General features: G+C 33.1%; 2 protein-coding genes across 2 annotated transcripts; one reads left to right on the forward strand and one right to left on the reverse strand.

Annotated features, from left to right (window-relative positions):
* Nucleotides 1-104,131: 104,131 nt before the first annotated feature.
* Nucleotides 104,132-217,696, reverse strand: LOC128989347 (uncharacterized). The gene is made up of 3 exons (XM_054411230.1): nt 217,599-217,696; nt 105,078-105,214; nt 104,132-104,814 (listed from the first exon to the last, which is right to left on the reverse strand). Exons 1-3 carry the CDS (start codon nt 217,694-217,696, stop codon nt 104,132-104,134), a joined length of 918 nt encoding a protein of 305 aa, XP_054267205.1.
* A 13,968-nt stretch (nt 217,697-231,664) lies between these two features.
* LOC128989348 (uncharacterized) lies at nt 231,665-237,232 on the forward strand. The gene has a single exon (XM_054411231.1). The coding sequence runs from the start codon at nt 231,665-231,667 to the stop codon at nt 237,230-237,232; it is 5,568 nt and encodes a 1,855-aa protein (XP_054267206.1).
* The last annotated feature ends 51,126 nt before the right edge of the window (nt 237,233-288,358 follow it).

Consider the following 288,358-nt stretch of genomic DNA (forward strand, 5'->3'; position numbering starts at 1 on the left):
CAACTAACTTATCTGGCCATAACAAGCAGAAAACTGCCATGTGAGTCCTTATGTATCGTTAAAAATAATTTTGAAAAGTTCAATTCAGTTAGACATTAAAATTATTACCTTAAAAGAAATAACATGTTGATTGTCAATAGAACTCGTAAGGGATTCCTGCTTATTACCACTAAACTAGAAAGCAAACAAATACCATACAATTTATAAACATTTTGATATCACAAATAATTCATAAATTTCGCATTACCAAAAATAAGTTTTTTCTGTGCATTTCCGGAATAAACTTTAAAAAGTGTTCTTCCTTTTTTTCATTTTTAATATTCGATGAGAAAAACTTGAAATTAAAAAGTGTTTTGGTAAGTGGACAAACACAATTTAAATATATATTACACAACATTAGAAGATTACTTAAAACTTAAACTTTCAATGCAACTAATTCAACTATTTCTTAAACTAGACAGCACCAAGTTAAATTTTAATTTTTATTTTTAACTAAGGTATTATGACGGTAGATTCAAACCTTGCTGAACTTCAATATAATTATGGGTAGAATGGAAAAAATTAACAGAGCTAAAAAGATTTATAATATTTATATTATTCTTTTTACATTGGTCACAATCTCGATTGAACAAGTCCCTACCGATGTCACCATCCCATGACAACCGTTGCATACACACGTTGTCTTGACTTGCAATGTCAAAACTGTCTTTAACTCCTAAAGGTCTTAACACTACTGCAGGCATGCCATTGACTTTAAAATATTTTTTAATAATTATTTTTGTGATAGTAAACTAGGTTCTAGGCCCTGGATCGTTTTTCGCATTACTTCAGGCTAGACCTAGGGGTTGTGGAATTATCACTCATTATCACACCATTAACAAAATCCATTCGTGATTTGGTGGGATATGACCCGGCACCTTTGGGAACCATGTTCCGCGCTCTACCACTAGATTAGCTGGCTCCCCCAAGTCGGTCGACGAACAAGTACTAAATTGTAGTCAAATTAAAAATTGAAACCTCATTTTACAAAGCCTTGTTTTTATCAGATACTTTATTGAAGAAATTACAGCTTATTTTCACATTTCTCTGCAACAGTTATGAATAACGTGACAACAGAAATGCATTAAAGTTATTCATCATCCATTGACATATCCGTGGAATATTCAGCCAATATCGATGCCTCAGTGAGCCGCGGTTTCATCATTAAGCTGTACAAGTTGAATGTAAATGCGGTCAACCAGCTTCTATGTAACTGACTACATTGACGTGAACAATATTACATGTAGGTCTTGTGTGGGGGAAATATAGATAATATGAAATTAAATTTATTTTGAATTCCAAGGAATAGTTAATCACTTTCTAAATATATAAATAAATGCGTTAAAAATGGAGTAGTTATTTTCACACATGATTTATTTTCTACTGAACCATGTTTTTAAATTTCATTTCCTGCAATTACAGATTGCAAAATATCCTGAAGCTGTAAATATAAAATACAGTAGAATATGGACAGCCAAACAACCTTAAAATTTACCTTTATAATTTCTAAATATTTTTTATGTATAGCACTAAATAAAAATTCATCATTAAGATACGATGCTCTTAATTAATTTATGAATGTCTTGATGATCATCTTTATAATTACACATTTCCATTGTTGCACCAGCATGGATCAGTTGTGTGTTAAATGTTTCCTAACTTTAATTGATGCCCGCATCCCTTCACAATGATGCCAGCACGAGATACGTTCCCTCCATTTACACAGCTTTTGTTTACAGTTTTTACCACGCAAAATACTTCCTTGGTTTTTTTTGAAATACCAAAACTGTATTGTTAGTTTGTGAAAATCTAAGTAAAAGTGTGAACTAAACCGTCTATTAGTGAGAAACCCTGCCAATTTATACAAATGCAGAATTTTCGCATGAAATCACGTGAAATTTTATGAGTTTTTCTATAATAATATTTATTACGTCTACACTCAACATACAAAAACAACAAGAGCAAAGCTTGTTGTTGTTGCAAATGTCCTATAGCGATTGTTTTGACACATTTTAATACCACTACGATACTCAGTAGAAAACGTATTTTTTCAAATTTTACGTGTTTTTTTATTTTGTGATTACCGTTCCAGGAATATTAAGTGCAGTTTAAAACAAGTTTTTTGAACCATATTTTGTCATCACAAAAACATCGAATCAAACCAAAAGAAATATAACTAAACATCACCACATATAAACTAACTTATCAACATGCTCTCTCCATTGTTGGAATTAACAGCTGTTTTAAAACAGGCATGCGGAAAATATCATACCTATTTAGCTTTGTGCCATAATTTGTAAAACCCCTTGTATAGTGGATGGTAAAAAATAAGCTTTTTCGCTACAATGAAATGACTTGTTTGTTGAATTGGAGGCAACCACAAACTCGACAACTCGGTGTACATCGAAGCTGCCTGGTTTGTTGAACCAAGGCCTGTAAAGCAAACTAGAGGAAAAAAGAATGTTTATTATGCAAAATTAATTTTAACTATCCTTTTTGGATTTTGCGCACGTAAACAAACAGAGATTTGTTATCGTTTAGTGAACTGTTTCAATTTGCAAGTACCAAAACTGTACAGTCAATGTAAATTTGAACTTTAAATAGAAGACCTGATCTAAAATGCTTTAACTCTAATAAATAATATTTCAAGGTCTGTTTTTAGTTAAAATTTAATTAGTGTTTGTAGTGTAGCGAAAAGTAACGTTCATAGTGCCAGTGAAAGTGGGCCATTTCTATTCTCAACTGTATTTAAAGTATCGATAAAGCTCGCACTCCAAACATGTTGGCTGGAATATGTAATGACCCATTTTATACGCTTTTATGCAATATACAACGGTATTTACTTTATTATCACGTAATCGCTGTTAAAGAGTGATCTGTTGGAATGATAATGTTTGATGGCTTAAGTTGTAGACATCTTTCATTGATCACTTGTATTAGGACCAGATGTTTGTGTATTTACAATGGTCCATCCAAGTTAAGTGTTATAATTAATTATGTAATATCAATTCTTACAGTAGAATAGTAACTGCACATTATTTACCACTACAAACCCCACAGGATATGTAAATAGTTATGTTTGTATTGTTAAATAGCGATTGATAATGCAAATCGAGTGTTGTTACTAGTTGACTACAACAGTGCGTTTGTTTCAATTGAACATAACAGAAATTTGTCAGTTCAATGATTGGTTAATGTTAGTATTTTAAGGTTTTAGTTGTGACATCCAAAGAAAAAAAAAATTACATGTAACTGGTATATATGTGATTTATTTTAATTTAATTAAAATTAAAAGGGTATGTTATCCTACTAATATTATAAATGAGAAAGTTTGGATGTATGGATGTGTGGATGTATGGATGTATGTTTGTGACAAGTGAACGCGAAAAATACTGGTCGGATTGGGCTGAAATTTGGCATGATGATAGCTCACATTCCCGATTAACATATATAGTCCAGTCAATGAATGAGGTGTAGAGTGCGTGAACAGGTAACTAAGCGATTCCTTCAGAAACTTGTTCAGGGGGCTTATGGTGTTAACATACCAAAAGTCCTGACTCCTAGGTGGTGAGCCAGTGGGTGGAGGGGGGAAAAAGGGGGGGGGGGAAATGGTACGCATTTGGGTTTTTTGATTATATCTCGAAAACTATCAACTTTTTGTATACTATAGTAAATTATAAAATTGAAGAAGATTAAATTTTCTACAAGAAAAGTATATAATGTGTTTATTTTGGTTCAACAGATTACGAGTTATAACTTATTTAATTGATATCTTATTAAAATCTTCTTCCATAAGAAATACATGTAAATGAGTATGCGAAATGGGGCGAATCCTATCCGCCCAAATGAAATATAAATGATATTCTGGAAATCTTGACAAAATTTCCAGTAATTTGACACTTTAATCATTAAAATTGATCCAAAATTAAGGCGAGGGCGAGGTAACAAAATTTTGAGTTTTGGTGTTTTTTTATTGGAAATATAAAAAAAACCTTAAATCATCCCATTTTTAAACGCTCACCCTCGCTTTAATTTTTGACAAAATTTCATGATTAAAGTGTCAAATTACTGGAAATTTTGTCAATATTTCCAGAATATCAGTTATATTTCCTTTGGGCGGATAGGATTTGCCCCATTTCGCATACTAATTTACATGTATTTCTTATGGAAGGAGTATTTTAATAAGATATCAATTAAATAAGTTATAACTCGTAATCTGTTGAACCAAAATAAACATATTATATACTTTTCTTGTAGAAAATTTAATCTTCTTCAATTTTATAATTTACTATAGTATACAAAAAGTTGATAGTTTTCGAGATATAATCAAAAAACCCAAAATGCGTACCTTTCCCCCCCCCTTTTTCCCCCCTCCACCCCCTGGCTCACCACCTAGGAGTCAGGACTTTTGGTATGTTATTACCCTAAGCCCCCTGAACAAGTTTCTGAAGGAATCGCTTAGTTACCTGCTCACGCACTCTACACCTACTTTTGGATCATTCATTGACTGGACTAATAGGCATATTCTTATTTCAAAAATTCTTTCGGGCTCCGCCCCAGTGGCTCTGGAGCTTCCCATGTTAACCTTATGAGAAACAGAATTATTGAATCTTAACAGCTGTTTCAATTAAACAAGTTGGTTATGTTCTATGATGTTCAATAGCATTAAAGTTACAAGGATTACCAACAGGGTGCAGCACTATTATTTCTTTTACATTTATGACAACAGCTAATTTGCAACCAAAAGGTGAGTGAGCGTAGCGAACGAACTTCAACCTGGAGGCGAGTTAGCGTAGCGAACGAGCTAACCCGAAGGCAAGTGAGCGCAGCGAACGAGATAATCTTGATTGAAAATTAAGAAGTTAAACGGGGCAAAGCCCGCGGGTTACAGCTAGTAGATAATATTTTGAACATGAATATGATTGGATTTAAAACATGAAATTTTGGATCAGCAATATATATACACAAAATATATATAGCAAAGTATATATATCATAAACTCAGGTATTTAATGCCTATAATACTATATAATGCCTTAGGTTTTAATGGACAATATGAAATCCATTGTCTAAGTACTCGTAAATATGAAATTCAATCAATTCAATGACATAACACGTTTTACGACTACTATTCACTGTTTTTCAAAACTAAAAAAATATATTAAAATAATACTAGATAGCTACGGCAAAAAGTTCATACTAAAATACAATGCTAAGTGGTCTTCAATCTACAGAAACCAACGTTGGAGATTTTAACATGACTCTATTATCTGGAATTTGTATTCCACTTAAAACACAAAACGATACCTTTATGCGGTGATATCTTTTCCTGAGACAAAAGTGTTCCATTTCAACGCCTTTGTGTCTTAAAATATAATGCAGTTCAGTAAAAATAATATTTTCAAAACCTTACGTCGTTGCAAGTCATTGATTTCTTGTTACAGTTAAATTAAATACAAATTAGAACAAGATCAATTGTGTTTTAAGGTGAAATATAAAAGTACTAAAAAGTTATATTGGGGTCGAACATTAGTATTTAATGGAAGTTTTATAAAATAAAATACTAAATGGTGTTTTAAAATAGTGGAAATCCATATAATTTATAGGCTTGATTTAAAATAAATGTATTAATTTCGCGAAAAGAGAGGAAAGCTCATGATGCTTTGTGGTGGTCGTACTATCTCGTTTTCGTTCAACAGCCCTGAACACCATTCATCTTAGTCATGGAGGAATTTGTAATTATTTAGCCTAAGTGTGTTAGACCACATTCTAAAATTAAAATTGTTTTTGTTATTGGATGTGTTGATAGCTTATTGGTTAGCGTCTTGGACTTTGCTGTGGGAGAGACGGGTTCAATTCCTGTCACATCCAAAAACCAAGGGGATAATGTACCCAAAAAATACTTTTTCTTTATAAATGGCCTAAAATTTTTCTTTTATTGATTAAAGTGTATCCTAGAGTAAAAATTAAAAAAATATATGGTATGAGCCCTTTCTCTTTCGGGCGAAGGGGGAGGGGGGGATAAAAAAACGTACGTTTACGTTTTACAGCATAACTCCTTTTGTATAGCACGTATTCCAATTTTTTAAACTTTGTTTCAAAGCTAATAAATAGCCTTACAAACTGTAGCATGGCTTTTGATATGCTTTTAAAAATAGATATAGGACATTTTATTTTAATTTTTTGACGAAATTCCGTTTATTTGTTTATAAAAACATATATGTAAGGAATATGGTTAACAATATGTAAATTTCAATGCTACTGTTTGTGCACAATATATTGAAGAACATTCGTACAAAGTTTGACTTCTCTAGCTAAAAAAATAAAAAAGTTATGCTGTAAATCGTGAAGGAAAACACTAAAAAAGAAATATGCGGGAAATAACAAAAACACTTTGCTTCCAATAGGCACCTGAAGCAGAAAAACCAGCCATGGATGCTTATGAAAAACCAGCCGTGGATGCTTATGATATTTAGTCTAAAAAACTATTTTCAATATTAAAAAATACAAAACTAATGCTTGATACTAGTTCCTAAATAGTTTAAGAAAAAACATTGAAAAATTTTTTAAATGAAGTTTTTTGGTTACATTGCTTCCAAAATAGGCGCCTGAAGCAGAAAAGCCAGCTGTGCGCGCTTGTGAAATTTAATTCACAAACACATTTTGAATATTAAAAAACCAAAACTAATGCTTGATACTTGTTCCTAAATTGTTTAAGAAACAAATAAATAAAATGCTTTTTTATTCAAATTTTTGGGTACATTGCCCCCTCAGCTTAAACTTTCAATGCAACTAATGCAACTATTTAATAAACTAGCCAGCGCCAAGTTAAATTTGTATTTTTCTTTTTAACCAAGGTATTATAAGGGTAGATTCACACCTTACTAAACTTCAATATAATTATGGGTAGAAAGGAAAAAATCAACAGAGCTTAAAAAAATCAATAATTAATAATTGTCCATTAAATTTAGTTTTGTTTTATACCTGGTAAGATATGTCTTTTTACATCATCGTCTAAGTTTTAGAGGAATCTTAAAATAATGTAGTATGTTTAGCCTATTTTTAAATAAATAATTCTAGTAGGCCTACATGTCGATTTGTAGCGGAAAAATAGTTTACCTAAAACATTTAGCACATTGATATGTGGCTACATGGTTTTGCCATTAATTTGAATCTGCTAATTACTGTCTCAACTATACTTTAAATGTTAAAATTATCATATGATCAGCTGACTGTTTGTAAACTTTATATTTGATTTTATTGTAGTTCTTTCTTAATACAAAAGTGTTTCAATGTTATAATCTCTTCTTTTAATTAACTTATTTTGTGTTAGTATATTTATATAAGGCACAAGCCTTATTTGGTGACCCCTTACTGTACTTTTTATTGTCATTAATTCAATTGGACCATAATGAATAATCAAGATTCTACTCCAACTCCTAGTACACCAGAGGCTTCACAAATCTCAACAATTCAAGTGAAAATTCCACCATTTTGGTCAAAAAATGTTTCACTTTGGTTTCATCAAATTGAATGTCAGTTTTCTCTTCATGGAATTTCAAAGGAAAGAACTAAATACAATTATGTAATGAGCTCACTGGACAATGAAGTTGCAAGTCACCTTTCGGATTTTATTACCAAACCTTTGTCTCAAACTCCCTACTCTGACTTAAAAGAAAGGCTCTGCTCAGAATACGAAATTTCAGAAAATGCCAAACTAAAACAACTGACAACAGAAGTTTTTCTCGGAGATAAGAAGCCGACAACTCTTCTTCGTGAAATGAGAACCTTAGCAGGCACACAGGTAACTGACAGTTTTTTGAAAGTTATTTTCCTACAACGTCTACCTAGTCACATTCGTACTGCTCTAGCTGCTTCTCAAACCAATTCTCTTGATGACTTAGCTAAATTAGGTGACCAAATAGCTGAACTATCAGCTGTCGACAACTACGTTTGTGCTCAAGGAGATGTTGCGCAATCTAGTGATCGGATTGCCAACTTAGAAAAACAAGTCAGCGAACTAACTCAGTCTATTGATGGACTTCTTAAAAACGCAACTTCCCAGTCAAACATAAGAACAATTACTATCCTAAAGAGAGAAATGATCAAGGTGAAATTTGCTGGTATCATCAAATTTGGTGAAAATGCTATTGGTGAAATGTGTTCAACCTTGTTTGTTCACACCAAAAAAGAATGCACAACAGGAAAACTTCCTGCCCCGTCACTAAATGCGGCTCAGGATGACAGGGGCTTTCAATCTCGCCGCTTATTTGTAACCAACTTACCCTGTGGTCGTAAGTTTCTCGTGGATTCTGGAGCAGACATATCTGTTTTGCCTCTCACAAACAAAGACAAATGTGCTGTAAGTAATAGACAATTATATGCTGCCAATGGTTCTGTTATCAAAACGTACGGTAAACAAGACATAAAACTTGATCTAGGCTTGAAAAGAAAGTTTGTCTGGTCTTTCATAGTTGCAGACGTAACCCAACCCATAATTGGCGCAGATTTTTTATCACATTATGGTTTACTTGTTGATATCAAAAATAAAAGACTAATCGATAACAGGACTCAATTATCTGTTATTGGAATTCAAAAACTTTCAAATCAACAATCTGTATTGGTTCTTGACCCAAAAGGTAAATACTCAAAACTTATCAACCAATATCCTAATTTACTGAAAGAAAATCCTAATTTTCAAGTTTCACAGGACACAGTTTTTCACTCAATTCAGACAACAGGTCAGCCTGTGAACTTTAGAGCTAGACGTTTATCTCCAGAAAAACTTGCGGTAGCTAAAAATGAGTTTCACAAGATGGTTGAGTTAGGCATTTGCAGACCTTCAAAAAGCTGTTGGTCCAGTCCACTTCATTTAGTTCCCAAAACTGATGGTACATGGAGACCTTGCGGGGATTACCGTGCCCTAAATGCAAAAACAGTTCCTGATAGATATCCTATACCTTATTTGCATGATTTTAACAGCCAGTTAAATGGAAAAACTATATTTTCTAAAATTGATCTTGTTCGGGCTTTTCATCACATTCCAGTAGCTTCTGACGACATTCCAAAAACTGCTGTCATAACGCCTTTTGGATTATTTGAATTTCTAAAAATGCCATTTGGATTAAGGAATGCTGCACAAACATTCCAGAGATATATTAATTCTCTTTTGCATGATCTAGAGTTTACCTTTTGTTACTTAGATGATATTCTAGTAGCATCCTCCTCAGAAGATGAACATATTAATCACTTGCAAACTGTTTTTGATAGACTTAATAAGCATCACATTAATATTAATACGTCAAAGAGCGTATTTGGCGTGACTGAGATCTCTTTTCTTGGTTACACAGTTTCGAAACAAGGAATTTCTCCTCTTCCTGATAAAGTTTCAATCAATCAATCAATCAATCAATTAGTTAAGATGGGGACGCCACTATGTGCGTATTTTAACCCAAATATGAGTGAAGGATGAGTGTAGGATGAGTAGCGCGATCTTGTAGTCTTGTTAGTGACTAAGGCCGACATGTTCCTTAGACACAGCTGTTAATTAATAGCCCATACAGCTAATGGCAACTAAGGGACCTACAGTTTATAGTGGAATCCGAACCACATATTTCCTTGTAATTTACGAATTGGTCTAATTATCAGGATAGTACTGCGGATAGTCGTAGTACTCACTAGTGCGGACGTTAATCCACACCAGGGAGCATCGCATCCACAGTGCATCCCTATAAATATCCACAATTCGTGACCTCCTAGTAGCTGGATTACAGGACGACGCCACCCGTCCCAGTTGAAGCTATTGTTAGTTGCAAACTTCCTGAAACCATTCTTGAGCTTCGTAGATTCCTTGGACTTATAAACTTTTACAGAAGTTCACTTCCTAACGCAGCTGCTATTCAGCAACAACTATTTGATTTGTGTAAGGGTACACATAAGTCTGATAAACGAAAAATAATTTGGACTTCAGAATCTAAGAAAGCTTTTGAGGATGCAAAGGGCCAGCTAGTCAATGCCACACTTCTAGCACACCCATCTCCTGATGCTCCTTTAGCTCTCATGGTCGATGCATCAAACTTCGCTATAGGTTCGTCTCTCCACCAGATTTGTAATGGAAACTTTGAACCTCTTGGGTTTTTCTCTAAATCCCTTACAACAACTCAACAAAAATACAGTACCTATGACAGGGAACTCCTGGCTGCATACCTATCTGTGAAGCACTTCCGTTATCTCCTTGAAGGGCGAAGTTTTGTTATATATACAGATCACAAACCTCTATCTTTTGCCTTCAATAAACCCTCTGATACATCTAGTCCAAGGCAATTGCGTCATCTAGACTTCATTGGACAGTTCACTACCGACATAAGGTATCTTCCAGGAAAACAAAACATTCCTGCTGATTTCATGTCAAGAATAAGTGCTATTGACCTACCTTCATCTATATCATTTGAACAAATTTCTGAAACTCAATCTCAAGATGCTGAACTTAAAAACCTGAAGTACTCAAACACAACTTCTTTGATATTCAAAAATATTTTACTTCCTAATGGCTCAGAGCTGTGTTGTGACACAAGTACTGGAAGACTACGACCGTTTATTCCTCAGCAGTTCAGAAAACAGTTATTTGACTCCCTTCACAACCTGGCACATCCTGGAATCAAAGGATCTCTGGACCTTATTAAACAACGTTTTGTTTGGCCTTCCATGAATAAAGATGTCAGATTTTGGGCCAAAGCATGTGTAGCTTGCCAGAAATCAAAGGTTTGGAAACATACTACTTCTGAGATTGGAGCTTACAACAACATAAATGGACGTTTTTCTCACATTAATGTGGACATAGTTGGACCCTTGCCACCTTCTCAAGGATTTACGTACTTGCTAACTATCATAGACCGCTTTACACGATGGGTCGAAGCAACGCCTATCAAGGATATTACTGCTGGAACAGTTGCAGAAGCACTTCTTTCTACCTGGATTGCTAGATTTGGAGTTCCTCAAAACATTACTACAGATAGAGGAAGACAATTCGACTGCAATTTATTTCAGGAATTAACAAAACATCTCGGTATCCATCACATTAAAACTACAGCGTATCACCCTGAAGCTAATGGAAAGATCGAGAGATGGCACCGACATCTGAAATCTGCATTAACGGCTCAACTCACATCTAACTGGACACAGACGTTACCAATGGTTCTACTGGGACTAAGATCTTATATTATTCCAGAACACAACGTTACTGCTGCAGAAATGACACTAGGTCAGTCCATCAGACTGCCATGCGATCTTTTTCAAACTACAGAAGATACCTCAACAAATGTTCCTGATTTAGTGTACAATCTGAAAAGAAAAATGAATGATCTCAAACCAATAGAAGCCAAATACCATTCTTCTAAGAAGGTCTTTGTTCATCCAGAATTAAGAACATCCAACCATGTTTTTGTTCGTCATGATTCATCCCGAAGACCGTTGCAAGCTGTCTATGATGGTCCTTACCAAGTGGTTTCGCGATCTGACAAGTGGTTTACTATTCTTACTCCACGAGGACCTACGTCGATTTCTATTGACCGACTCAAACCGGCATTCCTCCTTCAAGATTCTATGAACGGTACGACCATTAACGTAAGAAAAAATGACATGAAACCTAGAGAAACTCAAGTAGACAAGACCAAAGACAGAAATGAAGATGTTGACCTTAAAAAAACACTGATTTTTACAAGATCAGGTCGTAGTGTTCACCCCCCGCATCGTTACGTTCCTCGTTGACACTGGGAGGGGAGTATGTGGCTACATGGTTTTGCCATTAATTTGAATCTGCTAATTACTGTCTCAACTATACTTTAAATGTTAAAATTATCATATGATCAGCTGACTGTTTGTAAACTTTATATTTGATTTTATTGTAGTTCTTTCTTAATACAAAAGTGTTTCAATGTTATAATCTCTTCTTTTAATAAACTTATTTTGTGTTAGTATATTTATATAAGGCACAAGCCTTAATAGTTACGGATATAATTTTAAGAAATAAAACGATTTTTAAATGAAATCTAAAAGTAACATAAGGTATAGGTGCATAAACGTGGAAAGTTACAAAACTTCTGACGGACTTATAAATTTGACAATTACAAAGTTGCTCTGCACTTGAGTCAAGTTAGTTGAATGCCATTTAAACTTACTCGGCTGAGAATGAGGAAGTGCGAAGGAAATGGAATACACGAGAGTTGGCTACAATAATTAGCCAAACATACTAAACTTGTGCGTTCAAACACCGGAGAAGCGGTGGTGGGTTTGTCTTAAGTGATTATTGATTTAGCTTAATCCTTTTGGAAAAAGAATTTCACATTTATTATTAATATATTTACTGAAATATAAAATATGCGCTTTCTTCATCTAATATACATCGTGAACGTAATTCGTTCACTAACAAAATATAAATTTTTCTTGTTGCAAAATTTCACAAAATTGGTTTTAAGCTACAATAGTGTGCGTTAAACTGTCATCATTTAAGTTGAAAACACTTGTGAAGACCTCTCAGCAACAGATTATAAAAACATTTATAATTTTACGAGTAATTTAAAACGAATTTTATTTAGTCACAGTATCCCTACATATATGTTACTTTTACATGACAATTTTAGTGTGGTTCAACTGCCCACACAACATGACCGCGAAGGCTTCACATTTGTAAGATTCATAATTCATAAACCATAACAAGGGTTTGACATTGTCCATAAATCCAACAACACTAAACCACACATTCATCATGTGTTAGCGTTGGTTTGTTGTAGGTCAACTTTAATATTGTATTAGGTTGTGGTTATAGCATAATCTAGTGGTAATTGACTTGTTTGATGCAGTAGTGTATAACATGATTTCGAAATCTTAGATTGCTCTGTAGCTTGCCAGACAAACTGATATGTTACGTAATTTATAGGCTATGTAAGAAGTTTCATTGTAATACTATTTAAAAGATAGTTTTTAATTGTGTGATTGAAAATAGATCTTAGAGACAAGGGCTTAATTGTAAAACTAACTACATGTGTTAGAATTAGTTGAGCTCATTATGATTTAAAATTAAGGAATTAAGTTGAATTTGTAATATTTAATCTTTAACTGGATTTAGTAATCCATATTCAGTATGGCATGAGGTGACAATCATGTCAATCCTACACACTAATACGATTACTGCTCCATATCTCCCCCCCCCCAACCATCTTGGCCATCACCCACTATACCATCTATCAAATGCTGTATACATCAGAAAATGTTACTGGAAAGTAAATTGAAAACGTTCCAAAACAATATAAAACATTTTATATAATCAACGCAATTGATCATACCAGACAACCAAAGTGCTGACAGCCCTGTGCCTTTAGATCTAGACGAGTACAGTACTTTCTATAGTACAATTAACCAGACATCGACATGGCATTTAGCTATAAAGTAAATATCAATAAAGCTAAACATAAACAGTTATGGGTTTATGTAGCAGTACCCAATCACTGCGGTTTAATCTTTGATGTGTCATGATTGAGTATATGCGTTCGGTTTAATATAGCTTTTATGAAACCCCAAACTACAATTTCAATCTTGTTTCAGCTGATCATGTTGGAATCTGACACTGTTTGTAACACTTGTTTTTATAAATGAAAAATCGTACTTACGCAAACTGGGATGTACAGTTGATAAAGTAATTGAGGTAATTAATAAACATATTATTACAAAGAACAAAAATCTAATTAGAGTTCGTAATTGGTAACGAAAATGATGTTCCCAGACGTGGGCTTTTGGCAACAATTCCTATAATCTTTTTGGGACGCTATGATAGATTTACGTTATTTAAGCACACTGTATGACTATGTTTATTTTAGTTGAAAATTAAAAAAGCCTTATCTAGAAAACCATTAAATTGTAAAAATTGCACCAGTTTCATTGTTGCTTTCCAGCAATGTTAAACGAGACACTTCTTCTCCAGCTGATTGTTTTGATCTAAAATGTTTGTAAAGACCAATATGACACGAAATAAGTATGCTGTATTTACAGACTGTCTTATGAAAAAATCTTATTATTTAAAACCTATTTTATGTTGGGTTGGATTTGTTATTAAAATTTACCGTCGAAAATGTATAGATTTCATTTGTTAGCAAGGTATATCAATGGTAACAGTGTTAATTGAGTGATTGGTAGGCGTATTCTTGTGGTCCTATTTATTCATAATACTTAATAAAATACTGAACGTTCCAAAGTGTACAATATATACAATTTTTAAATACAAGTTTACGTGTAAAATCGAACAAACAGTGTTATTATTTCATTCAATACGATTCGCAAACCCGAACTCAAATGGACAAACGAGTCAAAAATGACAGCTATTCAAAGATTTACATTGTTATCATACGCTAGCAATGTATTTTTTTGAAGAAAATCTTCAATGTATGCATAGGTCAATATGCACATCAAATTAAAGGTCTTTATTATTAAAATATAATGCCACAAATTTGAGCTTAAAAGAACGACTTAGTAAAAAATGGCAGTCGTTTACAGACTCAAAATGGCAGATCCAAGAAATCTTTGAACGGCTGCCATCTTTAAATCGGTTGTCCGTTTGAGTTTAATTTGTGGCATTGTATTCTACTAGTAAAGACCCGTAATTTGAAGTGCATATCAACCTATGCTTACTTTAAGAATTGTCTTCTGACTCCTAGCGGGCCGCCCCCCTGAAGAGGTGTATCACTGAATCATGTGTTAAAACGATTTTAATCCCCAGTTAAATGTGTATCACAATTTGAAGCTCTACCTTTGATTACTTTTTGAAATATTTAACCTTCCCGGAATTTTTTCCACCCTGTATACAAACGTTTTATTTATATATCAAAATAGAAAATTTGTATTATAATCAAGGTGAATTACCAAGAGCTGGGTATTGCGAAGGCGTGGATGAAGACAGCGGTGATTGAATTACAATGTAATCATAAACCTCTCCTCTCCTCTTGCATCATAATCATCACCTGATGTAGAGGGAGTTATACCACCCTTGAGGTGTTTATTTATAAATAAGCATTTGTAATATTGTAAAATTTTTAATTTATGTTTAGTATTTAGTTGAATAAGTAGGTAAACATTTTGCACTCTTCAAAACATATTGAGTGTTTTTATTTAGTTTGCAAAACGTACATTTGAAATATTACTAAAATTACTGCCTTAAATATACAAAAGAAAAAAATAATGACTTTGAACAAAACAATGAAAGACATATTTTTTTAAGTAGACCAATTTCATATATATATTTATTATTCTATGATTATTTGAAGAAAGCATTAATTAACAGAAATATACTCAACTAATATCGTATTTTAAAATTCAGTGCAACCAAAGTGATGTGCTCAAATATAATAATCAAATCATATACTGTATATTTATATATATATATATTTGGTTTTCCATATTTGAGAAAGTGAAATGAATTATACCAACTTTAGGTGCGTGGTATAAACCATATCGATAAAAGGGAATATATTATAAAGTCCCTACAAATGCCTTGGTGTGATATGTTTAGGCTTCAATGTTATATAATTAAGGGAAGTACGTAAAGCAAAACATTCACACGAAATAAAAGATTTAATGTTTTCCCTTTCATCAGTTATACCGGGCACCCTTCAACAGCTAAGGAAGCTTAGTGGTTTGGTAAACTTTGCTCTTGAAAGTTTATTAGAAGCTGTGTCAAGACAAATATTATATAAACGTGTTAATATACTACCAGGAACAAGAATACAGAGTAAGTAAGTCTATATGATCTATGATCTATCACCTTGATTGTTTATCAACAGAAAATATTACTGATTGTATAATTAATAGTTAAAATATAAAAATTGTTTAACAATTTATGCAATAAGAAAGGTTATTCTTAGTATTGTTTAAGCATTTCTTGATATTTAACATAACCACGAAATTTCACAGGATTTTGTGTCCGGTGAAAAATAATTATTATTTCGTTTACACGGATTTATATTGGGGAATTTATATTGGCTTTTTAAGTACTAAGTATTGAAAAAATCCGGGTTTCTGTATTACTTTTGCTTCCTTCTGTTCCTTTCATTCTGTTAAGTTTTTCTTAATTCCAGTTTACATCAGACCTACCATTTCAAAACTCATTTTAGTATTACGTTTACAATACTCAGAATAATCACTTATCATGTCGAGTTAGGTGAGAACTGATTTATTAAAAATAAACAGAACAAGAATTTATATTTGTGTACTAAATTGTTATAGAGTTCTCATTGTGCCTCTAAAAATTCTAATTCACGTTTTATATTTAAGTAAATAACAATAACTAACTTTGAAAATAACAATGAAGTAGAAAATTCATTTTTGATTATATAAATCTATGAATAGATCTTCCTACTGTTAAATGACTTCAAACAGGACAATATAGCTTACAATAACGAGGAAGATGTAAATGTTAAACGACGGGGTTCTAGGCTCGTTAAATGTAACGACGGAACTGAGACGTCATAAGTTGCTCCCTGGACATTGGCTACTTCCGGTGTCAATCTTATTATACAAGCTTTTTGCAAGGCTTTAGAATTTTAAAAGTGAAACTTATACATTATTATCAATTATTTAAGATGGGGACGCCACTATATGTGCGTATTTTAACCCAAATATGAGTGAAGGATGAGTGTAGGATGAGTGGCACGATCTTGTAGTCTTGTTAGTGACTAAGGCCGACATGTTCCTTAGATTATTTAGTTTGCATTCCGTTTTGTAGTTTGTTTAACTTCACATTCACAATTGTCCATTCATTATGCTATATCAGTACTACCAACCAAGTGACGGATGATTGTGTAGTAGCCAGTGCTACCAACCTAGTGACGGATGATTGTGTAGTGGCCAGCCTGAGTGATACATGAAACTTGTCTGACACATAGTCATGAACGATGTATAATAAATCCTTACTAAACACAAGCTAGCGTCAGTAATGTATGATAAACTACATAAACTGCGGTTAACTGCACTGTACTGTTTATGGATACATAATGATAGCTAAGTGTGGTTTTAAATATACAGAACCAAAAAAATATATTCCCAGTTTAGGTTTTTGTTATTCAAGCTAACTGCTATTTTCGGTTCAACTTGTTATTTAAATATTACCACAATCTATTTTAACTGTTACTAGTAACTATATTTTCCTTCGCCATCACGGCTGGAAATGATTAATTTAAGTAAATAAAGGATAGAATGAAAATTAGTCTAAATACTATTAATAGGTCCAAAATAATAGGGAGAAATATGTTTGGTAATTGCGCAATAAAAATCTAGCTTTAACAAATTGTATCAACCTTAGGTCTAAATAATATTTTGAGTTCTGTAACAATAAATGTTCTTGGTAATTGAATCCTATAGTGTTAAATAACGCTCCAATTTTCTGTTTAACCTAATTGTATGTGATTTTCATTCCGGCAAACCATGCACTTGAGCAAAAAGCTACTAGCCCTTGCAAAATGAAAAAAAACACACACACACACACACACACACAAACACGTAACCAAAAGAACTTAAGTTACTCACAGATATTTTTTAAAGACCCAAACAATATTTTCTCATGCAAGTTAAGTTGCAGAGACTGCTAAGGCTGACCATTCTATCTCATTTTAATTCCGCCTCGCTCCCACCACCATTCGTCTTAGTCGACAGAGAATAGTAATTAAATTACCCACCATGCCGTCGTTTTACATGGACATTGTGCTTGTAATCATAAAAAATATACCAAAAACTGAAGCTAGTGTACTGTGGTTTTAATATCTCTCAAAAAGGTTGAAGAAAGGTGTTCCTACTAATTTGATTATGTTTGTGCTTGAATGAATGAAAATACTTTTTTATTGAGGCGAAAATTAGGACCACATGGTACAGTTAACCTCTTATGTACTAAATATAAACTAAACAATGCATTACAATGTATGCCATACAAGTTATATATATATATATATATATATATATATATATATATATATATATATATATATATATATATATATGTTCTGCTAAGTAACAATGTCAAACTGTTAAATTACATAAAAAAAAATATATGAAAAACTATTTCATGAACACCTAAATACAAAGTTCATGAGCATTTTAAAACAAAAACAATTCTTTAGTAATTATGTTACAGCAACATACAAACGAACCTCTCTGGACAGTAATTGCTAAGTTTGTTCACTAAACTATAATTGGTCAAATCTGTGGTCATAGCTAAACATGTTATAACTTGTTATGGTAAAGTTTGTCTCTAATGCAAGTTGTTAATTACGGTGTTGCTGATGTGAAGGAAAACGCAGAAATAATTCTCAATGGTTTGCTATTTATCAAATTCAACTACAAAAAATACATTACTTATGGTTTGGCTTGAATAAAGGAAACAGCTTTAAAAAAGGGTTTGAATTGAAAAGTATACATATTAAAACATTAGCATCTTAAACTAATTGCTCTACTTCGGAAAAAAAATGAAAACCATGGTAATAGCTTACCTGTCCATCAATTTACTAAGTAGGCCTACTTATATGAATTATGCTAATCACTTAAAACAACATGAGTTCATTTAAAATCTGTTAGCATAGCTGAGGCTAGCTATCTGGCATTTCATTTAACAATGGAGAGATTACAGTATCAAACGACGGAAGTCCACGGATCGTTAAATATAACGAAGGGCCACGTGATGTCGTTTCACTTTCTGCTTCAGTAGACTAGAATTTTGTAAACTATTTATATTCATCAAACTATTTTAAGTAAATTTTTGAAAGCTTAAATAGGCTGTTAAACGTGATACTCCAAAACAAATTAATCCAAGAGTTTGTCAATATTATTAGGACAAGGGAGACAATCTTGAAATAGGTCCTGGTATCAGAATTTTTAAAACTAACTGAAAGCTGTTTTTTCACCAAGTATCAAGCAGGTTGAAGTATCAATCACCTTTACATAAAGAACTAGATACTAAATGTAGTTTGACTTGAAACACTAGTGTGTAATTTTAATTTAAAAGTCTATATAAATAAGGTATAACAATTATAACACTTTTGGATACCTAACCAGACGCACGACAAATAAAAAAAACATATTTTACCAAAGTTAAAATAAACCCCTCAATCCAAAAAATAGTTTTCTCTTCAATGCCTAGAAACCCTTGAATGTCAAAAAAGGTCTAATGCTACTAAAATATCCATTACTAGCACTAAGTAGCAGTTTGAAACAATTGATGTACAGTAGTTGGAAAGTTGCTTTGACTACATGCAGGTTTACTGGAACTGAGATTTTTTCCATCAAGAAAAAAAATATAAAGGCCAATAAGAAGATTGTTTTTAAATAACTCATATATAAGAAGAGTTTACTTAGTGTTTCGTGAAATCAGTTTACATCTTATTATTGACGTAACCTTCTACTAGAAAAGCACGCTAATAAAAATATTATTTCTTTAAATTTAAAAGAATTGTGTTTCGAGAAACTAGAATATAAGTTATTTTCTAGGCCTACACTGTTAGTACTTTTTGAAAACCTTTTTTCTTTTGCCCTTTTGATTCGGATGATAAAATATATAAATGTATAAAATAACTTTATCCCAAAAAATCTTTTAAATTTTCGTGATAAAACTTTCGTTTATCCCAAAATCAAGGGTCGTGCCACATTACTTCCGGTTCAATGGGCCGATGCTTACCGAGATAGTCAATAAATACAGCACTGGCTTTATTCAGCATGGAAGAAAACTTGCGTTTATTAAACTCTAAGTTACATATAAACTTTCCTTAAAATAGTTCTTTAGCTTTTCAACTATTGTATTTTTCAATCAATGTACATAATTTCACAAATTAACTTACAAAACATAGCCAATGCTTAAGGTTTAAACATAATTTAGTTTTTTTTTCATAAATTTATATTATAGACTGTCCTGAATTAAATTGGTAACATTTTACTTAAAAAAAATGTAAAGAGTTGGAAATGGCTGTGACTATACTTAAGGATTTCTTAATGTTGTGTTGTTTATTTCGAATCACGTTGACAATAAGATTGTAAAAAGGTTAAAATACCTGTAACTGCCTCGTGATTCCTCTATCCCTGTACTGGACTACGCGCGTTTCAATGTATTCACATATATATCATCAATATATATTCATATCATCATCAAAGTTCTCATCATTAAGTTCTTCAAGTTTGTGACCTGATGACGATGTGAATACATTGAAACGCGCGTAGTCCAGTACAGGAACAGAGGAATCACGAGGCAGTTACAGGTATTTTAACCTTTTTACAATATTAAGGATTTCCCCTTTGAGGTAACCCATGTTTTAGCTTTTTCCATATTTTATGTACTGTTTGAATTACACAGTCCAGCTAAATGTAAGATAAAAATATCATTGTTTTGATCTGTAGGGTATAATGCCAAAATATTATTTTATTAGCTGTTTAAGGTTACTAATTATAGGGTTATTGTCTGTAGGACATACTGGACAGCTGGGTTAGGGGAGGGGGGCTGCTAAGACACTTAGGGATGGGCCGATATGGCTTAGTAATTGTATTAGTGTATAGCATTGACATTAATGTCACATTCAATCTCATATACCGACTATGGATGACATAATAAATATAAAGTACTATTTATAAAACTTAAACAAGTATTAATTAATTTTAAAGTAAACACTTTAAGTAGTTACTTCAATGCGATACGTATTCCTTAGCTTCAAATTGATTTACAATACACATACATTGATGGCCAAACTAATTTAGTTGTCTGCTATCACACTAGCATTTCAAATATAAAATAATTTGAATCTCCCTCTTACACAGGAATAAATTGTAATCTATTGACAGATGCCTAACGAGGTTAAAGGAAAACTAAAATGCTTTAATCCATCTCATCAGGGTGCATTACATCAAATAAGACAATGCAATCTCAGATATAACCACAGCCTAATACAATATTAAAGTTGACCTACAACAACCAACGCTAACACATGATGAATGTGAGGTTGAGTGTTGTTGGATTTATGGCCAATGTCAAACCCTTGTTATGGTTTATGAATTATGAATATTACAAATGTGATGCCTTCGCGGTCATGTTGTGTGGTCAGTTGAATTACATGAACTACGTAAAATGATCATGTCAAAAACAGATGGTGACAATTAAATTTAATTAACATGGTTATATACCCAAAATTCAGTACCGTTGCGTGTATTGAGCAACATTAATGTTCAATTTATGGAAAGATACACACATCATGAAATAGGCGATTGCCCCAAAAGTGCCAAATGTAAAAAGTGTTCAAAATAGGCCACATAATGTGATTTTTTTTCTTCAAAATTCGTTAGAAGCCCCTAAGGTAAACAAATACCAAATAAACATATACATGTAATATTGCAAGTGTTTTCCCAAAAGGATTAAGCTAAATAAATTATCACTTAAGGCAAACCCAGCACCGCTTTCCCGTGTTTGAACTATCGAAGTAAGTTTGAACGCACAAGTTTAGTATGTTTGGCTAATTATTGTAGCCAACTCTCGTGTATTCCATTTCCTTCGCACTTCCTCATTCTCAGCCGAGTAAGTTTAAATAGCATTCAACTAACTTGACTCAAATGTGGAGCATCTTTGCACTTATCAAACATACACGTTTATTGGGCTTTCTGTACCTTCCAAACAATTTTTATATAGAGTCTAGCCAAGGTCTTTGGGTAATGTAATATTTATCGACGAATACGTATAATATAGTATATATTTCAAATATACCCAACATGAGTATTGTTTAATTTAAAAAAGCTATAAAATGTCATATTATCGGTTTTGTTAGTTAATTTTATTTGTAAAGCAATGTATGTTTTGAGTAAGATTTGTGCTCACATATTCATATCGTGGTGTTGGTTTATGTTTTACAAACAACATGCATAAATTGTATAGATTTGACAGTAACATTCGCACCGTCTAATTTACCACTACAATATGACAACCTCAGACAGAATTTTATTATAAATCATTCATAAGCTTACATTGATGCATGAATTATATTTTTTAAACATTTATACATTTTTATAACTTTAGAAAACTAACCTAAAACGATTTGGTTATTTAATTACAAATTCCTCCATGACCAAGATGAATGGTGTTCAGGGCTGTGGAATGAAAATGAGATAGGACGACCAACCACAAAGCATCATGTGCTTTACTGTCTTTTCACAAAAATAAACGTATATAAAAATACCTCCCTCTATAGATTCTATTAAGGATTCTTATGTAAGTAATGTATTTATTGGTAACATGCAATTAGTAAAAAACATGTTTCATTAAAATTTTAAGATACAGTAATTATGGTGAATACTGTTTATACTCTCTTTATATAACTCCAAAGGAAAGAACACGTAAATATAAAAACAAATAAAAGTGTACAGCTATTAAAAGTTAATAAGTTTGTGATTGGTAACCAAATGCTTTGTAAAACATGTATAATTCTGTAAATACTTTTATATTTAGTAATATTTTAACTATTGAAGACTATTATTTGTATTTTCCAAACGTCTGATCTCTCAGTTCATTTTTTGGACAATTTGTAACCATAAAAATTAAGTTCGATGCTGTAACGTTGAGGATTTTGAAAATATATATTTTCACATCCCAAAACATTACCTAATTCTGTAGTTTGAGTTTTAACTAAAAACTTGATCAATAAAAGGAAAAGAAGTACTGGATTAAATTATTATTTAAATGACACATGAAAGGTAAATTTGTTTAGTGTATTTTTTTAAACTAGCAAAGAAGTCAAATTATTACTCAATATAATTGTTTGAAGTTACTCCAAAAAATTTTAAGCTTTGTATAATTTAAGTTAAAATGTTATTATAATTTGAATATGTGAAATTATAACGAAGCAATTATAAACTGTCCATTGTCTCTGAACAGATTTACCCATGAAACCTGCAGAAGCAAAAATACCATGTGAGTTACATTATTGTACTGAAGCCGTTTCAAAAACCTGCAGGCACTGAAAGCAAAGGTGCCGGCATTTGTCAAAAGATTTTAAATCAACATATTTCTATGCATTTTTTTATAGAGAAATAGAAAGAACGAAAAAATAAATTGATCCTGGTTTGAGGTCATACTATGAGACATATGATAATAAATTATTCCCAAAATGTGTCATCCACTAAAACTTATAATGGTTTTAAATTTTGAGATATGAAATATTACGTGACAATTCATTTTAAATTTGACATTCAAAAATGTAAAATGATCCTCAAAAGATTGAAATCAATTAACAAGCATTTTTAACATTTTATATGCGAAATTAAAATACAAATAGGTAAAAAAATTAATTCAAAAGACGGATGAATAGTTTATTATTAAATTTGCGAGTTAGTTCTACCAAAATAACCAACTGAATGTTGTAGTCAACTAGTAACAATAAACAATTTGCATTATCAATCGCTGGTAACATGTTACATTAAAGGCACTCTAGCGATGACAACGTTCAAATGTACTGGAAAACTCACAATGTGTGATTTGCTTTGGAGCAGTTTGCTAGCTATTCATGTACATCCAACTGAATAAAAAATATACAAAGTTAAATTATTTTACTATATTTTTAGTTACTTTGAGCCAAAACAATAATTACACAAATCGTAATTATTGTACATATATTGCTAAATGAAGTGGTCAAAATCAAACCCTTAAACCCTTAAAACCCCTTAAAGATTGTCGGTAAATAACATTGAATAGCCTCTAAGGGCCCTAGTGAGGCCCCCTCTTAGGCCGTGGGCCCTAGCAACTGCCCATGGGCAACCACTAGGGAAATAAAATACAGAATTGGTGAAATGAGGAATCAATTGACGTTTTAGAACCAAGATAATGGTCGAGAATTATTTATTTAAAAGTTTAGAGTGTAACCATTTTACAATAATGTTTTGTATAAAATCATGTGCTCAAGATAAAAAATAATTTGTTGCGAGGTAATAAATAATAATATTATATAACATAACATAATATATAGTGAGATGACTAGGAAAATATTGAGACAGGTATTATAATTACTAATATTTAATTACACACCTAGTAATAATGAGCCAATCTATGCTTTAGGTATATAGGCTAAGAAAATGACAATTACCTACGCCCAAGTTTATGCAGCAATTCATTTTCAAAATCACTGTATAAGGCTCTTACACAACAAACGTTTTGTTGTTACTGTACTTAGAAATTTATTTTGAATAGGTATTTTAAAAGGAATGTCTATTAAACACCTTAATATGACACTAGTTTTTACACTGAATCCATCCACTATACAAGACGGTCAATAAAATTGAGAGCCATCCAAGAAGTTGTTTTCAATATCCTCTGGGAGTTCTCATGATCACAACCTCCCCTCCTCCCCCCAACATAACTCCCTCTTGCTCCATTTTATCATCTTCTGGTCACATTTCCCCCGAGACTGACCCAATAACACCAATGTACGCATCTCTGTCTTGTTCAAATTTGACACATTTCGTCAAGAAAATTAGTTTGAGATATTTAACAATAATTTATCTTCGGAAACTACGCTTTATTCGTGCTGATCTGTAAGTAAGTAAACGTGTATTAGAAATATATTTAATATTGTATATAACCTTGGCACAACTACTCAAAATGAGTTATTATATAATAATTAATATAAAAACATACATAAATGACAGTTTGAATGATATAGAAAAAACATGAAAACACACTGAACATGCTGGATGACGAAAAACAACAACCTCTGTTTGTTTATCGGTCACCGTCAGAATCGCTAGACTGAATGCAGCCTAGTGCACGTTTGTGTGATCCAAATGTAACGGAAAATTTTCAGTTTGCTCTCCTCTTTGATGTGGTTTGTATATGATTTGTCCGCTCGTTTTGGCGATACAAAATTAGCTATTTACATATAGGGACTGTGTGTATTGTAGTGGTGAACAATGTGCAGTTACTATGTTACTGTAAGTATTTATGATATTACATTAATACATTGTTTATAACCAACTGGTATGCTTCTTTGAAAGAAATATGTTACGTTATGTTGAAATAGTAAAAATTACTTTATCAAACTTTTAATGATGTCTGATATTTCGTATACCTGTATGATTTTCTAATGTAAACTCTGTTAATATAAATTGTATTTAAATAAATTAATTTTCTGTTATGTATTTTTAATTAAAACACAATGGTGTTTGGCTACTTTTGAGCTAAAAAATTTTAATTTCAACACTTAACCTGGATACACCATTGAAAATACACAAAAATCTGGTCCTTACACAGGTGATGAATGCCAAGTTTTTACTACCATTATAAAATAAAATATTATGTTTATATTATATTATGTTTATATTTATTTTGTGTATTCTTCCCGTTGCAAACACGGGTACAACAGCAAGTTAATCATAAAGTAAATACGGTTGTATATTGCATAAGCAGAGTATAAAACGGCTTATAACATTTGAGACAAATGTTTGGAGTAGGAGCTTTATCGATACTTTGAATACAGTCGAAAATGTAAAATGAAACTTTTACTATTACTCGTGTTATGAACGTTACTTTCGCTACACTAAAACACCAATAATTTTTTATTAAAACAGTTTTTTTGAATACTAAGAATATTTATTTATTACAGTTAGGAACATTACAAAACTAATACCATTATTAATTCCTTCTATTTAAAGTTAATATTTACATTGATTGTACAGTTTTGGTTGTTGCAAATTGAAACAGTTGACTAAACAATAACGACTAAACATTTTTGTATTTTTTTTGTACTTTTTGCGGAAAATTTTTTAAATAAAGCTGTGTAAATGGAGGGAACTTATCTCGTGCTGGCATCATTGTGAAGGGATGCGGGTATCAATTAAACTTAGAAAACATTAACACTCAACTGATATATGCTGGTGCAACAATGGAAATTATCAATTATAACTATTGTTATAAAGTTATTAAAATATGTATTGTTTATTAGTGTATTAAAACTAATAAAACATGGTTATATACATACTCAAGTTTGCGTAAAATTCATTAAAATATTTAATTCATTTAAAAGTATTAAGTAAGTGATTAAGGGTTCGTAGGAATTTAAAATAAACTGGAATTATATTCTCATTATCTACACTTCTCCACACAAGACCTACATGCAATATTGCTCACGTCAATGTAGTCAGTTACACAGAAGCTGGTTGACCGCATTTACATTCAACTTGTGTTTCAATGATGAAACCGCGGCTCACTGAGGCATCGATATTGGCTGAATATTCCACGGATATGTCAATGGATGATGAATAACTTTAATGCATATCTGTTGTACACGGCACATATTGTTATTGTAGAAAAGTATGAAAACATCTAATTGTTTCTAGCTAAACTCAATTCTAAGAATATGTCTAGAAAAATTCCTAACGATAATAATGTTTTGCCAAATAATATAGCTCAAGTTTTTACTAAATAAAATTACTGCTTCAATTATTTTATATAGGGTTTATTAATTTGAAGATTGCTGTACCTGAATCCATCTATATTCGATTGGTGGTATCTGCAATGGAGATCCCATGGGGTTTGAGACGTTGTCATTGTAAGTAGACCTATGTCTTGGAGACGTATAGCATTTGTCATTTGTCATGTGATGGTGACACTTATAGGGCTTAGAGAAAACTTAAATTTAACAATGCATAATAAAAATAAATTATAAGAACCAACTCGAGTGACGCATTTAATCAGAACAGTTGTTTAATCATTCTACGTATCATATGTGTTTTATATTACTGAATCGTCCAAAACTATTTCTTATTTTTCATCTTAACTTGACTTCCGGTATTGTATCTACAATGCAATTAGGAAATGCATCAGCATAATCAATGATTTATTGATGGTAAATTAGATTTTTTTAAATACTCTTTTATTTTTAGAAAAATAATCTTTAAACTTACACCACGGTAATATTTACATAACAGTATATTAATATTTGAATGTAATTGAACAGAACTAGTCAATAACAGAACATACCAAGATAATAAATATTTATTCAAGAGTAAATAGTTGACTTATTTTTTAGGATTTGTTTTTCAGCGGGTTCATGGACACAAGACTACTATATATACTAACTCTCCATATATGTATATGGTTTAATGTAATTTAGGCAATTTCTTTGGAATCATATCTACAACCGATGAGAGGCTAAAGAAATTCTACGAGAAGAATAAATAAAACTTATAGTTTAATTCTTCGGTGATTTTTTCTTCACTACGTTCATTTCGATACATACAACAATTTTTGCATTCAAATAAAAAAGGTCCCTTTTAAGATATGGCGTTCTGGATGAACCTGATAAAGATCGAAAAAAAATATTAATACGTCATTAAGTCCAAAATCAATGAACTGTATATTAAATAAAACATAATTGAAGTAATTACGAAGAGTTTTCACATTGAATTCAAACGAGGTTTACCCACTACAGTTACTAATACTAGTTTAAAATACAGTCAATGTGACGGTAATTACTAAATCTAAATTTTGTGTTGGAAATTCTCCAAGTAACAACGTATCTTGGGGTTTCTTGGTTGCAACTTTGTCTATTAATCATCTACGGGGTGATAAATATAACTGACTGAATGGCTTACAGTTTCAAAATCCGTTTAAGTATGCCATACACCACAAGTGAACTTTGTATGCACGAGAGAACAGTTTTATATCATTATGTTAACCCAGTTTCTTAAAATAATAATATTAAATATTTAATTCAATGGTTTCCTGCGTTCTTGTTTGTAGTTGTAGACTTGTGAACATTTTGCTGCGTGGTTTTAACCTAAATGAAACTTGATACACAACTAATAATAATTAAAAAAATTAAGCAGTAGTTTATTGCCCTGTAATAGTTCTAAATACAATCGGTTTGCAAAGACAATTCTTTCAATATACTACCCGTAACACTCTTTTTTAACAAGGGAGTTTCCTTCATTGAACTGCATTACATAGACTAAAGGGAACGTTGAATTAGGAGTGAAAACAGAATAAACTAGAACGGCAAACGAATGAGTGGATCAGACTGTTTAGTTTACGACAACAAAGTTGAGACTAACTTGACACTGGTCCATTCAACTCTACTGGAGTATAATTGTTCAAAGCAAACGAACGGAGTATATAATATTGAATACGTTGTGCTAACCGGGCGGTAGGCCTATTTATTTTAAATATTGATTTAAATACCTGCTTAAAAAATATGTCAATAAAAAGTCATATGTAATCTAATGTTCTGCATTGAATGTTTTAAGAGATAACTTAAATTAAAACGGGATATTTCCTGCGATCAAACTCTATATAGATTTTCAACGATATCTTTATTAGTTTTTGTAAAGGAAGAAATTTGACCTTATACTCCACACTTGACGACTTGAATGATTTAAATCCCTTAATGCTCAACCTAAAATCCACTCATCTACAAAAAATGCACTAATATATAATTCACATGTTGGTTGTATTGTTTATTGCAAATTGTAGAATAAGTTTTAAATTTATTTCAATAGTAACAGAAAACGTTTTTAAGACTGGTAAATGAATACTGTTGTATGGGGTTACAAAAATGCTTAAACCTCTCTATCATCTGATAAGTTTACGTCTCGACTTTTCGATTGAACATGGACAGAAGAAGTTTTGTAAATGTACATAAAAAACCCTTGTAAGTGCAAACATGTCAAGTTGACAAAAGCAAACGCTAAATTGCCTTAGGCTATTGCTGTTAGTTGTATTATACATAAACGAATATGTCATTTATTTGGTTAAACTGTACTGTTAAAAATTACATGAATACTTTAGAATAAAATATGGCTTTGTTTCCCAACACGTAATGTAGTCCTATCAATTAATGTATATTTAAATTTATTCTATTCTATTATTTAATTATCTGTAGTAATTTGATTGATGTATCTGTTACAATCGATTTAATAGAACATTATTATTATTGAATTACATATTACTTTTTCAGTATACTATAAGGAATTACAGAGAATACACAAACATATTCGGGATTCGTACTGGAATAAATCCTTTTCACTTTCAAGACAAATATTAACGTAATGTATGTGCCTTACAGAAATAAAGAGATATAGGATGATAAGCGTAACACATCAGTCCTCGTGATACCAATCAATACACAGTGCTATTCATGTGACGATAAACTTTTATGTTCGCGCCTTACAGAACGTCAACGTCGTGAAAACCTTCGATTAGAATACTCGAACGGACATTACTTGGCACTCTATTTTACTTGAGTACACAATAATGGGAGTCAATAGTAATAAAGATTTATTACTATTTAGACTTTTATGGTTATGGAATAAACTTAGTGTTTTTGTTTATTGATAGAATAAGTTAAAAAAAGGTTTTATAATGAATAAAAAACTTCATTATGATTTTCACTGCTGTGGTTAAAGTTTTAAAGTTCTATAATTTTTGATTTTGTAATTCTAAAAATCCTTTACAATTTTTTGATTCTAAATGAACTAAGACTAGTTTCAACTAGAAATAATGTGAATGCTGAGCACAATTCTGTATTTTTAACCGACTTCCCAACTACCAACAAAAGGAGGAGGTTCTCAATTTGTTTGTGGCGATGTTTTTTTTTCTATGTATGTTCACCAATTTCTCTGTGATTCTTTTACCGATCAGCGTGGTTCCACCACCAAAATAATCAGGAGAGTTTCTATTTGGTACCTTATATATTATGTTTGAGTATAATATTTGTTTCGGTTAAAAATTCTAAAAAAATCCTTAAATATTCAACATTTATTTTGTTTACATTTGTGCAGATTGTTTACATTTGTGCAGAGAAGGCAATAAATAATGATGAAATTCCTACAGCTGTTAGTTGAAACCATTTAAATGAAGCTAGAGACAATTCTTCATGAAACAGTTGCTTCATATTGATCAATAAACTATTTCTTGCCATGCATTTTGTTTTGGTTACTATAAAAAATTTATTTTAACGTTTGATCTGATTTGTGTATACAGTAATTCTGTTTTTAGTATTCAATATATTGACTTAAAAAAACATATGTTTCAGTAAATAGCTGTTTGATATTGACAAATAAAGGTGTATTGTGATAACCAAAGCATTCGTAAAACAGGTCTAAATATAAATTAAATGCAATAATTGTCTTAAAAGTGTTAAATATTTTAATTACTAAACATGTATTTGCAGATGTGGAATGTTTATTGATATTCTCTACCCAGTTACTATATTATCATATCAATACTATTATGCCTGCTTCGGAAAGTCCTAGAGGAAGATGATTTGCAATTTCGACTAGGCTATATCTTGATCAAACAAAACTACCTACATGGCTTGCACCACTTTTAGCTGAACCAATCGTTCATACACATATTTCATTTGCAGATGTGGAATGTTTATTAATAATCTCTACCCAGTTACTATAACATATCAATACTATTATGCCTGCTTCGGAAAGTCCTAGAAGAAGATGATTTGCAATTTCGACTAGGCTATATCTTGAGTAAACAAAACCCCCTACATGACTTACACCACTTTTAGCTGAACCAATCTTTCATATAATATTTTCCAAAGGTACTATACGTGTTATCGACCAATTTTCCACTTTTGAGAGATTTTTTACTGCTGGTAGCTGAGGAATAACTTTAATATTGTTCCAAAAGGCTTGAGACGTTACTGTATTTCTTTTTATAATGTAGAAGTACACCGATTGCAGGAAACGATGATGTCTGACATTTCAATGTATCAAGAAAAGACAATTAGTTTTTCATCAGGCCTAATGTAATGGACAACTCTCTCTTTCTTAGGGAATATCTAAAAATGTTTATTTTCATACCCATTGATTATGTAACCTGAACAGGTGACTCAAGCAGTTTTAAAATAATGATTGTTCTGTGGAACTTTTGATTGTTACAAACAGTTTTGCTTATCAAAAAACCTCTAGTAATTAATATATAAAAAATTATACAGTCACTAAAAATAATGAAATAATTTATTTTTGTAAACAAATACAACCGACTTCAAACGCTCTAAAAAGAATGAAATAACTTCAATAAAGTAAACTTTTGTATTAGGCAAGCTCACGTATCTCAAGTCGGCGCGGCTCAAACTGCAAATATGATTGAAATTAAATATTGTTCGTGTGTTTATTTTGAAAATCAATAAATTGTAGCTGCATAACATAAATATATAAAAAACATACTGAACTGTTTTGTTTATATATTAAAGTAAATATTTTATTGTATTTTATGTTTACTTCAGAATAAATGCATTATGAAAATAACACACACAAATGTTCTATATGAAGAGGAAAATAATTTAGTTTGATATTATGATAGGGAAAAGAAGCTAGTTTGGTATTAAAACGTTACTTTTCCATGTTAGAAACATTTAGGTGCGTTATAATCTTTTTAAAGATGCTCGTTAATACCACTATAATGCCGATCTCTGATTACGGTAATAAAATAATAACTATGAAAAAGACATGCAGATTAACAACTTTAGTTATAGATTATAACACCTGCAATATGGGCACCCTCCTTCAATTTTGTTTCAAAAATTATCATAGAGCCGCGCCGACTTGAAGTACGTGAGCTTGCCTAATACAAAAGTTTACTTTATTGAAGTTATTTCATTCTTTTTAGAGCGTTTGAAGTCGGTTGTATTTGTTTACAAAAATAAATTATGCAATGTCGTGTTACGTTAAAACATAAAAAAACTTTTTATTCCACAATTTATTCCAGCTCTAATAGCGTACACGTGGTGCTTGGAGGCCGAGGTGACCGCTGTACTCTCTTGGTGAATAATTAATTACAACTGTATCTAGCTTTACAATCCACTTTTGCTGTAGATGTTGCTTTTTTTAAATAAGCGAAAAAGAAAATTTTTAATTCCTGTGTTAAATTAAAAATGTTTTCGAGAAAAAGATTTAATTTAATTCACATAGTTGTGCATTATTTAGTTTGGTACGCAGACACAAAACCAGAAATTTATTCAATCAATAAAAAAACATGGGCCCGTTCGTTTATTTGAATTCCTTGGTAAAGTTTAATTTTTTATTGGGTAAAGGTTTTGATTTATTACCCATATTTTCTCTCATTAATTAATCCGAAATGCAGTTAGGCCTACAGAAACATTGTATTAGTTAAACAGTCAAAGACGTTGGATTATGACAATCTTAATAATTAACTCACAATTCAGTTACGATCCTGCCCCAGATGGACTCTGCTGTATTTAATCTTATACGTAAAATGATTCAATATGAAGCCCATTTGTGATCTGTAAAAATACATAAAATACTTAATAGTATACAGTTATACCTGGATATAAAAAAGCTCATAAATACTATGAAACAACTACCGATCATAAAAAAAACTGGTTGAACAAATTACGCTCCCAATGAGTTTTACTATCAATTCATTTGTACAAAGCTAGGGAGTAGTTTAAAGGTCACAGCAGATATTTATTCCTTGGTCAATACATGACGTGTTACAACTACTGTTTTACAACACCACGTGCCGTCAATGTCACGCATCAAGTTGTAAAGTTAACACGAATAATGAGACTGGCGTGACTTTCAACTGTCTTGAGACGCTATATTGGTATTTATACTGAAGAAAACATTGAGAAATGACACCCTGGAATCTTACTTATTTAATTTATTTTAACTAAACGATTCAACATTAGTAACTTTTTAATAAGAATTGATATAAATGCTAGAACCCTTTTGGTGATATTATTTAGTATTTGAAAGCTATTAATTGTTCACTATAAATTAGCATATTTTCCATTACTACTAGCTAGCGTTAGAAGTGTACTTATATAAATTGACTAAGGTTTACATATCAGGCGAATGTCACTCATACAGTTCCAAAAGAGCTTCTTTAAAATAATAAATATCTACATTTTCTAGAAAACTTACTATTTCAGCTATACAAAAGGAATAATTAAATACATTCCACGTTAAATTGATGTAATTTTACCAAACTCAATATTTCATCATACCTTACTGGTCTTCATGTGGAATCAAGTCGCGTTGTTTTGTATGTACTGATTACAAATTGCATTGGAATATTAGAGATATTTCTTGCTCTTTCAAAAGGCAGGCTTCTGAGAAGACCGTAGGAGTTGGTTTAAAATATACCAAGTTGTTATCGTCATACCCGGCAATCATTATTCCATATACTGTATCATAATAGCACTACAATTTACAATATTTTCTCGGTAATTCATATATAAATCTATTGCTGACGCCATATGAGTGCATGGTTAAGAGTTTATAAAGAATATTTAAATAAAAAATTGTTTATTTTAAGATGCAATTAAATTAGTTACCGAGCTAATCATGAACTATTCGGGATATACTTACAGTAGGATACCACACTTTTACCTCGGTTTAACGATTCTGGTTTATTAAAATACCCTGAAATTTTTTAAATAACTAATATTATAATTGAATTCATACCATGTAAAGGGTGTTAATGGTAGGCCCGATAAGCGTTGTCGGCCAAACAACTATGCACTATTCCATATTGGATTGCGAATGACACCGCGCTCTATGCATTTAAAATGCTCAAATATTGTGCGGACGAAACTAACAGCGGACGCTTGTCCAATGTCATTAAATTACTAAAACAAATTCGCTTCCAGTTTTGGCTTGGTTACAAGTGGGATAGCGTGTTTTTTTAATGCTTTGTCTCTAATATAGGCTATTTGGTAAAATCGAAAAATCATTTATTTATAATATATTATTTTACATACAGTAAAAATTTTACAGATTTAAACTGTTCAACAAATTATCAAAAGCAGGTTAGTATGAATACCTCGTAATTATAATTCATTTTGACAGTAATTAGGATGCATATTCACAAGACATTTGAGTATAGACATATCTACCAAAAAGGTAATTTTATTATTATCGGCTTATTTCCATAGGCTGTATTATAAATTTTATTGGTAGGTGCTAATAATGAAAAAAATAAGCAAAGCATTTAGCGTATGCGTTGTTAGCATACAAACATGCGTTTTTTTTATTGTTTTGGGCGTGCCATGAGCTTGTATATGAGCATACTAATGATTACTAGAGGTCGTCCAAAGGTCGAACCCACGCTTTAAAATAAAACATGTGATTGGAATTTTCTTCAATTTCTTTTTATTTTCTGTTTATATTTCGATATTTTTTTGTCACCAGCATAGCAACCCATAAGGTCCATGTAAATTTCCTTTAATTTTAAATTATTTGTTTTGATTATTTTTAGGCCTCTTTTAATTTGTAAGAGATTCTGCACATCTACAGGTAAACATATCTTTATAGTATGCGTAGATTTTCCCTGCGATGCACACAAGCTGAGAAAAAAGGTTTTCAAGAAACATGCTTGCCTATAAATAATGCAATGTTCTATTTTTATTTTAAACTTTAAATAATGTTCTGTTACAACCTGTTTGAGCATTTTAGCAAAATTCCCTATAGGGAAGTAGTTATTGCTGTAGGTGGCATGGTAAGACTCAGACCCGGGAACGATGAAATTTTTCATTTTGATTTCGCCAAAGGCCAATACACTACACTATTTGTTCATGGTTTTTGATTGATTTAGATGAAATTTGACTTAAATGTGTAGGGCGGGATTAACTTGAATAATTAATCGAAACAGCGTAATCGGAGAACATTGGTTTTTCCTATTTTCAACCCTGAAAACATCAAGTTTCTCTAATTTATCCCTAAACTACTTTGAAGAGCTTAAAAAACAAACAATTCAGTGTATTAAAGTTTTTTTGTAGGTATGGTTTTTGGTTACGGAAAATTGCAAAAAATTTAAAATTTAAAATTCTAATGTAATTTTTGTGGAGATTAAGGTAACTGTTGTAGGATGCTTATTTATGGATATATTTTGATCAAACTTGGCAAATTTATTTACGTCAAACTAAGTTATTAATATCTTCCAATAACACGTAGTGCATTACTCTAGCTGTAGCAGGAAACTTTTGTACTCATAAACCTAATGTTATTTAAATAGATTTAAGTGAAAATAAAATCAGGAAAATGGAAGTTCGTTTAGTATGAAGGTCTGCTGCGGTGGGGGTATTTTAGCAATGCAGAGTTGGTAAACTTGTAATACACACGTGTTGACGTGTATGGCAAACTAAATACAATTTGTTGTACAAAGTCAATTTTTAAGTATGTTAATCGACCGATGTTTTCAGCCAGATAGTAGGTCGGCCGTATGTTTGCTGGACGGTCTGTATCAGCATTTACCTATGTACGCTGCATAAGCGGATTTGAACAACAAAACCGGACCCTCTCTATATTGACGTGGGGTTGACGAGCTCGCGTTCTTGTGGCTTTTTACCCTCACCATCAAATTACATACAAAATATTCTAGTTGGCGTCTAGTTTCGCTGTCTACTGAAATTGGATTACTGTTTAAAATACTTGCTTGCACACACAATATTATTTGAAATTGGATACCGTTTTTACTAAGTGGTAAGGGAATATAACTAAAAATGTTTACCCTTGTTACTAAGTTTGAATTAGAATGGTGAATCTAAATATTAACTTATTTAAACACCCTATTGATAGAGCTGAACATTTTTTGACTTGAAGTTTGTAACAACTAATTATAAAAGATATTTTCAACTTTTAAACTTTAGTAGTTTTCATCAAAGCTGTTAGTTACTTAGACCAGTGGTTTAATTAAATGAATTTTATTAGTTTGAGGGATCATTGGCATATTTTACATTACGGCTAGTAAAGATTTTAAAAGATGTTACCTTTTCTGTCGAATTCCTATAACATCATATAAACATATTTGATTGGATTGGAATTTAAGTAATTTTAAAAACTCAATATTCATTATCATCCCATATATAGGCAAGCATGTTTCTTGAAAACCTTTTTCTCAGCTCGTGTGCATCACAGGGAAAATCTACGCATACTGTTAGAAATATATTTGCCTGTAAATGTGCAGAATCCCTTTATAAATTAAAATAGGCTCAAAAATAAACACACAAAATTAATTTAAAATGGGGAAAAATAACATGGGCCTTTATGGTTGCCAGGCTGGAGACGAAAATATAGCATCGAGATATAAACATAAATTTTAAAAAGATGAAAGAAATTCCAATCACATGTCTTATTTACAGCTTAGGGTCAAAACAGAGAAGTCTGCACATTTCATATTTTTGGTCGAGTTTTCGACAACTGGGCGACCTATAGTTGCAATAAAACTAAACTAATGAGTTTACAAAAGATAAAAAATAAGTTTTACATTAGTCATTCTTGTCGCACACCTCTGTAAAAGTGCACAGCTGAATATCCCCTCAAAAGCATTTAGACTGATGTTTGCCCTTTTAAAAGGAAACCGCACGCGCTTCAATGTTTATAACATCCATTTGTGTATCCTGGCTTTGTATCGAACATGCTTTTTACCGAACAACTGGAAACACCTGTTGTTAAATTGAAACATTCCAAATACACTCTTATCGACCAATGTTTAGATTGAATTAAGCTTCGATTCTAATTTTGATATTGCGTCATTTTAAACTGAAACCACCAAGATATTTAACGTTTTAATTGTCAATGTTTTCAAAGGCATTTAGCAATAATTTTTACATACAACCGTTTTCAAAACTAGCCTTTTCAATTCAGTTCTTCGAGTTACAAAGATGCACTTTACAGTACAGCATTGGTTTGTTACTTACAAGTTAAAGTACAAGTTTGGACCAATAAAGTTTAAGGGTTGGGAGAAAAAAAGTTAAATTGTAACGCTTTGAACATCAACTTATCAGCTGTTAAGGCCAATTCAATTGACAATACAACGAGTAAGTGGTTGGGACAATAAGGCATTGCATCACAATCAGTGACAATGAGAAGTTAAAAAGCAGAAAAAACATAACCTCGCTTGGACGTTATGAGCAGTGATTGTTGATAACTAGGCATGCGGCCTCAGGTCCTTCAATTGAGCGGAGTAAGCAAGCTTTGATATAAACAAATAACTTTAATTTGTTTTCATGATTCAAATTGAATACATGATGACGTCACCATAGCAACAATCCAATTGAATTCTCGTGGTTGGTTGGAAGAGTTGAAGGATATATGAATCCAGTCAGCTGTTTCTATTAGGTCATTGATTTTTAATTGTATAAATGAGTAATAGTAAAACTGTGTGTTTGTAATAGCATAAAGATAAGTATTATTTTGTCAATATCCTAATGTTTGTTTAGCTCCCATTTATGTAATAGGCCTATAGGCTTCCTTCTCATTTTCTCCAACTAAAACATTTAGCCAATTAGTAAACTTTGCTCAGCGAACAGAATGACAGAAGAAGGTGATTATATATAGCAATACCATAGTCAATGGTCACCACAGGAAATAAGGCGTGGCTAATTTCACGAGCTGATGATACCCTGAAAAAGATGGTGGTTGCCGCAACGCTTGTGGCATTGAGTTGGTGACGTTTGCGCTAGCTCCGCCCCATTGCCAAAATATAGGCATACTGTACTCAATAAATAGATTAGATTTTAAAGACGGCACTGGATGAGAATTGATGAATTAAACAAGAATATATTTATTCCTCATGCTAAATTACAGCATGATTAAGTAAAATACTGTATATGCATAATAAACTACTGTACAACAAAATTATTAAAATCAAATATAAAAGACGTTTTTATATTAGGCTATGGCAATTTAATTTGAGAACCTGCACTGTGTTGATGTGATGTACCCTAAACCCTATATATTGGGTTGTACTAAATTTTCAACCTGACATAAAAATGCCAACATGCTGTTCTGATAGCTGTAATAATTCATCCTATAGTATTACAGAAAAAATGGGAATATTATATCACGCTTATTTTATAACTGGACTCCCGTACAGGCCAAGCAGTCTAGGCTCTAATTTTTGTAATTATTACCTTATTATCTTCATCTTTTACCCAAAAGGGATTGATGGCGTCAGACTTTCAAATAAAAAATATATACATTTAAATAAACAGACATAAATTACTGAACATATATTTACGACATTGGCATGTGTAATTGTAACTGTGTCTGTATATATGCACAGGGAAAATTATTTCCACACTTATAAGTTATAAATTGGACAACACAAGTTAACAAGTAGCCTATAGTTAAATATATTAAATATAAACATTTTAGGATTGTAGATACCTTAATCTAATCGTCATAAACAGTTCCCACACTCCAGACTACTCACCTCTACTACTTCCTTCACCACTTCCTACGTCGCGGACCTGTTTCCCTCCCTCCCCATAGCATTTTAAGATTGTAGATACCTTGATCTCGTCATAAACAGTCCCAACACTCCGGACCGCTCACTTTTACTACTTCCTTCACCACTTCCTACGTCGCGGACCTGTTTCCCTCCCTTCCCATAGCATTTTAAAATTGTAGATACCTTAATCTAATCGTCATAAACAGTTCCCACACTCCGGACCGCTCACCTTTACTACTTCCTTCAGCACTTCCTACGTCGCGGACCTGTTTCCCTCCTTTCCCATAGCATTTTAGGATTGTAGATACCTTAATCTAATCGTCATAAACAGTTCCCACACTCCGGACCGCTCACCTTTACTACTTCCTTCAGCACTTCCTACGTCGCGGACCTGTTTCCCTCCCTTCCCATAGCATTTTAGGATTGTAGATACCTTAATCTAATCGTCATAAACATTTCCCACACTCCGGACTACTCACCTTTACTACTTCCTTCACCATTTCCTACGTCGCGGACCTGTTTCCCTCCCTTCCCATGCCATTTTAGGATTGTAGATACCTTAATCTAATCGTCATAAACAGTTCCCACACTCCGGACCGCTCATCTTTACTACTTCCTTCACGACTTCCTACGTCGCGGACCTGTCTCCCTCCCTTCCCATAGCATTTTAGGATAACAGATACCTTAATCTAATCGTCATAAAAAGTTACCACACTACGGACTAATATTTACCACAAAACTAATAGCAATAACAACAATTAAAAGAAATAATCTGCTTGGAATAATTCAGTAAGAAATTATGCGAATCGGTGTATTGTTAATCAACGCTTAATGGTATTCTTCGGACTCCTTTTCTTTTGTACTGTCTTTTGTAAATAGGCCATATGTGCATGTGCAAGCTGAGGTGCCCGTGTGTACAGAATGTCGAGTCGCATACGCTACGATTCTTTGTTTACATCTACGTTGTTATCTCGTAACCATCATGGCAACTCATAAGACTCATGTTAAACATTGCAAATTTTATGTCAGTCTTAAATTGTACAGGTATCATCAAATTGAAATTTGTTTGTTTCGAAACATCAAAAATATTTGTCGAAATACCCCTGGTAAGTTTGGATTCAATATGTTCAGCCGTTATTGAGTTAATTGATTACATAGTTTGCATAAGGTCCGATCTCAAAGAGCTTCGCTCGCTTCGCTCAATTAAAAACCATAGTAGGTAAAGAAGTGTGTACGTAACTTGCATGATTAGCCTTTAAGACTACCTTCACGCGATCTTTGCTAAAAAACGATCGTAGGCAAAGAAGTGTACGTAACTTGCACGATTAGCCTTTAAAACTACCTTCACGATCGCTAAACTTCTTACAACCAATATTTTATTGACGGGGTAGAACATATTTAAACGTTAGTTTTATACGTTTATATGTCAAATTAGTTAAAGATGTATTTAATATATTTCGTAACAAACACAAAACCGTAAATTTATCCAGACTTCTAACCTGGACTTAAGTTTTGAGCAACGTACTTACTCAAGTTAAGTTTGAAACTATAACTTAAGGGCCGTAACTCCTAGACTAAAGGCTTATCTACGGTGTGCATAGCCGTAACTAGAGATATCAATGTTATAGTTTCATGTTAAGCTTACTAACATAAATTATCATTTACAATCTGGCAAATAGAGAACGTTTGATCGGTTGGCTTTGAGGAATGTTTCGTATGTTTACAAGCGTATTGTGTAAGAACCGTCAAAGCAGAGAGTTCAAACACTGCAGTCCTTTAATGATAAATCTTTTTTGCCAATGTTGTTTGATTTCGTAGTTAGAAATGTGTAAATTAATGTCACCTCCTAAATAAATGGAAAACAAAAAATATAATAACATACTCCCGCCGCAGCAAACCTGCAGACTAAGCAAATTTCTATTTTACTGATTGGATTTACAATAAAATGTCTCATTAAAAATGTCACATTTATTCTCTATTTAAATATAATTAGTTTAACGAGTACTTAGGTTTGTTGGCACAGGGAGGGTAAGTGTTTTTATTTTATTTTAATAGTTTAGTAAGAAATAAATGCATTCTCCAAATTTGATCAGAATATGTTCTTAAACAAGCAAACTACAACAGTTTTATTATTCTCTATAAGAATAACATGGGATATTTAAATTTTAAAAATTTTCGAATTTTTTCAGTAACTATTAGGTGCATAATAACGCTTCAATGTACAAAATTATTTGTTTTTAAGCTCTACAAAACAGTTTGTAATGAAGTTGCTCAATTTAATTTTTTTTTTCAAAAATGGGTAAATCCAATTTTTACCCCATAAAACCCCCCCATAAACCCCCCATAAACCCCTGTTCCCATAGTCCTATCATGCTGGTTCGTGAACACTTTCGAATAAATGTAGATTTACACGTATATACTAAATTTAATCAAAATCTGATTATTTTTGATCGAGTTATCGTGCTAATGAAGACTTGTATATATTGAGGATATATATATATATATAATATAAAAATATAATATTCAGGGTGCTCAGTTGTACTTATTTACTACGATAATTTAATATATATATATATGAATTTGAACGGATGGTGTTTTGGCCTCTAGGGACCTCAAAACGAAAAACGAAACTACGGTAATAGCTTATTCCCTATATGGAAAATTCGCAAATATTCCCTGTATTGAAAATTCGCTAAAACTATTATACACACATTTTTATTCACATTAATCCTATTTGACAACGTTGTCAACAACGTAACATCAGTGTTTAGTTAGCAATATGATAAAATAATTACATAAACATAATCATTTTTTAGGAATTTGTATGCGTAAACATATACATATAAATAGAGTCTAGTTACCCCGGTATAGGGGTTTCACAAAAGTAGACCTGGGTATTGGCATTATCGGCAAGTTCATTAGGTTTACCCATAAAAGTAGTTGCTAAGTCAACAGAAAGTTTGATGGACCCTGGCCAAGTTGCGGTGGGCTGTCGTGGTCACAACTTGTCTAAACCCTGCCTTAGAAATTTGTGGATAAATTAGGGGCTTAGGGAGAAGTTAAGGATGTTTTTTAATGGGAATAACATCCATAATAAGATTATCAAATTCCTTCGAATAAGACAAAGTTTATGAACATTATATGAAAAGAATCCGCATTTAACTTTTTTTTGGTACCGTCACTTTGCAGTATAATACATTTAAGTTTAAGTAAAATTAAAGTTATGGTTTGTATCATTGAGTAATGTATATAAGAGTGATTGCTGCGAAGAGATATTTAAGTATTTTAAAACTCCACGTGTTTGAAACCAAAAATATTTATAAAAATAACTTTTAACTCGGACTAGTACGTGCTATTCAATTCATGGACAGACTTATACATACAGAGTGGGGGAATGACTGCTATACAATTTATTTTAGCTACCAGATGATTAACTGAGATATAACTACCATATCTCAGTTAATATTCGTCCAATCGTAAATGCTAAAGTGTCAATCGTTTTGTATTTAAATTGCCTTAAATAAGATATTCTTGTAAAAGTTTTGTAACATCAACGGTTTTTGGGTTATTTAAGAAACAAAATTTTAAATGGCCACCATCATGTTTTATGAATTTTAAAAATTGTCATAATTTTTTTGTAGCTTTGTCTAGGTGTCATAAATTTTTGTGCAAAGCTTCAATTTCGTATCTTCTACCACTTTTAAGAACATAGTTAATAAGTGATAACAACAAAATGGCAGCTGTGTGAGTAACTAAGGACTGGGTCAATTTTTATTAGAAACACCAATTATAAGACTCAACAGGCGAAACACAAATAATATCGATCACCGCTTCCCAATCTTTTATGATTCCTGCATAATAACAGTATAATTGTAAATATATAAGTGTTATTAGACGTCTCTTTGTTTACTTAGTTAATTTTTCACACTAGCACAGTTATTACAATGCATTTCATACACTAAAGGGTACAATAAATTATAGTACAAGCTCAGCTAGCAAAGAATTGGCGTAGGAATTGAGGATTATTGAATACCCCCGCCGCAGCAAACCTGCCGACTAAGCGAATTTCCATTTGTCTGAATTGATTTTCAGTTAAATATATTTTAATAACATTAGTTTTAACGAGTACCTAGGTTTGCTGCTACAAGGAAACTAATAAAGTGTGTTTTTGAGTAAAATATTGTTAGCTTAGTACAAAATAAATAAATTTGCCAAGTTTGATCAAAATATATTCATAAACAAGCAAACTACAACATTTGACAATATTCTCCATAAGAATAACATGGGAATTTTAAATTTACAATTTTTTTAATTTTCTCCGTTACTAATAATCGAACAAAAATACTTTTATATACTAAATTATTTGTTTTTTTTTAAGCTCTTTAAAAAGGTCTAAAGAGAAATTGGGAAATTTTGTGTTTTGAGGGTCAAAAGTGAGAAAAACCAATTTTTACCCCATAAAACCCCCCGTAAAGCCCCGTTCCCATGGTCCGATCGTGCTGGTTCGCGAACTCATTCAAGTTTATCCCGCTTTACACCTTTAAACCAAATTTTATCAAAATCGGACAAAAATTACTCAAGTTATCGCGTTCACGGACGTATATATATATATAGATATATATATATATGTCTATATATATATACATATATAAAAATTTGAACGAATAGTGTTTTTGGCCTCTGGGGACATCAAAATGAAAAAGTAAATCGGTCCCGGGTCTAGGTCTTACCGTGCCATCTACGGTAATAGCTACTTCCCTATAGGGAAATTCGCTAAAAAAGGATTAAAAGTAGAGATGTGTATGGAGGTGTTGATGGGGAAATCATGAGATGGCTTGACGTCTTGACGGATATTGAAAACAGCTTCTACTTGCCAACAAACCCTCCTCTCTGTTAGTAACGGCTGTTTTATTTGTTCAAATGTCACGAAAACATGGTAAAACTAAAAGATTTATTAGTCTTTAACTCCACGTGAAACCACTGAGGTTTGCCCAATCAATTGTATAGTGAACCTAATACTTTAGAGTGTACAACTCAATTATTTAGATAATAAACTCATACTAAGACGTTTACCAAATCCATTACAACAATAAACCAATCGCCTGGGATATTAACTTAACATATTACTTGGATTAACTCATTATTTTTTAATTGTTTTCCTTTGGATGCTTTAATATTGTCCACTTAATTATTTGTGATGATAATCTACTATTTTTCAATCAACCCAACTCTTACCGGGTTGAACCAAGTTACCTGAATTCTTTACACCTTAATATTATCGTTCTAAGGTTAGGCTCTCTTCTTATTGATAAACCTTAATCATTAAATTATTCAACAATTTTCTTTACTGGACATAAGTAATTCAATGTATCAAATATTTTTGGTTTCAAGAACTTTTTGAGAATAAATATAGCATACATGTCCAGATGGACTAACACTTTATAATGCAAATAAAATAATGACAGCAATACATTTTTAACTTTGATTACTTGCCAACTCGAATATAAAAATAAATATTGTTGGTTACGCAGTAATATTTTTGGTTGATTGAATTCGAAATCTAAGATGATTTATTTTTCATTTCGACCTAGTCACAATAGTGAAACCATAGTTAAAAGGTCTGCAAAATCGCCAAAATGGGTTGGCTATTCCCCACTTCTAACATTGGCCACTGCTACGGTTAAACTAACATAATACAGTGAATTATATTTGTTTATTTATGATGAAACTACAGTATTGGTAATCTAATGGATGCTGGAAAGTTAACCAACTATTCATGCGGTTAGTGAAGAAGATACAGCAGAACAATATTACCTGTCATCTGTCAGCTGCAAGACATTATGGAAGGCTGACTGCCTGATGTCTTATCTACAGTGTTGCCAGTTCTGCCGAAATTACGGTAAAGTTATCGTAGTTTCATAAAATTTATTGTAACGAAAAATATTCTGTTATATCATTGTGCATTGTACGTCAATCTTAATTTATAAATAAGAAAAATACAACGTTTTAAAGTAATACGTTGAATTAAAAAAATACTACGCAAATCGTTAAAATAAAAAGAACCTTATTCGGAATAACAATTTATCAAATTTCTGAAAAATATTAATAGAAACATAATTTTTTATGATAAAACGATATTTTTTAAAATTTATACAGTTTTAAAAGATTTACTTTACATGAGAAAATGAAAAACAGGCTCAATAACTTTAATTTAGTTTAAGAAAAATCCACTTGCAAGTGTTTAAATTGTATAATTCTCTTTACTTTACAGGAGATGAATTGAATTCATAATTTATTTTTATTACTGTGATGTTATCTAATTACCATCTGATTTGTTAAAATTCCTTAAAGATAACATAAAGTTAAAGACGAAACATGCTTATTTCTATAATAATATACAGGGTGATTGATATAAGTGTGCCAGCCGTTTTATTCGAAAACTATAGGAGATATAAAAAAAAATTAAATGGTAAGTGCCTTGTATTTTTTATTTAAAAAATTATAGTCAAGTCCAAAAAAATATTGTAGCAGCCATTTTTCCAATATGGCCGCCAACTTTGATTTTTCTTACGGAACACCCTGTATTTTATGATGTATTCTAGTAGAAAAAGTAATTTTAAGACGATTTTATTCTCATCATTTTTTTCATAAACCTAACCGTTTCAAAGATAATAATGGTTTAAGTTGTTAAATTTTGAATGGTTTTCGAACAAAACAGCTGGCATGCTTGCCTAGGCCTTTATCGAAACTCTTTCTCATGCAGAAATTTCAAAACTTTAACCATAATTATCTTTGAAACGGTTAGGTTTATGAAAAAAATCACAAGTATAAAATCGTCTTAAAATTACTTTTTCTACCAGAATACATAATTAAATACAGGGTATTCCGTAAGAAAAATCAAAGTTGGCGGCCATATTCGAAAAATGGCGGCTAAAATAAATTTTTTGACTTGACAACAATTTTTTAAATAAAAAATCCAAGGCACTTACCATTTAACTTTTTTTGATATCTTTTATAGTTTTCGAATAAAACGGCTGGCACACTTATATCAATCACCCTGTATACACAAAAAGAAAATAATATGCACTAAAATGTATTATATCATTCCTTAATAATCCTTACCATCAAAAGTGATCATGACGCGGAATTAACAACGGTGATAGATTGAATAGACAGAACAATAGCTATTTACCTTACAAGTGTAGTAAGAGCGTCTTTACATCACGCAGGTGAACGTTGGTCATGCAACGAGCGGACGCGAGTTGCATAATTTACCTAAGTGATGTAAACACGCTCTTGCGTAACGTGTAACGTACAAGATTTTACCTGACCCGACTATATAGGTAAAACGACAATACAGGAAGTTACGAATAGTATTTTTCATTATCCATTTCACTCATCTTCTAACAGTAACGTTCATTCACAAACAAAAGCTAGGTTAGGAAAATTCCTAAAAACATAACGATAAAATTCAATTGCACAGTTGATTTCGAGCGTTGAACGTCGTTGGCTCCATAGAGGTATATTTTTTAAGTTAAGCAATCATTGTTATTTAAATGGGTTTCATTACCTCACCGAGTGAGTTTTTTTTCAACTTTACATCACTCGAGAAGTAACGAAGTTGTATACATCACGCTTGGGATAGGGAAGTTTAACATGGCGGGTTAGGTAAACAAATTTAAATAGAGTCAATATGTACAAGCAAAATTCTTTGATCAGCTGGCTATCTGATATTTCTAATAATTCAAAAAGCCAATGCGTTGTTGTCTCCAGAACTACTTCCTACCAATTAAAGCAATTGAGAAGCTCCTGTAAAATACTAGTGACAAATTCAACGCACACACGGCGTAGAGAAGTGTCACTATTCTTGAAGGCGAGACGAATCACCACATACTTATCATATGCTTTTAAAAGTCATTTGCCATGCTTAAAGACATAAATGCACGTTACGCAAAAAAACATAGCACAAACATAGCGTGGAATAGGAAACGTAAAAAATGGAATTACAAGTTGATGTTGTACACGATTTTCAAATAAGATAGGTTAAGTCACCGTTTTCTGTCAAATGATTCTTTATGCACATTACTACGAAGGATCACTCGACTATGTTTAGCTGAAATTTAATGATCCAGAGGCTTCAATACCATGAAATGTGGAAATAACAAAGAAAACTATTAATTGAACCACTTTTATTGTGCACATACAGTTTTCTTACACAATACACACTTTTCTTTCTACTATAAATTTAATGTCAATCTACCACAAAAAGCAATAATTAATATGTTGTTAGCTATAGCATAATTCATGTCCCATAAACTACAATAGAAAAAAAGCAAAACACATTTTTGTATAGGCTCACTAAGTAATTATGTTTGCATATGCTCAACTAACAAATTTAATATTGCAGTAAATCCACAATTCCCTTTGGTCTGTGATAAGTTTGTAGAAGATAGTTCCCTCCGTAACCATACTAAGTAAGCAAGAGCATAAAAGGAAAGTTGTAAAAATCAATAGAAAGCAGATTCAAGTCGCTCTGATACAATTCCTCTACCAAATACTAATTTTTCGAAAAGAGTAAAAGGTTTGATTGAGGTTTGACTGTAAAATTCAATTCAGTGATTACTTTTCCTGTGCTATATTCATGAATTTACCACAATTTGACTAAATTTAAATAAATTTTCCTCCACCAATACAGCGGATAAAAGTTAACCTCAACAAAAGTCATTGATATTTTATACAACTATTATGTAATACCACGTAGATTATTAGTGTCAGGCTATTTCACCATTGATTTTAGTGTTTGCTGATAAAAACGTTGATACCAAATTTATTTTAGGTAAATTTATATTGTTCAAACTCTATATAACAATTTAAAAATATATTTAAACGTAATCTACTCCAAACTCATAGCGTTCTGCTAACTAGTTCCTTACTATGCATGTTTTGTGAACATTCGTGCAGTTTTCTGCTTCCTGTTAGGTCTGTAATGGAATATTTGAACGCAATTATGTTTCCCTGTTTTCCTCCAAGATAAGAATTCTAAATTTGCCAAGGTTCTTTTACAACCTAACGAAATCATATTTATAATTATGTTGTTTACTTTAAAAACAAAACCAAAAACACAATTTTATCATTTTTTACACATAAAATTCCGCCATAGTAATTAATGTGATGTACCAATGACGTAGTAATTTATAAAAACAAATTGTGTTATGTATTAAATTGTATAATTTTTACGAGTCTACTTAGACGATTAAATCAATTCCCTTTTGAATTAAAATAATCAAAAATAAAATCAGTGATAGCATCAATCAGTGATCAAAAACAGCGTTAAGCATATTAAAAATAAAAGAACTCTAGGGTATACAATATATTAACAGGTAGCCAAGCTGCTATAGTCCATTGCTCACTTAATAATAATAAGGTTGCAGATTCGATCCTGAAAAATTGTTTTAAAAATCCCAATCGTTATCGATTACCAAAATGTTAACAAATCACTGTTATATTTATTCACTAAAATGGTACAAACTATAATAACAGTTCATTTTTCGATCTAATAGTGTCGTAGGCAATTCATGAGATTGGATAAAGTAATAATCTAGTTTAAGACATAATGCAATGCATTCACAATCAAATTAAGAACTCATATTTTATTCATTCTTGCAATGTCTACTGAACCTTAAACCGAGATATGAGTTAAGAAGTAATCAAGTCTTAGCTTTTAATGCTATGATGGCATTATACCCTCGAGGGCCATATTATATTACTGTGCTGACTGATCACTGGTTGCGGAAGTAAAACCACCTTAGTGATCACAATAAGTACTATTAAAGTTTTATTATGGTAAAAATAAGATGTATCTATTTTTGGCAACTAATAAACTTGTGCATGGCAACTGTAAGAGAACTGTACACATAATCGATATACATTACAGATCTTTTTGGCATTTTACGTGATTTCCTTATGATAAACGCTGACGAGTTCATTTAATATTTGAGCGTTTAACCAAATAGATAAACAATAAAACTGTGCTAACTGTTAATCACTAATAAAAGGGGCTGTCCATATAGTTAATACTGACATTGAATTAATTTGATTAATTAAATCGTTGTTTATACAAATAAACGTACCATGCAATTTTACTAACTACTAAACTCAAAACCACTGAAATACTTGTCAGTGTTCAATATTGAAGTAACAACTGTAATACATAACTCTGAAATGGCGACCATACAAAGTAGGTATTTTAAGCCAAGTATGAATGGAGATGAGTGTAGGATGAGTGGCGCGATCTTGTAGTCTTGTTAGTGACTATGGCCGATATATTCCTTAGACACAGATGTTATAATAGCCCATACAGCTAACGGCAACTAAGGGACCTACAGTTTATAGTGGAATCAGAACCACATTTATGCTTTGTAATTTACGATTGGTCTAATTATCAGGATAGTACTGCGGATCGGCGTAGTACTCACTAGTGCGGACATTAATCCACACCAGGGATTATCGCATCCACAGTGCATGTCTATAAAATATCCACAATTCGTGACCATCTAGTAGCTGGATTACAGGACGACGCCACCATCCCTGGCTGAGATCCTAGAATTGTTGGTACAATAATATTAAACTTAAAATTACAAAGGGGTCGTGCTTTCTTCGCCCCTTCTTGGAAAACCCTCTGAAGGATTACCATGAAATAAACCGCTATCTAATAATTCATAATCCTTTTAAAGGGCAGAATATAGTTTTTACCCAATATAGTAAAATTACTTAACTTTAACAATCGATTGCCGAAAAACATTCTACGCAGAATTGTATGTTCTTCAAACTAAGTGCAAGTACATTTTTCTGTACCATGTGTCGTTTAGTAGTTGTACACCGTGAACTTATCAAATAATCAACTTTTTAGCAATGTTGGTGAAAATAGCCCAACTTTGAAAAGCTACAGGGGCTAAACGGCTAAGCCGATTTTGACTTATTTAACATCAATCGGCGCATAATTTAAATCACTTAAAGACACCTTTGAATAAAAACTTTCGTAGTATTCTTCATGAGTTATAAATTAAAAACTGCAAGAAGTGCAACATTTTCATAGTTTTTCGACTCCCAAAACCTAAGCAGACGTCAGAAACCGTCGTAAACTCACAGGAACCTTATTTGGGACCCCCTAAACGTATTAAACCATTTTCCAGCTTTAGACGATGTTTAGGGAAGCATATGTCTAATTTGCCTGGGCTTTTAGTGTAAAGGCAGTTTGCACTCGGGTTACACATTATATTTCTCCTACAGTTACTTCAAATCATATAAATAATTAGTCTTTCAAACACTGTACAATACGTTTTTAAGTTAGGTTGAATCCAAAAACCTAACGAAACGCTGCATCAGATGATCGCAGTCATAATATCTTTATGTGTCGCCAACTTATTTTCAATCGTACACGGATTACGTGCATAATAAATGCACGCTGTTTTGTGTTGTTTGGTTGGAATACTGGTGTGCGCCAAAGTAAAAACTGTGCGCCAAAGTAAGGCTTTCTGTACTTAAATCTGTGCAAGGAAGCCTACTTTGTCGGGTGACAGAAGGAAAATAGAATGTACACAAGAAATAACAATGTTATTCTGAAATCAAAGAAAAGTTTAACATACAGAATAAGAAGAGACTAGCTAGACACACTCAAGATCTTGAACAAAGTAGTAAAACGTTGTTGAGAATGAGACATTACAAAGACAGACAGTTCGCTGTCAACAAAGCGATAATTAGCTGAAATATTCCAGTCCGTTAGTCTCCTCTATAAACGCCGACTCATTATAAGCTTTGACTGAGTACTTTACCGTGTCTATGTGTGTATGTAGTTGTATACATTGTCCTACATACAAGGCGTAATGACACCGAACATGGTGTAGTTGTATGAACCTTTATCTCTGTATTAGATTAATAATTAAATAATTCTTTTACTAAAAGAAAAATTTTGTTACACATTCACATAATGTGAACAAACAAAAACAAGATGTTTTATTTTATTTACAATCTGTTCAGAAAATAGAACAATAATAAAATATGATATAATTTAAATACAGTAGTAGTCTTTTTCAAAAAAGCTAACACACAAACTTTGCATACCTGAAGAACTTCGTTATTAACACTACATGTTGCCTGGAGAATGTGCCTTAGAACTATAGATTGTAAACTTTGGATAACGTAAAGATTTGATTCACTGGATGTTACCCACAGTTGGATACCGTACGTACACACTGGTTTTAGAATAGTTTTGTATAACAGCAATTTATTTTCTGTTGTTAATTTAGAATTTCAATTTAATTGCCAAGAAAGATTTTTAAATCTTTAATTTAACGAAAGTCTTTTGTTCTAAATATGGCTTTTCCAAGTAAGTGTTCTGTCAAGGGTCATGTCTAAGTATTTAACTTATTAATTTCTTTGTGGGATTTGAACATTATTTAGGGCTACTGTTGGACACGTGTCTAAACTTGTTGTAAAGGTTGTATGGATAAAAACAGATGTTAACAATGAATACATATGTTTCTCAATATCATCAGATTCAAAGGCCAATTCCCAATACTGACCTATATTTACAAAGGAACGAAACCCAATCTCCTATTTTGAAAACTACAGAAATTGCTTAGGAGGCTGAATGTGCAAGGTGCTATTTTGGATGGTATTTAGTCTAACATATGTTAAGTTTTTTTGTTCACCATTTTGTTATCTTGTAAATAACGTCATGAGCAACAATAAACCCACAAGGCCCACTTTAAATTTCTAGACATTTAAGTTCACGTAGAGAAAAGCTCTTTAGTCCAATTTGTACCGTTTAAACTTATTTATACCTTCCCATAGTGGGTTACGATGACTGTGCTAAATTTCATGCGGATCGCTTAAGCCATTCAGGAGGAGTATCTGTAAAACAAAAGCTGGAGTATGTCAACTTGGGAATGCTGAATACTTGATTATGGTGTATTCCATCACAGTTTTTGTCAACTTCAATAATGTTTACAAGAGTTATAGTCAGTTTACTTATTGTAAATTAAACAACGGGATTTCAGATATTTGAAATAGGTTGATCCTCAATGGAGGATAATACAGAAATACAGTTCTAAAACTATTGTAATAAACGATTTTTACATCACTGGTAAAGATTATAATGCTGAAGTTGAGAAGTCTTGGGTTGCTTTCAGAGAGGTGAAAGCCAGTTGAGCGGAACAAACGTGATTTGATATTTGTATAAGTAACTAAATGTAAAAAGGTCAATAGATTTATTTACTAATGCTGGTTTTAAAGATTAAAATTATAATAATTCAAATTTACCTCTTCGAGAAGTGCATTAAGGTAGTTTTGACCAGGAAAATATTACAGTAGTTGGAATCTGATATTAACATCCAAAAAGGGCATTAAAGTATAAAAAAGAGAAAGGAAATTTTATCAACATTTGAAATGACTGAATTGTTACCAAATAACTGTTTCACAAAATGCAGATTCCATTTCAGCCGAGCTCTTAAAATGAGGATTTGCTGAACAGTTATTAATATTACAGAATAGTATATAATGATATACAACTTTTCACATTCCATAAATTATATGTTAGTTTTGCTATGGTCAAAGGTCCAAAACCAAATGTTCTCTTTTCTTTTGGTCAGTATGTAATAATTTGCTAGAATCATTGACTTTATATAAAGTCAAAGCTAGAATACTGTAGATGGTTTGTTAAGTTAAGACCATATGCAAGCATTTTTGAAATCGTTTCCCCGTTTAACCTTAACCAACTATTCCATTCCAAAACATAAAAATTATATGGTGCAACACAAATAAACAACCCGATCACCTACCTATAACCTACACTTTACCTTCCTAATCTAACCTTACTTCAAAACACTTAATGTAGTCACGAATACTCATAAACCCCGACCTACCTCCCCACCTGCCTAAATTAGATCAGTGTTCGATCTGCGTTTTATCAATAAGTGTAATAACTTACTGTACCGTCGATGTAATTCATCATAATATACCTATGAGGTATTATCGGATTAAATACCGATTTCGATGCGGTTCGATATATCGCTTATTAAATCCTGATTTCTAACATTGGCTGTTTCTAATCAGCTGGCAACACAAATAGGTTCCCAAGAAAGTAGTCACCGGTCCGTATCCCTCCGCTCCTTGTTTATGCTCCGCGCATTGAGAAAGTAGTTCCGTATAATTTCTCGATTTTCAGTGAATTCCGCGCCTTAAAAAAATGTTTTAACGGCATTTTCTTGTTTATTAAAATCATAGGAATGGTTTAAAAACGTTTAAAAGAAAAGTATAGAAAGTTCAGAAATACTTTATGATTCTCTTGTTTACATTTTTCTTGTAAACAAAAAAACTGTCATAGCTACTTTAGTCCCATAAGCCTAATGTTAAAAATTTGAAATTTTAAGTTCGTTTTAAATTGCATTAGCATTATCTAATTGAAATTTGTTTGTTTACAAACCATCTCATTATTAGTCTAAGTAGTCTTGTTAAGTTTGGCTGAAATGTGTTCAGCCGTTATTGAGTGATGGTGTTATATTGTTTGCATTGAAGTTGATCCCAAAGAGCTTCGCTCGCTCCGCTCAATGAACTATTTTTACATCACTGGTAAAGATTATAATGCTGAAGTTGAGAAGTGGCTACTGAAGATTACACCATTCTGAAGACATGACAAGGCTGCTGAAGTTATGAAGGCGTTCTTATGAAGTCGCCACTGAAGTTTACACATTGATGCTGAAGTTCTCGAAGTATCAAAATTCTCACCCACACACCTGATACCTTGCTCACCTCGAATGATAAACCCAGGTTGATAGCAAGTAGCAGGCGATGCGTGGAATAGTCAGCTGTTTAACCAGCTGTTTAGTCAATCAGCTGATCATTCATTCGTGCGATAACCAGGTGAAGATGACCAGGGGTTTGAAGATGCTTCGGAAGATATTTGAGACAACAAACACACCTGAAACTTTGCTCACCTAAGAAAAAGGTTTAGCAAAGATTCAGGCCCGCTTGTAAGACTCAATAAGTGGTGTGTTGCTGGGACTAGTTGCCACTACAATCAAATTAAACTTAACCGTGCATAAATATCTACAGCATACATTTATAGCCAAAGATAAAAATCTACAGATATTATTAGTAAGAAATAACCTAAATTACTGAACCACGAATAAATTATACGATAACAATCAAGGGGACAAACCTAATCTAAGTACACACTCACATTGTTGACAATTATGTTTTCATCTATGAGGAAAATATGTTCAAATTTACTCTTCATGGCTTCTCAAAAGCGTAGTAAATTAATGGTTTTATATATGATAATTATTAAAAATATATCTTTATTACAAAAAATGTTGAACACTAAAACAGCCGTTTCTTTATACCACAAAACAATTGAAAAATTAAAAATTGGAGGTTAAGCCATTATATTAACTATAACTTATACATTATCCAGACAAAGCAATATTATCAATAATATGGATAAATAATGAGACTCCATACAATTAATATACAGTGCAATAAACCGTGTTCTTTTTTACTGAATAAATACGTACACCATGATTCACATACATATAATTAATATCCTAGTATTTACGGAAAAAATGTGAACATTTAACCTGACTACATCAAAACATCAAACGATGTTTCTACCAAAAAAGTTACAGGGAGTAATAATAAGTAATTCAGTTAGAAAGTTTCTATCTTGAGCGTTGTAAAGCAGTTATAGTTGCTAACACCGACTCGCGAACAACATAACTACATTACACGTTGTATCAAGTACGGAAATAAATCCAACAAGATGCACAGCCACCTGAACTGCTCTTTTGTTGGAAGTAATATTGTACTTTATGAAGGGAGAAGCATATTACGTGACACAATTTGAAGTATATTAAACGAAATATCATATAAATGGATGTGTGGTAAGATTTCATGATAAAACGATAGCTGATCGAAATTTGGTAATTTTAATGAATTGAATATAATATTTTAACTCAAGTGCAAAGTTTTGTTTTTATTCATGTCATTAACTTATGTGTTTAGAATTAATTAATCGCTAGGAAGAATTACATTCGATTTTCATATTATTCTTTTGTGAAAACAGTAAAATTGCTCTTAGCGATTTATTTAATAACTACAATGGTATACAACGATTTTGCAAATATATTAAATGCATGTTTGCAGAATCGTATGCACACAAAAAGAACAACGTTAGATTCTCCTTGAAGTTTATTAATTTAATCTATTTAACAGATTTACTACAAATGTATTTATCCTAAGCTAACTAGCATGATTACAGCTTCACTCCAATAGTAGTTTACGCAACGATTGCGTTAACGACACGAGTAGAAAATATAATGAGATTACCTTAAAAAATGAGAGCCTTAAAAACTTCTACGAGTGTCGTTAACACTATTTACAAGAGTTGCGTACACTACTTTACCTACGACAGTGTTTTAATTACTAAAAATTACTACTCATAACTTCTAAGAGAGGTTATGTTTTCGTTTATAACCTCTCATTGCCACTGACAGTGATGCACCGAAACATCGTAATAAACACTAATTGCACCAATCAACAATTAAATTGGCCTGAACAGCTGATTAGTTGAATTTCGATTCATTACAATTTTACTTCTCCTCTTAATCCAGGAACCTCATTGGTCCGTTGTCCGTGTTGTTATGAGTAAAACTATGCTGTTATGAAAGTAAACAATGCTGTTATGAGACACTTTTCAATTCTAAGAAGTAAACTGAAACGGCTACTTTAAAACGGTCGTAGGTAAAATAAATTATAGTATTCTACAAGACTTTGTCGTGTAGCCCTATATTGGTACCAACATAAAATATCAGATAAGATACTTTATGTACTTTATGACCTTTACAGTCATAAAAAGTATTTTTGAAATTGGAATTGCATTTTGCATCTGTACATGTAGGTCAGTATAAAAGCTCACATATTCAAATCTATTTACAAAACACAAACAAAACTAAAAACATTTAAGCGTTCTTATTGACACTAAAATCCAGATACCGCAGCGTCAAATTATTTACATAGAGTAAACACATGTAATCTAATCGTATGCTCCATATGTTCAATAGTGTTGATAATACACAACGTGTTATTGTTACTACGATTATTAACACTACGATACACATAACCGGTAACGACTTGGATAATATTATGTGGACAGTTTTGAAATGTTGTTAACGATTGCAAATTACAAAACCAAACTGACAGTGTACATAATTAAACAAGTTGCAGTGTTGGACGTTATATTTTATTATCATAACTGTTTACGATAACATTGGCGAGAGCTTAATTTTGTAACATTTGTATTTTAGTTTTTTATACACAGTAGGTTGTATGTAAAATGTGAGTTTTGGTCAAAAGGTTGTTTGGTAAGAAAGCTGTTTTATAGAAAATACTATTGTTTATCGATTTAAACTATCTTCGATTTATACAGGTTTATAAAAATATAATTCGTCCATGCTATTAGAAACGGTATAAGGTTAAGCTGTTTCCACAACATAAATAATTGGCAATAAATTTAATAAAAATTATCATTCACTGAGAAACTTGCATATTCTCTACAACTTCTTATTTATCTATAATATTAGCAACCCAAAAAAACAAAACAAAAAAATTTACACAAACTACCAAAGACCGGAAACAACACAACACAATAGTCTAATCCCTGTAATAAAATTACAATAATTATTTTGATGTTAGGGATTTATAATATGATTTTTGCAAACCCGTAAAATGGAGCTAAGAGTAAGTTATTTGATGTAATCCTCTCGCCTATGCACTTCTTCCATTTTTCATTTCAAAATTTACACATATCTTCATCCTATGGTCTTTACAACTCACTAAGTCAATACTATGATATTACCAAAGATCGGAAATAAGACTTTATTAGCCACTCGACCCAATGTTGGTAACGGGTATTTTATTAAGATGATAAAACTAATAAATAAATAGTTGAAACCACTAGATAAATAGGTAAATCACTGTAGTACAATTATTTTTCATAGATTCGGGATTTGTAATATAATGTTTGCAAACCCATAAAAAGGCGCTTACAGTAAGTTATCCAATGACAGAGGCAAATCTTGTCGCCAATGTACTTCTTTCACTTTGCATCTTAAAATTGTCATAAGGTCTTATACATCTCACTCACTATGATATACTAGCCATACATTAATATATAGAAATATACGTCATACATAACACTACAATAAAATATTTCAGGATATAACTGTAACTTTAAAACCTTTTCATTAAAATACTATTACAGCATATGCCACGTGATTTTAGCTTTACACTTGATTCTCAACTAGTGACCGTATGACGGTGCATATGTCGGTACTGACGTCATTAATTACGAATACCATTGCAGTGACTTTGACAGATGGGACGCCATTCTGGCTGCAAGCTGTATTGTGCTGTGATCAAACAATATAACTCGATAATGTTGAATACATTTCACTCAGAATAATACGTGGTGTGGTGTTTGTAAGCAAATGGGTGATAGCGTAAGTGTTAAGTGTTTCGTTCACTATTATCATTATTAAACATAGCAATATGATAAATTCACACCATTAAGCCTGTTTTCTCAGTTTATAAAAATTTACTTTTATAATCATATAGCCAGTTAGTGACAATAATACTATACAAATCCTTACTGCTCAAACACTTTTTAATAGCCTGTATTGGGCTTAAGGTTATCTTATAAATAAGTAATACTCTAATAAAATGCTCTATAAAATTGAAAATAATTTCACTACCCTAACAGTGCCATAAAAATCATTTATGTATTCATTGTATGGAGTTATACCTTAGTTGATACAACATCGACTCGAGTAAATGATCCATAAATAGACAAAAATATTAATACAGTACATTTAATATGGTCTTGTAATTTTACCTCACAAGTAGGATTTTACATCAGTATTATATCATTGAGGTAGCCGAACAATTTATTTGCACTCACCCTGTTTAACTTATTCCACTCCTATTAATTTTAAACGGTAGCAAAAATGTATGTAAATTAAAATTGTCATTGCTATAATTTACATTACAATTATTCTCTTTGTGTATTAAGAGCGCAATGACTGTTTGTGCTCGTAATACTCTAAAGATATTTCCAACCCTTATAATAAACTTTATCATAACACACAGATAAACTTTTTTAGATGTATATAAAATGTCATTTAGGTTATGGGTTTTTTAGGTTATGTTATTTGCTTACCTGTTTTAAGTTAACGCACCGGATCCTCCACTAAGCTGTGATTGGTGTAGAAACAACAGTGAAATCAGCTGATTTAACTAGCGGAAAAAATCCATTCCCGCTCTAGAGTGTAAAGAGTTTTTTGCGTCATGTTTACAGGTATGGCAATGTGATAATTTCCCTGTAGTGGAAGGAAAAACATGTTATGATAAAAGACCTGATATAGCATACGAAAAACATCTCTAGTCTAAATTACTTTGAATCCATCGAACCAAAGCAGTCAGTTAAAAGTAAACCGCAACGTATTTTGGTGGAGAAAGAGAAAATTGACTCGTGGGTTTTGGCCGCCTTCTCAAACAAAACAAAAGCAAGGCTCGTAAAACATTCGATATTGCACTCGATTTATAGGCTCTATAATCCAAACCGCAAACTCTGGTCGGATAGAAGGGTCCCTTGTTGTGATACCCTAACTTGATGGATTCTATTACGACCACAGTTAATGTTGATTGAAATCAAGCTAATCTGTGGCTGAAATGTTTGGTAAATACTTTAACAAAAGAGATATGCAATATACATAGTACAATTGGGTTTTAGCTCTTGATATAGGCCTAGGTAATAGAGAGTCTATCAACTGTTTTATCTATATCAATAGTGGATCTGTAACCGATTAGCTTCGTTTTAAAGAACCACAAAATTCCGTTGTATCCTCAATCTTTGGAGAACCACGGGGGATACCGCTGGTTAGCCGAGTGGTATTGTGCTCGCCTGAAAATCAAAAGGTCGCCGGTTCGATCCTGAGAAAAGCCATAGCTTTTTAAGGCTCAAAACTGGACCCAGCTATATATGATCATTAGGCTCTAAATAAAAGGTTCTGACTAATGAAACAGCTGATCTTAGTGACAAAGCTACACAGATCATCTCACACCATTCTACACTCATTTGGTTTAAAATACACACATAGGTCGCTTTCCCATCTCAATGATTGGTAATTAATTGATTGATAATTGATAATTGAATCGATGTGAGTTTAGATCGCAAATTTATTCAGTCCAATTGAAAAACTAATAAATAGGTAAAACAATAAAAGTCAGTAAAAGATTAAATTACTAAAAAATAACACTAAACATTGGTACCCATGGTTCAACGTTACAATCATAGACATCACTTTCAAAAAAATATTTATACACACCTACTTGTTAAGAAATCCAGTGACTATAAATGAACAGTGTTTTATTTAAGTACAAAGAGATTAAATACTCAAAAGACCCAACACAAAAATATATTTGACAGTTTAGCTAGAATATTCGCCATTCAGCTATGTACAATTACCAACAAAACGGGCTAAAAGAAATTTTCTGCCAAATTTTTATATGTACAATGTTATTGTTGTGTACAACCGTTAGTTTAATGATCTTGTGGCTGTGCTTACACTGTTTCATATGGGTCAACCTCGAAAGAGTGGGTTGTGCATAAAAACAGTTTGATAGGATTATAGAAAACATTAATCGTAAATCAAAGTTAAACTACTGTTAAGTATTTTATTTCTAACAAACGATTTGTAGCTTCGGAAAAACATTTTGGAAGATTAACGGTCATGATTGCGTTATTCGTAACATATTAAACATAAATTAATTACGTATTTATTACGTTAATTACGTTAATTTATTACGTTAATTACGTTAATTAATTACGTTAATTAAGTTAACTCACGAAGAAAGTCTTCACCTCAAATAGTTACGATGGTTTTTTTTTTAAGTAAAACCCACAAGTTTGACCAATGTATAAGAAATTATACCAAAGTATTTTTTAACCACACAATGTGCAAGAAATGTTATAGATCTTTATAAGCCCTACTAAGTACGTTTATAAAATTATTTGAATAACTTAGGTTTTGATTGTACTTAAGATTTTTATCAGAGTTAAATTTATTTGAATAACAATTTGAACAAGAAATAGTACCGATATGTTCACGACTCACCGATACGTTCATGATCATGATGAGACAAACAATAACATTGATCACATTGATTGCTATTATTGTGTTTCATAATAATACCATTTCAACGATCGAAGTAAAAACTGGGCTATTAGCAATAATCACACTTGTTCAATACATTTATTATTTAGTTAATAGTTTTCGTAGTTATTTTTCAGAATAAGACACATACTTATTTCTGATTTATATCCAAAAGCTAAACCATTGTTACTCACACAGGGAATTGCAGTTCCTCTTGTTCAAAAACGACCTGAAAAACAAAATAAAATAATAAGTTTCTCCTGCTTAAAAGTCATAGGAAATTAATTAAAATGCAATTAAATGTTACAAAACTCTCTTGAAAAACCTCTCCCAACTATACATAGACAGTATTTTTATCATTCTTAACAATCTACCATCTTTAGTTACTTACAGAATCAATTAATTAAACTAACAGTAAAAATTTTAATTTTATCTGAGACAGTAACAGTTACCCTAGTTTTAGAAATAGTATTACTGTCTGGGATTCCATTGGAAAAGTCTGATAAGCTAGGAAGCATATGTGACTTGGAATATACCAAAGACCAATTTGTATTCAGTTTTGCGCCGCTTCAAATGGCCTTCGTTTCAATGCACGTTTTGCAACTATGTCTTTGATATTGCCCCCTCCCCGACGGCCGTTGAGGGTTTTTTCCTTTGGGATTGAAGAAATCATCTAAAATGCATACTGCCTATTAGCCATGGTATCGTATACAAAAATTGTTTCACTTACATGTGTTATAAATTTTCTCATGTATACTAGGTGGAAAAGGTTTAATTCGAGTTTAAAACTCAACTGAATTTTTATGTGCTTTGGTTTCGCAGCCTCAGTTTACAAAGTTTTAGTAATTAACGAATTATGAGAAAAATTTAAATAAAAACCCGTTATAAATCTCAGTGAATAGTTTGTTAACATTATTTACTTTTACCAATTGAATGACCAAAACATGAAACTCTAAATCATCTGGGGTTTGTTAAAATGCTTTAAAGATATTACCAAATAATTATACGTTATAATAAGGAAAATAAATAAAAAAATAAATTTAAATATATATCTTTGACAGTAGACAGCTCCCGTAACAGATAGCGTAGACGGTCATACATTTTAACTGTAAACTGTTAGTAGACGATGAAAACGGCTTGCTAGGGAGTTATAATGGCATGTTTAGATAAGGAAATGATTAAGCATGTAGTAAAGACTACGCTGCACAAGGCACACATTTTACCATTATACTGCAGTGTCTTATCTTTTACTAAGGTTTCAAACGCACAACTGGTTCTAGTGATTGTTAAAGAAATAAAAACATAACTACAGTGTGTTTTTTTCTAGTATTTGTATATGTGTCTTCTACACCATTGTAATTTATCGACCATTTTTTAGTGAACGGTCCAAATCATTGTCTTCTTACTGTCTATCTAGAAACTTTTGTTAGTAATAATCATTAAACTATCTCTTAAATATACAACAGAAAAACGTCAAAAAAACTTCCATAATTTTAGGACAAGGTTTATGATTCATTTGTCGACGTGGTTTTACGAGTGTTTATATGTGTAGCTTAACATTAAAAATTGCTTATATCAGGGGACTTGGAATGGCCCGAAAATTTAATGTAGTTTTAAGAAATGAAAATTATTATTCGTTTGTAATAACTATTGTCTACAAGACTGTCAATATTGTAACAAATTAATTGATTTTTACCTTTAGAACGTATACATTATGATTGCACATAGTGAGAAGAAGACTTTTAGGATTATAGAGTATAAAAGATGCGTTGTTGTTTGCTGAAACAAAAAGGCACATGCCTCACGTGTTTATATAAAACGTCAGCTTCATCTAAAGGTATTGTTCATAAAAAAAAAACACAGCATATTTAATGGCGGTTCGTCTACAATGTGGTTTTAGATTGAACGACATTAACGTGGTTAAAAGCTGGCTTTTGACTATATTCGAATGTGTAGCCATTAGTTTAGAGCACAGGAGACTTGTGAATGGAGGTGGATGTGAAGAGAGAATCAATAAACAGAGATCTAAGATAGAAACATTTCTCACGGACGGTGCACATGCATAGTAGGGTGTAATGACAGCCGTCTGGGCCCGGGGGTTGTGGGGGGGGGGGGGGGGTAAGGGGGGCTAGGGGGTCTTGGAGATGAGTTCCTCTCACAGGAGCTGAAGTTTCCCACTAATGACACGACGGGACTCAAAACGTTGCAAGTATCGTGCGTGTAAAATTTTAAGGCTTTAAACTTTCGAAAGGGATTGGAATTTGTCAGATTACGTTTAAAAGTTGAGTAAAACAAATTATCCGACTTGACTGAGGCAGGTAAAACACGTTTTTTACAAAGTTTTTTTATAAGAGGACAAAAAATACTTAAGGATAGCACTTAAACGAAATGTCAATATTTACATGATCTCAGCTAGAATTAAATGAATCGGTTACAGTACCATAATACATTCATAAGTATTCATAGCTCTAAATTTATTGCAAAGACGATTTTTTCTTGTTTCTGCTCATACGAGAGGGATGTTTTATTGTTATTTCGTCTCCCTATTTAACATTATTAAACAATATTAAGGTGGAGCAAAGACTTTTTGTGCTTTCGACTTAAATGAACGTACTTTATAAAAATACCTCCTGTTTGCAGAATGAAATATTCAATACTTCCAATAATGTGTGACTGAAATAATTTTAAAACTAGACACAATCTTAGTATGAACTACACCATTAAAATAATAATAGTTTAAAGATTCATGACGTTCTCTATCTATTTTCAATTGCGTCCAAAATCTAAAACTAAATTAAATTAAAATCTTGGTGTGTCTCAGGGTTCGAGTTTTGATGTTTAAATGTAAAATTTTTGCTCAAATATAAAAATTCGGCGACTGTCTATTTATAGTGTTTATTCCATGACAATCAAAAGGTCATCGGTTCGATCCTGATAAAAGTCAGTAGCTCTTTGATGGTTATAAACTGGACCCAGCTGTTCCTGATCATTGGCTCTTAATAATCAGGAACACTAATGAAACAGCTGATCTTAGTGAGTAACTAAAAGGTACACAGATCATCTTACATTATACACACATCCTTCAACCATGTTTGGGTTAAACAATTGACTATCAATACAACGTTAAACCATTAGATTTCTCATCCTTATGGAACAGCTGAAGCCAATTTTATTGTTAGTTCTGTCCGGTGCACTGTAGAGGTCGTGTTTTGTTTACAATTACTTTCTTGTTATTTCAGTCATTTAAAACCTCGTTTAACCAAATAAAACTATATAATTGTAAACAATTACTCGTACCCTAGTTATACTGTATAACCAAACAGTAAAGCACGAATCATGAAGTTAACCCTAAAATAATAGAAAAAACGTTTCGTCGCCCAGGGTCACCAGACATGAACTAGACACGAAAAACGTATTTCAAAATTTTCTAAATTTACAATGGGATGAGAAGTCAACTTGTGGTGGCGTCCCCATCCCTATGACTAATAATTGATATTATTGATGATGATTAAAAGGTCGAATATTTTGCTTTTTGATGTTTTAATTTTTAGTGTTTTAAATTTAGGTATTTAATTGTACCCTCAAACTTATACCTTGGGATCTCCTACCCCAACTAATTTAGGGAGTTTACATGAGTGTTCTTCTCAAGTACTTGAGTTTTTCTGTACCTCCAGCCCAGTCCGGGGCAACGCTCTCGTCCGTCTGCCACGGCGGCACCTGGTCTCTGGTACAGCACTCTGTAAACACTGTTATGTACGACCTCCTACCCGCATCTGGTTTACATCTTTATCCCCACAAACAAGACTATTGATCTGTCACGAACACTGCAACCGCCATCCCTGCCATAACCAACAGTAGTTATAGTCTGGTCGGATTAGGTGCGTGCGAACCTAGACCACCTTCTGGCGAGTTCCAATCCATAAGACTAAATCGGCTCAATCCAAAATACTCCTGGTTTAATGGATCGAAAGTATAGTTAAAACATAATATTTGTTGTTTGTGACACAATGATCGAAATTTTGAAAACTGTGTCACACAACTACAACACACACACACAGTTAAAATAAAATTAGGCATTTGGTCATTTGTTTAAATACTACTCTCTTGATACGTGTTTATAATCCTTGTTACCTGGTTGAAATCACTACAGCCTGTCATATTTATATGAATTCAACAAAACGCCTATTTATCTCAAAAACTATGAGGCGTTTGGCAGTTTAAGACGTTTTCCTATGTAATGTGTAATGTCAATTTGTAACAGAAATATGTAGATTAAGTTGGTAAGACCTATTTCAAATATCTCCCTTATATCCAGAATAAATGTGAATTTCACACATCTAAAGAAATAATTCGTAAATGATTCCTCAATAGTAGTAGTTTTAACATAGTAAATATGAGGTTACTTTTTCATTGGTTGTAAAATTGATTTGCCCTACATTTTTTAATGTATTCAAATATTTTTGTATTTACATCGCATTCTTTAGACGTTTATAAATGGTATGTAGTTCCTCGAAAGATAAAATATGACTTTCAATCCCTAATATGTTGAGGTTGATTGATTTAGTATGTCTATAAACAAAAATATTTATATACAATTTACGTTGTTTTATATACTAAAATTTATAGCTATAAAACGCACATGATAAAGTAGTGAGAAAAACATCAATACCACTACCATTTTATGGTAAAATATTTCCCTAAGGTCGTATACCTAATCCAAAGGGGTTGCTGGTCAGACATGTCAGTGTGTGTGTGTGTGTGTGTGTGTGTGTGGGAGGGGGGAATGTGGGGGGTTGGTGTGGGGGAGGATTAAGTGTAGGGACGCGGAAGTATGGAAGTGTTGATAGGAAAATCATGAGATGCCTCGACGTCGTGACGGATATTGAAAACAGCTTCTACTTGCCAACAAACCCGGCTCTGTATGGGCGAGTGTTATTTGACACATCACTAGATACTAGGATCAAAAACAGGGGTAAATAGAATAAAAGTTACGTTTTAATTCCTCTATGGGTTATTCTACAATATATTTTATAATATATTTTAATTAACAATATACTTACTAAGATAATCTTCATCTGTTCAAACGTACCTCATTTTATAAAAAGGTCTCAACAGCTTAACCCAACATTTATTCACGACAAGTATTTTCATAGCTCAAAATGCGCATTTTATGTAACCATGTATCGTCATTTATCGTATAACATATTTGCATGTATATTATTTTCTATATGTTTACAATCATTCAATAAATGTACATATATGGTAGTGCATTGAGTACAATAATTGGTCGTGAATATAATAAATGTTTTTCAGCGTGCAAGCATAATTTTAGTACGATTGGTTTCTTTAGGAAATAACAGAGTAGTAAGAGATTGTAATTTAAGTTATTACAGTGTAAGAATTAGCACAGAGACTATACAGTATCAACTACTACTGCATGTAGCTGTTAAAAATAACGTCACGAGAAATAATGTTACTCGAAATTGAATACAAAATATAAACTGCTTCTGCATGTAGCTGCTGAAAATAACGTAACGAGAAATAATGTTACTCGGCATGGAATCCAAAATAAACTGCTACTGTAAGTAGTTGTTGAAAATAACGTAACGATAAATATTGTTAACTGCTCCTTCAGTTTCACCGTGAAGCCTTCAAACAACTCACGACCAAGGAATATCTCAACTCTGTGGTAACAGTTACCAAAGTTGCATCTATTAATCATCCTTGATTAATGGTTCACACGAATCTATCCTGAAACATTTCAGTTTTTACAAACTCTAGTTTTTACCTGTGAGAATTACTTATAGTCCCAGGTTTTGATGTTACTTATGGAAAAATGATTTTATGATAAAAACATCAAATTATTTTCCATTATAAATTTAATACAGAATAATTTCCTAAAATTATTATATCTTTAAATAGTTACTGCACATCCAAGGACTAAAATGACGCTTTTGGGCGTAATCTTTTTAAACAGTATAAATATCATTGTATAAAACGTTGCACAGCTCAAAATATTACAAAATAGGGAAATCGGTTAGATTTTTAACATTAGTTTCGTATAATGTGTAACACGCTGTTTACAGTTTTTACAAGGCTCTAAGTTATTACAACTTAATGAGTTAAGGGCTTTGCTATATAATTAAGTAGTAGTTTTTAATTCAATAAATCCTGCAAAAAACAAAAAAAAGTAAAAGAGCATTAGAAAAGGCAGAAGGGAAGAAAATTTAATTAGGATCTTTCAATATTGTATCTGATCAGCATGTCAACCCTGTTATGTCAACCCTGTAATAATGGTGTTATACCGTAAACAAATAAATAAATAAATAAATAAATATGCGCTCTTCATACGAAGAAAGAAAACGCCCACTTTACCGTCTGATGATATGGCTTCACATAGAAGTTGAAACTAGTTGGTTAGAAACCAGCGGTAGTTCAGCCAAAACTCGAGGACAGCAATAAACTTTTACTTAGCATAACAATTATCCAGAAAAAAAAAACTGATACTTGTGACCAAGTTATGTTTATCTTACGAAATAACCCTTTAAATCATCAAAACTAATAAACATAAGACGTATGACCAAATAAATAAATCATCACCTAAAAAACACTTTGAGTATTTTCAATGCAAAGAGAAATAGGCTATAAATTTGAAGTAAATTCACAGTCAGGACATCCTGTGGACAAGTTTCCTTATCACTGCGCTGTCAACCCCCCCCCCTCCCCCACACCACCGTGCTTCATTGGTATTCACAGGACTTGTCGATTGGACATCCCTACACCACGTCCTGGCGTCCGTACATTTGCATCTCAATATTTAACATCACACTGGCGATTTGACAGAGAATACAATGCAAATTTTATTGTACGCCTTAAGACAAGAAAGTGAACTCTGTACAGTATGTATAAAATTGGAAAGTGTTCAAAAATATTATTGAAATTATATTTTTGTAAGCCTATGTATTCCTCCGTAGTTAATTTTTTTGAAGAACGTACAATACATTATTTTTTCAGCTCGTGATGTATTTTTACTTCACTTTTGTTTTTTGGTAATTCATGACTTTATTTAATTTTTACCTGAGTTAAACTACTCTTCGCAATACAAAAGACTAGCACGATAAAATTGGTAAAATTGGTTAAAATTGGTATCAACAATTCTTTAAGTGTTTGGTTTTCAAGCTGAATTTCATTTCCATACACATACATATCCTCAAAAACAAAACAATGAATGAACAAAAACAAAATGAATAAATGAAATGTTTATTTTTTATGTTGTCTTGTGTTTTACACGATATTGAAGTTTTTAATTCTTTTGCTAACAGTAGGAACCCTAATATTGGGTTAATAGGGTAAATAAATCGTATTTGTATTCAGATTCGAGTCCACTTGGAGTTATATAAGCTAATTTCAGACTTAGAGGTACTTTAACCATTTGGTTTGCAGTGTCTTATATTGTAATTAAACGAATACATAACAACTAATTTGTGCCTGATATTAAAAACTCAACAGTAAAACTTCAATGTTTTTAACATATCAAAATACAGACAAAATATTTTCTTACCTTTGTCATGCATTGCCAAGACTTAAAAAATATCAATCATCAATCAAATTAAATTATTTTATTAACATATTACTATTAGGGAAAAACTAAAAACTTCTTCAACGAGATAATCTTTAGAAGCGAATTGCGTCAACCAATTTGCATCAACCGGCTGCATCATGTCCCTATGTGTCCCCCTCTCCGCCAGTGTGGGGTGGGGGTGGGTGGGGGGTATAAAGGTGGTGTTTTGCTTATACACATCAATCACTCTAACCCTTGTATTAATTAAATCACACGTTACTCGCACGCCAGAGGTACGTTGGAGCCTTTCAAATACTAAACGGGAAAAAATTGAATTTCGTAGCATATAAGTTTTTAATCCATTCCAGGGCTAATATGCAGGTAGATTCTACTTCGTGAAACATTTTTTTATTTTTGTGCTTATTACCTGAACCAGATGTATTTTAGCATATTGATGACAATACTACGTACTTGTAATTGTTAAGTTCATTTAAATACATACTACGTAATTATTAAGTACTTTTGATATTCACATATTACTTCGTTTATGTACAACCATAAGCGTACATCTCGTGCAAGACTAAGTAGAGAAATACTCATTCTGATCTTAGACACCTAACTATTGTTGTTGAGAGGTTTTCTTATATTATAAACATTTGATCAACATATTACATGAAAGTGGGCACAAAACGTTAATATTGGGCAACAATGAGATAGGAAACGGAGACTCTAAACCAGAGTCAATTGCACACTTTAAATCAAATCGTACGCAATATGTCATGTTTAAACTGATTCATTGTTCATAGTCATCTTGCTCAGAGTTTAAAAAAAATTATTTTCAACGGTTGCCCACTCAAAAATTAACACTAAATTAAATCAATCAGGTGTTGAATGCCCATAAACCCATCCGCATGTCACAAACGTTTTAAATTTTGCCTATTGCAACACTACAATTACAAAAAAAAAACATTAATATACTATAGTTCGGCCGCTTAGAAAGCGACCTCCTCCAACATTGGTTTAGCATTAGAGCGCAGGTCGTTTTCTAAGCGGCCGAACTATAATATTTAAGTTTATGGTAAATTACTGTCGTATCGCCATGTTGTACCAGAAAGACCACAAACACCGAATTAGTTCATCTACCAGTACAATCGCTACTTCTACTACTGTTGTTTGCTGTTTGATGGTTGAGGGTTGTTGGTTGTTGGTGATAACACGTGCTGTTAACCAGCGGCGTCCATTACTGTAGGTCGGACAACGCTCAACGCAGTTTATGACCTCTGAACATATGATACTGGTCACGTGACATGCGATGGGTGTGGAGGGGGGAGTCGACTGTAAAACGAGTCTGTGTCATTGTGGAGTGGAAATGTTATACTAGGAGTGGCGAAATGTCTATATCTGTAGATAACAGTAGTTATGTTGTAAAGCGCAAATCTAGGTTTTATAAAACAATAAATTTATTTTGTAACCTTTTTATCGTTCGAGATATGGATATTTGGCAAAAGTTCGAACAAGATAGGAAATTCTGAGTAAAGAATAAACAATTGATTAAATAAGAACTAATTGCACTTAAAACGGAAATTTTAGTTTCGGCGTTACCGTATCTCATCACATATTTCAAGATATGCTTACTTCATTCATTTAGCTAAACAATAGACATATTGACACAAATTACATAATTCCATAGAATTACTGAATCATTTACGCATCATCAGACGGACACCTAAAACATTTAAAGTTTTCTCTGTTTTTGAATCGAACACAATTATTCCATCCTTTCATTAACCATTAGAGTTTAAATCCAAAAATATTTTGGTGGATACCTTTACAAGCGTCTCAAACTCCGAGGAACTTATATTCTGCGTAGGAAATATTGCAGATAATTGACAAAATACTGTAATTCCTGTAACAGAATATCGAAAACATTTTCTGTCGTGTGAACGATGACCTGCGATCGAGGATGTGGCTACACCCAGGTTCGAGGTCGGGGCTACGCCAAATCCGTGACAACCGGAAAACTACAAGAGGAAGTCGAAAATTGTTCGGAGGAGGAAATGTGCAATTTGAGAGTTGTCGTGGGTGAGTCTACATAGACCTGTTCTTGTAGGCGGACTAGTAGTAGACCCTTGTAAGGAAGTGTTACTTGGCTGCGAGAAATTGTAGAAAATCATCTCTTTATTTCTTTCCTGAACTTCAATTAATAATCTTTAAACCATTCAAGCACACTCACTTGTGATTGACTTTAACTGATTAACTTGATGAATTTGCCGTATACAAATTTTCTTTGGATATAATGGAAAACTACCAACCGAAAATCTCGAATACAGTCTCAAAGCTAGAATAACCTGCTGAAACCAGTCTTTAGGGTTTTGGAGTAATTACTAACTGTGTTAATTTGGTCCTACTCACTTGGACATCAGGAAATAAAGAAATAAAAGTACAAAGTATCACAGTGCAAAGCTTATTTAAGAGTATATAAGAAGGTGATAACCGGTTAGAATGATTTGAAATTAAATGTGGCGAGGGTATTGTATTATTTTATTACATTAAGGTTCATTGAAACTGTACTTGACTCACATTATTTACTAATTCTAACGAAATACCTACCTACCCATCGACTAACGTAACCGTTTTCACCTGTATCCCTTAAGGATCTGTGTGATAAAATTCAACTGTTAAAAGGACGATATTTGTAATAAAAACACACCATGAGTGACATCTGACAAGGGGTGTCAGTGTCTCGTTAAATATCGCGGGTCGGGTTTGCGGAAAAGATCATCTTTAATATTCTTGTGGATTCTCCTAAAGTATGTCGTTCACAGATATTTATGCCATATTATTTAATGTTAATTATTTTTGGCTGTCGCTTATACTTTATGAATTTGAGTTTCGCTACTCTCAAAATGTAATGTTATGTTTTATATCATTAAGTTTGTTAACGGCCTTCTGACGAAAATCTAGAACGCATCATTAAACCATCGTGTTAAAAGTTGCATACATTTTAGGGGTAAATTGATGCCAACTAGATTCGTGGCAAATAATTTCACTGCCAGAATTTCTGTCAGAAAATGGATGGGTTATGAAATGTTGTACTTATTTAAAACCAGACAAGCACATCTTCATAAACTGAAAATTTCAAAGACGGTAAGTCCCATTTTACTTTCACAGCTTTCTATTCAGAACGCAATTTTTCTCATGTCGACTTGTTATAAGAAAATCAGTCAATAGTCTTTATGTTCATTGCTGAACCTTCAATGTTTTACAGAGGTAGACGACTGTCACTTTTGATTAGAAGACGATAAATTCAATTAAATTTTGTTCCGGGTGGATTATTGTTACCCAGATTTTTTTGGTTCTATATAATATTCCTTTGTTATAGTACGAAAATAAACAATAATCACGCACCCATATTTAATTTAATCAAAACATATTTAACAAGAAGAAAACTTGGATCACAAAAGGATATTTAGTCACAAATCAGTATTCCAATAATCTCAAAAGGAATAATTGGAAAAAGCAAAAACAAAAAGACCCGTGGTTTGAAAGACGAAGCCGAGCCAGTCAATACTTTGGCCATGTTTATGATGCCTGTAAAGCGCTAGTGCTCTATCTTTATAGCTTTGTACTAAATGGAAACAGCTTTAGATCTAGCAAGAAAACTATTGCATAAACTCAGATTTATATAGCTCCTATTGAAATACAGTACCTTACATCTAGATGCATTGCATATCTAGTTGTTTTAAACAGTCTTTTATTTATTATCTGCAACATTGAACAAAAAATGTAAATCTGGATTTCTTTTGCTATTTTAATTTAACATATTACGATTGATATTTAGTTTTAAAAATGATTTTATTTATTGCATTTGTGTTTTAGATGCTATTGGTATTATTAATTTTTAGGGAATGGTCCTAGCCCAAGTTTGCTGTATAAGTTACGTTAAAATTTTATTACATACCATCATAACGTGATAGACAAATGAAAATTGCATCTAGACTAGAACCAAATCTTTAGATTCAGAGGCAATAAAAGTAATTTAGACAATGTCAGATGAAATCATAGATGTTCATAATTAATTGGTTTAAACTGTAGCCAATTGTTTGTTTATAAGTAAAACTAGACTTACGGTACCTAAAACTAGAAGCTGGTATCAGAATCTGGAACATAAAAAAATGATGTTAGTACTCTAAAATAAATATAAATACAAGTATTATATCATTCTGCTCTCTTTCATATTTTTAAATAAAGATAATATACTACGCCATTCACACTATGAAACCTAAGCAAAGCAAGATTTACCAACACTACGGGTAATTTGAAATCTATGTAGTTTACTGGAAATGTTATTAACATTTTTAGATTTTGAAACACAAGCCTTGTTAAAACTCAAACGTGCAACTAAGCGACAACAAAAGACATGATAAAGTGAGCAAATGTACTAAGTGAGACCGACGAGTGAAGAGTGGTAACAAAGAACACAGACGATTTTTGATCCTTAGTCGTCGATGAAATTTCCGTGTGAATGTTATATATTTAGAAATTTAATACCATACATTTTTTTAACTTGATTTATAAAATGTTGTTTCAACTTATTTATTGACTTCCTACAAATCCAGGAATGTTTAGAGTGGGCTAATCTTCTCAGATCGTTAGTAATAATTAATTTAAGAAAAAGCTTTACGGACTAAGTCATGTAAAAACTTGACTTAATCTTTTACTTTAATTATAACAGATAGCATACAAATATGCATACCCACAGAGTATAAGGTAGAGTTGTTCTAACTTTGTTGCTTTATACGGTTCAAAAGTCTTGTTTCCTTGTTGCTAGTTGGTTTGAATAAACAATCTATGCTTTTCTAGGTACTTATCAGTTTCGTTGTTTGTTTTTAAGTATGTTTTCCCCTCGTATAGTGTAATATTTAGAAGAGATAAAGTAAATAATTGTGATTTAATCCAATGGGAACATAAAGTTTTGTCAATAAAGTTAGTTAACAAAATAACGTGAATGTAATGCACAATAAATAACTAATATACCATATTGTAACATTTCAGAAGTATAGACCTAAGATTTGGCCAATTCGATGTCTATATAAATTTAATTATATTTTTTAACTAGGCTATATAATAAAACTATCTGAGTGGATTAGAATTCTAATTTAGTTCATTACAAAATATATGTGGTTCGATTACAAGTTGAGTCTCTTTCAAATGTTTCCTCGATGTTGAATGTTTTCCCATTATAGAATGATGTTAGGAAAAGGTCGACGATCGAAACTGTAAATTCGTGTTTTAAATTAAAATTAAAACTGTATTAAGTTAAACCAAAATCCCGAATAAAAGTTTGCAGATTTCCCATAAATTCATCAAAAATTATTTGTATACAGCCGAACAAAGTGTAAGCTAAGAGTTTCGTTAGTTGAGGATTTAGGGGGTTGGGTGGTTTGACGAAGGGTTGAGGGGGTTGGGGGGTTGTAATAACCTGAAGCTTGGCGGGTTGGTGGATATCCGAGGCGACACGTCGGCTGAAATATGACCCATCAAAGTTTACTGGCCAGTGTTATGCCCACAATGCAATAGGGACCGCAAACATATTTTAATTAAAACGCTCCATCCACACGTTTGTCATATTCTTTGTTTTGTAAACATTTAAAACCTTGACGTCAAGATATGGTGTCAGGTTTCAATTAATATGTTTGAATATGTATTACAAAAGTTGCTATCTTTTTGTGTCGAAAAGTTTGTAAATTGTACTTAATTGCCAAAATGTGTTTGTATTATTAGTTTCAGCCAAAATGTAAAATAGAAATGTTGAAAAATGTGTCATAAGTTTTAAAACGCTAGTTTTTTGAATCTTGTAAAATACAAACTCAAATAAAAAAAATTGATGATAAGGGTTTGAAATAAGGTCAACGCTTAATTTTCTTAGAAAATATTTCTATAATTTACGTGGTACTATTCTGTAATAAAAATCGTATATTAGAGGTTGAAAATCATTTTTACCAATTGACTATTCTTAAATTTATAATCAAAGAATGTCTATATAAAACCCACTAAGTTATCAAGACTAATATAATTTTTACAGCATAATTAAAATTTCAATCACTAACGTGAGTCTGTAATACAAATTTATCCAAAATCTGATTAATACTTTAACTTGCCTTAATAGCTTTACGATGTAAAATCTAGCAGGCTTATTTTGGTATTACTGATTTTAACTAAGACTAGGAAAATAGTCCGACTTTTTGTATACAAATTTCTTATTAAAAATGTCGATAGATTTTGATGTCGAAGGACTTGACTGTCTGATTGGGAAAAGGGTCAGGGAAGATGGAGGGAATCAATAACCGGAATCTTAGATGGAGACATGGATCCATCTCACGGTCTCTGCACATGCATAGTGGGCATAATGACAGGCTCGAGTAGGAGAGGGGGGACCAAGGGGAGCGTTCCTCAACCCCCAGCACGTTATGGGACTCACCACTGGGGAGGAAGTACGATTAACATTAAATTGCGCTCCAATTCTAGGTTTGCATTTCCTAAAAACACCAACAGTAACAATTATAAGCTACCTACATGTTTCTTAACATTTTTGAAATAACATACTATAGTACAGGGTCTTTATAAAAAAACTTTACCATTCTACACATCCATGTAACATAAAAGTTTAAAGTTCATATTAATTGGCCTCCTAGATCACCAGATATTACACCGTTTGACCCTTTTCTGTGGGGCTTTGTTAAGAACTGTGTCGATGACAGTAGGAGTGAACACCAAAGAAGACCTCGGAGAAAAAATTAGGAGAGCGTTTGCTAAAAAAATTGTCTTATTTTATGTCGTGTTTTGCCCAAACTGGAATTTATGCTAGATTATTTGCGTGCAAATAATGACAAACATATTGATGTTAGGTAAACTCCTTAGGCTATGTCCCAAAAATTGTAATCATTTCCTAGACTTTAATTGTTATTTCATGGCTTTTAGTGGAAAATAAGTGTTTTATGGTTGTTTGAAGTTGTAAAGCTTTTTTTTATAAACACCCTGTATTATTGAAATTGGGACACAAATGGACATATAATAACCCGAATCAAGGATCAGTGTAGATAGAAGGGAGAAACATTGTGTAGTTATTTTATACAAACAAAGACCTACTGTTCCTTTATCAGGACCATTTGTTAAGAGCCAAATTGTTTGATGGCAGCAAGTCTTTGATGATTACTGTACACGTCGCGATGAAACACGTGATATTTGTAAATCCACGCACCCTCGGGGAGCGAGCTGGTCTAGTGGTAGAGCGCGGGACTCCGGCCCCTGAGGTCACGGGTTCGAATCCTGTCAAATAACCTATGAGTTTTATCCAAGTGATAATGCCGCAACCCCTAGGTCTAGTCTGAAGTAATGCAAAAACAATCCCGGGCTCGTGCCCAACGTCCTAGGACAAAAACCCTAACATCGTTTAGTAAAAATTGTATTTTACATCACCATATTTTCTATTTGTTATTGTTTTCCTATCTTTTCTGTATTTAAAACTCAATAGGTTATCTAAAACCCTGCTTATTACGTGAAAGATGTGTGTTCTTTTGTAAATCACACGAAACGATTAAAATATTGAAAAACTAGCCTCATTTGCACTACAAGCAAGCAACGCCGCTCCAACTTTAAGCTGTGCCACACTCACACTCGCACACATACACACATACACACACCCGCACGGTCACATAAACATTTCCGAACGTGCCGTTTAACCCGCTAATGGAGCAGTGCAATAAATAAGTTGATGGCCAGTTACCGTAACTTGTGTTAGCTGCTTATCTGCGTGCTGTACCGCCATACGAGCCGGCCTTTGTGTTTATAGTCCCTCTGTACACGATTAATGATTGAATGAACTACACTCCAGCATGTGAGGCGGAATTTATTTTACTTTTTTACGTTCACTTCGTGCGAGTTGATTTTATGGGTCGGTAATAACGTAATCGATAGTTTGTCAATTTAATTTGCTGTTTTAGTTCGGATGTAAACAAGATTATCTGAGCTTATTTAAACTATTTTCTATCATTCAAATGCATCATGGATAACAACAATATATACAGTATATTGTTATGTCCCTTCACATTCTAGGACGCCAGTTCTAGCCCGGGACTGTTTTACACATTACTTCAGGCTAGTCCTAGATGGCTGCGGCATTATCACATGGTTAAAATCCACTGGTGATTGGTGGGATTTGAACCCGTGACCTCAGGCACCAAATCCCCGACCATTATGGACACCAAAAAGTACTATTTTACTAATACCTAAATATTTTAACGGGTCACAAAGTGGGAGGTTTTGGTAGGGACAGATGAAATGACAGATCTTTAAGGAAACGCATTGAGTAACCGTTCTGATAGTGTAATCCCAACCAAAATATATTTGAATATATAGAGAGGAATGTCCAGCTTAAAACAAAAAATAACAAGAGTCTGATAATGAATAACTGATGAGTAAATACTTTCTTATGTGTTGTTCTGCTGATATATGTTGAAACCTTAGTTTTGATGTGTTCTTTAGTTGAAAATAAGTTACTTTTCAAATCGGTCAATATTGTTCAAAATTTTTACTCGCCAAAATAGTTCTAGAAATAAGAAAACCAAATTTTTCGTATATATGTTATAACAACATACTGTAATTCACAGAATCATCTTTGACAGCTTAAAACCCCGATTGAGAGACTAACAGCTTCAACCTCTATCACCAGTCCCTTTGGTACAAACTTTACCCATAAGTTCCCATAAACACCATTCACTGTAGCCCCATAACCTACGCTAACCTGGGCAGTTCCGAGGAGTTCCAGCCACACGAGCTGGTTAAATCGCTAGTTAAATGCTTCTTGAATGTTAACATGTGATTAACCACGTAAATGTGCAGTTTAATGACCACTTTACGATCCTAAATCATAGTTAGCTCTTAAATATAATCGGGTTTTCTCCGCCTTGAGGTATAGGTAAGTGTGTTTTGTGTAGAACACTTTGGTTATTTATTTACCCTATAGCATAGACTAACCAACACAAGTAGAATTCACATTCCATTGTAAATGTTTAAGCTCGGTTTCGTATTTAGTTTACGTTGGTGACACTGATTGTAATGTCTTTAAAGTTTGATTTCTTTGATTTTACAGTTAATCTAATGATTTTTGCTTTACTGTATGGTTATATAACTAGGGGATGAGTTAATGTTTATGATATAATGTTTGAACAAATTGTAAACAAAACATTACCTCCACAGTGCACCAGTAAAAACGAACAATAATATTGTCTTCAGTTGATCCACAAGGATAGGAAATCAACGAAGGAGTATTGTTAAGTCATCTAGGCTCAATCATATTTGTTAGTTTAGTCAATTTGTTTAGTTTATTTAGTATGTTAGCTTTGGTCAATTTAGTATTAGTTAAAGATAAAAAAGTAAACCTTCTCTTTGGACTAATAATGCCTACTAAGCCTATAAACAGCTTACAATTTATATACTTCTCTCGGTTATGTCAAACCAAAAACTAAACCACAAAAACAGGCTTTCAGATTGTAAAAAGCGTTATGTTTACAAAGAAAAACTACCCTAATAAATTATCATTATTACATATAGGCTATATTCAATGAATGTTTTGATAATATGAAATACCAGTACTCTAGAGTAACCAAAATAGCACATTTGTTTGATCACACAAACACTGGACGTTCCCTGGTGGCGACAAACAATTGTGGTCAGAGGGGTAAAACAAATATAAACCACTGGTGTTGGTCTATAGTGGGTCACACGGAACAGAATGAATATCATGCTGAATAATTTCCTTACGTAGGTTGCATTAAGTATATCTTTAAACATATATGGTTTAGTGTTTTCAAAACCTTCCAAACGAAGACAAATAGAATAGAAACATAGAATACAAATAGAACGGAAAAAAATAAAACGAATTTTAAATGTGAGGGGTTAGAGCAGGAAAACCTACTCATAGACGGGTTATTCAGATCCTGGAAAATTACAACAATGCTTGCTGCAGTCTCAATAGTTAAGTAGATTTGTTCGTATTTCTGCAAAGAGAGTCTTGGAAATATAGTTTTATCTAAAATATGCAAGTGACCTACTTAAGGTTTATACGTTTTACTTTGTATTACTAGACCATTTATACAACAAACGATATGTAACTTTACACAACTTGAAAACGTATGTGAATATTTCAGCATATAACATTTTGTGGAAACTCCAATGAGAAAACCACTATTACCGTATTAGGTTTAAAGTAAAAGTACACAGCAATTCTACTTTCATATTAGGGGTCCCTAAAAGTGGAAAAGAAATTGTTCCAACTGTCAAGCACGTATGTTCTAGGGTTCTATAGAAATTATATTGTGTTCTCATAACACATACGTACACAGTGAGCCAATAATTTTTAACCCGAGTATTTAATTGTTCATTCCTTTGGATGTCAATCTCTCGATACGAAAATCAATAAAACACCTAAAATAATTAGGTCTGCAGGTCAGCTTCAACCTGAACTCCCAACAGATAACCCTTGAACAGGGAACGAAGCTCACACGCATTAATCACAGATACAACCATGTGTGACATAGATGTAACCAACCTGACAAACTCCACTGTGTACTAGATTACCCCGCACCGAATATACAAAAATGAAACATGAGTACAATAATAAAAGCCTAAACACGAGCGCGGGGGCTCGCATTCAGTACAAAGCGAGCTGGGTCGTCCCTTATATTAATTAAACCGACCCGCATACTCGCTCATCGTGATTTCACTGCGCGGGAAACACGGTACAGATTAGGCAGATTTTGTACACGGGAGAGGCTTGTGTTTATTTTACTTCGTATTATTTTTAATTGTTGCCGGATTAACATTTCTTTACAGATTTAACTAAAATGATTTCAAATGTATATTCAAGAATAGTTAATCATTCTTAAATCATCCTTAAGTTAGCTAATGTCTAAAAATAAAAAAAATAAAAATAACAAATTGTGATTTTAGTTCACTGATGTATTACTAAAAAAGATATTAGAAATGTTGATGCCCAAGACAGGTTCGTAGACAATAAATACCATTATGTAAGGATGTAAAAGTTTATTTACAACAATACTATGTTCATAAATAATATTTTTTTCTATTTAATTGAATTTAAAAACGGTTTTACATTTTAAGCTGAAGAATAGGGGTGGACCTAACACTATATTAAGTAACGAAAACAGTATTATTAACAGGTACAGTATATTATCTAATCTTTCTAATACATAATGCCAGACTTCGTTTAAAACTAATAAAAATACAAAATTTTGGCAAAAACTAATTGAGACGGAAAAGTAATAGAATTCAAGAGTTTTTACATTCAATATAAAGAGCCCACTTGTATTTAACACGAAACCCAGTCTGAATGTATAAAACTCATGAAAAATGCATGCCTTACCCGCCGTGACCCTAACATCTTTACAGACCCATTCGGCTTCTGATTTTATTTTATTCCCCCTTTTCATCCACCGTATGTGTTGAAAACCATGTTTGACTATGTATTATGTATTCATCGTCCTACATTCTTTCCGTATCGGTTTATAAGCTTTTTTGGCAAATATGTCGTTTACTTCCCTCAAAATCTGATATATTTAGGGTACAGTTATGTTGTGGCAAGATTGATGTTTGCCTCACACTCTGTGATGTGTCTGGTGATACAGTTATGTTATGGCGAGATTGATGTTTGCCTCACACTCTGTGATGTGTCTGGTGATACAGTTATGTTGTGGTGAGATTGATGTTTGCCTCACACTCTGTGATGTGTCTGGTGATACAAATTGATGTTTGCCTCACACTCTGTGATGTGTCTGGTGATACAGTTATGTTGTGGCAAGATTGATGTTAGCCTCACACTCTGTGATGTGTCTGGTGATACAGTTATGTTGTGGCAAGATTGATGTTTTCCTCACACTCTGTGATATGGCTGGTGATACAGTTATGTTGTGGCGAGATTGGTGTTTGCCTCACACTCTGTGATGTGTCTGGTGATACAGTTATGTTGTGGTGAGATTGATGTTTGACTCACACTCTGTGATGTGTCTGGTGATACAGTTATGTTGTGGTGAGATTGATGTTTGCCTCACACTCTGTGATGTGTCTGGTGATACAGTTATGTTGTGGCAAGATTGGTGTTTGCCTCACACTCTGTGATGTGTCTGGTGATACAGTTATGTTGTGGTGAGATTGATGTTTGACTCACACTCTGTGATGTGTCTGGTGATACAGTTATGTTGTGGCATGATTGATGTTTGCCTCACACTCTGTGATGTGTCTGGTGATACAGTTATGTTGTGGCGAGATTGGTGTTTGCCTCACACTCTGTGATGTGTCTGGTGATACAGTTATGTTGTGGTGAGATTGATGTTTGCCTCACACTCTGTGATGTGTCTGGTGATACAAATTGATGTTTGCCTCACACTCTGTGATGTGTCTGGTGATACAGTTATGTTGTGGCAAGATTGATGTTAGCCTCACACTCTGTGATGTGTCTGGTGATACAGTTATGTTGTGGCAAGATTGATGTTTTCCTCACACTCTGTGATGTGTCTGGTGATACAGTTATGTTGTGGCAAGATTGATGTTTGCCTCACACTCTTTGATGTGTCTGGTGATACAGTTATGTTGTGGCAAGATTGATGTTTACCTCACACTCTGTGATGTGGCTGGTGATACAGTTATGGTGTGATGAGATTGATGTTTGCCTCACACTCTGTGATGTGTCTGGTGATACAGTTATGTTGTGGCATGATTGATGTTTGCCTCACACTCTGTGATGTGTCTGGTGATACAGTTATGTTGTGGCATGATTGATGTTTGCCTCACACTCTGTGATGTGGCTGGTGATACAGTTATGTTGTGGTGAGATTGATGTTTGCCTCACACTCTGTGATGTGTCTGGTGACACAGTTATGTTGTGGGATGATTGATGTTTGCCTCACACTCTGTGATGTTGCTGGTGATACAGTTATGTTGTGGCAAGATTGATGTTTGCCTTACACTCTGTGATGTGTCTGGTGATACAGTTATGTTGTGGCAAGATTGATGTTTGCCTCACACTCTTTGATGTGTCTGGTGATACAGTTATGTTGTGGCAAGATTGATGTTTACCTCACACTCTGTGATGTGGCTGGTGATACAGTTATGGTGTGATGAGATTGATGTTTGCCTCACACTCTGTGATGTGTCTGGTGATACAGTTATGTTGTGGCAAGATTGATGTTTGCCTCACACTCTGTGATGTGTCTGGTGATACAGTTATGTTGTGGTGAGATTGATGTTTGCCTCACAACCTGTGATGTGTCTGGTGATACAGTTATGTTGTGGCAAGAGTGATGTTTGCCTCACACTCTGTGATGTGTCTGGTGATACAGTTATGTTGTGGCAAGATTGATGTTTTCCTCACACTCTGTGATGTGTCTGGTGATACAGTCATGTTGTGTCATGATTGATGTTTGCCTCACACTCTGTGATGTGTCTGGTGATACAGTTATGTTGTGGTAAGATTGATGTTCGCTTCACACTCTGTGATGTGTCTTTTGATACAGTTATGTTGTGGTGAGATTGATGTTCGCTTCACACTCTGTGATGTGTCTGGTGATACAGTTATGTTGAGGCAAGATTGATGTTTGCCTCACACTCTGTGATGTGTCTGGTGATACAGTCATGTTGTGTCATGATTGATGTTTGCTTCACACTCTGTGATGTGTCTGGTGATACAGTCAGGTTGTGGCAAGAGTGATGTTTGCCTCACACTCTGTGATGTGTCTGGTGATACAGTTATGTTGTGGTGAGATTGATGTTTGCCTCACACTCTGTGATGTGTCTGGTGATACAGTCAGGTTGTGGCAAGAGTGATGTTTGCCTCACACTCTGTGATGTGTCTGGTGATACAGTTATGTTGTGGTGAGATTGATGTTTGCCTCACACTCTGTGATGTATGTGTACCACGTGACCCAAGGCGACATCTGGGGAGTGCGGTTGCTAGATTGATTACACTGGAACCAGAATCCATCACTTCTGCGGCCTCTTGCGGCATTGTGGCTCCTAATTCGTTCTGTTGACGTTATGTTGATTTAGAGCTGACATTCTCATATATGTATTTTACAAGTCATTGGCTAAACAGGCCTGGCTCATACAATAGATATATTCGGTGATAAGCTTGTCTTGTGTCGATAATATCGTAATACATTGGTCAATGCAATACAAAATATCATTACAGCTGAATGAACTCATAGATAGTAAACAGATCCTTGAAAATAACATTAAGGTGTCTCTTGAGAGCACATGCACATGTTTCTAGATAATAGACATAAAGCATTCAAATGTTTTTTTCTCCAAGACTGGGGTGTTTGTAGAGCTCACATAAATTAGCATAATGAATTGTGTAAATATAACAAACATCAGGATTTAATTATTTAAATAATTAAAAATTCGATAATTTTAGGGTTTAAGACTATCTATTAGTATATTAAGCCTCATCAAAGTGAATAAGCTGAAACAATGATTTACATATATTTATCCAACATACCTATATAGAAAAAACTTAAAAAGCACAGGAAAAAATACTAACACTAGTACAAGTTGTACATAAACACAATTTGACGTTTTTGTAAGCCCTCTTACAATGCTTGACACATCAAAGAATGACAATAATGTTTATTTTTATTGCAAAGAGGGGTTTCAAATAAACGGTGCTTGTGGATGGGTGTGCGGTGCAAACCAAATAAATATTTTCATACCGTGTTTGAGCGGAATACGAAATATACACTCATGTCAAACCGCTATCGGAAATTACCTTGGCAAATATAATTCTACCTTTGCAGTAGTCCAATAGAAGTTTGAATATTTACTTATCGGGATTTTCGTTTGAGTAGAATCAGCTTTACGGATATCATTTTTATTTTCGATAAAAAATGCGCGTGACCTAAGTAAAGATGGTTTCTATCTTACAATAAATATAGATTATAATTTATAGCATTTCTAAGCTATTTTTGTAAAAATGTTTGCAGTACCCTTAAAAATAAAAGATCTTTCCTATCAATGTAATAAAACGTTTAAAACAGTAGATTTATACAAGTCTTGAAACTTTAACGCTGGTTGAATTGTATTTGCATCAGGACAAATCCTAGCAATAACGTAACAAAAAGTGATTGTTCGTTTAAGGAAAAGAGACAAACCCTAAGATTTTTTGTTTTGACCTTGATACTACGTTTATAATGCTATAATTTACTTAGCTATGAGATAGACAGTTCAAATGATGCCGGTTAAGTCTTAAGTATAATATTGAATACTAATTTGCCTTAACTTTAACATTCCCGGATCTCTACGAAATGAAACAACGAGTAATAATAATAATTGTCACCTACTTGAGTCAAATAAAAAGTTTTGAAAGACAACCAAACCCGATTATAAGTTTAAGAACTCTTAAATTATTTATTCCTGGGTGTGGCAGATTGCGTTAAAATATCATAATAAAATATATACATAGCGCCTTTACAATCAGAGGTGATACTGCAATATGGCGATTTTACAATGATGGAGTAATCTCCGAAACAGCCATCACCTTTGATTAATACTTTACTTTATACTTTACTTTGAAATGGCGACCATACGAAAGTAGGAGCTTAAGCCTAGTGTAGGATGAGTGGCGTGATCTTGTAGTCTTGTCAGTGACTAGGGCTGACATTTCCCTTAGACACAGCTGTTAATTAACAATACGGTCAATGGCAACTAAGGTGTTTACAGTCTATAGTGGAATCCAAACCACATTTTCGCCTTGTAATTGATTGCGAAGACGGTAAGGACTAAGAACATTCTTATATATTTACGCCATCGTTATTACCCTTTGTATATATTCTAAACAATTTTACCAAGAGCAAAAAATTAAGTGAACACTAAGCATCGATTAAAGATGTGTTTATAATTTTTTTTTATTAGACAACGAAAACTCAACTATACATCTAAAACTGGCTCAGGATGCAGGTTAATTGTAACAGACTTTTTTTGAACACCTGTGGTAAAAATAACTTTGAATGAAAAAATAGACTTTGATCCACGTGAGTTTGGCAAGTCCAAAAACAATTATTATCGGACAAAGGCATATTGTGTAGTGAAAGAAAGTTGGAACAGGGCCGAGGGGGGTGGGGAGTTTTTGTTCGGCGAAATTAGTTTCATGTGGGATTTTATCCTCTAGTGGGAAAGACAATTAACCACTGCGATCGATCAACCATTATCCGATACAATTATGTTTTTTGGTTTATTGGTTTCTCCCTTTTGGGATAGTTGTTTTATGCTATTTCAAGTAATATTATTTAATTGATTTAGTGTAATTTTTGGTCATTGAACTTCAATTTTTGAAATTTTGTAGAGTTATTAAATAAATTCATTTTTATAAAGATTAAAGCTGTTTTAATGTTTCTTCTTTGTGTAACATATTGGTGTGCCATGTATAAAGTTATGAATTTAAATTTAAAAAGTGCTATACACTTTTAGAAAATACTAATTTTTATTTATGTACTTATTTTAATTAAATTCCAAAAGTGTTATAAAATATTTACTTTGAATAAATAATAAATACCCATTTTAATTGAATGTAAATTACTAACTTTTCAAGTCAGCTTATATTTATAGTAATCGGTTATACATTGTTTAACATTATGATAATAATGTTTACAATTTTACGTGATAATATGGAATAGGACACAATACTAATATTTATAAACATAACTATAAATGAAGTACAATGTGATACAAATTATACACAATGTTTGTAGTTTAATACAGAGTTAAACCAGGCAAATGTTACGTTTGAAATTTATTACAAATTTGATTATTAATCAGCTGTCCTGAAACACACACACTATACGATAAAACGTATCCCTTTTCTAACCATGATTTTTTGTCATTTGCCATAATATTTAAATCTTTATTCTGAAGTTGACAACATTTGATAAGTTTTTACTTTTAATTGATATGTATTTAAATTCCAACACATACATATCAACTACGAATTACTGCATTTAGGAGTTGTTTGACATTTTACAAATGTATCAAATCAGCTGACTTGTAATCAAATCTAACAGACTTGGGTGTAGAACCAACAAAGCAAGATTAGCAATTGTCGCCATGTTAACACGCAATTAGGACGATGGTGACGTCACTAAATACCTGCTATTTGCATTTCACGGCTACCAACTTCGTCACACATTCATTAAAATTCCCTCCCTCCCTGAATAAATCTCCCGCTTCTGCATTTACATTAATTTAGCCTTTCACAGTACAGATAAATATAAATGCTGTAAATATGATGAAAGTTGCTTTTCCCTATTATTTAAATATATTTAAAATAAAATAAAATCATTGAGAAATAACGGCTAAAATTATACTTTAAATGTTCAAGTATTCCCACTCTCAAATAGGTTACCAGATTTGCCTTAGGAAGTGTTGTAGTGATTGTGATATTTACTTCTTAATTGGATCCAGGTGTCCTTAATTGTTAAATTTTATCAATCCTGGCTAAAAAAACTTATCACAGTCAGAAAAATTTGCAAAGATACACAAGGAATCCCATTTCACTGTAAACTCACCTATAAGTGACAATCGCTCATGTGTAGCGGTAGGCCTACAATCAAAACTTAAAGAGTAGCTTAAAGAGTACAGCTTCAAGCTACAAAATCTACACGAGTACCATCATTATTTTGAATGAACTGTTAGATTGTTGTTTGATTTTTAGACATTTTAGTTTTGCATACTCAATATAGTAGAGTTTATTTCATGTTAATTATAAAAACACATACTGGATTTTTGGATTTGCAATTTTCTCACCGTAACTTGATTTTACTTTATGCTTTTAAATGAATGATATGGATACTGTTTGAGAAAAGTAGAGCAAGTAGGTTTAGAAATATAGTGAAGTAAGATTTGTAGTTTTTTGTTAAGCCAAGTAATAAATAAAATAAGAAGTTTTCAAACTTTAGCGTTGATCATAAATCATAAGGGTTCTCAAATATGCATGTTTGAAATAAATATTTTAAATAATTAAAAACCAACATCTGGTATAAGCAAAGTTGCAAAATCAACTTTCTTAATCATTTACTTATATAAGGCTAGAGTTGTGTAAAAATATATAACACCGGAATACCAAAATGTCTACACGTTTCATACAATTTAGTACTGTAGTTCATAACAGACTCCTCTCTGGTAAAATTGCGTCCAGTGTTTCTGTGTTCTAGAATCTCATTTACACTTGAGACCGAGCCTCAGGCGTTATAAACAATCAACTTTAGATCCCTTGCCCTCTTATCCACATATGCGTGTTCCTAAAACAACCTTATAATCTAAGGGGTGCAACCAAAAAACTGTGTGGGGTTTTGATAATATACCTATTTGTAAGTATTGCTTTTAGACTAAGCAGATGTCTAAAGTATTTTAAATAAAACCTCTTTGTACGTAGAGTGTGTTCAGCGGCTATTTTAAATAATGAGGTATCTTCGGAAATAATAAGATGTATACAATTACTGAATAAAATAAACAAGTCTGCCCTGTTAAATCTTTCAGTCATTTATCGTTCTGCCAGAGTATACAATTCAATTAGACAAATTATTCCCACCGATATTAAAACTAGACTAAAGAGTTTTGGAAAATATTCCATCGTATTGAAACCACCCTGAATGGTACAACAAATAATCTAATAAATAAATACATTTAATGATATTTAATGATATAATTTATGATATTTAAAATACCTAAAAAGAAAGGTACATAGAACAAAAAACAAAGAATTTGTTATAGAACCATATACAATTATTGGTGGATTTTACTAACAGTATGAATATGAATATTATGGTATATGCTACGTTAATGATTTTTGTTACATCAATGTGCTATTCTACCTGGAATAGAATAATAAACGGAAAACATTTGATTTGCTAAACAACTTAATTAATCTTTGAACAGTTAAAGGTTAACACCTTTGGTATAGTTGAAGAAGGTATTAGATTTTTTTCGTTCAAACCAATTTCAGATGGCGTTTCTAGCCGATGAGGATAATCCAAAAAAATTATCGATAAAAAACTAATCCAACAATTAAGCCTGTTCAAAATTTGGAATTAACACCCTTTAAGGGATTTTTAAAGTTTATAATGAATTTACAAATAGTGATTTACTATCAAATATACCATATGCAATCAATAATTTTAGTCAAAGGTAAAATCAAAGACAAAAAAGACTTAACTATTTACCTTTGCTTTGTGAGAAAAAAACTGGTTCGGTATTTGTTGATTGATAGCAAAATGTGATTGTCAATCTTTTCAAAAACAAACAAATGGTATTTTTTATTTTACAAATGAAATTATGTTCCAATCAATAATGTATTGTTTTACATTACTGTCATAAATTAAAATGTCACACAGCCTGCCAATGATTTTTAGTACCATTTGCAATTTCCTAGAATTTAGACTGCAAAAATATAATTAAAAATAAGTTTTGTTATGTAATGTTATGTAAGACCCATTTCTTCGTCGAATGAAATGTAATTCACTAACCCGGACCACTTTAAGGTGTCATTCAATAATAATGAAATATTTATCAAGTTTCAATTCCCCACACAGGTACTCCCAGCTGTAATTTTTACGCTTTCCAGGACAGTAATCAAATTCAGGGTCTCGAACCGGAGCGAAAAATAACCAATTTAGTCGTCAGGCGGCAATTGTCGCGAGTTCCCGCGCAATTAGACACTCGCTGACGTCATTCCCGCCATTTGCATCGTAGGCTGGACAATCGCGGCCATTTGTATTCAGTGTAATCCGTGTTTCGTATTGAAGCGTTTATCAGTTGTTTGTCGGGTGTTGTCCAGGAGTTTTTGGTGTTAAAAAATACTTGCTGGACAGAACGTTGATGACGTTTCCTTTTATTGCGGGATATGGCATCAATATAGAACACGCTTTTATATTGAAGAAATGTCCTTTAAAGAAAATTGCAACATAAAGTCACAAGGAGAAAAGTATGTTTCTTTCAAACATCTTTGTATGATTCGATAAAACTAAGTAGAAAAGTTATTGATTTGACTTGAATGGCGAAGACGCTACAAATCAAACAAAAATTTAGAGACTGTCATCAAAATGCAATAAACCTTTGGATAAAATAATTTATTCTATAAGAATTACATATGGTAATGGAAATTTGTACGGTTTTGACTTTTCAAAACGTGTCCAAATTGTATTATGGTGTAAACAGCTGCAACCCACTAGAAAAGCACCATCGGCTGCTCAAGTTATTTGAATTTTGTAAATTAAGTTGTATAATTTTGTAATCGTAATCTGCATCTGTTTAATTTATGTTTGTGTATGTTCTACTGAATGTACAATGCTTTTAAGCTATTGATTGGTACAAATCGACATAAGTTTCTTACATTTTTAAAGTCTTGTAATTAGATCAAAATTATGCAATTAAATGAAGCATAATGTAACTAAATGACACAACACTCTTCCTAAAAGTTATTATTATTACTAAGTGTTACTGGCATTTTGTCATTCGTTGCCTTATTGGTAAAATTGGATTTTAATTTGACTTATACAATAATTATTAATTATACAAATTCGTAAGATGCTGATACCAATATTCACCTCGTCTCAGCTCTTCCACATCAACAGCTGACGCACGTACTCGACTACAGGGAGTAATGCTGATGCCTGCTGAATATATTACTCTCATCAATGGATCAAATATAGCCAGTAGCCGCTAGTAAACCTTAGTGTTCTAAACATTGTAAACAGTTAACTGCGATTTTGTTTATTGCTATAATCAGTCCCGTTTTTTATGCACAAAATCGAAACTATTTCATAGAAATTAGGGGTGTTAAAATTAGACAATGTCTTAGTACTGTGTTACATTCATTTTGCTATGAAAGGAAGTATCCACATAATATACTATGGTGAGTATAGTTGCAAATCAATTTGCAAATCAATTATGGAGGCTACGTTGTTAATAATTTTGATACAAAATAAAATTTATAAATAAAAAAATCTTGCCCATAAACATGTTATAATGCGAAAGAGGTTTCTTTTAGATATATGAAACTTAGGAATAATTAGAAGAATGTAATTCAAAATCTGTTAACTTATTTTCTCACAATTATTGATGAATCCTAAATTATTCACTCTTTGGTATCTGTTTAATCCAAAACAGTTTGTTATTAAGACCAATATTAAATTGTTAAATGTCAAAATATATACTCTTAAATTTTTTTAAAGAACACATAATAATCTTTTTGTAAAAGCTATCGTCTAAAACAAAACAAGTTCGAAATAAATGTTTGTCCTCGTATATTCTTGATAAACTTTTATTAGAGAGCCCACACTTGATAATCTCTCAAGCTAGTTTACAGTGTTATTCTACTGAAGTTAAGAGTTTAAGGACGGTTTTCAACAACCCTAACACTTCTTTGCAGCTGGGGCAAGACATAGTAAACTGTCGTCTATATGAGGATCTCTACTGTACTTCACATCTAACTCTTCGTAGCTCCTGCGTTTTATTGCTTTTGATCTTAATTCGAACCCGCAAAAATGTTTTATAATGTAACTTAAACTTCATCTGTACATTAATCACACTAAGATTCAAATATCTATAAGAAGTGAAATAGTAAAAATTTGGTTTTGGAATAGTAATTTATATTGAATAGTATGAGAGGATGATTTACACTAATTTAACCAGGATACGTTGGAGCTAGAACTATTTTTAAATATTGCTCACTCTAGCATTTGGATTATAAGTAAAAACACCTACAGCAGTTAAGCAATGCAAAGACATTCCTAAAAAACTACTAAAGTGAATTTCATTTAATGTTATCTACTCATGCAATTTAAAACAAGGTTGATTAAAATGATTAGCTCACCTATAATTTAACGTATTCCGCTTTGGTCTCCATGAATATCTGAAATAAAATCACTCTATTAAATCCAGAAAATAAATTTCAGTTACTTTCACAAAACACTGTTACATAGAACATTGATGCTCAGTAATAGTACAATCACAAAAAGGTATGCAATCTATTAAATATTTTGTAGCGAAAAATAAATTATTTACTATACAAAATATCACCAAAGATAATATTGTGTTTTTTTTCTTGCGAAGGGAAAGCGATTAGCCATGATTGATCTGGTTTTAGACGGTGATTTAATGTTTTCCTGCCCACCGAGACCGAACTTTTCTTTGGTGTAAACTTGTTAAAAACTCCATTACCGTTTTCCCTGATATTTGTCACGAAAAATGAAGCATCCTCCAAGTTATGAACTGTTAAATTGGTCAGAAACAAGTTCGCGTCGCATCGTCGCTCAGCCTGTAACAGCGTTAGTTTGTCACGTTTGAAATGTTGAGCTCGGCGTTGCATCGTTTCGATATTTTCTAACATACGTCTTAGGGACGAGTTCTAGAAAATACGACAAATTTGCACCGTACTTTATGATTTTGTCTTAGAAACACACTAGTAAATAATATTAAACATATTAGAGAGACAATTTTACCTGAATAAATTAAAAATCTAATTTACTGGTTGATTCGAGGAAGGTTCTTGTCCATTACATTAAAAAAAAATTTATTAAAAAACTCTAGATGTTTAGAGCACTATTCCATGCTGTTATTTTGACTCAATTATCATATCTATTACATATAGCTTTAGTTGAATGGTACCTATTCAAAATTGATCGTTGTAGTTCAAAACTATAATTTACCAGTTTGGGAAACTAGGATGGGTTATTTGTTCAGCTTTGTTAAAATTTCCTACGAATTATCCCTTCTCCACTAAACCCTTACAGAGTTGTTTAAGCATTTTATAAAAGGTCAAGTATGTGCTAGGAAGGGCACGAAACGATACTTATTACTTACTTTGTCTTGAAACAATCCATATACATATTCTCACTTGAAAGGTCATAGGTTATTCTTGCTTGTTAGACACATGGACACAGAAACTGCTTTTAAACGTTAGATTGGTTTAACTTAGCTTTTTGAATAAAGGTGAAAATGCCCGATTCAACCCTTGATAAGGGTAAAACAAATTGATCACCGTCCAGTCAGGGATTGTCACAAATTCAACGTACAATTACACAACTGCTGACGTCATATTCGCTCCCTCAGCTGACCGCAGCGCCCCCACCCTACCTGTCATCGAGCACGTGGCGTGGTTAGGGTGGATTGATGTGACGTCTTAACAAAGGCAAAATAATCCAAACTATATTTTCCTTGGTAAATTTAAAGTGTAAACAATATTTTAACAAGGGATGAGTAGGCTAAAAAAGTATTTTTCAAGTTAGTAGTAAATTATAAAATGTATTGTAAACTTTGCTGGTAAAAAAAATGCAAATTAAAAATAGAATTACATGGTTAATATTATTTTCATTAACATTACAAGTAACACTAAGAAGGTAGCATAAAGTAACCAAGAAACTTTCTAGAACATAGTTTTAAGGGGTACTTGGAGAGTTTAAGTCTTGAAAAGTAGTTTTCACGAACTAACCGGCTTTTGGCCGTTTCGTTGATATAAAATGAACATAACAAAAATAAATCATTTAATGGTGGACAGTTTTGAATTTCTTAAGCGTGGTGGTTATTAAAAGGTAATAAAGTTAATAAATTGCAAGTAAAATATCAAATAAAATAATATTAAACTATGGACAAAACAATTTTAAACAGTTTTTTTTAATTATATTATTTTAACAAACCACTAGAAAAACTTAATGGAAAAATTAAATTATTTTTTTTTTATAGTTTTAATACTGGTAGAAGAAAATTTTCGTAAGTATATTACCTTAACCAGAAGCAAATATGCAGGCAATATTATTATAACAGTATTTACAGTAATAAATCCTAAAAACTGCGATTTGAGCAAGAGAACATAATTAAACATTAATTTATACATTTGCTTTATTTTTCGTTGGATTTTATACAAATAATACTTGGATCAATAAAGCACGTTGTAAAGCTTATAAGAACAATATAAATGCAAAATGACCCAAAGTTTGCACTAGTAAACTATTTGTATGGTAATAGCACATCGTATAAACTACAATTAATTTTCATTAATGTGTAGTTGTCTTTATACACATAACAAAATAAATACCGGTATTCGCAAATATTTACCAGGAAACGTTTAGAGGTGAGTATATATTTTGGAATAGGTGTTAACCCTATACACACAATAAACACAGTTCCCAACTCATACAATTGATAGTATGTTATCAGTAAATAAAAGCGGTGAACAGTTTGCTTGCATGTACTATCTCAAAATATAATTTTGATAAATTTTGACGAACTAATATTTAGTTATGCAGTAACAACATAGTTTTTGTAGTTAGTATAGAATTATTGTACTTGTCAAATTTACTTTTCAACCTATAAGGAATAAAATATACCAGTTAAATTGCAAAACTTACAAAATTCTAAATGAAGTATCAACATGTTATTACTGTGCAGAACGTAACCGATTTGTGCTATGAACCACAAAAATATTGGTAGACCATCAATTCTTATTGGTTAAGTAAATATCGTAGAGGTATTTAATTATTTTTTGTAACAAACACTATTTCACATTTCAAATTTATATTTTTGCATTTAAATGTATTTTAAAAATTGTAATAAATAAATAATACTACAAAACCGTTCTAAATGATTGACCTACTAAACAATCTCATACCTACATACAACTAACTAAACAATTAAAATAAATAAACTAAACTAACTAACTAACTAACTAAATTACCCTCCTCGACACTGTAAGGGTAGAAATAAATGGCAAAAACGTAGTAAAATGGCGCCAGTTGAGAATTAATTAAACTGTATTGTTTAAGCGCTTAAATAAATGCTCGGGCGGCTCGGCTATGCAGGAGCTCCGCATACATTTGAATAGTAATGGAAGCCGCTGTTGTCCAAAATATAGAACACTGAGGCCCATATTACATTCCGGGACCTTATATATGCACAGGGATTCAATAGTTTTATTTGAGGCACTATTTACGCTTAGATAAACATGTATGATAGTTTTGCTGCAATAGATTTCCCCAAAAATCATTTTAACAGCTGTGAAAAGTAAAAAGAGTGTCTTAAAGATGTTTATTTGGCTATAAGATTAAAACTACTCTATTTAACAACGCACAGTATTTTAACGAGATCTGTCAAATAAAAAAAATCTATGCCAACAGGGAAACAAACAGAATCATCGTAAACAAATAGTGTTCGAAACATAAAAGTAGAAAGTAGTAGGCTAAAACTCACAAAAAATACCAAATAATAATATAAATAAAGTCTAATCTTTAGACGAAATCGAGCTACTAACTTTAAAATTGATAAAAGTAATACCTAATAGTAACCGAAGCAAACACCTCAAAACTGTGGGGGAAAATGTCCCAACTCCTAAAAACAAAAGCATTTATTATTTTATATGCAAAAATAATAATAAATCGATTAATTTACACCTAAAACCCTAAATAGAAAGGTAGAATTTACAATACCAATCCAGAATGCTAGTGCAACCGAAGGGTCTGGGATAACGATTTCTTTCTAACCCTTTTAATTAGCCCGGTTTTTATCTTTGCGTGCAATTGGACCCCGCTAGGTGACGTAATTTAAGTTTTAATCTGCCCTCCCTGTTACCCCCCTGCCCCCTTGACCACCTTTATACATACTTCCATCAAAATATATTTCAATTTTATACTGACCAGTGACAGATAGTTGTCTTTTCAACCTTAGTACGAGGTTTGGGTTTCATGTTTAATGTAACATTTTGTTGTAAATACACATGTATGTGCTGAACAATTTGTTTGTACATTGTAGTAAGAAGATTATGTGAAAAATTACGAATGTACCATCTTCGTGTTAAAGTAAGACTCTCGTTTTACAAAATGAAATCCCCTCAATAATTTCCGTACAATGAGTAACAACTTTAGTTTTGTAGTTCTAAGATTTTAGAAGAAGAAATAACTTATTCGTAATCAATTATATTGGGCGGAAACAAGTATAATAGTATATAAAACTTATACTTAATTATTACTTATTTTTTCCCTAGGCAAGAAGTTATAATTGTTTACTTTATTTAATAAAATAAACGCAAAACTATCACACAATTAATAATGTAATAATTAAATGTAATAACCAAATGTAATTAGTTTAATACATTACTGTAACCCTAAAGATGAGAAAAAATGTTAATTTTTTTATCCTTCAATCATTTTAGTGATTAACGTTAGTCAGACATGAATTATACGATGGATTCAAGTAAAATACCGGTACATTACAGTTAAACAGTTTTTAAGTTATTCAAATACTTGGTTTGAACATAAACACGTTAAATGTAGTAAAAACTATACGATGTGTTTCAGCTCATCGTATGAACCACATCTTAACGATACACGTGTTGTTACAATTTAACAAGTACAATTGTATCATCTTAAGAATAAAGCTAATATACAAATCTAATTAATCATTAAGTTTGAATACCTATTTAACAAAAAAATAAACCAGCCTTACTTAAATCTTCTTCATTAAAAGTTTAATTTAATACGAAGACTTTGTAAACTCAAGCGGATTCAAACGTAGCCTACCTTTGGTTGGCAAATCCAACCTCCATCCCCGTCAACTTGCGTACGCATTTAAATTTTATTAGAATCTGAGATACAGTTCCAAAAATCTAAATTAAGCTTAAAATAATAATAATATGAATACCATTTTGAATGCACAATTCGTAGGAAAAACAGTTAAATTTTTTAAGGTGTTTATTCAATGGATATTATTTCTAAGTTGTATTTTTGGTGGTAAAAATAGCAACCCTCATCCGATGTTTAAGTTATATTGTACCATTTATAATAAACTAGGGCATTCTAACGGATAAATACAACGGTATCGAATAGTTCGGAACGTCACTCTTATAATGGTCACAGAGTTAAGAATAAGAATAAGAATGAATTTATTTTCTTGAAAGCAATGTTACAAAATATTACAAAAGCGTAAATTATAAACATAGATACTGTTGTGTCTTAATTTGTAAAATAAATCAATTTGATTAACTTCATACACATTAATTTACCTAAAATTCATTTCTAGCTATTACATATTATAAAAACTAAACACAACATAAAATCATCATCTAGAAATTATACAACAGTTATCGTCTCTCAAGAAAATGTAGGGCCTCCTAAGGCATTGCCTGTGTGGAGGATCCTTATCTCTTGAAATGGAGTTGTCTCTTGAATAAATAAATGCAAATACTAAAAAATATATATACTTAAAATAATGTCAAAACCTTAAGTTTCGTAGATCAATTTTAGAATGGCTAGAAGATAGTTTGTATTTAGGTTGTAATTTTTTTACAGATAGTTGACGGTTAGAAAATAAACAGAAACCGCCTACGGATATACTTTGTACCAACACATTGTAGACCAGAGTGAAAACAAAAAGTAATTAGTTTGAACGGCTTAAAAAACAAACATCTTCACGAAATTTACAAATAATACCTAAAGCAGCACACAAAACATGTTTATTAAAAATACATTTCTTATTTATTTACTTGAGTTTGCAATACAAAAATCCAAAAATAAAACAAAAAATAATAATTTTGTAAAATGAAACGGTTTTTGACTGAGATAAGTCGCGCGCAATTTGTTTGTATGCACTCTGTGAGGGGTTGAAAGGAGGCAAATAGTCCATTACAGCGTAGATGGAATTACCATGAGGGGGTTGATAGCCTGTGAAACGCACGCGGGCTTTTCAGAGCTTCTATCTCTGCAAGCGATCTCGTCATTAACATTTTTGAAGATGATTAACCAACTCTCTTTTCATCCACAGCGACGTTAATGTAAGAGTTTTTGTATATTTTCATCATTAGCGAAATTAATAATAACGTTGATGTGCAGAGAAACAATTTTAAGTTTTGAAATTACGGTTGAAATTTAAATTGTACTGATTTTAAATCAATCATTGTGTGTTTTTTGCGTATTAATTAAAAAAAGATGTTGATTGTTTAAAGTTTAAAAGAGTGCCAATATTTAAATTTCGACGTACAAAATAAAGGTTAAATAAGGTTAAAATAAGACAAATGTTATTCACCCTATCAATATAATGGTACTTTGTTAATGTACCGACCACACCAATAAATATACTTCCAAATATGATTTTAATTAGTTTAAATATACCTAAACTAGAAAATAGTCCACCCCGAGGTTAGCTTAGGTTAGGTTATAATTATTAGGCGTGGTTGGTATAATACGAAAGTACAAAATAATTCTAAACAAAGTCACGTACTCGTATATACATATAACATGTGAAATGAATAATTTTTTCCAACTAAATAATCAGTATTACAGTACCTAAGTTAAGAAATAAACTTTTCCACAATCACATCCTTCCATGATTAGTAAATTATAGTTTTTCCCCAATAAGATTGAAATTACAAGTTTTAAAAACTTTCTGGAAAAATCATAGCCTAGAAATCTTCTAAACAAAGCAGAGCGAACACAAAAATCTAAAATTGACAAAAGTAAAGTTTTAATTTGCAAGTCGGGATAAAACAGCGTCTCGTTTTGAGTTTCATTTGCCCGGAATGTCTGTGTAAAAGCACTTCAAAAGGCGAGAAGCCGAGCGTCACTCCTTAAACTAATTCAGGTTTGAATACACTCTGAGATTAGATCACCTACATTAGATTCGTGTCGAAAGTCTTCTTCACGTGTGTCGTGTTAGTTTAATTCTAGACACTATTTGCATTTAAACTTTGTAATTCATTGTGCTTTTAAACACTTTATGAAAGATAAGTAACGTAGAAGTAGTAGGGATGTAATAAATATATCTTTAATGATCTGACGAAAAGGATTCAGTTAAGCTTTGAAAGGATTGTTTTGTTTTTGTTGTACAAAAACAAAAACCTTATCAATTTCCAAATTTGCAAACTTTTTTATATAGGTTAAAGTCTCCTACACAATACATTTTTTTAACAAGCGAATCAAAATCGTAATTAATAGAAACTTCACCCATACTGAACAACAAGATCGTTATTAGCATTACAAGCAAATATAATTAAAATACTAATAGTAAAATACTTATAATTGAAGATTCTTTGTAATATTTTTGCTATTGAAATGGAACAAAGAATAAAAAGCGAGCAAGCTTATCATTATATTCATTTGGTGGAATGTATTTGCTTGCATAATACAATGACACAGGCCTTAAGCCACTGTTTCTCCTTACTTTATGCCCCAGTTCTAGTCTTGGTTCCCCAGGGGGCGAGCGCCAGACCCCTGGGGGCACAATATGGTTCGGCGACGACCCCCTGTCTAAGTAATACACACCAACCCCATATTGGTGGGGAATCGGCCCCAAACCATCAATACTAACATCGACTTAATCTCATTTCACACTGGCAAGATTTTGAGTAAGATTTATATGAAACATAATAAAAAAAAATACCTTTACTAATTAAGTAAAGGGGTGTTATACGAGATACGAGATTATTTAGATATTTTTTAAAGATTAATTCAGGTAAGGAATTGCTGCTTGACTAAATAGGACTCTAATGGTTAAAGCATATTTTTTACAGTAAAGGAAAATTGCTTTTAAATTTACAACATTTTTTTACATATTTAGCTAAATCGACGAGTGTACCTAATAGTGTCCTTCATTTTCCAATGTGGCAGCAAAAATATCCGTACAATATTACTGAATAACGTAAAAAAGGAAAGATAATGCGAAATAGATAGGGACAAAATGAGGAATTGTGTGAGAGAAGAGTTTGGTTTCAAATTGATGACTGAACCGATGCCCATTATTGTGACCAAACTGATGCGAAATTTGAAACCAGGTCGAACACTGGCATCGGTTACTGTGAGCTTCGAAAGTGTTTTGCTTTAAACGCTGATTACAACCATGAATATTACGGGTTTTAAATATATTTTCAGTTTAAATTTTTCCTACGTCAAGGATGCAAGATTTTGCATACAAGTTTGGCAACAAACATAATAATTATTATGCATTTATTTAAGCTTTATACAAAATTATAATTTTAATGATTTAAAAACGTCTATCATTCGTTGAAGTTTATGTATTTCAGCTATAAAAATTACCATCTAAATCTTTGTACACCTCAATTAATTAAATTGATAGGTTTTGTCAATACTTATGCCATTTAATTAATTTTTTGTTAGTTATTTAAGTGCGCAGTGCAGTTGGTGGTAAATAAAATTTTCATACGCTTATAATCATTACAAAAGGTTTGTATACAAATCAATCTTTTAATGTAGTCAAAACAAAAAAAGTTGATTGCGTAAAAACTATAAAAACGCCCTCTCCAACGTGTTCTACAGGCACAAACAAACATTGTAAATACCACTTCAATCGATGATATTTATAGACGAAGGATACACAAACCACAAACTAAACAGCTGATCCCATCAAGAATGTATATACAAAGTTGAATTAGTTGAAGAGCCTCGACGTCGTGCCGTATCAGGGGGATTTAAATAGAATCCAGAGATGAACTTTGGTGCAAACTTTTCTATTCCTCTTTAACTACTTCAACTTTTAATTCTTTAGATTAGAACCTGAAAATAATTAAAGGTTTAATTTTTAGGATTGTTTTGGGCATTTATTTAAATGGTGTAACTGTATTTGCAAAAACTTCCAAAAGCAAAGATTTGTGGTATCGATAAATAGTGTTACTAAACTAAAGTCCCTTATTTGAGGATATTTATATAATTTTTGTAATGTCAGGTCAAAAAAATAATACGTTATATATTTTACCTACTTTTATCCATAATGTTATAATTACTAATTAGAGGGGTTGTCAGTAGTATAAAAAGCCACTGAGTACATCATGAATGAAACTTTACCCCTACTAAGGTATACATAAGGTAGAGTTTATTTGAGTAATACGTCTTTAGGTGTTAAAGGTCATAAACAATTATCAATACTGCTAGAACTAAACAACCTGAAGAATCAATAAATATTATTTCAGTACATTGAAAGGACTCAGACATTTAAATTTTCATTAATAATAACGTGTATAAATAGGACCACAGGCAATAGACCACCATAGTCTATTAATGGTCTATTCTCTGTGATAGAACTCAACATCCTATTCGTCACCCAAATTTAAAGGCAAGATTAGGTGAGTTATCTTCTTTGTTATAATATATCATTATGCAATTTTATAAAAAAATGAGATACAAATGCCATTTAAACTATCACAAGATTTTATTAAATTAAATTTATGATCTTTTAAACAAAATACTTTTTCCTTCTAGAACAGATACTCTAAACACGAGCAAATAAAAGTGTTAAAATATCGAATCATTTATATTATAAGGGAAATATAGACAAATCATTTTTCAACAGGAAATACTATTCACTATTTTAATTAAAATACTATAGCTGTACCACTAAAACATATACTTGGTAATGGAACAAAACGAATACATTTACTAATAATGCTATACTATTCGCAGGATCCAGTATAAATAGTAGTAGACTGGAGGCCGAGGTATAAATTAAATTGCAAACGTAAGAGATCGGAGAAACCCAATTAAATGTTGGAGAGGGAATTAATCATTTAGTCGCGGTTTGCTGGGGCTGATAAAACTGATCCTCGTGGGAAGTTTTAATTTTTTTAATCATTTATCAATTATTGCTTGTGATAATTAATGATTAATTTGTATACTTATTGTTTTTAGAGTCTACACGTAATTTACTGTACCCTACTGTAAAATAAAATCAATGGAATGAAAACTAAATGGTACTAGATTAAAAATTTTCCAACAATAAAAGAAATAATATACAAAATTTAAATACCCTTGTGGTATTATTGTGTTATATAAAAAAATTAAAACATTTTTTTCAGTCATAGGTTGTTTGTTTTATTAAATGGGGCAAGATTGTAGCTATAGTTAATAGGGAGAGGTTATTTATTTTCTAATTTATTTTACATAATATGTATATACATATTTGTTTCTTTTTTGAAAAGTATATAAAGAAGGTGTAATTTAGTGTAAGTTTAAAATTAAGTGCCAAGCGAACAGACGGTTATTTAACCATTGTTTCATAAAGTGTAATTTTTGACCTGTGAATGTATATAACAATATGTTGTAAATAAAGCCCTTATTCATTTCATTTCATATTGTGTTATGTGTTATTTGAGTTTAAAATATGACGGTTACAAAATTAAATAAGTTATTGAAGTATATTAGACTTATCTCAGATTTACTAACTACGATAAAATTAGTAAAATTTTATCTTTTCCATCTATCGGTGTTTTGTGAGCGAGCTTAAAATTCAAACGGAATTAAATCATGTTTCGTGTTATGGAACTTGAATACAATAGCAGTAATATAACCTATTCATAAATTAATTTCAGCTGTAAATAAATCACCCTTTAATACGTAATTTTTTAATTCAATCAATTTGCGAAAGTCACACACTAGGCCAGTCATATAGTACATTAAAATCGCAAACTATCGGCTAGTTCTGATTTTTTAATATGTTGTTAGGACCACTACCAGTAGTATATATCCAAGTTTGCAGCTTCGAAAGACCTGTGCTAAAAGCGTAGCACTCGAAAAACCATCTAATTTTAGCATTTTTTTAGTTTTCTTCTCTATATCTCTTAAAATATGGGACTTGCATAAAACATGTTAATTACATTTTTAAAGTGCATTAAATTTCCTAAAATTTGAGACCAAAACCAGCTCTGTAGATACAGTAGTTATTAAGATACAGCCCTCCAAAAATTGGAGATTTTTTTCTAAAAAGTAACATTTTAAGGTTTGATCAACTTGGACGCGTTTTAATAGTGATTGATTGGATTTATATTATAATTCATAAACATGTTGAGTTGAGTTTTATTTCTCATTTTCCAGTAATGCTTACTGAAAGGAGAGGTCGGTGGGGGGAATTGAGGTTTAGGGTGAAACAAGAGATAGCGGGTGAAGCGGCCAGTTGTGCAAATATAAAATGAATATTTCATGGGACTCATTGAAGAGTTGAAAGCAGCTGATCGAAATCTGGATTCCACATCAGTATTTATAGCATGAACGTTTTTGAAAAATATCCAAATAAATATAATTCAACGATTGGATATGTAGCTTTTACTATTCTCTAACATCTTTTGCAGGAGAAAGTTTTTAATGCGTAGTAAAATAAAGATTGTTTATTGTTGTATCCATTCGATTGTACTATTTATTAAAAGTCCATAATGTACAATAGGTTCACGATCAAATTTAGCTGTAAGGGATACATTGATACATAAAATCTGCTAAAATTATGTCATTATTATATAAAGCAACTAAGGGTCGTTGGACACATTGAATAAAATGCACAAAAGAATTACAATAACATGAGCAATAAGTTGTATTTATTTGTCATTTCAAGAATATAAAAGTTGGATAATTCGATAAAAAAATAATTAGTCCACTTAGCTATGCTAGTTTTCCTAAATACTACACGGTATAACATTTTAGGAATCATTTTAAATATGCCCTAAGACCTAGTTTATTGTTAAATAACCTCGAAATTATAGAATGAGACGTTCTAATATATAAGGATTTCTATTTAATAAAAATTAAAATATTAATCCATAAATCTTTTGAATAAATTATTTTGCTACAAAAGTATAATACATTTTACTGTAACCACGCCATTATTTTGCAGCAACAAACTCCATATTTTATACGCAAGCTTATAGCGTATAATAACGTTAATGCGTGCCATATCAAAGTCATAAATTTTCGCGGTGACAGAAAACACCGTAAATCAAGTTTATGCTTATTTACGTCGTAAAAGGAAATTTGGTTTTATGACATTAATACCTGGTAGGTAACAAAATCAAGTACATTTCAATTAATCTTAACCACGTCTGCTTATCCTGATATGGACACGTGGTTTCCCACGAATTCTAGCTTTAAATATGTTATACAGATGTTATATTTAAACATTGTGTGCATAAAAACTAAATTAGTAAGTTTAAATCCTTGGACTTAAACAATTTTCTAAGAATGTTTCTAAAGACTTAAAAGGGTTTTGCTAGCCTAATGGTTAGCGTCTCGGACTATGGTTCGGGAGAAACGGGTTCGATTCCCTACACATCCACATCTATGAGGGTTTGGAGCGCTTTTCCAAGAGTTTGAATAACACTGTATGTTTCATCTGTACTAGAAAATGCAACCAGCGTATACATGAACAGGAAAAAATTAAAACACATGCAATGGGTTTGTACAGTAAAACATGAATATTAACGCTTGTATGTGTGTATTGATCGTTATAACTTTCCAGAGTGAACTGAAAACACCCGCTTTAAATTAACCTTGTGTTAATTATGGATGACTGTTAACCAGCCTGTAAAGTAAACGCTAATTTCAAAACTGAAACGTTTAATCAGGTTAGTGTAATATTGTAGTGCATTTGGACACAAACATCAGTTAGACATAAGTGGTACCTGCAAGTCTATATAATGTGAGTGTTACTTACGTTGTTTTCATGATAACGTGAGCCAACGTCAAAGGTAAATGCTAATCATTAGATAGGATTAATCAGCTTATAGGTAGAGTGACATTGTAGAGGATTTGCACACAAACATCACCTAGACATGTGTAGAACGAAACCACAACTGTACGTCTATATAGCACCAGTGTTAGCCTACGTTGTGTTTATGATAACGTGAGCTAACATCAAACTTAAACACCAATCAGAGAATAGGATTGTTTAAAAAGCTTAGGTAGAGTGACATTGTAGAGGATTTGGACACAAACATCACCTAGTACGAAAACACACATGTACGTTTATAGCACCAGTGTTAACCTACGTTGTGTTCATGATAATGTGGGCCAACGTCAAACGTAAACACTTATCCTAGAATAGAATCGCTTAATCAGCTTAGGTAGAGTGACATTGTAGAGGATTTGGACACAAACACTAGCTAGACATGTACGAAACCACACCTGTACGTCTATAGCACCAGTTTAACCAACGTTGTGTTCATGATAACGTGAGCCAACGTCAAACGTAAACGCTCATCCTAGAATAGGATTAATCAGCTTAGGTAGAGTGACATTGTACAGGAATTTGACTCAAACATCACCTAGACAAGTGTAGTACGAAACCACACCTGTACGTCTATAGCACCAGTGTTAACCAACGTTGTGTTCATGATAACGTGAGCCAACGACAAACGTAGTAAGCAATTATCCTAGAATAGAATCGTTTAATCAGCTTAGGTAAAGTGACATTGTACAGGATTTGCAAAGAAACATCAGCTGGACGACGAGCTCAGTGTGTGCCAAAGTACAGTAGATTCTCAGGTCGCTACGACACTAGTGCGAACCGGTACAAATCTGAAGCTAATGAACACAAGTTCACAATGATCCCTAGTAGCCCAGGCAAATTAGACATATGCTCCCCAAAAAATCGTCTAAAGCTGGAAAGTGTTTTAATACCTTTTGGGGGTCCCAAATAAGATTCCTGTGAGTTTGCGACGGATTCTGACGTCTGCTTAAGTTTTGGGAGTCGAAAAACTATGAAAATTTTACACTTTTTTCAGTTTTTCGCTTATAACTCCTAAATAACGAATCTTACGGAAAATGTTGTCCAAAGGTCTCTTTTAATGCATTAAATTCTGCGGCGATTGATGTTAAATACGTCAAATTCGGCCGAGCCGTTTAGCTGCTGTAGCTTTTTAAAGTTAGGTCATTTTCATCAATATGGCCAAAAAGTTGATTATTTGACCAGTTTTCGGCTTACAACTCCTAATCGACGCTTGCTATACAAAAATGCACCTGTAGTTATAATCTGGCTGAAATATTTAGGCGGTTTAAGGGGAAGAACTCTTATCCCCTCCACTAGAACTGACCAAGACAGCTGTTTGCTGTTATGTATAAGACGTAAACAAACCACTTCTATTTTTCATTTTTACCTAATTCATACAGGCCTTATACATGGTTGGAATTAGACGTTTTTTGATTGGAAAAGGCTGATTTTCAAATTATATCCTGGGGGCCTAGGAAGTATTCCATACTAAAATTTCTAAATTTAGGCACTGAAATCTGTGTTTGTAGCTATTATATGTGACGCGAAAAATGTTATCAAATTCGTCTTGATTTAAAAGTTTGTTTAGTATAGCATACACAGTTAAGAAAACCATAAAAAAAACTAACTAAATTACTGTAACACTTAAAAAATATAGCTCTTTTTATAACAAAATATAGGTTAAATATACAGATAAATAACCTGAACTTGAATTTAACAAATAAATAAATGGACGCAATGACGCCTATCACAAACGTCCAGTACGCAAAAGGAGTCCGTGACGTACTAGGTTTCTGACGGAGCATTTTTCTCCCAGTGACTAGATCACTGAGTAACTAAAGACTTATAGAGATCCATCACCATTAAAAAAAGTTGTTATTTATTCTTTTTACCTGCTCGACAGAAAATTGGATATATATCCACTTTTCTATTTTCAATCGAGCTATAATCACCTATAAACACCACTATACAACCAATAACGATCTCAAAGGTTCATTTCTGCTCATGGATTGGAAAAGTGAGCCCGTGGACTTACGTATTTATAAGTGAGCGAATCAGTGTTACGTTTTCAAAAGATCGCTTTGAAAGCGATCCCGCAGATTTGTTACAGCGAGTCTGTGGACTCGTGGTGACATTTTTTCGGCGTTGTAAACTGCTCAATTTGAGCAATATTAAAAAAATAAAATTAAAAGATCAAAAGGTTACAGCTCAAATTTAAAAGCTATCAAAGCTAAATTAGAATAATATTTTCATTAGCAGTATTAAAAATAATTTAATTAAAATAGTAACTAAACAAAATAATTAATTTCTAATATAACATTATTAGTCATTAAAGTCGTTGATGTTGGTATATTATAACAACATTTACATTATTATTCTACAATCAATATTAACCCTTTGATTGCCACGGTTTTCAATATTGTTAGAATTCGATTCCGTCTGTGCTCTCCATATCAATGTCATCGGTACTGTCGCTGTCAGTTGTGTCGTTCTGGAGATCAACTACGATACGCTGGAAGTTGTCATCACGGATGCCTATTTCCTTTAAAAAGTCCTCTTTCTGAATATTCTCACTGTGTCGCACGCAGTTTTTCCAATCTTCAACGGTAACACGTTTAATAGACTCTTCCAGTAAATTTCTCACATCTTTAATCTTAAAAGTTTTGTTTTGCTCTGCCACCTCCCCTTTCACCTGTGACCAAATCAATTCTATAGGGTTGTACTGACAATGGTACGGTGGAAGTCTTACCACTTCATGCCCCATCCACAGAGCAATGTCATCGATTTCGAATCTTTTATATTCCTTTCTGTGACTTCTGACGATGTTTAATAATTCTCTGACAGTGTGTCTCGGGTTGTGAGGTATCCCTTTGCTGGTTAGCCATTCTGTAATGTCCTTTTTTTTAGTCTTTGAAGAGGGAATTTTTTCTTTCAGTTTTGAGTGATAGCTGGCATTGTCCATAACAACAATACACCCCTCATCTAAGAGTTTCAACATATCTACAAACCATTCTGTGAAAACTTCGTGGTTCATTTCCTTGTGGTAGTCACCTGTACATTTGGACTGAAACACCAGCTCAGCTCCTTCAATGAAACCGTGCTTTGCTGATCCGGCGTGAACAATGATAATCTCGAACCTTTACCGATTGGGACACGCAAACCACCTTCGTTTGACGAATGTTGCCAAATGTATTTCTTTGAATGATTTTGGTTAATCCAGGTTTCATCCAGGTAAACTATAGGCCGCTGTAGTGGATCTTCTCTTAAGTCATGCATTTTTCGGAGGAATTCTAATTTTGCTGTTACTATGTCGTCTCTTTCCATTAAAAAACGCCTACCATCATTACACTTCTTAAATGTGAACCCACATTTTTTAAAAACCTTCCACATAGAGTCTCGCCCCCCTCTAAACCCGATTTTATCTCTTAAAACATTCTTCAGTTTATCACAGGTCACATATTCTCCTCGATCATAGAACTCTAACACAGTACGTCGCACGACATCTCTGTCAAAGCCGTCAAGGCCTGTAATCCACTTTTTATGAGGCTTCTTTTTTGTAGATGATAGAAATTGGTTCCTACAATTAGTATGTATAGGATTTTTGTTTCCTTCTGCGGTAATTCTTTGAATACTTCGAAGTGACAATGAGCATGCATCTGCAGTAGCTTGTTGTGTATTTGAGAATAATTCCAATACTGTAACATTTGGATGGGTCTTAACTATATCCTTTAGGTTTTGATAAACACTAAACACTATTTTTTTAGTCTGTACTGAAATATCTGGAGCTTTAGTTGCCATTTCAAATCACACTGTATTACTTAAGTATACAGAAACCAAACCACATAGTAAACAAAAACATCAACAAATGATTACTCATTTGTTTTGACATTTGCTAACAAAGCGTTATCAGCTGGAGAGGCTATTAGACAAATAAGTGGAGAGGGGGATATATGTAAAATTCCCCTTAAACCGCCTAAATATTTCAGCCAGATTATAGTTTGGAAAACACAAAATTCTGCGTAATGTGTTTTTTTTTCTAATCAATAATGGTAATTGATTGCAACCTACTTTGTATGGTCGCCATTTCATTGAAAAAAAATTTAAAGTTAAAGTTGGAAAATTTTACTAAAATTAATACTTAATATTATTATTTTTTTTTCTATGAAATGGCGACCATACAAAGTAGGTAGCAATCAATTGCCATTATTGATTAGTAAAAAAAACACATTACGCAGAATGTTGTCTTTTCCAAACTAACTACAGATGCATTTTTGTATAGCAAGCGTCGATTAGGAGTTGTAAGCCGAAAACTGGTCAAATAATCAACTTTTTGGCCATATTGATGAAAATGACCTAACTTTAAAAAGCTACAGCGGCTAAACGGCACGGCCGATTTTGACGTATTTAACATCAATCGACGCAAACTTTAATGCACTAAAAGAGACCTTCGGACAACATTTTCCGTAGGATTCGTTATTTAGGAGTTATAAGCGAAAAACTGAAAAAAGTGCAAGATTTTCATAGTTTTTCGACTCCCAAAACTTAAGCAGACGTCAGAATCCGTCGCAAACTCACAGAACTCTTATTTGGGACCCCCAAAAGGTATGAAAACACTTTCCAGCTTTAGACGATTTTTTGGGGAGCACTCCCTATAATTTGATCTAATTTGCCTGGACTATAGCCTGAAAAGCTAAATTATTTCATTATATTATTATGTTTCATTCATTCATTCATTTCATTCAGTTTCATTCATTATATTATTATTATTATTAAAATAAATTATTTCAGTGCAATTCAATATGAGTCATCCTTGGTTTTCAGCTTACCGTTAATATTATGGTTTCAAAATTAAACCATATCAAATAAAATATAAACTTGTTACTACTACTACACATCAGTAGATGGACAGGCATTAACTTGTTTACTTAAAAAATCAAGTGGTGATTACTAACCCAGACTTATAAGAATTTGTATTTTTGATAATATTTTGTAGCTACACAAGTAGTAGCTATAAACAGTTAACTAGCTTATAAAAATGGAAGAACAGATTTTCAACCAGGACTAAAATGTGTATGCAGCTGAACAATTTAAACTATCTAAGTTGATTTAATTATTCTAAATACAAATTATGCAATATTACCTATACAAGTATGAGTTATTAGTTATACAAAACATTAAGTGTGGAAAAATGCAGCAAGCTAATAACGAATTATCTGAATGGACAGACCTTTTTAATCTTGGAGATAAGCAACATCCCGCATTCATAATTGACCTGTATATTTTGCAAGTCATTGTATGGTTTTGCTTTTAATTTTCAACTAAACCACTTTACAAAAACTGTAGGCTTCATTATAGTATTTTGCAACTGTTGTTGTGAAAACAGTTTAAAATTTGATAAAACTGAGAAACACTAAGTACATGGGGCTTTGAATACTTGGTACAAATACAGTTTAAAACTTACCGGTTTAAAGGTTGGTAAGATAATCTTAGACTAGAAATATAAAAGATGAAATTTTCCGATAATTTAAGTTTCGTCATTGATGTCCCTTCGTTGCTATTTTAAGTACTACATTGACGATTTCTGGTCTTCCTTAATGAATTATTTTAGTGTAATTTAATAACAGTATGTTTATACAACTTTTGATAACAAGAAAAGAACGAATACCTTAATCACAATAACAACTTGCAATAGATTGCTTTAACTGAATTATTTATCGGGTAAGTTTCTAGATGCCTAGCAAGCTTGAATGTCACAATAGTTAAAGGCTTAACGGTTATAGCCTCACAAAAAACCATTACGTCATTAAACCGCAGAAAACCACAAACGACATTATCAGTGGAATTCGTTAGCGCGATTAAACCTTTAAGGTAATGGGCAAAATAAAATGGCGAAATAACTTGCGATCATGTGGCGGTTTTAAAATAGGCTGAATAGAAGCTTCGTCGACGACGCCATTAAACCCAGCAGACGACATAAACTGAGTGATAACATGGCAGATAACAGCTGATGGCGGGAGAAAATGCCTCCAATATGAATCGTTGTGAAATGTACACTAAAAATTTTGACGGAAGAATTTATCACCAAACATGTGATAATTCGTATTTGTCAAATTAATTGAGAAGAAAAGTTCTTTAGGTTATTGATTTTGCAGGTGTATTTAGATTATAGTAACCACGTACATTTTTAAATATATTTTCATTGCTTTATCCAACTTTTCGTTTCTATAAATTAACTAGAAACAGATTTTATTTATTGAGTGTCAGAAGTATTTAATAATACGCTTTGGTTTATTATAATAATTTAAATTTGAAAATGCCTTATTAATAAGAATAGGCTAACATGAAGGACTAAATGGCCGTATACCTTAATAGAACAAGTTGTCAAGGATAAAATACAAATGCACAAATGACTTTATTTGTGCTAATTTCAATTGCATAGTACGTTTTAAATGTTAACCGTAGTTTCAAATGAATAAATATCACATAACCTAGTACATATAAATAAACTGCTTAACTGTTCATTAACTTCCTTAACCTTTTTTAGTAATACACAATAATAAAGCACCACACCCAAACTCTTCCCAACTTGGCTCAAGTTAGAAACTGGTTATTATTTTTAAACAAGGAACCTTGAGGTGCTGACTCAGTTCCGATAAGGAACAGACTTTAATTACAAGAGGCTGACAAGACGAACTTCCGACAACAATGGTTAATTAAGCAGCCAGTGTTTTGGCGAGACAACCACTAACACGATAAGGCGATTTTTATCCAATAGAATCATCTTAATAATGGCTGAGGAACTAAAAGTTAGAACATTTCTTTTGTTAAACTAAATGAAAATTTTTTATACAGGCTTACGGAAACATGTTACTGATTATCTTAAAACGATAGAACTATATTCCTCAGGGGTTAAGTGTCAATGTTTTGAGTCTTTCCTGTTAAATGTATTTGATAAAAAATTAATATAACATTGTAATTTTATAAAAAATTCTATGTAACATATATTACTGTAAACATTAGAGTAACTATGCTGAACACTGCAATAATTGTCAGAAGCATTGGATGAAATTAAATAAAAAATTTATATATTCTTGAGCCCCATAAACCATAGGTCACTACTATGGATTATCTAAAAACTGTCTCCAACATGAGCGGCCTATTTGTTTCTTGTTATTTTATCTTGTACGGATATTCATATTATATTCGAGGAGATTATGATTTAAGTTTTTTATTAATTATGTTAATGCTAGAAATAAGTCTCTGCATGAAACAAACGTAGAACCTCGTTAGGAAACCGTTTATTGAACAACCTTGATTCATTGTACTAAATTGCAATACCCAAGTCTTCAATAAGATGTAGTTTAATAACATTAACCCATATAAAATATCATTTCTTAGCAGATTTCAGAATCGCATGTTTAAAAGATTAATACCCCCGCCGCAGCAAACCTGCAGACTAAGCGAATTTCCATTTGACTGATTGGATTTACACTGAAATGTCTACTTAAAAATATAACATTTATTCTTGATTTAAATAGAATTAGTTTAACAAGTACTTAGGTTTGCTGCATCAGGGAGGGTAAAACAGTTTTTTTTTTTTTTTTTTTTTTGTAAAATGTGAATAGTTAGTAAGAAAAAAAAACATTTTCCAAATTTGATCAAAATATGCTCACAAACAAAAAAACTACAACAGTTTACTTATTCTCCATAAGAATAACATGGGAATTTTAAATTTACAATTTTTTGGAATTTTCTCCGTAACCATTAGGGGCATAATAACGCTTCAAAATACTAAATTTTTTGTTTTTTAAGCTCTACAAAATGGTTTGGAAAGAAATTGCAAAATTTTATGTTTTTTGGGTCAAAAATGGGAAAACCCTATTTTTACCCCATAAAACCCCCCGTAAACCCCCGTTCCCATGGTCCGATCATGCTGGATCGCGAACTCGTTCGAATAAACGTACGTTTACACGTTTGTACCAAATTTCATCAAAATCGGATCATTTTTGCTCGAGTTATAGTGCTGACGGACACATATATATATATATATATATATATATATATATATATATATATGAATTTGAACGGATGGTGTTTTTGGCCTCTAGGGACCTCAAAACGAAAAAAAAAATCGGTCCCGCGTCCAGGTCTTACCATGAGTACTATGGTAATAGCTTATTCCCTATATGGGAAATTCGCTAAAAATAAATTAACGTCTAAAAGGTGCAAAGTTTCTAAAGTATATGTAAACATGTTGAACATATATTTTATATATAAACTTAAAATTTTTAATTAATGATGCGAAAACCAAAATTGGAATTATTTATTTATTAAAAAATCTTCAACTTTGTCATCTATTAAGATTTTACTTGGCATCTTCAAGCTTGAAACAACCAGAAAACGACAAGTTTTCGATTTTGTAGTATAGGTTAATTTTTTATACTTACAAAAATATTATTATATAATAGGTAGTTAATAAATAAAACTATTCAAATACTACACATATACCTTTAGGCCTAGAGAACCAATTTAGGTTTTCCTAAATTTGGATTCTAGACCGATAAATAGTACATGAAACCAATTTGAAACCAAATTCACCCAAACACAAGAATATTTTTGTTGATATGAAATGTGGTAACAATTCTGCTCAAAATATGTCCTCACAAATAAAAACTGTCTTTTATGCTTTGTCGTTCAGTTAAAGGTCAAACTGTGTTTCGTTGTGAGGAAGAGGACCCTTGTTTAACATATATGATAACAAGTAGTTTACATAAGAATGTAGGTTTAGAGTGGCGTCTGTGAGACGCTCGAGTGAGTTTCAATAGCACTCAACATGGCTGACAAACTTACTCGTCGAGCGGCGAGTGCTGGAAAGTGTTTGAGGAAAACACATTACCAAAATGGGAATTGAGTAGCGTTTTGAATGTTAGCACTTGGGATTGAAGAATATGCAATCTTTGTATATGTAAAATTTTGAGTAAACTATCGAAGACAATTTTCTAAAAACTAAATATTTTTAAATTGGCAACAAAGGTTACAACAACAACACATTTTTATACAATCAGTCTAACCTTCTGTAAGGTATATATAAAAAACAACTTTTATAAGTTTTTTTTAAACATCTGCCTACTATTTAGATAATTTACAATTTTAGTTTTGTTAGCTGAAACTTTTACACGTAAACTCCATCAAGAAATGGCCATAAAATTATTTCTTGATAAACATGTTTTTAAATCTCTTTCCGTAGATTGGAGGTATGTTTACAAAACATACATTATTTTTAAACATAGCTATAAATGATGGTAAATGATTTTCAGGCTTTTTCATGCTGTACAATATGGTTGAAAATAATGTGATATTGAGTAGTCGTAATAAGTTTAGGTTAAAAAAATCTTCTAAAAGCGCCTTTAGGTTTGATAAGATTTTATTTCCAAACTTTGAAATATATTTTAACTAATTACTTTTCAATTAATAATCACAATAGTGCTTTATTATGTATGATTGTTTCCTAAAGTGACGCACACCAACATCAGCTGTTAGTTCGCAAGTTTTGGGCCTGGGGAAAGTAAACAAGGCAGTTTGCAAGAGAATGGCTTGATACTAAACTCAATTCTGATATCTACAGGGATAATATTTCCTTGACAACTCTTCTCCAAAACTTTGCTTACGTAAAACAAGGGCACTCCTAGAATAAATAACTGTTATAAGCCATGACTGATTGATTGTTTATGAGGCAAGGAGAAGATGGAAATTATATCGAAGGTTTTGGCTTTACTAAACAAACATTTACTCTACTGGCTTAGTGTTTGAAACACAGCTAATTTTATTACATAATCGATCAAATTGTTATTTAATTTGGATAATTAAAACTATTTCCAATTGAATTTTGTTATTAAGTAAATTACACACGCGTTAGCATCTAATAAAATATTATTTATTGTTAAAGATACGCAATTGAATAATGCCCGTAGTTCTACAACTTCAAGAAGTTGAAAAACACTGCATGGATTCAAATTAAATATATTTAAATAATTGTTGTCAAAATAAAAAAATAGCTGTTGATTTGCTTTGTACGAGCTTTTAATGTATGACAACTTCAAGTACCTAAACATGTTAGGTATATCTAATGGAAGCTACTTCATTAACAGGTTTACCCAATTCTCTTCCCCATGCCCAATGCCTCACAAAGATTGACAGATTATTGTAATATATTTATATTTTTGTGAAACTCGCCTGCAAACAAATCCAATCGTTAAATAAATTAAAATAAAACAATTCAGGATTTCTTATAAGATCATATTTTGAGACTACTTTTAGGAATAAGTTGCCTTAAAAAGCTCATATTATGTTTGATATCAAAAACAGGTTGACTCAATAAAATTATAAGTATAAGCTGTAACTTAAATGTTATACGCATTTGCTTAACATGAATAACTCATCTATCACTTGACTATGTTAAAATATTATTTTATATTTTTTGATAAACGATAAGACATAAAATATGTAAGGTAAAACGCTAACTGAGGTGTAAAATTGATATAAGGTTGATTTACGCCTGTTTTTGCCGCATAAGGAATTTATGATGAAGAATTTATGGTTTTCGGTCTTTTTGTATATTGTTGTAGGTCCGCGCATAAACTTAGCTCAATACATCGTCATCGAAAAGCTAATCTACAAAGATACACGGTAAAACAGCAAATAAAAACTGTAGGAAAATATGCAGTTCTTAGTCTTTGTCAAACTACTGTGAGTAAGCTATGATTATTTGTCTATGTTTACAGTATTTAAAACAAAAAAATCCCACTTGAATCCGAGTAATAATTTTAATCGATGAACATTGTAGTAAAATTGGGTACGTTATTAACGAGTACTACACAATAATCTAATCAAATGATTTTAAAATGGTGGTTTGTCATGCTTTTCCTCCAACAGGGTAGTAGGAGCTTGACTTAAGAAAAACTACCCATATCAGCACATAATAACCAAGCAATGCAGATATAACTGTAAATAATAAAAATAATAAAATATAAAATAATCTTATTCATTCATCTTTCTTATTATGGGTTTCACAGTTTTCAGGATAGTTATGTGCATGTTTAGAAACATATTTGCAGTAAAAACACGATTGTAAATGTACATGTAAGCATAATAATGATTCTATAAGTCCACACAAAAGGTCAGTCCAATGTTTAAGCATTCCTTATGAAAGATAAACAATACATTATGCTGTAATTATGCCTAATAAGCTTTTAATACTTGAATAAATTATAAATAGAGACTGCTTTTGTTCGAGTATTTAATTATCTTAATAAAACCACTTAATAAATTAAGACTGTTTGTTAGCTGTTAAAACGTTAATATTTGTTTCTAATCACAATGTGTTATATTATGATTATATGTTAATTGTTTAGTATTATTTAAATTTATTATTCACACAACTGTAAGTGGACTGAATACTTAATATATAATTTCAATATTAGGATGATTTCAAATATAGTTTCCTACATAGTTTTAACTCTAACTGTACAGCATTTATAATGATGAATCTGACAATTTAAACGTCAAAAGTGTGACCCTAAAGAATGATTGAGGTAAATACAAATTTGAGACATAACAGCAGATCTATTTACATTTTTTCATTTCTGATCAAAGTAACAACTAAAATCAGTCAGTATGAAAGGTATTCATTGTTGAACAGAATGAAATTCACAGAATCAGTTAAATACATATTAATTTCAAAATTAACAGGTAAGGTTGTAATCAAGGAAAGTTTCGTGAGGAAGTAAAGAAAGCCATCGCTGTCAAAGCGTTCAATTCTGTGAACAAATATTGCCTGAAGCATCGATTTATCCTGGCAAGTCGGAGCTCTACGTATTCCGTAACTATTTGATGTAAACCCCATTTACTTTCAGTAGTTCGTTCACATTCCATTTTATATACTAATGTTTCAGTATCCATCTAGAAGAGCTGTTAATTTTTTAAGCTCTGGGTTTACCACTAAAGAATTAAGCTTTCAAACAAAATATTCACACTAATAAATAAGTAATTTCCCCTAATTAACCAATGTTAATATTTTATGTCAGTAGGCTAAAAAGCAAGTTTAAAAGCACAACTATCTTAGACTTAGTATTTAGTATTCTTTATGGTAAGTTATTTTTACGGGACCAATAAACATTTTAATATTGGCACCCTAGAAACCAAAATCCCACAAAGTTTATTGATATATTCAATACTCTATACTTTCAACTTTTAGTTAGTACAAATAAATTTAAAAACCTGTAATATGCAATGTGTGTTCGTAAAGAATTCAATAAAATATTGGATTAGGGTTTTAAAATATAATTTCAAAAGTCACAAACTATCTATTGCATTGTTATTTTAAATGGATATATAATGATGATTCTGAGTGATTTGACTAGAGAGCCCATTGAGACTGTACTAGAGTGTCCCCTTCAACATGTAAACCTATTATAACTGGTATACCGAGATGTTTTATTATAAAAGTTGTATACTGTCTGCTACGTCATTCTTATAGACAGCACTAAAAAAAGTTAAATAATAATAGTTTAGTAGTAGCGAACTTTTTAATCCTCTATCATGGAGTAGCTAAACCCAATAGTAAGTTTCTTTTGGGATAAACATAATATTTAAATTCAAATAATTATCTGAAGATTTTCTTTGTGTACAGGTTTGCAAAAAAAGTAGCATTTCCCCTAATACAGGATGAACACAATAATTGAGAAACAAAACTGAATTTTCTGATGCATAAAAGTTACAATAATATGAAATTCAATTTAGGAAATACTGTTTTTCAAACCTAATTAACCGAAATTCTAGAAAACCAGCGGTTAAAACGACGAATTAGCAGAATGCGTTCTGCAAAGTTATAACCCTTTGATAAAATATTTTCTGCCAAACAAATATTCACTTCCGAGAAAAAATTAAATTGCAATCCTAAGGGAACGGTAAAACCCAATTAAACAGCGTCAGACGAAAATTTATCGTCGAGGGAAACGCGGCTGTTACCAAAGCGAACAATATTTCATTCGAAATAAACTGTTTAAAATAAAATAATTGAATTGTTGTCACTACCTTTTATGGCAGAAATTGACGTGTTCTTCAGTAAAAAAATCGTCTTTAAAAAAACAAGGAATGGGAGAAAAAGACTGCTGGGGAAAGTATACTCAATCAAGTATTTATTCCAGTCACCGTTTTTAATAATTATTTGTAATAATAGTCAAAACTGTTCAATATTGGGATACTTTTAAAATTATAATTTAAAATTAATCCGCAGCTCAACAACTAGTGTAAATTCGACGACCGGGTTATAGAGGCATCAAATCAATGTAATGTATTTTTTCATTACTAGATTGTCATAAATATACTTGATGTCCTAATTTAAAGGTACTTAGTTTTTTTTTTTTTTTTTTTTTTTTTTTTTATATTGATCATAGTGATAAAACAAATTTTATAATTTGTATCCTTTTAAATCAGTGGCTCTATTATATTCGCAATGATCTTTTTAATGTTCCAGGTCCACAAAACTTAAACTGTGGGGTATTTAATAAAGGATTTAAAAGTGTAAAACCCCCGATGTGTTAAATGTGAAACGTAATTACTGGAGTGAATTGAGTCAAGGCTCGCACGATTTCAGCCGTAAACCTAAACAAGACCGTAACCAGACATAACACCGCACACCTGTGACCAATAATGGGGCATCACTGTGAACTGGACGTCACATTGCCAGCCGGGCACCACTGTGAACAGGACGCCACATGACCGGTAGTGCTCTCTGTTGACCAACTGTGAAACAACAGATACCACTTTGGGCTGTTATTAAATGGATTTCTTTTACCTCGGGTCGTGAAAATTGTGAGAATTATGTGTTTGAAAACTTTCCTCTATATGGGTTTTTCTTAAAAATGGTTTATCTCAAATTCTAATTTAATTATCATGAGGCATAAGGTAAAAAACCTAACCTTTAAAATGTTATTAATTTTTAACAGGGCAGTTTTAGTTGCCCTTTTCTACAATCATTGTTAAGGCACGAGCCTGGGGTTGTTTTTCACATTACCTCAGGATAGACCTAGGGGTTGCGGCATTATCACTTAGATAAAATCTATTGGTGATTTGGCGGGATTTGAACGCAGGACCTCAGGAACCGAAGTCCCACGCTCTAACACTAGACCAGCTCGCTCCCCATTATAACGTAATTGATCAAGTTACAGTTTAAAAACTTATAATTAAAAAAAATTAAAAAATACAGGAATAAAGGATTATGTATAAATTCTAAAGGATACGCACAATCCATTCTATTTGTCACATAGCTTTTATAGAACTTTTAATACTTTATTTAATTGCAGATTTGTATTGAACCACATTTGTTGAAGCCACATTTTGATTAAATAAAATGCCTTCAACTTTTTTACAACATATCTCAATCTCTATTACATTGTACACTTGTATGTTGACTATAGCTTAGGTTTATTGTATTAAAACTCACATTTTATATCTGCTCAAAAACTTAATTAAGTGATGCTATAACATACATGTCAACAAACCGACTCCACGGACTGGAATGGCCAACTATATGAATTCGGCTATCAAAGCTCCCAAGTGGGATAGACCTCTGATACATTATAGAAGGAAGTTACTTTTTATAATATCCATGTTTTCAAATATTATATTTTAACTGTCTTAATGTGTGTGTGTATATTCTTTGCTTATGCTGAGAATACATTCTCTAAAATAAGTTTACATTAGTAATCAAAGTTTATAAAAAATCTTGCAAAATTGCATTTTGTTTTGTGTTAAAACAGGCAAAGTCTGAGGTGTATAACCAAAACCTCATCCTTACGCGAACACCCTTCTTCCACCGCTAACAAAATAGGTTGAGGAGAAAAGATTGAATTTGCTTTGCTCGTTTCATGCAAGTTTCTAAAACATCATTTTATCATTTTGTATTTTATTTTTACATATCTACGCTAAAATGAGTAAAAAAATGCATTTTAGCCTAAGTTTCTTTCATAAATTTTTAATTTATTTTACTTTTACACTAGTTTAATGTTCTATAGCAATTTTATACCACAAAAAAAAGAGGAAACCGTTTAAAATGTATAACAACTAGCTTCCAACGTGTACACTCGGTTTATATATAACCTTCCAAAATATATGTAATTTTTGGCATGCTTTTAATTGAATAATCGTAGAACTGAAAATTTGGAATACGTTCGGGAAGAATAAAGAAAAAATACGGTATATATAAATAAAAAATCTAAATATAAAGATAATTTTAACAGCAAGATTGCATTACAAAGATACAGTCTAATAAACTCCTACTAATTTTTTTTATAATATAAATTAGTGTATCCAACGAAACAATGGAAAGCATTGGGAAAATCGGACGGTTGTAAAAGACTTAGAAATATTCCACAATCTCAGTAGCATTAACAATTCATTGCATCTGGTGATATTACAAGTCTTTATTCTTTTTATTTAATGTCTTAAATTAAATGAGGTAGGGAATAATGAATACAAGCGTATGGTTTTAGAAGATAACATGATTAATAGAGGGTATTTATTTCATAAATATAGTTATGCTATATATATCCTACATTGTTACTGTAAATTAATTTAACAATTTTATGCTGAAGGTTTTATGCTAACAATTTTAGGTTGTTGAATGTATTTTTTACAGATATAAAAAAATTTGTCTTAAAATACCTGTAACTAAATTGAATAACAATGAATGTAAGCTTAACAAGTTTATACATGAAGATTTAATCATATAGTCTTAAAAGTTGAAGATACACCCAGCCTTCCTAGTTTCACACCTATGATATCAACGTTGCATCAATATTTATGACAAAACTGTTTCAATTTAATACTAATTAACTAAACTACATCCAAGCACATAACCAATTTCAACTCGATTATATGCGACGTTAACCTGTAATCCGTAATAGACAGTTAGCAGCTCTGAAGCTTAAACACATAACACACCTGACGCCGGCTAATGGGACATCATGTGAACAGGCCTGGTAACTGAGAAGTATTGTGTAGATCGGTAGTGTGTATTGCAACACCACACTACCACTGTCAATGGTGAATACTTACGTTGGATAGATTAATATTTTCTAACATGGTATTTTGTGTATTTTCAAAAATATTTCGTGTGAGGGTTTTTTATTTATGTGAAGTGGGGACCAAATTAGGCACGGAGTTAATACGGATAAGTTATCAAATATATTAGTAATTTATTGTACGTGTTTAGATGGAACTGCCATATCTTCAAAACGATTACACTGTGTATGTTTTTATTCCTATAAATTTAAATACTCTTTGATGAACACATTTAAAATGAAAAACAGTCTTTAAGCCTCATCCCTAAAGTCAAAGCCTAAAGTTACCTATCCCTCAGATAGTCGTAGCGTGTTTGACCTAATGGGTGTAGGCTTTGTAGAACTTATAAATATACATTAGATTACAATTAAAAAATGTAAAAAGCTGAAAAATGTAGCATTTTCGCCAAGAAACATATGGACCATACAAATATGTCGGACTAATGTTAAATGCTGTGAATGATTTACAAAGAAAATTGTCGAAACAAAAATATAGACATATTCAAAGTTAAAAGCCTACTTCAAAAGTACGATGTAGCTTCATAGTAGAAATTGAAATAAATCACAACGAAAATTAAATGATAAAAGCACAAACTCTTAAGTAACTCGATCTAGACAGAAAAGAAACAACTAAACACTCCATTCCGTTATTACACGCTCAGATATTTGCAATTCAGATTAAATTAAGCTCCTTTCCATTAAAATGGAGAAATAAGCTAATCTTACAAAAAGGAAACCAATTTGCGGGCTTCGGATGATAAATGAATAATCTTTTAATGTTATTTTCTACAAATATTCATGCCGGAGGTAAAAATTAAATTGCAAGCGTAAGGGAACAGCAAAACCAATTAAACAGCGGAATTATTTCCTCACGAAGTGCGAGTGTTAAAAACATGGAAATTCTGAGTTTTATTTAAAAATATATTTTGTAGAGAATATATATTTTATTTGAACATTCGAAATTCAATTTAGCGTACGAACATCATCAACGTAACAACGATAACTTTAACATTAATAATTTCTTACTGATGTTCAACGTTTAAAAAATACTTAAATTACTGTAAGATTTTTCTAAAAAAATAATTCTATGAAAAACTATAATGTAGATTAACGTGAGTAGTATTAATTGGTGAAAAAGCGGCACGTATTTATTGTAATTTGAGTAGTTCGTAGAAGCAGATCACGTCCAAGAAAATTAATAATGAACTATTCTATTTAAATATATTTTAATATATTCCTTTTTAAGGAAAATATTCAGTTCTTAGATTTAGATTTCGTAATTAAATATGCAAACAATAATTTATGATTAATTTGTAAAAACGTTGAAGTGATTAAAAGCTGAGCAAACATTTATACATATCAATTAAAAAATTTGTTTTAAACTCCATTGAAAATTTAATAAATGATAAAGGTATTACTGTAATTCTTTGCAATTATAACACTTATAGAACATCATATATTCTAATATTTAATAATCGATATTTTATACATATTATCAATAATGACATCCAAGAAATCACTAAATGAATGTATAGTGTATTTTTTATGTAAACGATTTATACAATTAAATATAAATCATAGGCAATAATAAATTTAATTGAATTGAATTGGACAATAGTTCATTAAAACGTTTCATTATATTGGGACAATATTCTTTCATGGCCGGAAATTGTTTATACAGCCCAAAGTAATATTAAAGTCAACATTAACATTGAGCTTACAATGTATAGCTCCTAATAAAAGAAATCAAACAAAAACCCCCAATTCATATAAAAAAGATCAAGTCACAAAAGTTTCTTTGAAATCCGTATCCTCGACTTAATTTAGGCGAGACTTCGCTCTTTGTAAACTTTAAAATCAACCCTTCGCCGAGAATAAGGGCAAAAATGACCTTAGAATATTCGGCAATCTCCACTGCATTAAGAATTCATTGCGCCTGGTGTATTTTTACCCCGTCCTCAACTCTTTCATTCGCTCTTCTAATGACTGGTAGGCGTTGTAAGGGAAGCTTGGGGGGAGGAAGAGCCAGATGTGCAAATAAAAAATGAATATTTCATGATGGCGCCCGTTGTAGCGGTTACAGCTGATCAAAATCTGGATTGCCGTCGGCTTTGGCCTGATGTAATATAGCCTGCAGGATTTGACCGTCGCTTTATTCTCTTCTGACGTTTAATAGACCGATTATACGTTGTTTTTGTGTATCTAAAGTTTTTAATTTTTCCTTAGCAATAGTTAGTCTGGTAAATCGCATGGACGTATTAAATTGGGAACTCGTTGTTTTATGATAATTTATTCATGTACTACGTTGAGATAATTTTAGTTGTTTACACCTGAGAATTATACTAATGAGCATCAATTATATTAAAATGAAGTAATAAAAAAATATAAATGTATAAATTTACAGATTTTGGACAATTAAAAAAATTAAATAAGTAGTGATTATAGACGTCCCAATAAAGTTTAACTTATAATCTAAACATCCATCTGGTAAAATCTGCTTAGAAGAAATAATAACAACATATTAAATAAATTAAAATTACTATAACTTAAGTTCTTAGTACAAACAGTTAGAAAAAAGGATTTTAAATATGAAAGTCAATTTACTCTGACGGCATTGAATATTTATTGCAAAGTACGAAACAACTTTGGCATAAAGTAAGCACATTTAGATATTTTTCTTAAAGTTATTAAAGCTCTAACATAGTAGTTTTAATTAAGAATTCGGTATTCTTTAAGTTTATTTTTCATGTGGTTGTACAATTTTAAAATTCAAAGTTCATAAAATTAGGAAATAAATTATTAAGAAAGGATATAAAAAAATAAGATGTGTGTGTTTTGTCAAAACCAAATAAACTGTACTAGCAGGAATGTATAGTAAACTTTCATGATTTGAAAGAGGAAATCACCAACAAGAAAAACACAACAACACCCAAAGACAAAACGCGATTCTCTTTTATTTTATTATAATGGAAATGTTATTTTTCCTCAGAAATTTAAAACGAAATATATTAGAAGAGAAAAGATGGGGAGATGTCAACGATAATGAATTTTTGGGCGCTCTCGGTTATTTGGCGTTAAAATATTCAGCAGACCTTTAAACCACGGACTCAGTTATTTAAAATATTTCCACGAGCAAATATTTTAAATACAGAATCCATTAGTATGTTTAAAATTAACTTCAAATACTAATACCACTTACACCAGTACCGCTTAGCGTGTTTTAATAACATTGCAATTTTTGTTTTAAACAATGAGAGAGTATGCTTTAAAACATTATGTCTTGTTGACAATTTTATGTGTTTTCTTACATAGAATAGTAATTTTGTTATGAATAGTATTTTGTTAAGATTTTATTGTGAAAGTTTTTAATATTGAATTAAAATAATTTCATACTCATTTGAAAATTAATGGGTAGAGAACTATTATAACAGCTGTCTTTACAACTAAACAAAATTTATTTGTCAAAGGTAAGCCTGCTTTTAACTAAGGAAATTAATTTTATATTTTTATTCCACAGTAAACATCCTGAAAATGGTTCTAATTTTTTAAAGTGACAAATGTATTTGAGACAGTTAAATAAACATTTTACCCAGGACAACCCCATAAAACGACACTATCTATGTTAATCCCACGGGTATAAATATATTGTCTGTGCAGCAATATTTTATCAAGATTGAGTACCTTTCCGTGCAACAAATTAGAATGGCGATTGCGTGGTGTTTGTATATGGCGTGACCTGGAGTTGAAAAAACCTTTTTGTTGTAAAGGTGAAAAGGTTTGCCTCACTCCCGCTGTGTTTTCTGAGAGATAAACTTGATTGTGATATCTTTGTTTCAAAGTGGGGAATCGTAATTAGTTCTTGATAATGTATAAGTGTGAAATTTATATCGTTACTGACATTTGAGGTGGCAGCAAATGCTAATACGATAACATTAAAAGTTTTTTGGGACCTTGCTGTCCTTGCCATTGTTTTTGGTGTTTTGAAAGTTATTCTTGTTAGTTGGTGGACTATTCTGTTGTGAAGCAAATCTGCGGATCCTCGTCCTGGTGACGACATTATTTATTAGGACAGTTCATTCTTAAGTTTTATCTGCTACCCCTTGCTTTGCTTTTTACGTACAAAGCTCAAACGTTTGACGCACCTGTAGAGAGTAAAATTCCAGGAAAATAGCTGCATTTAAATTAGTTAATTTTAAATCAAAAATATGTAAAATCTGGTTACTAATTTTATAATAACTTTATGTTACATTCTTTTATATTTTAATGAGCTTACATTTGTATTTTTAAGTTAATACTTGTTCATCAGAGGTACGTAATAAAATACATAAAAAATATGTTTATACGTCACTAAACGAAGTTATGAATCGCTATCGTTTAGGCTTGATGGTTTTTCAATTTGACCAAGAGTAAAAAATTAGTAATAACGAACTATCGAAACAACCTTGTCCAATTAATATGGGTGAAAATCCAACAACCTAAGAAAGGAATCAGTTGGAGAACAGTGGTTACGAAATAAAGGACTTTACTCTGTAGACAATCAAGTGTACCCAAAGGGTAAGGGGTTACTTGAAGCCACATTGGTGGAGGGGGGGGGGTGTGCAGTAACCGGATTTTGGGGAGGATGTACAGTAACCGGATTGTCCAGCGATACAGCCCCAACACGGCTCTATCATATACTCTATCAACTTTTTCATTTCATATCCCCTAATGGCGTAATGCAATCCAAGGCTCCATTATCAAAACCACCATTTTCTTTGAGAGGTTATTCTCAACGCCTTAGACTCTTTATCCACAACAACTTACTTTTCACAAAAATACTGTTTTACGTTTCATCGACATCGACGACATATACACAAATTAAGGCTTTTTCTACATATTATATAACAAAGGTAATTTATATTTAAATGATTAAAATTAGAATTAAGTGCTAAAAGATGTTTAATTTTCTATTAACCAAATCAATATACAATTACAATTAACAATTACATTTACAATTTATTCATAAGGTTTTTTTGTGTTATATAGGATTTAGCTTAACTTCAGCAAAGAATGAAAATAAGTAGAAGTTTTAATCAGTTAAATTTCTAAAATTCTCCTTAGTGTTTAATTAGTTGAAAAGAAATATTCCCCCAGAAATCTATCAAATAAAGTACTTGTTTTTGTGTGCTTCTACAAAAACCACTGAATAAATTAAAGTTTCGTTGCAAACATATTATTTAGATGAAGATAAATATAATAGCCTACAAACTACTTTATGTTTCTTTCGGGTTGTGACGCGACCAATTAAAAAATTGTTTAAATTTATTTAAATTGTGACCTGATGCATTGATATACGTAGTACAATGTAGGAGCAGCATAATTTATATGGTAGTTGCCGGTGGGTTTTACCTTTTTACACTACAAACTAGTATTAAACTATTTAAAAACTAATTTTTCCATTTAAAATATTGTAAAATGAACTAATGTCAGTTTGAATAAACAAAAAACTTTTAAATATGGTTTGTTTAATTTAGAAAAAATACAAAGTAGGCCTACTGCACAAACTAAAAAGTTTACTTTAATAAAACTGGTAATCTTCATGAATGCAAAATCTTCTAATAAACTCGATCAAACGGAAAGTCAATACTGGGGTAAACAAAAGGAGGGAGAAACCCCGCAAAGCAAATACGCATATAAGCAAATGCTCGCTTGGGGACAGAGTTCAATTTGTTTAAAGAGTTTTGCACGTTGATGTGATTGTTTTAGAACTCAATTTGATACTGTGGCTTGGTAAGAAACCGGAAGTAAACTCGGCGCTTCCAAGTGAGTGACATCGGGACAGTGGTATGTGAGTCTGCCTGAGCGAAAATCGGGTTAAGCTGAATTTTTGTTTATCCCGAAATGGTTTAGGCATGGGAATATCGATCGGATTGATAGATTTAAGGAAAATGCTTGGAATTAAAAAGATATACTGTAATAAGATACTAATATTTGTAATAGATGGTATGAAGGAGAAGGAGAATTATATATTTTTAAAGTTTAAATAAAAATGTATTCAAACAAAACAGATTGTAATATTTTGAAATTATTTTTTCACTCCTAACGTATTAAAAAAACTGGATATAGACAAAACCCACATTTCACTCGTTTAGAAAAAAACATAAAACTCCACAGAAGATTATTTAATTCAAAAACGTAATGTTTTAATTTATGTAATACCAAACAAACCAATCAATTTGTACATTTATTGTGCCTATCAAAGCTAGTGGTAGTTATTCAGTCTTTTGTGTGGGAACGGCCCAAACCCTGACTTGTCACTATCACGACGACCTGTTATTTGAAATAATCATTAATTGATTGCCCAATGACAAATTAAATTTGGGTGTGGAACCCTTCTCACTTGGGATCACACAAACGACCTTCCAATTAAAAGGCGAACACTGTACCCAGAATATCTAACTCAAGTTGGAAACGTCTTACAAGAAAGTATGATAAGTTTAAATACAATTAAAAAATACAGAAATCAAACTCATTGTTGAAAGCAGTGGTAAACTAAGGCTACATTTACCAACATGGTCCCCTAGTTAATCGTTTTAACACAGTTTGCTAGTCACTGTAGCTTGGAACAACTTACGTGAAGTGAGCTCGAAGCTCTATTGAGCTCTCGGTTGCGCCCCGTCTGCTTACGCCAGTAATTAATAGATTCGTGTACAGCATCGAACTCCCCAATCTCCCTCCCTCCCCCAAACCAGCACCTAAATAAATTTCCGACCTCCTGCAACGCCGCCAATACTAAAATGTTTCCTTCAAGGCTTCCGATTAAATACGGCTATTTTCTATTGGTTTAGGAGGAAATTGGGTTTTGCCATCGGACGAAATTTCCTTTTTTTTCGACCAAGGGAAAATGTTATTAGGGAGATTGGTGGGAAATATAATTTTGTTTTATTCTTTAAAAATCTTTGTGTAATAACATTTTTATATAGTTGATGGATTTTGTATTCTTTAACTTTGCTAAAATTGGTGTTAAGACTTTTTAACAGAAAAAAAATTATTGTAATGGTGAAAAAATGTTTTATCACAACACATATGTCTAGTTTGATTTACCATATGATCTGAAAATACTAAAATCTACGTACAGTTTGAAACGTAATTAAAGAAAGAAACCGGTTCTTTGAATGTACATTAGTCTCAAAACTAATATATTTGACTCAATATATTTAAGCGTGCACTACTTGTACTGTTTATTAGAGTTGTAGTTGAATCTTTCACACATTTATCACATATGCAATATTTAATAAAAATGTAAATCGTAAATACACTTTACTAAAAGTGTATATTATTTTCATTAACCGTGTGTAAGCCTATACGGTATTAAGAATTAACAAAAGTGTTCTTGTTTTATTATGCATGACATTACTTTTAGGTTTTGTCACAATACTGAAGACTATTGTGATTTATGTGTCATCACAACTGAATCACACAACACAAGCGTTACAAATTTAACTTCATATTAAGTTATTTCACCTTCGATAGGCCTAACTACAATATCTTAGAAACACTATTAATCCTGCAAAACATATGATGTAACAAGAAAATAGTAAAAAAAAAAAACAATAATAACATCAATATGAGATGTCATGATAAAGATTTAAGATACCCTTACAAACAGGCACTATTTGCCTAAAACCCATTCAACTCAATCATCAACAATTGTTTGGAAACTTTAACAAGTATATGTATTAATTTAACACGAAATATGCTCGTAGAATAAAGTGGAGATCTTAATATTCATTCCAGTATAATATCCCATCACATATTCGGAAAATAACATTAATAATTATATTTAAATTGAAGATTTAATCCAAACAATAAATTCCAAACACCAAACATCGATGGTTGGTGGTAGAACTTGGATTGTTGACTCGCTCGCAGTCCTCAACAAATTGACCTGAAACATCCAACTTCACTGATTCAACTTCACCGACAACTTCACCGGAATTAAACCTCCAGCTCGGAACACTTTCCTTTCACCGGAACCAATATTCTGGCGTCGATATTCCAAAGCGGGAAACTGTGTTTGTTTAGAACAAAAGAGGAATTGAGATTTCCGCGGGAAAAGTAGTTGGTGAAAATGTCATGGTTGCGATATTGAAGATTTAAGTTTAGAGTTGTAAGACATGTTATTTATTTGATTATGAAATTCTCAGAAATATAAAAGATTATAAGTAAATAGATAGTCTATTATAATATTTTAACCGGTAGCTTACATTTTCAAATGAATAAATTAGGTTTAGTTAACAGTATGACCTATTACTTTGAAATGTTTGGCCAATATAAATAGTTACCAGGTAAAGTTTGCTAAAGAGCCCATCTTGACGCGCTCCCTGCCGTTAATAAATATGTTTGGTTAGCTTACAATATTATGTTTACCACAAAACTCTTTTAAAAGTTGGAGTATTTGTCGATTATCCAGACTAATGTTTTAGTGATTGAGTGAAGGTTTGGTTCGTGAGTTCAATTCTGAACCTAGATATTATTTTGTCATCACACAAAGATGCTTTCTAACAAAAGTGCAAGGTTAGATACTGAAAAAGTCATCGTTTTAACGTTCCCTTACGAAATAAGGCGTTGAAAACACAAAACAATCCCTAATGTATTTGCATTGCTTCTACCCATGTTGATATTAAATTCACAGTTCATTACAAGTTCCTTTCCAAAGACAACTCTATGTAAGCAATAGTTGCACACCCAGGACAGCAAACACACAAAGGCTCGAGTAGTGTTTACAGTTCAGGACAAAGGGGACTAACAGTCAACTTGTAGACAGGCTGCATGCGCAATGGGCAATGCCCACATGGGGCAAACATTGCATAGTAGTTGCAACTTGTGCTTGCAAGAGGTGAATTGTTAGCTGATGTGACCTACGTTACCATGCTGTCTGTAACCAGGATGCATTGCATGACGTCCAAGTATCACGACGTCCAAAGTCAGTGTCACGACGTCCAAAATATAATGCACGACGTCGTGCAACAGTCGAATAGTTATTGGACGTCGTGAGACAGCTCAAAAATTATATTTTGGACGTCGTGACACTGACTGATATGGACGTCATGGCATTTGGACGTTGTGCAACACCCCTTGTTTAATCCGGACATGTCAAGTACTCAAGATTTAGTTTAAACTGGCTGGATTGTATTAGTTCGAATAGGAACTGTACAATCTACAAAACTTACACTTGGTTCAACCATACTGTTTATACGAGTATAGTTGCTAACAGTTGGTAAATTAACCAATGAAATGTGTTAAAGATCTTAGAACCTCTGTTTGGGAATGACAGTGTTTGTCTTACTATTTTTAAAGGTATTCGTTAAATAACCCTCCCCTCCCCGATTTAGTTATGTTTCTATACTCCCTTCAACAACATTCAATAAAAAATTGCAGATATCTTATACAAGAGTTGGTGAAAAGAACCACACACTGCCTACATAGGCAGTTTCCAATATACAAATTTGCCTACATAATCAATCTGTGGCTTGTACTGTACATACAAGCCAGAAATTGTCCAATTATGCGTGACTCAAGAATAACATAATTCGCTCATATTTTTGTAATATAACTTAAGGATGTATTTTGAATAATATGAATTGGGAAAGTAACTTAACTATGTTCTTTATATCACAAGGTTTCAATAAAAAAAATCCACAAGAACAGTACTATAGGCCTACAAGTTAATGAACAATATAATAAAATTCTATACAAATCAATTCATCAATAATTAAATAATGGTAGATACGCGAAACAAGGTATTGGCTCTAATTTTATACAAAGAATAAATTAGATTAACAAATTTCCAGCTCAAGGCTTAATGTGACTTAAGTTCTCGCAACAAAAGTTGGGTCGGTTAAACTCGGCAAATTGATCAGATTGTGACGTTCAGGCCGATTTGCTGAGGTTCTTACTTCGATGACGCTGAAGTTGAGAACTCTTCAATGTTTACTTTCGCCGAGCTTCAAGTCACATTTATATCCAGCAAAGATCAATGCTGACTTTTCCTTACTTTGAGTAATGTTTCTTTGTATGCTTCTTCTGTTATTTGCAAGGTTTTTTTTCAACTAGGAATTTATTTTGGCCATTTCCAAAGTGGTCGGTGAAAAAATAGTGTTCAAGACGTTTTGGGATCGATAATTGTATCCTGTCCTCCAGCGAGAAAGTATGCAAAACATAATTAGATAGTTAAATACTTTCGCAGTTGAGACAAAGTCATGATTTTGGATTCCAAAACGTCGAGAAAACAGTCATTATGAGTTGTGTTTGGAAATTATGACAATAATCTATGTATAAAAAAATGTAAGGTTTTCTTTTCCGAGTCGATTCAGCTTGACTTCTACAAGATTAATATTTATAATACATTTGTTCTTAAATTAAAGGTATACACGCACGGATTTGCCATCAAGCATCATTATTCATTTATCAACTGTATTGCTGGACCAAAAGAATAAGTTAGATAGTTTTAGAGTTATTACTTCGATTAAAGATGTATTTCACCAGATGTATGATCCTATATGTTTTGCTCCAAGAACCTTTAGTGAAATGCTAGCTTTCATTTCAGCTACTGATTGAGATCAGACGTACCTGAAGCACGTTGTGTAACTCATCATAGTAAAAAATGTACTTTGATCACAGAATTGTTTATAAAATATAAAGAAAACTGTTAACAATCCTCTATCGCAACAGTTCTATTATTATTGGAAGCTAAATTTTTATCAAAAGTTTAATGAGTAAATTGACACTAAAGTATCAAATAGAACGCAATTGTAGTTAACATTTAGCCTAATTGCTGATGTAAATAATCAAAACCCCACTTACCAGTTTGTAGTTTCGGTATCTGAAAAAAGAAAATATTATCAGTATTTTAAATCAATCATAAAACCTACATCAAATTTCGTATTTTTTACTTGAATAACATTAAAATTTAACATAAACCGTCTACAAAACACTTTTACCAACATGTTTCTGTATATGTGTGTACATTTTACGTAAAACCCACCACTTTATTTTCTAAGGGAGTAAAGAGACGAGACCGAAATAGTAACAAGATTGGAAGACGGTCAGGGTGGAAACCAAAGTTGGAAGGGAAAGAGTTGTTCAATTGAAACAACACGGCTTCAACAGTGGAAGCGTCAACACCATTCTAGACTTTTAAATAGTTTCCTTGGAACGTTCAAATAAACTCAAGAGTTCTAAGTAATCTTCGAATACAAACCGTCTCAGTTGGAATAATCATTTTGAGGAAACAAGTCTCGAAGTAAGTTAATAATCTGTTTGTACTAGTTTCTCAAAATCTATTTATGTTATACATTTAAGAAACAAGCAATAATTCCGGATTTATTAGGTTAATTCAAATTTCCCCTTACGGGAAAACTAATTGTTAAACCTAATAGGCTCTACTTAAAAGAAAATTAAGAAATTGAAAATGATTATTTTTTTGGAAACACGTTTTAAAATCATAACTATTTCTATATTTTTTTTCGATCCGGATTAGTGGTTCTCCAATAATAGTTTTGATGTATAGTTATATTTATTTAGGGGTAAAATAAACCAATTATACTTAAATTGTGACTGATCGCGCTAAAGTAATTAATAAAACTTTTTAAGTAGCCTACGTGTATTTAAATTGGTTTGAAATAATACGTTGATGGATCGAAATAAGGAGTTTTTCTGTGTTAGCCAAGTTTCACATATTATTCATGAATGAATATTCATATGCTGTATAGTTAATTATTCTATACGTACTTACAATCAAAACAATATGTGTGTAGTACTGAATAAAGGTGAATAAAAAAGACTTAATTTCTAATAGACAAAAAAGGGTTTGCAGGTATGAAATCATTCGTTGCACATCTCTTTTGTTCGACTTGCGAACTCTTTCATTTGTTTCGACACACAATGCTTAAAAATTATTAATCCATAAACAGGGCACCAACATTTTTCCTAAGCAACCCTATACAGTATTTAATCCCATTGTTTGTGTTTAACAGATTTTCCATCTCCTTAGCTCAAGTTTAATCAGCTGCTAAGTATTTAAGCTATAGTAAACAATCTTACAATACATCAGTTACTTAAAATACATTACCAAATTGAAATTTGAAAGTTTATGGATACAATTACAGTTGAATTGTTAATTTCACTGTAACATTTGTATTCAGTATTTGTAGGTGCTTATTCATATAGATTGGTTTGAAATAATATATGATATGCATGATATGCATTATTTATTTTTGTATATGTAACAAAATACGAAAATCGTAACGTCTGTGACCTAAATTAATCACAATCCAACAATCTGGAGGCAAATTCTGCGAAATTATTATTAACTGCATAAATTATTAACTGAAACCAGATGGAAACGACACTGCTTTTGATAAAACAATACAGTAGTTATAAATATGTATTATCGCTACAAACAAAATGTTTTATTTATATAAATATAAATGACTGCCCTTGAGAAGAAGTTATACAGTGTCCACTGAACTTATAGATGCAAGTTCGCTCTTTATAAACCGGGTAGTAATTTACTTTATGTACACAATGCACGATAAAACTGGCATACATTAAGTAGAAAATGCAGCACAAGCGGTCATAATTCTTGTTCGTCGTCGGTGGACAGTGTATCATCGAGTCGGTCGCCTCTCCCTTCATTTAGCTTACAATGAGCTATTATAAACTAAACATATTTAATGGATTGCCACCCTGTGAAACAAGTAATGAAATCTTAGTTTGCTGTTGCGTTATGCTGTCAATTTAGCCAAAACTGTGAGATAAACATGTCTTATAGTTCTGAGGAAAAATATAAAAAATATAAAATATAAACTTTATGGATTTTCAACGTTGGTAAAAGTTGCTGTCTACAACTACGCAATCGATTGTCAAGACACAGCTTACATCCTAAAAGTAAATAAATACTTTCAACATATATCGAATCCTAACCTATACTCTTAACTTACAATATACACAAGGATATATTTGAAAGATGGTAGTGGTGATCGATTTCGTTTAGACTCCCATCATGCAGGAGTGAACAATTTAATAACACGTAATATACTGAATAACAAATATTTAATGCTTATAACCTGAGTCGGATCATAAACTAAGTTATTCTTCTTACTATATTTATCAGTTAAAATACCACCGTAAACCTGCATACCAAACAATGGCGAGTTAACTCGTTGTATTTTCATACTTAAACGGGTAAAACCAGAGCAAATAACACTTATATACAACTAAATAAAAAAGAAAGAAAAAAAGATGGGCAATTCATAGGTTCATTGGTACTGAGAAAAGACAAATCTAATATTTAAGTTTAAAAACCAATTGGTCCGAGCTACCTCCCTGCTGGGGATTTTGGAAAAAAAATGTGTTATGTGAAATAGATGCAACTTAAACTCTTTCTTAGAAGTTTGTTTTAAATACTAACACTTAAATAATATTGTACATTATTTTGATAATTTTTTATGTGTATACAATAAGGTAAGGTTTATTTAACAGATTTTAATAAAAACATTTAAATTTATCACTACCCATTATTGGATGAATACATATAATTTCAAAAATGTTAAAACACAACAATACTTAAACATCATTTAGGAATTGAATAGGTTATATATTTCGGGGGCAAGATAAATGCTCTTATTTTATTCAAAAGTGTAAATAAGTTCCTATAAAGACGGCAGCTGATGTAGTTCAAGTGTAAAGTCACAGTCCTTCTTGGCCTACAAAGGAAGCAATTAAATGTTCAGTAAAAGTCTAACTAAGGGTATTAAACTCGAATCAAACGACGAGTTTAATAAATCTAATCTCCTGTTGGTGACATTTTAAAACTCTGACAACTCTTTGTTCTTTTTTTACAAAACGCGAATAAAACTCTGTAGGCCGTCTCCTTAAGCGTTTGGACTTAGAACGATTAAGTTTCAGGACGATTTGGAAAATGATTTGGAAAGTAATAAAACGGTTGGATGAGTCTAGTTTACCGGAGTGTATGTAAGAGTTTGAAATAGCTTATGTTATAACCAAGAATAAAGAGTAGAGTCTGTTCATTCTGTGGTATAATGTAGAAAATGGCTGAAACAAGTTAATCTGAGTTAAATTTTGTGGTTATTTAAATTGAGAATTGAGCGTTTCTTATATCTTCTTGGCCTTATTCTAGACAAAAACGTAATGCATTAAAAACAATCCAGCCTAATAGTTCTTTTGTAATCTTTTGCTGGTGTGCAATTGTAAAATTAAATTTTCTAAATACAGCTCTTAGATTTTTGGATTGGGTTAAAATTTACCAAGTGGAAATAAATTAATTTGGTGAGACACATACTAATTTATTGAAGTAGAATAATATTCCAATAAAAGCAATGTCATTTGAAGAAATAAGAGCTTTATTTGTATACTGTGTCTTATCTGATCCCAACAGTCCTTTAACAACTAATCAAATCCAGAAGTCATGAAGTATCTTAACATCGACTTCATGTATACCTTCATATAATACCTTCATCGATAAAAGGCTATAAGGCTACATGTAATATTATTTAATTTAGATGACAGGAATTATTATTTAGAAAAAAAAATTAACCATTCACATATGTAAATAACTAGTCATGAACACATTTGGCCGACTTTATTAATATCACAACGAATTTTGAGGAAATAATTATTTTAAATTTTTAAAAGAAAACGATTTATGTTTTGGTATTTTATATTGCTTGGTTATTATAGCCAACGGAGTGCCAATGACTAGATACACCCCTACATAAGTCCTACCCTACAACGTATATCACAATCACGTAATTTTATTTCTATTTGTGTTCAATTAAACGTTTTTCCTTGTGTTTCAAGGTTGTATTTTGCGAAGAATGAAATGTTATACAATGCATTGAATACATTATTAAAGCTATGTTAAACATAATACACGTTCTATTAACGTTTGCTCAAAGGTGGCTTTGATGAATATGATTGAAACCGCCGTGTAAAGGGTTGGGAATCTTAATAAGAGGGGAGGTGATGGTGGCGCCGAAGCCTGTGAAATAGGGCCTATCTTTGATTCCGAGGTTCTGCTATTAATTGCACTTCTCAAAGGATTCTCAATTTAATTACCATTTCCCAAGACATTTCCGTTTCCTTTTGTTTTTGTTAGACTTTTATTACAAATTGCGTTAAAGATTTATGGTTTGACTAAAGGTGGCTTCTTAAAGATATCTTTTACTATGTTGAGTATGGTTTTAGAAAAGATTAAAATTTTTGTGTAATTTACAAAGGAATGTGATTTTGCAATAGTTAACTAGTGGGACTATCCAAACGCTTTTGGAAAGGTTAACTGACCAAATTTAGACCGTATATAATATAAATTCAATCCAAAGTACAATTTTTAGGCTGTTAAAGGTTATGAAACTGTCAAAAGAGAAATCCCCACAAGAAAAAACGGAAATAAATGATTATAGACAATACCCAATAATTAATTAATAAGCAAATGTAAAAAAAATATTAACACTATTTCTTGAAGTGCCTCATGGGGTATGGAAAAAATTATCTATCATACACCTGTTTATTTTGATCTAAGTATTACATTAAAAGTATTTTTATTTTATTTTTAAAGCTAAGAGTTTTAACGGATTCAAGCATGAAATTATTAAAAAGGACATTATGTGAAATGGTAACAACTTAAATATAAATTATCTATATTTTTATAAACTACATATACAAAATTTTTCCGGTGCAGTATTTGTTTTATTTATTACACGCATTTATTTAATTTGTACACAGTTGATTTTCATAATAATACATTTTGTTGTTATAAAGGTCACGTTTTATCCCAGATATGAAAACTTTAACTTCATATTTAATTTAGAGTCTTTTTATGGTTAGCAATGTTTTCTGTATAAACGAAGAGTCGTGTCCCACACAAAATAAAGTAACTTTTGACGCCCTCAAGTAAACAAACGCCATGTCCGTCTTTCTCCTTTCTCACTTTAATGCCTTTTTATTCCTTTTTCGTTTGTTTCTCTGGACAGAAAAAGAATAATGGACGCAGTATATCATCAAGTAAAGACTCTCCCCGGTTGTCAGTTATAAACGATCTTCGCACCTCGGAACATCTGGAAACAGTTGATTTATTTAATACTTTTTTACAAAGTCTAGATGGTTTTAGGAGGAGAAAATATTAGGTCGATTCCTTTTTATCTTGTAATTGAAAAATGTCTGCACTTGGTGCATACTGCTGGGAAACAATAAGGCTTAAACATTTTTATTAACACGTAAGTTATTATTGATGATAATGTAAAAATGTTAATACTTTTGGATTTTTTCGAATATTTTGCAATATAAATTCGGAGTCTTTATTGAAAATATGTCTTATATCGATATCCTATTGAAAAATCAATTATATAAATATGTAAATTCTTAAATTATGATCTAAGCTAGCATTTTACTCATTTTATGACTGGCTTATCTGTATTAATAATTAAAAGAATCAGTCGTACCTTTCATGATTTTCAATTATCCTACTACACCTCACTATTGAAATAAATGTGTCTACTTTATTCCGGGTTAGTAGAAAATCATAGTTAAATGCACGAACGATAAAGTTAAATTTGAACAGAACATGAAGGTTGTATTCCTTTAAGCAATAAATAATACTTATGTATTATTACTCTGAGATAATACCCTATAATGAATCTCAAAATTAAAAATGTGTCCTTAATATAACATCTCAAGTGTGGAAAACTTTTCTTCCATCTTTCATAGATAGTTGAGAACCTGAAGGGTCACGTATAGAAAAAAATAGGTTGTAACTGGAGGGAAAATAAAAAAAGCATATATTTCAATACGTTTGTAGTTTCTGAACCTTAGTACTTTTAACACTTCAAACTGAAAAGTTGATTAAATTAATGTAGCTGAGGTGCATTTACGACAGTTAGTAAATAAAAAAAAGAAAATTTGTACTACGTTATTAAGTACGATAATCTACAAAGAGAACTCCCATTTGATGTCCTGGACAGTCCCGAAAACGAAATCAAGTCGGAAGAAAAGACAAAGCACGTGTAAGGAGAGTTTCCTGCAAAGAACAGCCTTTTCCCCCGGGAACCATCCCGTGGGTGACTGCCCCTCTCCATTCAATCATAAAGTTTAAGGGACTTGGTTTAACAACAGAGTCCCAGTGGAGGACGGTTTACTGGATATCACGACAATAAGACCGAACAAGAGTCAAATACCCTTCTATAACGTAGGAGTTAGTATAATACAACAATCACTAAGTAAAAGATCTAATTGGAAATTTAAGAATGTTATTACTGCAGCGAAGATGGCATGATGAATAAATTACAAAATATACAGGAGTAGTTTTGTAAATAATACTACCATAAAGCGTGATATAGTATATTACGTTACTAGTACGGAAATAAGTGTTTACCGGACGAGTGTAGTCGTTCCCGTGCGAGACTAAGTCGAGTACGGCATTACCATACGAGTCCGGTAAACACATTTTGGACGAGTGACGTACGATAGTTTACGCCATACTACTAAATCTGTACAAATCCTTATATATTACCACCAACTAAAGGACAAAAACACTAGTCATAACCTCTCATGTTTTTGTTTATAACCACTCATTGGCCACCCAAATACAGTATAATCAGCTGATTGGTGTCCGGTAAAACTCATTACAGTACAGTATTACGCAATGAAACCCCATTTGAATAAGCTGGCGGCACACAGCTGTTTTCTGGAGTAAATCCTTGCGTGAGAAGTTCGTCAAAATAGTGTAGTGTGGCGTAAAATATATTACCACGGTAAACATCCTACTACCTCTAAACTACTAAAATATATACTAGTGGTTATGCAAATGAAGAACGGATTCTTTTTATTACTAAGTACAAGAATAGTGTACGAAAACATTTTTTAATTTCATGTAATATTGTTTATTATGTTGCATTTCCTTCCCGGAATTTTACTTTTTTCCTAAACAAATGGATGTAGATGATTCCATTGTTTTGACACTGTTATGTTTAGACAAAAAGAATATTGTACGAACGATTTTTTAAATTTCATATAATATTGTTTATTATGTAGTATTTACTTCCCGGAATTATACCTTTTTCTAAATAAACGGATATAGATGATTCCATTGTTTCAACGATTTTATGTTTAGAGAAAGGATTTGGAAAATCAAGAATTTCTTTCCCGTCATAAAATCAACTTTTTAATAAATAACTAATAAAGTTGTTTTACAACGTAAAAAAAATAATGAAATCTGCCTCGCTATGGATACAATTCAAAAAGCTCAACCATCGATAAGTACAACAAAAATATGTATTATTTATTCCTTAGTAAACTCTAGTGAAATTCCCCACCCCTATTAATAAGGAGTTGTCATCAACATGATTTCTTAACACACACGATTTATGTTATTGTTTTTTAATGTTTATGTTTGTGTTTATATATTTTTTCATTCAGTTAAAATGGTTGAATAAAATGGGTTGTACATTCTCTTGTATCTTGTTTGTTATATAATTTTAGGACTTGGTACCTATATGTTTATCATGCATTCTTTTTATATTTTGTATTTTATCTTTATATATTTTTTAAATATTCCCAGCGAACTTTACACTGTTTCACATTTACTGAGAGAACCAAGTAGATCTTGGCGCTCGGATCGCTCAAACATTCTCCAAAGTCTTCACCTGGGGATGATTGAACGCGCTCCAATCCAATCATCAAATTCACTGCTTCATTTGGAACTGCATTCCAATAGGATTGAGAGAACTTCAATTTATCCAAGACGCAGAAGTAAGGTTAAATGTCAAACGATATGGGGATTCAATCTTTCGTTGAGGGATTATTGTGATCTTGAGTTGTGTTTAATTCTACAGGAAAGTATTGTAGTTTGTGATATTTTGTGTATAAAATACTTAACTCGAATGTGTTAGGTTAAAGGAATATTTGAATAATTGTATTTATAAACGTCATGTTTTTAGGTGAGGTATTAATTTTTTTTAAATAGATAATTAGGACACTCAACTTTTTGAAAACAGGAGAACTCAGTCGTTTGTCACGACAATTCATAACAAACGAAAACACAAACACGCATTTAAAATACAAATACAAAAATTGAAACAAATAATGGACTGATGTTTTTAGTTCCGACGTTTCGCCGCAGCAAGTCAACGTGCGACATTTTCAAGGTACCAAGCGAACGTGGACTGAGTTGTCCTTTTTTCATAAATGTGAGTGGCACCCGAAGTTATATGTGTAATTATATAATAATTGCTAGATAATAAAAATAACTAGTAATTTGGGCTACGTTGTTGGTAATATATTTTGGAAATTGTAGCTTGATTTAAAAGAAAAACCAATATTCTCTTTGGAGAATAAAATTCGAGATTGAAAATCATCCATATTCCCTAGCTCTTTAAACTTTCAAAAATATTCTCAATTTTTATAAATAAATTAAAAGGGTGTAAAAAGTATTTGCGAATTAAACATTTAAACAAAACTACGGAATCCCAGCTGAAATTTTAATAAAACTACCATTAAAGGGATATACAATAATATAATTTCTGAAAAAAAGTTGCTTTACAGAGCAATAAAACAATTTCGTCGTAACAGTCAAAGGTGATCTCCACTTGACAATAGAAACGGGCAAGTCGAGCTGTCAAAGGCCTTAATGGCGGGAACCGGAATCAATTTTCCCCAAATTCGATTCCTACCTGCTCCTTTATGTTCACTCAAGTACTTAAGTGTTTCACAGTTGAGTGAGAAAAAAATCGGTGAGTGAGTGGTAAGAGGTACATTGAGTATTGAACGTGTGTTAATATTTTGAATAGTGGTTAGTAAAGGTGCAAATATTTAAACAGTATTTTTATCTCACCATATGTTTAACTAAAAATTGCGTATACCTTGCTCCACACAGAAAACATTATTGGACCTTTGCAACAAGTTTGCCAAAAGTTTTGTATCTTCTAACAAAAGTGCGGGTTTGTGTTACTGTCTCCAACAGAGTGCACGAGTATAAACGTAAAAGAAATACGTATATAAGCAGGCGTGGCATCATTAAGCGAGGATTCTGGAGAGGGAGGGTGAGAAAAATATCTAGAGAGAGAGAGAGAGGGGGGGGAGAGAGATAGAGAGACAGAGAGGGGGGGAGAGAGACAGAAAAGCGGGGAGCTATCAAGCTCTTTGGGGCTAATTGGAGGAGGCTCTCGAATTTCAGATGTCTTAACGAATATCGATAAATCGAAATAGAACGCGTCTGCAATATAGGGTTTCGTCTGGGAGAAATTATTATGTACCAAAATACGGTACGAGGCATTAATTTTTTCGTAAAGACTGAAGTCATTAGTATACGGAGAATTTCGCGTAATTAAAAAAAATCATTATTTTCGTACTAATGAAACAATTTTTAATATTGATTTTTGCATGACCCATAATTGTATACACGTCGCATGAGTTATAATTACAATTTCTATAAACAATAAATTTTGAGTGACTTTTAAGCCATTATAAGTAACGTTGAAAATATTGACATTAAAAATAATATAATGTCAAACAATTAAGTGCAATAAATACAACAATCAAATCTTGGGAATTACAAGAACACAAAGTATTTGAATATAGCTGAATTGCAAGTCAAAATTAGTCTTTGAAACACTTGTATAAACACAAACTGAAAGTGTAGATATCTCTGTTCATAAATTTGGAACGCGGAGAAAAACTAATCTCAATGAAAAGTGAGCAGCGTTTGTAAAGGGGGGAAATAACACAGAATGCGGTATCTGGAAAAATGGGGAACATATAATATTAGACCAAGTTCGGTTTATAGAACGGGTAAATGTAGTTGAAGGAGAAAATGGGACAGTATCAATATGTGGGGGTTATAAACGAGTCTGTGTTGGGGGGGGGAGGTACTGAGGAGAATGGGGAGGGTAGTTCCTGTGTAGGGGAAGAAAGACTAGAGGGGGTTTTAATATAGCCGATAAAGGATTCAAAACTGACAGATATTTCGTTCTGCTTATTCAAGCGGAACATTTTGTTTAGATACATCGTGAAATAATACCATTCTTATAATCATAACAGTAACCACCAGATTATAACTGAAAACTTGCAAAACAGCAAGTACTGCCAAACAGACTGTATTTGTTAGACTTAACTTGGAATTTGTGTCTGTGGAATTTGTGCAACTAATGAAACATTATTTGAAAATCAGTATATATATACAAAAACGAACTATGTTAAAAGTAGATTCTGAAGCTTCTCATTAGATTACATTTTTTACAACCATTTTAATTTAGTTGGTAGTCATTTCTAGTCTAGTATGATCGCTTTTGATTTTCTCAACAGCTTCAATTAAAATTTCGGGCAAAGAAGGTATAGGCCTGATTCACAATTCATAGCTACAACACACAACATACAACAACATTTTGTATTAGTTTCAACACCAACAACCGCCATTGATGAACAACAAAAGGTAAATATTGCTTCCTTGTAAAAGATCTCCCCGCTACAACGATTGTTTGAAAAAAAAAAATATTTATAAGTTTCATTAAATGAAAATACTTGTTTCATGACGTAAATCGAGTCCCAGAAATCTAAGGCGACAAGGGGACAGAAGCGCTGTCTCAAATTAATTGGCAATTTCGTTGCGATCGCCTTTTGAAATATTAATAATTTACCCTTGGATAAAAGTGGATCGTTAAAACGAAACTGATTTTCAAAAACTAGTAATTTCGTCGAGGGAGAATGAAAAGATTTCGTTACCTTCAGCTTTAATTAACATTCCTTTTTCTTTCACTGTGAATGTTCTTGACTTTTATTTCCTTTTTAATTTCCTCCCAGGGATATGACATCTGTTCTGATGAATTAATATTGTAAATCAGAGTAAAAAGTAAATAAGACAGGTCGTACTCCAACTAACTTTCACTTGCCGATATAAAATCATAAGTTTGTGATGAATGTAGGTGTTTTAAATTCACTCACCAAATGTTCATATTAACTTGAAATGTAATGAGTTTTATCATGTGTTTACGAAGAACTTAACTTGAAAACGAAAGCATAGATGAAAGATGAAAAGAACATTCTTCCCATTATAAGACACGTGAAATAAGATCATTTATTTCCTTTAAACACGATTTACATATGCCTTTTGGAAAACGATACATCATGATAAATTTTAAATACCACTTATTAAATACAATTTCGTAAAACAATTTCTTCAACTACAACTATCTGAAAAAGAAAGAAATATGGAGGTGGTAATTTAAAGTATTAATAAAGCATGTTGTAGCCTAGGAGGATTAAACAGTAGTAGCATCGCATTAAAGACTTTCAGTATTCAAATACAGTTTGCATCTACAAAACTTTACATGATCTCAATTAACAAAAAACAGATATCGTTATACCATTTTATGATGTTCCGGCAATCATTGATTGTTCACCATCCTTCTTAAAGGTAATTGTGATTGTTTGGATCCTATTCAATTCAATTGACGTCTATAAAACAAATTACAATTCGTTTGCAAATATACGACGGATAAAAATACACCAGAAGAAATATATTTGTTAAAGTATTAAAAGAAAATAACGTATAAGGGGCCTATACCAATTATAAACAAGTTAAATTATCTAAAAAATACTCTTGAAATATAAGGTTAGAAAATTCTTTTCAAACGCACTTCATTAATCAAACTGCATCACGTAGGAGTAAGCTAGGATAGTATTAGAAATATTATTGAGCCTAGGGAAGCACAAGGCTGTTACAATAAAATATTAAAATTAAAACACAAAAAATACCTGAATATTTCATGGTTTTGTTAAAAATAATATATACTCTTGGGAATAACTACCTAAATATTAATATTATTTAGTCATTTAAATACATAACTACATATTTGAGCTCACGTGTAATGTTATTCATAAATACCTAAGTTTTAGCGTAACTCAATAGTTTAAGAGAACCAAACAACAGATTAAAACCTAGTCGTGTGTAAGTGAAATCGGAATTTGAATGATTTCTTCCCAGAGTCTCTCGAAGTTACAGTCACAATCCTAAATCGACTGTGATCGAGTGTTGAAGTTTTAATATCAAGCGGAATGAGATACCTGGAAATCATTTCAGGCAGTGTGATATTTTATGTTCAGCCAAAAAACCACTGCGTTAGTGTAACAGTTTGTAAAATAGATCATCAATGAATAGTAAAGGTAAACATTGTCGCTTAAAAGTTGCAGGGTCATCCACTTTTATTGTATTGGCCAATAATAGGAAGTAATGACTTTGTTATAATAGGTAAAAATAAAAATAATATTTTGCTGTATTGATAATTTATCATCGTTAGCATTTTTACTTTTAGATACAAAAAAGGTCAAAAACTATTTTAAAATTTTGGCTCAATTGAGTTTTGACAAGAACTCTTATCAATTACCGCATGGTATAGTGGATGTGCAAAAATTATTCTTGAATGTTCACAGTCAACTCATTGCCGATATAAACCTTTCAGAAGAATAATTATTGCCGAAAGCAACTCACAAAATAGCAAATATCTTTAAATAAAATTTCTAGAAATCCTTGAAACCATACCCTTGAAATCTGGGTTTACACTTTTTCGATTAGTGTAAAGAAATTTAATTTAAACCAAATAATTTTTTTTACAAAACTTGAAGTAAAAATATGGGTTCAATCTACTGTACTTTTGTCGGTTTCATTATTGATTAAAGCACAAACAGGTGTTGTTTTTATTTTCAATCAAACTTTTGTCATTAAAATGCGCAAAAACAATTAAATCCAATCACTGAGTTATCAATCATAGTAGTGCATTGGACAACAACAATGCTTCCAAATTTCAGGCAGAAGCCTAAAGTTCTATACAATCGACTTTGGGAAATGCGACCGGATTCAAGTCCGTGAGCAATTTAAGTTGAGCAGAACAAACCGAAACATTTGGAACCGACATTCGGTCTGTAAATGCGGTCAACAAACAACGGTGACAGAATCCGAATGAAACAATGTTGTTTAACAGTTTGTAACTAGTGCTCTGAAAACGTATGCTAAGCGAAGTCTGTACACTTCTGTGGACAAGTTGACTTAAAAAATACAGAATTACATTTTTATAGTACATACTTGTACAGCATTTTAATTGCCCAGGGAAAATAAAATCAATTAAAAGACGAAATAATGAATAATATGTTTACATTTTAAAATGAGAAATGTTTAATGTTTTGGTATTATTTAATTTTAAGAATTAGTTATTGAGGAAGACTTACCACTATTTTAAAATATCTAAAAAAACACTATTTCAATTGAGAATCCAATTATCTATTAATAATCAAAAATATAAAGACGGACGTTTATAAATAATCTGAAGTAAATTAAAGTGTACATTTAGTATCATAGAAAAATTTGGAAATTTTAAAATCCGTTTTAAATTTTTATTGATTTCAGCTTGGGAAGAGATAAAGAGGAAAATAATTAGCAACTTCCTCTAGCCAAAATCAATACATAAAAATTCTTAGGTATTACTGAGCAGCGTAAACCGCTTACTAACATGAAACAAAAGCTAAATTAAATTAAACCCCAGACAAAGGCACGCTACAGAAAGATATTTGCACAGTTTTAGCCGATTTCAGCCAACGATTCAATGGAGTTCCTGACTCGGTTGTCCCACTCGGATGATTGAGTCTGCTCTCAGTTTTATCATCAAATTCATTCATCTCATTTCCGAGATCACGATTGTGATCGGATTCGAGCTTTGTACCTAAAATCTAATTTTGTGCGGTTTCAGTTGAGAGATGTGTATTGGTAACTGATGACAAGAGAGATATATTTCTTGAACATTTCTTATTAGTAGGTAGTAATAATCATACGGTATCTCATAGGCTTACATTGAATACGATTTTGAATTGAATTAACCCAATAACACTGCATTTCTACAAGGCATTCAAACGTCCAACTAGATAATAAGTTTAAAGAAATCACCATCTAAATCTAACTGACTATACTAGAACCAACCGACTACATTAACTGACTATAATGTGCAAAATTAGTTTCAATTGGAATTTCTACTAAGAATTTCTGGGGAAAATCAACATTTTGACAATAATCTACGGACGGGAATGTGCTTTACTTATGAGACTAAATTTAAGACATCTTAGATGGGAACCAATAAAATTAAAACGTTAAATGTTGATGAAAGAAGTTTATCGCCACTTAAATGAAAAAGCAATTTAACTTTAACATCCCTCAAGTTGATCGCTCAAAACGGGTTGTTTTTATAGTCTCCGCAACTCTAGAGAACTGCTAAGAGAAAAATACTTAGGTAACTTTATTAATTCGTTACTCTTTATACTAATTATTGATTTTAAAAATTAAGTTATCATACCAATATAACTTTTTGGTCTAAGAGATAACATAGAAGATATAACATTAATTATTATTTTCAGCATCAAATTAATAAAGCAACTATTAGTATATTAATATTCAATACGATCCTATGAAATGAAAGATATAAAAATGTTTCCAATAATCTTTAACCAATTTTATCCATGTGATATAAATGCAATGAACTTTATGACTAGTCTACGAGCCTATTTGACCTGCTGAAGCTTAAACGGATATCAATAACATAAATGGCAGATAAATGGGTTACGATAAGATTGGTTGAGTCCCGATAACAATCCCATTAGCTATCAAAGTGTCCCGGATCGTAAAATAGTATTTCAGTAATAAAATCCTACGTTTTTACAGGAAGTAAAATAGAGTAGGTTCGTTTTATAATTTTACAATCCCCCCTTAGTCCACTATGCTTGGGATAAAAGGTACTTAATTGAAACCAATACATTTAATTTGCTTTACACACAAATATATACTGTTGAAAGACGTTAATGAAAAGGTTAATAAAGTGCGGTTCAAAATTTAGTTATGGAGAGATATTTGCGACTTGTATTATTTTTATCAGAAAGGTGATAAAAAAGCCTTCGCACCAGCCGCATTCTTTAGATTATTTCGTCCTTGGTTTGTAATTTTTACTGAATATTTTAAAATACCGCGCACACAATTATGTGCGTTCACATTCCAAAGAAATTTGTTAATTTTATGTTTACCTTTATTTTTAATATTATTTATCGTATTTTTTTAATTGGTCTTTTAACATTTTGATGAATTAAATTTGGGTAGTTTATTTTAATTTGTTGTTTATAGAAACCTAGATAACATGTTAATACAGACATGAAGCTCAATGGAATAGCATATGGTTGGAAAGCTCATAAAAAGGCGCAGTTTTTAACATATTCCGACACTTTCTTGTATACAGGGTGTGAACAAATGCAATTGACCAATGTTTTTTTAAAATTCTTATGAAACATCTTAATTTTTATCTTTGAATCGATTTACCATGGAGATTTTACAACTGAGCCTCTGTCATTTTGTATTATTCTTATTAAAAATTTAATGTAGAACACGAAAATGACATTATCTACTCAAATCCATTTACAGGTAATTGAGAAATAGCTGTATTAAGTTTAAAAACATAGTTATTTTTTGAAAAACAAAAAAAATAATTCTTTGGGAAGCTAATTTTTAGACTTGGAACATTTTATATGCATCATCATACTGCATTTACTCTGTACTTACACAAAAAGATTTTTGTCACACTGGGTACAAATCACCCTGTATATATATTTGATGTACAATTAAGCATTGAATATTCAATACTATGTACAGAATCCCTTGTGTAGAATGTTTGTTTATTATCAAATACGACAAACAAAACAATTAATGCCTAGCAGCCTAATAATACATTGCCTGCTGTTCTGAGTGTAATTATCTGGTAAGCTTAGCATAATTGCCTACCAAGCTAATAATAATAATATGTCTCGCAATTGATATAGTATAATACATATTGGTCCAGCTGGTGGCAATATTTTAAAATTATAATTAGCTTTATTAAGTTATATTACATTTTAAGCTATATTAATTTGTATTATGTCATAAACTCGGTATTTTCAAAATGTTTTTTTCATAACTTTTCACTTAGTTTTAATTTGTAATAATTGTTAATGTTATTTTTCCCCCTGATTATTGCATCACCATTACCTCCATAACCTTAAAATACTTCAAGATTTGTTATTTAGTTTGTGGTTAATTATCAAAGCAACTATTAACAATAAGAATTTGTAAACAGGAATAAAATAATTTTTCTTGTGAAACGTTCATTGATGTTACTTCAAGCAATGCCTGTTATCTTACAAAATAAAATAGCTATCGAAAAGAGGATTCTGTCATTGGTTATTATATAAATAATTAAACTATATGTAATAAACTGATAACAATACCATCCGTTTGTTTTTTGGTTATTTACCTGTTTGATTTAATTTCATTTTAATTTATTATTAAAATGACAAGAATGTTTCATTCATTCATTTTTTCTTTATTTGTGATTTTCTTTAGCAACTGTTAAAATTTGATTAAAGAGGGGTAAATCTTGAAGTATTTTGTATTTTTTTTATTAACGACATGAGGATTTTTTGTGAGCAAAACTTCCATATTACCTAATCATCTAATGGTAGGGTAAACATTTTTACTTACAATTTAAAGGAGTTTCCAACTGGTTCTGATTTTCTGAAACAAAATATTGAGTTGTTATTTTAAAAATATATAGAGCCTTAAGTTTTAGAGTAGCTTAGGTTTTGTTTAACTAAAAATGGTAAACATTTCACCATTAAAGAGGTGATGTCAGTATTTAAAAATACATTTTTGCTATAAACTATGATTATCCTTATGAATCACCGGGTTTCAAAAGAATAAAAGGTGTATCCTCACTACCTAGACATATTTAATACTTAACAGAAAAGTCAAATAAATGTGATTCAACAATATTTCTGAATCTAGAAACTGAGGTAGACGAGAAATGGATGCCCTCTTGGGAACGGAAGACAATTAAGAGTGGTATTCTTCAAATAAGAGACAGAAGATTAAAAAGTAAGAGGTTAGAAAGACAAAAGGCGGTCCGGGAAGTATTTCTTCGTCGGGTAAGAAGCCTCAATATTCACGCTGAATAGAAGGGTGGGAGACTGGTGGGTGGTGATGAAGCAGGGGACTGCTGAAAGTTCTTTCCAATAAATGACTTGAACTAATGAAATCGAACGCTTCGAAGGCTTTGTTCTTGATTAGAAAAAACGTCCAGAGATTACGGGGACATTGGAAACGTACAAGATTGTGGATTGGACAAAATATGGAGACAATTTGAAACTAAACTGTTATATATTGGTTGTAATAGTTTCTAACATGCTGCATAGAACAATCGTCTTACTGCAGTTTTGTTTAATAAATGGATTGCATTATTTATTTTATAATGTGTTGGTATTTAAATTCATAGATATTTTGGTCATTAAAGCAGTAGAAAGTATCACAGCAAGATGAAGATACAGGATTTATAACTACATGGGTAATCCCTTACATTCGTCAAAGAATTGTTATAAAAAAAGTAGAAAAGAGTTGACGGTATTTGATATTTTTTCTCATTTTATTTCTGTTAGTTTACATTTTTAGATTCTTATATACACAGAATAGGTACAGTCTATGTAAATATGAAATTCTAACGAAATAATTCAAGATATCACAAAACATTCTCGTAAATTTAAACTCTTTTCTGTCATAAATTTTTAAGCTTATTTTGTGTGACGGACATTCTGCGGTCACTAGAGACAAGTGTGACGTCATTTAGAGTGGGGGGAAGAGAGGAGCTCTCAGAGCCTAATTGGAGTAGCACTCAGATCTCAGATATAGCACGAATGTTCTCTTGTAGGAACTGGTGCTCAATATCATACGTAGGCTTATTACTGATAGAACAGGCCTTTCAATAGACTCAACGGGCACTAGTATGGCAAAACTAGATTTTTTTAAACTAAAGCTTCAAAATGCAATTTTAAAAATATTAGTAAAATAAATTATCGTAAATTACTGTATTAGTCTTTTAAAATTTTTTATAGATTTTCTTTTGGAAACTCAAATTATTAATACACTAGGTACTACTATGAAAAGATAATGTATAGACCTACACATGAACGTACATATTTTCATGTAATCATAATTAAGTTCCGTTCTTGTTACTCTATTTGTCCCTATTTTTTTCACTACTTATGTACCATACTAGTAAGTTAACAAACATAAATCTTGAACTACCATGTAAAAGGTAAGATCATGACTATACAGCACACTTCAGTCAATTTGTACCTCAATTGGATCTGTTTTTGATCAACAATGCTTTGCCTTCATTTATTCATGCTGCATGAAATTGAGTTGCTATCTATTCTTGTTCTCTGTCGTTGATTTTTTTCTTGTTGATCATAATCTATCGTATTGAAATTTTTCCCCTCTAGTTATTTATAGTAAATAATTTTTTGAAGTTATCTTTATCATGTTATGTTCTCCTGTAGAAATGGTGTATCCGCAAATAAATTAATAAAAATGTGGTTGGATATGTTTATAAGTATATGGTAATATGAATACATTGATGACTTCACAAATCTATAATTATATGAAGAAACATTCCATGTAAACAAAGAAACAAAATAGCATGACATTACTATAACAAACTGTACAAGCTCGTAATTTTTTAAAAACTCCTATAATTTATATTTCAAAACAATTGCTCGTTCGGTTCGAATTACCTACTTTATGCAAATCTATAACTTTAACAAGGTCATGAACAGTTAATGGCGAAAGTTTATTACCACTTAAATCGAGAGCGATTTTACTTTCAATGCCAATCTAACTTTTATTTACAGAAGGCTCGTGGGGGTGTTTTTGCATCGATGTTCACCCTAAGCCGGACGAGGGTGGGGATTGACCAATGAAACTTAATTAGGTCCGGCCAATTTGGCTTGCTTCAAATAAATAGGCGTTAAAATGCACATGGACATTAGGACTTCATTTGTATTTTAGTTTATATAAACTGTCCTATTTGAATTGGAATTATTGAAGTGATAGAAACTAGTTTGTGCGTGTAATTGTCTATTTCAATACAGTGTAATGCAATAATATCAATAAGAGGGAAATCATTAGTCAAGTTGGGAATCGATGAAAGTACATGCAAACTGACATTGCACGATACCCACTCGTATATAAATGTAACCAAACGATTGATAAACCGTTGCTTGAACATTACCTTTTTGTACAATTATGAGTTAATTTCATAATGCCAATGAAACTACAATGATGATTAAATGATTGTCTGTTATGATGAATAATAGGGATTTACATTGAAAACAATATCCGATAAATAATTACGTTATTCTAATATCTCTGAACTAAGATGATTGACAAAGTTCCAAATCTTCTTGGTACAACCATTCCCTTTGAAATATATATTGACTGTCAGTTTTGAACTTAAACAGTTAACATAACGCAATGAGACGATCACAGAGTGCAGTATTTTCGTGAGTAAAGAATTTTCTCTCTTAGTGTCCGATACATTTATCATGTTTGTGACACAAAATACTGAAAGTTACAGTAATTTGTCTTCTCCGTTAGGATGTGTTACGAGGTCAGTGAATACGACATAAATAAGTAGGCTAATTTACAGAACAATCTACCAATGATTCAAAAACTTCAATTTTCATTCACAAACTGGCCAAACATTTAAGGGATGGTATGTTTTATATTCTGTAAAGTCAAAGCTAAAACACAGCAACAACAATTGCCAGAACAGTTTTAACCTCCGTGAATAAGCGGAGTGATTGTTCCACCAGAATGGTAGATAGAGTAAATGTCATTCTGATAGACACTAAGGACTATATAATGCGGGTAACGGCAACAAAGGACAAACAAAGTAATGGTCCTGGCCGGATGGGCTAGGCGTGCCGGATGCCGACTGATTGTACTATTGACAGGTGACAGGATGCGGCTCACTTCGACCAACATCGAGTTTGACTTAGGGAAGGTTTTCGTGGAGGTTTAATTAGTAATACACCAAGTGTCCGTTAGGAGGTTTGGGCAAAGTAAGCGAAAACAAAAAGAAAATTTGCAAAGATTATCCAAGACGTATGGAAAATAGTTATTTGTGCAACTAGTGAGAAAAGTGAGCAATTGACTCACTCGAGAGAAATCCTTACTCACGAGCCGTAGGCGAGTGAGGAATGGTTTCTCGAGTGAGGCAATTGTACTTTGAACTCGAGTTGCACATTATACTTTTCCTACAGTTACCATAAAACAAATAAATTGGTGAAGAAACATAACCTATTTTACACAGAAGTGAACTTTTAATTTAATATTTAATGTGAAGTGACAAATACAACAGTACAACTACAGCTGACCAGCTGATTTACAGCCAGTGCTGCCAACGTATTTCGCGCGCATACGACGTTGCCTGCATGTTACGCGCTCACTATTTCGTGCCTTCACGTTGCAAATCTGGAGTGAGACAAAGTAATTAGAGTGAGACAATGTTAACATTGTCTCACTGATGAGCGAATTTGCCAATTTGCTTTCTCAAATCAGTGAGAGGACATGTACATTGTTAGGTAACTGTAGGAAAATTGTATTTTCAATCAAGCTTACTAGTTTAGGAAGGGGTTTTGGTGTATGGTCCTATTGGTGTCTTACGTTATGGAGAATATAGTAATTATATTTCGTGTATATTGTTTTTTTGAAACTAAGAACAACTTTTAGATCTTTTCAAGAAGTAGGCCACTACAACTAAAAATTCCCCTTTGCAATTGGAGGTGATGTAAAATCATCCTAACTCATTTACATTATCTTTATTTGCTTCGGGCAAATGTTTTGGCGGCTCTCTTTTTAGATTTTTTTAAGTTTAATTTTGTGACGAGTACGCAACTAACTGTAGAGTTTAGAGTAAATTGAATTATCCTACGTCACATGATACAGTAATTAATACGGTAAATAGTTGGAGGGCTGCATACGTAAATTAGTTTTGAATCATATAGAGTAACAGTCCTAGCATAGTAAATCGCCAGCTGGTTAATGTAAAACAATATTTACATTTGTCTGCATAAAGTGCTGAAAGGAAAAAGTTGTAAGTCTACTTTCTTGATGAATAAGTCTCTAAACGTTGCCAGACAAGTGAAACCCCCTGCTTGATTAAGGCTCTGCACATGATCAAACGAGCATCAGCAAGATTTTGCAGGGAAGCGAAATTTTTAATTTTTTTTTCAAAACTGTATTAGTCTAAAATGCGTGTTCATTAAAAGGTTTTATGGTGAGAATCAAACTTGTAACAATATTAGGGAGTGTAAAAGAAAGGCAAACAAAACTAAAAAAAATCTTTTGGACAAGTAATATTGTTATATACAGCAAATATTGTTAACAGTTCGAATTCAAAAATGCACAGTGTATATTGCCATTATTTGTTCATAGTAATTAGATGGATAGTTGATGGGTTAGTGTTAACGTAAATCATAAATGATCAATGATAAAAGAGGCATGAGTAAGCCGGTAGCAATTGCAAGAATAAAACAGTGCAGCCAGCTGGTACCAATACTACCAATATCTACCAATACTACCAACGAGCGACCGTGTTTGGTAGTATAAAGTAAATTAATTGTCAATTGGTTCTATTAGGAATGCATTTATTTGAAGGCAACCCAGTACAATGTAAACCTTATTTTCATCGGTTATGTTTTTTCATCTGGAGCAACGTTAACCATAAACCTTACGATTACAAATTTCAACCACAAAACTCAAATTGATTTAAGTAATCCAATTTTAACTACACCTGCTTTAGGGTGTTAATAATGGAAGGCACGATTGGTTGTAAACCAATAACGCAGTGACTGTTGTTTCTGTGAGAAATAATGAAATTAGGAACTGATCAGGGTTCCACTATTACCTCTGAAAATTGTTAAAAACGCTGATTGTGTCTGAGTATTTCTTTAAAACATATTTTCTCCACACTATGTCCTCTAGTCGTTGGGAATGACGAATTTCTACAATTCTTTTTATCGTTAGGTTAGTAAGAAGTATAGCGAAAAATATCGTACGTCATTCGTCCAAAATGTGTAAACCTACGCGTATGATTATCCAAGAACAACTATACTCGTCTGTATAAACACATATTTTCCGGACTAGTAACGTAATATACCATTACACGTTCCAATGACAAAACAACCGGGGAGCGATCTGGTCTTAACAAGCGCGAGACTTTAGGCCCTGAGGTCCAGGGTTCAAATCTCACCAATTCACCAATGGTTCTTATCTTAATGATAATGCCACTACTTCTAGGTCTAGCCTGAAGTAACGTGAAAACAATTACATACACTACATCTTATAGGTGGGGGGGGGGGTTGAATTATCTTAAATACTGCATCCAACAACATGTTTTCTGAAGATAATCAAATAACCAATAATGATGTTTGCTGTTTTCGTCACTTTTACTATAGAAAAGTAAATAAACCTAGCTCCTAAATTTTACTTGAAATGTATATTTTCCTTTATACTGTTGACTCACAAGACGGTTAATATAAATAAAATATTTGTGGTCGATTGGACAGGCCAATTATCGTCAGACCCAATTGCTGAATCTGATGATGATCGGAAAGTCTTTTATTGATCACCATTTACTCTCTCTTATACATATTTACTGTCGTGAGAGTAAACAATTGTAAACTAAAAATAAGTCAATTATTCAAGTGTTACTAGACGTATTTTTCTTTACTTTCCGTAAATTTAATAGAACGTAAAATTCTGATCAAGAAGTTATTGCATTCAATCTATAATTACGGTTCGCACAACTTATGACAAAAAATAATATAAAACTTAGGTATATTATTTAAAAATTTTACTTATTAATCCACCTTAATATTAATAACCTTATAAAAAATTCCTCAAATTCGACAAACTTTACACCGAAACAGAAACTAGTGAAAAACGCAATTTCCACCAAAACACTGAAAGAGTTTCGTTATTGCAAAAATAAAAACCAATACCGAACGGGGGTCGGCCGAAGTTCGGACAATAACTGAGTAAAACCAACGCTCGCAACTGACAAGTCAGAGCTTGTGTTGTGTAAGGGTGCGTTCACAAAGAAAGCTGGTTACAAGCACTTGTTCGCAAGCGCTTGCAAGCTTGAACCGGCGTAAGAAAAGTCAACATAGTATCAAGCGTGTGTGTTCACAGACAAAGCTTGTGCCGGCTAGCAAGCGCTTGTTACAAGCTCTGACAAGCACGCAAGAACGTTTCGTACTTGTTTTCCGGCGCTTGTTGGCCGAACCAGTCAGTTACAAACTACTACAGTGCAGTATGGATGTCAATGAGTTGATAGCTCAAGTATTTAGAGCTTCCAATATCACAAAATATGTTACCCACGTATTGTTGTTTTCCCCTAGAATGTTTAATAACGTAACCAATAGGACAAATATAACATATATGTATTAAAATTATAGGCTAACACATTTAATTCAATATATTAATTAAGTGTTGGATTTTTTATAGATGAAACTTGTATACTTTTACTTTATTTACATACAAAAATAAAACATTTGTATATTCTCACAATAATATTTGCATCATAATTAATCAGCTACCTACATAGGGTGTTTAAAACTCCCTTCGAATATTTTTTAGGTTTTATTATTGGTCCAAAATTCGTTCTGGTGCATGGATAGGTTGCTTCCCAATTTCCCCAAAACTTCACTAAAACCCATTCAATTTTATTGAGGATGTAATTAAACGTGGTTCACTCTATTCTCATATAAGAAAAAAACCTCACTTTATCCAATTTCATTGAGGAAATAGATGGTGGTGTTCACCGAACCTACCTCTTCTGCGGTTAATTGCATGAACACCTACTTTCGTTCTACGAATTTTTAATTCTATATTTTCAATCAAAAATAACTCTTCATCACTTGAGGAAGATATTGTCTCAACCAGAGCTGCAGCTGAGACTACACCGAGCTTGAAATGCAAGCGTTTGTTGTGAACACACAACAGCATTCTCAAGCGCTTGTTCCAAGCGCTGAGAGTAAGTTACTTGTAACCAGCTTTCTTTGTGAACGCACCCTAAATGAAACTAATCATACTGCAAAACAGTTGAGTACACACCAGGTGCAAACAGGGACATCTCTGGCATGTGTGAGCGTGTCTTCACCTGGGCGAGGAACTGTTTACTATTTCTGCGTAGAGTAGTTTCGTTGGAAATTTATTTTCCTACCGTTACCTGACAAATCAAGCTTCCTTGCACTATAGCACGCAAAGTAGATAATTTCTGCATTACTAACTTTACAGCACTCATTTTACTTTTCCACACTTATTTTACTTTGGCGCACGCCAGTCTAACCAAACAACACAAACCGCGTGATTTTATAAGGCACGTAATACGCGTAAGCTTGAAAATAAATTGGCAACACTTAAAGATACTGACTAAGATCAGCTGGTGCAGTGTTTCACAACCTTCGAGTATTGATACTACGACCTGTTGTTTCGTGTTAGCAATCTATTTTCGTTCAACGCTTGGATAGGTTAAATCCAACACCCGTGTTGGTGTTTGTGATTCTATAATTAATTTGATCTAATTATTTATAGAAACCGGAGGAAAAATATAATGTATAACGCGAGTGCAAAGTGCAGTAGTTACAACTTGTTATTAGGGCGTAAACCTGTATTCGTTTGTGAGGCGAATGAAACCCCGTGGCTATAATCCGCCAAGGGTATCAAACAAATAATAGGATAGTTTGTAAGATATTATCTTTTAATTGAAATCTATATTTTTATTGTATATTGAAGAGTGTAATCTTTTAGCACATAGTCAGACGACCAAGTTATCACGACGTCTTTTTTTAACTTGTTTAATTTTTTATCAGCGCCCAAGATATGACTTTTATCTTATTTCGGTGTGGTATCTTACCTCAGAGGATACGCAAAGGATAAGTTTGGTAGAACTAGAAAACTTTAAGAGAATTTTAATATTATATAATGATTACGCTTTTAAAAAGTAGATATATTGCTCATTATAAATACTCTATGTTAGTTAACAATAAATTATATTCATTTTATCAAAAATAGTTGCATCCACTTATGGTACCACATAATCATTTCATGGTTAGTTGTTCGTTACTGCAAGTCAAAAAATCCCACTTCATACCAATTGGTAGGCCTACTTTTTTAATAAAATACAGCTATTATTGAAATATATTTATTAAATATTTTTGACGAAGCTAGAACTTAAAACAGTTATAAACCATATTTTAACATTAAACCAAACGTGGTTTTACACCAGTACAACGTGACTTTAAAATACGCACTTAACGATGAAGGACATTTCAATCGTTTCAATTAACAAGTTGGCAGCTACACCGTGTCAAATTTGAAACTGACACCAATTTACAGTATTGATTCATCACCTCGAAGCGAGGAGGTCGGATTAAATTAAACGAAGATGTCAGGAATACCACAACCCCGCACGATAATTCGTTCAGGGGATGGGAAATGGGATGTGGAAAGGGGGATTTTTAAGTTTTGTGTTGGCAGGCCTGGCTGACACCAACGTTGATTAAATATCAGCGTGTCGTCTGCTAGGCCACTTCTGTAGTACTTGGTCCACTTTACTTTCGTATTCTCGGTGGGTTTAACGTGACAAACTCTAAATTAATGTTTAGAATTGAATGTATTGAAATACTTGGATGAAATAATAAACAGAAAAACTTTGATATTAAATACATTATTTCTTTGACATTCTATATTAGGCCTACTTCACTAGACTACCACCATTTTTCATAATTTGTAATTTGTGTAACACGAAATTGACTTTTAGGCTATGCCTATGTAGATAATGATAACATTATTTAGGCTAAACCTAAAAACAACGTTGTATGTGAACTTAACGGAAAACGTTAGCAATTTTCTTAATTTACCACCACAAAGTAGTTTCGTACAATTACATATAAGTTTTACTGTTATTGGTCCATTAAACTGTTACTGTATTGGTTTATTAAGATGTCAATTAAGCTGTTACATAACCATTTACTACGACAATTAAATATATGTTGTATACTTTTATCCTTATAACTACCCTATTTGAACTGACAAAAATATTTTTAAATCTTAAAAAAAAAAACTTGGAATAATGTAGAATAGTTACGAAAACGTAAGGGTAAAATAGTTACAGTATATATTGACTTGGTTAATCATTTTTCTTAAAAATATGAAAAAGGCATTCAGTATAATTCTGGCCATATTGTAGGAGGTAGTTAAAACTGCAAGATAAAAACTATTAATTTTAAAATCTATGTATAAAATATATGACAAGGAAAATATAAATTTTAGAATAATACACATCAACACAATTTTTATCGACTAATTCTTATTTTAGTTGTAACAGTGTTCAAAAGGTAAACAGTTTACAAATCCTATGAGACTATTAAACACGAATTAAAACTTTACGAAACCATTTAAACCGATTCGATAATGTAATTAAACGTTTGAATAAAATTTTATCACACATGTTTACCTCAATTAGGTGTTCATTTAATGTACATACGTCCTGTTTGCCGACCCGTCCGCATATTTGTACAACGCGTTTGCTAAACACATCGAAAGGTCAAAGTTCATCAAAGGTACAAATGATGAATTTGTTAGTTAATAGAATCACCCTTGTCATAATTAGATAACAGACGTGCCTGATGTATTGTGCAATTGGGATTCTCTCAACATGAGGTAATACCTATAGATGTATTTTGGAAACATATGTTTTGTTGTATGACCCTTATAACCCTGGAAAATAAGTCTAGATGTATTTAAAAATTACATAAAAACACAAATTAAACAATAGTTCAGTACATAAACTACTATTATCCATATAACTATACAGCCAACCAGCGGTTGGTATATACTGTATATTTGTAATAAACCATTTTTACATTACAAATACCGGCAATAATAAATAAATGACTAGTAACAATTGTCATTCAATGAAAAGGCCTTTTAAATTCGAGTAACTAAACGATTAGTATCACATGTTACAATATTAAATAGTGTCAAGCATATAGAACTTTGATTGGGATTGTCTACTCAAATAGGAAATCTACTAAATTGTCTAGAAAATTAGGATTGCCTTGGATAAAAAAATATATGGAAATAAATGGACATTTTTAATAGTTTCACATAATTTATACATAATTTGCCTCCAGGATTGATCTATTGACATAAAATGAGGTTAGTAACCTCATTTTATTTCACATAATGCTTATTAAACTCGTTTGCCTAAACGATTAATCAGGTCCCTCAACTCAAGTACGTCCAAGATACACTTAGTTTAAACTCCAATTAGTAAATTAATATAATCCTACTAATTTTAAAACTATCCAAACTATTCCATTCCAATCCATTTCCGATCAAAATGTCCAAACCGCTCTATAATAATCCACCCACAATCCGTCCCACACTTTTAATTATCTCCCCCATTTCCTATTGTTTCCCAATGTTTACCAAAAGTCCGTAATTGTGTGTCTTTTTGATTTAATGGGCCCGGGACGTTCCTCGTTATCCGCCGCCTACATCTTCAATTGCGAATTTGAAATTTAAATTGTTAACGGCTCCGAGATATTTCGAGCAGGGTCGTGGCCGGTTTGGCCTCGGCTGCAGACACCGTGAGATGCAGCCGATCAGCTGATTCGCGTCCAGACTTGCAGTTTCAGACCTTCAGACCACAGTGATGGTTGGAGTGGGGGGGGGGGGGGTGGGGGGGAGGTACTCTGGATGGATGAAAATGCTTAAGTTTAAATATGTTAAAGTCACTAAATGTTGTCAATATAGTTTAGTTTGCAGCAAACTTAGCGGTATGTGCGAGAACTTGTACAGAACTAACTGAACTAACAATACAATTAGTTGATATTATGAGGTCTCACCAGAGCAATCCTAATGTTGTCGATCCAACGAAATTGATTTCAAATCCGATGGTTCATCAGGTTTGCAGCAAACTTAGCGGTATGTGCGAGAACTTGTACAGAACTAACTGAACTAACAATACAATTAGTTGATATTATGAGGTCTCACCAGAGCAATCCTAATGTTGTCGATCCAACGAAATTGATTTCAAATCCGATGGTTCATCAGTTAGGATCTAGGTATACCAAATGTCAAAACTCGTAGACTAGATCCCGATTGATGATGAAACATACGATTTGGCATAGATTTTGTTGGATTGACAACATTAGGATTGTTAAGATGATACCTCAAAATAGCAATTGTATATAAGCAGTCTAGAGGATAACCTGATTCATAGTAAGATATGTATATCAATCTGGTTCCTTTTACATTCCCAAATAACACTCAATTAAGACTCAATCACACAAGGAAGTTTGCAATCTACAAGTCTGCGAATAAAAAAGGCTAATCAGCGTATAGCCTTTTTAGGCCTTTAAACATTTTAGACATTTTTCAGCCTTTGCTTTAGATTGATTACTTCGCGAACAGCTGAATTACACCCGCTCTAACTACTAATCCTAGTTCTCGCTTTTGCAAAAGCAGCTGTAAGTACATTTTGATAATCTAATGATCTAATTCGCTGAAAAAAACGGTGACCTGCTGTGTCACCGTTAGAATTAACTTCTACGAGGTATATAGCATTATAGCTCAATCTAGCGACTACAGCAAGTTGACTGGGCTAGTTTAAGCGCTGCGAGTATATAAGCTGACTTGTAGTGGGTATACTCGCTCTTTTTAATTGAATATTTAGGGTAAATCAGCTTATGAAAATGCACGATCCACTAACATGCTATGGAACTGCTTAGTCTAGACCACCCTACAGTACAGTATTTTGTTAAACATTCTTCTCGTATATTTGGCAGTCGTATATTAGTATGACTGAAACTCATACTGACCATTAGTATGAAAGGTATAGTAGGGGTGTGTTGTCAATGGCCAAAGTAAGTGATATAACAACCTAAGGAATTTGTTTACGATGTGTATGTGTTCCCTTATGTGTCTACTGTTCAGTATTTGGCCTTACATTATATAGACTAGATAGCATACAGGTAATTGGTTACAACAGGCTATCCAGTATAAATAGCTTCTTTAAATCTTTGACCTTATTTGTTCCACTAATGCATAACACACTTTGTTTCCCAATCCAACCATTAGAATCTTTGTTCATACTTGTTCCCTGGCGCCAGAATAAATTAGAGTTGAATAAGGTTAATGTTTGAAGTTCTCCTCGGATACCCTGACCTTTCAAATACTTGTTCCAACTTTTATAAATCTAAAATGGTTTTTTTTTTTGTAGCATCATAATAATCTAATGGCCTATCATTAACTTATTCTAGTTTCATTTACATTATCATATGCACATTTTACTACTGATATATTAGTTTATGTAACGATCGCGTAAAGATAGTGTTAACGACGCGAGTAGAAATTTAAGGCACGGGCCTTGGCGAGTGTCTTAAAAACTTCTACGAGTGATGTAAAGACTATTTACTCGAGTTACGAACACTACTTAACCTGCAAACGTTTTTTAATTACTTGTACAAACAATTATTAAGTTTTTTTTACATCCTCTCAGTGCCACTGACATTGATGCAACGAATCATTTTACCAAACACTGATTGCACTACGCATTAACAATTAAATTGGCCTAAACAGCTGATTAGTTGACGTTCGAAGCAATACTATAAAAATACACCAGGATAATTGCAAAGTACGTTCAAGAACTGTATTGGACACACAGGAATACTTTCAAAGGATATATTAATTCGATATTCACATCAAATCATCACAATCTATGAAGCAGCTGTATACAGTAATATTCCATCTATACTAACAATGAAATGCTTTCAATTACATCATTGGCCAAAAAACCAAACGTGCACTGTAACGGATTTAAATAAGAATTTCAAACGATAATAACGGTAATGCACTTAAATAAAAAAATTGTACCACTGCTAAGAATAAATTCACAATCGGCTAGCTAATTATAAATAACCCTCAATACACAATCTGATCAAAATCAAATAACTAAAAAAATTGATATTTATTTAAAAAAAAAATCTAATAAGCCAAGATAAAGAACGATAATTTGATAACAGAAAACACCCGAAAAGGATTGTGGGTACAAAGGATTATGGGACACCTGCTCGGTCTAGAGCAAGAAGTTTAGGGTTTAATGTTGAAGATAAAAACTTTTACACAGAGATTTAACCAGCTTTCCGTTTTAACCACCTCAACTTTCATGATCTGGAAGTGGATGTTTTTCTCACGTTGTGTTTACACAGTTGGTCGATGATCGAAATAAAGTTTGTGGGGACAAAATTAATATCCCATCATCTTTTTTACTTAATTTAATAGACTACAGTGCATGAACAATTGAATCTTAAAACACTGGTTTTTAAGGATAAGTGATAAATAAATATCCCTATATTTGTCACATTAACGTTGGTCATAAAAGCGTAGTTACTACACAGGTGACATTGTCAATCAAAATTGCACTGTATACACTACATAGAGGAAACAAGAGTCTTAAATAGTCATTACTTAAGCTAGTTTATCATATAAAACAATAGGAATTATGCTTTATATAAATGTACAGTATATAGACGTGTAACTTTACAATGATATCAATTTGCATCTATTAAAAAAAATCTTTTAACTTAACATATCAAAAATTAGTGAATTGATTGAAGAACATTTCTAAACTAATCTACAGACACACATGTACGTACACCTACGCAAGTTATTTGATACATATACTACAACTACATATATACTACATATATATTAAGACATGGTATTGTAAAAAAGTACAGTTCAGCCAAATATCAATAAATAAATTACAAGCAAAGGGAGTTTTCCAGTAGGCCTTCAAAAGATAAACAACATAATCAGTACAGCTACAAGAAGTGGCCGCCCGAACATAGACAGGCTAATAGGAAATCCGGTACCTGGATAATAGGCGGGTCCTCAATTTGGATAAAGATGTAACTACTAAATTATTGTTAATTTTTCAATTACAAGCTAGACAAGGCTGTGTTGTCAGCGCTTTTAGTCCAGGATTTATAGCCTCCTGTCAGAGTTAATAAATTCCCTTCGTGTAATAGAAGAGCCTACAGCTTCGAAGTCACGTTTGGCTCTACTGTACGTTCCTAGTTTATTTTGCAGCCGGTTTTTTTAATTGCCACATTTTCCCAGTTATATTGTCATTCGTTGAAGTACTGTGAATTCTTAAGCGTTTCTGGAGTTTTAAATTTAATTTTAGTGTGTTTTTTATCTTGTAAGTACATAATTTCTATCGTGTTTTTGCGTTTCACGTAATGATTTGAGATAGTTCTTATATGCACAGCTTTATGTAAATTTTTCATATTGTTTTACCGAATCAAGTTGTTTGATATCCGTCCTTAGTATTGAATAAAACTAATCAAATATAGTTAAATAAAATGAAAATAAAATACTGTTATGCCCAACGAATCTCTATTACGTAATTGTCTGCAAATAAACACGGTAAAACTTTGCATGATCTTAATTGATTTTTTGCTGACCCAAAACTTTATAAGAAAAATCATCAATTATTATTTTTACATGCAGAATTGTCACACATTCTACAATGCATAACAAATCAAGGAAAACGCGTAATAAAAGCTAAAAACTAATTTTTTTTCTCATTTTATAAAACGCAGAATGCTCTTATTTGACAAAAAGACCTCACTTAATAAAGAAATAATACTTTCCAAAGGTAGGATTAAGGTTTCAGACATTGACTTTACCTCAAATAAAAAATCTAGAAATCAGACGAGTAAATTCTAGTAATTCGTCTTCAAAAGAACCATTCCTTGCACCTATCATGAACCTTTTTCTAATTTTACTTAAAATTATCTAGTTTGACAAAAGTCCTCTTCAAATAAATAACGTAAGCTTGTCCAAAGAGAGATTAAAGGTTTTGAACGTTAATTTCCACGTCACATAAGAATGTATCTATTCAGTAACGAACCCATGCAAGTAGATTCTTGCATTTTGTTTCTCAAAAGAAGCACTTTTCGCACCTCCTGATACGCCCCGGGAACGTAGCCCATTGTATGTAGCCTACGCTGGGAGGCTGTGATATATTTTACGACATAATGTGCCAACATTGTCCAGGCTGCTTCTGTTTTGAATACCAGTTATGCTGGGTTCGGGTTTACAACGGTAATTTCGTAGGGCATCGCACGTCCAACGCGTTGAGTTCTTGAATAAATTATGCTAAGGAAATTTTATTAACACTTAAATTAGTGGTGAAACTGTCAAATGTTTACGGAACGTGATACATGAATCGAAAAAAACTAAAACTAGAGTGTTTAATATACTCCAGGATTCATCCAGTTTTCTTTTTGCAGGATTAGATTATGTATTTTTCCTCAGTGTAATAAGGCCTCCTTGCGCAATAGTACCGCAATTGTATTTTAAGAATCTTTTTTGCAATTAACTTGATTGGCAAGTGGAATAAATAACTGGCATCATTGTGGAGTAGCCTCTAAATATCTATCATATACAATAAATAGATTACCTGGTGTATCGCCAAGTGATACTGCGGCAGTAGTTAAGATCGCTTGGCAAAATACAAAATAATATATTGTATAACTGGTATCGTTTTTGGTTCCTGTCGAACATTGTTTTTGAACATCATTTCATGCCTCGTCTCTCATTGTGTGTAGGTAATATAGTAAATGTATTTAACAACAGTATTATAACTACTTCCCTGGTTACAAAACCTAATAAAAAGGCATTTGTCAAGTTATTTATTCTTACATTTGATTCCGGATTTTTATTACCTAACATATGAAAATAGAAACATTTTTCAAATTCTTCATAACATCACGTTAAAGAGAAATTATTTCGCTTGACCCCCTAAAATACAGCATACTAGAATCTTAAAAAAAATTACAAATCCGATTTTAAAAATCCCAACGTATAAATACGTCACCTCGACTCACAGTTAAGTCTTTCAAAGCAAACCACAAACGACTTAAATTGCTTTACGTGAATTTATCTTTTCAAAACAATGAGTAAGTTAGTAATTTATCTCGCAAACTTTCCGGCCGTAAATAGGTTTGTTCGGAACTTTCTTTCGTGTTTTCCGAATTTACGTGGCCAACAATAGACAAACAGCTGTGTATTGTTTGCGAGCGTCTCGGGTTCCTCCGTTGTAAGTTTTGGGAAAAGATGAAATGTGAGGAAGGGGAGGGGTTGAGTGATTTATTTTGAGTTAAAACAAAAGAGCTAATCTTATAGATTGGAGACAATAGGATAAGTATTTTGAAACCATACATAACTTGTTCGAGATTTGTAAGTTTAATTTATCATAGGTCCTATTCCCTTTCACTTTTTTACACACACATAAGTTTTCCTCCTCTAATACCCCTACTATTTATTGTTTTCTAAATATGTGAAGTTTTACCAGTTTAAGGTGGCTGATCACCGCCGTATTATGGTGGTAAACGACATTGGCCATTGGTGGTGATTGAACCCGGAACACCAGGATATAAGGCTACAAAAAGAAGTCCATTGCTCAAACCACTAAACTAGCGAACTACCTTTAACAGTCGAACACATTGCTTTGAATTTGTATAACATGATTGAAAATTCTAGTTTTAACATGAAATAGTTTAGTTATACCTATTTTAGAACCAACTTTAAATGGTTTATCATAAAATAGTTGTTTGAATATAGTTAATTTAGAAGTAAGAAGCACTTTTATTAAATTATTTATGGATGTGGTTGTAAAACAGTATATCTGAGTTTTGTATTTCTATCGGGTTTCTACAGAAGATTTATAACATTTTAAGTAATATAAAAATTTATTGGTTTCTTAACAGTAATAGCCAGGCAATACTTCAACTACAAATAAGGAATAACACAATTAAAACTCAAAGGGAACACTAAAATACAGAAATAATTGTATGTCATAAAGAGGATTAGAGTTACAGTAACATTTTGTAGTAATTGCTGTCTAGCAAATATCCAGTTGGTCTCAAGTTACTATAGAGTTAATTACCTGTATTAATCAACATAATTACATGCTACTGAATAGCGTATCTATCACGTATATATGCGACGTAATTAACACATTTAAATAGTTTATTAAATGCATCTACTATTGTGTAGTCTCTACAATAGAAAAATTAAAAAGTATTATTTATTGTTGCACAACACAAAACTAAAGTGAATGTTCTTATGTAAAGGACACCTTACAATGGTAAAGTGATTATTTTTTTCCCTGAATCGTAATGACCTTAGCTTAACTAATTACAGTTCTTTTGCGTAAGCTTAGTTTTAAGGCTGTAATTACTGTACGAACTAAGGCTAGATTGAAATATCTTTAATACTGGTTAGGAAAATCTTACATTCGCTAGCTTTCACATTTGTAGCGTTTAAGTAAAGAAATACAAATGAAAAGTAAACGTAAATTATATTTTTTACGACAAAAACAATTCTTGGTTCTTTATGTCTTTGTTTTTAAAGCGTTGAGTTTTAATGATATTAAATATGAAAGAATACTATCTAAAGTGAAGGAAACAAGAGAAAACTCCTCGTTTAAAGTTTCAAATAACTTCTTTCTTCATTTAATCCAATTAAGTATACTCTTAAATCCATCCTGTCAGAGTTCAAAAGTATTCTGGCCCAGTCCAAAGTTGCGAGTCAAGTTTAGTTGGCGACTACAGTCTGTCAAGTTTTAGTTGGCGTTTGCAGACTGTTGGATCGTCAATACCTGGTTTGTAGCTAAGACGAACTTTTGCACTTCGCTTTGGGACTCTTCGGAAAATATTAGTAAACTTTTCCGAACTACATGTAATATGTATAATGCGTACGATTCTTTTTACTCCTTTGGAATTATAATAGAAACCTGTTTACAAATTTAATTTATAGATTTACTACATAGTAACCCATCTCTTTATATGTAGTTAAGTTGATCTATTTCGTGGCAAGTAAAATTATTACTTTTTATTCGTATACACGTGCTGGACTTGACGTTTATTTAGGTTAGGAAAACAAATAATCAACAAAATGATTCGACAATATAAAAAATATCAATTCGTTAAAACTACATATTGTTAATTCATCGAGTTCGTAACAGTTAGTGAAAATTGTATTATCAAAGTTTTTTGTATTTAACTTTTGCATTATTTTAGCCAAAATTCAAATTACCAAATCCAATTACCAATCAAAATACTCTGTGTATGAAACCAATTTTTTTTGTGAGTTTCGTCGCAGACTTCGGGCTCAAGGCAGCGATGTCGTGGGTTCGAATCCTGGTCAGTGCCACTAAAATTTATCAGTACGGTTCACCTTTGTACTGTACCGGCTCACTCCCACGCACGGGCGGTTAGTCTATGTGGACGGGCAAATGCAAGGTTAAAAGAGGCCGCCAACCTCTAGAAAAAATTAGCTAAATAATAAATTCCAATCAAAATAGTAAACCATTTGAGTCTAGTCAATGTTTCGCGAGAATAAAACAGAGCAATTCAATTAATTATATTGATTAACCAAAATTAATTATTAAATTCCAACATGGTTGTGTCACGTCCCATAATCCCCTCACTAAATTTATGCGACATTTTGCTAGATTCGCCTATCGGGTCTGATGATGATTGGAGTGTCCAATCTAAATTGATCACCATTTACCATACTTTATATGTATTTACCGTCTTGTTAGTAAACAGTATAAGTGCAAATATATTATTATAAGTATTGTTTAACGTATTGTTTGTGCTTTCAGGTTTATTTTGGTTCTACACCAAAAACACACATCTTTATAGTATGAATAATTAAATTATAAAGAATAATAGAAACTGGTAATTTGAATATGATACCCTCTTCAAGCGTTAAACGTTTACGTCCTGTGTAAAGAATTGAAAGATCTGGTCCTGTAATAAACACAAGAGTGAAGAAAGAAGATGGCGGTGGCGGGAAAGATTGGATATTCACACAATGGCGGCAAACGACAGGCGAAGGAATGAAAGGAATTTATCACCTCAATACAATAGAGATGCTGGTGAGAGACGATCTACTTGATCTTCGGCCTTTACTGCAAAAAATTAGGCGTTTTAGTTTTAGTTTTTTTTTTTATTAAATAAAATTATTTGTACTGTCCCACCTTCACATCCTAGGACGCTATTTTCTGTAGTCCTGAGTTTCTAGCCCGGTAATAATTTACATATTACTTCAAGGTAGTCCTAGAGGATTGCAGCATTATCACATGGAAAAAACATTAGTGATTGGTGGGTTTTGAACCCGGGACCTCCAGCTCCGAAGCCCCGAGCAATACCAGAACACTCACACTAAAAACTAGGAGTTTCATAGAAGTGCGAATACTTCAATTGTGTGATAACGTGCATAAATCTTTTGTAGTGATAATTTTTATCGATATCTTAAGTTTGTTATTTCTATCAAATGAAATTTTATATTTAAACTGAAAAATGTTTGAAAAACATTTAAGTTTTCAAAATAAATGGAAACTTATCTTACCTGTTGAACAGCGTTTGGACACCTGAAAAAACGAATAATTGATTAACAAATTTAAACATTAATCAATCAAAGTACAATATTTAAAAATTACAAATTCTTATGATTATGTGTTGAATTATTAAAATATTTCTGATGTTGTGTGTGACTAGTTTTTTATTTATCATAAAATATGTGAGGTTAATGTAGAAACCGGACCCATTGAGTTTGTAAAAATTCAAGTTCTGTTTGTCATGCATTTCCAACACACAAGTAGAACCTTGTATGTTTGGGCACTATAGAAACTTTTCTTTGAAAAGAGTTAAGAATTTCAACAAATTAGTTTGTTCCAGACCAAGTTTGCCAGGTTTCGTTCAAACTAGTATAACAAAAGTAATACTTTTCGAACAATCTAGTAGAATTTCTTATACAGTTGAAGAAAATTTTTGTTTTGTTTTAAATGCACTTGAGGCCATTTCTAACTACATTTGTTTTAGAACAGATTTGAATAGCTTTGCTCAAGAAAGTAATATTTTGAACGTACTTGTAGAAATACTGAGCGTTTCGATACAGAAACCTTTATTTCATATACATCTTAGATTTTAAAAATAAATTTTATTTCATACCAGGTTTACTTAGTTTTGTTCAAACTATTTGTACAAAAGACATATTTTTGGAGCATACCAGTAGAAGCTCTTATGCAATTGGACGCATTGACAATAACGACGATTGGCTGAGTCAGACAAAGTACTTGTCTTACAATACTGTAGTGTCTAAATTGTCTGGTGTCTAGTTTCCATTGTCTAGTGTCTGATACAATCGTCGATTGAACTATTGTCATTGGAGACTTAGCACAGCCTTTTAAATTGGTTGTAACTCTAGAGTTTCAGAATTTCAGAGCAGTACAGACAATTCAAAAAATATTTCAGTGGTTGATATTTTACGTCTAATAAATTATTGCTGAAGTAATAATGAAACTGATATAAATAGGTAATGGACCAACTGATACTATTTATAAAGAAGTTAGAATGGCAACGTGCATGGCCAATAGTTTTTTTTAAGTCCCACCTTCACATCCTAAGATGCTAGTTGAAGCCCGGAAATGTTTTACACATTACTTCAGGCTAGTCCTAGAGGGTTCCGGCTTTATGACATGGATAAAAACCATTGGTGATTGGCGGCTTTCGAACCTAATGACATCGGGGAACGAAGTAGTGCGCTCTACCACTAGACCAGCTCACTCCCCAGCAGGCCAAAAGTAGATACTATAAGCGGATGGAAATCAAAAATAAAAGACACAAAAATAAACTTATTAAATAAAACAGTTTTAAACTTCATAAAATTAATATTCAAACAGTGCTATAAAATGTTAAGGAGGTCCAAAATAGTTAATTATGATTTGGTAATTACATTAGGCATTCTTATTCCAGGAAATGTAGTACTCGATTCCCACGAATTAAAATTCTTCTATTCAATGATTTGAGGTGTACCAATAACCTATTTTAAGAGAGTTGCCTAGTCAAAATTATTGAAAACTTTCAACCCTCAATAAGTTTGTGCCCAGAGCCACACTCAATTAATAGTTGTCTTCAAAATAAATAATATTATCCTATTCCAGTTTACATTTCATGAAATTAAATGAAAAAAATGAAACATTATTTATTTACACAAGCAAATTTAGAACCACATGGCCCTTTCTTACACATAACCTTCATGTTGTTTTATCATAATGCTAAATGAAGAGTACTTCCTTGTTTATACACCAGAGCGCCATAAGGTTATACAATTAAGCAGCAATAATGTTGTTACCACTATACACGCCATGTGGTGAAAGGGTGTTGCTCTTCTAAGACAAAGGTTGTACAAGATGGCGGAATTAACCTCTTTACTACAAGAGATTAACCTTTATTGGGATCACCGACGCAAAGGTTACCCCTCCTAGTGTCTATTTATGAGGGACTGACTTCTTCCCACACCCTCATAATATCAACCCCCTACTAAACCTTACGCAAAACATGCAAATAAGTAAATGGCTATTGTTCCAGATGTAATTATGAATCGCTTTGAAATTTATTATAGTCTGTATGATGGAACATGTCTACCTAGGGACTGGGAAATGTTTTAAGGACATGTAGACCCGGTCAGGGTACAGGTGTCTTCATACAGACTATACTTGATTACGTAATGAGTCATTTTAAATACGGAAGAACTAGCATACTCGAATATTATGTTATGCTTTTGTTTTATAGAAAAGACTTAGATTGTTGTCTTTGTTTCAATTTCAAACAACCGATTTCAGCGATTTAAGACGGGTAGAATCTTTCCTTTAGAAACTTCAGACTTCTTTAAAAAAATAAATAAACTAGATTTGGAGTTTGAGTAGACCGTTGGTTAACCTAGAAACCGGGACATTAAATGTTTCTTTCTTATTTTAGGTGTTTTCCACCAAGTGTACACTGCTGGTTCAAAGGTCAACCAATTAAATAGAAAAAGAACGTTTTGATTGGTTAAAGTAGTTATAAATCTGGTGAAATAATATATCGTGAACATTACAAATGCACATACCAGAATTAAACATAATTTTGACTTGTTGAGTAGATAACGAATCCTTTAGGGAAAATGTTTATACCGTGGTAGTAGACCAACGTTATGCTTCTAGTGTTAACCATAGTTTATTTATTTAAAGACTTGCTTTATGCAAAGTTTTAAATAGTCTAAAAGTTGTAACTATGACCTGTATTTACCGATTATATTTTAATCCATTCCATTTCAACGGTTTGAAACACCGTTTATTGCGTTATACAGTACTCTAAAACTGTACGCTCTATGTTTTAACAAGTTTATAACTAAAATCTGAGAATACCTCTACCTACTCTATCTAGAGAACCTCTACAAAACCTGTTTAGTACTAGTAAGGTAATATTCCTCAATGAAACGAAATCAGTTGATAACTTGTCAAATAATATTACACACGATATCAATAAAAAGAACAACCTGTAAAACATCTCTGATATGAAACAACTGTTTCAGAAAAGTAACTGTTTCACCCTACACGATGAAACAGATAACAGTTGACGAGCGAACCACAAGTGTCGATAGACAAAACGTTTCAGTGAAATATTAAAAGCAATCGTTACGAAATTAAACGTTTCAGAATCACGATTGAATCATTGACATTTTTACCCCTTTTACTCGATTTGATCTCACAAAGGTTTAATGGTCATACGGTTTTGGTGGCTAACGTTAAATGCAATTATTCGATTGAAATTGGTTTTATTCTTCAAATGAATTCAAGCTGAGAGCCCCTGAGTGCTTGTGTTTGCTAAATATTTTAATCTCATGGCTTGGCTTTCGTGTTGTGTTTTAATTTTTTCATCCTCACTTTATACATACTATGTGGAGAGTAGTTTTTATCAAATTCTTTGATTTTGAGTTTAAAGTTTTGATTTTGAGTTTAGGGTGGATATGTCCATTTGGGGTTTTCCTGAGTCCAAAATCATGGTTTCGAAGTAATGTCTGTATGGATGTGCACAGACCACACCTGTGGTCAGATTTTGAACAAATTTGGTACGTGGTTACTAATGTATGGTAAGCCTATCACCAGGCGTCTTTCCATCCTTTGATAATAATGATGATTTCCCTACAAAACCCATCAAATAACTAAATAATTATATAAAAAAAATCCTTTAACAATTTTGATGAAAATGTTGTATGCTATTGTATTTTCACCTTCAACAAAGCGGCACAACACCAATTTCTGTGAAAAATACAGTTTGAAGTTTATTAAAACTTTAATAGCCTAGCTTTCCCCATAATAGCTACCCCCACCGCAAACACATTATAAGGGTTGTTGACAAGCAAATTGGAGAAAGTATGTATCAGATTGCTGATATCATTTATTTATTTTTTATTAGGTTTTGTGGATTACTTGTTTACTTATTACATACTTTCTGTAAGTATTTTAAGTTGAATATGGACAGGGTGAGTGCACAATGAGATCATTCACTCATCTATGTAGCTTTGTTTCGGACTAAGATTAGGTTTTTCTTCAGCCAGGACCATTTATAAGCCTCATGATTAAGGACTTCAAGGTTAGTGTTCAAATCGTCAAGTAATCTGGTTTAAAATCCAAACAGCGACTTTCCAATTAATTGATAGGCGAGACCATGGGCGAGACTATCCCTCACCACACTGTGATTTACAACATATTGTCAATAGCAAGTTTAATTAAACATCTGATATTTTTTTAGGCAAGCCCCTAGGAACACAATAAAACTCCTATTCCATAATCTTCACACATATTATTTAAATTCATTGAAACCAATAGCAAACTGATTAGAAACCAAACCAGTGGAATTTGACCTTAATACAAATGGTTAAATCGTCCGTAGAAGTAAGTGGATTGGAATAACACAGAAATAAAAGATCCAAATGGTTTTAACTCCAATCACACCGACCGCTAACCCCGAGCCTATCTTTGGGTGCCAAACTATTCGAATAAAAGTCGCGTCCCTTCTTTACAGCCGTTTCGCCGAATTATTGAGTCTCATATTCCAACCCTCTCATCTTCGAGATGTGACACCCTCCTCCCCCTCCTCCTTTCACCCCCTGCCATCGCCTTTCGGTACTCCTCAATGCTTCACCCCCTACGGTAACAGAGTCGATTTCTTCTCAATACTCTTTCCCATTATAAGTTATAATGTTACTGTTTTATCGTAAACAAAACGGGGCTTTAGAATCTCGATAGTTTTCTATCGCTATTGTCTGTTTTTACGGGGGTAAGTGGTGTAAAATATGTCTTTTTACCACCAGATTAGTTTTTGTTGATGGTACAATTTATATTCAATCTCAGATTAAAATTGCACAAAAGTATCGGCTACAGAAACACATTTTTTTTACAAACTGAGTGTTGAGGACTTTTTACAGCCAATCTTATTGTTATGGAATAATTGATGATTTTTAGCTGGGATATTTATAAAGATTTTAAGCAAATGAGAAGTGGTTTTAGTATGTCTTTTAATTCAGACAACAGATAAAAAAGTTATTATCTGGTTGGATTTATTTGGTTAAACGCGACAAACATAATTATAATGGGAATGTTAAGTAAGAATAAAGTGTGTTTATAGTTAAGACACGATACATTATACATATACAAAATGATAAAAATAAGGTTCTTAGCAATAAAATTAATTATAATTTTTGTTATTTTCCCCCAGGAACTCTAAATTCAAAAGTATGTTAGGAAAACCCCATAAAGCTATCAAAACTAATTATTATCTTAATAATTATCATTAGTATCATATTATTTGAGATACACCATTCTGATGAATTTACTTCATATCTGTTCCAAATGTCATGTTCTATAAACTCAATAACTAAACACACACCGTAAACAATAGGTCGCAAACAATCCATTGTCAATAGACGTATGGAAACTGAACCAGAACACCGAAAGATAAAAAAAAATTCTGGTTAAATTTTCTTGCCAATATCTGTATTACATGGATCAAAGGCAAAAAAGATTCTTGATTCTTGCTATTTATTATTTCTAAATGGATGAACAACACATTACAAGATCTACATGTAAAACGCGGAGCTTCGGTTCCCGAGGTACCGGGTTCAAGTATTTAACTATCTACGGTGTATCCTATGTGATTATATCATGACCTTGTAAGCATTGAAGTAATGTGTAGAACGGCTATATTAGGGTAATGTAAAATGGATGAAACTAGTTAGTTATCTCAACTCTCGCTATATAGATTAAAGGTAGTTTTATTGATTGTCTTGCAAAGTTTTACTAACTATATGTTTTAAAAGATTGCATTATCTGACTAAGTTCATAAGAATAATAGTAGAACTTTTATTGAGAAATCGGACACATCGATAATTTTAAGATTCGAGATATACTTATTACATTTCGTAATCCTATAGATATTTTCAAAACAGAAAATCTTACTTTCCAAGAAAGGTCTATTTATTTATTTCCACCAAAATAACCTAGAAAAAGTAAACTACTGTGTAAACCTTTACTCAACCTAGTTCAAAACTCGGGCAATTAAGCACGGTAGTAAAATCGTGAAAGATTTCTGGATCTAAGAGAGTAAGGAATAAACAGAGCTAAAAGAGGAACTGACGCTAGCAGCGCTCGATTGCTCCACATTGATAACAGAAACTGCAAAGAGCGCGGCCCGCCAGAAATACTCCGGCCAAAATATACGGCAATGGAAACCAGCTGGGCTGCGGGCAAAGTTTGCCAAAACTGAGGCGAAACCACGCCACGTTACTGGTAGACGTTTGATGCGTTCTGTGATGGAACTTGTGAGAACTATGTGTGGTGGATTACTGATGCTGCACGGAGGGAGAGTGGATGTGATTTGGATTGTTTAGGGGTGTAGAAAATACTTAATGGATGGCTGTGTAAAAGAAATTGTTTCTATGATGTATGATATATATTTGACATATAAGAACTTAGTAAACTTAGCACACTTCTTAAAGTTTGCAAAGCAGATTTTTCATTTGAGAGACAACAAAGGGGTGATAAAATTGCTTCATGTAAGTTTCAAGTGACTTTAACTACAGTAGCCTATTAAAATAATTTTTTAAATGCCATTAACTAAGTATGGTTAATTAGATCTGAAAATCAAAACGTTCGAGTAAATGATCGTATAAATACATCGTATATTGTATGATTCAACTGTTTTGGTCATGGGATATCTTCCACATATAACCCAGGTTCTGGAATGACATCATGTTTGTACAAAAGTTTAGTAAGTGTGGTTTTAAGTTAATAATACTAATGATTTTAAAATTTTAAGCATAATCATCCATAGGCAATGAAACAAATTTAAGAGAGTTTTCAAGTTAAAACTGAGTGACTATAGCAACTAGAACGCAGCTCAAGAGAATATACGTGTTTCTGAACATTAACGGAGCCCGGTCATAAAAACCCAAATGAACACATAACGTTTTCACACCAAAACTACATTTTGCAAAACGATTCCAAAAGATTAATATGTCTGCCCAAACCACTTCAAGGCACCAAACATCACAGAGGCAACATTGTATTTTTGTTTCTTACATTTCGCGTAAGCCATGCGCGTCTGCAGACGCAATAAAACTCCAAGGGCGCATCCAGGGAGAATGGAAGTTAAAGAAGAGCATATTTAAGGGCGGAAATATAGCAGTTAGCTCACTTTGAACCGCAGACGTTAAAACCTCCTCAATGTTCGCATTACAGTATTTCTGCATGTTCTTTGTTTCACGCCCGCTTTTGTTCGCAATTTACTTTGACTGTATTATTTTGGTTTCCCTTTTGACGAATTTCCTAAATTGTCCTCTTCATAATTGCTATCCTTCCGTGAACATCTTTGAGTTAAATCCGCATTAAATTACATTTTCAAAGGTGTATGTCAAACTTCAAGAATCCTTACTGTGCTGGTAAAATGTTGCTTTAAGCCTTAAGTGTTGTTAGGTGTTTTGAAGAATTTTCATTTCGTTTGTCTTAACTTAAAAAAAAAATGGAATCGGCTTTTCTCTGAAACTATGATTTAGTTCAATTACACTGTTGTTACTATTTGATTTTCCTTATGGGTTTTCTATGGTAATACCCAAAAGAGTTGAGTTTACAGCTCACAAAATACATGGCTAACAGAATATGACCATACAGTAGAGCAGGCGAGTGGGTAGATACTCTAAAGATAGCTAACGATTGATGGTTTACAATTTACACCACATATGACCAACAGAATCTGATCACAGTAGAGCAAACGAATGGGTAGATACTCTAAAGATAGCAAACGATTGGTGGTTTACAATTTACACGACATATGACCAACAGAGTATGACCACACAGTAGAGCAGGCGAGTGGGTGGTTACTCTAAGATAGCTAACGATTGATGGTTTACAATTTACACCACATATGACCAACAGAATATGACCACACAGTAGAGCAGGCGAGTGGGTGGTTACTCTAAAGATAGCTAACGATTGATGGTTTACAATTTACATCACATATGACCAACAGAATATGACCACACAGTAGAGCAGGCGAGTGGGTGGTTACTCTAAGATAGCTAACGATTGATGGTTTACAATTTACATCACATATGACCAACAGAATATGACCACACAGTAGAGCAGGCGAGTGGGTTGTTACTCTAAGATAGCCTAACGATTGATGGTTTACAATTTACACGACATATGGCCAACAGAATATGACCACACAGTAGAACAGGCGAGTGGGTGGTTACTCTAAAGATAGGTAATGATTAATTGTTTACAATTTACAACACATATGACCAACAAAATATGACCACACAGTAGAGCAGACGAGTGGGTGGTTACTCTAAAGATAGCTAATGATTGATGGTTTACAATTTACATCGTATATGACCAACAAAATATGACCACACAGTAGAGCAGGCGAGTGGATGGTTACTCTAAGATAGCTAACGATTGGTGGTTTACAATTTTCACCACATATGACCAACAGAATATGACCACACAGTAGAGCAGGCGAGTGAGTAGATACTCTAAAGATAGCTAACGATTGATGGTTTACAATTTACACCACATATGACCAACAGAATATGACCACACAGTAGAGCAGGCGAGTGGGTAGATACTAGTTAGCTAACGATTGATGGCTTACAATTTACACCACATATGACCAACAGAATATGACCACACAGTAGAGTAGGCGAGTGGGTGGTTACTCTAAGATAGCTAACGATTGATGGTTTACAATTTACATCACATATGACCAACAGAATTTGACCAAACAGTAGAGCAGGCGAGTGGGTGGTTACTCTAAAGATAGCTAATGATTGATGGTTTGAGGCGGGGTCGCTGACGTCACTCAATTACTCATCCTGTTACCGGAGCAAAGTTCAACGAGGCTTTTTACACTCGCGGAAAAAAATTGACGAACGGTCAGTTTTGCGATTTATGTCGAAAGAAGGAAACGCCATGTCCACATTCGTCACGCTTATTAAAACGCTTATTTACTGAAGCGATGAAAAATGTTTTCCGACGACACACGGCCTGACGAACGCATTGCGCAACTTTCATTGTTGCGGCGTCTCTACCATCATCCGTCATCTCCTAATCTGCTTTTTGTTGGACTAAATGGGCCAACTGATTTATACGGGATCAAATTAAGAGATGTCAAATTGGCGCGCATTCCACCCGCCGGAGTTACAAGTTTTACCCGGTGGGAGTAAGTGGAGGTCAAGGTTGTCAAAGTCAAACGATGACTCATCTGACGGCTGACACTTGTGATGCAGTTCATGGGTGTTGGACACTGCAAGATATACTGTTCTATGGATTACATACAGTAGTTAACTTGTTGTTACAGTGACTTTGTTGTAGATCTGTGTACAGTCAATGGTTGTAGGTTTGTGAATTTTTGTTGAACGCAAAAAATATTGCATAGCAAATGATTGGACTTGCACACCGATAAAGACATTTGAACTATGTAAGATTATTTCATCACATTGGTTCAGACCTAGTCCTATTGTTTAGAATATTTACATAGCTATCAGCTATTAGATTATTTCCAAAATAAAAAGCTGAAACCCATTTGTATTGAGCTGCAGAGTTTGATTTAACTTGTACAGGTAAGGTAAGTTTGTGGGTACTCCGGTCCCTACAATTGAACATATGTTTCATTATTCCATGGAGATTTGTTAAATCTTACGTGGGTTACTAAAGTCCGCCACAACTTACGTTGACTTTTCTGGATTAAGTCCGCTCTGTAAAGTTTCAGATGAAATGTTTGATGTAGCGATTGTAAAATAAAATTATAGTTGTTTGTAGTAGCAACGCATGACCGAGTATTTTAATTTTCATCAAGGACTTTTATTAGTGCTGAAACGGACAAATTCTGGATATTAATTATAAAAGGAAAATTCGATTTGAAAGAAAATCTATGAAAACAAAAGAACTCCTCATACATTCAACCATTAGCATCGACAAAACCAGGAGTGTGTCTGAAATAACGTTTATGGCAAAACCCGCACACGGAAGGAAATAATAGTTTCTCAGTGGAATGTTTTGCAGTTGTACAAAGATAAGCTAAGAGCTGTGCTTGCTCAACCGTCGAATTACTGTATTTTCAAACAACACCGACGGGCGTATCCGCTCAAATCAGTTTACTGTTGCCATTTATTCCCTTTTGTGCGCGCCAAACTCAATTATAACAACCCTGGTGATGCGCGGGCCTCTTAGCGCTAACTTTCGCACACAATTTAGGTCTATGTGCGGGGGAAGAGTGGAATTGTTTACCTTTAATATAACACAGAGGTTCTCAGGAGCCAGAGATTTTCAATTACATTATTCGCAGTATTATCTACTTGACGATCAAATATTTCAACTTTACATTTTGGCTTATGTGTAAGTAGGATATCTTCGAGATTAAACCATAAAAAGAGATATGGCAGCTAGACGCAGAAGTTGCACGTTTTAGCAAATAATACAATAATTACTGTACGACGATAACACAGGTGAAAAATCCAAACGTGAACATTGAAAAAACAATCAGAAGAAGCCCTGGTTTGGTTTTAAGCTGGACTCAATTGTCAACGACTGAAACATTGGAATTTTAATTATAGCTTTGATAAGAAAATGGAAGATCTCACATCTACAAAAGGTATTTCATACCTCCCACCTTTATAGTTTCTTTACATTATTGGGTGAAGATGGTGAAGATTCGTCCACTTGCACCCCTTTTATTCTTAAAATGAATTTGAAAAGGATATATTAAAATGTGCTATATAGGCCTACAATGAAACGGGTTAGGACATTTTGGTTCAGTACATTATGTTAGCTATACCTTAAAAGATATACGGGTGTAAATAAATAAGCTTACTTATCAGCGTCAAGGTAACATATGTGACTACCCTAGAAAACTGTACGTAGAGTTCATTCTAATACAACAATTAAATTAAAAAAAAAAAATTAAACAACCCATAAGATAACGGGTATCATTTTACACATCATTTTACGGGTATTTTTTATTTTACTGCTTACCCATTCAAAATAACTAAACACGTGTTGTAGAATATCTTTGTGATGTTCACATAACATATTCATTTAGTTCGAACCAGGCAATATCACGATTACTGGATGATTACTTCATCAATATCACGATTAACTTCAATAACACGAGCGAGTCCAATTCCCAATGTCTGCACTCAAGTATATTGGATCATACTTGAAATTGATTAATGAGCGTTCTGAGTATGATGTGAAGTTCAAGTATCTGATGTTATTCAAGCGGTCATGATTTATTGTTATTCACTTTTTGGCTACTGAATTTATAAGTGTGTAGTACATTATAACAATGCTTTGTACGTATAATGGTGCACGCAAGAGCAAAATATTTATATCTACGTTATTTGAATACACTTAACTAGCTTAATAATCACATTTATCTTAGTTTAGTCAAAACATTGCTCTAATGGTAATAACGTAATTTTTGTTGTGGTATGTAGTTGAAATTTGGGATGTTCAACCGCTTAAAAACTTAAAGTTTTTATTGTGTGATTTTGTTGGTACATTTTACAAGTACACAAATGCCATCTGCGTTTTTTATGCTTGCGTAATAAACAGAAGGTCGCTGGTTTTATTTTGAAAAAATCATCAGCCCAAGCTTTTTGATGGTTTGAAACGGGCCTAGTTTTCATTGCCTGATCATTGGGACTTCTAATAATTGGTGATATCAGCTGATTTATGTAATTAATTATTTATTTATTTTTTTATTTTATTCATTCATATTAACGGACACACCATTTACAAAATATATGTGTTGTAAGCACATGAGCAGAATGAAAAGATGACAAAAAAAATAACAAGATAAGTTTGGTGAACACCTGATCTTGGTGAAAAAGCTACACATGGTCTCCTGTACCTTAATTCCTGTTTCTTTCGTCTTTGGGTTATAATACGTCCAGTTGAGTTCCGCATTACATGTTTATATGTTATATGTTTCTGAGGATAAACGAGTTTAGAACATTTCATTTCCGTACAAAACGTTTTGCAGCTATGATGAAGATTATTTAAAAGCCTCACAACTCAACAAAATTTTGTTATTGAATGAATGTATATCGTGTCCAGTTCAAGAAGATAATTCAAATTATATTGTTGGACCTTCTTTAGCAGTACAAAGTGTAACATAAAAATCACAAAGTAAAAAAAATAACTTACTTTATGACAATACATATTATCGAATGTTGGAAGGTTTACTAATTTAAAAAGTACCAAACTTTTAAAAATAAGGTTATTATATGTCTACATTATTATTAGCATCATATGTTTTCATCTTTAGTTCTGCTGTATAACCAAAGCAGTAGCTTTTGATACCATTGGTAGATAGCTTTTGATACCAGGCAGCTCAATATGGTACATTTATCCACGAAACATTAACACATCCCGTATTGTTTACGAGGCTAAATGAACGTCACCTTAAAAACCCAAAAATGCATCAAAAATCTTAACCTAGGTTGAAGTAAACACACATAATTTATGTTACTCACATATGAGCTTAGAATTAATTTAATAATTTTTTCCTCCTTACGGTCTATACAAATACAGTAGATCTAAGTAAATCTTCAACCTTAATAAGCCTATGGTATAACTCCTAAATTATTTCACATGCTAGGTTTAAAAATACTGTACCTATCGGTTATGTACAAACTATAATTATTTTATAATTTATAAAAAATAAAATCTAATTATTCGTCTCGCCCTAAACACGACGTATAGTTAAGGTCACAGAAAAGGCGAATTAAGGAAATTCGTCAACACAATATGCAAGAACTATACACAGGAAAATTGAGCAACTTTACTTAATTCCGCTAACCATAATATCCCAAAGTAAATATTTTGTAATAAGTCAATTTTTTTAAACATTATTAAACAACATATATATATCCCTTATCATTTATATGAATATTGTATAGGCCTAACTAAATTATTTCACTGAGCATCACATTATCCAATAAGGTTACTGATGCTTTGCTCACAAAACGTTCTCGAATATAAGTAAATACAATACATGGCATCAATAAACTAGGTTTTTATATACGTTTTAGATTTACTTTTTATCATTACCAATACGACCGGTAAAAATTGTCAAAACCCCTAATTTTTACTAGACACAATATTTTTATATTAAATTAATACATGAAAATACAATTAATATAGCATATATAAAATGTTGAATACCTTACCAGAACACAACAATGAAATGACTGTTAGGGCGCGATACGGACGTCCTACCCGCACAAGATCTGGCAACCTACTAACGCTGTCCCCCTCCCACTCCCACTCAATAACGGTAACCATGGCAACCAAGAAATTCTCTATTACACAAGATTATTGTACAGGCTGAACTAAACGTCGACTGACCGCGGGTTTCCATGCGTCAATCTTAATTTTCCTTTATTGTGTCTAGCCAATTCAAAACGTCATTGCAATTTTTTAATAAGTTGTTTTAAGAAGATATGATTTGCGTGGTATGCGTGTATTGGAGAGTGTCGGTTATGATTTGTGATTGTTCACAGTGGAATTTTCATTAGTTTTTCTTCCACTATGTGTCTATATGGTTTATTGTCGTAATAGATTTTGAACAGGTGTTATGTGAAAACACGTGATTTGTATTGTCAACGTTAAACTAATGTAAGAGTGTACAGAGTATGTGAGAGTGTACAAAGTGTACAGATGCTGTAAACAGATGGAACATTCTACAGTTGTTTCAACAATGAACTAAACTGTTTGTAATTCTGCTATAAAACAAAATGATAATATAACAGTTATTAATTTGTTCAAAATGATAGATATTGTAAAGTGTAAACACAAAAGAATATTGTTACGGAACGATATCACACGTTTAAATTATACCACACACTACAGTTTTTAAGGGCACAGGTCGTAACTAAACTAATACTGTAGTAATTAACTACATGCACTTAGCAAGACTAAGGTTTGACAGAAGAATAAAATAAAAACTGTTGGTTTCCATTCTCTAACTTAGTTCTCACACTGGTGTGTTTTAACGGTACTCATGGCGTGTTAACCGCATTCTGATAAGCCTTATCATGGGTCTACAAGATAGTTTATCTAAACTTCTGATTTATGACGTAGAATGCTACAAGTGTGCAAAACTCTTTCAACTAAGTTCGTAAATACTCAAGTGATAGACTTTTCATAGGGGTGTTGTGTTGTGATTAAAAATAAAATATAATCAACTTATATTGAAGAATGTAAACCCAATATTATTTTATGGTTGTGATTCCATTAAATAAAATAAAAAATGTAGGCAACCCTTAGTTTTTTTCCTGTTGTTTTGCTCATTTTTTCTTAATCATTATTTGATATATTTTTTAATACATTTTCATATTTTTGTGTCTTAAACACTTGTGTAACTCTATAAAGATCGAAATCAAGTATTAAAGCGTTTTTCATTTTATGTTGTCGAGACTCGACACACGACCGACGCGCGTCTACATGTCCGTAGTAACTAAAATAAAAGTAGGCCTACCGTGTATTTGTTTGTTTTATTCGTAATGTATATAAGTGTAAAGTTCGTGTACGTGTTTCAAAACTTAAAGACGCACCCAATGGGGAAAATCAAGATCTTATATTAGGACTGATGATGGCAATTTATTCTGCCGAAATGCATATCCTGTAATAGGACACAGCACATAAGGATCGACTGGCGGACACAGGCAATTTATCCTTTTATTGTATTAAAGCGTTGTAGCACAATAGCACCACCTACTTAACACCTACCTTAAACTACACCCTACCTAAAATTATAAAAATAACTCAAGGTTCAACAAAAAAGTTATCCAACATATGACACAAATGTTACACGACTGAGTTGGTCCAAGCCAAACAAACCTATTTCAATCAAAGCAAACAAGCTCAACGTGCAAGATTGTAGTAATCTTACAACCCAATAAGCAAACAGATTCAGTTACGTTTTATATAAACTTGTCAATGCAAAGAGGGCAAACTCCACTTCCGTAGCGTTTGTTGAACTGATAATAATCTAGAAACAACACGACTGAAAATCGTTGAGAGAAGACTGATATAACCAGAGTTTCGCTCGCCTCGGAATTAGGGCAGTCAAAATGGATGGGGGGACCATGAATCAATACGGTCGTGCGTACTGAGCGCTACGCTACAGACGGTACAAATACAACGATACGTACAATACGGTCGTGCGTACTGGGCGCTACGCTACAAACGGTACAAACACTGCGATACGTACAATACGGTAGTGCGTACTGGGTGCTCCGCTACAAACGGTACAAACACTACGATACGTACAATACGGTCGTGCGTACTGGGTGCTACGCTACAAACGGTACAAACACTACGATACGTCAAATACGGTCGTGCGTACTGGGCGCTACGCTACAAACGGTACAAACACTACGATAAGTACAATACGGTCGTGCGTATTGGGCGCTACGCTACAAACGGTACAAACTACGATAGTACAATACAGTCGTGCGTACTGGGCGCTACGTTACAAACGGTACAAACACTACGATACGTACAATACCCCCGGCGTAGCAAACCTGCAGAAGGGAATTTCCATTAGTCTAAATGGATTTTTCCTTAAATTCGTTCATTAAGGAATTAAATTGATTCCATATTTATATAAAATTGGATTAATAAATTAGTTTGCTGCTAGGGTAAAGGAAAGTGTTTTTATCAAATGTTAATAGCATAGGATTAAATCAATACATTTTACAAAGACGATCAAAATAACCCCACAAACAAGTCAACTACAACAGATGTTTTTTTCTCCATAAGAATATCATAAGGATTTTAAATGTACATATTGTGGAAATTTCCCTGAAACCATTGTTTCACTCAGTAAAACAGGTTTATAAAATCTAAAGGTATTTAAAAAAAACAGATATAGAACAAATTTTTATTAGTAAGTCATAGTAAAACCATACAAAGAATTATACTATGGTTTAAGATTGTTCTTACCTTGTGTTCAAAGGGGTTGATAATTTTATCTGAAACAAAACCATACAGTTAGTTGATGTCTAGAATCAAGATGAGTTCGAATATAATTAAAATAATAATACTAATATTTACTACGCATAGTATTTCACTCACATTTTGTATTTCGGAATAATAATCGTACGAGTGCATTTTTGCACGTGTGTCAGAATGGGGTTTAATCGTGTCATTTTCTCTAATAATTTAGTCAAACTAGACAGAGTGCCTTCCCTAAAAAATAACAAAACCTAGTGAATCTAAAACTTAAAACGTTTAATTGCCAAACTCTCATCTGTAAAGAAAAAACGCAATAAAAATAACAGTTTCTAAATTATACTTCTAGTTCATCATAACCTTCTAGTCGTATTATACACAATTTTAAAATTATATAAGAAATCAGAGCATATTTTTACAGTGGCAATATCATTTTACCTCGTTTTTAGAAAAGTTTAAACATTTTACTTCCTCACACGTGTACTCCAACAACCTACAAGTTTCATACATCTCTCGTCGCAGACATATCGCAGATCCATTGTTAAGTCTTTAATTAATTCAAACTTGAGAGAAATTAATTTGTAGAACCTTGCTCGTTTTGCAAGTTGACGAAACTCCCATTGTCATTATTTGTTTCTGGAGGACTGAATTGTTTCCTCGACGAGAGATTTTACTTAAACATTTTTCATACAGTTTTTCGCAAACAGATTTAATCTCAGTACTTTGAATATTTTTTACCATACATTTCATAGAGTATATTTTCCGACATTTTTGCTGTATGTAGCTTAATTGTTACTGAGTCCAAGCAGTAGAGTTGTAAGACAGCTTGCCTTAAGTGTATGGCATAAACAAATTCAGAATAACATTATTAAAATATCAATTAAATACTTATCAAAGCCTATGTTAAAGTTTCAGGTTTGTAGTATCTCGTGAGTTTTTATATTTATTACAAAGAAAATTAATCCAATATTTTTCACTAAATTGATAATGCACAAAATGTATTTTATATGTTATTATTTTGACAAATGTTTAAATCAATACGTTAATTTTTTCATAAAACAAAGTACCCAACAGTCAATGGTATAACACAATTAAACACAACAAAAGAACAAATGGCAAATAAAACTCACAGTGAAATATGAAAAAGTATACATTCAGTATTAAAATTTTACCCTATTTTATAAATGTTCAAAATACAGTGGCACTCATCATTAAACAGTCAGTACAGTCAGGTATCCAGCCGCTACTGCCATTAATCGTTGCGAGTTTCGGCTTTATTAATGATACATCATTGTTATGGCCACACTGGCAAAGGATTAATTTTCATTAAAAGCTCCAACTGTTTATTCACTTGTTATTGTATCCATTAATACCACTTTGGAGTACGTTGGATTGCTGGCTTTTGTCATTCAGAATTTTTGAAAGCAGTTTTGTCTAGGTTTGCTCCATGCTAATTATATTATTTAGCCTGTAAATGGGAGTAAGCTGCTCCAGGGATAGCACGGGACTTTGGTCCCCGAGGTTCCGGGTTTAAATCCCGCCACATCACCAATGGATTTTATCTCTTGATATTGACGCAATCCCTAGGTCTAGCATAAAGTAATGTGAAAAACAATCCTAGCGTCCTGGGACAAGAAATACGAGTTTTACTGTATGGCGGGAAAAGTTATTTTGTAAAATGTTGGAAAGAAATGGAATTTCATTTAAATTCCGTTCAGTTTTTCAACTTACTTATTTCATTTTCTCATATAACCATTCGATTCTATGCTAAATAAATAAATCAATACATGGTACAAAAATTAAGGATGCATTGTCGGACGTTTATTGAAAGATTTAAAAATAATTAAAAGTTTACTTATTCAAGTGTTTAAATTTCTTGATTGTGTGTTGAATACATTTTCAGATAAATTGAAAGCATTGTACGAAGCCCCCCCCCCCTCCACATCGCTTTAGGCCTCTTAAGTTTCCACTAATTACACTACACGAAGCCAAACTTATTTCTAACTAGAGTGCGAGATTTTATCTTGGGTACAATTAAGAGGTCCTAATTAATATTATAGAAATTTTTGATTAACACAAAATAAAGTTTATTTTTTTATAAAGGACTAAAATAAGAATTACTACTTTGGCTGAAAGTCAAAAAATTTATGTTTAACTGTGTAAGGTTATTTTTTCAATCTTTTAGATGTGTAGATAATTCACAATACAATTCACTTAAAATCATATTTTTATTTTTTGTGCAATTTGATTGTGGTTCTACCTTGTAAAATTTAAGGTTAAATCATTGAATAATTGTATTGATTCTTTTTTAACAACCGTAGTAATATTTCTGTAAAGTTTGTCCACTGACGGAAGTTTACGTGAATTTCGATTATTGTATTTAAAACATTATCTAATTTGTTTATAACTTGTAAGTTGAAAAGGTAACATCTCTTCTAAAATTAAACCCCGTTTTCCTAGCACATTATGAGGATAAACAAATTGACAACCAAATAATGTACTATGTATTTAGCATTTTTTAATAAACAAACTGCAAAAAATCTCATTTTACGCTAGAAGTATAAAAGTCTAACTTATAACAAAATATTTAATTCACAATGAGTTAATTTTGTAAATAATTACAAACAGTTTGTTTTGTTAAAGCTGAGTGAAACCTGTTCTAAATGTAACAAAAGTTCTATGGCGAAAATTCCTAAACAAACAAACCCTTAATTAAATATATTCACCGTGTGTTAGCAGCTTATTAAATTTCCGTTTTGCCATAAAAACGTAGAGACGCGTATATTAACATGTTTTGGGCCCAGAAACAATGTTTCGTGATTTAATAAACCAGCTGAAACAATAACCTGCACTAATGAAGGCAGCGACAATGAAACAATGTTTAGAGTATAAAAATAAATTATAAGACAGAACGTTGTTTCCACTGTCAGTAGAATAAAGAGACGCTCTGTGCGTGAATTATTCGTCTGAACTGAGTAATTAGATGGGATTATGTTTAAAATGCACCTTTTACAGGATTATCTTCAATTAACCTAGCGCGTTTGTCATTGAAATCTGACACAGGATTTGTGTACGTTATGAAAATATAGTATGAGAATAGACAAAAGTTTCGTTACTCTCTCATAATTATAAAAATTGATTACACTTGAAAAATTATACTTTGCACACCTATTTAGTACAAAAGTGTTATTATCCGATCCAGCATAATCAGGCCGTTTATAGGGAGTTTTATGGGGTAAAAATGGGGTTTTACCATTTTTGACCCTAAAAACAAAAGATTTTCAATTTCTTTTATACTGTTTTGCAGAGCTTAAAAAAGAAATAATTTCGTATATTGAAGCGCTGTTGTATGCCTAACGGTTACGGAGAAAATTCAAAAATAGTGTAATTTAAAATTCCCATGTTATTATTATGGAGAAAATGAAAATTGTTGTAGTTTACTTGTTTATGGATATATATTGATAACATTTGGCAAATTTATTTACCTGTTTTAGGTCATAGGTATTTCATCCTATAATATTGACGTATGGTCAAAAAACACTTTTAACCTTCCCCGTAGCAGCAAACCTAAGCACTCGTTAAATCTAATGTTATTTAAATAAGGAATAAATATGTCTTATTTATGGAAATATTTTAGTAAAAATGTTATCAGACAAGTTGAAATTCGCTTAGTCTGCAGGTTTGCTGGGGCGGGGCTACTGCCCTATAGGGAAATTCGCTAAAAGTGCACTTTTTTGTCGGTGTTGTAATTATTGCACGGGGTCAACAATTGTGTATTTTTAGGGTAGCTTTGAAATTTGAAATGTGAAGCTCCATTGAGTAATGACTATTTTAAAGATATTAAAGCAACATCTAAAACTAGAGGTATCTCTCGTAACTTTAGTCTCAAATAGGACTTGGCTGTCATTTGAAAGTTCATAAAATACAATACTTAGGTTCTCGTAGTCTGATGACAATTTTAAATTCTCATCATTTTGTACTGGGTTAAAAAGACGCCAATAATTAATTGCTTATTTTCTTCTAAAATAAATTAGGTGCCAGCTAATGGTGCTTCACGGTAAAATTTTTCGAGCTTTCCCTAAAATTCCTCATTTTGGGGTCCCGGGAAAAATTTTCATACCAACCATAAGAGCATCTTTGTACCATAAAAGGTGTGTTTTTACGAAATAAAACTGTCTAGAATACTGTATCCATTATTTGCCATTTTGTGATGTAATTAGTTCAAACATCTATTTTTAGCTTTCGAGTAAAATTAGTTATGAATTTACCGCAAATAGATCAAATATTATTAACAAATTTAAGATGCTACACCTTAATATATTATAAATATTCAACTAACTTAACGGTACGACTTATGTCATGAAAAATATTTGTTTTGCCGAAAAACATACAGTACAAACCTACCTTCGGAAGACATTTTAGACTGAAATGCAAACAATTACAGAGACAAGGCAAATAATACTGAGCTTAACCCTTGTCTGGAAATGGCGTAAAACAATGAAAACGACTCACAAACTCGGTTGTAATTATTTTTCTTTCGAGGGTCAAATAAAATTTATTCGTAAATTACTATATTTCTGAGGCTGTTTATTGCAATTTATTTTAGAGCAATAAGTTAATAAGATGTGTCAAAAGCCATTAATTGTTGTAAAATGTTGTGGAAACGATTGCATCAATCAACAAATTTTCTCGTGAGTAAAAAAAAAACTTTTAAAAGGTTGTGGGGTTTACTTTTGATGCGATATGCTTTTGTTTATCGAAGAAACTAAATTACTGAATGAACTCCTTTGCGACATTTAAAGTTAAATTTGTCTAATTAAGAAAAGTAAAAAATTAAGTGATATACCATGTTACCGTGTGTGTATCAAAAGCCCCACCAACTGAAATTATTATAGTATTTTATTTTATTTGAAGAAAAAATATAAACTATGAACTGATATAAATTTTGATATGATTGACTAGAAACCTTTAGCATCATTCTTCACTATAGAGAGTTTGCATAATTCTTTTTCTTGCATTATTACCTTTATAATTATGAGTATAGGAGCTAGATAGGGGTTTACATTTGAAATTTTCGCCTTACTCCTAAACAACCCCTTTTTTTGGGAGGGGGGGGGGTGACAATTTACATAGACCAAAAACTTTCTTTTTTTGATCATATACACATTATACACATTCCTTGAATATTAAAATTTTATCTCTTATAATAAAAAAATAACAGGAGGGAGGTGGGACTTTTGAGACGATTGGTATAGAGGGTTATACGTTCGTTATACCATTATACTTCACAACGGAAAATAAAGTGTCAAAACATATTTTGAGTGCAAGACGTCGTCAAAAAAGCTAGATGATGTATAAAATGTGACATTCTAAGGGTCTGCCATTACACTTTACATAAAGCTTCACTTTAGCTATTTGAGTAAAAGGGTCATAAGTGGGTGTCATAAAGAAGTAAAATACGCGTCATAAGCCGAAGGAAAACATGTAAAGAATGTATGTGAAGCTTTAAATCGCGTTAAAGAGAAAAATACCAAACAAATATTGCACGCAATCACTTGTAAGTAAGATATTCCTTTATGAAACAAGAACAATGCTCTATCATTAATATTCTGCACGATTAATGACTCTGCTACACCTGACTGACTATATACAAATCTGATTCTCCCTTGGTTGTGTGCAGTTATTAATGAACTAGTGAATACTGATATGACTGTTTGAAATAATTCATCAAAAATGAATTGTAAATATCAGTTTTAAAAAATGTTGTAATATTGAAATATTTTAGCTTTTTGATCATGTTTAGGGCAAAATAAAATATTTAGCTTACAATTATTTATTTTCATTAGATCTTAATATGAATAGGTAGTAATTAATAGTTTACTAAAATTATAACTAACTAAAGGTAGGTTGAGAGGTTGAAGACTCAAGAGTTCACCTTAAATACCTCTTTAAAGTGTATTCAATACGTATTTGGGATAAATATTATATTATTAAAAGATAAATATTCTAAACAATGAAAATGAAGTTTGTTGCATATATGAAATGAGCAGCAGTAGTGCAACCAAAAAAAAAACACACTGATTTACAATCACTTCCTTAATAAAAATGTAATTAGTATTTTTTTCTTCTACTGTAATATTTGTAAGTTGTGTAAACTGCAAGGAAGAACAGCAAAGCTATTGCTTGATTCTAATAAAAAGAAAACGCCTGCGATTAAATTTGCAATATAAAACACTTAAGAAAAACTAGCTGGGAAGCAGTTGTGGTAAGATGAAAAAGTGCGGGTTATGGTTATCTTTAAACGGTTTACGTTTACAATGTCCTTCTATTGATTGTATATTGTAAATATTATTCACTAATAATTTTGACAACCTAAACTTAGTCTTGTATTCCTAGTAGTTGTTTGTTTATAAGCAACTCTATTCTGATAAATTACAAACGAATATATTAGTCTTTACTAAATAAACTTAATTATCTTACTGCACATTTCCCTGAGTTTTTTGATTGTGGATAAAAGTTTGTTGAATACGTAATTATATTTATATTATTTAAGTATTAATTATGTAGGGATTTTTAGATTTAGGTAGGAAAATAGAACCAGATATAATAAAGACAATGCGAACATACAAAATGGGATTGGTGTTTAGAATTTTGTGTCATATACATGGGGTAGAGTTTTTATAACACACGCGTATACTAATATGAAATACTTATCACTTTACAGAAATATATCAAGGAACTAAACGAGCCTTGCAATATCGTATGGTTATCGATGGGTAGAATAATTTAAATATTCCTCAAAACTTCTATTACACCTAAAAGGGATGAAATGGAACTGCCCTCCAATGTCTAAGTTTTTAAAGCAATGTAGGAATATAAAGGATTAGCATAAACTAAAGAGCAAGACTGTTCCAAGAAATAATGTAATTTAACCATTTCAGAAATCCCGCGTCAGAAAGGATTGCCATCTTTGCAAGCCCATTCTGTACGAATTGAGCACAAATATTCAGGTATTATATTATTATTATTATAGATTGTTTGATAAATGAGTTTATTATATATATCCAAGTAAAGACATTAAAAAAATAACATTGAAATTTGTAGTTCTTTTGATATGTTGCTTCAAGTGCGACTGCAATTAAAAAATCACAACACAAATTGGTAAAAACCTGTACTTGACATGAAATGAGTATTTTTGCCTACCTTTATAAAATACCAATAATGTGGTGGTCATATTGGTTGGATATAAAGGCTCGAAAGAAGTAAATGAAGTTTTCTTGGAAAGCGAGCGTTCGTCGCAGGTGTTTCATGAGCGCGAGAAATATATTAGAATTTAATACGTGATGAAACGTTTGAACACCTACTTTTGTTTTTAGACTCAATCGTGATTAACTTATACACGCTTTTTAGGCTACACATTTTAAAAAACTAAATAATAACGCAACATCTTTCATCGTAGGAATGTTTGAAAAAAAAACATATCATTATGACAAATCTATTCACATAGTAATATTTTAACGGTGGAGGTAAGTTAGATTTTTTTTTTAGCTTAAGTATTACAGCTTGCTTCATATTAGTTGAGTGTAAATTTTTACTTATTGGTATTTATAAAGTAGTTTAGACGCATAACAAGAATACAGTCACAGACTAATGACAGACAACTGGTGGATTTTTTGACCAACTTTATTTGTTATATTACTCTCAAATACAACTGATGCACACTTTTTTGTAATATAATTAAAATATTTGACAAAATCTTTATATTCAATTATTTAAGTACTTTATCAATAAGATTCTATCGACTTTCAGACCCAAATTCACGCCCTAGGACGCTAAGGCTTGGGCCGGAACAGTACAATTTAACTTTGAAAAAAAAAATCAAATTTTTACTACAGTAACCTAACTATAACAACCAAGAATACAAACTATAGTTCGGCCGCTTAGAAAATGACCTGCGCGCTAATGCTAAACCAATGCTGGAGGAGGTCGCTTTCTAAGCGGCCGAACTATAGTAGGTAATATACCAGAATAGAATGGAAATTATGGTTATATTCAATGAGTAATTAATTGAATCAATGTGCAATGTAGGCGTTGGATAATTATGCATAAACACATTACCCAAGTGTAGCAGGTTTATAAATAGTGATTCAGTAATCATTGCTCTATGTGCGCTACCATCTTGGGAAACCTGGCAGCCTTGTAGATCATGCGCAGTGCTCACCTCACCTAGGGAGGTGATTCATTTGCCTCTTGTAGTAACATAGTCAATCGTTTGACTATATAGTAGTTATGTAATAGTAAATTACGTTACTAGCCCGGTAAGTGGTGGTTTTCCGTGCGCACGACAGTTCTCGTGCGAGGCGTTGGATTTTTGTGCGAGTACGTTAAAGCTTACCGGGCGAGTAACGTACGATACTTAACATCATACATAGAATAATTAGTACATTTTAAACGCATAACACAATTTATTTTGGACACAACATAAATTATAATATTTTTATATTAAATAAATAAAATAGGACGACGCAGTTAGCTGTTTATTTCATCAGCTGACTGCACGGTAAAAGTACGTTACTTTTCTGTATTTTGACACGGTAAAGGGCAATTTTCCAGCCTATTTATACGGATGGAAAAGTACCTGTTTCTTTGTAGTATGATGTAAATATTAAATTCGTCAGATTTTAACATTGATTATTGACAATAGTCGATGCTATTTTGTATATAATTGCCAATATATTTTGACAGTTTGTTATATTCTGTAGATAACATTGAATACGGTGGAACCTCGTTAGCAAGAACCTTGATAACAAGAGCCTCGATAATAAGTAGCTTTTGATAACAAGTTTGGTCTCAAAGTACCCTTGAATTAGTTTGCTCTCAATTACATGTAATTGAAAACCTCGATAAACCTTAAGTTTTATTTGATAATACTCCTATGAGACAAAATTTGTCTGAAGAAAGGCTGAGTGTTTTATTGGCAAATAGCACTCTCTGCCCCCTCCCCCTGTTTGGTTGCAACCAAAATTTTTAACTATTTCACGTTGGTCATATTACAGGGTGTCCCGTAAATAAGTACAAAGATTCAGGAATAGGTTTATTGGGTCAAAATAAAAACGAAAATCAAGAATTACTTTATTCTTTGTACTTACGGGACACCCTGTAGGCTACATATATAAATTATACTATATTTTTGGATGGCACAATATTGCAGCTTTATGTTAAAGGCTGATTTCCTATACAACCTTTACTCATTACAATTAAGACTTACAATTAGCCTGATGAGATAATTTCGATCGAATTATTCCTCTCCCAGAAGTACCAACTTAACGATTTGTACAATGTTACCAACACAGCACTTACACAACGCTGCGTGTTTTCACCAAAGTGTTTGTGTTACTCTATGTGTTTGTGAGAACGCGCCAGGTGTGTCAAATCCCGCCAAAACTTCCACAGCGCTGCAATGCTCAGATTAACCGACGCTAAAATTATATCACAACACAATTTACATATCGGGACAAATATGGTTTCCAAATATTGACGACGGTGTTCCTCGTTGCCCGAACGTTTTGATCAAACAGTTAATAACTGAAGTGGACGTCGATTTTCCGGTTTAAATTTTACGCACTTGTACTTTGAAATACGTATTTGAAAAAATATTCTTGTCCATCTTCGACTTTCCATAAATGGTTTTAACCATTAACCACAAAAATTATAAAAGAAAGATTCAACTTGTACAGCAATATGAGTGTAAACTGGGAACAGTTTGAGCCACCTAAGTTAAACTGTAATTTAAGGGAAAGTTTAAAACTAGAAAAACTGTAAGTAAACTTGGAAATGTTTCCTTTGGTGTTGCGCACTACGTCTTATGCACATTGTGTGCTTGTGGTAGAGTGTGAACTGTGCAGGAAACACAAGTCCTTATGGATTTAAGGACTCATTAACAACATAGGAAAATATCTAAAAACCATCTTAAAGGTAAATACAAACGGATACTATTTGGCATTTTCACTCTAGTTAAATACTCTTCTTCGCATGCTCATGCAGTCAGCAGCGCAAAAGACATAACTCATTCTTTCGATAGCAGCAGAACCATCCCAGTTTCTCGAAAACAGTCTTGTGGTAGCTTCTCAAAAAGTGTTCTATTTAGTTGACACTCTTATTAGTTTAGCTATGATTTTCGCTTTGACTTTGGTAGCAAATTTATAGTGTAAAAATGTATAATTATTATACCAAGAAATCTATGTTCAGCTATGTCTTTGATTCAAGATAGTAGATGAATGCCGCAGCCTGTAAAGTAGATATAGCAGATAGCAACCAAAATCCTTACCATCTTGAATACTTACTTATTTGAATACTTGAATACGCCCACATGCACAGAAATGCTTTTGATTTAACAAATAATTGAATACAAAAGCTCAAATAATTGATCAAAAGTGTACAGTACTTGGAAATCTTAGCCAAGGCATTTATTATGTTAAAATAAAAGCTTTCTGCCAACAAGGAAAACAGTCTACCGTGTAAAAGGGTGAAATTGAAATCTTTTGTATACTTTGCATCGAAGAGAACCCCTTTATATAGAAAAATTCAGGGAAAGATGATTAAATTTGTTAATAAAGCATCTAATAAGGAAACTGAATATGTATGCCTGTTACATATTATTTCTCAGCCATTATTTTATATATTTTTCATTTAAATATGGGCTGTAAGAGGACTTAGGCTACTATTCATTATCCTAGAAGTACAGTGTATTTATCAGCTAATATACAGTGTAAGAATGTGTTGTTTAAAAATTTTGTATAACGACTATTGTAACATGCGCATGCTACAAAAAACATTTCGAAATTAAGTTCCATACCATGTTATGTGAAATTAAGTTCCATACCATGCTATGTGAAATTAAGTCCCATAGGCCTACCATGTTATTCAAATGAGTAATCATTCGCATGAAGCTCAATGTGAACTCCAGGTGAGCGAAATATGCAGTGAAATCGTCTTAGAAGTTTTCTTTTACCGAAAGTCAGCAGTTCTTGAGCCAGGACAATTTATTAAAATTTTCAAGGTCAAGCATTGGTTGGTAAAAATTTCAACCATAAAGAGGTTTCTAATTTTTTGAAGATCGAACCTTCAGAATTTTAGTAGGCCACCATTATATATCAGCTACCATACAGAATAACATGTCCTTCAGTAGATTTTAAGGCGGAGGCACGTTACACTTTAGGGACAAAAATTTTAAATTTAGTTCAACAACGTTACAGACAAAATATTTTGCAGCATTGAATATACATTGTGAACACAATATTTGCATCACGTTTAAATGAATCTTTCTAACGTTTCTTATTCCCGGAACATCTATGCAGATTAGTAGAGCAGCGAACAAGAAAAGCCTTGAGTTGTAAGGCGCAATTATCAACATTGGAGAAGTTGATGAAGTGAACCTAATTGATTAAACGACATCAAACAAGTCACAGACTCAAACGATCCATTTATGCAAATACCAATGATTCAGTTTGAGGAGTTTTCAGACAGAAAGTGAAGCTCATTAAATAAAGGGGAGAAACAGCTGTAAGTCGAATGTCAAGATCAGCTGATGTAACTAAGATCCTCGAAGAGTTCTAGTCCCTGATTGGAAAGGACCCTGATTGGTAAATTAAAATCAAAAGCTTCAATATCTTAATTCCTCTAATTCTGACTGTATGTGACTTTGAACTAAACCACTTTTAAGTATAAGGTGTAAACCACTATTTTGGTGAAGTAAAAAGCCTAATATTTGAAGACTAAAAAGTTATTCCAACGAGAATTTCCTAGATGTTAGTTTTAACGAACTATAGATATTTTCTGTAGGGGTCACGTTTTAGTTGAAGAATTAAAATAAACTAGGGGTCGTCAAGTGGTCGAAAACTCGACCAAAAATATGTAATGTACAGTAAAACATGCCATTGGAATTGCTCCCACTTGTTTTGATTTTCTGTTTATATTTCGTTGTGTTTTGGTCCCCAGCATGCCCCAGTGCTGATTTTTTTAAATTTTAAATTCATTGTTTGTTTTTTTACCTATTTTAAATTATTATAAATAAATTCTACAAGTCTACGCGAAAATATCTTTCCAACAGTACGCGCAGATTTACCCTGTGATGAACAAGAAAAAAGGTTTCAAGAAACATGCTTGCCTATTAATATATAGGATTTTGTTAAAAGTCTACACTTTCAACCATTATTATAAATATTTTTACTACAGTGTAAAACTGTTAAAATAGTTTCAAGTGAAGATGTGACGTATTTCATTATAATTAAATAGATTATGCAAGGGAAATGTATTTTCAAATGGATTAACTGCATTCACGTTTGATACTTCTTTTCATGTAGTGCTGTTACACTCAAACCATTTGACATTTTTACCTAAATTTTACGACATAAAAAAAACTACTAAATAAGGGAAGGATTCCATCATTAATATCGTAAGCTTGGTTTTGTAAATTGAATTCTTATTTTTATAATATCAGGTTTAACACTGTACGTGCTATGGGAAAAGTTTCTAAATCTGTGAAAATGAAACCAGGAGGGTTGTGACATTGTCTTTTGGGTTTAGTGAAAAACGCGTACAAAGGTAAGATTGCCGTCTGCTGGACTTGCTATAGAAAGCCCCGAGATTCAATTTGTGCTGTTATCATCAGGGGCCAAGAACCCCCTGGTGGTGCTGTCATTCTTTGGCGTCCGATCCAATTCCATTCTTCCTCCATTTGATCAAAATACCAGGGAAAATGAAGATGGAGAAGTTTCATAAACAAAATAATCTTACAGTTACAAACTTTGTGGACATTATTACTAGAAGTGACATGGCACTTCTTATTGGATTCTGGTTATTTTCCTAGTCAGTGGAATATTCTTTTCCTTTTCAACGAAATATAGTTACATGTTTGGTTTGTTCTTTTTGTACAGAAAACGAGCAAAAATTGATATAATGGTCTTAAAAATTGGTTTAATAGAGAACGATAAAAAAGTCGCCCTAAGAAGAGTGATTACAGCAAACGTTTCTAAATTATTTAAGCCATTCAACCCCTATTTAACTGAAATAGGCACTTCTGGACAAGAAAGTTTAAACGCCTAACGCCGTTAGCATATAAATGGGCTTTTGTGAAGCGAAAGGCAGTTTGCCCTGAACACATTGGTGCATTTGTCAAACTTACAATTAGACACAATTGGGGCCAACTCTTTCACACTTCAGCGCTTTATAAAGTGCCGGGAATTAAAAGTAACTCTTGTTTTACCCTTTAACTTTCTGCCATTAATGTCTTCAAAACCACGCAGAAGTAATCGAATTAATGATCAGACGTTGTAAAATAACTATGTTGTTATTCATTATAACTTAGCCTAGTGATTAGCATTTCGTACTTGAATGCAAGAGTGCGAGTTCGATCGCCGCATGCACACTAAAATAATGGGTTTGGACCAATTTAGCTTAAAAGCTTTCATATTTCCACCATAAAAATCCTACTGTCGTAGACACGAAAAACTATGAATATAGGACTAGAATACGTTTTAGCTACTTACAAAATGCAAAATAGCTATTTGTGTATTAAGAGCGCAAAGCAAGAGAGCGGCAATGACTGTTTGTGTTCGTGATACACCCAATATTATTCCTACCGCCATAATTAACTTATCATAACACAGAGGTTAACTTCTTAAATTTACATAAAATGTCATTTAGGTTATGTTCGTGCTTTAGGCTATATTATTTGCTTATATGTTTACAGTTAACGTAACAGATCCGCGGAAGTGATTGGTGTAGAAATGTTAACAGTGAAATCAGCTGATTTAGCGAGCGCGGCGCAAATGAGTTGCAGGCATGGCAAAGTGATCATTTCCATACAGTGGTAGAAAAATGGTATTAATGCAAATCCATATGTAAAAACAAAATGAAGGAATGAGTATTTTAATTATTTACGAGTCATAATAATATTAATAAAAATTTTCCTAAGCATTATTACACATAGACTATATTAAACTTTACTCAAATGATAGGTAAGTTGAATAAAACATGTTAAATGTCAACAATAAAAACAACTTCGATAAAGGAGGAATACTATATTTTATTTTCATTATACTTTTCTTTTATTTTAGGGCCTAACATATTTATTGCATAAGTGTTTTACCGTAAAATGGCCAATTCTGCCGCACCTACCAATTTTTGATGTTTCTTTCAATACATATTGAGCCAATTTCATCAGTTCAAAGCAAACACTGCAGTCATATGCATGGTTGTGAATAATGCTTGATGACGTCTAGTTCATTATGCTGCCTGATCATCATTATCGGTCAAACCAATCTCACGTTCATTAAATAATGAACCCCTTAATGATGCTAACTACTGGATATCATATGTAGTACTCTACCACCGCATTATGGGACTAAAATACCGGCTACTCTAAAATTATATTTTGCACTCTATTGAGATTTTTCGTGTTGTTAATTTTTAATTTTAAAATATTTAAAACCAAAAACAAAAGAAATAAAAGTAGCTTAAAAGTAAGTTTAAGTAGCTAAAACGTATTCTAGGCGTGCTATATTAATAGATTTTCGTGTCTACGACAATGGCATTTTCATGGTATAAATACAAAAACTTAATAAAAATGGTTTAATAGAGAAATATAAAAAAAATTACCACAAGAAGAGGGAAGAGGGCTAGAGGGAATTTAGAGGGGTTTAAGAAGAATATTTAAAGTTACGAACTGAATTCTTTAACTAGATAATCCTAGTTATTGATCAAACTAAATCTTGCATCAATATCTTGATATGTAGGTTAGTGAGCAATATATACGTTTTGATAATCACCAAAACTTTACTCGTCTCCAATTCCCTATCACTTATTATTTGCTGTTGTAGTATTCCAATAAAAACATGTACTAAAAACGTCCATCGACATAAAATTATTTAATAACAAAAAAAGTTTCTAAAACTCGACATATGTTACACAATTTTTAGCAGGGGAAATGTAATCTTGTAGTTAGTAAATTGTGAGGTTACCAACTAAAATTATTAGATTAAAACAAGCAAATTAAAGTCACAAGATAAAAATAATACAAAGCTACAATCGAGAAGTTTTGTTGACAAAGCTTCTCCGTGATTCTCAAAACACATTTAGTGACATTTAAAATCTATTTCAGGTGAAAACTGAATATTTCGTCATACAATATACTTGAATTCAACAAACTTGTATGTATATAGCTCGTTTTACCTTTCCTTGAATCATTCACTACTAGTTGAGTCCAGCGAGTAGTTTTTACTCAAAGAGGTGAGATTAATCAAAAGCATCGCAAGTATAAAATTATATTAATTGTACCATAAGATTACCCATCAATTAAATTTATCCTACAAAATACTAAATTTTGTTTGAAAAATCCCAAAGAGTGGTTATTGTGAGCTTAAAAATATTTCATAAGAATATGTTAAATTTTAGTTTGTACTGACAGTAAATATTAATGCAAATTTCGGTTCGCTTTTAATTTTACTTTAGCAATAATGATTATTAAAATCCTCGATATTATTTTGAATCCATAAATTATGTCTTTGAACAGTATGTTTTTAACTTTCTTAAGTCTCAATTCTAAAAATAGTGAAATTTTTTTGTTAAATATAGTAATGTCTTAGCTAGCTTGTACATTCTAAACTAAAAAATCGAAAAATGTTTTGTTTTTGCCACAAGCACGATGTGAACATATTGTACAAGCTAAGAAACAGTATTCCTAATTTGTTTAAGACTTTTGTAGGGTTCGGATGGTCCACGAACAAATATGTTTAACTGGCGTAAATACTGTTTATTAACTAAATTCAGCCGTAATACATTTAAGTCCATAAAAACATAAGGAGGATTTTGTAAGATTTGCCTACAAACTCGTCTGTCAAAACACAAACCACATCAGTTGTTGTAATAATAATTTAAAATCCAACAACTACTTCAGCCTACAATGTATCTCAATTTAAATTTAAATTTGGACAAATAAAAAAATCTTACAAACAATTATTTTATAAAAATTAGAAAGTGAACGGTACGAGTCTCATTACAGGCAATCAATGCGCGGTGTTGACTGGTGGGTTCAACATTCAAGGGGGTTCAAAGTGTTGTAGAGTGAGGGGGTGTTGGGGGGGGGGGGCTCTCCCTTGGCTCTCGACGGTACTTAGGTCTTGCTTACAAAGAGTAGTCAATGTGAAGCACCGGCTGCTAGGGGAGACAGCAGGAAGCTCAAAATATCTTCCGTTCCTTCAAAAGTCACAATCCTCCCTGCCGACTACACTGTGATTATTCTTCCTTAGAGTATGTATGTTAAACTCTGATCTGTGTTCTGGATTTGTTTTTCGGTGAGATTTGGGGGTTGGTTGGTTCGTAAAAGTGAAAAATTGGTTCATTTTCAATTTGTATATAAATTACTGAATAGAGACAAAATCTTGACGTAAATCGTAATGAGACAAAGGTTTGGGACCGTTCCCTTGAAAAAAAAACACACAAAACAACAAATATGTTCTTTGAGACTACTATTTTCCCTCTTCATGGTTTAATTCTTCGTCAGATGTTTATGAAAACAGTAGAGGATAATTAATTTAATCCAACAACATGTCTTTGGGAGACAGGGTCTATAGAAGTAGTTTTCTTTATTGCGTGCCTCTTCCAATACGAATTCAAGTTTATAGCTTAAATGTAAAAGCGATATAGTTTGTCTATGAAAATAAATAAGGAACACCCTAATTTTTCTCTTATTATTTAAATATATTTTTACAACATTGCAGGTATGAAATAAATAAATACAGAGCTCAACGCCAACATAATTTCTAACATCATAAGCAACAAAAGTAATTTCTAAAATATGCTTACTCAGTTTATCCAATGCTATGTTTGTTCACTAAACAAAACACCTCCACACGCGAATCTCAAAAACACAAAGAAAATCGAGGGAATCGTTTGTTTGGACTGGTCAGCTGATAACGAACGCCCACGCAAGAGCAAGTGCAGTAACTTGAGGCAGATCTGATGTCTGATGTTTGTGATTAGAATCGGTGTAGTAAATGGCACGTAATGAATCCCATCCAGTGCTACTGCGACGCTCAGTGTACCGCGCATGCTAAGTGTACAGCGCATGCTAAGTGTACAGCGCATGCTCAGTGTACCGCGCATGCTAAGTGTACAGCGCATGCTAAGTGTACAGCGCATGCTCAGTGTACCGCGCATGCTCACTGATGGCGTGGGAGTGTGTCTGCGCGTGCGTGTGTTGCCATTGTTTTCACCGGGTGTTGCGCATCTCCGCGCCAGTTATGGTCTACAATAGATGCTGGTCTACGACCGATCTGTTTCGTCTCTGCGAATAACGGGAACCATATGTTCCTGGGTTGTACTTCCTTGTGTCATCTGTTGATTTAAAACTGTAAGTGTTTTGGTAGGACGTTGCAGTTGATACTGTCAGTGATTTACTATGCAACGAAATAAGTAGTATTTCAAAGTTATGTTTTCTTCACGACGAAACAAAGGTTATTGGACCTATGCATAGAATATAGACCTATGTATAGAACAGTTCAAAATAGATTCAAGTTGTAAATTTACGACTAAATTATTCAAATTGTAAAATATTTAACCCAAATTATGCAGTTCACGTGCGGTTTGCTTACCTTGTTTTAGCTATGATAAAAATTAGGTGTCCATTAAGATAAATTTTGGGGTAAAAGAATTAATGATTTGAGTTTCCTGATTGTTAACTGATAATGTTGACATTCCCACACCCGTCTATCTTTAAGCAGTATAAAGGAAATTAGGTTTCAACTAAATCAAAAAGATGGTATTGTAACTCAAGGAGGGAGATGTGTTCAGTTAAATCTTGAAATGATAGTTACTTACATAGATTATTTCGTGGTTTCTTAACTCTCCGTCTCCCTCAATTCTTTTTGACAACCGATTCTGAAAGCAAAAATTATATTCAGTACATTTCAACAAAATATTTAGAAATAACTTGATAAAACAACCATTTTCGATCAAATATATATTCATTTTAATCGGGTGGAATCTAGATAATGCAAAATGTGTGTGAAGATTATGGCTTGGAAGTGAGAACAGAGAAGGAAAAGGGAGTCTCGAAACAGGGTTGCATGCTAGAGGTTAAGCTAATGAGGTCAAATAGAACTGCTACGGTGCATGCAATACGCACCATATGGTGGGGCATTGTTGAACTAAACCGTATAGAGTTGCACAAAAACAAAGACTTTAGACACCCAACATATAAAATGGGGTTGACCCTATTTTAGTGAAACATATTGAACGGTGAGGTATTTTTTTGTATTAACCACTTATACTTGTTTTTACAAGGTAACATTGGATACAAACTATTTTTTAATGAAAGATTTAAATGTATTATTTTAGGAAGCATTACTTTTTGAAATATAATATTATATTTCTAAAGTTTATTAAGACGTTGGGTTCTTTTAAGGAGTTTCTTCGTGTACTTTTAATCCAGTTTGTCTATGATCTACAAGCCCTTTTTTAATGTTCGCAACACGATTTCTTAATGCAATTATCAATATGTCAAAATCTCACAAGCACTTAAGAATTCATAATAATGAATTAATTGACACATGTTTTAGCAATAACTATAGTCATGATTTTCTTCAACTAGGCTGAGTTCAAAAATTGCAGTCCTCAGCGACTAAGTTTGTTCTAGTCTTTAGATAATTGAATTTTAAGAATGCACTGATATTGCAGCAACAATCAGGTGTCGCCTCTGTTTAGTTTCAGTACCATTTTAGTTACAGTATATTCATAATATTAACTCTATGTTTCACATGAAAAACTCTTTAGCACTTTTATAAAACACATTTCAAAGGTGATTAATATTTTGGAAATATTTTAAACAGATAAATTTGAATACATGAGTACAATGTATATTTTAAATGTATGTCATAAAATCCATTAGAAATGCTGCATAATTTCAGGTACAATATAATGTCCTCTGATGCAAGAGAACCCAGGCTCGTATTGGTTGGCTACGGATGAAGTAGCGATAAAGGCACCAAACCAGAGAACTATATGCATGTGTTTCGGCGCTCAAAGCACTTTGGCTACCTCAGTATGTCGAAGCAGATATTGCTCTACAGTAAACCAATAGTCGGGGTGGCTATTCAAAGCTATTCAAAGCCAACGCTTCGGTCCGCTCATAGCTGCAGAGCCCCTATGTTACTGCTAATTTGAGGTAATGAAAATTTATAAAAGATGCTTCTTTGGTAAAAGTGCAAAAAATATTTGAGAAAAGTATGACTTAGTTTCTTTGATTCCTGCAGTTTTTCTGAGGTCTTGTATCTTCGATTGGGCCAAATGACCGGTGTGACTGGTCATGATCGATCGTCTTTGTAACATATTTTTTACACACACGTATACATATATATATATATATATATTTATTTATCAATTTATGCATCCTTACAGTGTAAACATATTAAAAAGTGTTGGAAGACGTACGTTCTATGGTGGAAATAAAGGAAAATTCAACAAGTTATTTTAGTGCTATAGCTTACAACAATTTAGTTAGTAAATAAGACATTTCGGGGAATAGTGTTCATATGTGTACACTTTCTGTTGGCTTTTCGAAAATACCTTTCAAATACTTTTACAGTTACAGGAAAAAAAATTTCTAAAATAATACTTTGGTTGTGAGGATTATCACTAACTTAGTAATCCACAAACAGTGGCAAAATTAGTTACTGAACGCAATTAAGAGACTGGTTAGATTACGAAAAACACCGAATGCCTTGATTGGAAACCATACGATACAATTATATGATTTATTTGATGATTGGTTTAATCAAAAATGTTTCAGAGGAAAAAAGAAAAATATATATCAAACTACTTTGGCTATCAATTCCTATCCAATTAATTATTTCCAGTTGGGTGATGGTTGTAATGTTTTGCCATTGCAATATTTTATAGTTTTCATAGATCAGAATGAAAATCAGCTGATTAAAACCCAGCCCAGCGTCACATTATGCAATATTGGCTTGTCAGCTGAGCGTAGCTCATTATGGCTTATTGGTATGAGCTCAGTAAATAGTTAAACGATAATCAACGATTATCTGTGACTTGATTGGACCTGTCTAGATGACCAGTTATTGTCCCATCGGATTTAAATTTTAATAACCAACGCAAACATGTGTGTTTTTATGTTTTCGCTACAAAATTAGAACTGATAATTGTGTAGTTCACAGTTAGTAAAATAAATGGGACACAATATTGAACAGCAGGATTTTGCTAGTAAAAGGCTTTGTAAACTTTAAATCTGTTTTTCTTTTAAGAATAATAATGAAGTAGTTTACCAAGCGTAACAAATATTGGACGAAAGCTTATAAATCTGAACTACAAATGTTTGGCAAATTAGATGTTGTGCATTTTTGACCGTATAGGAATGGATACACTGACATTCTCACAAGCCCTAACTTGGCCTTTAAATTTTTGCAATTGTACAAAAAATTCAAGCAGCAGTAATTTGGTCGTCCAGTGTAGTATAACAACTGTATAGATTTAATAAAGTTTCAGATACAAACTATTTACTCACTCATTAGGGAAAATTGATTAATTGACGCATCTTTTCATACTTATTTTACATTTCACTCATTTCTACTAGATAGAACCAGTGCAATAAAATAGTTACTGAAACAACTTCTGCATCCGATGCCTGTGATGTCTTTAAAGTAAGTTTATAATTTATAAAGTTTCAAACTAACCTGACCCGCATTTCCGTATAACAGGGACATTGGAAAAACCCATTCACCAAGTATTTTATAAATTGATTAACCAACAATCAAAAACATAATACTTGTGTAATTACCATACAATCGTTAAGCAGAGATTTTGAGGTGAGTTTGGATACAATATCCAACCAGATAAAGAAGCGGAATCAATGTTACAATCACGCGCCATATTTGAACACCACAATAGAGGTTGTGGAATAAAACAATAGAGAATCACGCGCACGTAGGCTCCCACGCACACACGTTCAAGTTTAGCTGACCACGCACAGTCAGTGCACGCACACACACACACTAGCGTGGTACACAGCTGGAGTAACTGAATACAACAAAACTTGTAAATATTGTATATGGATATATTACAAGGAATATGTCTATGTAAACCAATGCAGCATAAAATACCTCTACCGGCAACAAACCGGCAGACTAGTGAATTTCAATTTGTCTAACTGGATTTTCATCAAACATCTTAAACATGTCAAAATTACTTGAGTATGCAAATATACAAGTTTGAAAGTGTTTTTGGCCTCTTGGGTACATCCAAATAAATAACGTTTCCCTCAAGGGAAGTTCGCTAAAAACAGTTTTAGGAGCAAGACACATTAAAATGTTCATATCAGAATTTCTTTCGAATAATGCCTACAAGTACATGTGTACAATGCTAGAAGTATTTTTTACTTTGATCACTCCCACTCGCTACTGTGGGAGCGAGAAGGGCTGCGCTGGTAACAAGTGCATTGTTGACCCTTATTAACCTTCAACACGAATGAGTCGCACAATTACAACAAGCATACTACAGAGTACAGAGCCGCAACTACTGAACGTCGTACACGATGTTTTGTACTGCTCAAGTGAACGAGATGTCGAAACAAATATTATCCCTAAGGGCTTAAACTTCATCATATTTAGTGGAGCTAATCATTAATTTTGGTGGAAAAGTATAAATAATTAATATTTTTTATGAAATGGAAAATTTATTTTGGAAACTACCCTCCTAATTAGAATATTCTGAAAGACTTGGTCAGGTTATTTAAACATCCCTTGGTTTGGAGGTTAGGATGAAATGTACTAATTTGTTTGTTAGGATAGGTCTATAGGGCTATAGGGTCTCATCGTGATTCAGAACGTTTTAAAACATTGCCAAAGAACCCTCAAACCAACACTAATACAAGTAGACTGTGTGAACAATAAGATTACATATCACGCAAATACATATCTCCTACATTTCTCTTCTGGTTGGTTCAACCCGGTTCTCGTGAGCTCATACTCCCGCTAGTATGGTTGGTGTAAACTTTCAAGTAAATTATTAAAAAAGTTAACTAAATTAAAACTCGAAGTGACAGCCATGGGAACAATGATTTTAAATAACAGTAGCCTCGGGCTTAGTCTTACCTAGAACATTACGGTAATAAATCATTCTCTATCAGCGAAACCACATGCAAATAATTAAGTAAATATCGCGAGCAATTAATTAATGAATTAATTATGTTTATCCCAGCCTGACCTAATTTCTTTCACAAAGCATTTGCCTGTTTGAAGTGACTGTAAAAGAATCAAGCATTTTCAGGGCTTTTGAATAAGCCGCTTATATTCGTCTGCTTAGTTACAATGGCTATCAGGCAAGTCAGCAGCTTTGTTTTGTTTTCATTTTATTTCTCCAAGTACTATGAATTACTCAAGCTGTCCGATTGTGTGTTTTAAAGTGTTTAATCCAGTTAAAGCATAAAGGTATTATTATAATTTCAATTGGAATTAAAAAGCTTAAATCCTTTAGTTGAATAGAAAACCCCGCTTAATTTTAATACACGTTTAATGAGTTACCAACCTTAATTAAAAAGAACTTGGATATTAAGTTACATTGAAAGACAAAATATTGTACGAACTACGGCAATTGTTATTGCTGTTTGCCTTGACCCATCAATCAGTAGATAGTAAGAAAGGCCATACAAACCACTTCTAGGGCACTTTTTAAGGCTATTTCTAGAGGGTTGTGGCTCATTATATCCATTAGGATTTGAACCCTGTACCTCAAACTTCTAAGACCTTTTACCTACAGACCAGCTTACTTCTTAGAATAAGCCTAATTAGAAATTGGACCCATTAGCAAATATTTAGTTAACATGAGAGAAAGAATTTCATCCTTTTTTTGTGAATCAACAAAATAAAACGTCCCGCAACACCAATTAAACCTCCAAAACTACCTACACTCAGCATAAACGCACTGATTCTTGTTCAGAACGGCTCCGATCTGACGAACCTGCAAACTGAAATGTCATCGTAGGCGATCAATGGAGTCAACAGTGAGGTAAATAGATAGTGAAAGGCGGGGGTGGGGGTGCAAGAAGGGTGGGGGTTGGTAGTCAATGCAAGACAATGTGATGAAAATAAATCGAGCGCGGCAGCCGACTGCCGGGGGTGAAATGAAAATGTGTCTGAATGCCGGTTAATTTAAACGCAATGATACAGAGGGGCAGGTGTCTGCTTTGCCGACATCATCGGCTTATAGCGCCGGTTTGTGTCGGTATTACAGTTTATCCGATATACACCTGATACGGGGATTTACCGGTAAACGCTTTTATTTTATATTACGCTAGGGGTTTTAGTGAGTGAAGCTTCCAACTATGCATTTACAACGATTTCTAGGAATTGTTAGGTTTTCTAGGTAAAAAAGTGTTTATAGTTAAATCATAATTGATAAGTAATTTATTTGGCCAGATTTACATAATATGTGATGTTAAAGTGAGAATTCAGGTGGGTTTATCAACTATAATGGATACAAATATAAAATTATTCTATTACTAATACGTTTAAGGGCTTTTACCTTACTATCAACCACCCCATTTATAAATTAACTTAACCATCTCTTTGTGAGTTGGCTTACGTTTTGACTTAGCTAACATACATTTTCTTAATTTTATAATTCCCTAAAACTACTTACATGCTAAGTATAATAAATCAAAATGTAATATCGATGTAAAAACAATAGTATATGATGACGTATTAAATAATGTTACTAGTTATATCTTAAAGTAATTGTGGTGTATTTTGTTAATCTGCATTTTTGTTCAAAATCTTTTTCGAAATCCTAGCATGTTAAAGTATTGTCATATCTCAAGTTTAGAGTTTAACAGTTTTTACTCTCACTTGTGTATTTAAACCTCTGTAATGCTAACCGTTTTGTAAAATCCACATGGATAACAAGTTTACATATCTAATCATTTAATATTCAAAAGTCAACAACGTTCAATCATTTAAACTAACAAGAGTCCCCCAACGAATTTCACAGGTGAAGTTCCGTTTATAATACGATTAATCTTTGTTTACCGTGAAATGTGCAAGTCATAGATTTGTGAGCCAGACAGTCAGGACGAGTAGCAAGTCATGGCTATTGTAGCAGACTGCAGTCTACTTGGTTGACTGAACGGACTCAAGAGTAAACAAATTTGTTACATTAATTTATCGGCATCTAACTCGTAAAGTAGACGTAACATTTTGAATTGCGTACCGGTATGTGATCAGTATGAAGTTTTCCCAACACTACGACACACATCAACTCATTTTTAGGCCTTTGTAGACAACTTAGATAAAAAATCTTAATACAGTAAAGGGAGATGGTTTATCTTGATATTCTATATTCATTGAATCTTTACTCGCATAGTGGTAGTATTGATGTATAAAAACAGAGAGTTGAAGCAGGAACCTATTAATCGTAATTACTTTATTAATACAGTGACGCAATCTGTTTACGCAGTCTAATTTGTCTATTAATGCAATAATAGTGTACAATGCTCCATTGAAACATACATGCTCCATTGGACACATGGAATGTTATATCAAGTAACGTCCAAGTCCCAACTAGTCAGTTTCTTTACTTTAAGCAATCAAACCTCGGGAAGCATAATTTATAATCTACACTGCATCGGCCTTGTTTTGCTTAAATCGGAATTGATTTATTTTATTTAAATTGTTTAGGCAAATGGGCGTAGAATTATGTATGTTAACGAAACAATAATTGAATTACTTTGTGTAAATGTTTTTTATTCCTTCTCTATCAATAGATTTTGCTGTCATAGTCGTTATAATTCATTCTAATTAGTTTAAACAAAAAACGAATACACTATATCAATTATTACACGAATCGTCTGCCAATGTGTTTTAAGGGTCCGGCAGGAAATCTTCTTTGGTCTTTTAGTTTAAAGTATACGTTTACGTGTCCAACATGTCTTTGTCAAATGTATGTTCAAACATGTCCCTCAGTGTTTTAATATTGTGTTTTCATTAAGTAAAACTGTATGAAAAAATTAAACTGTGTAATAAGTAATAACAAATATGTCAAGGCTACACTTTAGCATGGGCTTCGTTGAAACTAACTCAATAGGTCATACAAAACGTGTTATCAATTTACATTTCGAGTGCTAAATCCTCGTCGGCAACGAGTGTAGAGATCAAAGAAAACTTCTCACCGCACGAGATGAGTTTTCACCGGGAAATGAATGAAAGAAAAGTATTCGATGTTTCAGGGGCTCGGTGATTGATAGGGTCTGAAGTATTTAAGATGGCAGGTCTCAGTTACACATCAAGGTTAACTTACTGTATAACATTTCCTCTCCTCCCACCATTCCCACCAACCCCATCCGCTCTCCCTTTCTCTAGCTCAAAGTGTTTAACACAACATTTCACTTTAACTCGAGAGTTTTCTGAATCAATGGCTCCAAGGGGGGATTTATTTGGAAATGTGTCGGTTTTGGTAACGATATTACAGTTATAATGCAAGGAGTAATAATTACGGTGTGATTTTATTGAAAGTGTAGAAATAATTGATTTTGGCTGTAGAATAAAAATCAATCGTATTTAAGTAAAGGTTAAACTGCATTTTATATTCATTTTATGTTTGCTTTTCAATAGACAAAATTGGAGTCAGATAGAAATTCACAAGCAAGAACAGGGTTCCACTTGCGGGTACCAGGTGGTTACCATGAAAACATGGTCAAGTGTTTATCGATTTAAAATAAACTGTAAAATATTCAAAAAGATCCAAACCATGCACTGGATGAACTGAAACTTCGTAATTGTTTCTTAAAGTATTTACAAAATTAAATTGTTTTGAAAATCAATAAATTAGTCTTTTTTACATGTCATTTTAACTTCTAAATAATAGGTCAGTTGAAAATTAATATTTCTCCATTCATTACAAGCTCTGATATGTTAAGAGCACAAAAGGCACACGATTATTGAAAACAAACTAGTTTTAGATGTGGAGAGCTCGTTGGATAGAGGCATGCTCAATCCCAAACTATATTTCAATCAATATAATCCGCCATCTTGGATTGAAATTCAGGCTGCCGGGTAGAAGCCTCTTAATTTATGGAATGAAACTAAAACATACAATAAAATGTAATTTATAAGAATATGTATAGTCTGATCATCAAATAAGAAACCAAAATATACGCTCATTATTCACTGAATATTTTTAGCTGTTAACATTTACTTAGTTGTAAAATATAAGATTTCGAACAATAAAAGTTTCGAAAAGAAAAATCATAAAACCCCGAATCATAATTTGGAATCAAAACCCGTTCTTTGCGCAATTCAATCAATCCCAATGACAGTTCGATTCAAGTTTATTTCAAATTCCATTACTACTTGACGTTCAGTTTTGATTAATTGTGTCCCGCTATTGTTTACTGTTGACCAAACTTGGCGCTTGCATTAGTCATCGATGTATCAATAGACGCCCACACCCGCAAGCACGGGCAGGCGCGCGGGCAAACAACAACTTGCTTAATATCCCGGGGAACTTGGAGCTGCAAACTTGACGTTGCTGTTATGATGACATATTACACAAAGGGAAAAACGTTGGCAACTGTGATTAATTCTGTTTCTTGGTGTAGTTAATTTCGTGACTGAAATTTGTGTGCAAATAATGTTATACGTTAAAATATGGGACTTTGGTATTTTAAGATCTATTTTGGATTAATCGGAAGTCATTTTCAAATTTACTATATGACAAATATGTTCATTAACTACTACTGCCAATGCCAGCCAACGCACATTCCTCATGAATTATTTTAGTTCAGAAACTAACTAACTTCCTTCATATTACAATCATAATCCTTCGTAATCATATTCCTAAATACTGATTATAAACCCGTATTTTTCTTTCCAGATAAAACCAGTGATTTAATGTGACAACATTTTCATCACTATCCGTACAGAATATTTAATTGACTGTACAATATTTACCAAAGAAAGGCCATTTCTAGAGGATCAATTCTTTATATAATTTTAATGTGCATACTTTTCACAGATTAAAAATTGTTGTCTAATTCAGAGTTCTTTGTTTGAAGTTCATTGTTGGTATATAATAATTGTTGGTATAATAATTCAGAGTGATAGGAAAAATATCACGTACACCAAACGTGGGATCAACTTTTTTAAAGTAGTGTCCCATACGCCACCTCAAACCATGTGACAAATTAACTCTTATTTATTGTCCCCAATATTTCACAAAGCCATTAGACCAACACCTGGGAAGCGACATAACTCTAATGCCAATTAATGTCTTCCGATACCGAATGTTTATTTTCCAACAGCGGTCGCAGTTTATAGCGCCAATACGTCTGGCAGATAAATGCGTTGCCAATCCGACGGCGCTTATCCGATTTGATAATCCGACCGGCAAGGATTTGTTGTGAAATTATCTCTCTTGACTAATCTTATTCCTAGTATTAAAATAATTAGCCATATGAGGTTTTCACGTTTAAAAAACGTACAAAACAAGTGTATACAATTTTTGTCTAAATGTCCAATGTACATTTTAGACAGCCATAAATTAGATTGACGTTAGTCAAAATAATTAGTTCTAGTGTGACAGGAATTAATATTTTGTAGAGTTAGTGGTACAACTTATCTATTCGTAAGTTAGTATTGTTAGTAATGTTAGCTGCCAATGGAAGGATTGATAGTATAAAACTTATTTAAATAATTAAACTTGCCATTCACAGTCAAATAACACACAAGGTATTTAATAAAAATAAATAAAACCTTAAAAAAAACTGTACTGCTTGTTAAAAAAACCACACTACTCATAAGCACACATGACAATAAGCATACTGAGAAATGTAAATTTCAACCGTGACAGTAAATATTAATCGAACCGGACATTTGCGAGATAGAAAAGTTGGAGCGGTTTAATAATTCAAAGCTTCGCACAGAAAAGTTTCTTTCTTCTGATACCCGGGAGAGCTGAAGTGAATGAGCGTTTTGTTGTCTGTATTATGCGCAGGGTTTGTTCTACAACCGAACTCTCCGTCCTCATGGGATATCCGTCTCTCTACATTCGTCTCTGAATTGTTTATGTCTGGGTAATCACACGCTACAATCCAACAATGGAGTCCGATCTGAATCTAGACTTTGTAATAGGGTTCAGTCCAATACTGTATGAGACTGGAGAATAGTGTTCAATACATTGAGTGGCAAAGGTTTCATATCACACGTTTGTGGATACAAGTACATTGTCTTCATAGACCGTTAAATGCATTGGATTTTATATTCAATGTTAATTTTTAATCATCCTATATTTGAGATCTGAAAAAGCAAAAAGTACTGATTCGATGAACTATTTGGTGCATAATGAAATAGTTTATTTAAATTTATGCAGTTTATGTTTAATTTGTAAGTGATAAACAGTCAGTTAATAAAATTTCACTAGGTTGAAGCAAATACAATTTTATAAAACATTAAAAATTTTATGAGCGTTTATATTTTAACAAATACAAAAGAGAATTTAGTAAAAAAAATAAGATTTCACAAAAATCAAAATGGTAGTCCTATGAACAATTTTAAAAACAATAACAATAAAAACTCAACACACGAATAAAACTAGTAAGATGGTTAAATAATGTGTATATATGTTAAAAACTGCCATTTTAAAACGGATAAATACCTAAAACTTTGCAGCATAGTCAATACTACGATCCCCGCTTGTCGGATTATCAGTTCGGATAAGCGCCGTCGGATTGGCAATGCATTTATCTGCCAGACGTATTGGCGCTATAAACTGCGACCGCTGTTGGAAAATAAACATTCGGTATCGGAAGACATTAATTGGCATTAGAGTTATGTCGCTTCCCAGGTGTTGGTCTAATGGCTTTGTGAAATATTGCGGACAATAAATAAGAGTTAATTCTGTCACAAATGTGACACGATAGCAGCGAGAATCGGGCTAAATTTTTTTATTTGTATGTAGCTCTTTTTTTAAATATTCAATTCTGTGAACAATTATTATATAATCTGTAGACTTAAAAAGAAAAACATATTGCTTAATTGGTTTTAAATAGCAGAAAAGGGAAAATCATAACTAATTCATGTTTTTAAAAGAGATACATTGTAAGGATTTACAGTGTAAAAACTCCTTAGATTAGTGTAGAAGCTCAATAGATAGTGAGGATTTAAAGTATGCCATTGCTACTGTAGTAGGTTGTAATGCTAGTTAACAGCTAGTACGAAAAATAAACAGTTTCGATTCACTCTCCAAAACTATAAAGCCACTACCGCAAAGATTTTACGAATAATTTTTCGTCTTTTACCAGAGGTAACTTTTTCTACTATAAAATATTTTTCTTAGACATTAAACATTCGTTTCAGCAGTGCAATCCCATTAAATAATTGCTGGAGAACAAAATAATAGCATAGGCCCACATAAAAATGGTTAAACAATCTTGGTTGTCCGAAGACCCAATATTCGGATTCACTATGATTATAGAAACCTACCTCTTACAGCAATAGGAAATTAATCCAGATTTCATCAGCTCATATTTAACTATTTAGTGAGGTATTTTCTCCAAATTAATTTCTATAATTTATTTCAAAATATCCAAAAATATATATTCACTATAGAGCATTAATAACAACTTTCCTGTGACATTTTGGTCACGCCCGCCATCTCCCTGTCGCAACCGCCTGCGTCTTTAATAATTTCAGTACTTTCTTCGAGAACTGAACAAAGTTTTGTTTCTACGCTGCGACAGCCGGCAGCGACTGGGGCTGGAGATGGCGGGTGATAATTGCTGGAATATAACTAACTTGACGAGACGACGACGCTCGTTTGCATAAGAATAAATCATTACATCGCGAGACGAGTTGTGTCTTATTATTCTTAACTTAAGCTAGCACTTGTGTGGGTAATTAGATCGTGTAAATATAGAAGAAAGGTGTCTTAGATTGACTGCTGCAAAAGGTATTCTAATTAGTTGTATGTGAATAAAGTTGGTTTTTACAACAGTAAAAATATTTTTTTTATTTATAAATCTAATACAGTTTGGCAGTCTTTTACTAAACTAATGAAATCATAGATGTTGTGGAAGTTGATTATAATAAAATACAATAAAATCAGACATGGTACATAATTATTCTATAAACGTATAAAGACGTTGCTTACATCCTTAATTATAAAAATTCAAAAGGAAACTAACTCGTGAATTATTTTTTTTAAATTCAATCTGAAGTTTTTGCGATACTACTTTAATTTATAGACCTAAGGAAACACTTCTTGTATGCAGTATTTCAAAACAAACTAAACTTTAAGTATTTCTTGTTCAAACTAGTACAAATCTACGAATATTTTGAAAAAAAGGTTTACAGAACAACGTAAAATATTTGCCCAACAAAAGTTTCAGAATCAGAAATCAAAATTTAAGGTGTTCTAAACCTCATACTTCATAATATAAAATATGACAATCTCACATAAAGGGAAATAAAAGGAGGATGACATGAAATCTTCGTCTGGGAAAATCAGGACTTTTGGTGTAGAGAAGGAAGGCTCAGTTTTATGGTCGTGATCATAACAAATGAACTCAATCTCAACTCGTACGTTCCTCGCCCCTTGCTCCTCAGATAAAACTTTAAGGCTACACATAAACCGTCTTTAGATTTTTATGAACAATATCAAGAGTTTTATGAAATCGGTTGAGTAAAATAAAAGCCTAGTTTAAGGTATTTTGTGTATTGTTTAATTTTGTTAGGTCTTGTTGGATATTTTGATGCAATTACTACCCTGTCAACTTATAATGCTTTAGATGTATAACTAGGCAACTAAGCGATGGTCCACAATGTAGTTTCATAATCATATATTTTTAGTTTTAGTAAAAAATATTATCCAAAGAGGAATATTTGGACTAATGATAATAACGGACAAAAACTAAAAGAAAACTCCTTTCAAATTGTACCTGAGAAATTCTGAAAGCCAACTAGTGTTTCCTTAAAATTAATGTTTTCCTCGTATTTAAGTGTAAACATCCTGTTTTTCAAAGTGTCAAACCTCAACAGAGCACCTTCTAATTTGTTTAGTACAAAACTCTAACTTTCACGGGGGTATCAACATTATGGGTTCCTCACGGTTCAAAGCCATAAAATATACGTTTTTAAGTACTGTAAATAATTTTGTAAAATTTTGTTTAATTATGACGGATTCAAAATATTTTACTTAACGAAATGTTTCCATGTGTTATGTAACATTTTTGGAAGTATATCGTGAGTAGGTACATTTTACTCTGAGTCCCACACGCAACTCTAGAAACAAACCAGAACTAAAGGGTCTCAGCCCAGTAGACCCCTGGCAACAATTACACCCAGAAAATAAAAGAGAAGTCTGTCGTCTTGTTAGTGGCGAGTTGGAAGACCCTTGAGTCGAGGACCCTTCACTGTGGAACAGACTGTACCTAGCTCTCAGCTGTGACTGTACTTCTTCAGCATGAACTTGCAGATGTTCCGTTGCCCATCAACAACTACTTGTGCCACTGTACTTACTCTTGTGCTTGTAACAATTGTTATGGTTGTGTTAATGTTTGCGTGAAAAAAAATATGATTTTCTAATTAAGTAAAGATTATTTAAAATAATAACAATTGATAGTGGTTTATGGTTTGCACAAGAACACTTGGTTTATTCGAGTTTTCTACCAAATCCGTTGCCATTGTTCCGTTATTGTCTTGTAAAGAACCCTCCAAGCCCTGATCTTGTTAAAAATTCCAAATTTTCTTGGGTATTACCACTAATTGGTATCCCAACGGTAACCTTTACCATAACTACTGCCGTATCTTAATTCTATCTTTTCTTCTGGCAAATTTGTACCAGATGGTAAATTTGGTTTATAGCTGAGTAGGGTTGATAGTAGCATGAAAATATATGAGTCAAAATGTTGAGAAGGCGAGTGTACTTATAGTGAACTCATATACTAAAATAAAATATATAACACAATTTATTTACGTACAAAACCTATAAAAAAGACCAACCACCACCGTAACCAACAAATCCTGCCAATCCACGATCAGTGTTGAACAAGTCGGTTTAATCGGCAGGATTATGTCGGGGTGGGGGGATATGAGGTACCACAACCCCCACATAGTATTGTAGCGATAATTTGATCGATCTCAGTACAGGGCACTTAGGGGATGAAACACCGCTACGCCCAGTCATTTGTCAATAGAGACAGCTTTGGAATGGTGTATAGGTATTTCGAAATGTCCCACTATGATAAAATACATGTATACTTTCATATGCTAAAATTCCGTAATGTATGTAAATTGACTATTTACCTAAATTGCTATGTTTGTAGTTTTTTTCATTTTTTTATTTTCGGAAACCATACCAAAGTAAGTAGAAACTCCACTAGATTTATAATATAACGGTTTGTTCATGAAAGGATATTAATTTCTTAATGTTAATCATACGAAACAAATGATTAGATTGATATTTCACGAATTGTTTGTATATGTCTTATGTAAATACTTACTGTTGTTTTGTTTTGCTAATAATGTAGCTAAATATGTTTTGTTAAATGTGCATCATTACTACGGCATGCCACGTTTGATTTTAATCCATTCATATTTCCATTTGAATATAAACAACACTAAAACATTTGCCCTCTCTCTACTGCTAATCGAAACATTATGAAAAGAAAAATATCAAATCTTTACACCTCGACAAAAATTGAATGAAAGACTTTCCATAACATCCTGCCAACCCGTTACATAAATTATTGTTTTCAATAAAGAATTATCTCCAGTAAAACCGACGTATCCAGAACGTAGGCAATATCGCAAAGTATATTGGAACATTAAATGGTTAATCCTGTTTCGAGATTTAATCAATTTTACGAGCAATAAAATTAGTGCACATAAACTGTTATCGTGTAAATGATGGTTCAGCTTATTTATGCGATTAGAGAGGCCGGGAGCTTATCCGGGTCCGGCAAAACCTACGGATTTACCTCTTACCCTTAAAAACACTCCTCTTGAAAGTTTTGTCCAGTTTTTCGCTTTTATAAATTCCTTCATTAAAATTTAAACCGTACATTTGCAAGTGAAGTTGGCTTATTTTACGATTTTTGAAACACCAGAAGAGTGGGTAATACAACGATGATTTTTGTTTGGACAGAGTACAATGTTATTAAACCTATACATTGCACTTTTTAAAAGTAATATTGTCAAAAAGTTAGTATATCATATACAATGTAAAGGTAAGCCAATATTTAAAGAGGAAATAGAGTGAGCTTACAAAGATGATAGAAAATGTAAATTATTTAAATTATGTTATTTACAATGTACGTAAAACAAGTACATTATTTACAATGCTCATTTTAAGATAAGGTATACAGTTGGTTCATGGGCCAACATTCCGTTCAATGAATTTGAAGTTTATTGAAAATACTATCCGAAGTAAATATATTTTTAAATACTAGTACTATCCAAAGTAAATATATTTTTAAATACCAACAGTAATTGAACTCAAGCAATTGATAAAATGTTTAACGTCCATTTTTTAGAACTGCTTTAAAATTCAACTCCACGTATGTTTCTTTTAACTACAAAAAACTATAACGTAAAATCTCTAACAATATTTGTCAGAAACACTTTAAACGAGGAAAAAAGAACTAGTAATAAGGGTTGGTTCTGCTGTGGGTTGTATGTTGTATTACTTGAGACAAAGCAGTTTTCTACAAACCGTTGTTCTGTGTCTGAGTTTCTGCAGCCAGTGTCCTGAATGGTGCTACCCTTATTTTACTGGATCTATTGAATATCTTTAGGTTATTGTCGAGACAATCCAAACTGATCGGAATATTTATTTTAAATTTATAACCTTTAAAGTTATAGAAGTAAGTAAGCATAATTTGTGTAAGTAAGTAGGATTTGGCTAGTTATTCATTTTACATAATCTTCCTAGACACATAGAATTGCAACACGTGATCGCAAACATGCACCATTTAACTTAAATTGTGATCATTTTGTTCAACTTGCTTTTAAGTATTAATATTCATTGATGATTTTCGTATCCAATAGTTAAAGAGTAGTACCAATGTTTCTGACCTGAAAAGTAGAATGTGCAGTAGGCAATTCATATGTATGTTTTAGCAAAAATAAAGGGACTTGAGCCATTGTAATGGATCTACAATAATGCTCTCCTCGCACCAACTACTGACAAGAATGAATTAAGACCCTCGCTAAACATTAATCTTTAAAACTGTTCCAACATTGACGCAGACAACTAATCAATAAGAGAAGACAATCCGTGGAAAAGTTTAAGTACTGAGGGATAAACGACTTTGAAATAATCAGGGCCGGAGCTGACAATCCAGAGTCGTTAATAAATGGCAACTGTTAAAACGAGACGGTTCTCGCATAATGGACGAAAGCACTCTGTCTAACATTGAAACAGTAAAGGTAGTGTTTGGTGTTTCTCGCCGAGTTGAAAGTTGGATTTTGATTTGAGAAGTTCATGATTCGAATTCGAGTCATTTTCGAGAGGGATAAGTGGTCGATAGATTGAAAAGCCCTCCGTCTGAGGTTGTAATGAAATTTTTAACCACAGTATAAAAGACCAACGGTAAACTAAAATGGTAATTTTTGACTCCGGATTAGAAAACACTACTTTTGTTTAAAAAACCTTTGCGAGAGTGAAGGGGTTATTCGAGTATTAAGGTGTACCTATAAGAAATTCTAGAATATTTTAAATTGTTCTAAAACATCTAGATTTAGGGAGAGAGTTAATTTTTAATTATTATGCTAATTGCCTCGAAATCTATATATTTGTGTTGCCAATGGTGTTCAACTTGAAGATTCTTGACACAATCTATAACTGCATTAGAGGGCTTATCCCTCACGACATTCATCATCCAAAATATGCTACTAAAAACAAGATCAGCTTTTGAAAAAAGATAAGATATTTACAAGAAATGTTGATTATATCGATCTGAAGTACATCTTGAGTATTTTCATAATCTTTGAGTCAAATCTTTTAAAGTCATCAGAAACTATGACTGTTATTCGTTTTAAAATAACTCCTGTAATACTTAGCAATCGCTCGAATTCGAGAAACAGGTACACTAGTAGATCATTGATTTATCTTGGTTTGGAACTACGGATCGTGACAACGTGTTTTTATTTATAAACTCGTCGCTGAATTGAATAGTTATTATAAATGTACCATCCAATTAAAACAACAGTGACAGAAAATGAGTCTCAGCCTAGATAAACTCAAATTTTTACCCTAATATTTCACGAATGAAAAAATCCTGGAATCAGCAAATCCTGAGACACTTTTTTACCCAGACTGCCAAATAAACTCTCGTTTCGTCTTGGAAAACCGGGAAATATCGAGATATACAAGTGAGAGAGACACAAATACAAGCTTCTGCCATCACAGCATCTCCGAAAGATAAGTGAGGCGTACAGGGGAATACATGAATAGAACTCCGAGCACGGACAATACATAAAACATACCGCTTCACAGCTGATTTTATTTCAAACTAGCTCGCATCGGTGATAAGCACGACTTGGAAACTTCGTTTTCCACCCGAGGATTTCGTATTGAGACGATATTTCATGCCTTTGTTTTATAAACCATCCAATTTGCTTTGTGGATGCTGGGGGAGCGAAATCTGTTTGGAATAACATATAGTAAAATCTGGGATTTTATTTTGTATGAATACAAAGAGTTCTGATTTGTTTGTTGTGTATGTTTTGCAGGGGACCTAATTTTACTGTAGATCTAGAAAAAAATCCTAACCCTTGCATTAAAAAACTTAATTCAGTAGAACACATTATTTCCGATGGCACAGAATAAAGAGTAATAATGGTCAAACAAATTGTAATACAGTAGAACCTTAATTACTGTAAAACAATCTATAATGGCGCTCGAATACATAAAAGTGGCGACCAAAACACGTTGAACAATACCCCACTTTTCGCAAGAATCGCAAGAATTTGAAAAACACATTTGAAGAAGTGTGTTCATGTTTTATAATTAACCTATTCTACCTGGAGACGAATAAAAGAACATCAATTCCCGTGAACCCTGAGACGGTCACTCTAGTAGATGTCGACCCCACGATTCAAACCATCGTGTGCTTGGTAGCATAATAGAATAAATTAGTCCAAAATAATTTAGTTAACCCAATTGCATGATCCATCTGCTTTCTCCGTTCTCTTAGCCCGGTCAATCAAATTTTCCCAACTCACTGAGTTTATTCTTTTCTTATTCTCCTGGAGTTTACTCGTATCACCTCCTGTCCCGCAGACCTGGAGTTTCTCCAGTTCGCATGTCGGAGGTGTCGCTGGAGGCTCCAGCGAAGGATCTCTGTCCGCTTGACCGGTGACCCATGACGAGGTCGTCGTCCTCGGAAACAAGATCAACCCGAGACAAAAGAAACTCGTCGTTTAGCAATCATTACGAGGGCCAGAGCGTGTGAGGTCAACAGTCAAGAACAGAAATGTTTGTAGGCCAAGACGTGAGGTGCCGCGATGTAAAACAGAGGCAGTCGTTGTACAAATAACTGATATGTTGAACAGAGACTCGTAAATTCGTATGATTGATCTTTTGGTATACTGTTACTGGCTACCATATTGATATATGAGATTTCAAAGGTAATTGCCTCTCTAGATGACTGCAGTCAAAATAACTATTGTTGGGGGAAATAACGGACTAGGATAAAATTGGAAGGTTGTATACTTAGAATTTTAACGTATCATGAAATAAAAGAGTGGTATGCACTTTTTCCCATTAAAATAACGTGATAAACTATTTATTTTGTAAGAAAAACTAAGCACAACAAAAAAGTGCCTTGTGTAACAACCGAGGTTAATAAGGGTTGATCGTAAACGTATACTACTTAAGTTATTATTGAAGGTTGGTCGTGCAAGGGAGATCATTAAAGAATAATAAAGTAACCTACGGCAAAGCACAGCAACAAAGAGTACATACATAGGTCACTGCATGAGACAAAGGGGGTGTGCTAACAATTAAAGCTTGGATGACCCAGTCCTACAGTCAAGCTCGGCCACCAGGTACAGTATAAACAGAGCTCGCTGCACGAGATACAGGCGGGGGAGTGCTAACAAAGCAAGCTAGGATCACCCTGACCTACAGTCAAGCTCGGCCCCCAGGGACAGTATAAACAGAGCTCGCTGCACGAGATACAGGCAGGGGAGTGCTAACAAAGAAAGCTAGGATCACCCAGACCTAGAGTCAAGCTCGGCCCCCAGGTACAGTACAAACAGAGCTCGCTGCACGAGATACAGGCGGGGAAGTGCTAACAAAGAAAGCTAGGATGACCCAGACCTAGGGTAAAGCTCGGCCACCAGGTACAGTACCAACAGAGCTCGCTGCACGAGACACAGGCGGGGGAGTGTTAACAAAGAAAGCTAGGATCACCCAGACCTACAGTCAAGCTCGGCCCCCAGGTACAGTACAAACAGAGCTCGCTGCACGAGACACAGGCGGGGGAGTGCTAACAAAGAAAGCTAGGATGTCCCAGACCTACAGTAAAGCTCGGCCACCAGGTACAGTACAAACAGAGCTCGCTGCACGAGACACAGGCGGGGGAGTGCTAACAAAGAAAGCTAGGATGACCCAGACCTACAGTAAAGCTCGGCCACCAGGTACAAAACAAACAGAGCTCGCTGCACGAGACACAGGCGGGGGAGTGCTAACAAAGAAAGCTAGGATGACCCAGACCTACAGTAAAGCTCGGCCACCAGGTACAGTACAAACAGAGCTCGCTGCACGAGACACAGGCGGGGGAGTGCTAACAAAGAAAGCTAGGATGACCCAGACCTACAGTAAAGCTCGGCCACCAGGTACAATACAAACAGAGCTCGCTGCACGAGACACAGGCAGGGGAGTGCTAACAAAGAAAGCTAGGATGACCCAGACCTACAGTAAAGCTCGGCCACCAGGTACAAAACAAACAGAGCTCGCTGCACGAGACACAGGCGGGGGAGTGCTAACAATGAAAGCTAGGATGTCCCAGACCTACAGTAAAGCTCGGCCACCAGGTACTGTACAAACAGAGCTCGCTGCACGAGACAGGCGGGGGAGTGCTAACAAAGAAAGCTAGGATGACCCAGACCTAGAGTAAAGCTCGGCCACCAGGTACTGTACAAACAGAGCTCGCTGCACGAGACACAGGCGGGGGAGTGCTAACAAAGAAAGCTAGGATGACCCAGACCTACAGTAAAGCTCGGCCACCAGGTACAAAACAAACAGAGCTCGCTGCACGAGACACAGGCGGGGGAGTGCAAACAATGAAAACTAGGATGACCCAGACCTACAGTAAAGCTCGGCCACCAGGTACTGTACAAACAGAGCTTGCTGCACGAGATACAGGCGGGGGATTGCTAACAAAGAAGGCTAGGATGACCCAGACCTACAGTAAAGCTCGGCCACCAGGTACTGTACAAACAGAGCTCGCTGCACGAGATACAGGCGGGGGATTGCTAACAAAGATGGCTAGGATGACCCAGACCTACAGTAAAGCTCGGCCACCAGGTACTGTACAAACAGAACTCGCTGCACGAGACACAGGCGGGGGAGTGCTAACAAAGAAAGCTAGGATGACCCAGACCTAGAGTAAAGCTTGGCCACCAGGTACTGTACAAACAGAGCTCGCTGCACGAGACACAGGCGGGGGAGTGCTAACAAAGAAAGCTAGGATGTCCCAGACCTTCAGTAAAGCTCGGCCACCAGGTACAGTACAAACAGAGCTCGCTGCACGAGACACAGGCGGGGGAGTGCTAACAAAGAAAGCTAGGATGACCCAGACCTACAGTAAAGCTCGGCCACCAGGTACAAAACAAACAGAGCTCGCTGCACGAGACACAGGCGGGGGAGTGCTAACAAAGAAAGCTAGGATGACCCAGACCTACAGTAAAGCTCGGCCACCAGGTACAAAACAAATAGAGCTCGCTGCACGAGACACAGGCGGGGGAGTGCGAACAATGAAAGCTAGGATGTCCCAGACCTACAGTAAAGCTCGGCCACCAGGTACTGTACAAACAGAGCTCGCTGCACGAGACAGGCGGGGGAGTGCTAACAAAGAAAGCTAGGATGACCCAGACCTAGAGTAAAGCTCGGCCACCAGGTACTGTACAAACAGAGCTCGCTGCACGAGACACAGGCGGGGGATTGCTAACAAAGAAAGCTAGGATGACCCAGACCTACAGTAAAGCTCGGCCACCAGGTACAAAACAAACAGAGCTCGCTGCACGAGATACAGGCGGGGGATTGCTAACAAAGAAGGCTAGGATGACCCAGACCTACAGTAAAGCTCGGCCACCAGGTACTGTACAAACAGAGCTCTCTGCACGAGATACAGGCGGGGGATTGCTAACAAAGATGGCTAGGATGACCCAGACCTACAGTAAAGCTCGGCCACCAGGTACTGTACAAACAGAGCTCGCTGCACGAGACACAGGCGGGGGAGTGCTAACAAAGAAAGCTAGGATGACCCAGACCTAGAGTAAAGCTTGGCCACCAGGTACTGTACAAACAGAGCTCGCTGCACGAGACACAGGCGGGGGAGTGCTAACAAAGAAAGCTAGGATGTCCCAGACCTTCAGTAAAGCTCGGCCACCAGGTACAGTACAAACAGAGCTCGCTGCACGAGACACAGGCGGGGGAGTGCTAACAAAGAAAGCTAGGATGACCCAGACCACAGTAAAGCTCGGCCACCAGGTACAGTACAAACAGAGCTCGCTGCACGAGATACAGGCGGGGGAGTGCTAACAAAGAAAGCTAGGATGACCCAGACCACAGTAAAGCTCGGCCACCAGGTACAGTACAAACAGAGCTCGCTGCACGAGATACAGGCGGGGGAGTGCTAACAAAGAAAGCTAGGATGACCCAGACCCACAGCGAGGTGGTCGACCTCTACTCCTCCTCTACGCCAACACTCAATTTCTGCCTCAATCCTTTATTGCGTCGTGTTCTGTTGTTTGACATACTATCATAGATCTCTGAACATCTTATAGCTGACGTCGATATATAATATCATCGATAACTGGTACACCCACACATGCATGCTAAGTTTTACTATTTTGACAAACTATTATCGATCAACATCAAGATTTAAATCAACTTTGATAACGGACGTAGAAATTAATCGTGATCAATAACTGAAACATCCACAAATCCTTTTATCGTTTACGTATACTATATAGGTTGATTTAGGCTAAACCTGAAACAATCTACATACATACAATTCTTTTAAAAGTAATCCAATGTGAAATAGATAATAAATAGCTGTTATTGACACACCTACTATTTGGTTCGCATCTAAATTGGCCTATGTTAATGTATGTAACGAATATCATAACTTCAAGGGATTCATATGTCCAAATTGAGGTGAGCCTTTGAAATCGTAAAGAGGTGTATTCTTCATGACGTGTACTGTATATGGACAACTACTATTCAAGACCAATGGTTTTATCAATTTACGTGTAAATGCAAATCAGTAACTCTTACAAAAACGACAACAATACTAAATAATATCCACCAAGATCGTTGATACACCTACACAGATCCTACAGATTCAGAATCATCTGTTGAGTCGTATCCAATTTTATTTCTCTGTGGAACAACAGTTTCAGATTGTATCTGCACGATGCATACGCCAGATATGTTCAGCTACTTGACAATAAGAGTAGAATCGAAGTTTTAGCGCAAGAAGCGTGTACCATCTGCTGCACTTGACTTCAGTGCACATAGGTAGTAGTGATTGCAAATCTTCAAGATAAAAATCTTTTAAGTTTGAATATCTTTATCTATTTATACATTATAATTAATCAATTTGAAATTTAATATCCATTTTCATCATTATAAGAACAGGTCAATAAAACAACGAGCCAGCAACAACACTCTTTAACAACAACCATATAAACACCGATCAAATATTTGAATTCCGATGTTTTCTGAACCATTAGATATACAAGTTTGGATAGCTTTGGCGTGTTCAGCTACGACGAAGCTCTAAATAATTCGACAAGCAAACAGTCAATTGTAGTGTTCGATGGCGGACGCTCACTCTACGTAATGTGTTCCGCTCACGCCAGCTTCTCAATTCCGTGATTATAGTCCAGCTGTTCGTAGCCACCGTGACAGTTAAAAGTTATGTTTATAACTGCAGGTACGCTGATTTCTTTATTTCAAATTTGCATTATACAATATTCAATGCTCGCTTTGTTTACTTATTGTGATCCAAATGTTTACCTAATGGACTACTAGACCAAAAATGTTAAGTGAGTGAGACAAAAAAGCAAACGGTCACCCTTTTTACTCACAAAGCCAAAAATTTTGTTTGTGTGTTTTTAACGTCATCAACATGTTTAAAAAAATTTGTATGTGGTCCAAATTAATTTTAACAGGTATTTTGATTGAATTTTTATAGTTTGTGTATCAGAAATAAAAATATCAATGATATCTAAAAAAAAACTTTCATCCATAAATCTTCTGTTCAAAATATTCGCAAAAATTTGTAATGAATAACACGTTTACCGTCAAAATTTTCTTTAAAAACATATGATGTTTACTTTATTCTGTTATTTTATAAGAATGTTAAAATGCACATGGTTAAAATATCTTAAACAACATGTTTATTTAGAATAAACAAAATAATAAATTATTATCTCACAACATTTTACTGTAATTTAATACCAAGCATAAGTTTTAATAGAAAATCAATTATAAAAAATGCATAATCTTTGTTTTTAAAGTTTACTATATACAAAAACTCTTTTGAGTACTTATTAAAAAACATAATTACTTTTCAGGACATAAAGCAAAAGAAACAATACAATCTAAAACTGGGGACCTGCAAAACAGGAACATTAACACTCACATAGTAATCAAAGGTAAGATAATTAGGGTTTGCTCACACGGTCAACACAAAGGTATTATTTTAAGGTCCGAAAGGAAAATTAGAACAAAACATCCTAACTGTAATATATGCATGAAGATACACCTGGGCGATTTAAAATAACACATACGGGCGACCTGGGTTTGCACAGTGCACCGGTTCTCGGGAACTTGAGTTTGGAATATTTATTTAGGAGTTTGCCTCATTGCCCTGCGTTTGTTTTAACCCAGCTCGGGGCGGATTCCCAAGAGTCGGTTTAAGGCTACAGATGAATATCCTGATACTCTAACATGGTCATGTTTGGCTACCTCTATTCTGTGTCTCTTAACCATTTTTCTATAGAAACAAGTTGGAACATTTAGTATTTGTTTCGTTAGTGTATTTGATAGTGTATCGTAGGAGTATCACATCTTGTCTCCTGATATCCTCAAACAATCGTAACCACTATTACGTTTTAGCTGCATACTTCTAATCTCCTGTGTAATTGATTATGTATTGGGACCGGCCATTGCATCGTTATTGGAGCACCAGATGCGTCCCCTGATATCCTGATACAATTGTAGTCACCATTACGTTTTATCAGTACACTTTTAATCTCCTGTGACATTGCTGATGCACTGGGGCTGGTTATTGCATCGTTTTTTGAGCACCAGATGCGTCCCCTGAAATCCTGATACAATTGCAGCCAACATTACGTTTCAGCTATACACTCCTTATCTTCTGTAATATTGACAATGCACTTAGTTATTGTATCGTAATTGGAGCACCAGATGCGTCCCCTGAAATCCTGATACAATTGCAGCCAACATTACGTTTTAGCTATACGCTCATTATCACCTGTGTCATTGCTGATGCACTGGATGTAACTACATCGTTATTGGAATTGGAAAACCAGATACATCTCCTGAAGAACTGATACAATTTCAGCCACCTTTAAGCCGAACATTTATTTTATCCTGTCACATTATATCTGATGCGCTTGAATTGGTTACTGTATCGTAATTGGAGCACGAGATACTTCCCCTGATATCCTAATACAATTGCATACATCATTACGTTTTAGCAGTACACTTATAATCTCCTGTGATATTGCATAGTTACATTGCTGATGCACTGGGACTGGTGATTGTATCTTTGTTGGAGTACCAGACGTGTCTCCTGCTATCCTGATATTGCAGACATCATTAAGTTTTAGCAGTACACCTATAATCTCCTGTGACATTGCTGATGCACTGGGACTGGTTATTGTATCGTATTTAGAGCACCACAGATACTTCTCCTGATATCCTAATACAATTGCATACATCATTACGTTTTAGCAGTACACTTATAATCTCCTGTGACATTTCTGATGCGCTTGAACTGGTTACTGTATCGTAATTAAAGCACCATATACTTTTCCTGATATCCTAATACAATTGCATACATCATTACGTTTTAGCAGTACATTTATAATCTCCTGTGACAATGCTGATGCACTGGGACTGGTTATTGTATCGTTGTTGGAGTACCAGACGTGTCCCCTGCTATTCGGATATTGCAGTCACCATTACGTTTAACGTAACTGCACTCTTCTTATCTCCGAGATATTATTCCTGACTAGTGACACAGTCGGGTCGTTCCTGCGAACGATTATGGCTTCTATTGTTTCCCGCAATGTTCCTTTGTATCGTTTAGTAGGAATTGTGCTCGGATTGCAATTCAAGTATTGTCTCTTGCTAAACCCCCTAAGAAAGAATTTTTATTCAACCATCAATAAATAGTTAAAGACTATGTCCATAAAGGTTTTGTTCGATTACTGAGTTTGAGGTAAATAAGTTGATAATTTTGAGGGAATGACTACTATGATTGTTTTACCAAAAAGGATTACACGCCCCCCTTGTAACAAGGGGAGCAATTTATTCGAACTTTAATATCAAAAAGTTTACTCGTTCAAAATACAATTATGCTACATACTTTTAGCTCTTTTAACCAGCATTAATGCTGTCGAGATTCTGGATTTAGCTAGAAGAGGGAACAAGAGAGCATTCTTTCAATATTGGATTCTCAGACTAAAAAACAACAAAAACAAAGGCATAACGACTTCTACAAAATGTCATTTGATATTCTGAGCAAACTCTTAGAAACAATCGTTGATACTTACAAAGCGCGAGAGAGCGAGAGAGAGGGAGATAGCGTTGGAGTGAGAGGGAGAGAAGCTGCGTCAGCATCTGTAAACAAAGACGCTGTCAACATCTCGGCTGAGGCACTCTTTCTCAGAAATAAACAGTCCAATGGCTTACAGGCTACAGTGTATTTACCAGAGCAATCGATTAAACAAACAGTGGCTATTTTAACTGCTTGAGGAAAAGGGTTGGTTCCCGTGTTTTTGATGCAGAGTTAGAATCGATTGTAATTAAATTATAATCGGGGTGGGTCACGGGTTTTAAATTAACTAACGTTTTAAACCTGTGTGCTAAATAAAATCTTATCATGTTAACCAATATTTTAGGAACCGAATAATAATGTACATTATGGCTAGCTGTTATACTCGTGCTTTGCAACGCGAAGAAAATGTTACCTGGACATACATTACAGTGTGTAAGTGGTGCCGATGTGTGTTAAAAATAAAGCAACCATTTAATTTTAAACTATAAACTGATCTAAAAGTCCTACTTACTTTCAAACCCCTAATTTTGGTGTCAATAGTTCCAAAAGCATAAGACAACATACCTTAGTGTGGCAATAACATAAATTACTTGGTATTTATGCTTCATGAATGAGATGTTTTACCATAATCAATCGATTTCAGTCAAGCCTCTTTCAATGTAGCTTAAGATATCAATTACAAAAGAAACTGTGAGCAACATTTTGCAAAACTTATACAACCTTTCTTTAACAAAAAATAACCCTCTTACAAAATGATACACATATTCCTTGATCGAAATAAACCGTCACAAACATCTTTTTCGGGTACATAAACAAATACCAGTTAATTGCATTGACCAGCTGTTTCATTAAATAAATTAAGTCATGTAAACTTTGGAAGCATGTCAGACGTAGCCCTTTGGAAATCGGCCTGTTGGGCAGAGTATCTAAGAAAGTTGACCATAACAATAATTTTCGGCAAATCCACACACACTCTAACCTTCATTTTAATATGGCCTCAACCGTTTAGTTTACTAAAGTAGTTGTGTTACAATGTGAAAAATGAACTACAATAATATGGAATAATATCTAAATATTCAATAACGTTGATATATTTTTTGGAGTTTGAATGGCGACCAAGGTAGGCCTATATTACTGTCCATCAAGTAAGTTTTGACAAATAAAATTAGTTTAACTAATATGAATGTACAGCACCAAAAATACTACAGTACAACGCTGTAATCAACCTGCAGCAACCAAAAAACGTTTTTTACTTTCGGACTGAAAATAAATTATGTTGGCTTCCCTTTCCCTCAAGACATGATCTTCCAAACAATACAGTTTCTTTAGTAACCACGTTGAACCATCCAGAAAATAACATTTCAACGCCACATCGGAATGAGAGAGCGCAGATGGATGTATATGGAGCAAGCGGGCAAGTAGCTAAATAAAGACATCCTACAGAACCGTGACATTAATAATTCAAAAGAACACGTGTGGCGCTGCACATTACACAAGTCATCAAGCGCGCTTATTGAATACCAGCACCAGCCACCTCGGCTGCAACTCCGACCTGGGGGATCGGGGCTCTGCCCTGCGGGGGAGATGGGACAGCGTTAACTGCAGCTACCGGTGGAGAAGAATAACCTAGTGGGTTTTTATTTAGTCAAACTGAACGTCTTCCTCAACCTCTTCAGTACTTATTACCTGTTGCTCAAAAATATATATTTTTGTCGTAAAGTATATTGGAGCAAAAGTCAATAGAAATAAAAGTCCTAACAAAATGTAACCATAAATAGATAGCCCATTGAATCAATAAATATAATTTAAGAAGATTTTACAAAAAATTTTTTGATCATTTAAGATGTGTTTAGTCGTCCCTTCGGTATCGGAAAGTAAAACCCATAGAACGACTATTGGACAGCTCGGCGCAGTAAAAAGTCCATAAACGGAACGGAAATTTAGAGGAAACGGTGTAATTGGGGGGCAGCGAGCGGAACGTCCCAGACAAAGCGTAGATCATGGGACATCCAGGCCTGGTACCAGGACATCTAAACATTGTCTTGCGGATGTACATTGTACAGACCTTGTCTCTGACATTGTCTGCGGACACCCACGTCTCGTCCTAGGATATCTAAACATTGTCTTGTGGACATCCAAACCTTCTAAATATTGCCATGTGGACGTTCTAGTCTTACTCAGGATATCTAAATATTGTCTTGTGGACGTTATTGTCTTACTCAGGATATCTAAACATTGTCTTGTAGACATCCAAACCTTCTAAATATTGCCTTGTGGATGCTCTGGGCTTACTCAGGATATCTAAACATTGTCTTGTGGACATCCAAACCTTCTAAATATTGCCTTGTGGACGTTCTGGTCTTAATCATGATAGCTAAACATTGTCTTGTGGACATCCAAACCTTCTAAATATTGCCTTGTGGACGTTCTGGCCTTACTCAGGATATATAAACATTGTCTTGTGGACATCCAAACCTTCTAAATATTGCCTTGTGGACGTTCTGGTCTTAATCATGATATATAAACATTGTCTTGTGGACATCCAAACCTTCTAAATATTGCCTTGTGGACGTTCTGGTCTTAATCATGATATATAAACATTGTCTTGTGGACATCCAAACCTTCTAAATATTGCCTTGTGGACGTTCTGGTCTTAATCATGATAGCTAAACATTGTCTTGTGGACATCCAAACCTTCTAAATATTGCCTTGTGGACGTTCTGGCCTTACTCAGGATATATAAACATTGTCTTGTGGACATCCAAACCTTCTAAATATTGTCTTGTCGACGTTCTGGCCTTACTCAGGATATATAAACATTGTCTTGTGGACATCCAAACCTTCTAAGTATTGCCTTGTCGACGTATTGGTCTTACTAATGTTATCTAAACATTGTCTTGTGGACATCCAAACCTTCTAAATATTGCCTTGTGGACGTTCTGGGCTTACTCAGGATATATAAACATTGTCTTGTGGACATCCAAACCTTCTAAGTATTGCCTTGTGGACGTTCTGGTCTTACTCAGGATATATAAACATTATCTTGTGGACATCCAAACCTTTTAAATATTGCCTTGTGGACGTTCCGGTCTTACTCAGGATATCTAAACTTTGTCTTGTCAAAACTTCGTTGTAGCCATTGTGGACGTCTAGATTGTCTAACGACTCCTGGGGCCTTCTAGATAGTGCCTTGTGGACATTCGGGTCCTACCAGGGATATATAAACATTTTCTTGAGGATTACTTGAAAACATACGTTGTCCATAAGTATTTAAGCCTCATTGATATCAAGACTACGTCCCGGAAAATGTATAAGCATTTTAGCCTGACTATTGTTATATGAATATCCATATTTTCGAGACGAGAGTGAAACGCTTGTCACATAGACGCTGACAGATCGTTCCGAGAGACGTTCTATACACGTTAGGTCTGCTCTCCTAATTGTAAAGCAGTAGGCCGGGCAGAATGATGCATTTGGGAACGAGGGTTAGTTTTGTTATTTAAATAGGCCGAGCTACTCGTTACATATTCGGAGAGGTGTTTCAAGTCTTTCAAAAGTTAATGTATGACAACTGACAGAAAAAACTACCATTATAGAAAACTAACTCCAAAAAAGATATAAGTAGGCACATATTCCATGGTTTTCAAAATAGATTTTTATTTCCAATTGATAAGTAACTGGCAATTTTTTTTTCGTTTGTCTTGGCTTCTAAAGTCAAGAATATTTGAAAACGTATATCAAAACTTAAAATACTAATTCACAACTAGGGCTATAAGTGTATAATGACAATAGGCATACACATTACTAGGAAACCTTACAAAAATATCTTGTAGAAAAATAAATATGCTAAATTTAAAACACGTATGAACTAAAAAACCAGAATGTGATAAGGGAAGGATTACTCAAAGAACAGGATGAGCTCTCAAAGCAGGTTTCCAGCCCCTTGACTTTTCTGTAAAGCAAACCACTTCAAATTGGTAAGCTAATAGAGTTGGAACGGCTTTGGTGCCGATAACGGTATCGCATCGACTGAAACGGATCAAGTTTGGACACACTTTGCCTAACAAGTGTATGCTTCAGTTTCTGCATTCAGTTACAATGTTTTTGAATGCTGTTTTAACAACAATAAGCCATTATAACGTTGGTTTGAAAATGTGTTTAGTTATAACTACTAATTTTCGCCTTATTTATTTTTGTATTGCAGTGTAGGGGGAATGGTTATCTATATCCAAGGCTGCAAACATAATATTTTGTTGCCTTAAGTACTTTTGTACGTAATATTTATTTTTGCAGAAGAGCGTTTCACGTACAAACGTACTGTATGTAAGAAGGACATAAAGACATCTTAAATGAGAAAATAGGTTGAGTCAACACAAAACAAAATTAATCTTCCAAGAAAACTCACACCTGTTCAAACGCAAAAAACATTATTTATAAATGTGAAGCAAAGAAGTAAAAACTTATCTTTTAGTGCTCTATGTAAGTAAAGAAATCCAACGAGTACATTAATTTAGAAATGGCAGATGATCGATCCACAGACCTATAAAACAACGTCACGCCCGAGTACACACCAAAGACGTACAAAGGATCTCGTTAAATCTTCTCAGATCTGATAGTTTCGCTGCAAGGATTTTATTTCACTTTATAAACGAATGCTGCGTCAGTGGTTTGTATTGGCAAGCTGTGTTTGTGTAAAGTGTTTCAATCTGTTTTCATTTATGTCCCATTTCATTTCAATATCCTATAAAGCTTCAGTTCTATAGCGATTTTTATGTGGATTTTGGACAGTGATTAGGTGAGGGGAATTCATATTGTAACGTTTGGAATTACTTTCTAAAAGTAAAAAGGTTTTGTAAGTTTTAGTTTTTATATTGATTTAAAGAGTACCCTAGCCAGTTTTGACTAATGTTTGTTTGCTATTTTTATAGTTTTTGTTATACCTCGTTTTAGGTAACATAAAGGATGTACAAAATAAATTCTGAGGTTACTCAAAATAATTCATATGTTTAAGAAGAAGGGATCTTAACTTCTTTAAACATAAAAATATTAGTATTAATTGTGAGGAATATTAATTTTAATGTAACATAATTATATTACGGTCAATTTCAGTTATAACTGATTTTTTATAATATGCTTTTTCTACATTTTCAATGGATAATCTATATAAATAAAATTAGAGTTTTGTCTGTACATTGCTTAGAATAATGAACTTTTTGGTTATTTTTACATTTCATAGGTCAGAGAAACCGAATCAAACCTTATCTCAATTTCTGTCTGTCTGTCTGTCTGTCTGTCTGTCTGTCTATCTGTCATTCTCTTGGTAACGCTAAAATACGCACTTTATTACAACTACTCCTCAATAACTATAGCACTGTCCCGCCTGAAACTTATTTTCCAAATACTATACATATATGAGATGGTTTTAGACGTATTTCATCGAATATGAGACAGTTAGATATTTAACAGTAAACCCTTGAAAATCAAGTTTTTGTCGATTTTTGACGTGGAATTTCTGGAAGAATGTTGCTTTGTTTACAACTAATCATATGCACATGGTTTTAATTGAAATACAATCTTAATTTTGACATTGGCATACAGCTGTGATTAGAAAACGTTAGCCTATTTGAACTCAAGGTTAACCATAGCCTTATCGATTCACACAACTTAAAAACCATACGAAATGTATACTATATTATATAACTGAACACCAGTTCTGCTAATTATAACAATGGGTTTTGTACATTTCATCCATTACCGTACAAATAATTAAAATAATAATACATTAATTGGTTAGAAGTAAATTTAATTCAAATTACAGATTCAATACAAAGTATTCAATATAAAAGTTAAACATTTTAGATAACAAAATTACGATCAGCTGATTGTTATTCTTTAATATCTGTGCGCTACTAACCAGCAAACAAACTTGACCAGTTTATTATTGTTCATTACTCTTTACACCAAAATAAAAGTTATAATAGTTAATAATGTCCTAAATTATTTCACGTTTATAAATAAAAGGAAATCTACTCTTCTTTTAATTTATTTTTTTTTGAGGTAATGTTTTTAAAAAAGTTCATATTCCCATATGAATTTGCATCAATCAGATGTTTCATACTGTACAGTAGAGATATTCGTTGACATAGTGTCAAACACAAATTAAATTTGTTTACAACTAAACATATGGACAATATTTTTGTTGCTTTAGTTGAGAGGTTACAAGTTAATCTTTAATACATTATTTGTTGAAATATTTTCTATTGTTTCTAAATAAATATGTCCTGAAGAGTATGCCTCGCAAGAGAAAAAGCAATTTGGGTAGAAAAACAAATAATGCCAAGAGACAAAAATTGTGTGTATCCACGGAATCAGTTGATTATGATGATTCGGACTCTGATGATGGTGTACATAGCAATAATGAGTCGACAATTTTAAGTTCCGTTGTGGTTGAAGATTATGCACGACCTTCAACCAGTCGAGAGCGTGTCGCCCTATTTAGGTCTCAGCAGAATGAAAAAGAACGTGAAAGCAGGCGAGACACTGAACGTTTAAGATTTAGCCAAAGAATACAAAATGAGACGGAAGAGGAGCGAGAAGCTCGACGGAACAGGGACCGAATACGGCACGTCCAGAGAAAAGAAAATGAGACAGAAGAGGAGCGAGATGCACGTCGGTGCAGCAACCGAATACAGCAAGTTCAGAAGAGGGGAAACGAGACAGAGGTTGAGCGAGAAGCACGTCGGAACAGTGACCGAATACTACACGTTCGGGGGAGGGAAAACGAAACAGAGGAGGAGCAAGAAGCACGTCGGGAGAGTGACCGAATACTACATGTTCAGAGGAGGGAAAACGAGACAGATGAGAAGCGAGAAGCACGTCGGAACAGTGACCGAATAATACACGTAAGGAAGAGGGAAAATGAAACAGAGGAGGAGCAAGAAGCACGTCGGGAGAGTGACCGAATACTACATGTTCAGAGGAGGGAAAACGAGACAGATGAGAAGCGAGAAGCACGTCGGAACAGTGACCGAATAATACACGTAAGGAAGAGGGAAAATGAAACAGAGGAGGAGCAAGAAGCACGTCGGGAGAGTGACCGAAAACTACATGTTCAGAGGAGGGAAAACGAGACAGATGAGGAGCGAGAAGCACGTCGGAACAGTGACCGAATACGACACGTACGGAAGAGGGAAAACGAAACAGAGGAGGAGCAAGAAGCACGTCGGAACAATGACCGAATATTACACGTCCAGAGAAGGGAAAACGAAACAGAGGAGGAGCAAGAAGCACGTCGGGAGAGTGACCGAATACTACATGTTCAAAGGAGGGAAAACGAGACAGTGGAGGAGGGAGGAGCACGTCGAAACAGTGACCGAATCCTACACGTTCGCAGGAGGGAAAATGAAACAAGAGAAGAGAGAGAAAGTAGGCAAGAACGAGATAGAGTTCGGCAAAACCAACGTAGGAATAATGAAACTCCTGAAGAGCGGGAAGCTAGACATATAATCGACAATGATAGGTACCGTCGCACTGTTGAAGAGCAAACTCTACTTTTGCATGACGAGGCGACCCGAGTGGAGGAACTTCGAGCAAGCCAGGACATTGCTGACAGAAATGCCCGTGTTGCCGCTGATTCTGAAAGACATAGGGTGAACAGAGTCGTTGAGAGCGACGCAGAAAGACAAACTAGGATCGCGCGGGAAAGAACTCGGCATGTCGAAAGAAATTTAACAGAATGGCGAGACACACACAACAGTGGATTCCAATATGATCCTTTTACACGTTACAGTGAAGCTGCCAATATTGGAGATTTTGATAAAGTTTGTAGGTTTTGTCACGCTTTGAGTTGGTCAAAGGAACCACGTGGAATATGTTGTGCTTCTGGTAAAGTGTCCATACCGTCTATTTTGGAAGCACCTGAGCCGCTACGTACATGGATATCGGACGAATCACCTCAATCGCGAAATTTTCTTAGACATATCAGGGCCTACAATAGTGCGTTCCAAATGACTTCTTTTGGAGGTAATGAAATCCGTGAAGGACCATATATGCCTACATTTAAGGTTCAAGGACAAGTGTACCATTTGATCGGCTCTCTTTTGCCACCCCCTGGACTTCCGCCGTCTTACCTTCAGATTTACTTTGTTGGGGATGACCAAGTCCAGCTTCAAAGAAGGCAAAGTTTATTTCAAGACCTTGATCATGACATGTTGGCCGCTTTGCAAAACATGCTTCAGAATAATAACGCCTACTTGCTCAGCTTCAAAACTACTTTAGAAACATTTCCTGTAGATTCACCTGATTTCAAAATTGTTATTAGAGCCGACAGACGCCCTGCAGGGGACCACCCAGGTAGATACAATGAACCAACAGTCAATGAGGTTGCTATTTTGATGATTGGGGATCCAAGTGACCATCGAGACATCATTTTAAATTCAAGAGAACAGGGATTGAAACGAATATATGAAACCCACCGATCTTATGATGCCCTACAATATCCCCTTATGTTTTGTAGAGGCGAAGATGGATATAGTTTCAATTTATATCATGTAAACCCGGTTACTAAACACCCAACCACAAAGAAAACTAGCTCACGAGAGTTTTACGCCTATCGCATTATGGTTAGAGAAGGTGAAGCAAATCACATTCATAAATTCAAACAGCTTTTGAACCAGTACTTGGTGGACATGTACGCTAAAGTTGAGAGTGAAAGGCTGCTGTATCTTCGTACGCACCAAAAGGAACTGAGAGCAGAGAATTACATACACCTTCAAGACGCTTTAAGACGAGACGACAACGTAGAAGAAATGGGGCAAAAGATAATTTTACCTGCCACCTTCACTGGAGGTCCTAGATATATGCATTCTCGCACACAGGACGCCTTTTGCTATGTTCGGAAGTTTGGTCGTCCAGAACTTTTCATAACAATGACAACAAATCCAAAATGGATAGAAATCACGAGTGTAATTGGAGAAAGGCAGTCTGCTCACGACCGGTATGATGTGGTATCACGAGTTTTTCATTTGAAGCTTAACTGTATGATTGCTGTTCTTATGAAAGGCCAGATTTATGGCTCAGTTCGCTGCTACATGTACTCTGTTGAATGGCAGAAACGTGGTCTTCCACACGCTCATATCCTGATTTGGCTTGAAGAATCCATTCCTCCAAATAGAATAGATCAAGTCATTTCTGCAGAGCTTCCAAATCCTGAAACTGATCCTGAACTTGCAGATATAGTCAAGACTCACATGCTGCACGGACCATGCGGAGCTTTTAATGTGCGACAGCGCAAGCTTCCCTGTATGAAGGATGGTCACTGTAGCAAAAGATACCCTAGACCATTTGTCAATGAAACGGCAACAGGAGACAATGGATACCCAACATACAGAAGGCGTTCCCCAGATGATGGAGGCCATCATGTCCTAATCAGAGTAGGTAACGATGAAATCCCTATGGACAACCGATGGGTAGTACCTTACTCGCCTGTATTGTCCCGAACATTTCTAACACATGTTAACGTTGAGTACTGTAGCAGTGTAAAATCTATAAAGTACATCTGCAAGTACATAAACAAGGGCAGTGACCAGGCCACATTTGCAGTAAGTAATGACACAGACGAAATTAAAATGTACCAAAGTGGTCGGTATATATGCACATCTGAGGCGGTATGGAGAATTTTATCATTTCCTATACATGAGAGGTTTCCCGCTGTGTTGCATTTAGAGGTCCACCTTCCAAATGAGCAAAGAGTATATTTCCAGCCAGGCAATGTTCGGGAAAGAATGGACCAAAGTACAACTCTTTTGGCCTTCTTCAATCTCTGCCAGACGGACGCCTTTTCAAGAACCCTCCTCTACAACGAGTTGCCCTATTATTACACATACTCTAAACAAAGAGGTTGGTCCAGGAGGCGGAGAGGACAACCAGTACCAGGACATCCTGACGTGAGACAAGATCCGTGCATCGGTAGGGTGTACACTGTCCATCCAAGCTGCAGTGAGCGTTACCATCTCCGACTCCTCCTACACACTGTTCGAGGTCCAACATCTTTTGAGGATCTCAAGACTGTTGATGGTGTGCTCCATCCAAATTTCCAATCCGCATGCCGTGCCCTTGGTTTACTAGAGGATGATGCGTGCTGGGAGGGCACTCTTGCAGAAGCTGCTGTTTCTGACAGTCCCACCAAGTTGAGGGATCTCTTCAGTGTCTTATTAGTATTTTGCAATGTGAGCAACCCTCTTGAGCTCTGGATCAGATTCAGAGATTCCCTCTCAGAGGACTTTTTGAGATCTGCACATCAAGTCGACATTAACACCACCTTTGAAAACAATCCTATCATATATGACCAGTGCCTAGCAAGCATTCAAGAGACAATCACTCGCATGGGAGGACTTGGGCTCGAAAGCTACAACTTACCAGTACCAGCCATAGATGTCAATCAGTTAAACCATGATTATATCAGAGAGACAAGTTACGACCATCCCGAACTCATTAGGTTTATTGAACAGTGTACGCCAACTCTCAACGAGGAGCAGCGCCAAGTGTATGAGCAAGTTTTGACGAGCATAAATGGACAAAGAAACAAGATGTTTTTTCTTGATGCTCCTGGAGGTACTGGAAAGACCTACCTCATAAAGCTGATTCTCGCAAAGGTTAGATCAAACAGTAAGATTGCTCTTGCTGTGGCCTCTTCTGGCATTGCAGCAACCCTTCTGCCAGGTGGAAGAACTGCCCATTCCATGTTCAAAATCCCAATAAATGTAGAGCATATGGACATCCCGATTTGTTCTATATCGAAGAGCGCTCCCATGGCACGAGTTCTACAAGCAGCCTCCTTAATAGTCTGGGACGAGTGTACGATGTCCAATAAACTGACAATCGAGGCCCTCGACAGAACACTCAAAGATATGAGGAACAGTAATAAGATCATGGGTGGAGTGACGGTATTGTTCTCTGGTGACTTCCGCCAAACTCTGCCAGTTGTAGTGAGAGGCACAAGGGCGGATGAAATTAACGCCTCTATGAAAAGATCTACCCTATGGCCAATAATGAACAAACTGGCGTTAACAAAGAACATGCGGGCCAATATTGGAAATGAGGTGGAAGAATTCTCCAATGTTCTGTTAAAGTTGGGAGATGGAAAGCTGGGTAACGTTGATGGAACTATCAATATACCACCTTCTCTTGGTGTTATTGTTCAAACCCAAGATGAACTCATCGAGAAAGTCTATCCAGGAATTGAAGACCTCCCAAACAAGAGCAGTGCCTGGTTATGCAATAGGGCTATTCTCACTCCAAAAAATGAAGTTTCAACAAAGATAAATAAGAAAGTGATGTCCCTATTCCTAAGCGAGGACAAGACATATTTGTCGGTGAACACAGTTCTAAGAAATGATGACGCAGTGCACTACCCGGCAGAGTTTCTTGACTCGGTGACAGCACCTGGACTACCCGCCCACGAACTTAATCTTAAAATTGGTATTCCCGTTATGCTTCTAAGAAATTTAAACCCTCCTAAATTATGCAATGGGACTCGGCTTCGAATTCGAAGTCTCCAGCGAAATGTCATAGAAGCCGAAATTCTAACAGGCTGTGGTGCGGGAGAAGTGGTGTTTGTCCCCCGGATCCCCCTCATCCCAAGCAACTATCCCTTTGAGTTTAAGCGCCTGCAATTTCCCTTAAATCCATGTTTTTCCATGACGATCAACAAATCGCAAGGTCAGACACTGTCAACAGCAGGGATTGAACTAGGTGACGCGCAATGTTTTTCACACGGACAGCTGTACGTGGCGTGCAGCCGAGTGCGATCGCCAACCAACCTTTACATACATGCCCCAGCGGTCGAACCACTAATATAGTATATGAAGAGGCATTAAGTTAGGCAACCTTTTAATTTTTTGTGTTTTTTGTTTTTCTTCACTATTTAATATTTATTTTCAATGTATGTCATTTGTTGTTTTTGAAATTTTGATATTGTAATTTCGCTGTGACAAATGTTAAGCGCTTCAACTCTGCTATCTTTGCCAACTTTGTTATTTAAAACTTTCGAATATTTTTTAAGATTTAAGTTTTTTAATGTATTTTTATGTACTAAATTATGTTAAAATAAATTAATCATTGTTATTACAAAAAGTTTGTAACCTTATTCTTGAATAAACCCGTACGAAGAACGGGTACTCACAGCTAGTTAACTGAATATTATTTGAATTATTAACTAGTAATATCGCAATACGTGGATTTAATATTAAGTAGGTAGTTATTAGTAAATATATCGTGCTCTTCTAGCAATCATAAGTTTCCCATTTTGATCCTAAGTAGAATAGACTATCCTTTTTGATAGCTATAAAAATAAATCCATCGGGGTTTTATGTGTTTAGCCCAGTGTTTGCTAACTTCGGACAGCAACAAAGCTTTTTATCTAATCAATAAAAAAAATTATTCTTTACTCATCTTCTACTTAAAATTCACACGCTAGTGTTTTCACGTTGTAGAAATCTTATCTGATTTACTTTAACAGTGTGTCGTTCGTTTTTAGTTAGGCGTGGTTAGGTTGATTTAGGTAAAATTAGGTAAGGTTAGGTTACTTAAGGTCCTCAGACTCATTGTTTATTTCCATAACAAAGGTCATTAAAATGACAACTATTTAAGGACCTTCTGAGTTTGCCACTCGTCTGAAGAAATGCACTCTTTACAGAAGACATGCTTTTTATCTTCTCCGATAGACCTAAGTTATCATAAAATGACGATCAAAATTTTCACACCACTGCGGTAGACGAGAGGGCAGACGAGACTGCAGTCTGGGGGTCTCCAGTGACAAATAGAGTGAACCTAATCGTGACCAGACCAAGGTACAGTCCCTTCCAACACCCGCCACTGGTACACCCGTGCAGTGTTCTGCACATGGAGTACAGGGTGCGCCAAAAACTACATACTCCACAGAAGAACGAGGCAGGCACACACTCCGTATTATTATATGTCAAGAATATTACATCAAGAATAAAAATCTGGATTTGCCTATCAGATTGAAAGTTTGCATTAAGTATTGTCAACATCTGATTGCCTAGAAATGTTGGTTCTTGGTTTCACCTGACGGCTATTAAAATGTTTATGCAATCTAATACTGGCCTAGTAATGTGATCTCTTTTCCTACTTGTAAGAATCAGTTTTTTAGTATTATTAGTATTAGTATTAGTATTAGTATTAGTATTAGTATTATTAGTATTATTAGTATTATTAGTAGTATTTTTATTATTTTTATTTGCCTAAATAAACAAACGGTTAAATAACAAACGGGATAGTCAGTGTGCCAAGATAGGGGTAAATGTTACGACACAAGGCTTGTGCATAAAAACATTTGTGTTTTGAATTAACATTATGTGTATTGAAATATTAAAAGAAATTTAAAAATGAATTTGTTTAATAAGTTATCTGAATTTTTAATACATATAGTACTTTAATTTGTACTACGACATTAGTCTTAAATGTCTTAAGAACTTAATCTTAAAAACTATCTTAAGGCTCAACCCTCGTAGAGTAATAATATCTAAAATAATGAATCGGTGGTTTTAAATTTTCCATTGAACAAATACGAATTTTAATCCCTCCAACGATTTGGCCACAATAATTTCTGCATAAACAGACAAATTGCTGGTGATGGCCGACTTAATAAATACAATCAGCATCCCAGAATGAACAGTTTGTTTTGTTTTCAGTTTGTTTTGTTTTCAGTTTGTTTTGGTCTCAGTTTGTTTGCGTCCCATTAAACAGTATTCAGGCAATTACTAACTACGATAACTGTTTGGTGAATGTTTCAAGCCCAGATTTGTCACATTCATTGATGAAGTCACAATTGTTCGAAATAAATTCCTGTACGACTATTCTTTTTTGGTCAAATTTATAGTAAATACCTAGGGCCGAAAATGAGGTTTTGCCGGCTCGAGATAGTTTTTAAGTTCGTGACGAAGTCGAGAACTTAAATCGATCGAGAGCTGCAAAACCATTTCGGTCCGTGGTACGAACGCTATTTTTCACCACACTATACCATATTACCACTATTCACCACTATAATAATGCACACTGATAGTCAACATAACTACAACTATGAGGTTGTGTGAAGAAATAGTTTGAGGACTCATCGAAAATAAAAATAAATAGTTGCTAGGCAACGGTGACAATAACACAATTCTATTGCAATGCTATGGATTTTGATTGTGTATTTAAAATGCATTCATATTTTAAGTAAGTAAGCGGACAGCTGATTTTGTGGCGTGTAAAAACCTGCTCGGTCCCCAAATTACGATGACAGCTAGCGTGGCCAGCAAAACCTAACTTTCAGCCACCAATTAACGTATGTAATGCAGCCAAAAACATCATAGTATGGTGAAAAGGGTTTCCTATCCAAAATGCACGTATTTAAAACCCAAAGTGTATTTAAAGGAGTTGGGGAAAACCTAACGGATTTTGACCTAAATATTTTTTAACCTACAGATCAACGACGATAGCTGATTATTAGAAAAACTCCAAAATAATCATGTGTCCTGTACACAATCATTATCTGATCCTTTGAAAATTCAAAATCAAAATTTTCGACTGTACGAACCCAAACTGTTCCTCACATATCGAACATTCTGCAATATTTCCTGCACTTTTACATCCCATGAATTATGCAACGCCCACTTCAATACATCAGCTCCACTCTTGTTTCTAAAAGAGCCTATTGTTGTTTTCAATTGCAGCAGACGAGAAAACGTTCCCGGCTTTTCTGTTATTACTCGCGGGAGTTTCACAGCACGGTGGGACGTCGACAATCGGTAGTATGTATTCGAATTGTTAGTCAATATTGTCGAGCTGACTATCGTATACAGTGAATTAGAATTGGTCAGTAAAATGTAGTAAAACAGATTGTAGTATGCATTCGGATAGTCAGAATGGTGAAGTCAGTGGTATGCGTTTGTATTGTGAAAGAAAAAGTCGGTAGTTGTCGAACTTAGCGGTCCACATAAAAAGTCTATTAAGTGACATTGTCATTGGCTTTTGGGACCCTAAAATAATGTGTAGTACAGTGTTGTCCTAGGTATAGACCTGTATAACTACGACAGTAAACATTACTTGAGGAAAACTCGCTTAATGCTCTCAAAGGAGGAAAAGATTACTATATTAGGCTACGGTTGTTTAAATATTGTTATTGGTTAACAACCAACAAGAAGTGTTATGGTATAAATAGTGTACTACGGACAATCGATTTGAAAACGTAAGCACGATAAGAATGTTTGCTTGAGAAGGGGTTGCTGAAGGCAAATAAACATGTACAATCATTCTTGATAGTGGTTATATCTAAAAACTACGACGGTGTTCAGCCTTTCATGGAACGGCTTGTAATGTGAGATGCTAAAGTAAGAGTAGTATTTGATGTACGAATCAGGAGGCTGTAAAGATTCTCCTCATTGGGACATGATGGTTTCTACAAGTTTTATGAAAATCATTATGACTCTTTTTCTGTAATCTAAACATCTGGGTAGCTCAGTAGGACTCGCCTAACAGTCAAAAGGTCGCAGGTTCGATCGCGAGAAAAGTGTAGCTTTTTGATGGTTGGAAACTGGACCCAGCTGTCCTTGATCATGGGGTTTTTAATAAATGGCCCCAACTTATGAAACCGCTGATCTTAGTCAGTAGCAAAGCTACACAAGACACCACGCTCCATTCTACTCACCCTTCACTCATATTTGGGTTAAAATAGGCAGCTAGATGGAATCTCTCAAAAATACCTACATTATACTTAACATATCTCCCGCCACCATAGGAAAACACCATTTACCATCCCAGTTGTATCAATATGGTTTCGGTGTCGTCGCAATCCCATCTCTTTCTCCTTGGCTGCGTGCACTTCTGAGACAGACTGTACGTGTAAAGCCCGGGTACAGTCCCGGCCGCGATACAGTTTGCAGTTGACATTAGCGCCTAATGTCCGGGAAGCAAGTCATGGTGGGTCATTGCACGAGCGTCCCCGGACCCACGGACCCACGGACGTCGCGTCGCGTACTTTTCCAAATGCGCAGCATAACAAATGATCCCAAAGTGGGTTTCGTTCCATGACTCGGAGTCGTGAGCTTATTGCGACCACCATTACTCAGACAAGCTCGGCGTTTCTATTCATTTGTCTCTCTATGACAAACGATTCTAACTTTTTATGTTTGATCGAACCGTAAAACTCGGGTTTTATGCAGGAAGGCTTGTTACTTTTGATTTATTTACCGCGATGGCGGGATTATGCCATTCGAATGGTGATTCGTACGAGCGTGGATTGTTGGTTTGAGAAAAGGTGTTAAGACACGTGTAATAGGTTGTTAGATTTATATGCTACAAGCTACACGACAGCTTGGACAAAGATGAATACACGCTTGTGCTGAGTGAGATGATAGGTGCTTTGTTTTTTAATACTTGCCCGATTGTTTGTTATAGGGAAATTAATGTTTGTTTCTTCTGTTCAGTTTAAAATCTTAAAAGCCCGCATTCAATGTAAATATTTCTAATGACAACTTTTGTGGCATGCACACTGTACTTAATATCACAGCTTTGTAGCATGCAAGTGTAAAAATCAATAACATGTACCTCTACACAACGAGGGGTCTAAAAAACTAGGACACAAACAAATCCTAATAAAAAATAAGTAATAAATAAAGTCAATGTTCAAAGGAGACAAAATTTCAACTAAAACAATGAAACAAATATATAACTTAAGAAATCAAATTACACTGACGAAATAAAACACAAAAACCATTACGTCATTCACCTTTGGGTATTCATTTTTGTAATTGGGTTATGTAACTCAATTATGAGTTTGATCTCAAAAACTCATAAACCCCCTCAAATAAAACGTTTCCGAAAGTAATTAAAAGATAACTGAATATTAGTCTGGTGAAGTTTTAATTCAATAAAGCGAGAAATAAAAAATGTGACGCGATACCCCTCAAGTGTTACGGGCGGTAAAAAGAAACAAGTGGGAGAAAAGTTGGCTGAAGAAACTTAAATGAACTTAAGCCAATTAGTGAACAGTTTAGGAGCTGGAATTAGACAATAGCCGTAATCGACCAAGTTTTATTTTTACGAAACATTACGCGGCTGCAGAATTACTCAGTGGTTATGTAAATAACGGCGACTTTGTAATTTGGTTACGGTGAAGAACTAATTAAAATTTGGCGTCTTTGAGTAAGAGAAGCCTGAAAAAGTGGCCTCGAAACTTAAGGTTTTCTATAAGCTTAGGATTTCCAACAAGTTATTTCGTTATAAAAATGATCCGTGTGAAATGTTTCAAAAGTATTAAATCGTGTAATTTATTGATCTTAAACTAAATAACCTTCATTTGCGTAGTGAATAACGTTGAGTTGTACGGCCACGGGTATTTTACGCTAATGCATTTTCACAAACTCCTCGACTAAAATTTTTTTAAGCCATTCAAGGATAAATAAATTGTATTATTAATTGTAGAAACAATATTAGTGTGATATTATAAGAAGTCCCCTTGAAGATGCCACACAACCTGGGAAAATGTACAGAAGGTAATGTACTAACTCATGGACACAGGCAACGACAAATAAAAAGTTAACATACATATACCGATGTATGACTTGCATACCCTACGAATATGCCTATGAAAATATCACAATCTCATATCACATAAACCTGATTTTTGAAGCTTAACCACGATTTATCATTTTTGTTTAACTACATGTAAGGATTAAATGGTTTACGATCTAAAAACGAAGTAAGACATTAAGGGAAGAAACGAAGGGGTAACGCCTGTTTGTTTAGCAATTATTTTCTTGAAGATCGCGTGCACATTAATCACATGTGCAAAGGCGTGGCTTCCGCGCTTGAGGCACACGCTTAAATCCTAATAATCACCAATAATCTTTTAACATTCTGTCACGATCTGGTGGTTACTAGCCAGGTGTGGGCATATAATATATCCATCATACACACCTTGAGCTCCTGATCCACCTATATAGAAGGTCATCTCCTGGAAAAGGATACATTTGCATAGTATTCGCAGGAATTGGAACACTGGAATACAAAAAAATGGGTAACAATGCAAAATTGGATGAATTTGTCCACTTGGGTTGGATACTGTCAATAAATTGGAATTACTATGAAATTAATTGGGATTGCGATGGGATACTCAAGGAAATTTGAAAATGTCTTTGAAGATATAGCCAGTTAAATGTCTTGGTTCTTTGCATTTCATTATGAATGACACAAAACCAAAAGCGAATTTCAAAGAAATGATAGCGTGTGGTTTCCTTACTTTTTCATAACCCCTGCCTAAACTACCTCCAATAAAAATCCTTCATTGGGTAGATGTTTTCCAAAGACTTTCAGCGCGGTTTTCGTCTTCCTATTGAAACCTCGTCCTCCGCCGCTTTTGCTCCTACATATGTTAACATTTCATGAGCAATACGAATTATCCACAAACAAGGCATAACAATATGTTTTTTTCTCCTTATGACCTACTCCATAGTTTTTCCTAGAATATTCATCGAAAACCTGCTCATCCACGACTGAAAATTCTTCATGAGCTATCACTTTCTTTTTGCACTATGGGTGATCCAAAACTATTGGCGAATTTCAAAGATCTACAGCGCCGTTTTCTCCTTTCTCTATCGACCCCTTCTTCCTCCGCCACCGCCTAGTCTTCTGGCTATCAGATGTTCCTAGGCACGTCCAGCCCTCACGAGCTCCACTTCCCACGATGCCTGTAATAACTACGCTCTGTTCTGCGGCGCATTTGCAATTCATATTTGTCCACCTTCTATCCTGACTCCCGTCCGACAAATGAACCTCCCGCCTTCGCTGGACATGTCTCCGACGTGCTCAGGATTATACGATAACTCGGAGTCTCAGGGAACAGATGGATGAAGCGAAACTTAATTTTGGAATGAAAAACTAGGCTATTATATGCATTTTCAAATTAAGTAAAATACAAAAATAAATTGTAGTTTAATCCTTCTACTCAGGCTACTAAAAACTAGCTAATCGTACAATCTCATCCTATATTGGGAAGCTAACCATATTAATAGCGTTTTAAAATCCATTTAATTCTAGACCATAATATTTTATTTATTAAATCTTTTTATTTTTTGGGCCGGCCGGCAACTTTGGACCCTTAGCTGGATGTGTCACTGCTCCAGAAACTTTATAAGTAGCGAACTAAGATTAATTGACAAATAATAAATTCAAAATAAGATATATCCCGGTTTATAAGTCACACAGTGACTTTGATATCCTATAGTCCTATAGTTTCAACGAGTCCTTGCGGCAGTACATGTTGGTAAATAAACACAATATTTTTGAATTTGTGAACATAGGTGTCTTGACTGACTACCTATTCCTACTAATCCGTTTCGAAATTGCATTGTACGCTTTAACCCCACTCAAGATAGGTACGCGAGTACATGAAACCAGGCTAAGCTATACTTATTCCCGTTGGTAAGGTGGAGGTGTTTTAGAATCCAACCGAGAATATGATTTACACAACAGAAGTACCTAGAGTTACGTCATGCAGTAAAAGCTGCGCCATGAAATCTTATCAGAAGTGTGAACACCGTGAGCGAGAAACGGAGGAAATCCGGATTAGTTTGTTGGCAAACATGTCAAACGAGGTGTGTTGTTTAATCTTATGTTTCCCCGGATTATGCTATGTTTAGAGCCCGGTGCTGTTTATGTTCAGTCGCGTTAATGCTGTTATAGTCTGGTAATTCCAGCTGAGGTAATATTTCTCCTACACTTTGATTGCGAAATGAATTGTGGAAAAGTACGGATCTGGGATATTAGCACAAAGGAAACGTTCAAACAAATTGAGTGCTTATAGAGATGTAAGGTAGTACGTGTGTAGTGTTTGGGATCGGCAAAGAGTTGTTGTAGCACTTACTTTACCAACTTTAGTTGAACATCGTAATCAGTCTTAGACTATTTTTTCTCCTTCGCATCCCTTGTACGTGCACAGTTAGTAACTGTAACTGTCCAGTAATCATTGGATCATAAGACAATACCCAACCAAGTTTGTAAGCATACAACGATATTCCCTTTATATTGTCCCCGTTACATTTTTCTGAACTGAAGCAAAAAGTTGTTGAAGAAAAATGTCCGTGAGCCAAAATACAAATAAACATCATGAGATACGTCTTGACAGTTTGAGAGTTGCATTTAGGGTGTGCAGCTTGTCCAGCTTATGCTGATGGTATCAAACCAAGGAGGAGCTAACAAGGCAATAAGGATTTTAAAACCTAGTTGCCTAAGAAGTTAGTCCAATTACTGAATATACTATCTATAACTTTTACGTGGTCCCAAAAGAAAACGGTGGTTTTCCCGAGACACTGGGATTTTTAAGAGATTAAAAACGTCAACAGAATATCGCTTATAAAAAGTCAAAAAGAAGAAGAAAATAAAATCACGTTTTTACAAAGTAGTTAGCAACATCCATTAGCAAAGACGACGCTAACAACACTAGACATTTCTCGTAATTTCTACCGCGTTAACAGAAGCGGTTGTAAGAAGTTGAAGTCACCGGTGGCTAACTTTCTTTTGATTGAAATTTTATCCCGAGGTGTCACGTTTCATTTGCTCACAAAGTAACTTTGTCGAATAATTTACAGATTAATCGAGAAGAAATCCAATTTAAAGTTTTGATTAAAGAACAAGTTTGATGATTAGGGATCGACGTTTGATAAGAATATGAATGAAAAGGTGTTAGAGATAGCAAAATATATTTTTTAAACCTTTAGCACTGAAGGTTGTAAAATCGAGAGATCTGAGTAAGGAGGAATGCGAAGCCGGCGTATCACGCCTCATTTGGTTTTGGATTAACTCATCAATAAGCAATTTCTCCAACTTTTTCGCCTATCATCAATCATGCTCTACATTATGTATTATGTACACAAGTTTCGTAAAAATTACAGGGAAGAACAAAGATTCATTTACTTGCAAATTATATTATAATGCCCCAGAGTTTGTTTTTTACTTCTTTACGAAAATTTTGGGTTCTTAGAGGTATAAAACACATGATGTAATGTTAAAGTTTTAATAATTTTAAATATTTACATTTGAGCAACGGTTGTTACAATTTACGTAATCAATTTTTCATTGTTAAGATTAGTTTCTCGATTGAAGAAGAGCGGGTTCTATTTCTCTACATATTTTGGGTACGCTGAGAAAGATTAACTACAATACACACGTCTTCTTGTGTTGCAAATAAAATCTATTCGTGACTTTACATTAAAATGATATTAAAATGCTTACTAATTCTAAACTATGCTGGATTCTTTCAATTCACGTAATATACTAATACTTGCTACAAATTGAAACCACGTAAGAAAATTATACTCCTCAGAAAAAAATGATTAGAAAAAACTTGAGACTAAGAGTTACTACTGTATATTCAAGGAGGGAGGGAGCTGGTCTATTGGTAGAGCGCAGGACTTCAACCCCTGAGGTCCTGGGTTCAAATCACACCAAATCCCCAATGGTATTATCCATGTGATAATTTCATAACCGCTAGGTCTAGCCTGAAGTAAGTAAAAAATGATGCCGGGCTAGTGTAAGTTATAGCGCCCTAGGGAAAATAACTATGTACAGGTTTATACACAACATTTAAAATATAAATGAACATACACCTGTCACATTAGGTTGTGTGTTTCATACAAACACATTACTCAATAATGGTGTGTCGTTGTCAATATTTGAGTCGTAAAGACCACATTAGCACAGGGGAGGGGGTGGGGGCTGGACAGGGCGTGGCCGGAGGTCACGTGATGTGGTCGGTCACGTGACGTGGTCAGTCACGCCATCCACACGTCACACGTGATACCTCATGTTGCTGTATCGATCTGACGTGGTTGTGGTTGAAACTTAAAATTTTTAGCTTGTAAATTCTGCTAGAGGGATGTTGAGAGTGTTGAAATTAAGTTAAAAAAGAAGAGTAAGTTGAAGAAATATAAAATAAGGTTTTTAAGTAAGATGTGTATGGGGATGTTGATAGACATTAAAAGAAAAAAGGGATAAACTGAGATGTGTAAAGTAATTATTCGTTGCGAACACAAGTCAAGTGAATGCTACGACTTTATTTTTACTCATCACAATGATCTCAAGCATTTAAAATATTTTGAAGGTAGGTATTTTAGGCCAAGTATGAAGGGAGATGAGTGTAAGATGAATGAAACGATCTTGTATTGTTAGTGACTAAGGCCAACATGAGACAGGACTGTTAACTAATAGCCCATACAGCCAATGGCAACTAAGGGGCCTAACGTTTATAGTGAAATCCAAACCACATTTTTCCTTGTAATTTTATCAGGATAGTACTGCAGATAGTCGTAGTACTAGTGCAGATGACAGATGTTAATTCACAGCAGGGAGTATCGCATACCCAGATCATGCCTATAAAGGCTATAAATATACAAAATTCGTGACCTCCAAGTAGCTGGATTAAAGGACGACGCCACTGTTCCCAGTCTTTAACTTTATGTTGGTCCTGTAATTTAATACATGAAATAAGTAAATAACTAACTATTTCTTTGTCACATGTTTTGACTTGAAGTATGACCATATCTTCTAAAAAGAATAGCCTGCGATTCAGCACAAAGTTACGTCACAACAGGCATTTCAAAGATTTTGTAATTGACCATTTGAGCAATAATTCCTGGAATAATCAACAACAAATCTTAATAAGATACAAAAAACTCTTAGTTCTGTTGAATATGCTTACGAGAAATTCTTTTATACTTTAGGACAGAGTCCATTGTAGGAAAGAGTCTGTTGGTCGAATTAATTAACGGAGTTGATCACCACGAAATGTTTTATCGTCTTATTTAATACATGATCATCGTATACATGTAATTTCCTAAAATAGTTGGATGATTCACGAAAGCCTCGAGTCAGATACGTCAGTGTTAGTCATGACAATGATGTAACCAACTGTCAGAGAGATTGACAGAATGACAATTACATACCCGGAAAGTCTTAATTAACATTTTAGATCCCATTCTTTTTAGGTCTGGTTTTACACAGGAAATCAAATGGTAGACATTCAAGCCATTATTAAGATTTTTAACGATGGTATGAATGTCTACAATTTTATTTTCTGTGTAAAAAAGAACCTTATATAATACTATTATTATTCACGATTGCGTCACTGAAGAAGAAAATGTTATACAGTACTCTAGTATGAACGTGGTATGAATTCACGACCTTTTTATTATCAGTTGGTCATAATAAGCTACCCATTATATACAGCTTTTCACCATTGTTGGGGTTCGAAACACATGATCTACTTAAATCTTTATGGTGTTAAATAATGCTTAAACTTCAGCTGGATATGTTTCCATTCATCCAACCCATTATTTTTCATTGCCAAGAACATTACATATATTGAACAATCTGCAAATTATGCTTTTTATACGAAATCACGGGAACAAACCAACGAACAATACAGAGAACACGTCATGATTACTTTAAAACATTGATTGCTACCAACTAACACGCAATGGGCGGGTAAAAAGTAGTTGGTTAACAAAATGCCTGACATCTTCACTTATCAAGTATTAATCTTTATAAACATTTTTGACAGTAAAAGGTTCTACTTAAGGAATTAACATTTTCTCTAACATGTAAAACTTGGCTATTAGAAACGTTAATTTTGAATTCTCCAGCAATATATTTAGCATTTTAATTTCCGCGTTTTAAAAACGCACCCAGACGGAAACATGATAAACCATTGTGTAAATAGATTGTTAGATATTTCTTTAATCATCGCCGCCACTAGGGCAGCGGCAGCTCCCTCGCTGAGGTGTTATCTGATTAACATGGGCTGATGGCCTGGGGGGGGCGGGGGGTTATGGTTTATTGTTTAGATTGTATGTTTATGTTTACGTATCACGCACCTCCTGACAGCTTTCAGCTTGTACAATAATTACCTACGTTGTAGCGACAGGATTACAGCGATCCAAAGTTACGTTTGGAGTTAAACTTGCGCTGTACCAGACGGGACATAAATTTGTAGTTTTGAATTTTACACTTAGGTTGGAGGTTTAATGTGAATTTGGTGTGACGTTTTGCGATACGATGTAGTCTTTAAGATCGATAAAAACATTAAAGTATGTACTAAATATAAGAAAATATGAAAAATACGGTTATAATATGGCTTATTGCCCAAAAGTAATTCACGGAAAGCCAATGAAAATACGTCTTATAACACTTGAAACGTATATCTACACTTATACTGTCAACTTACAAGAAGGTTAATACACATAAAAGATGGGAAGTGGTGATCGATTTAAATCAGAAATTCCAATTGTTTTTATTCTGGCCATAAGGCGAATCAAGAAGTTATTTACTATAATAATAGTATGCATAATAAAAAACTGCATTCAAAACTAAGTTTGTATTGATTCCTTTGGTTTATCATACCTAATAAATATATCGTTTTCAAATAATAATAATCAAAATACACGTCTTAAAAAACTGCCACTAAACGAAACAATGAAACCTAGATTATTAAGTAGAAACACAAAGACATTGACAATTTGACCATTATAAATTATGAGAATGTCACACCAATCCATTTTGTCTAAGGGATTAATCTTAAAATATTCGCGATTTACTACGTCAACCACTTTGAAAACTGCGATCAAAACCTCCTTCAACGGCCATTTTTTTAAAATCATAAACTATACTCATTTTAGAAAAATTGATATTAATAACAATGTGCTATTTTTTTAGATTAGCAATATTTCGATGGGGGAGACCGCTTTCAGTGTAAAAAATAGTTTAGAAAGTTAAACAAGTCTAGAAGGGTTTTATTCCCTTATTGGGGATGTAACTTTCCTTAGAAACTAATTACACAGCCATAGTTTAAGTATAAAGGGTTTTATGTAGCCTGGGCAGGTAATAATGAGTATTTTTGTAAAGATTTTTGTAAATCCAGATAGTCTTAAAATATCCATTGGAGGAAGCGAATGGTTTTAAACGCCCATTAAAAGTATCTTCTATTTTTGATTTATTCTGGAAAAGCACATATTTTTCCGATTCTTGTGACATAACATTGACTTGGTCTTATTATATTATTATATTATATATTATATTTAATGTATATATAATTTTTTATGCGAGGCCAGATTTGGAATAAAAATAAACCCAATCAGTTTATCAATGGGAGAAACACATTATTTTAATGATTATTAAGTAGGAAGCATACAAATTTATTGGCATACAAAATCATACTTAGGACCGCATTTATTTTAAACAGTTTAACTAAGTAACAACGAAATCTTCAAAATATGACTAAATCCTAAAAAACAATATCAAAAAATGGTAAGTTGAAAAAATTCAATATTTATCAAAAAACATTTTTGCAACGTTAAGCTTATGCTTTGCGTATACAACGCTCTAACTTGGTCAACCTAGAACAATGAAACACATTTCATTCAGAAACATTTTCAGTTAGTAAAATCCACAAAGAAACCAAATGAAATAACAAAAGTTAGAAATCTAGACATAAAAGATGAAGTATCTTTGCACAGGAAGCAACCCGCTCAATCTTGACTGGAGACGTCAATCTTTGAAGAACGCGCTCCTAAAAGACCTTAACCCCGTCTTTTATTTTCAGAATATTTTGGAGGCCTCTCGTAAACGTTTTATTTCACTCAACTTTACATTGTGTTTAACGACTCATAAAATAATATATCCTAAATATGCTCTCGTTTCTTGTGATATGGTGAATCTTGAGGAGAAGTATGAGTTTGATGAACATATCTGAGAGATATCATTTATGTGTGTTGAATATTTTACGTACAGTGATGAAAACAATGTAATAAAATGTGTAACCTATTTTGTTAAGGAAAGATTACGTTAATTTATTAATTTAATGAAGTTATTATTTTAAACTCGTATTTTTAAATTTACTAATAATTATAAGTAAAAGCGAGGAGCAACAGACTACTGACCCTCAATGGTAAATATTTTGAAGGCGGTTAGGGTTTTGATAAGGCCCCGTTTATGCACCAAGTGCGGGAGCGGTGCGATAGCGGGCCCGCTCCCGCTGTAAATGAGTCTGTTTATGCACGAAGAGCGATAGCGGTAGCGGTTGGTTAAAGGAGAATGGAAGGGGGACACAGTCTTGCCAACTCAAACTCTGCCAAATAATTAACACAAATATTTGTCCTAAGTGCACGTGCGCGTGGGTCAAGTTGGCAGCCCTGGCTTCAGCCCAAGCAACCGCTGCGATTCCTAACTACACAGCGGGCGAATTAGAAATCGCAGCGGGAGGTCAACCGCTATCGCTATCGCTCTTGGTGCATAAACAGCCCCATTTAACTCAATGGTGTTAGAAATCGCTCCCCCTGTCGCTACCGCTACCGCACTTGGTGCATAAACGGGGCCTAAATGCGTGTTACAAGAGGGTCAAAAAGAAAGTGAGCGTAAAAATAAATGTGTTTTCAATTTTTCTCTCATATAAAAAAATTGTATTGGCATTTGATACCCACAACATTCTAGAAGTATATCTTCTAGAAATCAAAATCAAAATTTAAAAGATTACCTTCACATATTAGGTTGCAGTGAATACCGTTAGGCCATATTACAAGAAACCGTTTCCAAACTTTGAAGTAGAGCTGGAGTGGTTAGAGCGCGGGTTCTTATTCCGCAAAATCACCAATGTATTTCATCTAAGTGATAATGCGCAACCTAGGTCTAGCGTGAAGTAATTTGAAAAAACAATCTCTGGCTAGAGCCTAGTAAAGAAAAACCCACTTGGTAATATAATATGTTTGGCTAAACATTAAGGATCAAAACATTCCTGGCCTATAGCATCCTAGAAAAAAATAAATAGCTCAAATTCCAAAATAGGTATTCAAGTGCTTCCACATCCAAAACAGTTCCTTTTACTTTGGCCGAAAAATAAACTTTAAGTAACATAAACACGTCCATAACCACTTGTTGAACAAGATATTATCATTGTTATCAATTACAACGGCTGCGTGTGCGAGATGGTCTTCTGATTGTGGGTTGGTAAACCGCGTAATTTGGGAGGGCCATAGCTTGTCATAAAACCGGTTCTGGTTTAATTGAGTGGCTACATGGCTACAGAGCACGTGCCTGCCTCTGCTGTATCTGGCCATTGTCCGGGACAACTGCAACCGCACAGTGCACGGTTCCGAAAATGAAGCAGTTCCTGAATTGCTGAATACTATACCATTCATACTGGTTAGAACCTTGATCCATACAGTTTCTGTTCTGGCTGAATTGCTAAACAATGCCTAAAAATCTACCAATTAAGATGACGCTGGGGACGAATATGAGAAAGGATCTCAACAATACCAAGTCGCACAACTAGACCCTTGTTGTATTAAATTCCAACTGCAATTAGCTGTTAAAATTACTGTGCAAAATATCCAAAGCGAAGGTGATAAGTTAAAGGTTCTTGTGCACAATCGCAACCTCAGTGCCATTGTAATTGACTCAATCTATACCGTTTAAGTAATGGTACAAGGTAAAAGTTAGTTAGCGTTTAAAAGCTCAAAATTACGATACAAATTGCAATATTTCAAGTAAATTTGAAATATTCCAGTTTTTAAAGTTAATTACTATGAGAAGATTGTTTTGTCACGGAGAGTTGATGTAGAGGGACTCAAAGGACGCCTCAGAGGGCATACCTCTAAGCTAAAAACAAGATATCACACCCCGGCATAAAGAATTCAGAATTGAAAAAACCCCAATCTTTAGTTGAGACATTTGAAATTTAGAAATTGAGTATATTTAATTTTAAACTCTATCGCAAAACTGTTGGCACCGAAACAACTCCGAAAATATCAGTCCTTAAACCTCCGATAAATATTCAAATTTGGTCAAGTTTAATCAATCAAATACAACAGGTATTATTTAACCATTATAGCCTCGCTCGAACCAATCTGTACCATCCCTCACAAACGTCAACGTAACGAACATATCTTTAACACCTTTCCACACGTAAAATCCTATGCAATAAGGCTGCAACGCCAATCGTTAGCGCGTCCCGCAGTAACCTTGGAGCAGCTGGTGTAAAAGTTGATGTCACGTAGAGTCACGTCCAGGGTTAACGTGGGGAAGCGTCTACGTGACCATCGGACATAACGTTCTCGTATGACATAACGTGCGGACAGCGTCGCAGGACCCTCACAACCCCTGTATCAAGTTACCGGGTCTTAAAGGGGTCAATAATGGACTTGTGGTTGGATAATAGGGGTGACCAGAGTTTATTTATGTACAATTATAATTGAAATAATAGCCCTAATCACAATAATGCTTATTATAGAAATAATAGCATTTTTAACATGTAGGTATTTTTATCACCCTCCTTAACGTTACCCCTTCATGTTTTGCTAAACAATTATACTACCAGATGGGAATTACTCTACAAGGCACTAGCCTGGGATTGATTTTCAACATTGTTAGGCCTTGAGGTTGCGGCATTATCACTTACATAAAATCCATTAGATATTTGTGGGATTTGAACTCGGCACCACAGTTTCGTGCTGATGGGGATGCCTTTAATGCCTTTTTTACCCAAATACGAATTAAGGATGTGTAAAAAATAAAGTAGCATGCTTTGTGTAGTATTTTTAGGTTAGTCTATAAAAATATGTTTTTTTTCTTTGGCCAGGACTGTAAATACGTAACAAAACAGTTTCGTCCGATTTCGAATCATTGAACAACTACTGACTTTTCTCAGGAGCGAACTACTGACCTTGTGATTTTATGTGAGCCTTATAACCGCACCACCACCCAGTTACAACATTCATTCTTCAGACTAGCAAAATAATTTATTGATTCAAATTAAGTATATGTGATATGAATTTGGTTGTTTAGGGTCGATTCGCTGGATTAATTGTACTAACAAAAGCATTTTGGAATCAGAAAAATATATAAATAATTATTAATTTGATTATGTATAGAATAATAATATTTTTGAAAATAATTCGAACCAAGCAACACAAACAAACAAATAAATTAAAACAGTATTTTACGTAAATTCAAACGTGTCATTTACGTTATTAAGTACTTATAATATTTAATATATGTATTATGAGCTGCAGTTTTGAACATAACTAACTTTCCTCTCAAAACTTACAAAACCAAATCGCTCCTTTATAAATGTTCGTCCCTAAGGTGATTTGAGTTTGGAAAGCTCCACTAAGAAACTTATTTCATATTCAAGTTGTTTATCCACACATACTTTCCAACATCTACGGCACTTTAAGTGTTTCATATTGTTAAAAGCTTTTCTCAAACATTTTTGGATTTGTTAGTTTAGGAGTATAAATCATACCATTGGGAAAAGTATATTGCTTTCTGCGTGCAACTAAAATGGTGTGCTTAAAGTGGAACGAATATTTAACATGGCTTTATTTACATTATACTCACTCAAATAAAGGCAGAGCATGATTATACAAAACCTACATCAGAACGGTAAATGGAGTAGATGACGTCAATAAATTAAATGTTAACCAATACTAATTTCCAAAAAGGACACCAAGTAAAATCAAATTATAGAAATTATTTTCAATGAATATTTTATTACCTCGGTATAATTTGAACCGAATTCAGGACGGATGCCAATTGAGTCCAAATTAAATATACAGGCTCACTAATGAATTACATTCCAGCTGGCTCTCTGGCCCGCTCGATGTTCACTTCTGTTATTTAAATCATCCACTAAAACTAAAAAAAATCTTTATGTTTTTTGAGGAAATTACAAATATAATTTTCAATCGATAATTTCATTAAATTGACGCTCATTGTGATTTATTGCAACTAAAGATTTGTTTTATTAACATAAAGAACAAAAATACAATACGTATATAGTGAAACCATTCATTTTGACTAAAATTAGTCTCTAATTCATTAAATGTATTCCAGCTAAATGGTCATTTAAGTATATACATTAATATCCATTAAGAATTTTACAAACATTTAATGAATTTTAATAATTTTAACACTGTTAAAGCAAGGTATTGAAATAATTATCTTGTGGTAGAATCCCAGGAAATAAACAAATATTGTCATAACTGAGATTTTAAAATCAGGCCCACCTTTATAATTTACTATTTGATAGGCCTATCTAAAAGTATTCGCCTATATTATTAGTCCGATTTAATTTTACTTAGTACTTTGTTAAAAATATACAATTAGTTTGGGGTATTTAAAATAATCATAATTGTTAACATATATTAAACGTCACATGCACACCCTATTCTGAACTTTGTAACAAAAATCGTTTATAAAAATAATCTGTGGTTTCAACACTTTGAAGCTGACTCGATACAATTTGACCTGCAAACTTATAAAGGCAGCATTGCAGAACCAGCGATATAAAATGTAATAGTCATTCGGGCGTTATTTTTACTACCACGTTATCTTCTATGACCTCAAATGTCACCAAGATGTTCAGAACCGAGCTTTAAATGTTATAATAATGTTTTGTTGCCTTTATTAACTGAGGTAAGTTTTTGTTTGGCTTAAAATGAAAATAAAAAAAATATAGAAGTTAGTTTAGCTATATTACTTAGTCATTAATTATTTAAATAAAATTTAGTGATTAAATTTGGATCCATTTTAACTATAAAAGTAATGTTTTCATTAAATAAAACACTGGTTAACATATTGGCAGCTGAACAAATAAGATAGGTACTCTTAATATGACCAGTACCTTCGACATTACGTACAACATATTTCTTTAAAAATACCAAACATACAGTACAGGAGAGGAAAATATCCGTTTTAGTACTTGGTAAAATTAATAATTCAGCACATTTAGTTGAAGGCTATTAAAATTTTAATGGTGTCTTTAGTGTACGACAATTAATAAATCTAACATTATATATTTATCTAATAACTACAACTATTTTAAAATAATGAAATAAATATATTAATGATTTAATTATTTTATAGGCACTGCATACTAGTGCCTATAAAATTAAAATATTTTCAAATAACTTTTTCTTAAAATCAATGGATAGATTTATTATAAATAAGAACCAACCCTTCAATTAATTACCCGATCCGATATAGGTTTTTCGTCCGTCGAAGATTTCTAGCGATATATCATCGCTTTAGCAAAGGACAAAAAAGACAAGAAAACTTCCATCGGATGCTCGTTAAAACTGTTGGCTCTCAAAACTTTTTTATTATATTTAACAAATCACAACTCCCAAAGGGGTTTGTTTTGTGGCGAGTTTAATTTGTTTTTTCTCGACATTTGTTAGAGTTTTATCGTTTTAAAATTGTGGTTGTAGAAAAGGTTTCACTTAATTATTTTATCCACAGATGTTGTTCTGCGGATGCTAAACAATGTGTTGAAAATCTAAATAGTTCTGCATTTTTACCTGTCTGCAATCAATAATTGAGAATACAATAATTGAATTTACAATGCAATAAGGAATTGTTTTATTTTTGTTTTTTTTTTCAACTTTTTAGTTTTACCCGGTAATTTTTTTTTATATATATTAAGCGTAAAACATAGAACATACGCTCTTAAAAAGTATACCTGTGAAGAATTGTCCATATGAAATAAAACCTTTTGAGATAGGAAAAAACTGTTAACAGTTAATTTAATAGTGGTGTATGAAAATGAATGTAAACTACAACTGTCTGTAGAACCATTCTATTGGACCATTCATAATTAGAGTTCTATATTTTGTTGTTATTTAGAATAAGGCTGTGCCCATAAAATAGCACAAAACCAGTAAATTTTGTAAGAATTTACCCAACAAGAGTTTTTTATAGACCAATAAAAACAAATATAAGGTCAATAATTTTCTTCCTTGCATCGTCCAAATTAGTAAATTAAACAGCAACGCGAAATAAACTGTACTAACCTACTTCAACAAACGGATACAACCGGACTATACAGCTTAAACTAACTACCCAATCAATGTTTGTGATGCAGACCAATCGTTATAACGTTATATGTTATGCTCGTAGTGTAGCTTTGTATGGAGCCAAAACGCAAATTTGCACATCCATATATTTTTCATACAATATTTTTATTTTTTATTAGGAAATACAATGGAACATAGAACGTAAAAACTAGTGATTGTTTAATTTATTTTTAAATTTTATTAGGTTTCTTCAAGATGTATAGTACAAATTTGAATATAACGATGATCTTGGGTAGATGAAAAATAATTAAAATATAATGAATATACGTTTTTGAACAGGCTTGGTTTCTCAGTTTAAAATACTAATAGTTACTCCATTAGTTCACATTCGCTTGCTAAAAGCCTTGTAGAATTTTTACATTCAAGAAAATGACAAATTTTTGTGTGTTACCGTGACACCAAAAATTAATATTAACTTCTTTACGAACTCTTAAGTCATAAATTGGCTGTATATATGTGGCACAAATAATTCATTAAGGGCACACGATGGTAAGCAATTTACTTTTTAATTACATACGGGATGGCCTGTAAAAGTCTGCACGAATATGAGGGGTTGAAAATGTCTCTGGGGATGACTGGCGTCTGGGTTGGACATAGAATTTATCAATTGAACTTTTATTTTGTTTTATACAGGGTCTTACAAGATTCACATAATTTTGAAATCAAATGCACTGAAAAAAATATGGATTAAGATCATAATTGGATGGGTATGGACTCAAAGGTACAATATTTTTATTTTTAAAACACGAAAGTTCATTTAAAAGTTTACTAAATATCCATTGGCTTATTGAATTGCTCATTATGAGATTGTTTAAATCGTATATTTTAATTTTCATTCATAATTAGTCTACAAATTAGACAGCTGAGCATCAATTTGTAAGATTATTTAAAAAATTATCAAATGTTTAACCGAAATCAAAATATAAGTAAACAAATTCATTTTCTCTTCAACTTAAAAAAAAGAAGCTTTTTGGCTAAAAAGGTAATGTCAATTTATTACATGAATGATAATAATAAACATGAGATCCTAAGCGAAATATAATTAGAATTATTACATGCTTACTATACATTTTCAACCTATTAATAAACAAAATTCAATTCCGTTCAAAATAACGTTAAGTATATATGAACCCAAAAGGGAAAATTATATTTTCATATCACAATACAAAAAATTGCAATACGTATTCCATATTTAACAAGCATCAAATACCTATTGAATTTGAGGAAAATCTTAAATATTTTATAGTAGTTAATATTGAATTCGTTTTTAATCAGTTGTTAGGGTAAAAGCAAACACTCTAGCTAAAAGCAACCCTTCCATCATTGTCAAGTTTATTGGTTTCGATATATCATCGGGAGCACAGAGAGGTTAGGGCAAGTTCTCTAACTGTATTTTAACCTGTTACTTTTCAAATTGTATTTCTACAATTGTGGTTTACGATAAAAATTATTTTAATTTTCGCTTGAAATATAAGTGGTAATGGTGATTTTCTATAAAAGCTTTTTTAGAAGATAAACATCAAGTGTGCACACTTAATTTGTAAAAAATCTGTTATTTATTTAATTTTCTTACTTTAGCTTCAAACAAGTTTTGTTCATGTAAGGCTTACAGCTGTGGACCTTTTGAATTAGAAGTTTCCTCTTAGTCCTTTAAATGTTTTTGTCAAATCATAATTGTATAAAAAATTGTCGCACAGTGAATGCATACTAAAAGTACAGTTTCAGTTGTTAATTTACCTTATTATTTCTCGTATTCAAATTCTGTGACGATTCCTCCACATTTTCCAACCTTTATTGCTGGTAGGGAAATAACTACGAAAATAAATTATTCATCGTCCTGAGCAACAATGAATAAACATTAACTAGTCAAAATGGTGTTTCTGAGTGAAATTGCAAAAACGCTTTCCTCTTAATTAAATAGTTAATGACAACATTAACATCTTGCTGAATCGGTTTATGAAGAAGAGAATATTTCAGTAAAGATTTTTACGGATCATTAAACGCACCGTAAGCAGAGTGGGGGAAAGGTTCGCAAGTGCCTTGGAAATATGCTGGAAATAAAAGTCGCTTAAGAGCTTTCAAGAGCATGCTTAAAGATTGGCGGCCCAAGTAAAGATTGAGCATAGTGGCTTCTTCGACGGGACGTACTTACAATTCTTTTGACTTGTAATTACAATTTGTTAAAAGCTGTTTAATTAATTCAAATTTGAGTCAGTTAAATCTTACTGCATACATAATAAAATATTGTAAATACTTTATTTTCGAAATATTATTACAAGAAAAACACTTATTCATCATGGTGTGTAAAATATGATGAAATTTAATCTTAAGAATATTAGGGGAAATCAAACTCGAACATATTTCCTGATTAGATTAGCTTTCAAATAATGGATATTTAAGAGTGGATTTTTCAAATTCAACATTTTTGAATAAATAAATAAATAGTTAATGAGAAAGTGCATGTTATATTTACATCCCATAGTCCCAAGGGAAATTTTCCAGATGGTCCAACGACTTTGATTAGTAAACACAGAAGTGCAATTTCTTGTTATACCTTCTTAACAGAATGGATAACTTTTTGCCCATTATTGCATCACATGACTTATTTAAATAATGAAAAAACACTTGATCCTAGGGCTTGGTTATACACTAACAGTTTTAACAATATACTAAGTATATAACGTAAACGTATTACTATCCCAGTTCAATGCTTGGCCCCCACAACACAGTATTTCAAGGTTTATTTCTAAAAAATAATTTATCTTGTTTCCACACAAAACCACACGAAAGCGAAAGATTCCTGAGGGAACAAACCCGTCGGATTTTACGGTCTGAGATAAGAGACCCGAAAGATTATCGGATTAAGGCACAAATCCGAGCGAGGAAACAAACACAAGTCTGGAACTGGGGGAAATGTAAAACAAGACTAGTTTAAACCCAATACACAACTCGCAAACAAATAGCATAGCAACAGTATGTAGAAACAGTAATCTTAAGAAACTCTTACCTGTATTTATGCGAAATGGGAATGCGAATCTCTGGGGGAACCGAAAGATCTGAAAACAACAAAAACACATTAGAAGCTGAAAGAACTGTTTTGTAAAATATGGTGTAAAGTACAATATCAAACGCAATTTATCTACATTTCTTTAGTACAGTAATAAATGATCTGTTTTAATTTATTCCTTCAATTTAAATAAAAACTAACAACTAGTTTCCGTTTGCTCCATGTTAGTTCAATATTTTTTTTATGTTTGTTTAAACATTTTTTGTTTGACTGTTGGTATCAAGTAGTTTAAAAACTGTTGGAAAAAACGTATTGTATACTTAGTTAGGATTATAAAGTTTGCATTCAACTAGAAATTTTTAAAACCATTTAATCAATATTTAACATGTTGCAATACTGTATTATGTTGTATGTCCATGTCTACCACTATAAAGTTTCCTACATAAGAGAACAGTCTATAACATGGTATTTTTTCTATAAAGACTTGTGGTTGGAAAATAATTTGTGGTCTTTTGGTATCTTGGATCAGCAAAAAATCCTGATGTGAATGAAACAATCTTCACGTAATCACAAACCGAACCTATGTAACTACTTTAAAAACATCATAGACTACTATTCTGCCAGTAATGGTTTTTGTTGTATAATCTTTCATCACTAACACTATTCCAAGTTCCAGTATGAAATATTACAAGGAAACTCCTAGCAAACTACTACTATCAAAATTGCAATTCTCCAACCAAATACAAGCTGGCTATTTGATATTTTAATTTCAGTGATCAATGACAATATTATTCAACGCCGAAGTGTTCACTTGCAAATCAAGGGGAGCGCCGGTATAACCATGTAAATGGGAGTACACCCATCATAGTAGTATCTGATCAAACCATTAGGATGGGTAGGAAATGAGGGAGGAATGGTAGGAGAGGGAGGATTGCGCAGCTACATGGGAGGTAGCAATGCCCGCGTTTCAGGCATCAAAGCAAACATTCTATCATTGTCAGGTTTATTGGAAATGATAAATCTTCCGGAGTGGACGAATCCACTCTCCCTTCCACAGCTGCCAAAATGACGATGAATGAAGTTATGGGGTCTCATGGTGAAAAATGTATCCCCATACCGCAGGGGGAGGAAATGTTCAACTGTTTGTAGTGTTTACTGTACGTTTTAGTATATACTCTGCCAGTATTTTGCCGATATCAATATTTATATCACTTATTAGTGACTCGTTTTGATTTCTTAGTTGGTTACTTTTCTAAAAGACAGTACAAGAGTTTATGTTCAAAAAGTAATTTTATGTTTTAGGCCTAAACTCTAAACCTGTTGAAACTGAATATTTATTTTTTATCCTCAAAAGTTTAAATTTTAATATTAAATAGTTGATCACGTAATATGTTTGTGTATAGAAGAATTTCTTTACTTTAGCGCAACACTTTAGGCTTGGAAAAAATACAAAAAATATAGCACGAAACTCTGATTACAAAGTAGTGAACGTGTACACAGTACTTAAGATCAAATTTATTTCTTACGTATGATACAATTTCCTAAAAAGATTAACTTCTGGTGTGAATTTTCTTTCCCAAGGTTAGACGAATTTCAGTGGTATGCCGTTCGTTTTTTTTTATAGAAGTACGTGTCACCAAATAAAATATTTGTCAAACTATACTGTTGAAGATTCCTGGTCACAAGTTAGGAAATAATGACTGGTAAAATATTATTTATGACTCAATTAACTGTTTTATATCTACAAAAGTCACGATACACAAAATTCCAACAAGGATATGTATTTACAAGAATACTGTACTGCAATCCCGGCCTCAAGTGAGGATGCCACAGCGCAGGCGTAGTGCGAGGCCACGCCTACTGTCATAGCGCAGACACCGTGAAGGCCATGACGCAACTGTCCACTGTGTCATTCACGTGTCAAACATAATTACAATCCAATTACCCCCACCCATGACACGCCTAAGTGACGCCCACGTCTTCTACGTAATTGAGTTACCTTCGGGTAATTGTTTTGTGGCGACAGGTCGAGTAAATTAATTATTTGTTTATATGAGTGGATGCGGTTGAACAGGTGAATATTTGGGCTGGTTGTTTCTGCTTGGGCATGAGTAAAGTTATATCTGGACTAATTTGTCTGACTTTTTAAGGAAGTAAAGGAGGTTTGTAAAGGAGAGGTTTTGTGGAAAAGATTTAGGATTAATTTTATTTGTCAGTTGGTTGACTATACTCGAGAATTAATCAACACATTATTCTGTATAATGTTTTTGAATTTGTATCACAGTAAAAGTAAATGTTGAAACGCCGTTTTGTGAAAAAATATACAAAATTGATAATTTAAATGAGGTGCAAGGGTTTTTTAAAATAATGTCTAAAAAAAGTAGACTCAAATGAACGCAAAAGAGAAATAATTAAGTATAGAAGCTAAAATAACCCAAAAGTAGGTTTACATTTTATTTGTTTATACTTAACTTATATGATTACTAAACTCATAGGAAATACAAACATGCACCGAAATCTTAAGTCAGAAAGTATGATTTTAACCTTAATTTATTCTTCACAAAATTAACAAATAAATGTTTTGGTTTACGATCTCACATGACAAAAACCACAACTAAATAGGAAATCACGAGGAAAAATCAGCTAACCTGGATATTTTGTAGCCAAAGGGAAACAATGAATATTTATAGAATGGTGAGTTCATAAAACGAAAATAGCCTGGAGCGGTTACGGCCAAGTGCACGGTTGCAGTTTTGCATTTGCAGTTTGATTTCATCAGCTGCAGGCTAGCCAACTGTGACAGCAGTGGAGCGTTACTTAATTTTTCAACTTGCATAACATGTTATTTACATAAATAGCGTATTGTTCTAGATAAAAAATGTAATATGTTTTAACTTGGTTGGTTTGAAATTACCCCGTCTTCTATTTCAATGTGAGTATATGTTTAATGTGTGTATTATTGGTAGAATTTGAAGCTAGAATTCAAATCAGGTAGTGAGCAAAATTTGAAACATATCAGAAGTGCATTTAATGAAATGAAGCTTAGCGTAATTTGGTGTTGCTTAAATTTTTAAATAACTGAAATATTTACAGGTTTTGTTAACTAGCTCTCATAGTTGTTTGGTATTACATTTTACCTAACCCGCCATGTTAAACTTCCCTATCCTAAGCGTGATGTATACAACTTCCTTACTTCTCGAGTGATGTAAAGTATCAAAAAACTCACTCGGTGATGTAATGAAACCCATTTAAATAACATTGAGTGGATAACTTAAAAAATATAACTCTATGGAGCCAACAACGTTTAACGCTAGAAATCAGCTGTGTGCTTGAATTTTATTGTTATGTTTTGAAGAATTTTCCTAACCTAGCTTTTGTTTGTAAATGAACCTTACTGTTATAAGATGAGTGAAATGGGTAATGAAAAATATTGTTCGTAACCACCTGTATATTGTCGGGTCAGGTAAAATCTTGTACGTTACACGTTACGCAAGAGCGTGTTTACATCACTTAGGTAAATTATGCAACTCGCTTCACTCGTTGCACAACTTTCACCTGCGTGATGTAAAAACGCTCTTACTACACTTGTAATGTAAATAGCTATTAAATTGCTTGCAGTTAGTTTGAAAACATGTTAAAACGCCCATTTTACTTATAGTCGGTTAGTACTGGTTTGTAACCTAAAGTAGTATTATTATTTCTAGCTCAAAGTTTGAAACTAGTGGCCACACGGTATAAACAGTATCACTTTTATCCTTTTATTATAATTAAACGTCATATGGAGGTGAATACTGAAGATTTCGTGACATTGAGGTATGTCTTAGAGATTTTCCTTATCGTGAAAATTCAGAATACGTGAATACAGACATTAAACTACATTAACTTAGAACTAACTATGAGACTACCTATGCTAATACAAGACCACTATGATGTAACGTACACGTACCGAACCACATTCTCTAAATAACGTCGGTATTCCACTGTATGGATGATTGGCTATGAATCGCTCTTCATAAGCTATTCAGGTATGAATAGTTCGTTATTCAAATGATCCTTAGTTGTTACTTTTCGGTTGATTTAATACTTCGGAAATCACATTGAAATGACGATATTGAAATGTTTTCATCAATGGGTTTTAAGTGAACAATTACAATTTTAGTTTGTTCATAAACAAAAATATTTTGACATTTTCGTGTAACCTGGTAAATTGTGCGAGATTGGTTATGTACAAGCTTGAAATAAACTTATTTAATCGTATTTTTAATTATATATTTCTTTGGAAATTTGTAGGAATTTTTCTGAAATAGAACTAGGAGTTTGATTTGTTTTTATTCGTAAGCTCTATTAAAGCTTAACCTCTATGTATCCTATAATGGTATAAAATTGTATGTTTTCTATAACATAAGACTTCCATGAGAGATACCATCAAGGAATAAAGGCTATCTGATAGCACGTAATTTTTGTCCCCGAAAATTAAGTTGCAAATAACGCTTAACTTTTCCCCTAAGAATAATTTTGGCTTCAAACTAAATGATGATAACTTTTGTTTTTTAAAATAAGAAATAAATAAATAAAACCTTTCTACAACCATAATTGTTAAGATTTTATTAGAAAGGTTTTAATATACGTAAAGAGAAGAACAACAAAAATAAGAAGTGAAGTATCAAATCTGAATTCAAGATTAAAACACCAAAGTAAATATAATGAAGCGTCTAAGAGAAAAATAAATGATATTTTCTTCAAAGAATCGTTTCTTTTGAGAAACAGACACATTGAAGTTTCTTGCTTTTATGATCTGATGGCATTTTTACGCGGAATCTTTGTTGGGCGATTGCTTGAAAAACAATGTTTCTTATTTAGTCTCAATGATTATCAAGGATCTTTGTTGTCCTAAGGAAGTGGTTAAGTGAAAAAAATGTAATCGTTTGAAAACTTAAAAGTAAATATGCAAACGCAAATGGGTTTACAATGATAAGTAGTAATTGTTGAACTGTATTTTGCTTCCTACACAAAAAAGATTACTCATAGAGATTAAATTTTTTACCACAAAAGAATTATTGTTTGTATTATTTCTAAAACCTTTACTAAGCGAAGACCTTAATTTCTTAAATTCTTCTGTCTTAAATGTCCTTTGTATCGATCTATAGGTATTCTAAAATCAACTGTGGAGTCATAAAATAAAATCTAAAATTCAAAAAATAACGAAAAATAAATTAAATTTAAATTCAACTAAAACCGTATCCTTTTTGCTCTATTTTAAAGTGAATCGTAATTATTTTGGCAGCAAAACTGAAATCACATGCTAAATTCATAGTCGTCACCATAGAGTAAACCCGGTACAGAAATGAAGTAATTTGATTGTTGAAAACCCAACACAATACACATTACGTCATTCCAAATACATCTGATAGGTATAATTGAGTAGGGCTGTCGTCGTTGAAGTATGAAGCCCGTTATATAGATATTCACCCACATGGGCAACAGCATATGTAAATGCAGCGCCCCTATAGGAGGGTGAGGTCAACAACCCACGCACTAGATTGATAATTAAATAACGGATTATGGTGTGTAAGGCTCCCAAGACACCATTACATTACAGGGTAAGGGCAGTATTACGTGCAGTCTATTTTGTTTGTTTTTATAATTATTGCATTTTATTATTTCTATCTACTGTACCACATTTTTTCACCAACTATACATTAATAAAATTGTCCAAATAAAAATTGGAAATTATTTTAAATACAGAACCTTTTTTATTACTCATTATATCCCGTGTAATTAAATAGTCACTATATTAAACAATACTCTTATAGTAGCTGCAAGATAGCATGACCAATGTTTTTAGAGAACAGATTAAAAATAAATCGTATTATATTTAAATAAAATAAATATTATTTAAATTGGTATTTCATAAATCAGAGTAAAATGAAACCTTTATAAAATATTAAAATATTAACATTTTAAGTTGTGTTTTATGTAACTGATACCAATGCTGATTAAATAACTTTTAAAACTCCCCTTAAAAAAATGATAACACGAAAAGGGTAGTCAATAAAGAAATTTGATATAACTCATACTGGTAGTTTATAAACCATTTATACTTAATTTCTTCTAGTTATCTTGTGTAGCTATTTCGTGATGAAAACTCCAACAGACGGACGCCTTATGTACTTCAAAGACAGATATTTCAAAGTGCAAAATAATACATGCACAAAGAATTTGTGTATTGCTTCACAACTCATTTTATAATAAAACTTAAACCAACTAAACCATTAAATAACCGTTAATTTTAAATCATTCTAATACAATGTAACAAAACAGTTGATACAAAGCTGCAAAAGAAAGAGTATACAGGTTCACTGCATAATTACATTAAACAATAAACATTATTGGAAAAGTTCAAAATAATTACTTTTGACATTACTCCATTGTGCTATTGGTGTTGAATGTATTTCATTGCATTTTGTACATTATAACACAAACGATACAATGGGGAAGTTGTGCTGAATGCATATAATTATCTGTACCGAGACTAAACTTAATTAAAGTGAATACATTACATTATTAATGAGTTGGCTTAATATATGTCCCATTCTTAACTGATGTGACAAGCTGCCTACTGGAAACATTAATTAATTTTTACTGGGGAATGAGGAAATGGATTAATTAATTGTAATCCTCAAAAATATTCGATGTAAAATTCTAATAAGAATTTGTATTTGCTGTAAGAAAATAAAGGTTAAGGGAACAGAGAAGCATAAATTTTACTCTTTAATAATAAAAAAATTTTTTTTTAATACGTCAGTCGTCTAAAAAAAGATAATTATTATTAGTGGATTGTTTATCAGTCATAAAAACTCCAATATTTCGCTAAGTATTAATAAAGTACACAATATTTCTAGCAGAATGATTTTGGTTGAGTTATAATTATTGACCTGTTTAATACCTTAAAACATCACCATAAGCTCTAAGCAGTCCGTAGAGTATAGCCAACCTAAAAACAACAATATAAATCTAATCGAAACCATATATTACATGTAATACATAGTATATATTCAATGCAAAAAGTAATCCTAATTTTATATATATATATCACTCCCCGAATCAAACTTTAACATTCTTTAGCTTTCTACATTAGCTTAGCCCCAGTTTAAACTAAAATATTCACAACATTATTCGATAACGAATTAAACAGAGAATACTTATAACCATGAAATACTTAAGTCATATACGTATGAAATATGTGTTAAATGTATAGTTTGCATATTTAAGAGCTTACTTATCATGAATTATTTCACTTGAAGTTTTGATTGTTTATATTAATTAACTGTAAATTAGTCTCTTAGGTTCAAGACAAAGTTGAGAGATGCTTCGATCTTTTAAGCTTCACTTCTTAATTGATTATATAAACTATGTTATTTGTACTATTCCAAGTATATTTGTTTGGTGCAAGCACCAAATATATGGCTTTGATATTAGTATGACAATAAGGCTATTGTCTTATAAACTACCAGAATATTTTTTTTAATTGACCATCTAATAATCGTCTTTATTTGGGGAAACAAAATTATTTGTACTAAAATTAAATTATACCAATTAATATTTCTTAATTTCCAACATACTTAAGCTTCACCCCTGACAGTTTAATTAGCCTAAATGTAATATAATAATGTCACAAACGCTGGTGAAGCTATAATTAGTACTAGTTGTCTCTTAACGCATTAATGATGAGACCTGCATCCCGTGTCATAATGATCTATTAGTAATAGTTATTTTATCATCAATAACTATTGATTTGATTTTTTAATACAAATAAAACTCTAATCATTGTTGAAATGCAATTGACACTTTATTGTAAGCCTCTGTTTTTACTTAAGACTCAGCACGTCAATTTTAAGGTCAACATTCCATTATTTTTGTAATATAATTATTGTAGCATTAGCATATGACTATTTGTTTGGGTGCACACAAAACAATTAAGAGACTATAGATAAGTTTCTTGTACTTGTACTGTGGTACGTAAATCTACCTTTAACCTTACTTTAGGCTAGAATACATCTCTGGTATTAAGTCATATTTATTTAACTGGATTGAAGTTTAAAGAGAATTCTAAGAAGTATTTTGCATATTATTTCATTAGGCCTGCTATAATAGCATATGATGACATGTGAAATATTATTACACTCAACATGTTATGATAGATTATATATCAGGAGTTTAATCGTTGAATGTGTCTTTTAACACTGTTTGGTATATTTATATTGACACAAAAGGGGTTATAAAAGCGATTGATTTTGACCGGTCATCAAAAGCCCAATAGCACAGTGAACAGAATAAATCTCCTTTGATTGCACAAAGCCATAAAAACGGATGATAACTTTACAATATTTTACGAGATTACATCACATTATATGTCATTTAATTTTTCATAAATCCATCCACGAACAGTACTATTCCCATCAATACCATACTTTTATAAACTACCTTACAAAGCATTTCCAAAAGAAAATACTTTGAATTCCGCTGGCAGATGGGTAAAATCGCAGTTCTATTCGGCTCCACGAGTAGCAATAAACAGGATAAAAGCCAGAGAGAAAACAAAACAGAGCTTCTGATTCGTAGCCTATACAGTACGTGACAAGCTGGCAGCGATGAGATTCCTTTCCATCAACAAGTAGAGAACGAACCCTCGTGTATAACACGTCACGTTCAATCAGCTGTTATACGGAGTTATATATAAATGGAGGGAATCAAGTCCACTTGACTGTGTTGAGGTTATAATATAAACTCAATTGACCTACTTTTAATATTAATACAAAGTAGTGATTTTTTAGAAGATGGGGTTTGCACTCTAGGTTCTAGCCGGGAATCTTTTTAACATTACTAAATACAGAAGGGTCATGGTATTATCTTGAGGTACTGCACCCTACTACTACACAAGCCCGTCCATAGGAGGGTAGCAAAGAGCTCAGCCAAATATGGTGCAGTATGGTCATATTTCAATATGGTTTATATATTAAAGTCCATCAGTGATATAGGTTGGTTGTATTGAAATAGAGGGAATCGAAAAGGCCTGTAAATTGTGTTGTAAACAGACGTTGAAAAGTTAAATTACCCACGATTAATAGTAGTTATATTTGAATGGATTACCGTAAAAACTCTGGACAAATATGTATTCGAGAGTGATATAGAGAGGTAGAGAGATATTTTTACGTCACCGAAACATCAGGGTATTTTTAAGGCGAAGGTAAGTGAATGATGAGTGTTGGATGGATACGATATTAGGAGCAGCTTTGTTACTGACAAATATTAGCTGTTTTTTTTTTTTTTTTCAGAATCATTCATAGCCCAATGAGCAAACCAGCTCATCAGAACAATAACATTTCTCAGAATCAAACCGACAACTTACTGACTAGGCGAGCAACATATCCACTCAGCTACCTAGGTATATATTGAACAATACATCCACTCAGCTACCTAGGTATATATTGAACAATACATCCACTCAGCTACCAAGGTATATATTGAGCGACATGCCCACTCAGCTACCTAGGTATATATAGAGCAAAAATCAACTAATCCTAGGTATATGTAGATTAAATAAAGGTTTTATGTTGCCAGAAAAGTCCATTAAAGTGTAATATAGAGTAGTGTTTAGTATATAAAACATAGGAAAATACCATTAAATTGTTATCAATTATCAACAACCACTAAAAAGGTAATAAACTGTAAATAGTATAATTTATTTTAATGGTTATGTTTACATAAAGGGTTTAAGGAAAGTTCAATCGACTGTAAATTGTGTGATTATCATTAAATAGAGGCTGTTGAAAAGTTATGTCGAGTGTAGCTATTAAATGGAGTAGTAACTACAAATAAAGCATTAGAGTTTAGTTTATCTAAATCAACAGTTTGATAGAGTATTTATTCAATACTCTGTATTCTCTCAGTTAATCAAATTTAGTTCATTCTATGTTGGAATTGTAAACTTCAATTATACCAGAAACCGACAAAGAAACACACATCTATTTGGTAATCAAGGAGGAATTTTCCAATAGAATATTTATATCAATTACTATAAAAGCATTAAATTAAAAAACAATCATGCTGGTACTTTTCTTAAAAGTGGATAGAACAGTTGAAATGTAAAGACAGCTGAAGATGACGGATTGTTCAAGTTCTCACCAAGTGTTTGCCTCGGGTTTCAAGTGCCAACTTTTCCACTTAAGCGTTTCTAACTGCACACACAAACCCTCAAAGTAAATACACACACTTGGTTCACAACAATGAGTGAGCTACCTTCATTAGATAGAATCAAAATGTCTTAGATATTAGAAATAGGGTACTTGTAAGCGGTATTATTATATTATTCAATTTTTCCACTGATTATTTCTTATCATGGAAAGGTTTTTGTGGACTACAGAAATCCTTAATGTCTATATAAATCATACAGTTGATGAAATATTAGAAAAATTGTAACGGCGGAGACACATATAGCTGGCTACTTTATGAAAATAGTGAAATGAAATTTTTCCATTTTAATTTCTAAATAATTAGGCCAAAAAATGTGTAACATTGGTAGGCAGTTAGACTTATCGTCATTAAATCAGTCTGAAGAGTTTCGTTGGCGCTCCCAAATAATACAGCAATTCAAACGTGAAACGTGTAATAGGCAGTATAATTTTTGTTTGTAGACAGACCACCTTAGAAAAGACAGATAGCTAACCAGATAGCTAGACAGACAGAAAATACAGACTTTAAAGTCCTTGGATATATCGATCAGAAATTCGTATTGACATTTGCAAACTATTCATCCAATAAAGTGTGTAACATACAGTAGGCAGTAAGGGTGGTGTACTGTATACATACAACTCTAGTCATGACAGTTAGCTAGCAAGACTTAAGAAATATTGTTTAACCACATATTTTTTTTTTATTTATTTATTAACGGATGCACCATTTTTACATTTAATACAATAATCTTACATCAGAAGCAGAAAAAAATCACAGGTCAGTACAAGAGTAGTGAAAAAAAACTGGAAAACAAAACTTCAAAACAAGACATAAAAAGATAAATAACAAGTATAAATAACAAACTAAAAATAACTAACTATGAATAACAACTATAAGTAACAACTATAAATAACAAACTATCTGAGCAAGTTGACAAAACGAGATACAGATTACATAATATTGTAACTATTGTGTATGTTAATCACATATTATATATAATTCAGCCACTAAAACGTGTAACATACAATAGGCAAGGGAGGTGTATGGTCAGACTGCCCTAGGCATGACAGATAGCTAGCAAGTCTTTAGAAATATTGCTTAGCAATGTTTAATTACATTTTGTAAATCATTCAGCCACTAAAACGTGTAACATACAATAGGCAAGGGACGTGTATTATGGACAGACTACCCTAGGCATGACAGATAGCTAGCTAGTCCTTGGACGTATCGATCAAAAGGGGTTGTTTTAATTGGTAGTGAGGGCGGGCGCCTTCGGTTATGACCATGGTTAGCGCCTTTTACTGTCCAGAAACATTTAGTTGGCGTTGTAAAATGTGATCTAGGGGTTGAAGAAGAAAATCCGATCCTAATTTTCAAGGTTGTTTAAGACTAAATGATCTAATCATTGTAATTGAAAATTCGTTGGTCAGGTGAGCCATACAACTGTCTTTTAAAAATATACTGTATTTCCATTCCTTCTACTACCTTTTTAGAGTAAATGCTTGACATATCTAAATTTAAATATTTCAAATTTTTCCTAAGTATAATAAAATATTTAAAATGCCAAGGTAAATGGTTTAAATGGGCACACAACTTTTTTTTACCCCATTCAAACATTTATTAAGCATATGTATAATTGATGCCGGAAAAACTCTCCCCAAGCTAAGTTAAATATTACTATAAATGTTCTAATAATTGTACGAGTCCCACTGGTAATATGATTACGCATTATGCGCTATTTACCTTCCCCATTGTTTAATGATAATCCAACAATACAATAGAGTACACTACGATCCGTCTGATATATTGTTTGCGCTTTTGCGACTCAAAGCCTCGGGTTTTTGTGTAATTTATCGCATTGAGTTTGATCCCAGATCATCCGGTGTCTTTCGGTTGTTTTGATAATCGAGTTAAAACCAACTATTCGAATAAATTATCGGGATTTACGTAATTAACGTTATGGTTGGCGTTTAACGATTAGTTTTAAACACATATGGTATTTATATCGATTGTTAATACAGGGAACACATTATAGTGAATAATTAAAAATTTTTCGCATTTATTATTTTTCTACCAAATAAGAATAGTAACGTTCCTTTAACACTTAACAGTCCATATACGAACATAAAAAAAAAATTTTTGACAGTGCCTAATATCAAAAAGTTGTATCGAATCCATTTCGACATTATTTCGACTTTTAAGCTAAGTACTGCAGTTTAAAACAGAATACACTTGTTAAAACTTTTCATCTCCGAAAGCTTTAAAGTCTTAAATTAAATGGGAACTAAAGAGAACGACAGAGAACAAAAAGCGGAGAACAGGTAGTTCAATAACAATATTTATCTTGCCTTCTACTTTGAATTAAATGAAACCTTCCGCTGTCCTTCCTTGTTAAATTAAAACGATTCCGTATTTCTGAATCTGAGAAATAATAAGTCTGTGTACACTAATTTATATTTTTTAGAAACGTCTACGGGTTCTTTAAAAGCCTGTTTTTACTAGGAAATTAAAATAATTATGTTTTGCTAAATAAAAATGAGTTTCTTATTTATAAGAAGAGAGTTATTATAAACTATATTGGATTCAAACTGAATCCACCGTTTTGAGTCAAAATCCTAAATAATTAGTCCTTTTTAAGCGCTATTTTATTCGAACAAAGTGTTTACTGAAACATACCTATTTCATAAATAATTATTCTGGGTTTTGGTAAATATTGTACCAAAAAATCATTGCCACTATTTCCAAACATCTGACATAATAGTCCTCGCAAACCAATATGTCGCGATACGATCACAAACCAGAGCTTTGTAGTTTGTACATGAATGTGTTCAATTTACTGCAAATGCTTGTGGTTATCAGTGTCTCTAACAACATTGCTTTGAATTTACTGCTTGAAATAATAGTTATGCATTACTGTAAATCAAGTTTAGAAGGTCGCTGTAAAAATGTTCTTTCCTATAACTTCTTGAGAAGCGGTAGAAGTGGTAATTCATCCATATGCTTTATCCATAGGGATTTATTGTTTTGTAAACAGTTTAAGGAAAAAATTTATTTAAGTATATAGGCATATTTGTAGAAATACTATATTCAAAATTGTGTTCCAACTACTATTGTGATTGTTTACAACATCTTTAAATGTATATTGAGTAATAAGAATTTTTCAATTAAATTAAAAAAAATATTCTAAATTATGGCAAGCAAATGTGTATTTATATAACCATCTAATTACTTTTAGGTAGCATTAATTTGTTATGTATTTTTATATATTTATATTTTCTAGTTAATTTTTTTTTGTTATAAAAGAATATAAAAGTATGTAAATTTGACATATTTGTTTGGTGAAATTACTTGGACGACAAAAAGTCATTAATTATTCACTTTTTTAGCTTAACATATACATTACTATATTTTTATGATCAGCCTATTATTTAATTCGAAAATTAACGTGGTGTCTCCTCTCTGACATTTTTCCACGTATATGAGTACCATGTTATTGTATGAATTTGTCTAAAATTGTTAGCTTTTTAGTAGATTGAAAATATTTCAAACTATTTTTCTTCTGTGCTATCACATAGGAAAAATGGTACAAGTTAATAATCAAACTTTAAAAGTGATTTAATACAACCAGATCAAACATAATAAATAAACATATGTACTCTATATCAAATATACATGATGGAGTAAACTAATAAAAAAATCTTTAAATATATACATTATATTTTGAACGTAATATTTAAGAAAATTCACAAAAAAGGGTAAAAAATACAGTTATTTGAATCATTTACGTAAAAATAAAATTGAGAGACCGGATTAAAGCTGAAACAGGGGCGCGGTGACAAATATTTAGAGGTCGGGCGCCATTTTTTATGCTACTCGTTCCTAACTGTACCGGTTTGTTCTCATGTAGGCTAGCGCTATGTTTCTTACTTACTGAAATGATTTCTTTCCCTTGGAGAGAATCGGAGTTAGCTGCCTACACAAGCACAGAAACACTGTTAAAATCTCTAGGTTAATCTTTTGCATACAAATAATTTTCCTTCATTACACTAAATGTAATTTGAACAAGTGCGACCTTGTTTATGAGTCTACGACAATTAATGAAGCAGCAAAAAAAGGCATGGTTTTTGGCATAGACTACTTAGCAATTGACGTAAGGAAAACTAAAAAAAAAATATAATTTTTTATATTTCCCATGAATTAATTATTTTAATTTACAATTTTAAATGGTTTACTTTTCTAAGAAGTAACCTTATATACATACATCTAGTACATTACGCTTGTTTTCATACCATGATCGATAATTAATTGTTTATTAAAACTTATGATTTGCATATATATTTTGACTTATAATTATTTTACATGTAACATGTACTAACATTAATTTATTAATCATTTAACAAACGTTTTAATAAACGTATCTCTTTCAACCAAACCAATGCGTGCTGTAAGAGGAGGGACATGTTTCCATTAGATTAGTGGCATTGTTTATTTATATTTAATTAACTCTAATCCATTAATGGAGCGCACATTGTTACTCCGTTCAATAATTCCAGTAACGCAATTAAAAACGCATGCAGCTATTAGGTTTGTAATTAGAGCATTTTATCCATGGAAACCCTCGAATGATGAACTTATTAACGAATGATAGTACTGTACCACTGAATGGTAAATGTAGGAAAAGGATAATAGATCAAAAGTATTCTTTAAGAGTACGTTTTTTTGCCCACCTTCGCGATATTCCCTAGAAAAAAGAGACCGGAGGCCGACTGAGGAAGTTGGTCTTAAACACAACCCACGGTCCATGTGGTAATGGACATACCTGACTTCCTCTGTTGGGACTCTGCAAAGGGTAACTGCGCCAGGTATTTCCCCAAACCCAGCTGTAGCTTTAGCGACAATCAATAAAACAGGTTTCATTTGGTAATACCACTTCCCATGTAAGACCATCTCAATAGATTGCACCACATTTTTAATCTTTACATTACTTGGGAAGTATATTTTCCCTTCAAGAAACATGCTTTGTACATTCTGTAATATTCGAGTTTCAAAAAGTGGTAAGAGACTATTTTTGTGTAAGATATGCATTCTAAAATAGAATATCAGTGGAGAAATCACATTCTGTTTGCCGTGTTGTTGCTGTGTTGCTGTGTTCTGTTTCGTGCTGAGGTTGTTGTTCATTATTCTCATTTTATTTTGTCAGCAAAATTTCGTAGTTTTAACCCAAAAAGGTATATTGCAAACATGAATATTGGACACAATAGGTTAATAATTTCTAATACAGTTGTAATAATAAACTAAAGGTATTGCACATTTTTCTCCAACACATTTATAAAGTACGATCTTCAAATGAAACCCTAAAGATTTCAAATATGTTTAGACGTATGCATTTCCATTTTAGAGTGTTGCAAGTAATCTTTTGCAATATCGTAAAATGTTTACTCATGGGAAACTCAACCCCTATATAAACCGGCCTATAAAAGCTCGGTTGTTACAACCTATGTTGGACCCCAGCCGTTGGTCATCCCTAAGGAATATATTTCAACCCCTCCCCTCCTATTTGGCCAGATCTTTACAGGCCTCCTACCCTTGTGTAATTAATAAAGGAAGAGGTTTGCTGTTGTACGCCGTTAAAACGATTGGTGCCACATTATCCTCATAGAATCCACTAGTTTGTGACGCAGGGTATATAATGAGTAGTTATTATCACGAATCCCGTAACAAACCAATATTTGTCAACATCATGTTCTGCGAATATCAATTGTAAGGGGATTTTGGCTGGGTTAATGATACATTTTGCGTTAATGAACACATGTAGTTTCCCGTTTGATATTAATGGAATAAATTTATTTGGATTAGGCGTTTTTACAAACATTTATACAATATTAATGGTAGAAATGACTAATTACACGTATTCAAGAATTATGTCATCTTGTTGCAAAATGTTTGGAAATAGTTATGTGTGTATTTTGTAATTTTTTTAGGACCCTGTAATGTAGGCTATTCGCTTTTTGTAATATTTTCTAGGCTTCACTTACCTTATGCTTTCCTCGTAATAATTTATTTTCGTCCTGTACGCGGGTCGAACTCCTAACCAAGACTGACCGATAAGTTGGTCTTGGAGGTGGACTGGCAAGCTAGGGGGGGGGGGGGGGGTTACTATTTATGTAGTCTTACCCACCTTTTCACATTTTCAAAAATGCGTACTTCAGTCAATACTAAAATGTCATTTAATTTTTTATCTCTTTTATATAACAAAATACTATACAAAGTATATAATGTATATAATGTATATAAAGGCATAAATTGTCATTACAGATTTACAAAAATTATACGGGTTTTCTTACTATTGCATTGTAATAATAGATAAAGCTTGCCAAAAAAAAGAGGAACATACGTCAACGACCTCATGTTATGCTTCAAAAACTCGTGATATAAAAAAATCCCGTTTCGAAAGAGGTGCAATCGTGTTTTGTGAATTATTACTTTAGTAACAAAACTCTACTTGGAAAAGCTTTTAACAATCAGCAAACCTTTCAATGTGTTTCGTATTAAATATCGGCGTTTGAAAGATATTAACTTACGTGTTATGTGTTTTTTAAATTGTATTCAGTATTGGTAAAACTCAAATAAGGAACATACTTATTAAATAACTATGGTTAAAAATTTTAACTTCATATTTGATTAAATTATTTACTTTGATGAGAGCTTTTATGAGAGGACGAATTCAAATATTTTTAAATTTTCTCTCAATTTTACTAAAACTTAAAACAAATTTATATCTTATCTTAAGAGGTCTTTATAGTTACAGAAATAATAGAAGCTTTCAAAATGTAAGTACAATTTTCTATGTAGGATACTTAAAAATAGGTTTTATAACATTGTATTTGACAAAAATTAAAATACTTCCAAAGAAACCACACCTAAAGTTTCTCTTAACAGATAGCACAATGTGCTGTTTTCTATTTATGTAACACTTAATAATCTTCTACTTGGAAGTTAATTGGAAGTCAGGGTCTTAGGAGTGTCCCTACCAATTAGTTAGCTAGTTAGCCTAATTGCTAGACAAGTTGCAGCGATAGTTGCAATAGTAAACAACTAGCTGTATACACAATACACCACCATATAAAAAGGCTTACTTCGTTAGGTTGGTCTTATCCTAGAAATAGAAATAAAGCAAAGCAATTATATTATAATAATTAATTATAATATATTAAATATGTGAAATTATCTTTTAATGGATAAGTTTTTGTCAATAATATGATAGTTTAATTTCATTACTTTTTAGGTTTATCTTGAAACCAATATTTGAGTACGGTTGTAGAAGAATAAGCATTTAAGAATTTGACTATGTTAAATCAATTAACTATAACAGTTATTTTACTTTAAGTTAGGAATAATGATACAAAGAACATTAGTTGTATCTAAGAATTTTATGTCTAGGTCACTATTGCTATCACTATTACTAAGATCAACAATTATCCTTGCAAAATATGTTTAGGATTAGAAGTGGATTTGATAAAAATGGAGTTTTTAAAATGTTGTTAAAAATACCAAAAAAGTACACAAACTAAATGAATTCGTCACCCACCTCTGGTGAATGTTGACCAGAGACTTTTTTCATACAAAACTCTTGGGAAAATACTCTTTATGATTCCGTCTTTAATATGGTAATCTTCATAATCCAAACAACGGCCATTGATTGACGTTTTGACTTAAGTGATCAAAATATTTATCACCTGACATTGGATAATGCGACATAACCATCAAATATGTTAGATATACCCAACAAATAACAATAATACAGTTAAGTCGGCGGATCATAACTGAACATTTGATTGGGATAATTGAATATTGTCAGAATATGAGAGAAGGTAAAGCAATACTGGCTATTCCTGTAGCCGACTGCCAGTGATGAAGATGGGAGAAGCTCGCCACGCCCTGGCAAATGGCAAATGGCAACGGTAAATGGCAACACCGCATCACGTTAATTGGCAACATCGCATCACGTTAATTGGCATTAGCTCTAAACGTTCTAAAAATATAACGAATTTTATTGCACACTTAGGATAGTGATTACTTAATAACAGTGTAACACTGTTTACAATCATGATTTACGCAAAAACGAACTTTATATTATGATTTCGTCACGTTGAAAACTGTATTATAGCCAATGCATTAAGTTATGAAAAATCCATGAATAATGCACTTTTTTAGATTTTTATTTTCATAAAATAGCATTACAGTCTCCGATACTATTGTATAACCAAGTATATACCTACCTGAGCGATACCATGAAATCAAAACGGTTTAAAATTTCAAAACCGTTATCTGCATTCATAACAGAATTACTTAAGTTAACAATAGATATACTATGGCGTTAAGGGATAGTGCAAAACCAAGACCGTAGGTAAAGAACCAATTTTATTAATATACCTAAAACACCAAAGTGGCATTCTTTCAGAAACTCCTTGTACTTACCAAACACCAGAATAGACCTGACGCCTGGCCATTCGCAAAGGTAATATCCGGCTGTAAAACTATTGTGGGTTTCCTAGATTGAATCTGTCAAGACTTAAGTAGCTACTAAAGAAAATTGAAATCGTGTCACCGACAAATTTAGACACTGTATGCAGGTGTGACAACAGAGTTAATGAGATTTATTTTGCGCTGCGATATTTTCAAACAGGTTAACGTCCGTCATAAACCAGAAGCAATTTATTTGTTGGCTGTAAAGCTACACATAAACCAGCTGATGTAAACAGATCTATAAAGAGATCTATGAATGTGTCGTAGAAGTAGGCGCCTGTGATTTCAGTAAAACCTTACACACACATGGACACGCCTTAACACGTACGTGTATCCATGTTTATCTATAAAGCACTTTAATAGATTTATTTACACGTAAACACTTTTAAACGAGATATTCTCCCCTCTGAACTAAATCCACTGTCGATCACCCATTGTGGCTCCTCTATTCCGTATTCATTATGCTGCGCTCCCCTTTCCTCTCAATATTTCATCGATTCTCCATCCCCAGGTTTCCAAAGGTTTTGACTTAACTACAAATAATAAGTTTTTCTAAAATTAAACCTTTTGAACAGCGTTTTGCGGTTTGATATATTTATCAACAACGTTATTACTAGTTCATATTTAGTCTAGGTCTTTTCCACGCCATCGAGAATTGGCACGAGTTTAGTAAAGGACCGGCCTAAGCCCTAGTCTTGTTACTATTCAAAATTAAATATACTGCAGGAGTTGTGCAAAGACACCAATACTACTTACTTCCAATCAATGTGACCACATGTTCATTTTTGAGTTACAAGGAATATCGTCAAGTCCTAAATAAGCAGATAACAGCTTGGCTCTTAAAGGTTATGTCGGACTACTGGCGCCACTCACCCTAGGGACATTTTCAACCCCTTCGTGCTCGTGTAGACCTTTACATGCCACCTACCCTTTTATAATTAATAAATGTAGGGGTTTCCGTTGCGCATGGCACAAATAATGATTGTTTCATGACACATTAAAGTATAGACTACACATCGCTCAGACTAAGCTCATAATTAGTACTTAAGTTTCAATGAACGGTCAGATGAGGCATTGTTATTGAGCGGTATTGTAATGATTGGAGAATTAGGGAGATCGCATCGAGGATTAAGCTTAATTTAATGAGCCGGAGGTGTAATAGTTTGCTAATACATTTGCTGGGTTCATTTAAAAAAATGTATTTCCAGCATGTCCGTAATAGAATTATATAGTGATAAAAACATGGAAATATACATAATGAATTACAGCATTACTGCATACAGTCTCCATTACAGACCATGTTTACAATCATAAATATGTATTTCATGTAGTATAATCTTTCGTTATAGTATAAAGTGTACAAGAATTCAACGAAACTCGAGGGAAAAGCAGACAACGAGTTTAGGTTGTGACTTTAAAAGGTTGTGACATCGTAAAAATCGTGAAAATCAAATCAAGAGCAAGAGAAAGATCGTGTTTGATGCCAGGATTTATTACTTTAGCGTGAAAGCTTCGCTTGTAAAACCTTTTAATAAAACTATTTTTCTATAAACCGATCAGTGTAAAGTAAAAATAGTTACTGTACTACCTTTTCGACAATTTATTAAACTATTTAACTCTATTTGAGTTGTAATTTTGTAAATTGAAACCTTTTCTTTATAAACAAGCATATCTGGAAAATATGATATGAAAGGTTTACTTTTGTAATTTAAAATAATAGACAAATAGTTGTTTAGAATGGCAAGGCCTTATTGTTTTTTAGTAACAATGTACGTTTGTTATAAAATTAAAATGTGTGCAATAACTTATTAGGATTTTAGTTTACAGAAAATATAAAACATATTGATGTTTTAAAAATCGTCAGCCTGTGATCACTTTAGATGTTGTTGAGTACGTATTGATTGTTTATTAACTGTAATATAAGATTTTGGAATGATTGTCAACTAGCATGGTAATATAAGAAATTGGGGAAATAAATAGATTTTTACCGTACCATTAGACATTAGAAGCATTTTAACATTGTGCTACTTAAAGACGTATCACAAACATTTTTAATTGGATTCAATTATTCAACTGATTAAACAATGTTAACACCATGGGAGTAGAACGAACTTACCGATTCCATATAAGTGACAAAAGCTACTTGAAATATTGCATTGAACTGTCAGATTACACAAAGTATTCCTATATTTAGCTTGAGTTGCAATACTAAATATAATTTGTTTTATTTCAAGCAAATTTGAAAATCAACAACGAACACTGTATTTAGCGCCAAAATTGAAAAAACACATGTTTTAACCAACACAAATACGATATGCTGTATAAAAAGTTTGATCGGCCGTGAATACCGTCCAGATAAAGGTAGCGAAGCAATACGAGCTATTTTCGTGGCCGACTGCCAGTGACGAAGATGGGAGAAGCTCGCCACGCCCTGGCAAATGGCAAATGGCAACGGTAAATGGCAACACCGCATCACGTTAATTGTCATTAGCGCTTATCAGTGCTTATCACCTCGCGTGCAAATTATCACCAGCTTGCACCGTCAGAAAGTTTACGAGGTTCTATAAACCGTCAAACAAACTGTGAGCGACTGTTACTTTGTAAGAAGTAAATTAACAGGGTGTTTGGTGATGTCAATGTTATGAAATAATGCTGAATAATTTCGGGAAAAGTCGAAGGACTCAATTTACATACATTATATTACCGTAAGTGGTAAAAAGTTTGTACAACAATATGTTAATTCAAAATTATTAGTCAAAAATCAAAATTTCATAACGGATGTCAGAGCAAATACATAAACCAATTCAAAATCTCTCTGTAAGACGTAACGTTTATAGAATGTATCAAAATCAATCAAATTAATTTCGTCTTCAAAGAAACCGAAGATTGTCATCCAGCTGATAGCATTTTTGTGAACATAGATTACCTGTTAAGTGAACTAAAAGAACCCATCATTGAAATTTATCATATAGACTAGAAATTCCCTTAGGCACTACACACTTATGAAATGGCCTCCTTAGTCTATTTTCTGATCTTTACCAGATACTTACAATGTACAGTGGTTAATATATTTTTCTCTTCCGATATTGGAATTTAAACCCTTATGTACCTAGCCTATTCCAAGATAATTGAATGCCACCGACATAAGTTACGTTAGCTCCAGGTGCAACAGCATGAAGCAAAATAATTCTCCACCTAGAAATTTCGAAACGGGTTTAACGCCTAGCATAAACCAGAGGCAATTTATTGGTTGGCTGTAAAGTCACTCATAAACAGACTGGTGTAAACAGATCTATAAACGGATCTATGAGTGTGTGTCATGGCTTGCGTGACAGTTGTTCTATACCCAACTCCACTGGCTATTTCTCTCTTATTTCTCTGTTACTTCACTGTTTTACTATCCAGAAATTTCCTTCTTAGTATATTTTATTACTCAGGGTTTGTTTGAAATGTTTATCCTTTCTTAAATATATTTAATCAATCTTTCATTACCACTTTGTTTCTGTATCCTCGCATATATTTTTTTCAACCAACTTCTGCAGCTCTCAATGTTTTCTCCGTTTCATTTCCCACTTAAATTTATTTTAGAGTCAGAATATAACTGAAAATAAAGCATAGGTATTGCAGATTGTTGCAAAATTAAGTCCTTACTATCCATCATTAAATTCTTGTAAGCTGTAAAAATTAACCAAACTACCCACAGGTAAATTGAGAAATACATTTGATAAAATATTGTTACTGATATTACCTTTTTTACTTTAAAAGTAAATTGGGTCATTCGTGTGAAGGAAATTTAGAAAAAATGGTTTAACACAAAATATTAATATCTCTTGCAATTTTTTGAAAAAAATCTCATATAAAGTTGCATATACTAAAAACAGTGATTGTATTGAAAAACCATAATTCCTATTGTTAATTTTTTAGCTATGAAGCTGAACTAACCTATATTGTTCGCATCATACTATGGACATATTGTGGTCTCCCCCGTTTCTGCCTCTCCCTGACCCTAACCCCCCTTATTGCCACCCCTTATCTCAGAAATGATCACCGTCAGGGGAGTGTCACTATCAATTAGAGCCCTAATTATCTTCAGTGTCCAACGTATCGGTGACTTTGTGGCTCTATGGCACAATACTGCCATGACACAATGGCATTGCTATCCTACGAAACTGTGGGTTTATGGCACTATGGTATTAGGGTACAAAAACGCCATGGGATAATTACAGCATTTGAAAATGTGATTTTTGTGTGGGTCTGTCACATTACAGCAGGTTCTTGGTTTTTCAATCTGAAGTCCAACAGCGATAGTCAATAGCTAAAAATCTACAAAAGACGTCATTGAATCTACAATGGTTTAAGGTATTCTAATATCTTTCCATGTCAGGCTATTATCATCGTTAATAATATATAGTAGGTGTAAATATTAAAATAGTACAAATTATACACCAAAAACATTAAAATTTACTTTTAAAAGTAATTTAACTTTGGTTTGAAATAATTACAGTGTAATTTTAATTCCAGTTCAAAGTAAGTGAATTTTTATTAATTTTAAATGTTTATATTTATTATGTACCTGAAACACAAAATATTTACAAAAGTGGTTTACATGTAATGTTGTATTGAAGTAAATCCTTAAAGTACGTCTTTATTCAATTTCAACTTAAAACTGAATACTATTTGCATGATTTTTGGTAGAACAATTAATGATTTCACGATCAATAAAACTTACCATGTTGTCGAAATCGAAAGCAGCTAGAGCAAGACAAAAATTCGGCATCTGAAAAATAAAAATAATAATTAGTGTGTGTAATTTAATAGTATGGTACAAATTTAATACAACGTTAAACAAGTCTTCATTCCATACAGTTTTATGAACTAAATACGAATTTTTATTCACAGAATACATTACAATGTTTTATTCAAAGCACGTTTTCTTTCATAAGGAAACATCTCAAAAAGTTGGAGACGGATCAATGCGGAGCGGGCCTGTTTGAATTTCGGATTCGAAGAGACAATTCCGATAATCTATTTGTTCAGTATTAGCGATATTGCCCAGCCCGCTCATCCCTAGAGCACACAGACCGTAAGAAATTCTTCAGTTGGGACAGGAAAGCCAAGGTAATATTTGTTGGACCCCTTCCCATTGTCCCCATCTATCAATTACAACAGTAGGTTGACGCAACTCCCTCCAGAACCCTTCCACCCGCCATATGTCCCTGTATGAGACGTAATTGACTTTTCGACAACAAAAAGAAGGTAATTTGCCGCATCAAATCCCACCGATTGAGAAAGGCAATTATTTAATAAACAGGTCTAATTTCTCCGGGGTACTACTTTCGTATATTATTTCGCCAATGGTCATGGCGCCAGAATTGTTTTAGTATTTTCCCGCAAAAAGTTACCGTAAAGGAAATCAACATACATGAAAAACATTATTGGTCAAATTACAGACGATTACATTTTGTGTGGCCCTGGATGAAAACCGTTGCTATATCGTAAAGTAGATCTTCAGGATTAGTTTTTGACAACGCCAACACATCGGAAGTTAACTATGAGTGTTGAATGAATGGGGACAGCGTCGTTAAATATATTGCAAAGGTGGTGTTATCACTGTAGCTCATAAAAATCATGCATTTTGTTATTTCTATTTTATATCAGTTAACACTGATGTTCGATGTGGTTATAGTTTTAGGAGCCAAATTTGGCAAAAAATACTACGTTTCTATCAATTAACCATTTTAGTGTACCGTCTGTTATTATTTTTGGTGCAATAAAAAATTGTCAATAATATAGCCTAGAATTTTCCTCCTAGATTGAAACGTGTAATAAGCAACCACGTAATGAATTACACTAATCTTGTAAGAGGAGCCGAGTGTAGGATGCAGGCTACGTGATAGCCGAGTCTGTAATCTAGCCGCAGCTGGCGAACTATCTAGGATAGCAGATAACTCGACACGTGCCTGCTGCCTGGTCTAGCCTGGCGACAGCTGCCTGTCCTGCCTTCCCCAAACTTCCGGACACATCCCCCTAGGTCACTCATCTTAATAAACCCAGCCTTCAACACGGAACATCGGAGTTTGTACTACGTGTTTTACCTTCATTTTAAGATATCTGACACAATCAAATTAAAAGTATAATTTATTGGATTTAAGTGGAATTTTTTAATACAGTACTGTAGAGTGTTTTATGTTTTCAGGTTGAATTTTGATAGTTATTAATAAAGCAATCCTTTACTAACTTTGCCAACTAGATTTTGGCACTCTACCTAATTTTATTTGATACTATGTTGAACATGTGCTACACTACAATAATAATATAATCACCACACTAGTTTATCCTATTATAGCCCTCTATCAAAATTAAATAACACAATTTAAATAGTATTCGCATTTTTCATTGCGTTGTTGGTGTATTTCTGTTTAGGGAAATTTGTCCATTAGGGCTTTCGCGGAATAAAATAGGAGCGTTACATGTAGAGTTGTGTTATGTTGCTACCACTGGGTATTATGGAGGAAATCCCAAACTGAATGTACAGAATAGTTTTTATTAAGTTTTCAATTTGCATTTGCTACTATGTCATTCAAAACACATTTCCATATGCTATACGATTACTATAACAGTTTATCTATAAATGCAAGAGTTTTGAAACCCCTATCACAATAGATTGAAACTATATAATATGTATTCACATTTTTGTGAACTGCCCTTCATACTAATATAACCCTCCCCTTTGTAAAAAGCCTAATTAGAAATTACTTTTATATAATTGATACGCCAGTGTTTTAAGAAAAAATATAACAGAAAAGTTAAGGAAAAGTGATGCACACGATCCAATTGTTGCGGACAAGCCTTGGATTGAAGTTTGAGACTCACTAAAGGACAGGGTAGGCAGCTCACGAGATACTTTATTAGCCTACTAGCTGTAACCCGCGGGCTTTGCCCCGTTTAACTTCTTAATTTTCAAGATTATCTCGTTCGCATGGCTCAATCACGTCCTGGTTGAAGTTTGTTCGCTACGCTCACTCACCTTTAGGTTGGAGCTCGTTCGCTACGCTCACTCACCTTTAGGTTGGAGCTCGTTCGCTGCGCTCACTTGCCTTCAGGTTAGCTCGTTCGCTACGCTAACTCGCCTCCAGGTTGAAGTTCGTTCGCTACGCTCACTCACCTTTTGGTTGCAAATTAGCTGTTGTCATAAATGTAATAGAAATAATAGTGCTGCTCCCTGTTGGTAATCCTTGTAACTTTAATGCTATTGAACATCATAGAACAGAACCAACTTGTTTAATTGAAACAGCTGTTAAGATTCAATAATTCCATTTCTCATAAGGTTAACATGAGAAACTCCAGAGCCACTGGGGCGGAGCCCGAAAGGATTTTTGAAATAAGAATATGCCTATATGTTAATCGGGAATGTGAGCTATCATCATACCAAATTTCAGCCCAATCCGACCAGTATTTTTCGAGTTTACTTTTCCCATACACACATACACACATACAGCAACCACCTCTTTTTTATAATAGTATAGATTATGGTCTGTGATTACATCAGATACATATGGGCTAGGTGAGTCACCTTAGTGTACGTCTAGATTAGATTAGGATTGAAAACTGCATGTTAGAATCGGTATTTTTCATGTAAATTCTGCCAGCTCGTTATTTGAGACTTCAAATTATTTTTCATATGCAACATTCAAACATACTCTTTGGAGATAAGAAAAGTGGAACGTGTAAATGAGACGTGTCGCTGAAAAGTAATGAATTCCCGCCATGGCGGATGTGGTTATGAATATTCCAGGTGTTTACTGAGATAACGAGGGCGATAAGAAGTCGGATGTCACCAGCATTCCCGCCAACCCGCATCGCTGTCGGCGCTGCCAACCTCACGACGAAAATAATCGCGGTAAACATTAATACTGTTTATAGGCTTTGCAGCCAACGCTTTAAAAATAATTAATGTTTTTAAATCATTAAGCAATAATTACAATTTCTAAGATTGATACGTGGTTCAGCTCCAAAACTTGTACCAATATTTAGACAAAATGGCCAATTTCAAGTTCCATAAGTCCTACATCATCTGTCAGAATATACTAAATGTACCAACCTCAAATTTCCAATTAAAATAACATTTCGGAAATTAATTTTTTGACCGAACGCCATAAGGCACCCTAACTGTAACACTGCATGTTCTTCAATCTATTATAAACATCATTTTAACGTGAAGTGGTAGTCAATACAATACCAAGTGAATGTGACCGGTTCCGTATTCTGTAACAGCAATTAATATAAAATAAATATATATCAACGTGCTAACTAGGCCTATTATTATATTCAAAAATATAGTATTTAATCCCAACCGAAAAAAGGTTTTAAATATGTTTAATAAAACAATATACAGTGAAAAGATATAATGGACACTAAAGGCTTTTTCCACAAAATACACAGTTTTCTTTGTAAACAAGCCTAAATAAAAACAACAAAGGGAAAAGCTAACGAATAAAATATTACAGTTTGAAACAAAAAAAAACTGAAAACGTGGAATAAAACATGAAACAGAGTGCTTTGGGAACTCTTCCCTATTGCAAATCATATTATTTTATGTCGCCATTAATGACACATTGATGCTGTCCGCTCCCCGCTGACTACATTCTATACAATGTTTTTCATTGTTGTACGTCCATTAAATCGCCCTGTTTATTGGCAGTTTTATTGAGAGTTCTTTTCAAATTAACAAGCAATAAATGCTTAATTATCACTGTTTCGTGGCTAGTTTGGTGGCGGACACTCAAAGTGTATTGATTTTCGCATTTATGGGGTTTCTATTTAGTTGATTGAACAGATTGACAAGTATTCATTCAATGTAACGGTTACATTGTAGTAACGGTTACAACGGTTTAATCCCCAAACAAAAGATTTACAAATCCTATTCAAGAAGATTTTTTAGCGGAAATGTCAAATTTGAAAACAGTAAAAATGCAGTGCTCTCGTTTGTGTGTTTATGTTTATGTTTATGTTTAGGTGGATGAAGTGTAGTTGCTGTCTATTCTCTGTAAAAGTGAAGGTCCGTATGAATTAACAAGACCAATCAAATTAATTCAGTAGGTAATAATCCGTAAAAAATTGTTTTAAATACTATCTCAGAATACAGATTAGACATATCTACTCTTTTATTATGATATATTGTAAATCAATTTTGTTGCATTTAATTAGTGAAAATAGGTCTGAAAGCAAAATATTAACTTTAGTAACGTGCTGCTACA

This window comes from Macrosteles quadrilineatus, unplaced genomic scaffold (assembly GCF_028750875.1).
Source record: "Macrosteles quadrilineatus isolate MER2022 unplaced genomic scaffold, UCM_ALF_1.0 Scaffold_3__2_contigs__length_128488019, whole genome shotgun sequence".
Lineage (NCBI taxonomy): Eukaryota > Metazoa > Arthropoda > Insecta > Hemiptera > Cicadellidae > Macrosteles > Macrosteles quadrilineatus.

Bases quoted from the DNA above. Each gene is read 5' to 3' on its own strand.
- LOC128989347 (XM_054411230.1), bottom strand. From the start codon at position 217,696: ATGGGTCACCGGTCAAGCGGACAGAGATCCTTCGCTGGAGCCTCCAGC. The intron at 105,215-217,598 runs GTGATACGAGTA...CGGCTTTGACAG, and splicing joins CCAGGTCTGCGGGACAGGAG to AGATGTCGTGCGACGTACTG. The intron at 104,815-105,077 runs GTGGGTTCACAT...ACGCCGGATCAG, and splicing joins GTGGAAGGTTTTTAAAAAAT to CAAAGCACGGTTTCATTGAA.
- LOC128989348 (XM_054411231.1), top strand. From the start codon at position 231,665: ATGCCTCGCAAGAGAAAAAGCAATTTGGGTAGAAAAACAAATAATGCC.